The sequence below is a fragment of the Phyllostomus discolor genome, chromosome 13, assembly GCF_004126475.2.
Source record: "Phyllostomus discolor isolate MPI-MPIP mPhyDis1 chromosome 13, mPhyDis1.pri.v3, whole genome shotgun sequence".
NCBI classification, from domain to species: Eukaryota; Metazoa; Chordata; class Mammalia; order Chiroptera; family Phyllostomidae; genus Phyllostomus; species Phyllostomus discolor.
This window is the reverse complement of record NC_040915.2, coordinates 50,511,644-50,798,004: the sequence shown is the minus strand read 5'-3', so window position 1 is coordinate 50,798,004 and position 286,361 is coordinate 50,511,644. Positions and strand designations below refer to the sequence as shown.

The 286,361-nt window shown below is 53.1% G+C and overlaps 2 protein-coding genes across 2 annotated transcripts; both read right to left on the bottom strand.

Annotated features, from left to right (window-relative positions):
* Positions 1–21,719: 21,719 nt before the first annotated feature.
* On the bottom strand, positions 21,720–33,414 carry HSPB8 (heat shock protein family B (small) member 8). Its single transcript, XM_028527901.2, has 3 exons — positions 32,529–33,414; positions 26,593–26,656; positions 21,720–22,755 (listed from the first exon to the last, which is right to left on the bottom strand). Exons 1-3 carry the CDS (start codon positions 32,896–32,898, stop codon positions 22,596–22,598), a joined length of 594 nt encoding a protein of 197 aa, XP_028383702.1. The 5' UTR covers positions 32,899–33,414; the 3' UTR covers positions 21,720–22,595.
* Positions 33,415–45,415: 12,001 nt separating this feature from the next.
* On the bottom strand, positions 45,416–183,514 carry SRRM4 (serine/arginine repetitive matrix 4). The gene is given in 15 exon segments (XM_028527735.2): positions 45,416–51,720; positions 53,330–53,470; positions 54,077–54,187; positions 56,903–57,106; positions 60,528–60,832; positions 73,637–73,712; positions 73,714–73,791; positions 76,192–76,290; positions 79,034–79,055; positions 79,058–79,083; positions 80,819–80,845; positions 83,761–83,832; positions 85,530–85,632; positions 88,768–88,895; positions 182,895–183,514. Coding segments are annotated over 15 exon segments (1,803 nt in total). The 5' UTR covers positions 183,026–183,514; the 3' UTR covers positions 45,416–51,440.
* Between the last annotated feature and the right edge of the window lie 102,847 nt (positions 183,515–286,361).

Genomic DNA, 286,361 nt, shown 5'->3' with positions numbered 1-286,361 from the left:
TGTGAGCAGTGCATTTCTGTTGTTGGCACCTCCTTGTCTGTGATACTCCGGGCACCCCCCTGCCCCTCGTCCGCTCTGTGTGCCTCTCTCCGAGGACTGACCCCACCCGGCCCAAAGGCTGAGATCATCCTTCCCGAACCACCGCCTGAAGGAGACGTCTGGCCCCTCATCCCTGTGGAGTCCCCACCCTCACCTTGAGTCTTTGCTCGAGCCCGCCTCTTGGTGCCTGCCAGGTGTGTTCCGGGCAGCACACCAGACAGAGCATTCTCATGGCCTCACTTTACTAACGGGGGTCTCCCCACCTGCGGGCCATCCCCTTCCTGCCCCAAGCCCACCCTAGTCTGCCCTTCCTCTAGGGACCATCACTGCGGTCCCGTGTCTGTCACTCAGTGGACACTCGTGCCAGTCTATTCCCCACCGGGAACTGTGCCTCGTTGCTCGTGAGACCCCCAGCACCTACAGCTGCCTGGCGCACAGGAAGCACCCACTGAGTATCTACTGTGGAGTGAATGAATGAATGAATGAGTGACGGACAACATAATGGTTGCCTGGCCCTTAGCAACCCCAGGTTCTCTGGCCTTCTGAAAGAATCCAATCCAGCAGTTCCCAGACCTCTTGGTCTCTGGACCCCTTACGTGCTTAAAAATTACTGCAGACCTCAGAGAGTGTGTGGGTGTGCTTATATTTATTGTTGTTTACCGTGTTGGAAATTAAACCTGGTAAGTTTTAAAAATATGTATTTATAAATCCATTTAAAAACAGTAATAGGTCTGTGAAATGTTAACAAGACTAACGCATTTTTATGAAAAAATAACTGTATTATCCAAAAATAGCCCTGGCTGGTGTAGCTCGGTAGATTGGGTGAGGGCTACAAACCAAAGGGTCACCGGTTCGATTCCCATTCAGGGCACATGCCTGGGTTGCAGGCCAGACCCCTCCTCGGCCACATGAGAGGCAACCACACATTGATGTTTCTCTCTCCCTCTCTTTCTCCTTCCCTTGCCCTCTCTCTGAAAATAGATAAATAAAAATTAAAAAAAAAACACAAAAATGTAAGTGAGAAGAGGGGCATTGCTTTACATTTTCACAAAGCTCTTGAGTGTCTGGCAGCAGAACATGGCTAGATTCTCGTGGCTGCTTCCGAGTCTGTTGTAACGTCGTAGGTCACGTAGACTCCAGAACATTCCTCCTTATGCACATGAGAATGTTATTATAAAACATAGTTCTGGCTCTGGCCAGGGTGCTCAGTTACTCGGCACGGTGCCTCATATGCCAAAAGACTGCGTGTCCGATTCCCAGACAGGACACACACCTACACGTACCTAGGTTGCAAGTTTGATCCCCAGCTGGGGCACATATGGGAAGCAACCAATCAATGTCTCTCTCTCACACTGATGTTTCTCTCTCCCACTCTCTCTCTTCCTCCCCCTTCCTCTATCTCTAAAATCAATCGACATATCCTTGGGTGAGAACTTAAATTTTTTAAAAAATTGTTTTGATTTTGGTGGACCCTCAGAAAGGATTGGAGGAGGGGTCCCCTGACTTCCCTGGATTTTACTTGGAGAACCGCAGATCCAGCCTATGTCTACCATTTCCTATTTTATGGATGAGGGTACTAAGGCGAGAGGCATGAAGGGACTTGCCCAAAAGAAGCAAACTTTTCAGATAAACAATAATGATAAAAAAGCTATCTATCGTGTATGAAGTTCTTAATCTGTGCCAGGCGCTAATCTCATGGCGTCTTCCACCTGCCTCTCTAGAGTTGGACCTGTTTCGACCCTTGTTTGCAGAAGAGGAAACTAAAGATCAGAGAGGCCGTGTCAATTGTTCAAGGTCACACAGCCGGCCAGTGGCAGAACTGGGATTCAAACCTAGAGCCGTGTGTTTCAGTTCTGGCTCTTAGTCCATCATCCACATCCCAGAACCAAATGTTTGTGAGTTGGAAAGAATGAAGAAGACAGGCTCCTCTCAAAACGAGGGCTGACCTCAGAGCCCAGAGAGAGTGAGGGTGCTCCCAGAGGGTCCAGGGCAGAGCTGGGGGGCCAGGGCTCTGGCCAGAGAAGGAGGTGAGTCTCGGTGGACATTCCTCAGGAAGCACTCCATGCGTCTTCGCCAGCAGCCTTGGAGGGACTCGTCTCAATGCACCAAAAATCACACCCGTGACCCTTGGGTCCCCGAAAAATCAAATTGCAGATGACGTGTTGCTCCAATTAGTCAAATTTGCTAGCCTTCCAAACCTTAATAAGGAAAATTCTTATCAAATGCAGTTAATGAATATGAATACACTCCTCTCGAATATCGTCAATGACTACACTTTGACACATATGCTTTTAATTTGTGGGATGATCATATCCAGTGAATTTATACTTCTGGAATACTCTTACTCAAAAATGTATTCAAGATATTTTAATTATATTCAAGACTCAGTTTAAGATATTCAAGACTATATTCTTCATTAGGAGGTAGTCATAGGAAAACTAACCAGCTCCCATGATATTTCGCTTTAGACAAATTGAGCTGAAAATTGTGCCGAGAAAGATATTCACTGAATAAGTTATAGACCCATATATTAAAAAGAAGGCCATATTCATATCCATTGAAAATACTCCAGAAAGCTGGTCTTCAACACATCTTTGGCAAGCTGATGTGTTGGTGGTCAGGCTCCCAGCCAAGTATTGGTTCGAGGTCTCTTGGGCCAGTCTGGGGCCGTGCCTCTCTCTTCCGTGGCCAACGTGGGGGCAGCGGGGCCCACCGGGAGGCTCTGAGTTGCATCTGGACACTCAGAGATAATAAAACATTGCTGTGTCCTCAAGCACCACCTTGACCCCGTGGTCACCTCCAGGAGGGGATCAAAACAGAAGCGACAAGGGAGAGGTGGGCTCCTGTGGGCTGCAAAACTCTGCCAAGGACTTCATAAGCATCGTTTCACTCTAACCGACCCAAGGAATTGGCCGTGACCATGACCCCCTTTCACTGATGAGGACGCTAAGGCTCGGACAGGTAAAGCGCCTTGCCCAAGATCCTTTAGTCAGTCTACGGCACAGTAGGGATTCAAGTTCAGGCAGAGAGGGATTGGAACTTAAAGACAGAGGGGGGCTGGGACTGAGGCAGCTAGATTTCAGAGCCCACAGCCTTGGCCATTGAACTGCATGTTCTCCCACAAATACGGCTTTCTGTGAGCCACGTGGATTCGATGGACAAAGGAACGCAAGTCAAGGTGGGACCAACTAATGCGGACTGAGAGGGTGGGGCTTTGGAGCAGAGGAAGCTGGGAGCTCCCGGGGTGTTCGACGGCTCATCCGTGCGGATGGATATTAGAGGAACCAGCAAAGCAGGAGGAGGAAACTGTGAGTGACAGGCCGGGCCCCCTTTCCCTTCTTGGCGTCATGTAGTGCGATGCACGACGGAAATGATGTATCGCTCTGCACTGTCTGCACTCTAGCCGTCTGTTTGTTTGCCCTCTGGCCACGTGATTGCTCGGCGCTCAGATCCGGCTGGGACTGAGCCCAGGGAACCCTGGAGAACAATGCCAGCCATTGATGTAGCTGCTCGCGCTGCGCTGCTTCTCCGAAACTTTGTAGAAGTTTCCAGCTTACAGAAGTATTCGCTTCATTCGTCTGAGGGAAAAAACCCAACTTCTACACCACCGTCACATTGCTGATAAGTTAGAAAATGTCTAGACCTAAAATAATAAGGCAAAAATCACCAGTAAATCTTTCATCCCCTACTCCAAAAACATCGTTAGTACTAGTGGGTGGGTGTGTAGTTCTCCCCAGGGTTTTTGTTTCCATGCGATTTTAAAGTCGTGTTGCATCTGCTGTCTGGGGCCCTGAGTCCTTTAATTTGTTACAATCCTATCCATGAAGACAACTCCACATCATTTCTATTATGGCAGATATCTGAGGGTTCACGATTTATTCCCTGTCCCCAAAGAGCTGAGAGAGGGGAAGTGCTTTGGGGCTACCTGGGGTGCTGGCTGCAGGCTCGAGGGGCCTGGGACAGGACTTAGCAGGGCTGGGGGGCAGGTCTCGGAGAAGGGGTCCCCTTTGGTCTCCCCCCAGCCAGCCAGGGCTCAGGAGACTCCCGATGGTGGACATGCAGGGACACCTACGCAGTAACCCTCCACCAGTGGCAGCAGGCTGTGGGCCAGTGCTCTCACCTTCGTGGGCTCTCTGTCACGTGGGCTGTTGAGAATCGTGAGATAAGCCTCCTCTGCACCCACCCAGCGCCACCGCTGCGCCCTGTACTCTGTTTATTTAAGACTGGCGCCTCCCTGGGAGTGGGAGGGCTCTGTGTACCCCTCCCCAGGACGACGGATTGTAGTAGCTTTGTTCCCCTAAAACAGTAACATTTGCAAATACCACATGACCTCATTTACACGTGGAATCTGAGGAACAGTATAAAACGAACCAACAAAACAGAAACAGACTTGTAGGTAAAGATTGATCATGGCCAGAGGGAAGGGAGTTGGAGGACTGGATGAAAGATCCGTGGTTACACAACAGTCACAGGGATGTGAAGTCCAGCACAGGAAGTACAGTCGATGATATTGTAACAACACCGTACGGTGCCAGGTGGGTCCTGGGAATATCACGGGAGCCCTTTGTAAAGTACATGATTGTCTCACCACTATGCTGTGCACGTGAAACTAACACAAAATAATATTATACACCAACTCTAATCGAAAGAATTTTAAAAAGTAAAAAACAAAGTTCTGAACCACTTTTGAAACATGACTCCAATGTCCCCTGTTTTCCCGGCTTCATTCTTTTTTTTTAAATCAGATATTCTAGAAAACCTGAAACTGGACACATTCAATCATTTTACATATATATATTTTTAAAACGCAATAGTGCTTCGGCAGGACTTAGCAGGACAACGTGGCCAGGCCCTGCTGGACGGCAGGGACTCGGCCCCGGGGTCCCCGCGCGCTGGGCCCCAGCACCCTTCCCCTCCCCCAGGGCCGGCTTTCTGGCCACCTCTCTGCCTCCCGCTGAGTCCTCCTTCACTGCCCCCAGGTGCTCTCTCTCTCTCTCTCTCTCTCTCCCTCCTCCTCACCCCCCCCCCCCATACCACCGCAAAGAGCTGAGAGGCTCGGTGTGGCAGACATTAGTACCAGAGATGGTGAGAGATTGGTGAAGGCCTGGGGGGCAGGGGGGTGGCCTGGGCTGGTCGCCTTTTGTAAATGTTATTTCACGTTTGAGAATCATGCTGAAGAATAGACACCCTCCATGAGTCATATTCCCTCCTTGACACTGTGTTATTTATAGCCAGATAGTGAGATAACATATAGAAAAAACCCCTCCCCACAGTGCCTGGCACATAGGCAGCGCTCAACGTGTGCTGGCTGTTGCTTTGCTTTTGATTATTTAAAAAGGCATAGATAGCATTTGGGCCCCACGTCTGGGCAACTGTAGCAAGTGTGAGATGAACACCGTTCCCGCCATGAGACCCTCCCCCACCTCCCGCCACCCCCACCCACCCAGGAACCAGCCCCAGGCAGCGTGCATGCTGGGGACTCTTTTCCTGCCCCTCGCCGCCTGGAGACAGCCAGGGTGTCGCCGGGCAGATAAATGCATTCATCTTCTCCCGCTGAAATTGGCACGTCCGGCGCGGGACCTCGATGATTTATTCACCAGTGACAGTTCTGCTCTGGGGCGGAAGTGCCCTGGCTTGCTGTGTGGTTCCTTCATTCGTCTTTGCTGGCAACACAGGCCCGTGGGATCCCTGCCCCAGCGCCCACCAACGCCTCTTTCCTTCAGCATCCCGCTGCTCCTATCGAGGGGCTCGGCATGAGGGGTGGGGGGTGTGCTTGCCTTCCCACCTGCAGAAGCACCGTCTTGGGTCTCCTTCCACCTGGGAGGCACCTGGAGGTGATCATGGAGCTCCAGGTTGAGGGGGGAGGGGCACATATGTGGCATCAAAGAAACCACAGTTCCACGACCACGGGTCTTTCCCAGAAGCCGTGGGAGTCAGACTGCCCTGGGCTCAAAGGCTGCCCCTGGTGCCGGTCAGTGGTGTGGCCTCAAGCAAGTGGCCTGGCCTCTCCGGTCCTCGGATTCTGCGACGAGGGAATAGCAGCACCTACTTCCTGCCGCCGTGTGAGGATGGCATCTGCAAAGCGCCCAGCCCAGAGTGAAGGGGGCCTGACAGAGGCAGGAGGCTTTTAATAAAAGGCGGCGATTATTGATATTTTCGTTCTCATTATCATGTCCCAGGCTCCGCGCTGGACCCTGGAGAAAAGGGAGTCTTTTTCTTTTCCTTGGTTTTATGAAATGTGAGAGCTGAAAGCAACTTATAGAAAAAGTTTGACAGATCGACGCTCTGACTCCCCAGCATGCCCATACTGTGCGATCTTAAGGCGAGCTCCTTCCCTCCTCTGAGCCTCGGTTTCCTCATCTGTGCCACGAGGATGACGCTGAGAAATGTCTGGGAAGCATGTGGCCCCGAGAGCTCTCAGTGGGGATCGTTTTTCTCCTACCCCTTCTTATGATGCAGTGCCTTCTGATTCACAAAGGGGAGTGACCGCCGTCATCTGGTACAATTTCTGCCATATACCCGTCACCCCAGGGACGGATCATAATCCCTGATTCAGAGCAGGGGCTCGGAGGAGTGCAGGAACCTTCCCAGTGCAAGTCCATTCACGTAGCCAACACTCACTGAGTGCCCGTGACGCACCGATCACTGCTTTAGGGGCCTCGAATATATCGGTGAACAACACAGGCAACCCCCCCACCCTGTTACAGTCTACAGGCGGTTCCTCCCACCTATCTGGGTTCATTTTGCTTTCCCCCTGAAAAAAGATGTCTCTTAATACCAGAGATCAGTGAAAAGGAAAGGAATTTATTATTCATTTGAAATAACGCAAACTCAAGTTCCCCACAAATGCACACAGTCCTCCCAGCACCCTCCACGTGGCAAAAGGGAGCACCTCCAAAGCCTCGTGGTCCTGACTCTCCCCCAAGCCGCATGGTCCCAACCAAGACACCAAAGCCGCGTGGTCCTAAACAGACGCGTGGTCTCAAAAAGAGAGATGCCCAATGGCTGCTGTGCCTCCGATTAAATCCCAGCGCCAATCTTCCTCTGCAGCCCCATTTCCGGCTCCTCCCACAATTGGCCACAGCTGCCCGCATTCTGGGCAGGTGTGGAGCCAATTATCTCCAAGCTCTTCTGGACCCTGTTACACATCCCTATTTGGGGCTCCCCTCTTGGCTGCACCCTGTAACAACCTCACTACAAATCCCTGTGTTCACAGACCTTACGTCCTGGAGGTGGGGTGTGGATGATACGCAATGGAAACAGTAGACGGATGAGCTGTACAGTGTGTGAGAAAGTGACAGATGCTATGGAGACACTCACCCTGACAAGGGGGATCAGGAACGATGGGCAAAGGAGAGGCAGGTTGCAGTTTTTTTTTTTAATTATTTATTGATTTTAGAGAGAGAGAGAGGAAGGGAGAGACAATCATTGATTTACTGTTCCACTCATGGATGCATTCATTGGTTGCTTTTTGTCTGCACCCTGACCGGAATCGAACCTGCAACCTTGGTGTGTTGGGATGATGCTCCAACCAGCTGAGCCACCATTCCAGGGCAGGTTGCAGTTTCAAAGAGGGTCTTTGAGATGAGGAGATGCCAGCTGAGCAAACACTGCAGGGAGATGAGGGGTCTGCCGTGCACATATATGGGGGGAAGAGTGTTCCGGGCAGAAGGGAAGTGTGTGCAAAGGCCCTGGGCTGCTCACGGAACAGCGAGGAGGGATGCGGAGAGGCCAGGAAGGGATGAGGTCAGGGGGACACAGAGGGAACGGAGTGTGTGTGGAGAGACTATCCTTTGGGACTTTGAAGCCATAATAAAGACCGTGGCTTTCGCTCGGAATGAATCGGGGAGCCGTTGAATAAAGCTGTGCCATCGTGAGTAATATTTTCCCCAGAATGGCTCTGGCTGCTGCAGTCAAAGTGACTGGTAGGGTGTCCACCGGCAGATGAATGGACAGACAAAACGTGGTCTAGCCATGCAAACGGATATCATTCAGCCATAAAAAGGAATGAAATTCTGATATATACTACAACGTGGATGAACCCTGTAGACGGTATATCAAGTAAAAGAAGCCAAACACAAAAGGATTTTAATTACGTGAATCTCTGGATCAGGCAAATTCGCAGAGACAGGTAGCGGGACAGAGGTTACCCCGTGCTGGGGAGAGGGAGGGTTGGGGGTGGGGGTGGTAGCTGTTCCTCACCGCCCAGAATCTGTCTGGGGCCATGAACAAGTTTCGGAAATAGATGGCGGTGATGGCCGCACAACACGAAATGTAATTGGTGCCACCAACGCTGGTGCACCCGTAGAAGCAGTTACAGTGGCAACTCTTGTTGTTTATTTTATCACAGTTTTTTTATAAGCATTCACGCGGGTGGAAACAGCCTATGCTGGAACAGGCTCAGATCAAGGTGGAGGCAGAGGAGGCGGTGAGAGGTGCCCGGAGGGTGGTGCCCTTGGCAGTGGAGGGTTTCCTGCTGAGTCGGGGGCGTAGCTGGTAAGCCCCAGGGCCAGGCCTCAAACCCGAGTCCTCTGAACCGTCCCCAGGACCCCCGGGCCGCAGGACCACACAGTGAATGTCTGGGCTCCTGCAGGTCACCACCCGCCCAGCCTCCTGGTGTGTCCATCCCCTGGTGGCCCTGCCAGGACTGGGGGCTGGACTCCTCTGGCTCATTAAAGGCACATGGTGCCCCCTACCTAGAGGGGAGGTTCTGGGCGGGAGCCCCTGGACGTCAGCACTACCCTCACCCCACCCCACCTCCTCGGCGTGCACCGTGAATCCCGCCCAGGCAGCTCAGCTCCGGGTGGGCAGCTCCCCTCTGTTTGCCGCATCATTCTGGTTGTCCGGGAGACGAGTTCCCAGGTCGCGAGCCCGGATTAGGAACTGGGTGGAGCAGAGTGGAACGGATGAGCTCACGGACAACAAACACTGTTGCTGTTTGCATGGTGAAGCTTAGTAACCAGCCAGAGCAGGACTGACCCAAATCCTGATCCTCCTGAATTCAGGCACCTTGGACAGAGGGAGTCCTGGGGGATCTTGTCTAGACAAGGGGTTCAGATACATCAGGGTTCAAATCCCAGCTCTGCCTCCTATCTCCCGTGTGACCTTGGACGGTTGGCTCCCCTTCTCCGATTTCCCCACTTTTCCCCACTGGAGCGATACCACCCATCTTCCGGACGTGACAGGCTAAGTGACAAACAGATGAAGGGATGTCGTAGAGTTACAATGTCTGGACGAACGGACACATGACAGAGGGCATCAGAGAGCGCAGACAGTGCCTGGTGACAAGCTGATGAGGAGAGTCTGGGTCTCCGTGGGGGTGGGTGCGCGTCGCTGCTGATATAGCAGTGGGGGCCGAGGACTGTTTGCAGGGGGAGATCATGGGTTCCATTTTGCACGCGGGTACGTGAGAAGCCCTGGGGTGGATAATGTGTAGGAGGCATTTGGGGCCCGGAGCGCTGACCTGACCTGGAAAGAGACGCTGGCTGTGTTGGCTGGGAGGTGGCTGCTGGAGCCGTGGAGTGGGTGTGACGGTCCTGGGGGCTGTGGACAGGGCCCCAGGCACCACCGCGTCTATGGGGTGGGCCCAGGAGACAGAGGCACAGAGGGAGAGGTGGGGGGACTTGTCCAGGGTCGCAGGAGGAGTTCCTGGCAGAGCTGGATTGGAGCTCAGGCGTCATTGTAGAGGTGGCCTGGGAGACACCACGGAGCCCGCCATCCCTCTCGGTCTCCATCTCTGTCGCTGCTTCCCTCTCTCTGTTTGTGTTCTCCGTGAAAGGAGTGGAATCAGCCAAAGTCAAGGGGACAAGGAGGTGGGATCGCTCACATAGCTGAAAGGAAAGCTAAGCCCTGGGCCCCAGGAAGGACGGGAAGGGAGCTGCTCCGGGGGTCTGGGGGCGAGGAAAACGGACACCCCTTCAGGGCACAGTCACTGGGGCGAGTCAGCTCTGGCCACTTTCCAGCCTCGAGTCCGTCTGCAGAAGGTTCTCATCCCTACGTGAGGGGCCCCGACTGGCTTGGCGTGGGCCAGGTGGCAGCACTGGTGGGGGGAGGAGCAGGGCCCTTGCATGGACATTCCCAGTGAAACTGCACAAAAGGATGAGGATACCCCAAGAAGCTATTGAGGGGGGCTCTGACTGGAAGAAAGGGACACAGATGCCCCCAGGTAAAAGCCACAGGTGTGCACCCCCCTCCCCAGGCCTGCGCAGGGCTCTCTGGAGCTTCTGAAGCTGGTTGAAAGGTATTCCCTGGGGGAGGTAAGCCGTGAGCATGAACGAATGTGATTGGGCCACCTGATTAATTCATCGCTACTCACTCACACCTGGCAGGGTCCCAAAGCGATGCCCCAGAAGGTGGAGCAGGACGGGTGTGGGGGGAGGAAGAGCGAAACAGGACCTCACCTTTCAGACTGATGAGGGCCAAGGGCGGGGTGGAGGAAGGCAGGTCCACGCTGCCAAAGTGCTTTTTCTGTGCCAGGAATGGCTCTGCATCTTAGTTTGTTTGTTCCTGGCCGCAACCCTGCAAGACACTCCATCATCACCCCCGTGTTATTGCCAAGGAGGCTGAGGCCCTGCGAGGCTAGGGAATGAGCCCAGGGCCACCCAGCCAGTAAGTGATAGAGGAGGTTTCAAACCAGTGCAGTCCAGCTCCAGGGCCCGTGCCCGACCCTGACCCTACTACACAGCTCCACCAACGCCGTGTTTGGGAAGGGGACTGCAATCGAGTCAAGTCATGTATTACAGCGAGTGGCCCTTATGAGAATCTGATCTTGGATTTCACAACTAGGTTGACTTTTCTCGTCTTGAAGGCAAATACAGTCTCTATGCAGAATATTTGAAAAACCCCAAAACACCAATCCAAAAGAACCTATGCACCCCAATGTTCATAGCAGCACAATTTACAATAGCTAGGTGCTGGAAGCAACCTAGATGCCCATCAGTAAATGAATGGATCAAAAAACTATGGTACATTCACACAATGGAATTCTATGCAGCAGAAAGAAAGAAGGAGCTCCTACCCTTTGCAACAGCATGGATGGAGCTGGAAAACATTATGCTAAGTGAAATAAGCCAGGCAGTGAAAGACAAATACCACATGATCTCACCTTTACCAGGAACCTAAACAACAAAACAAAGAAACAAGCAAAATATAACCAAAGACACTGAAATAGAGGACAGGCTGTCAGTGACCACGGGGGAGAGAAGAGGGAATTTCAGGGGAGAATGGGAAGGGTTTATAGGAACAAATTTAAAGGACACATGGACAAAAACTAGGGGGAGGGTGGTAATGGGAGGGAAGTGGGGAGGGTTGGGTGGGTGGGCTGGATTGGGAGTAAAAGGGAGAAAACTGTACTTGAACAATGATTAAAATAAAACTTAAAAAATGCACAAAGGAAAAAAATAGAGGCACCTTAAAACAACTATCAATGCAAATTTGTATTTCTTTTAAATGGGTGGGGGGTCCTGAAGGTTAGTTTTGCAGGCCAGCTTCTCCCAGGTGACAGCCCATCACCTTCAGGTGCACCTTTTCCCACTGTGCGGTGCGGGGGGGGGGGGGGGGGGGGCATTGTTTGTCCAGACCGTCCCCTGTGGTTGCGTCGTTGTGTCATTTCCGGGGCCCGCGAGCACAGATCCAGAGACGCTGCCGGGGGTCCACTCAGATCCCTTCTCGCCGTCTCCGAGCCTGCCATCCTGGCTTCTGGGGGCTCTTGTCTCCGGGGCTTTGCGCCTGGGACTCTCAGTTGCTCTGAGGCTGCTGGAGCCACTTGACCCACAGGGTCGAAGAGCTTGGAGTTTCCATCCTCAGGGGGCAGTTTGTATCCCCCACTTCCCTCCCTAGGGCAGACCTGAGCCCACCAGTGTTGGCGTGGGTGTGCCCATGCCCAGCTCCCTTGCCTTGGAGTAAACTCGGGTCCACTCCAGCTTCCTTTCTGGCCACGATGCCCAGTAGTGGAAAGCAAAGGGTGTCGCGCCACTTTCAAGGACAGATCGCAGAAGACGCGCTGGGCCTCTGCCTCATGGTCTCTCTCCGATCCCTTGCTGGGCGGGTGGCGGGGCGGGGCGGGGAAGCCGGCTGCCCGGTCATGAGGACACCCAAGCAGCCCTTCGGGGAGGCCAGCGTGGGGAGGAGCTGACGCCTCCAGCCAACAGCCACAGAGTAAGGTTAGAAGGGGGCCCCCAGGCCCTGCAGTCACACCTTCAGCCGAGAGCAGCTCTGGCTGACCGCTTCTCTCGACTTAAAGAGACACGCAGCCGGAGCTGCCCAGCGAGGCCTCGGCGGAAGCCCCGGACCTTAGAAACCGTGCAGTCAGAGCTGCTCCTCAATGTATCAAGTGTATCCCTGTCGTTATCTCAGACATTGCCGTATTTATGGTCAGCCCCTCGATTTCAGGCTCATTCGTTATGCACCAAGCGCTGCCAGCCGTATCTTCCTCGCCAGACTCCTCGGCTTGTCTCCCCCAGCACCTCCCCCAAAATTACTCGGCGGCAGAAGCCAGCCCGCTCCCTTTCCTTCTGATGGAAGTCGCTCCGGGAGCCGCCGACCTAACGTGACAGCTCGGCCACACCCAGCGATTCTCAGTGTCTGTCACCGCCGCCGAGACCTTCTTTGTCCCCCGACAGCCGCGTCTGTGCGGGCTCAGATCTGAGGTGCGCGAGGGCGCGCGTGTGTGTCTGAGCCCGCGGCTCCGCGGCTGGCAGGCGGCCCGTCATCCTGTCTGCGGCGGGTTTTGTTCGCTGTCACTGTCAGAGCCTGGACGAGCCAGGCTGTCACGCAGCGCTGATGGAGCACAGGCAGGCGGAGGAGAAATGAAATCGTCCCATGGTGTCGGGTCACTAGGCAACACTTCCAAGACAGCTGGTCCTCACCTTTTCCCTCCGCCCTGGCGGCCGGGATGGTGATGGTAACTAAGCAATAGTCCCCTTTAGCTTACAGACCCCTGCGCTCATCTTCCCAGCCACCCAGTGGGGGCCTGTTCAAGGTGGCGGCGAATTGTTCCCATTTTACAGATGAAGAAATGGAGGCTCTGTGTGAGGATTAAGGGTTGGTTTGTTTGTTTAAGGCATGCATCTACTGAACCCGTGAGTTACTCTCTCTCTGCCAACAACTCTTGATCCTCCCTCCCATCGCTGCCCCCCGCCCCACCCCTGCTCTCTGGTTCGCCGACACAGTGGTCTGGAACCGGTCCGCTCGGGTCTGGAACCGGCTCAGCGACTCCCGGCTGTGGCGCCTTCCGCACGTTTCTGGATCACTGCGGGTTGGCTGCAAATTAAGTGGGAAAAGGGTTGTGAAGAGCGTAGACAGCGCTTTGAAGCTAATAAACATTTAATAATGTCATTATTATTAATACTCACCCTGCAGGTTTCAACGTCGACATCATTTCTTTCTGGAAGCCGACGGTAACGACTGCGGCTCCAGCCAGGCTGGGCCCCGGCCGCCTCTGGGCTCTTCCTGTGTAGCTCTCATCCCAGCGCCCCGTGGTTTCTCCCTCTGGCTGCAGATGAGAATCCCCTGGGAGCTTTAAGAGAAAAAAGCCATCATTGCCTTGGCCTGGTGGCTCGGTTGGTTGGAGCATCATCCCGTACCCAGAAGGTTGTGGGTTCAATCCCCGGTCAGGGTGCGCATGGGAAGCACATGTTTCTCGTGATGAATGTTTCTCTCTCTCTCCCCCCGTGCCCTGCTTTCTCGCCCCCTAGAAGCAATCAGCATATCCTCAGGTGAGGATTACATATACATACACTATTTGGAAGTATTTCTAGAGCCCCAGCTAGGCATTTCCTCACCCTTACCTTCCCCCTGAGCCAGTGAGGGTGTCGGGGGCTGGGTGTCTGGACCCCAGCTAGGAGGGCGCCTCACCACCTCCATTTGGGACCTGAGGGTGCAGGGCATTTGCAAGTCCCCCGGGGAGGCAATGCTGCAGCCTGCCCCCCCTCCCACCCTCTGGCCCTCTCCCTTCCACTGGGTTCTCTTTTCAAATGAACCCTCCCCGCGGTTTTGCAGGACCCGCGATGACAACGGGGATGGTGGTGGCCGACATCCCTAGTGTTCCAGGAACTGTGCAGACTGCGAAGGGGCTAAAGCCTTCTCCTCTCTCATAAAAAATGCATCATCCAGGTCCCAAAGTCGTCCTTCCAGGTGGCTCCAGATTTACAGGAGCAGCAGCATTTGCGGGCGGGGGTGGGGCTGGCCGTGAAGATTACAGAGATGCCGGTTCAGGGTTATCTCCAGACCTGTGGCCATGGAGACCAAAATTCCATCAGTGCCCTGAATTCCCATTCTTCTTCTCCTGCGCGGAGATGGTGAGGGTGGGAGGCAGGGGCTGGGAGAACGTCAGCTCCAGGCACAGACTCCAGGGGCCAGCGGCTCAGAGGAGGGCCCTGGGCTCTGCCTTTCAGGGGGGTTCAGGCTGAGGCCACCTGCTGCTCCCCACTACTGTGGACTCCACCTTCGGTGGCACCTGTGGGCTGAGCACTTTGCACGCCCGTGTTTAATCTCAGCCCTGCATCACCATCACCCACAGAACACGTGCTTACAGAGGTCAAGGTCACACGCAGCAGGGAGCAGCGGAGCTGGGGTCAGAACTCAGAGCCCTCATGGCTGCCCCTCTGCCCCCTGGTCTCACAGGCCTCCCTTGGTGCTGCCCTGACCTCTGTTGGTTTCTTTGCTCACTCGCTTATTGCCCAAGATGCCCATCACACACTCACGAGGGCAGAGACCCCCGTCTTTCTTGTTGCCCTGGGCCCAGCGCTGTACCTACTACATAGGAGGCCGGGAGAGGATAGGACCAGGCAAGGACCGTACAGAATGGCCACCGGTCCAAAGGTAGCTGCTGGTTCTCAGAGGGATCTGCGGCAGGGGCGATGGGGAGGGCTGACTCTATGCTTTAAAATGCGAGGCTCATTGTTTAATTTTCCAGTTGTGGCAAGGACAAAAGATCTGGAGGTGACTGCCATTGAAAAGATAGCTCATCCTGCTCACAGAGCTCGAGAGGCGGAGGCTGGCCTGGCCACGGGGGCCACCTGGGGAAGCAGTCGGGTTGGTCAGGAGGCACAGGGAATGATGGGAAATGTGAACAAGGGCCTGTAGGGTGGTCTCTGGGGGAAGGAGCAGGTGAGGCAGGGTCTGCAGGCATGGGAGGGGTCGGTTTGAACTACATCAGCGGGCTCTGGGGCCACAGGGGATGACTTGGGCGTGGAGACAGTGGCTTGAGGCACAAGGTTCTGCATGGGGCGTGCAACCCAGATCAGCTGCTTTTCATCTAAAAAGTGTGCTCACAGGGGAGTCCTTTACTTCCTCCAGGAATTAGCCGAGCTTGAGAAGGACAGTCCCTCCAGAGCCAGCAAGACCTAGACGTGAAGGTATCGGACTAGGAAGACAGGCTTAACACAGGCTGGGACACTGGGGGCACCTCAGAGGCTCAGGCAATGTGGTTTATCGAGGGGTCCTGAAGCATTTCAGTATTTGGACCCCTGGCACCATCGTCCCTGGACATACCATTGAATCGGTGCCCAGAGCGGGCGCTCAGTCGATATACATTGAATTGTGGGATTGGGGGCTGGCCGTGGAATCTCCTCCCTGAATCTCAGTTATCCTTGGAGCATGGCCATGGCAATGCTGTTCCACGTGGCTGCTCTTCCCTTCCCTGCCAGGTGGCTCCCGTCTGCTCACACCTAGAGGATTGGGAGCTGGGGTTCCGAGGGTTGGCCTCCCTGCACATGGACCGGCCAGCCCTCAACAAATCCAGCAGAGCCCACAGCAGCCCTCCAGCCTCCCCGCCCTCCATTTCCAACAACCCCCTGGCCCAGGATACTGGGGGGACCCCCCACCACCACCAGAGCCCCACACCCTGCCAGCTCCAGGTGTTGGCCTGACTTGTTTAAGAGACAGTATTGATTTTCACATTATAATGCACAGCTTGTGAGGCGCCGAGAGGAGGGGGTGGAGGAGAAGCCGGCCACTGATTCCCGGAATTTATTTCGAGACACATTAATTTGTTTCTTCCCTTCAAGGTCAAATCAAGCCATCTCCATACATCACCACTGGCAGCGGCTGGCTGGCAGGCAGTTGGGAGGAGGGGGAGGGGGGCTGCCAATCAGCTTTCCCTGCGCGCCGGTCAAGGGAGTGGGCGGGGAAGCAGGTTCTGCGTACCCCGCCTCAGCCTCACCATCGAGGCAAGGGTCCAGGGGCCGGGCCCCTCCATGCTTTCACTGGAGATCTCCTGGGAAGGGCCGAGCCATCGATTCTGATGACAAAGCTCGTGTCTTCGAGCTGGAAACTCTCCAGACTGCAATGAGCTGGGTTTCTGGGGTTTGAGATCGTCATGCCTTTGGCTTCATTTCCCAGGTGACTCATGCCCAGCGTTCCCTTCATTCATCCGTTCATTCTGTACGTTTTTATGATGTGGTGCCCTAAACGTCGCACTCAGCATGGAAGACATAGGGGTGGACAAGACAGAGAAAGAAAGCCCCTCCCCTTTGGAGCTCACATTCTAGGGCGTATCTACGGCCGCGACGTGTGTTGGGGGCAGCTGAGACCTTAATGCGCATGTGCGTGTTGCAGCCAAGCCAGCACAACCCCGAGAAGTGCTTCGGGGTCGTCACGGATGTGTGATGGGTTTCATAGTGATCAGATCCGGGGCGGTGGAGCTTGAGGGGAAACCCAAGGAAAGTGTGATCAGAAGGAGGTGGCCAGGCGGGGAGCTGGGGGGCAGAGCGTGGGTGACCAAAGGAAGGGACAGTGCAAAGGCCCTGGGGTGAGTGTTTGAGGGACAGAAAGGAGGCCCATGTGTAATGAACAAGAGCAGGAGGAGCCACGGGAGATGGGAGGTGACAGGGCCAGATCATGCGGGACTTGGAAGGGGGTGGAAAGGAGTTTGGGTTTAATTTGCTCAGTGTGTTCACCCGTGCATCTGGTAAATGCAGAAGGCCTTCTGTGTGCCAGGATATGTGTTAGGAGAGGGAGAGATGGTGGAGACCAACAAGACATGGTCTCAGCCTTTGAGAGATCTGTAGTTGACCAGGGAATGGTCCAGCTCTCTGATACAGCCTCGCTCTCTTGAGATATTTAAATAGAACTGTTGCATCCTCCCTCCCATGCCCTGGCCTTGAGATAGGTGATGTCTCAGGACATGCTTTCTCATGGTCCCTTCTCCCTTCAGATTCCTGCCCATGGAGAAGTCTCCTCCCCATTCTCATTGCTCTGGGTTGTCCCCCGACCACCCAGACAGAGCATCCACGGGTGCACAAGGCTTCCCTCAAGTTTGGGCTGGCTGATGAGTTGTATATCACAACGCAGAGTTGAAAGTTGACTATTGTGCAGCCTGTTTTAGGCTGTGGGTCCACCCACCACCTGGCACTCCTCCCCGGTCACCTTTCGGTACAGGGCAGCCCCCACTGCCCCCCCTCAGCCCTAGAGACCCTGCGGGGTCAAATCTGTGCGGCCCTCCATGCCCTTGGCCTTGGCACGGCTGATAGGCAGGCTCTCCCCATTCAGTGGCCCGAAACTGGTGACCTAACAGCTCTGTTTTCCTCCTCCCCTCTCCAGGCTCCCAGAGCCTAAAGAAACTGTGACCCAACACCCAGCACAGTGCCTCCTACGTGTGGTAGGTGCGAGGCAACTCTGTGTTGAACAAACACAAGGCAGTATTTGCCGGAAAGGGGACCCGGCCCGGGGTGGGCCAGTCTCGGGCCAGCCGGGCGGTGTGGAAACTGGAGGGTGACTGAGTCGGGGGCTCCTGCTGCCTGTCACTGCTCAGCCAAAAAGCACAGGCAGGGACTGGGTTATCCTTGTGTTTTTATTGGTATCAGATGCCGGTGACCTGAGGAGGTGGCAGGTAAAAACCCTAAGTCCACCTTCCCGTAAGCTTGTCAGGAGCAAGTTTCTCTAGGGGAAGGAGCGCAAGGGGCCTGGAGGGTGGTCTTGGGATTGAGTCCTTTTGGGGTTTGGGTCTTGTTGAACATCTTCATCATGTCTTCATCCTGGAACAGGATGGTCATTGTTCTGATAAGGATCTCAAAGCCCTCAAGTGGTGGTCTGGTTTGCGTCATCCCTGTGTTTCTGGGAGTTGCTGGAATGCAGTCCATCAGCCTCTGCATGCCTGGTGACCGGGTCTGGTGACCGGGTGTGTGGGTTCAGGGCTGGGTCAGAAGTCCCTTCATTCATTCCTGGTTAACTGCTAACTGCACCAAAGTCTCAGTTACACATACACATTTGGTCACTGGTTACACAGTCAGCCAGCCATCATCCCCGGCTGTAATGGAGAGAAAGCACAGCTGGCCCTGAAAAGGGTTTTAGCTCTATTCCCCTGATCAGTGTGTGGGCTCTTGACTTCGTGCAGGAAAGATTTCACAGCGCGGAGTCCAGGTGTCTGTGAGAGTAAGCTCATTAACGCTGGGGACAGGGAAGCAAGGAGGGCTGGAGAGAAGCAGCAGCAGGAGAGAGCCTGCCTGTGTGGGGCCGCTCACGGGACAGAAGGGAGCTAGGGCGGGGCTGCCGTCGGCTCCCTGCAGAGTCCGACAACACGGGGCCTTGGAGACGAGTCTGGGAGGGTAGGCCTGGGATGAGCTCCTGCTGCCCATTGCTCCGCTGGTTGCAAGTCTCATGGGGTCCCTTAGAGTTTAGGAGAGAGAAAAGTCACTCAAAGTGAGCGTGCCCCAGGAGGCCGTGTGCTGGGTCCTGGTCTGGCCGTGGGAGGGGTGTGTGTGTGCGTGTGTGTGTGTGTTATGTGCTTTCCAAAGGTGGGGATACCAGGGGAGGGCTCAGGGGAGATCTCAGTAGGCTGTTCATCAGCAGGGGGTCCTGCCTGGTTTTGCTGCTTTTCTGGGCCTGGAGCTGAAATACGTCTGAGGCCTGGATGTTATCGCCAGGGCAGGAAAGATCAGGGAAGGGTCCAACCGTGTGGCCAGCAAGGAAGAGAACAGTGTGTTCCAAGTTTCACAAGAGAGGGCTTGTCTGGTTGGAAGAACGGTGGGAGGTGAGGTGGGGCTGGACGCTGAGGGTGGGGGTGGGGGTGTAGGGCGGGGTGGAGCGGTAATTGAAGACAGGTCCATAATGCTTTGTAAGTCACGCATGGAAGCTCACACTCAATCCTTTCAATAATGGGGGAGCGTGAAAGGGTTTTAACAGGCACATACCTTTCCCCTGGGCTCATGTGTTTTCTTCTGCCTGGGAGGAGCCTCCCCACCCCATCCCTGTTTGCGCAAGTCCTTCAACCCCACAGGAGTAACCCTTCCTGGGCAAACCATCCCCGTCCCCGCCCCCACCCCCCGCAAATCCCCAGCTGGAAGTACCTCCTCTCTTCTCTTCCCCACAGGTTGGCTGGACTCGGGTAAGGCACACTCACACTGTGCTTTGTTGGGAGAGAGCAGACAGAGTGATTGATCAATGGTTAACAGTGGTGGTCCTGGGGACGGACCGGGCCTGTGGTTTGGGGCAGCACCCTCCGCCCTCCCTCGTCTGTTTCCTTATCCGTCAAACTGTAACTGGAAAAGACACTGGCGTTTGGGCTGCCTGGCACTACTAAATCCAATAAGCAATGACAGCAATTGAATCTTTTATAGGTGCTTTATTCAGATGGCCGGTGATCCGAGAAGATGGCGGGTTCATACCCTAACAAACCATCTTCCCCTTTCTTTCCTGGCCAGATCTTTTATAAGGGGATTGGGGGGGGGGTAAATAGGGGTCGGCCAAAGCCTAGAAATTCAACAGTTATCTCCAAGGGGGAGGGGTAGTCACCTGCTTCTTCCCAGTACGGGTGTCTCCAGGCGGTAATCTCTAGTCCGTGCCCCAGGAGGTCAGCTGCTTTTTCTCAGGCGCCAGGATGGGCCTTATCTGTAGTTTCTGAAACAAAAACTTAACATACACATTACTTGCTAGATTTACAGCTATTTACCTTAAGCTAAAATTTTCCAAGTCTTAAGCCCCTATCAAAACCGAGAGAAGCGTTGAGCCTACCGCATGGACTTGCAGGGTGACGGGGTCTATTATACACGCAAAGCCCTCAGGACTCTGTCCTGCACACAGGAAGGGTTTGGGGAGCATCCCAAGTTCTTTTATCTGCCTGCCTCTGGCCTGTGGGCAGGGAGTGTGGCCCATGGGCCACCAACTCCTTGGCTCCTAGCACAGGACCGAGCAGAGCAGGGGCTCGGGAAACAGTCACTGACTTCTGCTGCTTTGAGAGCACTGGAGATGCTCTGGACAAGCAGCCCAGCAGCTCCTCGCTGACTATTCCGAAAGCAAACCTCCGCGTTCTGCTGGCACCGTGTGACTTGCCCACCCCACCCCGCTTCTCTCCCGGCCTCAGTGTCTTCACTGTAAAATTAATATCTGCTTCCTAGGGTGTCGTGAGATTAAATACGATTGGCTCCAGGGATGGAGCATGTGACCCAAGCCCGACCAATCAAAGCATTGGTTTCATGGGCTGTGGCTCAAAAATGGCCACGTGACCCGAGCTGGTCCAGTAAGACTGACTCTAGGGAATGCGAACAAAGCTCTGGGAGAAGACCGGCCTGTTTTCCCCGTGGGGACTGAAATGTGGAGGGACGTGGGGCCGTAGCGACCGCAGTCCTCTTGTGTGAGCGCATGGGAGGACATGGCCGCATGGAGGGCCAGGAGCCGGGGAGGCAGGGGCCCGCAGGGAGGTAGGGAATGGAGCCAACACCGCGGGGCCCAGAGATGGAGAGAAACTGAGTTCTGCCGGCATCCTCAGACGCCAGGCACAGCCAGGCGCAAACGTAGGTCCTGGGCTTCACAGCCACGTGCGCCAGTCAATACCCGCTTTGCGTAAATCAGTGTGCGTTGGGTTTCCTGAGCCCTGAGCGAGGCCCGGTGCCCCGGACAGCCTCCGTCTGCGGCAGTTTCTGCGCCGGGGGCTCCCCGCTCTGGCGCTAAGCCCCTTCCCTCCATCCCGCCGGAGTCTCGTTTTGTTCAGGCGGCACTGTTTCGGGCCTCAGAGGGTAAATCAGTACCGACCTAAGCCCAGTACAGCTGGCCACCCCTTTGCCTTTTGCCAGGGATTGGCTTCAGGGTAGACGCATGACCCTGCTGTCTGTTTTTGATTTTTATTTATTTATTGTCTCAGGATAGATCTTTATCTCATCGTTTCTGCGGGTCATGTCTGGGCACCAACTAGCCAGGTCAGATGTTTCATCAGGTGGAAATCAAAATGTCAGCCGAGCTGCCAACACACCCCTTGGAGGCTCCCCTGCCCAGCTGCCCAGCTACTGGCAGGATCAGTACTCATATGACCCAGTTTTGGTCAATGGGGTCAAATCAGTCTGCTGAGAACTCCTGGGAGAGATCTCGAACTGATCAAAGAGAGTAATGTACGATGAGGAGACCCTCCTACCCCTGCCTTCTCTTCCTGTGCATTGCTGCACAAGGATGAGGTGCCCGGAGCGGCTGCAGCCACCTCGCCGACATGAGGAGAGGCTTTGCAGACTTGTCAGAGATGGCAGAGGAAAAAGGGGACTACTTTGGGATTTTGGTGGCATCACCACTGAAAAAGTAACTGCAAAATCACATATCTAGACTTCTTGTAAAGTCACACAATGCATGTTTCTGTCATTTAAGCCACTCTTTGTTGGGTGTTATTACTGGCCGCCACAAGCTTTCTCGATTGATATTGGAAAATCTAAGTGATGTAGCTAGCATTTAACTCCTCAATCGAAAGAAGCACACAAGGCTAAGAACATTAGCTCCTTTATTATTATTATTATTATTATCACTTACTATTATTTTTCCTAAAGAACTGCACAATCCAAATAACAATGACACACACGTCCCACCCACAGACACACAGTGCCACGATCCTGCCTGCCAGGCTGCCTGGCCTTTGCTTGGTTCCTGGTGGAGCTGTCCCGAGACAGCCCCCTCTGTAAGACCCCCGTGAGGGCATAAGGGACACAAGAAAGGGGGGACATCAGCCAAAGGGTAGACTGAGGGGCTTCCAGAGTCCTCAGGGATGGTCAGCTTGGGAACATGCTGGTGTCACTTGGGCACAGGGCAGAAGGCACTCTTTGTTTTCATGTGAATCTTGGACAAACCCCCTTGGGGCAGGTGAGACCTGTCTGTCACCCTTTGCAGGCCATGGCTGCAGAAACAGTGAGGTGAGCCCATGGGCACCGTGGACCCACCGGGGGGCAGGCACGAACATCGGGAGCCCAGAAGAGGAATCTGGGTGATGCGAGGTCCCCGGAGAAGAGCAACCCTTCCATCAGTTGCAAGATAAGATACAGCGTGAAATAGTATGTCCTCTTTTATAAGCTTTGCAACTATCGAGTGGACAACATTTTTTTACCAAGACAGAAAAGGTAGAGAAAGAAAAACTCCCAGCATAAAGGCCTAACGCAACCGAGCACTACTGGCCAATGGCACCCTCTGGTGTAAAGACCTACTACACTACCTAGGGACTGGCCGAGTTACCCTGACCCCCAACATTTTAGCCACACCACGTCTATGAGTTCAGCTAAAGCAATGCACAATGCACCCTGGAATCAGAGAAGCCCGGAGGGTTGTGGGGGTTAGGGGGGCAGGGACAAGGATGGGCCGAGACCGCGGTCTCAAGTACAGGTGACTTCCTGGCTGTCTTGGGGAAGCTCGTTGTTGAAGCTGCTTTCTCCAAATGGTGAGTAAGGGGGCACCTGGGGGGCTTCGATGATCAGCAGACCCTCTGGGGATAGCGAGGCAAATACTGTCGCAGGGTCCACCTCCGCAGGAAGCCTAGGAGAAGCACAAGATTTTATTCATTTATTTCCATACTGCTTGAACATTGTTTTATTTCTTTGAGAGAAAATATTTTGTATACATTTGGGTTTTTTTTTTTAAGATTTTATTTATTTTTCGCAAGTGGAAGGGAGCGAGAGAGGGAAATAAACATCAGTGTGTGGTAGCCTCTTATGCGCCCCCTCACTGGGGACCTGGCCCACAACCCAGGCATGTGCCCTGACTGGGAGTCGAACCAGTGACCCTTTGGTGTACAGTCTGGCGCTCAATCCACTGAGCCACACCAGCCAGGGCTGAACGAAAATATTTTTGATAAGAGCTTAGGCTTTGGGTGCATCCAGTACTGGGTGTGATCCTCGGAAGGTCTCTCAATGGCTCTGAGCTTGTTCCCTCTTCTGCAAAGTAGATATCATAATACTAAACTTGCACAGCATTTGATGCTTTAGGAATCCAAACACGCTCTGCAAACAGGCACGTGCCGCCCCAGCAGTAGCATACAGGGGGCGGTGGCCCGCGGGTCTGACCCCAGGTTGAGGTCCCCACTTAGCCCCCACGGCTGACCAGCTGCCGGCAGAAATGGCCACCACGGCCTCCCCATTATAGAGCCTAAGTAAGGCGTGACCCACAGCAGGGGACGCATTTTCACTGGCCGTGTGCATGGCTGGTGGAATTCACGCTGACACAGGCGAGTCGGCGGTTTAAGGGGGCCAGGCTGGCTGCATGGCTGGGCTTCAGATGCCAACACGTTCCCTGAGGCTTAGAACTAGCCACCATGTGGGGTGCATCTGAAGCATTTTGCACAGGTGACGATGTTCCCAGAGCACATTTGAGGGCATCGCTCGCCTTCTTCGAGCTTCGCCGCGGGCCAGGAGTGGTTCATAGGCAGGGACTGATATGCTGGTTGCGTAGGCCATTTAACAAAGACTTGGGGAAGACGGGGTCTCTGAACCCATCTCCGGCTCCAGTTCTGAGGCTGTTTTCATGATTTGGGGGCCGTTTGGGGTGAATGAAGCTACTTGGGACATCGTTTCTCCAACAAACTATCGGAATTGTGGGAACAGCTCCTTGGGATGCCATTATTAATAGAAATAACAACAAGGAGGACCTCTGAGCATTCTCTGTGTGCCAGGCGCGTCACCGGAATCAGCTCTGTTAGTTCTTAACAATAATCCCGCCAGGCGAGTCCTGTTTCTGTCCCCGATGTATGGACGGGGAGATTGGGGTCAGGGAGGGGACGCGCTTTGCCAAGGCCACCCAGCCGATCGGCAGCAGAGGGGAATGGCATCGGAATCCTGGTCTCTGAGCTCAGAGCAGCTGTGGTGCTCTGCTGCCTCTCTGACGTCAGACTTTTTTTTTATAAAAAGGACCATGGTCGGGGTAGGGGAAAGAGGGAGCTAGAAGGTTCAGTCACCATAGAGCTCCCTGGCCCAGGGGGCCCTGCCTGTCATGGCCCATAGCAAGGCTATGGGTCTGGGTGAGAGAACGGGGAGTGAGGGGAGTCCATCCGTGGTCATGGGCAGGGCAGGGCCCTTCCTGGAGGGGCAGGGGAGCGCTTTGCCGTGAACAGCAACCCGGAGCCCCCCACCCCCGAGCTGCCTCTGCCCCGGAGACGCCTGTGGAATCGGAGCCACGGACATTCACGAGGGGCCTGCTGGGAAGGAGGGAGGGGAAAGAGGGACCTTGGGCACCTGCCAAGTCCAAGTGGAGCTGCTGCTACAGCCCAGACAAGGCCAAGTGTTCGGCCTGCCCCCTGGCTGTTGGGGTGGGCCAACTCTTTAACCGTTTGCATGCCAGCCCAATGGACACCTGGTGCCGCGTGACTGGGTAGCCGTGGCCCAGCGTGCGGGCACCACAGGCAGGCAGCCCTGAGTGCAGATTCCAGCCCTTTCTGTTCGTGTGGCGGGGGAAGGGGTCGAAAAAGTATCTGCCTCTTAGGGACGGATATATCTGAGAATTACGTGCCTGCCGTACCGGAAGTGCTGGATGGTAACTGGCAGTGCCTGCTTGTCGTTGCAGCCGTGGGCCCTGCAGGTGCGCCGCTGGGCAGCTGTGAATATTTTAGCACGACCGGCGGTATCGTTGAACCAGAGAATGTCAGAGCCCGAGAGAAGCTTCTTGAATGTCCAGGACAACGCTGTCACTTCTCACATGGAGAGACTGAGGCCCAGAGGGGGGGGATAGACTTGGTCAAGGTCTTTGACCAGGTTGACCTGGGCTGGAGGTTTTGATGAGGTGGACTCCCACGGACCGAGCCCTGAGTCTGTACCTGGTGCTAAATGCTTCACACACACATCCTGTCGCCCCCCCCCCCCCCCCCCCGCAGCAGGCCTACCCACCAGGAAACGCAGGCGCAGTAGCTCCGTTCCCTGAGGCCAGGGCTCCCAGCACCCGGGTGAGATGAAAATATTAACAACAGGCAGCTGGACACTGACCCACCAGAACAAAGGGATTCATGCCACCGTGATGGAGGAGGGTCCTGGGGACCCTTCAGTTGCTGGGCTGTGGGGGGCTTTGGAGGGTCCGGGACCCGTCGGGCTGGCTGGCTAAGGAGATGAGGAGGGCGGGCCCTTGGGGCGCTCAGGGCAAAGGCTCGTCCAACATTGTAACAACCAGCCCGGCTCAGCCGCCGGGCCCCAGCAGAACAGCAGCTTCCCCTCACGCGCCTTTGCGCATTTCTATCTGGTCCAGTAGCTCCCAGCAAGCTGTTTTGCCGGAGGCCTCAGAGATGGCAACATCCACAAAAATGACCTTCTTTGCAAAATGATTAATCCGCCGACTTCTTTCCGGCTCAGGCCCTTTCGCGGCCCCGCCCTGCCTGTGACTCCATCAGGAGACCTTCGTTGGGCCCTTGAAAGAAACGTCAGCTCCCTCCCTCTCCTTTTGCTCTTTCATCCTCCCTAGCAACGTCTGATCTTGGGCACGGCAGGCAAGCCGGTGCAAAGAGAAACCGTTTAGCGCTTGCCTTATCGGGAAGCGTCCACAACTTCTAGGAACCCAGAGGCAGCAGCTGGGTGAGGCACGGACAGAATCCCGACGCCTGGAGAAGCCTCGGAATCCATCTGACGCAATCTCTCGGGACTCTGGACTCAGGCCGTCCTTGCCAGAGCCGGGGGTGGGGTTACGAGTCAATAACCGCGACAATAATAGTAATAACAAGCCCCCATTTGTGAGGTGCCGTTCTGGGCGGATCCTTGCGCCGCGATCTCATTTCCAATCGGCGCTGCCTCCACAGGGCTGGACCGACTGTCCATCCCTCTCACTGGCGAGGAAAGCGCATCCCTGGTCCAAGAATGGGCACTGAGCCCAGAGTTCAGGGGTCAGTTTGGGGCTCTTCTAAATTCTAACTTCAAGGGCCTTGGGGAAGTCCTTCCACCCGTGGGAGACTCAGTTTCCTCACAGTACAGGGAGGGTAATGTCTCTTCAAACCAAGGTTACATTTGGCCTCTGCAAACAAAAGCCAGGTGTAACCGTGACTGGACAAAGGGACAAAGGCTTTGGGGCCAGAAGCACAGGTGGCGGATGATGCTGAGTGGGGAACAGGTGGGCCCATGAAGCATCAGCCCCTCGCTGCCTCTCCCCCGCCCCATACAGGCATCGCCAGCGGGGCCTCCGTGGGGCCCGGCCTCTGCGCTCAGCCTGGGGGTCCGCTGCAGCTCACAGCATTCCTTTGCTGTGACGTCTTTTCCCTTTTCAGGGTGAGGGTTCAATTCCCTGGCCCGGAGTAGGGGGTGTCTCACAGGAGAGACACCCAAGAGAGGACAGACCCCAGATCTCAGGTCCCAGGCCCCTCCCTGCCCTGCACCCCCCAACCTGGAAATCCACGAAGTCACTTACTGGATTTTCTTTGTGAAGTTCTTGGACACGATGCCACCTTCTTGCTGCTTCTCTTCGTGTTTGCCTGGAGGACAGAGGAAGGCCATGTGTCAGGGCGTGGTCCCCGGCGGGACTCCCACTGCTGAGGACTCAGGCTGGCATCAAAAGTGGGCTGTGTCCCCGACCCGTTGAGAGGCTCGGGGCTTGGTCTAGAGACTCCAGCTGTCTGAGCCGCAGGGCCCTCCCCTGAGCCCACCTCCCAGGCTGTTGCGAAGCTCACATAACACCATGGACAGGGCAGGACAGGAGGCCCTGACTGCACCTGGTAGAGGCGTTGGTCTTAGGAAATCACAGAAACTGGACCACGTGTTTCATCGGTATCTTTTAAGTCTCCATGTGGTGCCACTCACCCCCCTAAGCAGCCCGCAGAACCCTGATTGGCTGGCACCCGATGGCCTCACCCCTCACTGTGCCCTTCCCCAGCTCCGGGGATGTGTCTCTCTCCCTCGGTGACCGGTGTGGAAACTGAGGCCCAGTGCTGGGTCCAAGGTCACCACCCGTCGGGGGTGTGGCAGCCCTGGGCTCTGAACCAGCTCTTTCTGCATCTGAGTTAAGTGCTGGGTCTGATGCCTCTCTGCCCGTCCCAGCTTCCAATGAGTTCTCTGAGTCGGAGTACCTGCACCAGGTACTGAGAGAATCTCCTGGAAACAACGCTTCCGTCTGCGGACAGACACGGCCCCGGCCTCTCCAGAGGGGCCTGCCCTTGAGAAAGGCACCTGCGTGTGAGGTTCCGCCTGCCCCGCCTCCCACAGGGTGCGGGGCGGGGAGTTTTTCTTTTCTTTTCTTTTCTTTTCTTTTCTTTTCTTTTCTTTTCTTTTCTTTTCTTTTCTATCCTTAGAAAGGAAAAGGATGAAGTTACAGGAGGCCTGGGCCGCAAATGGCTATCATGTTGCAATTTATATAAGAAATTCTGAGCCTCTCGGTCCTTCCTTATTCTTATTTTTTGAAATGGAGGGAGAGTCTCTAATTTCTCTCTGAGCAAAGGGTTAGTGCCCAGTGAAGCCATTCACCTCATCTGTGGGCCCACATGCCGGGGTCAGGGGCCCTCGTGTACACAGGGACCCCTTCTGAGGGGCTTAGGAATGGACTGTAAATGACCTCGAGGGACATAGTGTTTTGCCTTGGGGCAGATTCTGAACAACTGACAATGTAAAGGTGATTACATTATTAACTGCTTTTCATGATTTCTTCCTATCCCTTTCCTAATTTCTTTTTCCTGATTACAAGATAACGCATGTGTATACAGAAAATGTAGAAAATAAAGAAAAAAAAATCAGTTCAAACCACCCAGACTCCCACCGCCGTGAGGAAACCACTGACATTTTTTTGCATCTGTTCCAGACTTTTCTTTCTGTTACTTAGAAATGCATAAATGTTACATAGTGTAGATGAGTGTCGTATATTTTATCCAATGAGATCAGCGTATACAATGCACCTGTTTTTATGTCTTGCTAGCACATTAGTGTCATTGTTCTGTATCACGGCAAATGTCCCTCAACGTGATTTTTAAGGGTGGCATGGCGTCCCCCGCGGGGACACACAAGGTCACGACGTCACCAGTGCCCAGCTTTGGGCCGCTGAGACAGTTCCTGGCATCGGAAAGAATCTCACGGCACTGAACATTCTTGTAGCCAGATCTTCACCCCCCAGACCAGCGGCTTCTCCGGCATAAATTCCGAGTTCTAGAACTTCTAAGTTTGCATCTGCACCGCTGCGTCGCCTCCAGGAAAGGCTACCTCCCTCCCTGTCCCTGCCACCGGCTGGGCGGAAGGGGGCACGTTTACAGGAAGTCGTTCTGAAGCTGCAGGGTTGGGCTCGCCAGGACATGCTATTCTGCAAATGTGCTGATGGCCCGAGAGTTTATTCTGGCCTGCCAAGTCATGCCCACCAACTGCCCAGCGCCCGGGCAGGTGGCCAGAGGCACACAGTCTGTCCCCTGGTGCCGTCCCCAAGGCCTGGGCCTCGGGAGGCCTGCCTCCCCTGGGGACGGGCCAGTGCCTCTGACTCAGTCCTTTTGCACACTTGGTGTGTCCTGGGGGCAGCAAAGGAGGAGGGCGAGGAGGACAAGAATAATAATAATAATAGCAACCTCATAAGCACATTTTGGTGTCAGCTGCTATGCTAGGCAACTCATTTATATCACAATAATCTTAGGGAGCAAGCATGTTTATTGCTGCTAGTTTGTGCACAGGGAACAGAAGTTCAGAGAGGTTAAGTGACATGCCCAAGGTCACACAGCGTGGAAGAGCTGGAGCCAAAGTTCGAAGGCAGGTAGGTGGGCTTCAGAGCTGTGTCCCTGCTCTGACATCTGCTGACATATCGCTGCTTTCCTCCCAGCAGCCTCCCTTTATTGTTCTCTAAAGTGGGGGTGACAACAACACCCTAATTATTGGGTTGCCATGAGGAGCGAATGAGAGTGAGTCACAGAATTGCTTTGCAGGTTGCGTGAAGGTAAGCGCTTGTGGTCTGTTTTGATGTTTGGGGGCAGGACTGCCCCTCAGAAGATACCCCTCCCTGCCTGCGCTCTGAAAGTAAGGTATTGGGGTTCAAGGAGAGGCCCTCTGAGCAGGGCCAGCTCCTGGATTTCCATGGAGGGGGTGTGGGGAGGGGGTCACTCTGGCTGAAGGAAGGTGGTAGGAGTTGCATCTTGAAGCTTAATTTGCATGTCATTTGAATATCTATTAGGGGCCGTTGAAGGATGGTGAGTGATTTTTAATCTCGTATTTTGCTCTCCTGTTTATATTTTTCTATGTGGAAATATTTGATTTTTGTAAACAGAGAAAAGTAACTATTAGGATTAAAACTGGGGGGAGAGAGAGGGAGAGGGAGAGAGAGAGGGAAGTCATCTGAAGGCCAGGAAGCTGGGGGCCCTGGCAGCTGCCTGTCATCTCTGACCAAGCCTCGGAGGGCCGTGGGTGCCAGCGTTTCGGGGAAGTCACCGGCCCGGCGAAGGGAAGAAGGTGCTGTCACCAGGGCTGGCAGAGGCCCTGGGATTAATGTCAGAGCAGGGCCTGGGAGAAGGGGCCAGCCTAAGGTCTCGGGGCTTTCCAGCCCCTGCCTGGGCCAGGGCCCGGCCCAGTGGCCCAGAGAGGGGACATTTCTTGGCTGATGGCGGCAGGGAGGGGGTGGGAGCGTGTGAGGCATGATGGAAGTCTCCTGGTTCAGCATCCTCCAAACACTCCCCCGGCACTGGACACTTGTGTGCACTCAGATAAGCCCGGGCCGTGGCTCAGCGAGCCCGAGGCTCCATGAGCAAGCTCAGGCTCGGATGAGGAGACCCGGTTTCATTTGGTTTCACATGGCACCTTCTAGAGTGCTGGACCTCCTCCTCCACCCATGTCTCAGAGGCCTGTGACATCTTAAAGCTCACAGTTTGGCCAGTCCCGATCCAGTCCACCCGCTCCCAGGACCAGTGGTAGAGCCGAGGGCGGGAGGTGGGGTTTGCCGAGGGCCACGCAGTCCGAAGCAGGTCCAGCTGCCCTGACTGGGGCTGTCTCCATAGGCCTGGCTTTGAGTTTCAGACCTTGCTGTGGGGAAGCGGGTGATCTCAGGCGAGCTACGCTCCCTGGGCCTCAGTTTGCTCACCTGTAGAATGGGTGTAACCAATCTGCCCGCATTTCCTTAGAATTCCACGGGCGGAACCAGCGAGCCAACTGCGTAGGTACTGAGCACGGTGCCCGCACGGGTGCTTGGGGGAGACCAGGCCTGTCCTTGTGTGGGGCAGGGTCGGGGGCTGGCTCTGACCTCTGACTTCCCTCGGAAGTTGCTTTTCCATGGAGCCCCTGATGCCGATCAGATCTGTGAAACCTCTTTTATGAGAGTCTCTGCACGCACTCCCCGGGGACCTGGAGTCTATCAAGCCGAGGGTGCTAAGTGCACGCGTGTGAGAATTTTACAGCCCAAAAAGGCTCTGGCTCATTGTTTTGTCCCATTTATCTGTCTTCGTCTCATTTAGGTTCCTCAGGGATGCCCATTGTGCAGATGTGGAAGCTGAGGCTCCGTAACTCATTCAAAGCCCCTGAATTAGTAAGGCACTTAGCGGGGGTCTGAGCTTGGAGCTGCCAGCCCCACTTGTTAAGAAGCTCATAGAAAGGAGGATGGGAGGGAAAAAGGCCCCCAGGCTGGACAGAGGTCTCCTGGAAGGGCCTCGAGGTGTGGGGGCAGCCCCCAACCTGGAATGGAAAACTCTGGAACCGTAACTGACACAGAGGGAGCAGTTGTAACTGACACCCTGCTTGTGGACGGCCAGGCAGGCACCGTCCTCAGCTCCGCTTCACAGATACCCTGCATGCATTATGGACGGCCCTCGCACATTTAGTCTCTCCCCTGGCCTTACGGGAGAGGTGTCACTGTGGTCCCCCCTCTGCAGATGAGGAAACTGAGGCTCAGAGCAGTGGAAAGTCCCTCTTGTGTATATCCATCCAGAGAGTGAAGAGCGGTGCCAGGATTTGAACCCAGGTCTCCAAGACCATCTACCACTTATGATGTATCGGGGTCTTACTGTGCGGCCCGCATTTTAACCACAGCATCAGCTTCAGTAACAACACTGACCCGCTGTGCTTCAGGTACTACTTCAGGTACTATATACACACGGCGCACGCCTCTCCTCATTTAATACAATAATCCTTACGCCGTGCAGCCCTTTGGACCCCAATTTCCAGATTAGGCAACAAAGCAGAGAGAAGTTAAAACGTTTGCCCATCAGCAGGGGGGCCCCAGCCTGTCTCCTGGCCCACCACACCCACCAGAACCTCTGAGGCTTATAATGCCATTGTCTGGGCTTTGAAACTCCCCCGAACACCTCCCTGCCAGCACTTGTCCCTGCCCAGCCTGCGCCCACAACGGCTTTTATTGATTTTCTGGCTGGCAGAGCCTGCTGGGGAACAGCTCTTTGGAATGGCGCTTTAATTGGGAGGGAAGCGAAAGAAAGCTTCTCCTAACAGGGCCTGAGACTCCAGCCTCCTCTCCCCTGTCGCCCAGAGCACTCCCTCCCCGGCTGGGACTTGTGGTGACCAGGGCCTTGCGCCTGGAGCAGTGGGCAGGCCCAGACTCATCCTGCTGCTGACTCACAGCGTGACCTTGGGCGAATCCCGCCAGGGTCTGAGTCTCAGCTGCGAAATGGGACTAGACCCCTCTGCTTTTCAGGGTTACTGGGGAGAAGGAGCAGAAGCATGTAGGCCCAGCCCTTTGCACCTAGTAGGTGCTTCAGTGACCAATTCCCAGACAGCCTGGATCTGACTCTTTGGTGGCCTTGGGAGGGTTACCTTCATCTCCCTGTGCCTCAGTTTCCTCGACCAGCAGGACCCACATCCTCTGGTGGCACTCACCGAGATGCTACCGATAAGGCGCTTAGTGTGGCGTCAGCAGGCACTAGGCGCTCGGCCCAGGTTACCAATGGGCAACGTTAAAGTGACTAGGAAGCCTCGGTTTCTTATCTGGGACGAGGGGAGCGTCCCCCTCGAAACCTATGCTGGTTATTACCACTGCCAACACTCAGCGTTAAACACGCCCTTCCGGACTATGTTGTGAGGGTGGGGTGCAAGGAACCCCACTTCTTGTTTGTCTCTGTATCCCTTCCATATCTGTTTCACTTCTTCTGTGTATGAAGCCCTCTGTCGAAATACCCAATTTTGGTTTCCGTTTTCCTGCCTGTTCTCTGAGTGACACAGTGCCCCGAGGTCCCAGCCCCCGAGGCTGCGCCAGGTGGAGGGGTCTCCTGGGTGCCAGGAGGGGACAGTTCTTCCCTAAAGATGACCTCCGTGGGCTGCATTCCTGAGCCCTGAAGTCACCTGGGTCAGGCTGTCACAGCTTCCGCTCTAAGGAGAGTGCTCCTGGCTATTCCCAAGGCTGGGCCCCCCCCCCCACCCCCTTTTCTCTCCCTCTGGACCCCCACTCACCAGACACCTCCACGTATCTGTCCTTGGTCTTCACCATCAGCTCCTCCGGCTTGAAGCTGTGCACGTTGACGCACACTTTCCAGGGCTCCCCTGGGAAGGGTGGGGGGCTCCTGCTGTCAGCAGGTACCCCAAACCTGGACGTGGCGGTGGGCACCCGGGGCACTGTGCCCGGCCTCAGGGAGCCCGGCCAGGCGGAGGAGAGCCGGGGCAGGGCCCAGTCGGGCCAAGAGGCAGTCAAGTCGTCGGGGAAGGGGTCCATGCCGAAGCCGTCATCCAGCAGGCTGCGGGAGGAGAGGGGCGAGTCCCGGAAGGGGTCCCGGCGCAGGCGGCTGGGGTAGTGGCAGGAGAAGGGCAACTGGCCATCAGCCATGGCAGCCGGGGAGCCGGAGCGCGCACGGAGGCTCGGAGAGAAGGGGCCACCTGGCCGAGCTCACACAGCAAGGTGATGTGGGTGGGCTAGTCTTCCGAGCTTCCAAAATCGCCGAACCATTCACTGCCAAGGTTGGAGGTGCGCACCAGACCGGGATCCAGGCCCCCGAAGACGCTCCAGCCACCGCAGGCGACCCCTGGCCGGTCCTTCAGAACCCCAGAGCGCCCCTGTCCGCACTGCCTCCTCACCAGCGCTCCGCCAGCCACCGTCTTCCCAGGCTGTCCAGGCTCGCAGCCAGGGCCACCGAAGTCTCGAGTGGAGCCAGGAGCTTAATAACCCCCGGGGACGCGGGCCTAGAAACTTCTCCTGGCTTCTGGGCTGGGAGCCGTGTATATACTGCCGCTAGGGGCTGGGGGCGGGTTTTGCGAGCGCCTCCTGTCACAGGAGTATTCGGAGGTGATGAACCAGCCCCGGAGAATCTGTGTGGGGCCCGCGGGGCTCCCATGGGGCTGGGAGGGGCCTCGGCGTCCGGCTCCGCCAGGCTCCCGGACAGTCCCCGCCCCGCCCCGCCCTCCCTCTCTCCTTGCCCCAGGGCCCCGCCCTCCCGAGCGGGGCGGTTTAGACCCGGCTATTAATAACCCTCGGCCTGGCTGTAGGCTCAGGTCACCCTCTGCAAATACTTCCCCCAGAGTGGGCTGCATCCTGCCTCCCCCCTGGGGGCCTGCAGAGGGAAGGAGAGACCCGGGAGCCCGGTGGCTTTGAAGGCCCCGGGTGGCAGTCCCCTCTACAAGCCCGCAGTTTCCTTCGGTGTCTGCTGGGGGCGGTCACGTTAGTCCCACGCACAGTCCCTGAGCTGTCTGCCGGTTCTCCCCCCTGTAAAGTGGACCTCACAGCAGCCTGCTCGTGGAGGCGACACTCCCCCACGCACTTCGCCGACTGGCGCTCCCGCATCTTCCACGTTGCGTTCTCCATTGCCCAGCGCTCGCCGTGTGCCAGGGCCGTTCTAAGTGCTTCACAAATATGAATCCGCCCCACCGGCCCTCTTTCCAGACGAGGAAACTGCCGTGCCACGTGGTGACGAAGGGCAGCTTCTATCGTGATGATGCCTGTGAATCATGACACTGATGAGCAACAGGTGCTGCACCCGCACGGGGTGGCGGGGGTGGGGGGTGTTCCAGTATTGGATCCGTCCCCAACAGGTGGTGGGCCATCGGAGGCACGCCATTCTCCCTCCGTGGGCTCCTGGGTCTCGGCCCTGCCTTCCTAGTGGGGGTGGGGTGGGGGGGTGCTAAGGAATTCAGTGAGTCATCAGCTGAGAAATCATTTTGATGGTAGAGCAGTGCTTGCGTGAGGCAGTTTGCTAAAAATAATAACACGGGGAACAGCATCAGTCCCATCCTTTCCTGCCACCTCCCCGTGGGCCTGCCTGCCTGCCACTGTGGGGAGCAGCTGCAGACAGGAATCCCCTAGGCTCTCACCACAACTCCGGGGTGTTGCCCACCCCCCCGCCCCTGTTTTGCAGGCGAGGAAATGGAGGCACAGTTTGGCCCGTGCGTGCAGCTGTGGGGCGGCAGGCCTGGGAGGGGACGGGGGTTGTTCTGCATCCCTGACCCTTGCTCAGCTGAGCGACCCAGGCCCCCAGCTGCTTGGCTTTCCAGGTGAGAGAGGGAGATGGAGCCCCACCCCCTGGCCCCGCCACCCCGCCACCACCACAATAGCTCAGTGACTGGGTCCCCACTTGACTCAGGGTGAGATCACCAGGCTAGAAGCTCCAGGCTGACGTCACAGCTGGGCAGAGGAGCCTCAGCAGCTCTCTCTGTAATCAGCGTCCGGGAGAGGCTGGCTGAATGTGGAGACAGGAGGGGAGGGCGGCTGGGTGCGCCCCCATGGTGGGTTTGCCTGTGGATCTGAGGGAGTGGTGTTGTTTTTGCTGGGACTGTGTTTCTTTATGGGCGAGTCTTCGGGTGGGATTATTTGGGAAGACCCCCGCTTCCTCTCCAGGCCTCCCTTCCACAGCCCCACGGAGCCTGAGGAGGAAGGGGGGACACACCCTCTGTGGCCAGATCCTTCTCATTTCGAGGACACTTCAGCGCCCAGGCCCTGGGCAGGGGAGGCAGGGAGCATGCATCGTCAGCATTTGTCCGGCACTTTCCAGGTGCCAGGTTCTACTCTGAGCACTTTAAGTGTATGTGTGTTAACTCACCTCTCCCTCCCACGACCCTACAAGGAAGGGACTGTCATCACCCTCATTTTGCAGATGACAAGACCAAGGCACAGTGCGACAACGAGACTTGCCTGTGCATACACCGTGTTTTGCTGTGTATATTGCACACTTTTTGCCACATTTTTGAGTGAAAAACAAGGATGCACATTGTACGTGGTATTACTGCTTCCGTATTAATGTAAATGGTTCTATATGAAACGTGGGTGCACGTCATACATGGCGAAATATATCATCTCTCTGACGTGGCAGAGCTGGGATTTGAACCTGGGCCATTTGGCTCTTGACCCCTCAGTTGTGCCACTTCTTTGAGTCGTGGTCACACATTCCCTGAGCACGGACTGTGTGCCAGGTCCGGTGCTCAGCACGTTTGCTTATGACCCACTGAACTCTCGTGGTTCAGAGAGGTAACGCTACCTACCCAGAGCCACACAGCTGGCTGAGGATTGGCACCTGAGCCAGTGGGACTGGGCAGCCCATGGCAGCAACCAGAACGGGACTGTGTTGCCCAGGTCTTGCCCCGTGAGCCACCCCCGCACCTGCTGTCCCCTGCCCCACTGGACACTGGCTGCATTGCAGGGACAGGCCCAGCCACCCGCAGAGGAGCCAGCTGTCACAGGAGGAGACAGTCAATAACCCCCTGGGCCGTCACCAGGTGGGAGCACGGGGCCAGGACCGGGAAAGGCCGGAGAGGGCAGGCAGCCTCCCGCCCATTCTCCTAGGAAGGGAAAGACCCTGGGGAGGGTGTGGGGACACATTAGACCCCAGGCCCTGGGACGGGGGTTCTCTTGGCTGTCACCCTGTGGGGGCTTTCACACGAGAAGGACCACAGTCAATCCTCAGACAGGCCACCCTGGGCGAGGGTGATGTGACCTTGCATTCCAGAAACCGGGGCCTGGGGATGAGAGGCTGAAGGTCACACAGATAGTGCTGGGCAGGACAGAGACACAGGCTTGTGGACCGCCCAGTTCCGAGCCTTTGCTTCCCACCTCAGTTAGGAACCCCTGCTCCCTCCCTCCCGCCTCCCTCCCTTCCACCTGCGGTCCAGCCGGTGGAAGGTCTGAGCCTTGGGCTTCTGCGGCTCCCAGGGAGACACGGTTTTCTGCACGGCACTTTGGCGTCCTGTTTTATCTGCAACTGCAGGGGTTTGGAACTCTCTTCCTGGGCGCGGGGACAAATCCCGGTGGCCTCCCATTCACTCGGTCTCCAGGTTCACCGTCTAACCCAGAGCTGGCGGCACGCCCGCCAGCAAATGGGGGCGAGTGCGCTCACGCCTTTTTCCTTCCTTTTCTCAGACCCCCTACGACGACCCTCCTGGCACTGCCAGGGCACTTGACTCCCTGAGGCCAGTGTTCTCTGTGCCTTGTGCACCGCAGCAGCCGCCCCCCAAGCACGCCTACCAGGGTGCCGGGTGCACTGCGGGGGCCCAGCAGACCCGGGCAGAGAAGGTGTGTCGGCAGCCCTGCGTCTGAATGGTCTCACCGGCACGTGACAGACTCCCCGCACGGAAACAGCACTGGAACATGGACTGAAGTTCTGCCGTGCTTAGAAGGGGCCGACCACCACCAAGCCGGATGCTCCCCAAGCATGGTTTTATTCAGTCTTCACCACAGCGTCCCCCTCTCCCCCACAGAGGTCCCTATGGTCACCACCCCCTTTGACAGATGAGGAAACAGGCGCAGGGCACGGCACGACTTGTTCGAGGCCACCCGCGTGCGGGTTCTGAACCCAGGTGTGTTTGAACTCCAAGCCCAGTGCCCTGTGTCTGCCCACACGCCCACACGAAAACAAACGATTAACAAACACAGTAACATAAACCACCCACAGAGTTCCTCCCGAAACAGTCCACGCCCTCGCACTCCTGTGAGGGTGAAGCTTATTTATACAGCCCTGGTGTCCTCCTGGAATTGTCTCCAAATCTCTCTCCAGGGGATCACGTCCTCTGGCCACCTCTACGGATAATTATAATAATCACAATAACCACGAACATAGCAAAGATTGAATGTTTTGTGCCAGCTGTGTTTTGTAGATGCCCGCTTATTTAACCCTCACCCAAGCTGCTCCAAGAGAGGTTTCTCGTCTCCACTCGCAGATGATGGTCTGGAGGCACAGAGAGGCTAAATAACTGGGTCCAGGTCACGCAAAGCAGCTGTTCAAGTCCAGGCGGCCTGGATGATCCTAACCACCATCCGATCCTGGGAATAGCAACCGGAACAGCAAAGCCGTAACGGTCCCCGTCACCGAGCGAGACCCGCACTGTGCCAGGCGCGGCCCAGGGCTCCATAGGCCTCAGCTCCTGACCCTCCTGGCAGCCCTGAGAGCCAGCGGTGTGTCGTTAACCTGTTTTCTGCCAAAAAGCCTAAGCCTGTGCTCCTAGCTGCCCGGCCAGGATGTGCCTCGGCCCATTCACTCACTCACTCACTCACTCGTGCATCACAGATTTATGAATTCGAATATGCCAGGCGCCAGCGGAGGGGCCAGAGATGGAGCAGAGAGGGAATGCGACGGACGTCCTGGCTCTCTTGTCTGTCAGTAAACAAAGAACCAAATCATCAGTCACAGCAACTGCAGGCACTGGACGGCTTTGTGAAGAACGTGCAGGCTCCCAGCCACCTTTCTGACCCAGTTGTCTGCCACCGTCCACCCCCTGCTCACTGCGCTGAGACTCAGGGACCCCCGCTGTGTCCCTCAGACAGAAGAGCCACACGTATTCTTATCAGGGGACCCCCCCCTCTGCTATCACCACTCCGTGTGACCCTCCCCCCAGATCGCCACAGGGCGGGTCTCCCCCTCCCTTTGTGACTCTCCTTAAATTTCACCTACTCAGAGAAACCTCCTCCAGCCGCTTGATCTAAACCAGTTTCATTCTCCCCCATCAGCTGACTTCCTTTCCTCCGTGGCGTGGCGTTGGCCCCTGCCCGATCGGCACACGCTGCCCCTCTCCCATCTCGTGTTCTCTGCCTCCTCCGCTAGAACGTAAGGGCCGTGAGGGCTGAGGGCAGGCGCTTGCGTCTGAAAGTTCAGGCCGGAGTCGTTGACCCCGAGAACAGCGCCGGGCCCGGGAACTGGAACGCAGTCAAATGCTGGGCACGTGGTAGGTCGCCACGCGCTTCCTGACCCTATTATGGTTTTGAGGAGCCGGGTAACTAGCTGTGGCCAATGCGTGGAGAGGGGCAGTGCTGCGTGTGGCCGCTGGGCCAAAGCATTTAATGTAATAGCCCCTGGGAGACCCCGGGGGCAGGACCCTTGGGTGATTTCCCTTCCTGGGCACCCCGGTCCCCGACACCACCCACGGGGATGGCGTGCCCCTGCTTGCGCACCGTGCACACGGGTGGGAAATAAGCCTTTGCTCTTCTAAGGCTCTGAAGTTGCGGACTTATCTGGAACGACACCGTGACCTGAGCTACTCTGATGAAGGATGCATGGCCTTCCTCACTCTGTCCTTTGTGCTTGCTGGTGTCGCTTCCAAAGGACTTTCTCGGTGCTTCCATGGTTCTGAGAGGTGAATCCTCTCCTTCTCCTCCGCCAGGCGACCCGGCCGGGAAAGGGCTGCCGCCTCTTCCTCGCAGTCTGGGACCTGCACGTGCCACGATGAGACACTTAGGCAGAGGGTGGCCCTGCGACCCGGGCGGGGGAGAGCTGGCCTGTGTGAGGCTGGCGGTCCCTTTCTCAGATCATCTCTGAGGTCAGAGCAGAGCTGGTTTGACCACTTGGTGACCACGACACCCAGCAACTGCTTTGGCAACAGGTGGTTATTTTTTTTTAGGTCTGGGAATGACAGACAGCGCTTGGGCAGGTTCAGCTGGAGAAGATTCTCACGGTTTGTGCTGGGAGGAGGGGGAGGTCGGGGTTGCTGGGGAGGATGTACAGAGGTGGACAAAGAGATGTAAATGAACAAGAGATTCCTTCTGGAGGACCGTCTTAGTTCCCCCCTGAATGGGACACTCGGCGTTGGCTGTGAATAGCAGAGAGACAAAGTAACACCAGCTGAAACGAGAGAGGAGCCTCGTTCTCCCTCACGTTACAGTCCAGAGACACCGCCTGGTGCTGGCCTGGGCCTCCTGCTCCCCCAAGTCCGGAGACTGAGACCTTCTCGTCTCCTTGTTTGTCTCTACGGGTTCCACTCCCACAGCTACCTCATGGACCAGAGAGCCACTTGAGTTCCGGCCATCATGTCCACATTCCATCCAGCAAGAAGAAGGAAAAGGCACACACAAAAATCTATAGAAACATTTGCAAGCTACCATGCAAACATTTTTGCCTACGTCTCATTGGCCAATGTTAGTCACAAGGCCACACCTGGTTGCAAGGGAGGCTGGGAGATCCAGGCTTCACTCTGGGTGGTTATGGACTCAGTTAAAATCGAGGGTTTTCACTGCTATGCATGAGGGGGTGATGGGTTTTGGGAGGCAGCTAGAAACTGCCAGGTCCTGAAAGGGTCAAACAGATTTTGCTGACAATTCCAAGTTGTGTTCCTTTGGGAAACTGGTGGGAAATATGTACTTTTCGGCAACAAAATGCTGATATGTCTTTTTAAGGATTTTTAAAATTCATTTTGAGAGAGGGAGAAAGAGAGGGAGAGGAAGAGGAACATCAATATGCGGTTGCTTCTTGTGCACCCCCTCCTGGGGACCTGGCCCGCATCCCAGGCATGTGCCCTGAGTGGGAACTGAACCTTTGGTTCGCAGGCTGGCACTCAATCCACTGAGCCACACCAGCCAGGGCAAAATGCTGATATTTTTATACATAAAAACTTAGTGTAAGATTTCAAATAATTCTCAGACTCTGCGAAGCCCCAGCCTGGGACGTCATGGGTTCCCTTGGGGTAAGATTACTTCATCTGACACCAGGGCTGGAGGTGAGGGAGACAGAAGGGAAAAACACTGTGTGTGGGGGGGGGGGGGTGGGGGGTGGTGAGAAAACACGAGTCTATTTAATGTGGTGGGTGGTGTTTATTTTGGTTCTAGATTCGAGAGTAGATTGTCAAAGGGACCAGTGTTGCACGTGAGAATCCATGTGACAAATTCCATTGGCAATGGAAAAAAAAAGGCAGAAAGAAAAACTGCCCTGAGTCATTTGTCCACAGGTTGGCCATAGCTATAGAATGGGTTTAGAACCAGGTTCAAGGGTGTGGAAACACCCAAACAGTGCCCCCTGCCTTCCTACGAGTGAACTGATGTTGGAACCCCTCAGAGGAGCTATGGATTAAATGTCAGAGGGAATACACGTGGGGAGACAGCCCGATGCTTAGGAGACTCCCCATTTGCCTTAGTGGAGGAGATACTCAGGGAGGACGGCAGCTGGGAGGGACGCTCTTGAGAATCTGGGGTTGGAGGTGGTGAATGGCTGTTTAACCTTTTGCCCAGGTGACCTGGAATCCTCCCAAAAAGTTGTCATGAGTTTCCCTAAATATCAGAGACCCCCTCTAATTTTTTTTTCTTAGTAACGATGATAATAGCTCCATCAGGCACTGGACAAGAGCTTTACCTGCATCAGCCCTACTAATCTTCTTGGCATTCTTATGAGATTTGTGCTTTTCCCCACTGGACAGATGAGGAAGCTGAAGCTCAGAGAGGTTAAGCCACTTACGCATAGACACACAGCGAGGAAGTAGCAGAGCTGGGCTCAAACCCAGGTCTTTGTGACTCACCAGTTCTCACTCTCAGCCACTGATTTTAAAAAGCTGTATTATTCTCCATAGACAATGGAATACAACTTGGCCATAAGAAAGAGTGGAATCTTACCATTCGCAACAGCACGGATGGACCTAGAGGGTGTTAACGCCCAGGGAACTAAGTTAGAGAAAGGCAGGTACCATATGATCTCACTTACGCGTGGACTCTAAAGAACAAAATAAATGAACAAATGAAAGGGAAACAAACCCAGACACAGAGAACAGACTGATGGCTGCCAGAGGGGAGGGGGTGGGGGGGGCGGGGTAAAAAAGGTGAAGGGATTAAGAGGCACAGGTTGGGCCCGGGCCAGGGAGCTCAGCTGGCTAGAGCGTCGTCCTGGCTGCGGGTTCAGTCCCCAGTCAGGGCGCATACAGGGATCAGCCAGCGGCTCTGCCGGGGTGGCACAGCTGGTTGGAGTGTCTCCCCTACACTGAGAGGGTTGTGGGTTCAGCTCCCCAGTCAGGGCACACACCTAGGCTGCAGGTTCAGTCCCCGGTCGTGGTGCGTGTGGGAGGCAACCGGTCGAGGTTTCCCTCCCTTTGATGTTTCTCTCTCTTCCCTGTCCTCTCTCTTTACAATCAATAAACATCCGCAGGTGAGAATTTTTTTTTAAAACAGGAACCAACCAATGAATGCATAAATAAGTGAAACAACAGATCGGTGTTTCTCTTTCTCCTCTCCTCTCTCTCTAAAACCAATCAGTAAATTAAAAAAAAAGTTCTAAAGTGCAGGCTGGTAGTGACAAAGTAGTCTTGGGGCTGTAAAGTACAGCCCAGGGAATGTTGCCAATAATATTGTGGTAACCGTGTACGGTGCCTGGTAGGTCCTGAAGTTATCGGGGGAACCACTTTGTAAGCTGTATAAACGTCTATCCACTATGCCGTATGACCCGAAACCAATCTGGTGCCGAATGCCAACTAGAATTGAACACAAAGTTAATTGGAAAAATCCTGTATTGTGCGGCTTCAGGAAATCAGCCTCAGAGCTCCCCACGTACTGGACTAGCATCCGGGGCCCGTGTCCGCCTGCCTTCGCTGCCTCCTGTCACCCACAGGGAGGGCCCCCACCCCACGGGGGGAGCATGAGGGATCCTCGACTCCCCGTGTAGGACACGTCACAGCCCTTCAGAAGCCACAGCCCCCACACCCCACGTCCCACGTAAAGTGAAACCAGCACAAAAACACCTGGGACTTGGAAGGGAGCCCTGCTCTCTGAAGGCGGCTGGGCCTGGCCGGAAAGGCAGGGATGGGGAGCAACGGGCAGGCACGGCCCGTCCTCTCGGAGAGGCGTCAACAAGCGAACACGCTCCTTACAGACAGTAAGAAGCGCTGTGGAAGGGGCGCGTGGGTGGGTGGGTGGGGGGTGGAGAGCCGACCTGAGGCAGACGAAAGTCGGTCCTCGGCCGGTATACTGCCCGTTGTTGGGAATAAGGAAATTAAGAACTAAATTTCCTCTAATAGACAAGAACCACATTGTAGCTAAAAGGAAACGATAAAAGAGACAAAGTCCAGTTAAGCAAACATCCCGTGTCTAGCAGACGCTCTCCCCTGAGTAGGCTAGATAAGCAATGCTTTGTAGTTTTTAATGAGAAAATAAGAACCTAGCTAGCTAGAGCCAGGAGATGACTAGGTTAATGAACAAACAGCCTGCCTTCCCGCCTTATGCAAGAATGCTTGGTTTGAAATTCCCGCGTGCGGTCTCTGTAAGCGAATTGCTAACTGCCACGTCTGCCTCTGTATAACGCTTGCTTGCCCGCCCCTATATAAGAACGTAGTTGTATGCTCTCGGGGCGGCTGTCGTTTGCAGCTCCTTGTGGGCGCTGTGTCGCTGGACACTTTGAGAGTTCGCCCCTGCGCAGGTTAAACTTGGCCAATAAAATAACATCCCTGAACCCCTGAAAGTCTCCGATATTGGTTCTCGTGTGTGCTGGGTGCTACTCCCGTCACCCCTCCTGGGGGTCCCCCTGCTCCCTCCTCTCTCCTGAGCCCCCTTTCCCAGCCCAGGCAGCTCTCCTTGTTTCCCAAGCAGCAGCCTAGACACTGGTCTTTCTGCGGTGCTGTCCTCGAACCTCCCAGGCTGCCCCTTTGGACTCACCATCGTCCTTGCATCCAGCTGTGTTACCGGGGGCAACCTGCCTGAGCCTGGGTTTCTGCGTCTGTGACACCAGGGTGAGAACAGGACCTGCTTCAGGAGGATGTTGGGAGGATGAAATAGCGTAATTCACGTTACTGCAGGCGAGGGGCTCGGAACCGGCGTGGGCCGCAGCGGGCCCTGCGCTGTGTGGGAAGGTGCTGCTGTTGCTGCTGCTGGTGTCGCCACCCCGACGGCGGGTTGCGGCCCTTGGAGGACAGCAGGCCTGGACAGCAGGCGGCATTTTGGGTGCCGTGGAATTCGGTCGTTCTCAATCCTAGCTCCTTGTTAGTCGTCCTCAGGAGGCCTTTCACGGCACTGACCTCTGACACCTGCCCAGAGCAATTCTTTCTGTTGGGATGGGGTGGGGCCCAGGCGTGAGTGGCTTTGGAAGGTTCCCAGGTGGCTCCACGGTGCAGCCACGGTTGAAAGCCGCTGGCCTAAGCCAAGCTCCTGTACCGGGTGGCAGAACCGGGTCCCAGAGAAGGCTGGACTTGCTTAGGTCACGACGCAAGTGGGGGTGGGAGTCTTGGACCTTGTGTCTCTGGGAGTTTGATTCCCCACCCCCACCCCCTGCTTGTCTGTGAAGGGCTGCGTGTGCCCCCCAGGCTGCAGAAGGGGAGGGTGCCGGCTTCTGGCTGCCTCCGCTCCGTCCCTGGGCAGCTGCGCACGCACCTGGCTGAGAGAGAGACCTCTGCAGGAGCTGGTCTCATGCCCTGGCAGCCAGGGTCAAGGAGGCTGGGAGGGGGTGGGGCACCTGTTCAGAACAATCGTGGGAGGAACAAACGCACTGACTCCTGTCACTGGGGGCCAGGGCAGGAGACAGACGGGTGACGTCCTCCGCCGAGCCAGTGAGAGGTGGCTGGCGTCACAGGGAAACACTCCTGGCAGCCACGTTTCCTGGAAAAGGTTAGCAGGGGCCCTACGGAGGGTTAGCTCGGCGTGGACGGGGCTCACGTCCTCAGAGGCAGAGGGGCACAGCAGAAATGCCCTGGCGCCCACGGACCTAGGTTCAGACACCCACCAGCTGTGTGGGCTTCTCTGGGCCTCAACGTCCTGCTCTGTCAAATGGGGCTAAATCGGGTTGTTAGGAAAATGAAGTAAGTCCATGAATGAAAAGGGCTTGGCACGTGCTAGTTGATCCATCAAAGGGGTTGTTGTTATTATAATTGTGTTATTACTATTCTCTGATGAGGGGGCCTCAGAAGAGGAGATGGGGGTAGTAGCCCTGCCCCTGCTTGGGGAGAAAGAGATCAGTGTGAGGGTGTTGGGGTGTTAGTGGGGGACAGCTCTGGTTGACCCCAGGGAGGACATCCGGTCCCCATCATTCCCAGAGGGGATTTCCAGAGGGGCAGGAAGCTGGCCGGGGGGAGGGGGTGGGGTGAGCTGAGGGGCGGGGAGGTCAGGGCCCAGGTCATCCTCCTGCCTGGCCCCCAAGATGATACACTATATCTGTGTGTGTGTGTGTGTGTGTGTGTGTGTGACCCACATAAAAAATGAGTTACAACCATTTTAAAAGCCAGGAGATTGTTACCTAAACGTTCAGGTTTTCTTGAGAAAGTGGGGGGGATTTCTCCCTGACAGGGGAATGGGGCTCCGCAGCCCCCACAGTCCTGACCCTGTCCGCTTCCCTCCCCTGCCCCCCACCACCACGCCCCCACCCGAGGGGGTCTTCAAGGCCCGCTCTCCAGGGCAGCAGCTCCTACGCCAGGGTCACAGCCCCACCGTGCTCGGTGGTCCCGTCTTAGGTGGCAGCAGCCATGTTCACTGAGATTCACTGAGTGTGTTCTGTGCACCTGTTTTTTTACAGCCACCGTTCCAGGCAGGCCCCACAGGGGCTCGTGGGAGGGCAACTGTGGCCATCTGTCCCCACCCCTGCACCCCATGCTGAGCTGCTGTGGGTGGAGCCAGGCGCAGGCTGGGGACTGGAGCCCGTGGCCTGGGCTCAGTCATCGACTCCAGGCCTTGGGCAAGTGGCTTTGCTTTTCCGGGCCCCGGTTCCCTCCTCTGCAGGAAGGAGATCCTGTTGCCTGCTGCCTGCTGCCTAGGGTTGTGGCGGAGACGAAGGAAATGCACACAAAATGCTTGGGGAGGGGCTTCCTCCTCCATGGCCACTGTTACTATACAGGGTCCGGCAGAAGGAAGGCCTGCTCCGGAGTGTGGTTGGTAGGGTGACAATATGGGTGTAATGCTTTATAGTCTTCACTTGAACATTTCACCTACAATGTCATATGGTGTGCTTGGGTGAGATATTGTTATGTTACAGGATTACATGCTTATGATGTTGTAATAAAAGATTGTGTAATGAAACCCAGGGGCGTTATTTGTGCCGCACCCTGCATGGGAAACCAGAAGACCTACAGATTTGTTTGGGAGGTGCACGAACAAGCAAGGTGACAGCGTGTGGCCTGCGGTGGCAGCGCCGCCTCCCTGCCACCCCTTCCCCGCCCTCGGCCTCCCCCCGTTGCGGACAGAGGACGCTGGGCCGTTGTGAGAACACCATACCACGGGACCTTTAATTAGAACAGACGTGTTTCGTACAGGCTGAAGACCCGGGAACCCTGGGGAGTTTACGCTCAGCTGCAGACACCAGAAGTCACACAAGCCACGGCCGCTGCGCCACTCACTGGGTGGGAGACAGGGTCCCAGGGTGCTGCTGGGCACAGGAGCTCCCGCCCTTCTGTGTGGGTGGTCCGGGCGGGGGCCGGCTGCTCAGCCTGGGCTGCTGGTGGGTTCCCTGGTCTGGGGTTTTCCAGAGGGGGGGGTTCCAAGCCCCCAACGTGGAGAAATGGCCTTGGCTGATGTGGTAGAATCTTCGAGGTCCTTGGCCAAAAACTCTTTGAGGAAACAGCTGAGAATTGGGACAGAAGAGATACAGCCCGAACAGAAGTCCTCATAGCACAGGCCCGGCAAGAAGGAGCCCCGGAGAGGGTGGGGGGCACGGGGCCCGACAGACCAGAGCCCCAGGGAGCTTGCGCACGCCACTTCCCCCTTCCCGGGCCTCCGCGTTCCCATCTGAGAAATGGCCATACGACGCATACCGCTGGTTTGCACAACGGTACAGATAAACAGTGGCACGGCAAAGCCACTCTGATCTTTACTTTGATGACCCTGGAAGGCTGGGTTTGGGGAGAAGTTCAAGCTGAATATCGAGGGCTTTCAGCTGGACCACAAGGCGCTGTTAAAGTGGCAGCACCTGGACACCCTCCTCCCCACCATCTGACCGCAGGACTCAGCTACTGCGACCTCACCCTGCAAGTGAAGCCCAGGCCGTTTTTATTTCCAGCCCTGGGAGACACCCTTCACCCCACAGTCAGGAGAAGTCACAAGGGGTCCTGTGTCTGCCAGGGCATCAGAGTTAGGAGCCCCTCCCCCTCCCCCACTGGGAAACACTGAGGCCAAACCCCATTCTGCGGATGGTAAGACTGAGGCCCGAGAGCCACTCCGTCCGATACACACACACACACACACACACACACACAGAGGCAAGAGACCCACAAAGGAAGCTGGTGCCATTTGCTTTGGCTCCGCTTGTTAAAAGATGAGGCATAGCTGTTCTTGGCCAGAGAAGAGGGATTATCATCTTCTCTCTGTCTCACCACTTTTTTCTCTTCCCAAGGAGTTGGGACTTTTTAATAGAAGTTGGTTCGTGTGCAGGCATTTTATTCCTCAATTAATTTCCATCTAAATGAGGTTTTCCCGGAGTTAACCAGTGTTTTAGTTCCATTTGAGCTTAATTTGTATGACTGAAACCTCCGTTTCTGCCGATTCCAATTTGCTGGGTGATTCTAGCTCTCATTACCTGGGCCAGCACGCACCCTCTGCAGGCAGCCGCCCCGGAGCTGGGAGCTGGGAGCTGGGAGCTGGGAGCTGGGAGCTGGGCCGGTTTCCATCAGCAATTCAGGGGCAGGGGGAGTCCCCCTCCTCTCCCAGTACCACTCAATACATAGGAAATAAATTATTAAAGAAGCAATGTTCTGATGAGGGATCCCCATGATGGTATTTACAATGCCAAGCAACCACCACTGAAGAAAAACCCTCAAAAAGTAAAGACAAACAAACAAAAAACGGTCCCAGATGGAGGGGAGAGGACAACTCTCTGGGCCTCAGCGCAGGTTGGTGTGGGAGTGAGAAGGGAGGAAGAGGATGCAATGGAGCATTGCTTCCTAGCACCAGCGTCGGGCCTTGGCTGGGGCTGGCCGGGGCAGGAGGCGGCGAGTTTTTAAGGAACGCTAGAAGTCTTTAATTTTTTTTTATGACACAAAATTTTATATTCAGCTGGAGAGAAAAGCAAGCGATATGCACGTGAGAGTACTTTGGGTATTTGGGGAGGAGAATATGGCAAAAGAAAAGACAGAAGTAGGACTTGGAGAAAAAAAAAAGTGCTTCCGAACCTTTGGGAGCAGCCTGAATTTTGGCCTCGTTACGCAAAGCCTTCTGGGAAAGGTGGGTCTGAACAAGCCAGCCACGGGGCCTCTGAGACGGAGACCCTGTGTCCCTCGGACATCTGAATCCCGTTTTCCTTCTGAAAGACTGACTGTTCTTCAAAGAGAGGGAAGAAGTACAGGGATGGAGTCGCACCTGGATGGACTAGAAACGTCCCTGGGTGGGGGCTTGGAACCAGTTAGCTTTCTCTTCATTAACCAGAGGGAAGTCACATTCTGCTTCCCGCTTTTACTCTCGTGATGAAGACCCTCCTAAAAACGATCCGGGATGTTTTTCCCTCTTTCTCTACGTCTCCGTGAGCTCAGTCTGTCCTTGAAGAACGGCCCAGGGCTCGGGTGGTCACTTTGGGTCGTATCTCAGAAATTCCTCCGCGTTTCAAAGGGGGACACCGCAGCCCAGAGAAAAGGGGCGATTGGCCCGGGTTCAGTCGGTTGCTCCGTGAATGAATACTGGTAGCAGGAAGGCCAGGGGCTGCCTGTCCTTGACCTCAGGCCACATCTGCCTCCTGTTTCCCCGACTGGTCCTCGAACTCGGTCCTCCTCGGGGGCAGGTTTCGGCAGCCTGTCTCATTACTGGGGGCAGGAAGTGATGAGGGCAGGCCGAGACAGAGCCGTGCCAGGGGTCGGGAGTTCTGGTTAAAAGTAAGGTTGTCGGTGCCCCAGCACGAGTTTTTATGTTTGGAGGGGAAAACACAGAAAATGTAAAGGAAATGAGAGAAACACACCAAGTGAGCGGGAGGGACAAAGATCTCCCCTAGGGGGCGCTCAAGCAGCCTTCTGGCAAACATTCCCCCAGCCAGGGGGACTCCTTTGCTTAGGCGCTTGGGCTAAGGCAGGGCAGAGTCACATGACCAGAGGAACCACCAGGCTCACCAAACCCAAAGCTGGACCAGCCAAGCTGCCTGTTTCCAGGCAAGGAAGAGTGACTTTGGAAAGGGAGGGAGCCGTCTCCCGCCGCCAACCACTGCTGGTTGCTCAGAGAGGCAAACCAGCGACGACCTCTAGGTCCTGCTTCCCAGGATGCACCTGAGATGACCTTCTTGTGGGGGACCTGTCGCTGCTCCTTTTACCTTATTTTTTAACTTCAAAAATATCCTTGCTCTCTCCCTCAACAGAACAGCAAGAGACCACACGCAAAAAAGGGCTTTCCCTTTGGGCACCAGGAGACAGAAGCCCGAGGAACTGACAGGAAACCAACAAGGTAGGCTCAGAGAAGCCGGGGAGGGACCCTGCCCACTAATACCTGCCGGGGCATAAGGCCGAGACCAGGATAGGCATCTCCACTTCCCTTTGTCACGTCCCTTGCCTTGGTCTCCAGGTTTGAGCTTCTTGCCTAAGCCAAGTGCACGGGGTCCCAGTGTGGACCCCGCGCCACTCTCAGCCACCGTGGGCTCCAAATGCAGGCAGCGGCTTCGATAAGCACCCACAGAGGGAAGCCTCACCAGCCCCCCGAGAGGCGGCACCTCTGTCTCCCGTGGGCTGCCTGGAGCACTTTCACGGGCGATTTTGACTCTGGGTTTCGCTTTCCACACTAACTGTAGACGCCAGCCCCCACGTAAGCTGTGACTCCACGGTGCCAGCTCAGTGCCTTAGCTCATAAGCTTCTTGGCCATTTTCATTTTTTTTTTTTGGTACCTCAGTGAAGCAGCTGGAGGGCAGGGGCTGGGGTGCAGGCCTGAACCTCACCGATGGAGGGCCAAGCAAGGCACCTGGGGGCCTGAAGTGCTTCCGGGCCACCTCCAGGATGTGCTGGGGCCTAGGGCTCAGTGGGTCCCACCTACAGGGGAAAGGGCAATGTCCCCACCCACCCCCGGCTGTCAGATCCCACCTACAGAGACAGGAAGGGAAAGAGAGATGCCCAGAAATAATTTAGAAGACCCCCTGCTCCCCAAACACACACACACGTAACACACACACACACACACACACACCCTCTCCATGTAAATAAATAGTTGAATACTGCTAATGGGGACAGAGCGAGATCTCATCACATAAATAAATAAATAAACATAAATACATACAATAAATAAAAAGGTCTGCTAGCAGCCCCAGGCGAGACGGTCCCCTAGAGTTGCGTCAATGGAGGCAGTCTGAATGCGTGCGAGGCCCTGGGGCCCCTCACCTCGGTCCTGCCAAGGAGGCTGCGAGGCTCCGCTCCGGGGAGCCTCCGTCTCCGTGAGGGGAGACTGGAGTCCAGCAGGGAGCCTGGGCAAGGAAGAGGGTTATTTACACTTGCTGTACATGCCCTCCTGGGGCGCCTGCCATCGGCCTTCCGCGGCGACAGCATCAGCATCCGTAACCTTGGCGGCAGGGCCCAGGGCCGGGCCAGAGGGCATCATGGGAAGGCGGGCCCTCCTTGGCTGCCTGGACAACCGTGCTCCGCTCTCCGGGTGGAGGAAGGACGTTCGGGGTGGTTCAGGGCAGTTTCTGGCCCCACGGGCTGATGCGAAGGCAAAGACAGGGGAGGGGCGGGGCCCCGCTTCCAAACAAAAAGATTTTTTCCCGCCAAATGTCTTGCGTGCGGCGTGAGATGAAGAGTCCTTGATCCCTGCTTCCACAAAGCCCCAGAGCCAGAGCTGGGAGCTGCCTCCTCTCGCTCCCGCCACATCCTGCCCTGCTGCTGTTGCCGCCGCAAGCTCGAAATTCACCCTTGAGGCTCCGGAAAGCCGGTTAGCTGGTGGGGGGATGCCCCAGGTTATCTTAAGGATCCTTTCTCCCACACCCCTGTCCTCAGTTACTTCTGTGGATGGAGCAGCTGCTGGTATTTGTGTCAGAGATGGACTCGCCCTCAGGGCCCAGCCTCAGGCAAGGGAACGTGGGCCGGGGCCAGAAACACGGGTGGGACTTCCCCAAGCTGACAAGGAACTTCCGAAGCCAGGGGGAGCCCAAGACATGGAGCATCCAAGCCTCGCTGACCCTCTGAATGTGGGTGGGCCTTTCCCCTCAAACCTGAGCTGCTGCGCCCCAGCCTGGCAAAATTCCTGAGGCAAAGGGGGTGGCAAAGATGAGGGTGGGTGGGTGGGTGGGTGTTCGTTCAGCTGCATTGGGTAGGATCCAGGGTGTGGCACTCTGGGCGGTGTGGAGGGGCAGGCAGGCGCCAGCCAGAGGGTAAGGCCAGACGGGCTGGCGCTGCGGATGGCAGCTGGCCATGGCACTGGGGGACGTGCGGCAGATGGTCCTGTGGAATTCAGCTGGTGCCAGCTAGTGGGGCCGGGACACATTTGGGAAATGGGGGTGTTGACCATGCTGTCCCGACTGTCCGCTGTGTCCTTTCTCAGTGAGGTTGCAGGGTCCCTGTGAATAGTCAGGGGGCATCTCGTGTAAGCCATGTGGCGGCCTCTCCGTTGCTGGAACCTGCTGGGCTGCTTTTCCGACCAAGCTGGCACATGGGGAGCAGCAGCCTGAACTCTTCCTCTGCGTTTCCACACTCATTATCAGAGGCCCCTGCTGTCAGCTGGAATGTCCATGTCCCCTACTCATGTGCATCCCCTCTTCTAGGATTCGAGAGCCTTCTAGCCTTTGCTCTGGCCTGTTTGGGGAGGTGGCCGGCCTGACCTCATCTCCTGGAGTTGAATTGCTGTTGATCTCTTCTAATCTCCCTACCCACCCACCCCTGACATCCCCATGAGGGATGGGTCCACAGACATGCAGCCACAAGACTGAATGAGGGGAGAAGGAGGGCAGGTGGGACGAATGAGCCCCGCCCTTCCGTATGCAGCCGGGAGCAGTGTGTGAGCAGAACCGTCTACATCTTCCTGGCCAGGCCCAAGTGTTGGAGTCACGGACCCATTGCTTCTTATAAAACCTTGAGGGTTGTTTTTTTTGTGTGTGTGTGCCAACAGAGGGTGGGTGTTTCTCTTCATCTGAATTGAGCCCCAGGATGGTGCTGGTGGAGGCTCTTAGCAGCGGGTACCCTCTTTTCCTCCTCCCCAGGAGAACAGAAAGGACAGGGTCCAGGAGCCCTCAATGTCTGTCACCAAGGAGAAGGCAGGGTGGGCAGAGAGTGGGGGAGGCTGGCCCAAAGATAGGGCCCCGCCCCCGCGGGCAGCTGGCTCAGAGGAGGGCCCTTGCTTAGCGCCTGGTGCTGGAGTAGCTGCCTGCTGAGCTGTAGCTGCGGCTCCGACTCCGGCTCCGGGAGCCCAGACTGGGGCTGCGGGAGCTGGAGCTGCTGCTCGTGCGGGTCCTGCTCCGGCTCCGGGTGCGGCTGCGGCTGCGGGAGTAGCTGCGGCTGCGGGAGTAGCTGCGGCTGGCTGAGCGGCTGCTGCTGCTGCTGTACCAGGAGGAGGCGCTGCTGAGGCCGCTGGACGAAGAGGGGCTGGGCCGGTAGTAGGGGATGGGGCGTTTCCGGGCGCTGTGGAGACCAGAGGGGGCACGGGTGAGGGCCAGACTCCTCCCAGCCTTCCTGGAGCCTCAGCCTTGTCCCGAGGGAAGGCGACCAGCAGCTTTACACTCCCCCTAGGCGCTTAAGAAAAGATTCTCCCCTTGCAGTTCTGAGAACATCAAGCAAACAAGAACTAGCGCTGACAAGTCTTAAAAAGTGATAATTTCACTTTTTCACACAGAAGGCCTGGGGCGCTGAGCCTCCAGCTGGCCACGGAATTTGTTATTTTTACTTTCACTAGAACCTTCTATTTATGGAAGGGGAGGCTGATTTTCCATTCACTGTGGCCTATCAAGTTTCCTTTCGAAATAAATGTATGCACCTCTAAAAAAGGGCAAGTCTATTTAAAGAAAATTAAGTGACTGAAGCTGGGAAAACACTGAATGCGTTCATCAAGAAGCTGAGAGTCTTCTGGAAACGCCACTCCCTCCCTTCACCCCAGCCTTCCTGCAAGTGCACCCCAAGGCCACCCTCCCTCGGGGCAGTGGGTGCAGGAGTCCCTTTCTGCGCGCCAGGGAGCAGGCGATGCCATCACCCCCGTCTTCCTGTTTGGGACCCACGTTCCTTTCCCTCCCCCAGGCCACCCCCAGGGAGGAGGTACAGGCGGGTCAGAAGCTCCGCCCCTTCCCTAGGGCAGGGGGGAGGGTCTCTGGGCCACGTGGCTGACCCAGGAAGGGCCAGCAGGAAAAGCCCAGCGGGTCTGCAGACACCGATTTTAGGGCGGCGCTCTGCCATTCTCCCAGGCTCCCAGGCCTGGGACTTGGTGCCCCCTCGGACCCGCAGTCCCTCTTCTCCGACCTGACCTTTACAGAAAACCTGTCCGCCCGGTCTGACCCTTCAGTCCGCTAGGATGGCGCAGAACCCGCCCTAGTGCTCTCCACTTAGATTTAAAAGCACGTTCACGTGTCTGTGTCTCCTTGCACTTCAGCCCCATGACACTCCCGGGAGTGACTTCCTCCGGTCCTTCGTGGGCGAGAACCGAGGCTCTGGGAGGCGAGGACACGTTCCCAGAAGTCCCTGGAAAGCGGCCTGGCCAGGATTCCCCTCCGGACCCAGCTCTCCCCTCCTTACCCGCCTCCAAGTACCTTTGGAACTTAATCCAGGCTGCCTTCTGCACGCCTGGTTCGGGGTGTCATTACGGACGCATCCATCTGAGCCTAGATTCCTGCATGTAGGTCTGAGGGTGCTCTGTCTCCACTGCCCAACCCCATCCCCAGGCGCAAGCCCTGTCCCATCGAGGGGACCCCCATTCCCTGACCTGACCCTCTTCTTTTCCGCAGCCCCGCCTCCAGACCACAGCTCCGCGTCCAAACCCTGGCCCCACCCCTTTTCCAGCCCCCACTAGCTCCGCCCATCCCGGCCCAGGCCCCGCCCCCACTGCCCCAACCTTTGCAAGCCTGGCAGTCCGGGCCCAGGCGCTGACTTGGCCCAGAGGTTTTGAATGGAAACAACTTCAGTGGTTGGGAGTTTGAGGGGAAAGGGAGTCCCTGAGCTCCCACAATTCTGAAACCCAGCCCCAGGGAGGCAGGGCGTGGGAGTGAGGGTGAAGGTGGGCACCGCCAGGCCTCTGGCGCCTCACCTGGTTATCCTGCGCGCCTCCAGGTGGCTCGGGGAGTCTCTCCGGCGCTTCCGCATGGGCGAGTAGGACCTCCGCCTCTGACGCGCTCGCTCGCGCTCCCGCTGCTGCGAGTCCTTCTCACTGTACTTGGGGTCCCGTTCCCTGAGGGATGCGGAGGGATTACTGGGGAGCTGGCCCTGGCCTGGCCTGGCTTCCTGTGCCAGGGGGTGGCTCGCTTCCTGTCCCCAAGGCCCTCCACCCCCGTGGGGCCGGCGACAGGATCTGCACCGGGCAGGGGTGCGGCAGGAGGGCGGCTGACACGGCTGTGGGCAGTCTGCGTGGGTGGGTACTGTGGGGGTGGGCCGGCGTGTGCAGGTGTCAGCCTTTGAGGGCGGGCAGGACAGGGGTGCGGGGGCTGCCGGGACGGGGATTTGAAGTTACACAGGCCCTGGGGCGGAAGAATTGGGGGCTCAGGTGTGGGTGTGTGAAAGGTATGGGCGTGTTCTGGGGTGTGGCCGTAGGAACGTTTGGGGTGGGGGGGTACGTTAGGACACCAGGATATATATATATATATGGGGCCTAAGCTGCCGCTCCAGCTAAGATAAGGGGGAACTACAGGAGTATTTAGTCATCATTCTATTCCTACTCTGGCAGGGTTTGGCCTAAAGGGAATAGGGGCGGGGCTTGGGGGTCTCTCCGCGGAGATGCCTCTGGGAGGCGGGGCCTACTCCGAGGGGTGGGGCCAGCGCCTGGGGGCGGGGCCGGTACCTGCTGGGGCTGTAGCGGGAGTAGCTGGGGCTGCGGCGGGATCGCGAGCTTCTGCTGGGCGGGCTCCTCTTGCCAGACTTGGAGGAGTAGCTGGGTGAGCGCGAGTAGGACCTGGAGGAGAGTGGGTAGCCTCTGAGGAGCCTGCTGAGCTCCGCCAGGGTTGCCCAGGATGTCTGCCGGGCTCCAGTCTTTCCCCTTCTGGAGGCCAGGCAGAGGAAGCAGGCCCTTACTGGGGAGCGAAGTCCCCTCCCTTTCTGGTGGTTAATAATAATAATTCGGACAACTTCCTCTCATTGAGTTCGTAGTTACCTGGCCACTTATTTATTAGCTGAGTGACCTTGGGCAGGTGGCCTCTCTTCTCTGAGCCTCATCTGCAAAATGGGGGTAATAATAGCACTTACCCTGTAGAATTGTAGATTAGAGGAGTAAATTAGGGTAAATCACTTATCATATTGACACAGAGCCAGCACACAGGAAATATTAGCTATGCTGTATCTCTGTTATCATATCTTCCACTCGGTGCCGGACGTTGAACTAACGCGTTGGGTGTGTTATCTCATTTACTCCTCAGCACATCCTTGGGTTAGGTGCTACTGTCAACCCTGCTGTATGTTGTATGGGGAAACAGAGGCACAGAGAGGTGATATAATTTGCTCAAGGTCACTCACCTTGGAAGGGACTTGAACCCAGGCCTGTTTGGCCACCAAGTGCTCTTGACTCCTGTTAGGCTACATTGTTGCACATCCAAATGCTGTATTATTATGGTCCTTCAGTCCTCTTCCCACTCTGATAACGCCTCCTCCCCCTTTTAGAGTTCCTCTGCCACTTTCCCAGGAGCATCTGCCCTTCTTTCTCATCGCCCTAAAGTCAGGCTGTCAAATAACGTTCATCTTATGCGTGCTGGGAGCGGTCTCCGGCGGTGACCGTGAGCTGAGAGGGACTGCACGGCTGAGTGCGTTCAGGGGGAAGAGCACGGTGACACATCAGCGGTGTCTGCTATGGGCACGGGGAGGTAGGAAGACTCTCTCACGCTCTGCTTTTGTAGCTTTTCCTCAAGAAAAAGAAAAAGAAACTGTTTCCCCCCTCAATTCTTTTTGATGTGAAAAGGTTTGCTATGGCTTGCCTTCCCCTAGCTGTTTGTTAGGTGCTCCCTGCTATCTTTGGCATCCTGACCACCAGGCCCCTTAAACACAGCCCCTGGGCTCTAAGCCTCCACACAGGGTGATGTGAGGAGTGCGGGTGAGGATGAGCTTCTCCAGGCTCCGGGCCCCAGCACCGTGGCCCCTGGAGCATGTGCTCCTGACCACTAGCTCTTTGGCTGTTCGTTGAAAGATCCGTAAGAAAGACTCAAGGTGAAACACACTTCTGGACCCTTTCAAAGGACGCCGGGCATTTCTGTCCACCCCGCCGCACAGCGCCCTCTTTCTGTGGAGCTGTGGGAGCCAGTTTTCACGCACTGACACATCACAGGAACTGCTCTGCTCAGCAACTGGCGCAGTTACTGTCTTTTTTGTTACTGATGTCACAATTGGTGGAGTGATGCCCTTTTTTGCTTTTTCTGTCCGGGAGCTCAGGGTGGTAGCTGCAGCCCGCCCCCACGCAACTCTACAAAGTAGGAGTGCCTTTAGGACTTAACCTTTCTCGTGACTTCATCTTATTTCTCTCCTTAGTCCTCCTCTTAGTCTGATTTGTCCTATGTACGTCACTCGGTCATACTGAATATTTCTATCAGCTGCCTGGTCTCCTTGTTGTGAATGAACTGGTCTTGAAGTAACCAGCTAAGCAACTGTTTCATTTGTTTGTTTTGATTCTATGGTTGCAGAAAAGGGAGCGCAGGGCTGCTCCTGGGAATTCCTGTTTGCGGAGGAAAGCTGGACGCCCCGAAGCCACGGGTTGGTTAGACTGGGTGGAATCCTCCAGTTCCCGAGATCTCGTGTCTGCTGCCTTATTATCCGATACGAGAAAATCAGTCACAAACACCAACCGCTACTGTAACTGAGGGGCAGAATGCAAAAACAGGGACCAGTCTTCTTCCTCCTGTACCCACACCCCTTGAGCTGTGACTTTGCAGCCCCTCCCACTAAGAGGGGCACCCCTTGCATCCAGATTGGTCTCTGTGACTTGCTCTGGCTACAGAATGGCAGAAGGGGTGTCACACCCACTCCGAGCCTAGGCCTCAATGGCCCTGCCCAGTGCTGCCGTCTCCCTCCCTCTCTGTCCCTCCCTGCACAACCCCTCCCCACCCCAGAAGCTTGTCATCTCCATGTGAAGGAGCCAGGACAAGCCTGCTGGAGGGTGAGACACCGCAAGGGGCAAAGAGGCCCCCAGGCAGCCCGCCAGCGGATGGAAGACACCTGCATGAGCCCCAGAGAGACTGAAGAACCACTTAGCTGAGCCCAAGCCCGAATTGCTGACCCACAGCATCAGACATTAAATAAACACTTGTTTAAGGATGCTAAGTTTGGAGGTAATTTTTTTATGCAGCAGAACTAACTGACACACAGAGCCTGTGGAGCTCATGCCTATGCCAATAGCAACGATAGTAACTAATATTCATTATATTCCGAGTATTGCTCTCCACACCTTGTAGTTCTCAGAACAATCCTTCAGGGTGAGTATTGCTATTGTTTTCATTTTGCAGATGAGGAAACCGAGGCCCAGGGAGATGAATGGAGGCCCAAGGCCACCAGCTAGTACTGAGTAAAGGGGCATCCAAGCTCCAGTCTGTCTGACTACCCTCCCCCGTGGGTCCCAGGCCATCTCTGGTCACCTCGTCAGCTCCCCAAGGAGGAAATGCTGCAGAGCCAAGGTCCACACCGCACTCACCTTTTCCCAGAGGAGGTGGATCGGCTCCGTGTGTACCTGGGGGAGGCCCTGGGGTTGGGGGACCGAGAGGAGTGGCTGGAGGAGCGGGTGCTGGCATAGGAGGAGCTGCGGGAGCACCCTCTCATGGGGGAGCTCCGGGCTGGGGAGGGGACCCCACCGGACTTCTTCACCTCGGCGCAGCCCAGGCACGGCGACTGCGGTCCTCTGCGGAGGGAGAACGTTTGTTAGTGCCGGCCCGCCCCTGCTGCTCACCGCCCTACCTCTGCCCAGGCTGCGGGGCTCCCGGAGCCCTCTCCCCACCCTTTGCATCCTACCTCTGGAAGGGGCTCCTAGGCCTCCGGTGATGGAGACAGTCGGACACATCCCCTGGGTAGGGGGTATTTTGGGTCATGGGGCAGGGGCATGATGGGACAGACGATCAAATCGCGTGCTGGGAGATTTACCGCATTTTGCCGTATATAACGCGCACCCACATTTTCGTGGTGCCTGGAGCCATGCCCGGCCCCTGCTGTGTTCTCAGACAGGACGTGCTCATTTGCACTGGGCCAGGGGTCAAGTGCAAATCATGTTAGTATGGTTTCAGGGTTCATCGCGACCTGGCCTCTGTGCAACCGTCCAGGCTCAGCTCTCCGCACGCCCTGCTCTGGACTCTGGACCCAGTATCGGTCCCTCCTGGGGTGTGCTTGTCCCCTCCCTTGTGTGCAGGCCTCAGAACGTTCCCCCTGCCGGGAACCCTCTTCCCTCCCCTCGTGACCCGAAAACTCCTCGCTGCAGTTCAGGCGCTAGTTCGACCTCACCTTTCCAGGGGAGCCCCCCCTGACCCCCTGAGGTCTGGCTGGGGGGCCTCCAGTGTGCCGCCCCAGGCCCCGCCCGCAGGCCTCCCTCAGCCCAGGGACTGCCCTTGGTCTCATCATTGTTCCTTCCTCCCGCTGACACCGAGCTCCTTGGGCGCAGGACTCCCGTCCCTCTGGACCCTGTGTCCCACCCAGCGCCGAGGACAAAGCCTGACACATGTCACACGTGTCCTAGGTTGTCAGTGAACGGAGTAAACACTTTGTGACTCCGAGTGTCCTGGACGCTCGCATCATCTCCCTTCAGAGGCATCATCTCCCTGGCCCCCGCCGGCCTCAGGGGGCTGGCCCACCTACTCACCACCCCAGTGTGCACAGAGGGCTCAGGAGGGCAGGCCGTTCGCCCAAGGCTGCCCAGACGCCCAAGCCCAGATCTGTCCAGTGCCGGGGCCCATGGCCTTGGCGCCTCGCCAGCACGGCCCCCCACCCCCCCAACTCACTACGGTTCCCTGATTCCGGGCTGACACCTCTTCCACTCAGCCCTCGGCTCCCAGCTGACACGACAAAGGCGACGTGGACTTAAAGATCGGTTCTATTTCAGAGTGAGAGGCTGGGGCTCAGTCACTCAGTCCGGCTGTCCCCGGAGAGCGAGTGACACGGGTGACCTCGAGGGGCCCCTCGGGCTTGAGCTCCAGCTCTGGGGGCAGATCTGTGCTTGAAGCCGGGGGTTGGCCCTCGTGAACGGTTTCTCAACCACTCCAGGCCTCAGTTTCCCCGTCGGCTAAAATGGGGTTATGACAGCACCTGTCCCCTAAAGGTTTGGCGAGGAGATGAGGAAGACAGTTCAGGGAAAGCACCTGGCCTGTACCTAGCGTGGAGTCTCGGGCTCCGTAAACATTAGCTGCCGCTATTGCTGCTGCTGCGGCTAGCCTCAGTTTCTCTCGCACGACAGCAGTACACCAGCAGGCACGCGGCCCTGCTCTCCTGTCTGGGGACATCACTGCCCGTTCTCAGAGACAGTGACGTTCGCTCTGGCCCGGCCCCGGCCCCCGGCCAGGCTTGAGTGGGAGCCGAGGCCCGGGGTGTCCTGAGCAGGCGCACCCCAGGCCGGGTCTACGTGTGGGCGCCAAGCGGTTGGTCTGGGACTGAGGTGGCTCTGTGCCGGGGACAAAGGGCGCTCTGTCCTTGAAGACGGTGTCACCGCCGAGGCTGAGCACCAAGCCACTGAACGAATGGCGCAGAGCAAGTGCTCAGCCAAGTGCGGTAGCTGATATTGTGACAGCATCCTCGGCGATTAGCATTTTGTTGTGGTTTCTTGAGTGACAGAGTACGGAGGTGATGAAACAGCAGAATCACAACTGTCTCGTACGTGGCTGCGTGGAGGCATTTTCTGCGGGGAAACTGCGTCCAGCAAGTGTGTTCAACGGGCAAAAAGTTGAGACGTCTCCCTGTTCTGCGACAGCCTGATCTCCCTCGGCCTGACACCATCCCATGGGACGGACACCCACACCCACACCCACACCCACACCCACACACAACCTCCCACACGCGCGGCAGCCCCCCTCCCGACTCCCCCGCCGGAATGGCACACTTGTTACAACTAATGGACCCACGTGGACACGCCAGTGTCAGCCCAAGTCCGCAGTTTACATGCGGGCTCACTCTCGGTGGTGTCCGCCGAATGGGTTTTCACACGTGTGCATGCACACGTGCCCACCATCACGGTCTCACATAGGGCCATTTCGCTGCCCCAAACCCTCTGCTCCGCCCCCTCGCCCCTCCCTCCCGGCACAGCCCCCGCAAGCCCTGGTCCGTTCCTGCCTCCAAAACACCGCCTTTTCCAGAATGTCCTCGAGTTGGAACCACACGGTGGGTAGCCTTTCCAGACGGGCCCCTTTCATGTTGTAAAATGGTTTTAAGGCCCTCCATGTCTTTTCATGACTTAATAGCCCATCTCATTTGAGCTCTGAATAATATTTCATTGTCTGGATAGGCCACAGATTATTTACCCATTCACCTACTGAAGGGCATCTCGGTTGCTTCCAAGTTTTGGCAATTATGAATAAAGCCGCTACAAAAACATCCACTGCGGGTTTTTGAATGGACACAGATTTTCAATGCATTGGGATAAATACTGTGGTATGTGTTTCAATGGCAGTCACTTTAAATGAATTCAATGTTAGACCTTCCCCTGAGATTATTGGTGAAGATAACATCTGTTTGTTTGTGTTTTTTCTGGCCCAGCCTCCACCCCTCCTCCTGATATCCCTACCCTGGCTTTTCCTCCAGAGAACCAGCCCTCCCTCCATTTTAGTGGATGTGGGAAGACTCTACTCATTAGCCCTTATGGTGGCAGGGGGCAAATGCTAACCAAGAACACAGCATCCCCTGGGCCAAAGTGATTGGTCCAGGGTGGGCAAATGGCCCACGTAGGGCCAAGCTGAACCAATGAGCGCCTGCCCTCATAGTTGGCTGAAATTTGGGAGAACAAGGCGTTTTCCTTCCGTTGGCTGGCTGCACTAACAGAATGTTATCAGGGCAGCACGTTTGCCAATGCTTTGGGAGGGTCTGCGAAGAAAAAAGGAAGCAGAGCTGAGAGATGTAACAGGAAAGACAGATTCCCAAGGATATATTTTTTGATCCCCTGGATCCAGCTGTACCTGAAGCTGAATATCCTTGGGTTTTTCAAAAACATGCCAATTGGAGTTGAGTTTTCTCCCTCTTGCAAATAAAAGACTCCTGGGTCAGAGCCCGGTGGATGGTGCAAGGCAAGGGGAGAGACGGAGACAGTGGAGCTATGGTGGGACCCCCTCTTCCTGCCCCGGTGTACTGACCTTGGCTCTCTGCCCCTGCTGGTGGGGGAGAGACTCTCCAAAGTGGTCCCCTTGTTCTGGGGCGAGGAGGTGGTGAAGGAGTTCCCTGAATCAGAGGTGTTGCCGCTGTGGAGGTCCCGGCTCTTGCTGAGTTCCCCGCTGGGGCTCCCCTTCTCCTGACCCCGAGACCTGGTCGAGCTGATCTGCGTGGAGGGTGGCGAGGAGGTGTCGTTGCCTGAGTCGTACTCCTGGGAGCGTCCTCGGGAGGTGGCGAGCGGGCTGGCTGTTTTGGTAAAGAGGTCAGCAGCAGACCCCGACCCAGTGATCTGAAAGCAAAAACACCCGTTGGACGCTGCTGAGCGCCAGGCCTGTGGGCTGAGTCTAAATAACCTAGAAATGTTTACCATCATGATGCACTGTAACGAAAGGAAAGAGAGAGAGAGGAGAGGAGAGGAGAGACGCCAAAAAACAAAAGCACAAATTCCTGAGAGAGTACCACAGAAAGGAGATTTTTCTTTACCCCCTGCTAGGATAACGGGAAGATTTTAGGTATCATGCAGAGAAAAAGCATGCGATCCAGATTAAACAAAAGAAAAAGGAAATTATACAAAATTTAATTTCTAATGAATTAACTCAAACCAAAGAGGCAACTTAATAGAAGGGGGGAGGGGGTGTAAACACCCTTAACCTAAAACAATAATAAAAATAAAGGAAGGGGAAGGGGAAAAAGAAATGGAGCTATGGGCCTGAAAAAAATATATCTTGAAACTTAAAAAAAAAAGATATAAAGCCAAAATTTTAAACTTCAACCAAATTCTCAGTGAATTGGATTTTTTTTTTAAATAAGAAGTTGCCTGGATAGAACCCTACACAAATATCACATGGGGAAAAGAAATGAAATAAAGATGAGTTTTTTAAAAAATATATATATATATAATGTCAAGGCCACAAAATGACATTTTAGTAGCTGTCAATTAAAGGGGAAAAGAAATGGGGGCGGGGACAAAAAATGGCAGTCAAATAGTCTGGCTGAAAACAAAGAAACAAAAAGCTCACTACGGAGACGGAGTGTGTCCTCTCCCCCTGGAGAAGGCAGCTAAGGCTCTCGAGTGGCTTCTAATAAATTCTCTCATGTCTTTGCGGATTTCATCCACTTACCAAGCAAGAACTCCTCCTTTAGTAGGTAGGTAAGGTGTAAGAGAAAGGGAAGAGCGGGCAACGTGAGTCCATCATTAGAGTCGCAAATGACAAGAAAAAACACACACCTTTTCTGCACATCCTCACACGGGGCCCTGCACTGTGCGTTTGGGTCCTGCGGTGTCCTGGACAGGGGAGGCCTCGGTTCCGTTTGGTTTCCTCAGGGAGGGGACCTCCGGCCATCGACACTAACCTCGTGCCAGCCCCTCTGTGCCCAAGGTGGATCAAGAAACCCTCGCTGAAAGTGCAAGTGGGGGCTAGAGGTTGCATCTGTCTAGGTGTCAAGATCAAGGCGACCCGGGGAGGGTGTGCTTGCCACAGAAGGCTTTGGGAGGGACTTGGACAGTTGGCTTCGGGGTGACTGGGAGTGAGGAGGGGCTCCCAGAATCCTGCTTGGGGCTGACCTGGGACAGGTAAAGGAGCACGGGAGGTGATGGAGGGCCCGCCCTTGGGAGGACCATGGTGTGTGCAGAAGCACAGCACGTGGTTTTGTTTAAACATTCCAACGAGTCTCACGGCCGGGACACCACCGGGTGCGGTTTTCCACCCCCGGCCAACAGTGCCACGCGTACCTGGCTGTGGCAGGAGGGGCTCTGGCTCTGGGCCCCCTCCAACGACAGCCATCCCCATGGGGCAAGAAACCTGTGGGTCCGAGTGGGCACGACCCCAAGACCACCTCCCTGAGACTGCTCTCTGGTGCCTGAGATCCCAGGATGCTGTTTAAATGCCCCCTGAGCCCCACCAGGGTCTGCACAGGCTCATCCCTGGCCCTGCTCCCCCAGGAGTAGATCGTGCTTCTAGACGCACACTCCTGGATGCAACCTGGATGTTCAGGCCTAGGTGTCCCCCCCGCATGTTGGTGCTGGTTGGTGTGAAAGGTGGGGAGGAAGGGGAGGGGCCGAGTCCTGGGAGCTGCCACGCTGTGGCCTGGCTCTTGGAAGGGGCTGGGGCTTTCAGATAACTTGGAAGGGACGCTTGCCAAGACAGGAGAACAAGTTTCATTTCAGTTTGCTGGCTCGATGGACACTGCACATTCAGACACAGTGTGTGGGCTTCCTTCAGACGCTTGCCCGGGCCCCCCCAAAGGCTGGAGTAGGCCTCACCATAGAGAGCCTGCCTGCTCCCCACTTCATCTCACGCGCTGTGGGCCTGAAGGAGGGAGGGGTTGTGGCATTTCTGCCTTCTCAGCAGGTGGTCCTGAAGGCAAGAGACCTGGACATGGGAACTGGGAGGATAACAGCGAAAACCCGGGCAGCTCAGGATGTCACCTCCTGGACTGGGGAGGCAGGGCTCTCTTGTGGGTCCTCCCGGGAGGCTTTGCACACAGACAAGGGGACGGTCCCGCTCTGCCAAGTTCTACCCAGTGCAGCTGCTGCTTGCCCTGCTTGGGGTCCTGGCCAGCTTTACTTTGGGAGAAGGGACCACCTCTGTCAAGAGGAAGGGAGCCCCATGCCAGGCAGCTAGACGCTGGCACCCGAGCTCTCAGGCTGGGGCTCGGGCCAGGGATGGGCTCAGAGCATCTCCGCCTCAGAGATGGTGAGGGTTCGGTGGCCAGGACGTCACAAGTGAGTCAGGAGGCCGTCCACGGAGGGACCCCGGCTCAAGTGCAGGGACCCTGAGAACAATGGTTTCCCGTATCTCCCAGAAACGTGCTCCCTGGGGGCATCCAGGCTGGGCCTCTGTCTCCCCCTGCCCCTGTTCCCTGCCTCAACTACTAAGTTCAAATGACTGGCCCCGGTGCATCATGGGTCCCCATGCACAAAGACTTCACCGGTGGGAGGCCACTCAGGGCTGGTGGATGGAGAAGGGGACTTTCCCACCTTCTCAACCCACACCCTGAGCTCACGGGGCCATCTGTGTCCCTGCCGGACCACAACCGATATCCACACGTAACTCGTGTGTTCAGAACTGAGACTTCTGCGTGGCATCGCGCTCTCCCACCCTCGCCAGGAAAGGGAGGAGGCACAAGCACTCCTGGCGCGAGCGCACTGGGCGGCCCCGGCGCCTGAACACACCAGCCTCTCCTGCCTGTTTGAAAGGCCCGTTTCTTGGGATGAATCTGAATCCTTTGACCCGGATGACAATGTCCTTTACAGCCGCACCCTGTGTACTTCACACAGCCTCACCTGTTCCTCGCACCCCGCCCTGGCCCCCCACAACTTTAAGCTGACTGGTTAGAGAGGGTTTTCTCGGCTCTGCCACCGCATCTCACTTTTTCAACCACAGGCCATTGGCACGTGCCATTTCCTCTGCCTGGAAGAGTCCCCCCTTGTGTCTCACTTCACGTGACTAAATGCATTCATTCTCCTCTAGAACGTCTCCCTTGGTCCCCAGGCCAGAAGAGCACAAAACTCTCTATTTCTTTCATGCATTCATTCATTCATTCACTCATTCATTCATTCAACCTTTCCTTCATCCACTCATTCAAAAGAGAGCGGCATCTCTGTGCCATATGCTGTCCACCGCCTGGCTCTCCACCTGGGCGGGGGCGTGCTGAAGGCAGGGCCCAGACACGGCTGCTTCTGGGTTGCACCCCAGTACCCACTGTGCCTGGCACAGAGCAGGGGCTCAGTAAATCTTGCTAAGTGAGCACAGCTGCCCCACAGGCCCCGGGAAGCCTGAGCTTGGGTGGTTGGGCCCATCCTAACTCAATTTATTGGCTCGGTGATCGGGCCCTGGCGGGGTCCAAGTTGAGTGGGCGCCAGCTTTGGGAAGCCGATGGATGTATAAGGAGTGACTGGCTTCCATCACACTCAAAACAGCTCTAGGACACTGGGTGGACCCTTGCTTGACGGTTGGGGTTGAGTCCCAGGGAGGGCCAGGTATGTGAGCTCGGGACGGCCTCCAGGACCACGTCTCAGGCCCAGGCCTGTGGCAGGGAGAAGGAGTGCTCCCTGCTCTTGGTCCTGGCCACCCCAGACCCAGGAGGGCCTCGACCTCCAGATTCTCAGCAGCGAACGAACCGGCGCTGCAGTTAAGGGGAGACGCCCTCCAGGCGGGATGAGCTGTGCAGGTCTCCTTGCTTCCTTCTCCGCCCTCCGCTGTTCTGAAGGTCAGGGGCAGGGAGAGGGAAACAGGACCTGGTCTGGCGGTTGGCACACAGCAGGGCTGTGGGCCCCACACGGTGACTGGGTAGAAATTTTAGGAAGGCGCCCCTCTCTGGCTAGACACACTAGAAAAAAATATACCTTTCTCTGGGCTGAAGCATCCCCACGTAAGTATGCACAACTGGCCTGGTGAGTGGAGGATGGGGGGGCGGGGTTTAACTCCAAGGCACAGGGCACAGGGCACAGCAGCAGAATGTAACATCCCTAGCAGATACCGAACACACAGTTCTTCTCGCTCTATCTGCGGTGGGGGTGGGATGGGGTGGGGGAGAGGGAGGGAGGGGGAGGGAGGAGGTGGGGGAGGGGAGGGGGTGCCCTGCAGACATTCATCCCTGCTTCTTTCAGCTGACACCTATTTGGCTTTGTCTTTGCATGTCTTGATGGGCTCTGTCTCTATTTCCGGGGGACAGGAACATTTTAATAAACTCATTAGAGATGTCTGGATAGTTTAATGGCCTCTTAGCCCCAGACTGCACTTTCTCTGGAGCCTTCTATCCACCCCACACAGAGAGGAGGAAAGACACTGAAGGGAGCCAGAGACGGAACGTGTGTGTGTGTGTGTGTGTGTGTGTGTGTGTGCGCGTATTGGGGGCTGGGAGGGTGACAGCGTGATGACTCACAGGAGACCTTCAAGTCACGGACATCATGACAGGCAGACCACAGAGGCCTCTGTCTCTGTCCCCTGCCCTCCCACCTCGGGGCGACCCTAGCTACCCAGACGCCCACTCCGGCACGGAAGATGCCCACAGTGGCCCGCTCGACACTGACTCCACAGGACAGCACCCGCCTGCTCCCCCACGTCTCCTCGTTTAGATAACAGGCCTCTCAAAATCCACCTGGAAGAGCTCCTCCTCACCCCCTGGGAATTTCTCTCCTAGGCATGTAACTACTCTCTGCCCCTTCAGTCCCAGCGTGGCTGCAAAACGGTGCCCAGGACACCCGCTGGGAGTTACCTGGACCCACTGTGGCCCAGAAACAGTGCCCTCGTGGGACCCGGGGCCCCCACCGAAGACCGGGAAGCCTCCCACCACAGCTCTCTCCACCACGGCTCTCTCCTCCACCCCCACTCCGACCCTTCCTCCATCTCAGCCTTGACCTTCCGTTCATGTCTTCACAGAGGCCTGCCTTTGGGTCTTGGCATGAAAATTCAGCCCCTGTAAGATCTGCTCAATCACCCAGGGAAATAGCACTGGCCTTACTGTGGGTTCTTCCAGAAACTCAGACAGGGATTTCTCAATTTGAGAAATTTGAGTGCTAGCAGTTGATTCCAGAGGGCACACCTGTAGGGGAGTGGGGCAATGAGATGAGGGAGGGAAGGCCCAGTAGAGGGTGTGTTACCAAGCCAGCGCCACAGAGGGTGGCAGGGGACGCTGCCGCCAGCGCAGAACCAGCCCCAGAGTTTGTCTTGTCCTAGGAAGGCAAAGGGAGGGAGCCGGCAGAGTCAGCCTCAACCCGCCACATCGCCCTGGGCCATGCTTTGTTCCACCTATGCTTTCTTCAGCCCGCTAGGTGTGCTCGGCCATCGATCTGAATCAACTGCCAACACTGTAGCACGGGGTGGCTCCCCGTCACAACCCCGTTGGGGTTTGCGTCGAAAAAATAAGATCTTGCAACACGGGGTCGGTGTCCCTGCTTGGCAGTCAGCGGTCAGCTGGACAGTGATGCCAGCTGCCCCTCTGGACGGGGCCCGAGCTCCCCTGGCCCCGAGCCCCACGAGGGCCCTGCTGCTTGTCTCTTTTCGCTGTTTGGCCCCTGAGACGTCGAAGCCTGTGACCCTCTGTCCTGGGTGTTTGCTGTTACCTCAGTCGCGCCAAGAGTAACAGACACAGCGCACCTGTGCGATTCGCCTCCCCCTTCCGAACCGCAGAGGACCAACGGCTCCACCGTCCCCGTCTCAGCCCTTCCGATCCCTGTCGGCCTCTGCTGGTGAGAGGGACCAGGAGACCAGAGCCACTGAGCCACACCCAGGTCCCGGGGCTGTTACCGGCTCTCCCTACCAGCTCAGGATTGCCAACCTCACAGGGTGTTTTTAAGGGTAGACTGCATTTCAGAAACGCTTGGCCACTGGGGAAAAGCAAGCACGTATTTTCCCTTTATTCCTCTATCTCCCTCCCATTTTTTTCCCTTTTGCACTCATAAACTTGCCTCATCTCCTTGTTCCTTAATATACTCGGTGTTAACACTTGAGTTTTTCTAATAAGTAATTAAACCCCCCCCACCACGAACTCCGGCTCCTGGCGTTTCGCTGGGAGTCTCTCTCAGCCCTCCAGGGAAGCCAGCTCCGTTATTTATTGTTTTTGTCTCAAATCATTATTTAATCAAGAACGGGGGCCGGGGAGGGGGGAAGACAACCTCTCACTTACACTTTAAAATTTAATTTCAGCTGAATTCGGAGATCAAGAGGCAGCACGGCCTAATAGGTTACAAAAATACAATCAAGAAGAGAATTCCAATTAAACTGAACAAGTGCATTTACTGCGCTTCCGATGGCCCCATGGAGAGAGGCGGCTGTAACTTTTTTTTTCCCCTCCCTGCCAGATGGGGGACTGGAGATTCTCCTGTGAGCACGGAGCTGCGTGGCGGAGCGCTTAGCTAGAGGGCTCTGGTTATTTCCGTTAAAAAATCCTTGTGTGTCACAGAGACATTAAGTTTATTTCGCTTGCTGTTGTTCATCTTCCTTTGCAAACTAATTAGGAAGACGGCAGGAAAAGGGATTCATTGGCCTGTTGGAAGTGCACCTGAGGGGAGCCGGGGACGAGGAAAGACAGGGAGACTTGCAGGGGATTGTGGGAAGAGGACAAAGTCCTTCGGGGCCGGAGCCGCCCCAGGGGTCTGCACTTGACCTTGGGCCCAGGGAGCCGGCCTGGCCTCCTCCTGGGACCCTCCGTCCAGCACGAGGCTGATGGGGACTGGCGGCTTCAGCTTCTCCATCTCCCCAGAGCCCCCCACCCCTGCCGGCCCCTAGCCCACCGGTTCTTGAAAATCTCTGCACGGACACAGTTACACGGTGTCTCACCAGCCCGAATTGAAACGAAAGAAGTTCAAGTTCTGTGGGGGGGGGGGTGTCCAGCCTTTTGGCGTCTCTGGGTCACACTGGAAGAAGTAGAGTTGTCTTGGGCCACACGCTAAATACACTGTGACATGTAGCCACAATCTACAAAAATCTCATCATGTTTTAAGTAAATTTACGATTTTGTGTTGGGCCCCATTCACAGCCATCCTGGGCCGCGGGCTGGACGCCCCCGATGGGACTTTTCCCCGCTAAATGCATTCGATGTTGAGCTTCATCCTTTCTCCCGAGGCCACGCCAGTCCTACGTCTTCTGGTGGCAAGATGTCACTTTCATGATAGAAAATCATGGGGGATCTTTCCTGTCCTGACTTTGCAACAGTAGAAGTTGACAATGCCATGCTACTTTCCATTAAAAAACAAACGAACAAACGAACCAAAACCACCGGTCCCAGAAGCCCCCGCGTCTCACGCCGCCCTTCTTCCACGTTCTGGCTCCCGTGCTCCCTAAACTGCAAGGAACGGGTTCGTCTTCCCACCGAGGGGAGCTTGAAGGTGTCTGCAGGACTCACCAGAGGCTGGCCCAGGGGCCTGGAGGCCAGGGCCAACGCACACTGCCCCTCGGCCTCCACATCCCTGTTTATGAAACGGGGAGCAGAGCGCCACCCCGCCTTCCTCCTAGGGCCGTTCGGATGCTCGCCAGGAATGCTGGGTGGGACTGAACTGTTTGAAGGAGACCTGCTCCGAACACACCACGTCTGGGTTTATCTGGAGTCAGTTTAATAAAGCCACCATGACGACCACTCACCACCCCAGTGACCGTTGTTTTCGGGGCGTTAGGTCCCAAGCGCTGGGCTACTGTTCGCACGGAACTGAGGCTACGCGAGGGCAGGAACCTCGTCTGTCTAGTTCACTGCTGCTCACCCACTGCCTGGCGCACGGCAGGCGCTAGGCATGTATTTTAATGCATGCTCACCTCATCTCAGTCCGTCTCCACAGCCACCCGACGAGGTGGGTGTGATCATTGGCCCGAGGCACAGATGAGGAGTCCCTTGGGTCCCAGTGTGGGGAGATGACAGGGGGAGGCCATGCAATTGTACACCTGGTCCCCGGGTCAGGCTTTCTGGGTTTGGATCTTACTTTCTCCCCTCAATAGCTTCCTCTCACTTAACTCTTCTAGGCTGTAGTTTCCTCACTGCAAACAGGGGACACTAGTGGAAGCTCCTTTGAGGAACCATTTAGGAAATAAGTGAGATGACACAGGTATGGAATTCAGCCCAGCACCTGGCACATAGTAGGTCCTCAGCAAGCATTAGTTATTACTATTGCCCAGGGCCTCCCGGGGAGACAAGGTCAGACACAAGGTCGAGAACTCCAGAGTACTGAGATCCGCCTCCAGGTCTTCATCACTACCTTCCACTGCCTCGTCCTGCAGACAGATTTCACAAGACCCTCTTTTAAGGACCCCAAGTTCTGTTTTCCCCCCTTTTTGATTTTTGTTGTGGGGTGTGTGTGGTTTTTGTTGGCAGGGAGCTGTGGCCACCGCTGGCCCAGGCTGGAGGCAGAAAGGGCAGAAACGGGGCCTGTTCCTCTGCTTGGTCCAGCTTCCGGCTGGACCAGCCCCTCCCTCCGGGGCTCCCTCCCTCCGGGGCCCCCTCCCTTGGGGCCCCCTCCCTGACGACTGCACCAGGGAAAGGGCTTCGCCGGACCTTGGGTCGCCACCCCCTCGGTCAAGCAGCTGTCAGTCCTCTGGCTGTCAGACCAAGCTTCCGAGGCACAAGCCACGACTCACACCAGCTCCCCTTCCTCCCAACTGGGCTACTGCCCAAGTCACTTCACCTCTCTGACTCTCGGGTTTTCCATCTGAAAAATCGTGATAATACAGCATCTACCTCAATGAGGGGGGAGAACTGTGTGAAGTATGTGACAGTGCCGGGCACACAGCCGTATTTCCCCCTCCCTCTGTCACCATCCCTCTCAGCTGGGTGAACTCCTACCCATCCTTCAAAGCCCAGCTCAAATGTTCCTGTTTGTGAAGCCCTCTCAGACACCAAGACAACACCGTCTGGTCCTTCCTCTGTGGACCTACTACACATTGTATCTGCTTCCCACCACCATCAGGGGGATATTCAGACGACTCCACAACGGGTGAGTGTGGGCCCCTTCCACAGGTAGCCCCCTGGAGGGCTGCCAGGGGTCTCTCTCCAGGTGCCGGCTGTGAGAAGGCTCCAGAAGGTACCAGGGGAGAAAAGAGGTGGCTTTGTTGACTGGGGGCAGGGTGGGGACAGGCTCTGTTTGTCAACTGCTGTGCAAATATTTGAATATTCCGACAGCGGAGGAGGCGCTGGCACTCGCCGACTCAGGCTCAGCCCTGAGTACGACACTTATCTCACGGCAGTGCAGCCGGCTGCTGACTACCAGACTGTGAGCTCTGGAGCTCAGGAGGTGGGTCTTATGCGTCTCCCTGTCTCCCTGATGCCTGGAACAGAGACGGCTGAGTGGAGATGAGGAGCATGAGTGGGGCTGTGAAGGGTCCCTAAATTGCCTCCTTGGGACCCTCCATTTGGATCTGGGCTCAGGCCCAGCAAGAGGGCTTCAGGTTATCTTTAGCTCACCAAGTAGGATTTCAAGGAGACAAGACCCCAGATTTGCATATTCATACATGCAAATGTGCCCCTTGATGTGATACACCCTTCTTGATTTTTTTAAAGAGCCGTGCATAGGAATGCCTGCAGTGGGAGTGTGGCGGGAAGCATGGTGGCAGAGAAGGCCCTTCACGCTCAGGTTCCTGCCGAGGTTCCTGCTGTCCCCCGACACTCCCCTCTTGTCCTGGGCGTCCGTCTCCATCCCTCCTCCAGTCTCCATTTCCTGCCTCCTTCGGCCTCTCCACTAGCTGTTGCCTTCTCTGCCCGAAGCGAGCCCCAGTCCTAACGCCTGTTGCTGGGGCTTGCCTTCAACCCCATCGCGGCCCCTCTGCCCTCTCTGCATTCACAATGCCTACCGCCTGACCCAGTTTTCACCTGCCTGCCTCCCTCCTAAGGAGACACAGACTGCCCCTCATCTCAGGGTCCTGGGACCAGCCTCGGAGCTGGCCCTTTATGGCTGCCCAGCAGATAGCTGGTCGGTCGGAACAGATGACCGAACGGGCGATCGATGCCGGAGACTCTGCTGTTCTCTTCCACAGTGAGCTCGGGGACATTGCGGGGCCAGGACTCAGAGAAACCTGTGGTCCCACCCTCCACCTTCTTTCGTCTCTGCCTTTGCAGGAGAGCGGATGAGAAAGGCTCTGGTGTGGAGGGGACTCAGAGGGCCAGGACTGGGGGGGGGCACCTTACGTCCCCAGAAGTCAGGCAGCCACGAGTGGGGCGGGGCCAGCTCTGGGGGCTGCAGCCGCTTCTAGGATCTCGGGGGAAGCAGGGGCCGGGCTGAAGTCCCGACTCATCCGCTAGTCTGCGCCTAGAGCCGCACCAATGTTATGATCGCTACCATCGCCGCTGCTATTGTTGCCACGGTTATTTCTATTTCCACTGTGGCTGCTGTATCATCGCCATCACCCATAACAGCGTGGACCACCCGCCTGTCGCAGCCTAAACGGTTTCCCTGCGTTGAGTCCTACCCCTGGACAGGCCGGTCTCATCAGAGCCCACACTTTGCAGACCTGGGGGAAACCGAGGCACAGCACGTCTGTGTGACTTGCTCAGGCTCCTCGGTGGGTAAGGACGGAGGCAGAGTTGCGAGGATGCCATCAGGACACCGGCCGACGTTTGTCGAGCTCTGCCACTGTGCCAGCCGGGAGGGATCAGCGGTTTGCAACATTCCGTTGCTTCTGTCCTAAAACAGGGCTTCTGAAGAGAGACGATCTTAGCCTCACATCTCTTTCTAACGGAGGAAAACAACTGCGGCTCAGGAAGGCTTAAGCAGCTATCCCTCGCTCAGAGCCAGGACTCGAGCGCATGGCCAGAGAACCCCACGTTTTGTTTGTTTTTCCCAGTGACCGACCTGCCCACGGCCCACGGGAGTCATTGGTCTCCTGTGAGTCACTTTCTTTTCTTGGAGTCCGGGGCTTGAGTGAGACGGGCTCTCGCCCTCTCTGCCTTCTAAGTACGGATGAGCTTTCAGCTCTTCCAATGAGGGCTGGGCCCCTGGGGACAGACGGCTTTGAGAACCAACAGCCAATCCGGTACCTCGCTTAGCTGGTGTGGGAGGACACTTTCTCTCTCTTTTTTTTTTTGGCAACATCTTCAGAGCCCTGCCCTGTTGGGAAGCCACCCCGGGCAGGTGCAATGCACGAGCCAGTTGCTCCCAATGGCACTTTTTAATGAGGGTCGCTTGGGGCCACCAAATGGGCTGCCTCAAATACCTCGACCAGGGGGACTAGGTGGCTTCCGCCCCCTTAAACATCATTCTTCCACCTCTCACCTTGCCTTTTACATTCATTTCCGCCTTTGCAACAGTCCCTCTGGGAGACACGGGGGCCCGCGGGCCCGTTCTCCAGGTGGGAGAGCGGAGGCTGCCAGGGACAAGAGGAGTCGTGCCGCCAAGCCGAGACCCGAACCCCGTCTCCAAGTCTCTGCCACCCTGGGGAGACCCTTCACAGGACCCATGGGGCGGGGAGGCTGCGGGGGGGGGGGCATTTCCCACCGGCGAACACTCAGCACCGCAGGCATTTCTACAAGGGGGGGCCTGGGGAGAGCCGTGGGCTATTTCCAGCGAGGCCGGGACCTCGGCAAGGTTGGACTTGGCGACTCAGAATGCCGTGACGGGGCACCGTGAGTTTCAGGATGCGCGCCAGGCCCTAACTGCTGCGTCAACCTGTCAGCGCCGGCCCCTCCCTGACCTCCCGGCGAGCACCTCTGAGCTCTTCCTTTCTTCACTTTAAGGGAGAAGCGCTCCGAGACTTTCGGATTTGTTCGAAGCTGGAGGAGACAGGTCCCCTCCCAGCTGGCAGTCGCAACTGTAGGCCACATCGAGGTTCAATGTCCTCGTCTGTCTCTCGGTCCCTGTAGCGTCTACTAAAGGCCATGATACACTATACCTTATTTATTGTATTATCACCAGCAACCCTATGGGGAAGTGGTCCTGTTTCAACTTTACTGATGAGAAAACTGAGTTTCACGAGGCTAAGTGACTTCCCAAAGCCACACGGCTAGGACGTGGCAGCGCGGGGACCCGAGTTCCTACCCAGCTCCACGTCCTCGCCCGGAAACGCCGTGGCGTCCACTGGCTGAGGTCCCCGCTAGGAGCGTGCCAGGGGTCCGTCTGCTTTGGCTTTACCCTGCAGTCTTTACGCAGACCTTGGCCTTGGCTTTTCTGTCCCTGAGACCTTTGTGCGCCCGCGGGAGGACACAGGTCCTGTACATTTAAGGTCATATTGACACAGGTGACATCAGGCCCCGGCTGTCCCTCCACGCTGCCGGCTAGCTGGCATCCAACATGTGGACTTCGTGGAAAAGCTGGGGTTCCCTGGGACCTTGGAGACCCCCTCCTTTTCCTCCCCCACCAAGAAACCTCCTACAGTGCCTTGCACAGGCATTCCTGAAGACGTACTTTTGACACCCCCCCTGATAAAAAGCCTGGATGTTTCCACTCGTCCGCCCACCCACCCCCGCCCCCAATCCCCAAGCCGAGTGCCACCAAAGGCTGGCGAAGGACCATCTGGTTAATTAACAGTGAGGTCTGAAACCAGTGGGGTCCTTGCCCGAAACCAAATTAAAATGTGCTGTGCACTGCCCTGAACTGGTGCCTTCAGCCCCACCCCCCCCCCCCCACCAGGTGTCGGGGCCGAGACTGGCCCAGGGAGCCGTGCGGAGTACTTACTACACCGCTGGCCGACAGCAGGCTGAGCATCTGCAGGGGCTGGCTGGGCGGGTGGCCGGACCGGGCCTCGGGCTGGCCTTGCCAGGGTCTTGGAGCAGCGGCGGGAGTGCCTTTGGCGAGACTTCCGCCCTTCCTCGGGGGACCGGCCGCGGTGCCTGGGCCAGGGGAGAGACACCTGAGGGTCTGTCGAGGGAGGGGAGGGTGGCGGAGAGGTGGCGGAGGGACCCGTGGGATCTGAGGTCTGCAGAGTATCCATCTGTCCATCCACCCACCTGCCTGCCCATTCATTCATTCACTCCTTCACTTGTTCCCTCGCCGCCTCAGATGACACATGTCGATTCACGCCCCCGACACCGTTTCAGGGGCCGGGGGGGGCGGCCATGAAGGCAGAAGAGCTCCCAGCGGGGTCCAGTCCCCTGCACTGTGCACACCTGTGCGGTGTCCCCGCCTCTGCCGGTCTGCGGCTGTGTGTCTGGGCGTGGCCATCTGTGTGTCCCCGTGTTTGTCTATAAATGTACACGCAGATCCCGTGTGTCTTTGTGTATGGGACTTCGCCATCTGTGAAACAGGCATCGTATTGACTATGCCCAAAACTTTCGGGAAAAAAAATAGCTGACAAAGACGACAAAGACACCTCCTGAGAGCTGGTTAGACGTAGAGCCGGCCGCCCTGCCTGCCGTGGAAACCAGAGGGGTCTCCGACTCCTCTGAAGGGGACGTGAGGACTTGGAGGGGCCCCTTGGCTCTGAGCCGCAGCAGACGACCAGGAGCCCTTGCCGACTTGCCCGGCACTCGCACGCCCCCTAGAGTGCGTCCCAGGCAACCCTGCAGCCTGGAGACAGGGCAGGGCAGGGCGGGGGCAGGGCGGTGCTGCTTCCCATTTCACTGATGAGGAAGCTGAGGCTCTGGACCTGCAGGGACCTGCCTGAGGTCACATAGCTTGGAAGTGGCAGAACCAGGGTCAGGGCCGAGGCTGCCAGCCCTGTGGGGACCGAGGCCTCTGGTTCTTGCTCTGGCGGGGGGGTCGGTCCCTCTCTGCCTGGGGGTCTACAGATCATCTCGGCCGGGCGCGGGGCCCAGGGGCAGCACCCAGGTTGCTGCCATGAGTGTTGGAGCGCCCCTCAGCTCAACGGGCACTGGGGAGGCCCAGCAGAGGTGACAGCAAGGAGGGAGTTGGCAGGGTCTGCGATGGGAGCCCCTCCCTAAAGGGTCAGTGGGGAAGGTCCAGCCCGGTGCCCTGAGAGTCTGTGGCCAGGCGTGCTCGCCTGCTGGGAGCTGACCTGGCCGGGCTGCGAAGACCCAGGTCCCTGTGCCCGCTCGGCCAGTCCCTGTGACCCTGCTCGACCCCTTCGCCACCGACACGCAGACTTCTCACTGCGGCAAGTTGCTGACCAGTTGGTCAGTGCCCGCTGGGGGCACCCCTGTGGCCGCAAGCGTGGGCGTCGCTCCTCGCGGTGAGGGAGACTGCACGCCCCGGGGGAGCGGAGGGCGTCCCTGCGCGGGGTGCTGGAGAGCACCCACTGTGGGCGTGTGGTGGGGGACCCTGGGGCGCTGGGGCTCCGCTCTGGATCGGGTGCCATCGGAGAATGGAGGTCATTCGGACTGGGCAGCTTCACAGACCTTGTCCGGGGAAAGGGGTGAGGGGCCCGAGGCCCAGGCTGTCCTTGCTGAAGCGTCAGTGGTCACTCACATTAGTCCACGTCACTCAGTCCCTGACACTCACGGACGAATGCCAGGTCACCTGTGTGTTCTGGACAAAGTTCCTGTTTCGTTTGGGCTCAGCCTCGGGGCCGGGCCCAGCACAGGACCGAGACAGATATTTCTCCTCCTCGCTCTGGGCCTTCTGATCAAACTGGGGTGCAGTGGGACCAGGGCCGTGACTCGAACACAAAGCCACGTGGCAGAAGCATTTCAGAAAAGATGGAGCGGCCTCTGACACCCAGCGCCGGCCCGGCACTGGGACGTGGGCCGTGGTGTCCCCAAGGCCCACCAGCGATTTCAAACGTGAGCAGGAGCAGAGCCCCGCTCCTCCTCCTCTTCTTCCATCCACGAGAGAAGCCTGCTTCCCCTGCACGGCCGGGACGGCCCACGTGTCAGCACACACAGGGCCCAGCTCAGGAGAAACGGGCACTCTGTGCTGTGTGGCTTTTCGTGGGTTGCTTAGCGTCTCTGTGCTTCAAGCAACCCTTAGCGGGAGTGCAAAGTCCACTCCCTGGCTCGGTCCTGGCTCTGTCACTTGGTGAGGAGCGAGCTCCTGAACCGCTCCGTGCCTCAGTTTACAGTGGGAACAACCACAGTGCCCGTGTCCCAAGGCCACACAGGGAGAGTGTGGCGCCTCAGTGCGGTCTCCTGGGCACCCGTGTGAGCTGCAGTTGCTGTGGGTCCCCAAGCGGAGGCGGCGAGCCCCTTCTGTCTGGGAGGGACTTCCCTCTCTTCCCAGGGAAGTGCCAGCCCTGCAGGAGCGGGCCCCCAACAGCCACGAAGGCGGCGGGGTGCAGGGGGGCAGCACTGGTGACAGAGACGGGGCTCCGGGTGGCGGCTGGGGCGAGGGGTTACCTGTTCTCACAGCTCGAGGACCTCGACTCCGAGCTCTGGGATCGCGAGGGGCAGTGGTGGCGGCGGTGGCGGTGAGACTTTCGGGGCCTGCTTCGCGACCTTGGGGGAGGGGTGAGAAGGAGAGCGTCAGAGGAGACTGGTCGACGGATCCACGGACTTTGACCTTGTGACACACACTGCCCTCTGTCACTGTCCCTCCCAAGAGTAAGCGTCTCCCTCCACCTCAGCCCCACGTCACCCGAGCTCCCCACACGGGGACCTGGGGGCTCCGGCCAGCCGGCCCGAACACGAGTGAGCAGAAAGGGGGTCGTCTGGATGATGGCTCAACTGCCACCCCGCTGGCAGCAGACGGCTGCAGACCACACCCCGGACAGGAGCGTCACCTCTGCCTGCCACCTCTGCCTCCCCTAAGGCAGAGCCTCGATTTCAGACCGTGTCCTGCACCACGAGGTGCCCCAGTGGGTGGCTCCATCGGGCACTAAACAATACCAGCCCGAGGCCATGGGCACAGAGGGGGGGGCTCTGCCTCCAGAATGTGGGCGTGGGGCTGCGTCTTCTAGTTTTCCAAGTGGCCGTAGAAACACAGATATTTATGGGAAAGATTCCTATGTTCAACGGAAGCTCTTTTTTTTGTTTGTTTTTTTAAACGACACTGTTTGGGACGAACAAAACACATCTGCGGAGTAAATAGGCCCCTGAGCTGCCGATTTGTAACGTCGGACCCGAAAACCAAGTCTAGGTCCTTAGCATGGGGTCAAAGGCCCCATTTCAGAAGGAGCTACAAGCATCATCAACAACGGAAATTACAATAATCGTGACCACCGCCGCCACAAGTGGGATCTCCGCTGGCTCCCCACGTAAACGATAACGACGACTCGGCGGCAGCAGGGGCGGCGGGCACCACGGAGGCGCAGGGGCGTCCGTGGCGGGCCAGGCCGGGGAGACCCTGGGAGTTATGGACGGCTCGTCGGGAGGCAGCTGGCTGGCCCAGCAGAGGACTCAGGGATCTTCCAACGTGAGATACTCAGGGCCGGTGCCCTCGCGTCAAGTCCGGAGCCTGACCTCGAAGCCCCAGCCCCTTCGGGAGCCACGCCCGGTCTGGCTCTCCAGCCTCCCTGTGACAGCTGCTGGCCTGGCAGGCACGCGCGTCCCCAGGGGATGCTTTTATTCTGGCGCACGCGCTTCCCAGTCCAGGACGTCCTTGTGAAGGTGACAAGGGTGACAGGCCACCCGTCCCTGCCTAACACACACGGAGTGTCCAGCATTGTGTTCCAAGCGTTTTCCTCAGACGCCCCTGCCCCTCACAACCACCTGCGGAGCGGGTGCCCCGGGACTCCCGTCTCACGGTGCAGAAACCAAGGCACAGCCAGGCCACCGCCATGCCCGGCCTGCTGCCTGCAAGAGTCCCACCTCCATCCCAAACACCCCCTCCTGTGGAAAGCGTCCCCTCCCCTTCACGCCCTCTGCCCAGCACCAGGGCTCCGTCTGCACCTGGACTGCCTCTGCCACCGCCTCTGCCACCACGGCGCTGTGACGCATCCCACGTCTGGCCCCCGGGCCCCCTGCACTGTGAGCTCCTTGAGGCCACGACAGTGCCTGGCAAACCTCTGTCCTGGGCCCTGCCCACCGTGCAGCCCCCTGGACGAGTGACGCTGCAGACTTGGGGAACATGCCCTCTGTGTGTGCTTAGCATGACAGCACATGCAATCCTAGGACCGACGACTGCCTCTGGACTTGAACAGCCAGCTTGATAATCGGGAAGTTCTCCCCAGAGCTAACTCAAAGCTCTGCTGCTCCCTTCTGGAGCTTCCCGCAGGCACAGGCACCGGCACTGCGGCAGTGTCCAATGTGGCCTCCTGGGCACCGACCTTGGGTGAGGCGACCCCGTGGGGCCGCAAAGCGGGGCGCCCTCCCTCTGCGCCCCTGCCCCTACCTCCCTCTCCAGCAGCGGGCTGCCTTTCATCCCGTTGCCTTTGATCCTTACTTTAGAAGCTTCTTGGCAGGAGATAAATTATTAGTTGATTGGAAAACACTCGCACTAGCATTTGCAGGGTATGAAGTAGGTGGGTTGTAACCAAATTTACTTTTAATTTGGCTGGGAACTGCACTCCACAGGCAGCGCTGGCTGGTTGGAATTTCTACACCAGCTGTAAACTGGGAACGGGCTGGGGCCCCGGGACAGGACAGGCGCTCCGCTGAGCGCTCCGAGCCCCGAGCCCCAGCACAGGGCTGGGACTCGTGTGCACACTCACGCAGGTGCATGCACCTGGCCATTCCCCCTCAACCACTGGTGCACGCACAGCACAGGCGTGTGCACAGGTAAAAGCCACCCACACCCTCTGAATGCATAACGCACACAGACACACGAGCAGGGCACACTCACAGGGCATACAGTTCACTCACAGCGGCAGACAGCGCACACAAGCACGGCGTACGTGATGCATTCGTGTGAACACAAACACACACTGCACACACTAGGTGCCCGTGTTGCACACATTTGCACACACAGTTCACACAGATGTTTGCATGATGAAAACAGGTATAGATGGTTACCAACAATGTGCACACCACACACACTAAATACACAACACACACAGGAACACAGAATCCACACACAGAGGGTGTGCCAGGCACACAGGTGCACGCCCTTCACCTTCATGCACACTCACACATCACATACACAGCCTTGTGCACACACGCACACCCAGACCCTCAGAGCAGCCCGTCCACAGGCTGTTGCCTTTCCCTTCTCCCCTCCCTCCAACCCTCCCACTCTTGTTCACCAGGCAACTTCAGCACTGTCCCCGGACTGGGGAGAGCCTTCCCAGAGGTCCCTACTCACTGTTTTTTGTGCCTCTTCTCTTCCTTCTCTTGCTTTTTGGGCTGGAGGAGCTAAATGACAAATGAATGGCCAATTAGTGGAAAGTTGCAAAATTGCAGTGAAAGGTGAACATAAACAAGTAGTTAACATGCTTAACACCCAGCAGCCACTAGGTCCACCGTCCCCTGCAAGACCAGGGCAGTCCACGCCGACTCTCACCGGCGGGTCGGCTGGAGGCGCCGACCCAGGTGCCCAGCCTGAGAATGTGGGACTGAGGAGGCCAGGGTCAGCTTGGGCAGCGTACAAACAACAGTAGCAATGAAGGTGATACAATGCCTGCCATCCTGTGAGGCTTTGCTATAGGGCATTCTGCTGAACCCTTCTTATCTGTAATCTCACTGTATTCTCCCCACCGCCTACGGCAGGGGCACACCTTAACACGGCCCATTTCACAGGTGTGGAAACCGGCCCACACAGGCGAGTGGGGAGGTGGCCCCAGACCACGGTCCCCGGAGCCCATTCTCCTGACTGCTGCCCCATCATTTTCTAAGAGAAGAGAATGGAACTTGCAAGGGGAAACCCTGGAGACTTATGCAGCCGGGCAGACTCTGAAATGTTCTGCCCGTGAATATCCAAGTACCTGGGTCTTACTGCTTTGTGTGTTTTTGTTTTGTTTTGTTTTGTTTTGTTTTAGGTCAGAGCGCTTGGGATGTGGAGAGAACGGACAATGCCGGCCCGAGGCCCCAGCCCCGTCACATGGAGGCCCCAGAGGGGGAGCGCGATTTGACAGCTGAAGTCAGACTGGCTTCAAGAAATCGTCACACATGCACCCAGCGTGGGGCCCTGGTCCTGGGAACAGGAAACTGGTCTCATCCGCCCAAAACTGAGCCTTGACGGTGGCAGCGGGACCTGTTGCCACGCCTGAGACTCGCCCTGGGCCGTGGAAGGGCCCGGCGCCTTGCTGGGAGATCCCAGCTCACGCCCTGGCCCCAGCATGCAGCTGGCCCCCTGGGACATCGGGCAAGTCCACCCTCGTCAGAGACCCAGCCTCCCTGGCTGCGACACCGGGCCGCCGTTCGGCTGCTGGGCTGAGAGAGCGGGTGGCATCGGTAGTCGAGGCCTCCTTGGCACGGAAGGAACGGAAGAACTCCGAGCTCTGCCTACGGCTTTCACGCGGCTACTGAAGAAGCCACAGCGGCCCATCCCGGTTCTCTGTCTGAGATCTGGTTGTAAAGTCTGGCTCAGCCACCCTCGCACCGTGTGTCTGTGGGCACGCCTGTCCCGTCGCCTGTGCGAGTCTTAGTTCCTTCATCTGTACAATGGGGACGATGAAACACCCACCGCACAGAGTGAGGAGAATCACGGGGGTGAAACACGCACACGCGTGGAAAGCACTACGTGCCGGAGCCGGTCCATCTGTGCTGGCAACCCGGGGTTTCCGGTCCAGCAGGACCTGGCCCCTGTCGCCCGGCCAGGGTCTGGGAGGGCTGCGGTTCCTCCACAGGCCCCACCCCAGGGTTTCAATCAGCGCTAGACGGACAGACTCGGGCAAGGGTGGGGATTTTCCAAGGCCGGACGCTGGAGGGGCTGGTCCCGGGACAACCGTCTTGCCCGTGGAAGTGGAAAGCTGACTTGGAGCTTTCGGGGAAAACCAGGTCAAGGCTTCGTTTGGGAGGAAACAGACACGGGAAACAGACTGGGGGCGTGCCTGAGAACACGGGGGCGGGACTAGGATCCGAGCCTAGACGCCGCCCTTTGAGAAAGCAGGAATGCTGAAGCAAGTGGCTGGGGTGACAAGATTCTTACCTGTGCCTTCTCTTCTTGGAGAATGACCTGATTGGGGGTGGGGGAGGAGAGAGGATAGGAGGAGAAGAAAGGCAGCAGCCCCCATAAGGTTACAGGTGATCAAGGTTTCCTTCCCCGGGTGAATGTTTCCGTGCATCTGCGACCGTGTGACCTGGGGGTCGGACACCTAGCGAACCTCCTTTCAGACTGCAAAGAATATGAAGACCTTGGCCTGCCTTTGGAATCCCCAGGTCAAAACCCACCATGCTCAGGCCTCACCCCAAACTGTCAGGGACCCCCTGTGCTGGGGCTGGAGGCAGGTGAGGTAAGAGCGTCTTCTGCCTCCCTCCCTTCCCCCTCACTTTCCCCTGTCCCTCCCTGGCCGCAGACTCATGGTCATCATCACTTTCATCAGCACGGGACAGGACCAGCTCTCCTGTGCGGGACTCCTACTGGGAGCCAGGCTCCCTGCTGAGCGCCTCTCACACACGTCCCCTTCCATCTCCCCGCAGACTCTGGGAAGTACTGTTAACGCGCCCGTTTACAAAGACGCTGAAGTTCAGAGAAGTTCACTGAGATGCCCAAGGTCACACAGCTTTCACTAGTGTGACCCCTACTCACTCTTTGGAGCTCCTCTCAGAGATCACCTTCTCCTTGTAGCATTTTCTGATCCCTCCCCCCCCCACCCCAGGCTGCTCCGGTGCCTCCTCTCTGCTCCCACAAGCCCGGAGCTTAGCTGTACTCTGGTCAGCCCTCTGCCCATTTCCCCAACCGGAGTGTGAGCCACTGGAGGGCAGGGGCTGGGTTTTGGTCACTGTTCTGTTCTCAGGGGCCCAGAATCCTCATTCATGACACATAATAGTCATTCAACAAACAGATTTAAAAATGGAATTTTTTAAAACCCTGAAGTCTTTTTAATTGAGAGGAGAAAAAAAATCTCCAACCATCCTCTACCCCTGGCTCCCATACTCCCCAAAGTCAAACACCACTTGCCAGACCCTGTGAGATGCAGGGGCGGGGCCAGCGGGGGGCGGGGCCAGCGGGGGGCAGAGCTCATTGGGCGAGGGCTGGGGGGTCAGCATTGGCCTTTCCTAACCTCCCCGGTAGGGCCCTCCTCACTGCTCACCCTCCAGTGCCCCGGGCTGACCGCAGCCAGCAGCAAAAGCCCGTCCCTACCCTGGCCCATGTCTTTCTCCAAAGAAGAAACCCTGGAGCGAGAAGGCCCTTGGCTTCCCAGATCCAGACACGGAATTGTGCCCTGAGCTGGGACACATTACTCAGCACAGGCGACAAGACGGGTCCACAGTCTCGGCAGGCCGCCGTCGCTGCCAAAGCCTCCGTGCTGGCAGAGGCTTCTCACGCCAAAGCAGCAACACCTCACTGACTGGTGTGACTCCATCTTGTACAGCTGACCCCCCAAACCATGGATTTGAACTGCGCGGGCCCACTGATTTGTGGGGTTTTTTTCCCAGTAAATGCGTACAGCACTGTAAGTATATTTCTCTTTCTTATGATTTCCTTAGTAACATTTTCTTTTTTCTAGCTTCCTTTATTATAAAACGACAGTATATAATATATAACATACAAAGTGTGTGTTAATCCATAAGGCTTCTAGTCATGGTGGACGGCTAGTAGTGGTTAAGTTTTGGGGGGTCAGAGTTACACTGGGACTTTGAACTCTGTGGGGGGTCAGGGCCCATAACCCCCACGTTTCCAAGGGTCAGCCGCATCCAACACAATTCAGCCTCCGTCACAGTGCCTGGGAAGGGGGCGCCATCATCGGCACAGTCAGAGTCTGGCTGGTTCTGGCAACAGAGCCCAGACCTGACCACACCCCTCAACCGGGCAAAGCTGCTTTGGGGCTTGGAAGCACGGGTGCGATGCCGGGGAAAACCCCGGACGAGCTCTTTGCTTTTTCGTTCTGTTGTGACAAACTGCACAATCGACCCGCCATCGATGCGGGGGAAGCGGGGCATGCAGACAAGCACAAAGAAAACACAGACCGCTCTTCTCCCACCGTCCACAGTGGGCCGCAGCCAATCACCTGCACGGGGAGCTTTGGACCCCCTGCCCCCAGGGGGCCGGGCTCTGGGAGTGTGTGTGAGCATGGGCCGTGGCCAGCCCAGCTCGGAGGCCCGTGTACACTGCTGGCAGCAGCTCAGCTGCAGCTGACGGTCACCTGTGTGAAAACTGGCCCATGAGGACAGCGCTGCTGATTTGGCAGAGCAGCTAAAACCTGGTTTTTATATCGCGGAATCTCCTGATCATAAAAAGTTGGCTTGGCCTGTGAGCCACAGATCCGCGTGCTCTGGCATGTATCCACCCCGTCTTCCCCCCTTCCCACGATAATTCCACACGTGTGTGAGGGGGGTGTGTGTGCATGTGTGTATACTGGGCACCTTTTGGCACGTGCGACCAGTTCGGAGTGCCCCTTAACTGTCCCCAAGGGAGGACATCCCCAGAAGCCGGGTTTTGCATGATCCCATCCTCTGGGACCCACAGGGGCGGGGGGGGGGGGCGCTTTCCTTGGGTACTGGGAATAAGGGACAAGACAGAGAGACTCAGTGCCTTCTGGCCGGGCTCGCCACGTGGAGGGACGGAAACGGGGTGCAGCCACGTCTCCCACAGGGAATGGGGGACTGCGTGCCCTGCTTGGTGCTCTCAGCACTCCACTCCTCGGCCCTGGACCCGCATGGAGGCCCGGCCGGCCCCCGAGACACTACTGCCTCCTTAGCACCCACTGCCCCTCCGCCTGAGTGAGCTTCGGTGGGCCTCTGGTCGACTCCACCAGGGTCCCAAGTTACACAAGGCACAAAAAACGAAACGAAGGAGAGGCAACCCGTAGATGAATGCTTTACATAGATGAAATGCTTCTAAATGACCTTCTGGGGTCATCCACGCTCACCGCCACCGCCCCTCCCCCACCTGGGGCAGTCTTGTCTGCGGAGGGGGAGGGACAGTACCTGTGTCGCTTATGTTTCTTGGAACTTTTCTTCTTCTTTTTCTTGACAGGTGATGGGCTATACGACGGGGACCTGCAGGAGAGGGCGCCCTTCAGAGAGAGGTTCTTAAAGCCAGTGTTTGTTTCAGAAAGACACTCCTCCAGCCCCACGTGTCCTGGCGCTCGGTGGCACCCACAGGATAATGCGCAGGCTGACCCTAGCTTGCACGTGTCTGCAATGTTGGACCGAGGCTCCGGAGACCCAAGTTCCAGTCCTGGCTCTGCCACCAAGTCATGAAGCCTCCTTGGGTGGTCACCGCTCGCTCTCATTCCCCCACTGACAAAACACCCAGGTTGAGCAAGATTAGGTGCTTCAAACACAGTGCCAGCAGGGGGCTCTCAGACAGCATATGCGGATGCAGCAGCCCAGGCGAAAGGCAGCAGGGAGTGGGGACCTGGGTCCACCAGGGGCACCTGACTGAAGGGGTGCCTCTCAGATCAGCCAGGGGTCCCCCAGTTTCCAGAAAAACCTCCTTTTCAATAGAAGTCACCAGAGAAACATCTTTTTTTTTTTTTTTTTATATGGCATCTCCTGGCCTTGAAACATTGGCCAGGAGTTAAAGAGACAAAAAGAAAAATAAACACTTGGCACGTCCAACAAAACATGACTGCAGGGGGAAAGGCGGCGTTGAGAACGGCCTGACTCTTAGGGACTCACAGAGCCTGAACCCAAGCTCGTGCCCGGTGGACATGACTGAACGAATGAATGGCTTGGTGAAGCCTGATGCCTGTGGCTTCCATCTTTGACGTGTCCTCGTGCCCGCCCCTAAGACCAGGAGGCATAAGCCACTTGCGCCAATTCCAGCGTTCACTCTACAATGCCTGGGACTCAGGGTCTTCATCCACATTCCTGTTTGGGTCCTTTTAGAACTAGCCTACAGGGGTGTCCTGGAAACAAGGTCCAGGAAAACCTGGGGGTGGGACCTGTCCTTCAGACATTCCTCTCTGCTGCCCCCTACAGGCTTCTTCAAGTACTGCCTCCCCGGTTGGTTGTGTGTTTTTCAGCTGGCCCTTCTAAGGTCTCTGGCCACCACTCCGGGTCTGGAGCTCTGGCTATCCTTTTAGGCCAACGAGTGGCAGCTTAGAAGAAAATCTGGAAATCTTTTTAAATGCAAAAAAAATAAAATAAATTGTACATAGAAAAAAATCATAGGGTACGAAAGAGTCAGTAGCTAGCAAAGTATAAAATCCATTATCCTTGGCTTTAAACCCACGGGTGGATGTGCTGGAGCCAACCGGGGGGCCTGGAGCCATGTCCCTGTGGGTTCTGTCGCGCCCCACCCTGGTGCCTTCCTTTTCCCGCCTCTGAAATGGGGACAATAACGCTCGCCTGGCAGGCTGCGGGCAAGGGCAAGAGAGATCGTGGGGAACGCACAGCCCTCCACACGGACTCAGTCCTCAAACTAAAACAAACGAACCAATGTTCAGGGTCAGGGATGTGGCTCCGCCCAGTCTGTCACTTACCACTACGTGTCTGACACTGTGAGACAGCGCCTTCCACACCCGTTTTTTCACCAACCCCCCTCAAAAGCCCCGAGAGGAAGGTATCATCACCATTGTGTAGGACTGGAAACAGAGAGGTGAAGTGAGTTCCCTAAGGCCACACAGCTAGTGAAGGGGCAGAGAGGGGCACCGAACCCAAGGGGTCACTGTCCGACTCCAATGCCCATTTTACCCCCGTTCTGTCCCTTCCCCCACCTTCACGGTCTCACCAGTCCGTGGGGCCCTCACCTCCTTCTCTTCTTCCTGGTGGATTTCTTCTTTTTCTTCTTCCCCCTGGAGGAGGGCGGTGGCGTCAAATCCTTGTCACGGGAGGTGTGTGGGAGCACCAAGTCTGGCATTAGAGGGCTCAGGGTCCCCAGGCCCCGGTCAGGGCTGTCGCAGCCGGGGAAGGGGGACCCAGGGCCTTGGAGGATGAAGGACCCACAGCGGATTACCACCTCCTGGCCGGCTCGGTCACACTTCAGACAAAGTGTCTCAAATGAGGAGCTAATGCCGACCTAATGAGACAGACGCGGCATGTCACCCAAACACCAATTGATTATTTAAAACAGAATCACGGAGGTTAACCGCTCCTTAATAGATTTATTATTGAATTTGCAAATGGTTGACCTTGATAAATAAATCACTTTTTAAATAATGAATCGGCAGTTCAGCCCCTTCCCTCCCCAATACATCTTGTCTATAGTTCCTGCTGGAAATTTAATAGGAGGCAGATATGTGAAGGAGCAGCTGATTATTAAAAGTATATTTGCCAAGGCCTAATGTAATGAGATACATATCTTATATCGCTTCACAGAACCTCAGAAACCTCTGCTCTTCAGGAATAATATTTCCCATTCAATTAAATTCAAATGCTCAGGCTGCAGCTAAATGAAGTCAAGTTATCTCCTTTTATAATTGGGGCAGGCTCCGGGGATTTTTTTTTTAAACACTACCCCATGGCAAAAGGAGACGGTTTGGGATGAAAAACTGCTTGGAAATTGATACGTGTCGACTTAGTTGGACCACCGTGGGCAAATGGATGGAATTAATAAGAATATTATTGTCATTAGTAACAATAACGCAACTATCGTTTATTCACTTATTACGTGCCACGTGTTTTATATACTTGGACACTCAGGAAACACTTTGGGGGTGGGCTGGCTTTTATGCTTCATTTTACAGGTGAAGGAGATGAGGCTCCGGGTTTGCCCACGGAGGCACGGTGAGGGGACGCTGAGCATCCTGGGAGCAGAGTCCGGGCGGTGTGGCCCCTCCCCCAGAGCTCTCCCACCGGACCAGCCGCCTTCTCAACCCGTTTCTGCACCCGCGCTACTGGAAATGACCCAGAACTCTTACAGAACATCTCAAAACGCTGCCATATTTAACTCCATTCCAAGACCGGGAGCATTTGTTAGTAGAAAAAACAACAACACAGCGATCACAATACACGCTGAGGTCTCCGCGTTGCCACTATAAAAACCATACGGCTATGATTATCGAGAGCGTTTTTCAGGAGAGTCGCTTTGGCGGGCTGAACAGAAAACAGCAAAGGGAGGAGGCCCGCAGCGCCTTCCCTACGCTCCCTCCCGTGTTACGAAGCACAGGGGACCCCACACGTTTCCCGGAAGCGGACCGGCCGCCCGTGCGCACATGTGAGCGCCCACATCCAAGTTTTCCCCTTGCCGAGTGCCTGGCACAGAGCAGGAGCCCGACATGGGGACATTCGGCCAGCGACCGAATGAGGGGTGAATGGATGAAATAATTTAGCCACCAGTTAAATCATCTTGTTTCCTATAAACACCTCCCAGGGGAACAGCTGCCAGGAGTTTGAGAGGAAAGAAACCTGAATCGTTTCAAGTTAAGGGAGGGATACTAGGGGGAAAAAAAACTTTTTAAAAAGTGTGTCCTGTAAAACAGAGAAAGATCTCATTGTTTTAGTCAATTCCTCTGCCTCAGTAACCCAAAGCTCCAGGTTGAAGGAGGGAATTTGGACCAGATCAGAGGTCCTCAGGCTTAACTAGGCCCTGTTACCAACGGACCTCAGTTTTCCCATCTGTAAAATGGCTTCGACACCCTCTGACTGAACAGGAGGCCAAGGCTGTATCTGGGGAGAGCTGCTGACGAGGACACTAGGTTCTGTTTCCATCTGTCACTGCGGTGGAGGTGGGGGGTGGTCAGATTCATGCCCAGGGCAGCGAGGCAGTGCTGAGTTTGTGTGAGGAGAAAGAGTGACACCTTCAGCCGGCTGCCGACGCCAGGTTATACGACTCTGTGCTAACAGATTCACTGCTCCAGGGGCCAAAGATGGGCCAGACTTAATATGTGTACAGCATACCATTTTTTTTTTTAAAGATTTTATTTATTTATTTTTAGAGAGGGAAGGGAGGGAAGGAGGGAGGGAGAGGGAGAGAAAGAGAGAGAGAGAAACATCAATGTGCGGTTGCTGGGGGTTATGGCCTGCAACCCAGGCATGTACCCTGGCTGGGAATCGAACCTGGGACACTTTGGTTCCCAGCCCGCGCTCAATCCACTGAGCTACGCCAGCCAGGGCAGCATACCATTTTAAACAGGTGGCAGGGGATAGGTGGGCTTTTTCATTAACGTTGAAGTATGACGTGGTAGGTTTAAGTCTAGGATATAAGATCAGAGAGACCGAAGTTCAAACCTTCACTTCACTCTGTGTAAGTACAGCACAGGGAACATAGTCAATAGTGTTGTGATAACTATGTGTGGTCCCAGGTGGGGTGCTGCACATATTAGGGGGAGCCCTTCATAAAGTACTTGATTGTCCAACCACTATTGTACACCCAACACTAATGCAGAATAGCACAGAAAGAAAAAAAAACTATAACTAGTAAATGGTGCCTAAAGTAAAACAAACAAGCAAATAAACAACACACTTCGCCCTGCCACTGACCGGCTGCCAGACCTGGGAAGCCACCTTGCCTCTCTGAGCCTCAGGAAGATGCTGTGCTCTCACAGGGCAGCTGCACACGGCCTATCACATAGTAGGTGCTCACGAACTACGGCGTGAATGACTGAATTTAGGAATGCGTGCAAGATCTGGGACTCGGGACAGATCTGGGCTGAAGTCACGACTCTGGAGTCCATGGCTTGGAGTTCATTAGCATGGACGGAAACTACCTCCGGCTTTTAAGGTTCCTGGCCAAACTGGGCCCATCTCCTTGGTGTGCAAAGGAAGTGTGGCTGACACACAGCTACGCCCACTTGGTCGCATCTTGTCTGTGGCTGCTCTGTGCTACAGAGCAAGGCTGAGCAGGCGTGGCGGAGAGACTACACACCTAACTCATTTTCTATCTGATCATCCCTAGAAAGAAGTGTGCTGATCCCTGATTAAGGGCCTAAAAGAAGAGCTTGTAAAGAGACAGGAGCGGACTGGCCAGAGAGATGAACTTCATCTCCGCCTCCTTGACCTGAACTTTCCCGCTGCGGGCAGCGTCTCACCTGCGTGCTCTGGCGGGACTGAGCTCCCGGCAGGCCTTGTCTCTCTCCCAGCTGTTGGGGCCCAAGGCCTCAGTGGCCAGACGCTGGCTCAGCTTCTCCGAGGGTCCGTCCTGGACTGGAACCATGGGGCTGCTCTGGGCTTCGGTCCTACATGGGCAGAAATAAGGAAGCGAGTGTGTTAGGGTAGGACGGAGATGCCCAATGTTCATCAAACCCTCACAGACGTCCTGACATTTCCCAGCTCCCCTTGCGGCTGAGGTTGGGGCCACAAGATTATCTTTGGCCAACACGTCTCTGGCTGGGGTGACATTCCCAGTCTGACCCGGTAAGATCTGCGCTCCTTCTCTTGCTCCTCTGTCACGGGGACTGTGGAGGCTGCGTACTCTGAAAGGTGATGCTAAGATCCAGAAAGCAAAGACCTGTGGTGAGGCAGAGGTGCCTGAACCACATTGGCCTTTGCATGATAGAAACAAGCCTGGGTTAGGTTAAGCCACTGAGACTGAGTTTATTTGTTACTGCAGCCCAGCCTACCCTATCCTGACTAACTCACAGGGAGAGGCTGGAAACCGGCATCTCCTTACCCGCCTCGAGACATAACTAGAGGCCAAAGCATGATGGGATTAGTTCCAACTCCCCTTTGCCATTCTGATTCCATTTTTCTACCTTCTATGTGTATGGAACAGAGATACCTGATTCAAATACCACTTCACCCTTTAGTAGCTATGGGGTCTGGGGCCGCACATTCAACCTCTCTGAGTCACGGTTTTCCCAATTATTAAACAGGAGATAATATGAGACCTTATACTGTGGGTTTGTTGTAAGATAAAACAAGCAAACAGAAGACCTAAAAGTGTAGTTCCCTTTCTTTCCCTTCACTCCCTGTGAACCAAGCCTCTTGTTTGGCGTCCGCAGCAGGTGTGAGGCCACCTGCTTGAGACACACGCAGTTCCCAACGAAGGCCCAGTTCCCTCTTCCGCCGCTAAGATGAGCTCCGACCACACAGGGAAATTGCCTGAGTGCCCCCAACCCCACCCCTGCCCTTCTTTGAGTCCCAAAGAGGGAAAGGAAGTTGCCTAGTGACTCTGTCTTTGAAGACAAGAGTCCGCTGGCTCCCAGCTGGGAGGCACCAGGGCTCTGAAAGGCACAGGTGGATCTGGCCCCAACCAGCGAGCGCCCCTCCTGCTCACCTGTCTGCAGACCCTGGTCCAGCATCGATTAGAAACGTCAGCATTTCTCAGGCACCGGGCTCCTGCAGCCAGTGCATCAAGATTGGTGTTACGAGTCAGGACGCACGCATCTGATAAGCCCCCACTTCTCCGGGCGGCCAGGAGAGCAGGCCACGCCCAGTCAGTATCGGAGGAAAGACAGCGCAACACATCCGTCTCCGTCAGCTGCTAACGGTGCCCCCTTAGGAGCAGAGCTAGGAGACACCGCAAGCCCAGGAGCAACAAACATTCCCGTCAGGGCTTCCAGCCCTCCTCACTGCCAGCTCCATGCTTCCAGAACTCTCCTCCATCCAGTTCAGCCTCGGCTTTCCCACACCTCCCTGGCCTCTCCCACTACAAGGGCCCCACTCCTGGCCTCGGCCCAGGCCCATCTCTCTGTGTGGATGCCGTCCTGGCTCCTCTCAGACAACTCAGGGCCTGCAGCTGCCGCCCAGCCCCCGGCGAGGCTGCCCTCCCATGCTCCCATGCTCGTCTCGGCCTCAGCTAGCCTGCGCTCAGGAACGCACTCCGATGCCCGAGGGGCTGCAGCGTGCCCAGGCCAGCTCTAGGTGTGGGGTGCCATGAGCAAGACGGGGATAGCCCTGTGACTACAGAGCTCACGTTCCAGAATGGGGAGCTGGTAATAAGACACAAGGAAGTCATGATAGGGCTTATTGGGTGGCGATAAATGATGCAGAGACTAAATCAGGGCAATGGGACTAGGAAAGGGGCCCGTGACTGTGTAGCAGCGATCAGGGGATGCCTGTCTGAGGAAGTAATGGGGCAGCGGAGACCTGAAGGATGAGGGACTAACCCTGGAGTTCGTGCTGGTTTTAGAACGTGGTCACGGATTCTCTAACACTCCTGCCGTCAAAGGATGGCGTCCAGTTGCCTCCCCCGAGTGTCGGACGGGCTCAGTGACTCACTTTTGATGAATACAGTCATTATGGAGGATAGAGTAAATTCGGAGACGTGATAGTGTGGGACTTCCAAGAGCAGGCCACAAAGGCAGCTTCTGCCCACGCTGTTGAATGGACCACCCCAAGGGAAGAGGGGCCGTGTGGAGAGGCCCAGCGTGAAGCCGAGCCCAGGCCCCCGGCCGACAGCCAGCGCCAGCCGCCGTGCGAGTGGGCCGCCTTGGAAGCGGGCCAGCCCCATCGAGACTTTCGGGTGAGACTGCAGCCCTGGCTGGCAATCCGGCTGCATCACAGGAGACGGGTGAGCCAGTCACCGCGCCCAGTTCCTGAACCACAGAAACAGAGACGCAATTACTTCTTATTGTTGTTTTAAGCCACACAGATCAGGGTACCTTGTGGCATTTCTCAGGCACCAGGCTCCTGCAGCCAGTGCATCAGACGGCTTTAATGGCTCAGGATGAACGCATCCGATAAGCCCCGTGCTCCTGGGGGCTGCCAGGACAGCAGGCCATGCCCACTCAGTATTGAAGGGAGGACAGCAGAACACATTCACCTAATCCCAGCGGAAGGAACAGCCAGGTCAAAGACCATCAGCACATACGAGGAACAGGAGTCAAGGGTGAGCGTGGTAAGAGGGGAGATCAGAGCCCAGGTCTTTGTGGGTCAGGGAAGAGCTCTGGGTCCTCGCGACTGGGAGGGGAAGCCTCCAGAGCAGAAGAGTGGTTGGTCCGGCTCGCATTTCGGGAGGGTCGCCCCACCAGCTGAAGGCTCGAGACAATAGGGAGGGAAGGACAGAGGGGCAGACGGTGCAGTGGGCGGTGATGGAGGCGGTAGGCCGGGCGCTGATAACTTTGAAGGTAGAACCTGCGTCCTTTGCGCTACTCGTTCAACATGGGATGCAAGAGACTAAGGGGGAGGGATGGGTCACCGCGGACTCTGAGGCGTTGGGTCTGAGCAACGGGCCAGGTGGGGTCATGGCAGAGAGGGTGACGCAGGGAGCGGACTCCTGGGGAGGTCGAACCGCGTCCCTGGGACATGAGGGTCTGTTTGCCACGCTCACCGCGGCTCCGACTCACATGCGTTGTCACCGTTTCACTGCCTTCTCTCACACGCAACGGCGAGGCTCCCTGCGCCTGCTGCTGAGGAAACACTCAGCAGCATTTGCTGGATGAGTAACTGAGAGCGCGCACGCGTTGGCTTGAGAGGCTTTGCGCTGATCCCTGCATGTTGCAGTTGGCAGAGGTAAAGCAGCCGAGGCCTCACCACTCACACGGCTCCGTTGATGCCCCTTCGAGTCCACCCACCGTTTCTTAGAAAAGCGACCGGCGGGCATCGATCCGTGTGTGTGTGTGTGTGTGACCCGGCAGAGCGCTGGGCCACTCACACAGGAGACTGGCATCTCCGACTCTCAGAGTCACTCCAGGGAGCCAGAGGCGACCCTGCGACAGGCACACACTGAGAGCTGATGTGAGGAACGTGGCAGTGGATAGAGACCAGGGGAGTAGTCCTGGCCTTGGGCGGGAGGGCTTAGTGGTGACACGTGCTCACAGAGGGAGGAGGGACAGGGGCTGCCCGCAGGTCGGAGGTGGCGGATGCTACTGCCAGGCGCTGGCCACAGGGCTGGGCTGAAGACGATGGCTCACCCACCATGGCCTTCAGCAGGGCGCGGCGCCAGGGCTGGAGAGGCGCGGCAATGCTTTGATGAGGGCGGGTATCATGGAGTCTCATGCCAACTTATAACATGACCCCCGCTCTGAGGTGGACACTGTCCTTTTTGCCAGTAGCGCTGGCTTCACCTTCTGAGATTACAAAACAAACAGGAACATAATTCATTCGCCCAGGCAGGGAGTGGTGGGGGGTGGAAGGAAGGGCTCCTCCATAACCTAACATTTATAGCCTTTCAGGATGTTGCAACACTTCGCTTCTCAGCTTTCTCAAAACTGAAAGAAACCCAGGGAGTGTGTGTAGTCTGGGGTTTCCCAAACCTGGCCTCCAAGGGGCCTTGAAAAATACAGATTCCTAGTTCCCACCTTCTCTGCAATAAATCAGAGTGCCAAAGGGGTGAAACACGGAGTTTGCATCTTAAAGAAACACCCCAGTAATTCTGCCTCCTGTTGGATCCTGAATGAAATCCAAATTGATTACCAGGACTAGGAGGCTCTGCTACCGACCCCATGTCCTAGCCCTCTCCCCTACTCTGCTCTAGCCCTTGCTGCTCCTCGAATGCAACCGGGTCTTTACTCAGGGCCATTGCTCCTTCTGTTCCCTCCACCTGGCATGCTGTTCCTCCAGTGCTTCACATGGCCGGCTCTTTCCTTTCATTCCAATGCCCCCTTCTCAGAGACGCCCTCCTCGACCCCCTTATGAAATCAATCTTCTTTTTACCGGCGCCCTCACAACAGCTCGCTGTGGCTTCCTTCAGAGCACTTGTTCCCGTTTGAAATGACTATCTTATATGTTTGCTTTTTGAGTGCTGATCTTCTGGACTAGCAGGCAAGCTTCAGAAGAGCAGGATCCAGTTTCTTTGTTCACCGCTGAATCCCCAGAGATACGGTGCCTGACAGAGTGTGCCTCTTGGCTCAATAACCATTTGGGGAATGAATGAATGCATGAATGAATGAATGAATTCTGATGGCCGACCTCACGTGAAAACCCTGGGTCAGATTCAACCTCTCCTTACATGTAAGGAAGCAGAGTTCCAGGGAGAAGGACCAATGGGAGGCTAACCCCCTTGGCAGCCCCACCCACCTCCCTTCCCCGCCTCCAGCTCGGCACCACCTGTGCAGTCTTTGAAGGAAAACTCCATGTTCCACCTTTGCTGAGCGGGACGGGCAGCTGCCCGCTTTTCCACCACACACACAGCCCTTCAAAGTTCCATTAAAAAATATACTTAAAAGAAGGCAAGATCTTCAGGGGACGGCTGAAACAGTGAAATCAAGGGCCCGCATGCACCACTTCACAGAGGGAGGGAGGGAGCCGCGAGCGCTGAATTCCACAAGGCCTCCCCGCTCAGCTCCTGCTAATCAGCGACCTGGAGCTTAGTTGCTGCTCTCCGTCGTCATGGCAACCGGCAGATTTATAGCCTCTGATAAGAACCAGAGCTGAACTTTCTGCAAAACTCTCTGAGATGCCTGACTCCCCAGCCGCTTCCCCTGCTTCTCTCTAGCAACAAAGTGCTTATTCAGCCGGCGGCTGGGTGCAGGTCCTGGTGCCCCCTGCACTGAACTGTTTAACGACTTGGGAGATCAGAATGGAACAATGTAGCAGGAGAGCAGGGGGCAGGGAGGGCCCCCAGCCCGGGCCCACCTCTGACAGTGCGGGGGTAATGGAGGCCCCGCTGCCCAGAGGTAAGGGGACTTGCCCAAGGCCACCCGAGAGGTGACTCATGTTACAACTGCAGCTGGAATGGTGGCCTTTTGACCCCCAGTCAAGTGCTCCTCCCCCGTCACTTGATCATAGCAGCAGCTGGCATGTACCAAGCACCTGCTCCGTGCAATGAACATGGGAGGCAAAAAAAACAAACAAAAAACCCCAAATACAGACTAGGAAGGGAGACAGGGGCTGGGCCCTTCGCAGCCCTGTGGACAGGTGCTTTCCCCGCCTCACTGTGCGCGTCTCACCCGGGGACCTTGTTCGGATGCAGGTGCTGACGGAGCAGGTCTGGGGTAGGGCCTGAGCCGCTGCATTTCTAAGCAATTCTCAGATGCTGTTGCTGGTTCCTGGACCACACTCTGAGCAGCCAGACTGCAGAGTTTACAAAGGATTTGCACTTGACCCTGAGGGCTGGCCCAGCCGGACGGGCACAGCCCTGCAGCGTGCTGTCTCTACAGGCAATCGATACAAATGGCTGAGGTCAGTTCTCAAGGCTGGGTGTGTGTGAGTGTGTGAACAGGTGTGTGCGCGCGCGTGGCAGATACTCTTGGATGGCAAAAACTGCCCTGTTCCCAAGTTCAGGTCAAAGGACAAAAGAACCATATGGAGAAAAATAAACTCAGCTTTTCTTACCCAGCTCGGCCAAGCAGGTCGGGCCCCCCAACCGGCCTGGCTTTGAACTCTCGTCACAGAACACGTCCACCCGTTGCCCTCCCGTCGACCCCACACCCACGCCGCCATCTCTCCGTCCACAGGCTGGCCCGCGGATTGCCTGTTTGCCGAGCGAGGGACCAAAGTGCCGAGAGGCAGACGGCTTTGGGTTCTTGGGGACTGCCTGACATGCGGCTGCCCCACCTCGGGAGATGGCTGGAGTCCAAAATGCTTCGGTTTTCCACTTGGGTTGGTTGCAAACAAGGACGCTGAGCATGTGCCCAGGTCCCAGAGTGTCAGTGACCTGAGTTCCAGCCCCGATCCTGCCACGCTGTGTCACCACGGGCAGGAACAGCCTCTCTCGCTCCAGCCCGGGACCTCTGAGTCCGTTGGAACTGGGAGGGCTCATTGCTGACTGTGTTTCCTCGGCGTGGGGAAAGGCTGTGCTGCGTGAGTCCCTTTGGGGCGTCATCATAGCCATTGCCGGGGGAGGAGCCAAGCTAACCGGGTCTGCTGGGGTGGGGGGGGGGGGCAGGACCTTCAGCCCGGGGTAGGAGGAGCCTTGGTTCAAGAGCTCAGAAAGTAAAAGCTGGTCCCCAAAAGTGCTGCCAGGGACCATTCTCCATTCAGGCATGGATTCAACGAACATGAATGGAATGCCTACTGCATGTGGGCACTGTTCTGGGCACTGGCGACACATCAGGAAATAAAGTGGGAGGAAATCCCTGCCCGGGGAGCTTGCAGTCTGGGATGGGGCTGAGGCAAGAGGTGTGCAGAAAGTCCGCAGAAGTAAGTGGTAGACATGGACGCCATCGGAAGGCGACGGGTGCTACAAGGAGAGAAAGGAAGCGGGATAAGCGGGGAGGGAGCTGCAACTTTAAATGGGGTGGGACAGAGACGGCCTCAGTGGGAAGGTCACATTGGAGCAAGATGTGAAGGCGAGAGGACGTGAGCCTCGTGCGTGCCTGGGAGACCAGCTGATGTGCAAAGGCCCTGGGACAGGAACATGCTAGGTGCACTGGGGCCAGAACTGAGGGAGCGAGGGGCAGAAGAGCAGGGGTGGTGCCAGAGAGGGGAGGAGGGACCAGAGAGCACGGCCCGTCTGCCAGGCGAGGGCAGGAACTGGGCTTTTTCTCCAAATGAGATGACAGGCCATGGCAGGGTTCTGAGCTGGGAAGAGATATAATCTGACTTAGGTCTCAAGGGTGTTCCTGGCAGCTTGCTGAGTGTAGACAGCAAGGGAGTCTGCACTCCCTTTGGATTCAGCGCAGGAAGACCAGACCGGAGGTGACCGTGACAACTCCCCGATGGGGCTGGGATCAGTGTTCAGGCTGCCGCGGCGGGAGAGGGGTCAGGCTCTGGACACGAACGGAGGCTGGAATCAGCAGCGTTTGCTCCTGACTCAGATGTGGGGTATGAAAGAGAGGGGTCAAGGGTGCCGCCCAGGATTTTAGTCTGAGCAGCCGGGAGGATGAAGCTGCCAATTAGCGAGCCTGGGTCGGCGGCCGGGGGAAAATGGTGTGTCGGAAAGGTTCCCTGGGGCCCAGTTTTGGACAGGCTGGTTTCAGATGCCAATTAGACGCCCGTGTGGAGTCCGCAGGTGGGCAGTTGGGTACGTGAGACAGGAAATCAGAGAAGACACCGGCACTGGGGAATGCACCTGAGAGGTAGATGTTAGTACTCAGACCGTATTTAAACCCAGGAGAGTGGCCCATCTGGGCAGCAGGATGGAGTGCCTGGCTAGAGTGAGGCAAGAACCCGAGAGGCAGGTAAATCCTGATGGCATTGTACCAGTGGGCTCTGGGGTAACAGGACCACTCAATGGAAGTGTCCCGGCCACGTGGGCTGGCTCTTAAAATACACCCACCAAGTGTCTGACGCCTCCCATTTATTCATTTAGATGCAACGATGCACTAATTGTTTATGCATTCGCTTATCCATACATTCGTCAGCTATTCGATCGCCTACTCATCTGCCGAGTGACCTTGGGCAAGTCTCTCCCCCGCTCTGGTGGAATCGCCAGCCGCACACACCGCATGGGGCTGTTGGAGGATGGATCGACGTGGTGCGTGTCTGGCACCTAGACAGCTGCTGGCACACGGCAGCACTTGAAGCATCCACGCTTTCCAGGAACGGGCCACACTGTTCTCCAGCCTCACTTGCAAAGCTTGCCTCTGGGGACTCACATACTGCTGATTCCGACCCCCTTTGCACAAACAGCCAAGGCAAGGGGTGCTGGGAAGGGGAAGGGCGGGGAGACTGAAGTGCCCTTGAGTGTCCGGGGGCTCTGGGGCCTTGGCTGCCCACCGCCACGCTGAGTGGCTACTTCGGAACCTAGCAATGGTCCATTCCCATCCCATGCTGTGTCCCTGCTTCCTTCTCTCCCCCAGTAGTCCAGGGGTGACCTGTGTCCCATTGTCCTGCCAGAATGACCCACTGGACCCTGTGGTCAGCTAGGGAGCAGGGCTTCTGAGAATATGGCACAGTTGGGATTTCAGGCTCCTACATGTGCGCGCACACACACACACACACACACACACATGCCTCCTTCTCTAGGCAGAGGTCTGGAAGACAATTCCTAACAAGCAGAGAGCAAGCTGCCACTCAAACCTACAGAGAGGACAGAACAGACGAGCCACAAATCTCGATGGCAGGCAGGGAGCTCCTGAGGTCTGGGCTCGTTAGTTTTAAAATAACACAGCAGGGAAATGAGATAAAGGGCTTCCGCCGGGGAAGCAGCCAGACATCCCGCCTCACACTTGCTGGAACCACCTGAGGGGGCCTGTCTCTCCTCCCGGGGGTTACAGAGACAGAGCCTGCCCGCCGGGGCAGCGGCTGCGTTACCAGATCTCAGAGTCAGAGCGCATCAGAGCTGGGCCAGCCCTCAGGGCACATCGAACCCACGCCCGGAGAAGCCGACGCCCAGAGCGGTCGGGTGCTACACTCAAGGCCACTCGGCGAGCTGGGGGCTGAGCAGGGGCCACCGCTCAGTTCTCCTGCAGCCATGGTGGCTGCTGTGCGTCAGGTCCCAGGTAGGTGTGAGTGTTGGCTGCACATGCCTCCCAGGTACCCGCTTCCAGAAGGTTCTGTCCACTTCTGGGTCGGGGAGAGGAAGAGCAGCCCGCGGTCAATGAGCACGTGACAGAGGCTCACAAAAGACCGCCCCCTTCCCTCAAGGTAGGACTAGTTCCAAGGTGCAGGTCACATTCCAGTGCTCCCCGTGCTCAGCCCCCTTCTCCTGAAAACAGTAAGGCCTTACTTGTCCTGTGGGATGTTAGCACAGATGTTGAGACCACCTGCCCCGTGAGGTAACTGTAAAATCCTCACCTGGCACATTTCCCGGTCACACAGTAAGTGCTCAATATATGTTAGATGGTGATGATGATGATGATGGTGATGATGGCAGCAGAACGCATGGAGAGTTTGTTCCACTGCAACTCCACCAATCAGCAGAAAACTCTCAGAGGACTCCGCCCCTGCAGCCCCAGCACCAATCACCAGCGAGTTCTCCCATCACACCCTTCCCATCCGCCCTCCCTGAGGCTCGTCCCAGAGGCCCCATCTCTTGCCATTATCACCATTCTCTGACTGAGGCTTCCCTGGGGGAGGGAGGGGTCTCTGGAGAGGGCGGACCTGGCCGTCTGGCTTGACGCGGGATTGGCCAGTTCTCAGCTCCGGCCCCGGCATCCAGCTGTGCCGTCCCACCCGTAGGAAACGGCTCCTCCACCGTAATTCTGTTTGAGGAGTGGGTGGGAAAGCTCTGTCCCTCCGCCGGGATTTTTATCTGCCTTAGAACAGCCAAGCCCGTCACCGCAGGCCTGGGGATTCCCCGAGGGCTTTACCGCTATCAGGCATTCAGCTCCACGGTTATCTCCCCCAACTCTGATGGGCTCCCCTGGGCGCCGGGGAGGATTTGGGGGGGTGGCTGTGGCAGGAACAGACTGGGGGGTCTCAGGACAGCCCCTTCCCACCACACGGGCTGAGGTCTCTCTAAAGCCTGTGGTTTTCCGAGTTGACAACGGCAGCCACGGAACAGCCAGGAGCCACCGGGAGCTTTGGGACCGGGCGGACCTGAGTTCAAACGCTGGTTCTGCCATTTTCAAGCTGTGATCTTGGACAAGTCACTGCATCTCTCTTCCGCCAAACGGGGTTAATGACGGTGTCCGGCGCGGAGAGATGATGCCCGTAAAGCACTTTCGCGCCGTTCCTGGTGCCCAGCAAGCGCTTAATCCATGTTAGCTGCCATCGTAACTGCAATTACTCATTGTAAAACGGGCTTTAGGACAGACGCTCCCTGCTCTGCTCTCTGCTCGGGCTGGCCCCTCTGCTCTGGGGGCCCTCCCTTCCCTTCTCTGCCAGGAGAGGTTTCCCTGGTTCTCCAAGGCTCAGCGCAACTACCCTGCCCGCCTTTTCTGACCCCCGCCACCCCGTTCTCTGTGGGACTACATTCTTTACTCCATCATGTTCCCACAGCCCTCTGTAAGTCCCTCCAGCACACTGCAGCATGACCTTGAGCGAGGCCCCTCATCTATGTGAGCCTGCCTCAGTTTTCTCACCTTTAAAATGGGTATAATACCTTATGCATTGAGGTGGCTGTGGGAAGTATATACCTGTTAAGCTAAGCACAATGCCCATTATTGTCATTGTAACTGCAATGACTATTGAAAGGGGCTTGGTGGCTCCTGTGTGACAAAGAATTTCTGGTTGGTGAGTGGCCTAACGGATTATCCTGTCCCAGTCATCTTCAAGGAGATGCACAGCTCCCAACCTGCCTGGGGTACCTGGGACCCCAACGATAAGGGGATTGGCCCCAACGACCTCTGAAGAGCCTGTCCAGTTCCAAGATTTTTGTGGGTCAGAATCTTCTCTGGGTCTAAGTCATCCCCATCTTTTTCCTTCTTTCTGAACATATCAGGGGTGGCGCAGCAGGGCCCACAACCTAACACAGGGCTCATCAGCCCCCAGTTGAAGGATGAGAGCTATCACCTCCAAACGCAGCTTCTGAGCTCCTAGGCTGATGCCTGGGCACATGGCCTCCCCCAACTTGAGTAGAGGGACCTCACGTTCACCGAGCACCGACAATGTGCCCAAAACCTCCTAAGACACTTAAAACCCATTATGTCGTTCAGGTCCCCTAAGAAGCCCTTGGAGGAGATATGGCAAGGGTTGCTGCTAGGGGAGAACAGAAGAGGCTCTGAGAGGTGAGGTGACTTGCTTAGAGACACACAGTGAGCCAGTGAGGGAGCCCGGGGCTCTCAGGGAAGGGTGGCTGGGTGCCCCTGGTCCCCGGACCGAGTGCGGCCACGCAGCCCAGACTGCGTCCACCCAGCTTGTGGGGTGACGATGCCGCTCTCTGCGGCTGGCCTCACCTCCGCCACCTCCACGCTGCCTGGCGCTCCGTCGTCTCCCTGCCCCCCTGCCTGGGCCCGGCTCCCTGGCTGCCGGCTGCACAGTCTACCGACAATCCATCAGCCGGCTTGCTCCGACAGCTAAAAAACACCCCGTCGACCAATTTTCCCTCCAGCGCCTTTCCGCAGACCGTGAAACCTCACTAATTTGGAATTTGCAATGATTTCTGACACGGAACCTGCATTTCTCATTCCCGCGGAAGGAAAGTCTGAATGGAATGTTACCGTGCGGACCCCTGGGGGCTTCTGAGCGAGGTCCTGGCGGCTGCAGCGCCCTCTTTCTACTCCTTTCCCCCTTGTTCCTTACCCTGGTGCCTCCCACCTGCATCCTTGTTTATGCCGCCTGCTAACTGACAGCACCATTAAAGATGCTAATGCCGCTGCTAATAATAACGGCGCTATTCTCGGAGCGCCGGCTCTGTGCTGAGCGCTGTCCTGAGTGTTCTGCACTTGTCTGTGCTCCACCACCATGATCCGAACCCGGTGCCGTTCTCCACCCACCCACTTCACCCATGGAGAAACTGAGGCAAGCAGGGGGTCCCGCTCACAGGTGGTGGGCATGGAATTTGAACCCACCGAGTTTGCCTCCAGAGTCCATGCCCTGCACCCCAGCGCCTCTTGGCCTGGGCACCACTTGTGGGTCCTCTGAACCCCAACAGTGCCTCCTACTTTGGGGCTCTGAGAGCACCAGGCCGTGGGACGGGAATCCATCGTGACCTTCCACAGCTGCATAACTGCTGTGGAGACCCAGGAGTTGGAAGCCGTGGAAGGGCTGCCCGGTGAAGTCTGTCCCCGGGATCACGGCTGAGTGGGAGGCACAGAACCGTCCCAAGAAACGGGTGGCAAGGGATTTGAGAAGGTGCCTTTCTAGGCTCCAAATCCTGTGCGAGAGGGTTGGTTGCCCTTAGGGACTGACCGTCTAACCCGAGCTCTGGCTTCTTCCTACAGACTTTCTGCTGTACGCCGGTGGCAGGGAGGGGAAACACACGACTGGAAAGCGAGGTGCCGTCCCGCTCACCCCTTTCCTGCGCAGAGGCCCCGTGCATCCCTTTGCATAAGCCCAGCATGCACTTGCCTTTGTGGATTTGCATCAGAGCGCCACTCTGTACCTGGAGGGGGGTGTTGGCCACTTGGGTGACTTTGGAATACAACTTGAGGGGAAAATAAAACCCATAGCATTAAGAAAAAAAAATTCATCAGCATGGCTTGATTCTACCGCTTACCTATTTACCTATTTTGCTGGTATGATATAGGCACAGCCTTCGTTGCCTTTATCAGTCTCCCTGGCGGTGGGACCCCAGGCCTAGCCGAGCATGGGGTGGGGTGGGGGGCGCCGGCAGGATTGGTGCAAAGGTCTTTAGACTGGTCCAGCCCTCTGACCACAAGGAAACTGCCTCCCTAGGGACAAATATTGTGGTCACACCTTTGCTCGTGTTCACCTAAGACCGTCCACATGAATGGATAGTGTTTACCCAGATGTGTATGTGCAAGATGGGGTAGAACCTGGACCCGAATGTTCTCAACGTCAAGAGGCGTCACGCGGCAGGGCCACTTAGGTCTGGGGTGATCCCATTATTCAGTGTTCCCACCGGGACACCTGGGGGACCGAAAGGGCACTGAGAGTAAGCCCCCAGGGCGTGTGGTCAGCCTGGCTGTCTCTCACTTCTGACCTCGAGACTCCGGTGCCCGACTGCCTCCCCTGGCTCCTCTCGCGGGAATAGCACGGGCAGCTGAAACTCCTCACCCTATTCAAAGCTCAGCATGTCACTGCCCCCACCGCCCGCCTGTCCTCCAGCTCCACTGGCTCCCTCCTCACCCAAGTGGCCACTGGCCCTCGCCCTGGACCCTCTCTTTCTCTGACTCTCACATGGCCAGCGCACCCGCAAATCTCGGCCATTCTCACGTCAGGCACCTCAGCATCATTTCCATCTCTCCATCTCCACTGTCCCCTCTCCAGTCCAAGCCACCATCCTCTCTCACCGACACAAACGCCTCCTGTTGGCCCCGCCCAGCCCACTCTGCAAGCAGCAGGCAGCATTATTTTCCAAAATGCAAAGTTGATCACGTCACGCCCTTCTGCAGAGTTTCAAGAAGCAAGTCCAGCCTTTTCCGCTGGCTCTCACGACCCTCTGGGTCCATGGCATCTGCTGACACATCCAGCTGTGTTATTCTCTTGGACATCAAACCACCTGACGTTCTTGCAGGGCCCTAAACAACCCTGAACCTGACAGATGCAGCCCAGTGGGAACTCAAGGGCACGGGCTGGACTGGACTTCCGGGCTCAAACCCTGGTCCTGCCACTCTGACCGTGGGCCATCGCCTTCACCTCCCTGGGCCCCAGACCTGCGCCTGTAAGACGTGGAAAACCACAGTGCCTGCCCCACAGAGTCGCTGCAGGGGTGAATAGTGAACATACCGTGTGCAAAACTCTTGGAACAGGGCCTGGCACATAGAAGAGAGTGCTCTGTTTACTAATTAAGAAATGACGTCTCTCCCCTCACTTCCTACTTTCCTTCTCTCCCTCCCCAGGTATTTTTTGAGCTTCTTATCTGCTACATATTCTTAGAGCATGAAGACGGGGCAGCCCAGTTCCCCCAGTCGTGCCCTTCCCCCGAGCAAGCACCCAGAGGAGAGCTGACCCGCTCCAGGTCATGGTGCCAGTGAGTGGCAGAGTGGTAAGCAGAACCTGGGACCCCGACATCCTGTGCTTCGGGCTGCTCTGACGAGGGCTCTCCCTGGAAACCGGCCCCCGCCCCTGCAGCCAGAGGCCCAGTGTGCGGCTGGCACCAGGCCCGGCTCAGGCTGGGCTGCTGTGTTCAGAGTTGGCAGCCGGGGAAGTCTCTGTCCCTCCACGGCCCTGGGCGGGGTCGCCAGGCCAGGTCGGCTTGGCTCAGCGTGTCCAGTGCATCCGTAGGCACTGGAACAGTCTCGGGGAGAAGAGAGGGTTTGCTTTCTGTTGAAGGTTTAAGAGAAAGGGGGGGAGTCACAAACACACTCTCCCTCTCGCCAGAGCAGCCCACTGGAGATCAATCAAGTATTTTCAGCCAAAGCCCGTTCGGGTCCACATTTTCCCAAACTGTCTCAGCTGAAAGGAAGATGGGGGAGACGGAGAAAGGGGTGACAAAGCTGGGGAGGGGTGGAATTATCCACAGTGGGTGCAGGGCGGGGCCCTGCTGTCTGTCCTCACGCCCGGCAAAGAGAGGAGTGGGGACAGAGACTGGCTGGGGGGGGGGGCTTCTCCTCCTGGTGAAGGGTCTTGGCTCGTGTTCCGAGGGGCTGCAGAGCTCTCAGAGACCCCCCCCCGGGAGTACAGTCCACCCTCAGTAAGTCCTGTGGACTCACGAGGCTGATCCTGAGACCAGCAAGCCACGACCAGCTCGCCCGGCGGAATGACGCGGCGGTTGCCGGCCACCGCGTGACTGGCGGGTCTGTGGTGATCCATGGTGAGCTCTGCCATGGACTTGTTACTAATGATTATTAAAGACGAACGTTGGGGAGCAGTTTCCAATTAAAATAAACGTATGAATGCATGGATCTTTGTCATCTCGGCGAAGGGCTGTTCCAAGTGGTAACCATGGCATTGTCCTTGACTTGGCTCTCTCACACTTCCGGTCTGACCTATTGGCAAATCCAGGTGCCCCCTTCGAAACGCATCTAGAATCCAATCACCTCCCTCCTCCCCGGCGGCTAGCAGCCTGGCTCAGGGCGCCATCCTCTCTCACCTGCGTTACTGCGCGAGCGCTTGACAGGTCTTGCTGCTCCCACCCAGCCCTCCTGCGGTCTGTCCCCCGGAGGGCAGCAGGAGGGGCCCTGGTGAAACTCAAGCCAAGTCATGGCGCTCCGCCCTTCAAAGCCTTCCAGTGGCTTCCCTGATGCCGAAGCAATGCCCAGGCCCACCCGACCTGGCCCCTGTGCCCACTCTCCTCCCTCGCTCTCCGCTCCTGCCCCACAGGCCTTGCTGCTGTTTCTCTGACCCACCCGCAGAATCCAACCTCAGGACCTTTGCACATGCAGTTTCCACCGCCTGAAACAGTCTCCCTCCCAACAGACAGCCGCAGGACACCCTCCCTCATTTGCTTCAAGTTTCTGCTGAGGTGTCACATGCTCAGTGAGGGTTCTTCCCTGATGACCCTGCGTAAACCCTATGTGAAGCCAGGACCCCTTCCTGTTGTATGTTATCTCCTCCTGCTTTATTTCTCTCGATAGTATGTATTGCCTTGTAATACAGTAGAACTATGGCCTATATATATATATTGTTTATTGTGTGAGTCCCCACCCCCCACTGGAATCTAAGTTCCGTGAGGTCAGGAATTTTCTGTGTGTGTCCCTTTTGTTCACAGCGGTTTCCCAAGACCCTTGAACAGGGTCTCGTACACAGTAAGACCCAATTAACGTTTGTAAAATAAATAAGAGAACGGATCCCAGACTCTTCCTGCTACAGAGCCCTTTAACCCAAGCTGTGTTCTGTTGAGCTTCCCTGAGCACGCACGAAAGGTGTGGCGTGAGGCTGCGTGCGGAGAACGTTAATATCACGTGACCGTGGGTCCGTGGGGGGGGGGGGCAGGAGGGTGCACGTTCACACGTCTGATACGCGTCCGGACTGTTGGGGGAGGAGAAGGTGGAGGACAGCAGGACTGATGTGCAGACTTCGGGGACTGCATGACTGTTCATTGCTGTGTGGCTTTGGGGATGCTGCCTGCCCTCTCTGAGAGGCAGCGCAGCAGCAACGGGTCAGCCCTGCGCCGAGAGCACCGGGGCTCGGGCCTCAGTCCTGCCACCGCTGGCTGAGTGACCTCGGGGAGAGAAGTTCATGCCAAAGCTCCTGTCACCCCACGTCCTGCACCGTGGGAAGACGCCACTGGGTGGGGGGGACAGAGCACGTGACTGTGAGCCTTGGAACCGAGGTGGGGACTTGAGTCTTGGCTCAGCCACTCGCTAGCCATGAACTTCCAGTTCTTTACCTTCAACAGGGGGAGCCTGACCCCCCCAGAAATGGTGTGAGGGTCAAGCGATTTACCAGGTAGACAATGACATGGTCAACATGATATGGTGTCAGATTTTAGTGCTTACACCCCAGTCCCCGTTCCAAGTTTTGATATATTTTATCCATACAACTCATCCGATCATCATCAGGATGCTATCAAGACAACACTCTGATTTCTCCTGTTCTAAAGATGGGAAACTGAGGCATGGTGGGGGGGGGCAAATAATTCACTCAAGGTCACAGAGCAGAGCCAGGTGTCAAAGGCCTAAAACCAGTCCCTCCTCCCTCTCCTCTCTCTAGCCCCAAATAGCACCACCTGCTTCCTTAACATCCTAACCCTCTCGCACCAGCTAACAGAGGCTGGGGCTTAGGACCAACCCACAGACACCCCACGTCTTGAAGCACCAGAGTTCTCCTGAGCATCTGAGTGGAGAGAGGCGCTAGGTAGCTGAATTTGGGTTGATTGAATCAAGGAGAAAAATCAATTAAATTTAAATAAAGAAAAAAGATTGGAAATCAGGCACAATGCCTTCTTAATTATAGCAACTAATCACTGGCTGGGAAAAAAAATAACTCCAGCGCATTTCATTTCATACACAGGCTTGTGTATCTGCAGTGAGAGGCTCTAATGAAATGTCCATTACCCCACTTGACGAGTAATTGACTAGGCGATCCTGACAGTATCATGGGTGGAAATGATCAGGCATAATAGCCGGAGCTTTTTAAGGATGTGACAACACAGGACGCGTTGAGGGCTTATCAGGGGGTAGCTGACTCCAGAGCCCCCTTTCCTTGCAGTACCAGTCACAATGCTGCTGACAAAGAGTGTGGCCACCGGGCAGGGCGAGTGTGCAATGCAGCAGGCGGACGTGATTAAATGGCTTTTCCCTGCACAGTTCGGAGCTGCTGCAGACACACGGGGCTGGGGAAGAGCGCCGGCTATCAGCAGCGAATGCCTGGAAGAGATTACTCTGACGAGTGTCCCTGCCACTCAGACCCTGGAGTGCCTGCCTTCAAACTGGTCTCCCTGTCTCACATCTCTCCCCTTCCCATCTTTCTCCTCCATTACAGCCAGGGACGTCTTTATAAAGCACGCCCCACGGAGTCACTTCCTTGATGAAATCCCTTCACTGGATTCTCATGGAGATGAGAGCGGTCTGGGCTGCTGACCACGGCTCAGGAGGCTGCCACACATGATCTGGTCCCGGTCTGCCATTTCTCCACTCCCGGCACATCCTCAGTCCCAAGCATACCAGCCCAATGGAGTTCCCCCAAACCTTTCAGGTACTCTTGATTTCATGCCTTCGCATATGCAGTTCCCTCTGCCTAGAACACCCTTCCCTCCCTTTCCCTCCTGACATCCCATCTTCCTGGGCCCCTCCTTCCCCTGGCTGGGTCTGAAGCCACTCTTCCATGCCTCTCCTGTCCTGGCAAGCATTCCCTGAAATAAAGGTGGTCTGTGAGCTCACCGGGGACAGGGTGTTAGTTCTGCTGACTTGTTTTCTCCCTAAAACCTAGCCCAGGGTCCTGCCCTGCGTAAAGGCTCCGTTGAACGAGTGAAGGCATCGAAAACGCCACCTCTCAGCTGGGATGCTTCTGTGACTATGAGTGAGTGCGACAGGCCCAGCGTTCGCTTGTTCTTCTGGCCCTTTAGGGCGTGGGCAGCGGTGAGTGACCAGAGCTCTCGGGGACACCACTGACTGGGTTATTCCATCACTCAGCCAGCTAGCCCCCATTCGTTGCACACCCGTCCTTGCTCAGCACTGAGCTGGGCCCCTGGGTTTCGGAGAGCTGACGAGGGCGAGACCTCTCCCCACAGCATCTCACAGCTCAGTGCACAACAGGTGTGCAAGCGGATGGATGCTTACAGTACCAGGACTGAGGGAGTGGGCACAGCTCCTCAAAGGCTCCTGCTGAGGAGGAGACTGAGGCCCAGAGAAGCGCTGTGGCTTTCTAAAGTCGCAAATGTGATACCTGGCCAGCGTATGAACAGCATACGTCCTACCTGCTTCCCGTCAAGATCCCCACGTCACGTCTAGGTGGGGGAGAGTCTCGGAGCCACCCAATGAGCCAGATCTAGGAGCTGTTCTTCAGACAGATGAGCCAGAGTGAGCCTGGGGACAGGTGAGGTTTCCAGTAGCATTAGGGTTAGAGTCAGCGAGAGGCCAGTGGCTCCGAGAAGTGAGGGTCTAGACACCAAGCACGCAAACGTCGTCAGTGTCTGCTACAGGCCCACCACATGCATGGTGCTGGAGAGCGAAGTTCTTTTTAAGTCACTTGACTGTAATTGGTGGAAGGCAAGAGCTGACTTCATTCATTCATCCATCTACTCATTCATTCACTCACTTGTTCATCCATCTACTCGTTCGTTCACTGAAGAAATAATCATGGGATACCTACTATGTGCCAGGCAGCGCACTAAGAACGTTGCAGGCATTTTCTCATTCCAGATACAGAATTAAATCTGATTTTAAGGTACTATTATGATTATTCCCATTTTGCCAATGGGGGACCTGGAGTCAGGGGTAGAAGTTTCCCAGATAGTGATAATGAACAATAACAACAATAATGGACGTTTGTGGATCATTCGTGACATTCCTGGCCTTGTGCTAAGCTAGTATGTTGAGTTTAATCCTAACAACAAAAATTCAGGGTAGATGTCATTAATATCCCATTTTACAGGAGGAGATTGATATTTTTTTTAAATTTTAAAGATTTTATTTATTTACTTATTTATTTTAGAGAGGGAAGGGAGGGAGAGAGAGAGAGAGAGGGAGAGAAACATCAATGTGTGATTGCTGGGGGCTGTGGCCTGCAACCCATGAATGTGCCCTGACTGGGAATCGAACCTGCAACACTTTGGTTCACAGCCCGTGCTCAATCCACTGAGCTACGCCAGCCAGGGCAGATTGATATTTTTTTAAAAAGGTGAAGTAACCCGCCCAGAGCCCATGATGGAACCAGAATCTTATCCTAGGTCTGTTTGGTTCCCAAGTCCAGTATTTCTCAGCGTGGTCCATGGGTCACCCATACCAGCATCACCAGGGACATTTGTGTAAAATGCAGGATCCCGGGCCCTCACAGACCTCCAAAATCTGAGGACAAGGCCCAGGAATTGGCATTTTATAGGAAAGAATCCTATGTGGTTCTTATACTCGCTGAAGTCTGAGAATTTTGTTGTCACTCTTTAGGCAGGGACCCAGCCGCTTTCAATGGCAAAGAAAACATTCCATTTGACTTTCTCACTCATTTGATTTGGAGAACCATAATGAAAGGAGGGAAATCAGTGAATTTCTCCCTGGGTCCCAGGAGGGCTGCCCGAGATGTAAAATGAAGACGGCAGAGGCAGCCGGATGCCAGCGCTCTGGCAGATGTGTTTATGTCGGTTTGATTACAGGTGCTAAAAATACCCACTTTAAATCGAGGGGCCCAGAATATTTCCTAGTGCTTTACCGAAAAACGGTTTTTCAGAAAACTTGAATTCATTCCTGACCCCCACCTCCTTCAATCAGTTATTAGTATTGATGCCGGAGTCCCAGAGTTTGTTACCGAGAATTATAATAGCAAATCACGGAGACATTTTCTCTGATTACACAGATTCTCAGTGCGTTTGGTTCCCGTCTCCCTGCCAGCCGTTGCTCTGAATCAGCAAAGTGCCAGCTGCACCCTTCTCCGCTTCCTTGGGGTGGCTGGATTCCAGACCTCGACGGCTTCCCAAAATAAACCTTCCACCGGCAGGACCTGCCCCCACTTCCTTCCTCCCAACCTGTCTCATCTTTCCGTACTTTACGTCTTTGGATCGAACCACGTTAAGACCTGAGCGTTCACGGAGGAGGACACCGGGACACAGGCACAGGACAACAGGAGTATCGCTGGCCAGAGGGGACCGAGCACGTGAGTCACGGCGCTGGGCCAGAGCCCAGGCATGTGCTCGAGCGTCCGGGGGTCTTCAGCGACCCCGGGCTGCTGCTCCCCCCGGGGTACTGATCTCCACCACGTGCTGGCCCAGGACCCGACGACACCTCGCTGAGCCCCGGTTTTCTCATTCGTAAAACAGGGATAATAATATTCACCTTGAAGAGCTGTCGTGAGCATTAAACGGTCCATGCAAAACACTCAGCACCATGGCTGGTGCCGAGTAAACCCCCACAAAAGGGCAGCTTGTCATCATTGTTATTGACACGACATGTCAATCAACGAGCAGTTTTTAACATCAGAAAACTGCAGCCCTGGCTGGTGTAGCTCAGTGGATTGAGTGTGGGCTTGTGAACCAAAGTGTCGCAAGTTCGATTCCCAGTCAGGGTACATACCTGGGTTGCAGGCCATGACCCCCAGCAACCACACATTGATGTTTCTCTCTCTCTCTCTATCTCCCTCCCTTCCCTCTCTAAAAAAAATTAATTAATTAAAAAAAGACACTTAAAAAAAAGAAAAGAAAACTGTGATCATCTGTTTAGCCCCGCTCCCTTTCTGTTTGTCAAGAAGACACAATGCCTGGCCGGAACCACAAATATCTGTGGGATATTTTATGAATGAATAAGAAACACCCAAAATGACTCACCGCATTCGAGGTTTGGATCGACCTCCTGTTCGCTTCAACTGGAGACGAGGGGTGAGGACCGCTGGGTGACTGTTCCCACGACCCGTCACCCCCTAGAGAACGGGCTCCCGTCTCTAGAGAAGGGACCCGGACACCCTCCCTGCCCCTCCTTTAGGACGCACCCAAGTGCCCCCTCCACCGGGGTCTTCCTCGAGCCCGCCTTCTCTGAGGGGCTCCCCCACGGCTTGGCCTTGAGGAGACGTTCTCTTCCGTGCCCCACGGGAGACCGCTGTCCTCACTCAAGGCCCGCCCGTCTCCCCTTAGTCGGCACGTCCCAGGTGAGCGGGGGAACTCGTTGGCTTGTTTGTAGGATTAGCACTATTAAACAACCTGCTGGGTCTGGAGACCAGTGGCTTCAGATGAAAAAGCCATTCTCCAAGACCACCTCAGACCAATTAGGTGGAATCTCCAGGGCAGGGGCTTGGGTGTTGGTATTTTTTAAATTTTGTGAATTTTTTAAAAAATCCTCACCCGAGGACATATTTACTGATTCTAGAGGGAGAGAGAGGGAGAGCGGGGAGAGGGGGAGAGGGAAAGGGAGGGAAGGAGGAAGGGAGGAAGAGAGGGAGGGAGGGGGAGGAGGAGAGAGAGGGAGAAACACTGATGTGAGAGGGAAACATCAATCAATCGATCGATCGTTGCCTCCCGTGTGTGCCCTGATGGGGGACTGGCACCTGCGGTCTTTCGGGGTGCGGGCCGACACTCCATCCTATCCAGCTATACCTGGCCAGGGTGGCGCTGATATTTTTTAAGAGCCCCTCCCTCCTCCCAGAGCCTGCTTCAAACCATTTCAATAATGTATGTGTTTGATTTTCTAGCCTCCCTGACGGGGAGCCCACTGACGCAGGTCTCCCTCATCTCCGCATCCACAGCTTCCACACGGGGATTAATAGACACTTGCTAAACAGTTACTGAATTGAGTGGCAACGATCTTTTGTACTCAACACTGTGACCTTTGCCGGCACATGAGGACGGTGCTTCCAAGTTGTTTAACCTCCGAGTCCCAGTTTCTCCATCTCTCTACACTGAGGGTGAGAACAACGTACATGTCTGATTTCTATTTATGGCGAGCATGGAATGAGATAAAGTGGGACAGGGGGCCAACTCGGAGCCAGGAATATCAGAAATGCCCACGAAGTGTGATCTTTTTTTTTTTCCTTTTCCCTTTACCAAGTCCCACGGCAAGCAGCGAGAGGAAAGGAAGGCAAGAAGCATGCTCGACCTCAGCAGGGAACGTCCTTAACACCTGACACAGCCAGCAGCAGCAGCAGCAGCAGGAGTGGCAGCCAGCCCCGACTCTGTGCAGCCTCCTGTTAAAAGCACTTTACATTGCCCTGGCTGGCGTGGTTCGGTGGATTGAGCGCGGGCTGCAAACCAGAGCGTTGCGGGTTCGATTCCCAGCCAGGCCACATGCCTGGGTTGCGGGCCGCAGCCCCCAGCAACCGCACATTGATGTTTCTCTCTCTCTCTCTTTCTCCCTCCCTTCCCTCTCTGAAGATAAATAAATAAAATCTTAGACAAAAAAAAAGCACTTTACATTATTTCCAATAAGCTGAGGACAGCCCTACAAGGTAGGTATTATGGTGCCAGTTTTCAGATGACAAAGTAGAGGCCCCAGAAGGTGACTTATCTTCTTCAAGTCACGCAGCAATGAAGTAGCAGCAGCGCCAGGGTCAAACCTAGAGCTCGTTGTTTTTTTTTAGACGTGTAACTGGCATGAAATTGTACTAGTTTCAGGCATAGAACGTAATGCTTTGATATTTGTCTGTATTGCAACATGACGCTGCAGTGGAGGCCAGTTCCAACCCCGTGCGTTTCTCCATGGCCCTCACATTCATCCCTGCACTTGCCTGTTTTTCAGGGACAGGCGGCTCCTTTTGCAAACCAGCTCCTGGACTCACGGCTCTCCTTGGGGAGCCACATTCTTTCAGCTGAGATGACGCAGTGCCTCCTGTCCCCCCCCCCCCCCCCCCCCCCCCCCCCCGTTCACTCAGATCACCAGACAGCAGACTGGCTGGCTGTCAGCTGCCGGGACCTTCTCACTTCTTTCTTCTCTGTCGGAGGCAACCACAACTGTGGGACCCGCTTTTGCATGCACCTGAGCTGGATTCAAACCCGAACCCGGACGCGCTCTGGGACTCGTGGGCAGATAGATGTCTTACAGCGGCGGAGTCTCGGGTATTCCTGTGCAATGGGGCCCCTCCCAGGGCGAAGGGGAGGGTCAGATGAGCTAACGCAGGCAGTGCGCCTTGAACCTAAGGGGGACCCAAAGCAAGCTCAGCTCGTAAGTGGTAGTAACGGTAGGTGTCCCTCTTCGGAGAAGACGACCCAGCTGCCCGGAGGCCAGCCACCTGTCTGTAACCAGGGCAGAGTGGTTGGCTGGCTGGGAGGGACCCCGCGATGTCCAACGTCTCCATTCAATTACCTCCATCTGTGGGCGAAACAGCCCCTGCGTAATGGACTGATTAATCTCCTTATCGCGCGGAGCACACAGTGTAATTACATCAGAGAATTCAGATCCCCAAGCGCAACATCAATCAACTCGGAGAGAACAGCTTCGCCCTCCCTTCCCTAACAGCCTGGGGAAAAAAAAATATGTCTCCCCACTCTGCCTCCCTGGCTTATCTTTCCCTTAAACGTGAGATGGGGACTGAGACAGTCGGGGCGAAAGGCTGCCTGGGGAGCGGGTGGGGGAGGAAGACAAGGGGAGGGGGCCTGTTTTTAGGTCAGGAGCCTCTCAGGTTCTATGACAGCTGCCACGCCTCACCTACCTTGTAAGTCCCACTGTCACTTGAGTTTGCGTGTAAACACGTTAGGGGGCGGGAGGAAGCCCACTTTTTTAAAGGGTGCCCGGACAGAACAGCACTAAGAACTCACAGCTGTACTTTATTGAGTGCTTACTCTGGTGCCTCCCAGGGTGCCCTCTTCTTTTGTCGTACAGCGCCCCGATGAAGAAGGCGCTGCTGTCAGGACCCATTAGGCAGATGAAGAAACTGAGGTTCGGGGAGGTTGAAGACCTCCCATCTGGCACAGGGCTCAGAGGCTGCCTCTGAAAGCCGAGCTCTCTGTCCTCTGCTCCTCCCCAACCAGATTGCCGGATCTGCATGGCTCCTCCCACCCACAGCGAACCTCCGCGGCCCTCGCCCCTCGTTTCTTCCCTGTCACTTGGCCATCCGCTCATCAAGTAATTTCTGAGCATCTCATATGTGCCAGATGGTGGCTAGGAGCCAGGGAGGCAGAGGTCTACGCCCTTGGAGCCCACCCTCGAGGAGGGCTAAGTCTGACGGGAGGACACACGGCCAGCCCTTCACCGAATAGTGATCGCAGCGGAAGAGCGCGGATGAATCTCACGGTCACCTCGCTGCGCAACTGAGGCCAGGCAGGAAAGACGGAGATGGCATGGAGACGCACTCTGTTTCATGCAGTCCCACAGCAGGCAAAGCTAACGGGTCACACAGGTCATCAGGACGGACACTGCCCCTGGGAGGTGGGGACTGACTCAGGAGAGACTCGAGGGGACTTTCCTGGTGGGGCGTAGATTTCGGGGGGGGATGTGCGCTCGTGAAAACTCACTGAATCGCATGCCCTATTTGTGCATTTCATTGTGTGTAATGAATTCTCCCTAAGTATACTGCCAACAAATACTACAAAATAAACAAAAATAGCTCTGGTGGCAGCGTAGTCTATTGTTAGCCAGTCATGCTTAGTACATGCTGAGTCTTGACAAGCATTCATAGATTTAATTCTAGTAACAGTATTATCGAGGCTCAGAGAGGGCAAGCGACTTGCCCAAGATCACACAGTCACGTAAGTGCCAGAGCCAGGGTCCAACCTGGATCTGTTTCTGACACGAAAACCCGTGCTCCCAGCCATGGATGAGTCCATCCTGCCTCCCCTTCGCCGCAGTTCTCACGCCAAGATTCATATTCATTTACTTATGTATTCACTCACTCAATCAATACATTTGTTTTGATCCCCACCCGAGGACATTTTTTCACTGCGTTTCTAAAAGGACAAAGGGGGAGGCAGAAACATCGATGCAAGAGAGAAGCATCGATCAGCTGCCTCCTGTACGTGCCTGGACTGGGATCCTATCCCACAGCCAGGCACGGGACCTGGCCAGGAATCAAACCCACAACCTTTTGGTTCCTGGACGACGCTCCGACCAACGTAGCCACAACTGCCAGGGCTCCAGCAATCGGATTTTGAGGTGCCACGCACCAGGGCTGGGTTCAGAACCTTGTGATCACAACACACCCCAGGCCTTGAGCCGATGAAGCTACCAGCCCCGTCCTGAGTCCTGAGGAGGAGGACCCACCCGAGCCCCCCGTGAGAGGCAATATCCAAGCATCCTGCTTCGTCAGTTTGCAGCCTGTCCTAGCAGCTGCCCCTCCGTTTCATCTCTGGGCTCTGAGAGGCAGAGGGAGTGGGGGGAGGGGTGGGCCTGATGTCTCCGAAATCAGGTTAGGGAAGACGAGTCCCCAGAACCCCCCACTGTCTCCTGCCATCTGGTTTTCGTTCCAGGTGTGGGTGAGCCACTGCAGAGTCAGACCCCGGGGGTGGGGGGGGCCGGGGGGGGATTATCCAAGGGTGGGTTTGGGCCAGAAAAAGGGATGGTCCCAGTAGGAATTAAAGCAACAGCCTCTGAGTCCATTCTGGCTCTTACGAAACCAGGGAATGAGGCTTTTCTTGCTGGTCTGGGACTAACTGCTTGTGTGTGATCTAAGACACATCACATCATCGTCTTGGTGTACGGAGCAAGAGCGGAGTGGACATTTGGACACTTTGACAAACCAGTATGGTGTCACTGTCAGCCATGGCAGTCAGGTCAAGTGCTAGGTCCTGACTGAGGTAATGGGGTGTAATGGGAACACCCCCAAACCACAAGTCTGGACACTCGGATAAGGACTCCATCTGGACACTGACATGAGTGGGGCTGCCCCGCTGGCGGAGCCATGAGAACTCAGGGCTCCAACCACTCAGTGCTTGAACTTGGCGGTACCCTGGGTCACACTTGGAGCCCTGCTGAACTCCACTCCACCGGACACATTCCGCCACTGCAGCCACCTGGCTTTAGACCGATGCCCACTGCTCCACCTACAGAGGGCGCCGGTGACCAGAACTGTACACCGGGTGTTCGCTCTGCTCACTTCCGTCCCGTAAGCCCCCCCTCCCCCCACCGTGTGTGACCTGCATGTGACTCTACTGGCTTACTGGGGAGTCTCCCCTCGAACACCTGGCATCGTGCAGACACGGTGTGTGTGACTGGCCCCTTTCAGGGATGCTCCCTTGCTCACGGCACTTGGTCCCTAGTTTTCCCACCTGTAGACTTGGTGGCCGCCTAAAATTGCCCCACGAGAAGCAGATACACACACAGCTCCTCTCCTTGGAGCAGGGTTAGTGACTGGACACCCAGCCACTCGGCCCCCCCCCCCCCCACTCGGCAAGACAAGCCCGGGGAGAGGGTTGCAGCACGCAGTGCGGAAACCACACCTATAAGTGAGCTCTCAGGCATCCCAGCTCCGAACTGTGAGGAGTCCATGCCTCGGAGAGCAGTGCTCTCTCTTGCTCACCGCTGAACCCTCCGCACCTAGAACAGCTCCCGGCCCCATCAGTGGCTGTCGAGTGGACGGGTGATTCCGAAGCCCGTTCATTTAATGGACAGGCAGAAAATGGATGGATTTTTTTTTCCCTCTTGTGCAAAGAAGCTCCTTGAGGAAGGAGCCTGCGGACATGCTTGGCTCGGTGCTTGCATGTTACTTCTCAAGTGCTCAAACTCATTGTGGACATTTCAAAGCCAGGCATTGCGTGCACACGTTTTAGTTTTACGAAAGATCAGATTGGAGACAAGAGACCTGCTTTGCCCTCCCAAGGTGGCCCTCAGCGGGATCTAGGTTGCAGTGGTCCCTACCTCATCCAAGTCCCCACCTGGCTCACTTCACCCATTTATGGTGGTCCCTATGGCCGTGGTGGGTATCTAACTATGTGAGTCCCTGGCTGAGAGACTAGTTTCTTCTGTTCTCCTCAAAAGTGGGGGGAAGCATGGAGCTAGCCACACCTGGGCCAGCCCTGCCAGGCCGCCGTCACCTAGGTGATGGTTGGCAGCCCGGCGGTGGCTTTGTGAATCCAGACACCTAAGAAATGAACCGACCTCTATAAGCCTGCACCGGAAGACGGAGGTCTGTCCTTTTCTCTCCCAGCCAGGGAGCAGGAGGGTAGATTTACATCTCATTGGCTAGCGGTGCTCCAGGAACTGTCTGCATGGGCCAGCACCCAGGATCTCATTTGCCTCATACGTGAGATGCAACCAGCCACCCACTTTCTCCTTTCTCACACAGGACTCTGCCCCCAGGCTCCAACGTGCGGGCCCCGCCCCGGTCAGGTCTGGGGAGTGCCGTGACGCCGAGGCTGTGGGCTCTGGCAGCTGCGATTACATTGCAGCATCGACATCCACGACTCCCAGATGTGTGTCCCCACAGCCGGTGCTGATCGGGCCACTGCAGAATCGCAGAAGGCACTTTCTGTCCATACAGATTCCTGGGCCAGCCCTTGGGGATTCCGATCCAATAGGTCCTGGTGGGGGAGGGGTGGGCTCCACTCTCTGTGTTGACAGGAGGCTCTCCAGGAGGGTGCTGGAGGGCAGTTCTCAGGCCAGCCGGCAGTGGGAAGCGCAGGTAGCAGGCTAAACCGCTCACCTTGTTGCACCTGCTCTGCCTTCATTTCTTTAAACGTTGGCTTCCCTGTTTGGGGCGCTCCTCTTCCTATTTTTGCCCCACCTTGAACTTCCCCCAGAGATATCTTCCTGAGCCTGATGGCTTTCGCTCATTTTCTCCCTCAGCCAATTGAATTACGTCTTTGGGCTCGGCTCAGACCCCCCAGTGCCCAGTGCCGCAGTGATACACAGGTCAGGAGGAAAGACACCCCGCAACAGTGTCTTCGGGGAGAGGCGTGGTCCTCCCCTCCAGGCTCCAGACCTTGTTCCCTCCCCGTGGCGTGGCAGGTACTCGGAAGGAGCCGGTCCTGAGCCACAGTGATAGGTGCCGCGGGGCAGGCCAAGTGCGGACTGCCGCACCCAGGGGTCCCCGCGCCGATGGGAGATAACTGTCTACAACTCTCAGAGCCATGGAAACAGCGGCTCTTCAAGGTGATTGTGCACACACACAAAAGGGAAAGACAGTGGAGTTCGGATGAGGCACCCCCCACCCTGCCGCCCCCACTGCGGCTACCCAGGCTTTCTCTGTGTTTGTCCACGGGCGGGTTTAGGGAGGGTAGAACGGAGACAGCGGTGGAAGAGAGGACTGGGCTGCGGGGTAAGCAGTCTGCACGAAGCCTGCTTTTTCTGCCCTCTGGTCGCCCCGCAATCAGGCCGGGTCACAATAGCGATGAGGGTGGTCACGATGGTGATGACAGCTCATAGGTATTCAGGGCTTGCCATGAGCTGGCTCAATCTGGGCACGGCGCTACACACTCTGATTGCATTCGGTCACTGCCACGGCTGCAACGTAGGTGCTGTGTGACCGATGTGGGATTACAGGTGAGAAAACCGAGGCCCTGGGAAGTTCGGAAACTCGCCCGAGCTCATGCAGCCGGGAGGAGGAGGAGGAGCCAGGCACCTTGTAGTCCGAATCTGTTATCTGCCACTTAATGTCTTCGGCTCTGTCCCCCCTGGGCCATCCCCAGTGGACCCGTAGCTTGTGAACATCTGTGAGACAGGTGTGTGCCACCAGCCATTTGAAGACTTTGCAATAAGTACACCTGGGGAGGTTGGATTTAATAAAAACAGATCCCTAGCTCTAAAATGCCAGGCACTGGGCTGAGAGCTTTCCGTGTACTATGTCATTTAATGGCCCCAACTACTCTGTTACCCCCACAGGTAAGGAACCTGAGGTTCAGGGAGACTGTCACATGCCCCACGCCATACGGAGTGTGGGTGGAGGCCTGTTGGCTTCTAGAACCCTAAGGTCTGACCCAATAGATACACAAAAAGGTAATGAACCTTATCAGGGCAGTCACAATAAGGCGTATCATGATAGAAAGCACAGGGTGCCCAGGTCTTAGTTGTACAAATGTTTATTGAGCATCTACTATGTGCCAGGCATAGTACTAGGCACTGGGGATAGGATGGTGAGAAAAACGGATTCAGTTTCTACCCTCATGGAGATCACAGCTCAGTGGAAGAGGCAAAAGGTATGCCATCAGACAGACCTTGGAGAAAAGTGAAGGGCGTTAGGTGGGCACCCAGTGGGGAGTGGCTGGTCACAGGTGACATCACGTGAAGGGGTGTGGGTGATGTCGCACACGTGCATCCCTGACATCTAGGCAAGCAACATGATCAACCAGAGCTGTGGTTCCCAGGCTGGACTCTGCATCAGAAACACCTGGCAGGGGGCTGTCACCGCACAGCTTGCTGGGCCCCCCCTCCTGGGGCGCCTGGTCTGGTAAGTCTGGGCTGGGGCCCAAGAATGTGCATGTCTAAAAAGCTCCCAGGGGATGCTGCTCCTGCTGAGGTGGGGGCCAGCTTTAGGAACCAGGGGCGCAGCATACAAGCCGCCCAATGTGCAGCTGCATCCTTGAGAGGCACATCCAAGAGAGGCCTCTGCCCCTACTTAACCCGGGTGGAGCCGGACGACCTCTCCGACACTCATTTTCGTTCGTCTGTGAAATGAGGCCAGTGATATCAACAGGGTGAGTTAGCGGTGTGTTTGTAGTAAATCAGATAAAAGGCTTATTGTAGTACTTGGCACATGAGAGGCTCAATAAATAATAGTCACTGTTATTGTTATTACCCAGAGAAGGAGCTTAAACCAGCACTTAGTCAATAACACATTAGGACTCAGGCTAAAAAATGGTATCTTCAATGAGCACCCAGAGCCTAGGGCCTCTCCAGGGACGAGCAGCGAATACTGGTGAATAACGACAAAAATTTGGTGATGCATTGAGGGGTTACTCTTTGTCAAGTGAGACTTCAAAGGTGGCCAGGAATCGGAGGCCGTGTCTTCACAGCTGCAAAATCGGATTGTCTATTTATTCACCCATGAGGTGATAAATTAATTTATTCATCCATTTTCCATTTTTCCATCCATCCATCCATCCATCCACCCATCCATCCACCCATCCATCCATCCATCCATCCATCCACCCATCCATCCACCCATCCATCCATCCATCCATCCATCCATCCATCCATCCATCTATCCCCCACCGATGTGACCACCGATCCATAGTTTTCTAAACCCCTGTCCTAGGTAGACCAGTTAACTGGATGTAGCATTTGCGCCCTTCTGGAAATCTGGCTCATATTCCCACGTTTCAGCTGGCAGATCTGACTCACCCAGGGCAGTCTACACCCCGGTGGAGGAACAGCGTGTCCTCCACCAACAAGACACCCAGGGGAGCGAGGCGGTGCCGAACTGAGGCTCTGTAGAGCGACAGAGCTAAAGCAGCCTCCCGATAGCTGGCCCAAGCATTTTGACATGAGTGGTCTTAGAGGCGTAACCTGCTTTGTGAGCTCCAATTTTCTTCTCCGGAAAAATGACAGTGTTAAGAGTGCCCATGTCATGGGGGATGGTTGGCAGATAATGTGTAATATATATAAAGAGGATGACATGATTCCTGGTATATATTAATTAAATGCTAAACAAATCTTTAACTATCATTGTTAGCAATGGAGCAGGGCTCATGAGGGTGGATGGGGCAATTTGCTCAGATCAATGTCTTCATTATCAGCTGCAGCCAAATTTGAGCATTTTCCCTGAGCATATAAACCCCTCCAAATGAGAAAAAGTCTAAAAAATTTTCTCCATTTTCTACAGACCTCTGCCAGATAAGCCAGTATCTGGCTTGAGAAGTAAAGCAAAGAAGCAGTTATCAATGTAATTCTGATATTTATAGAGTACTCTGTGCATTTCCAAAGCCTGTTTGTATCTTTCCTGTCATTTCATCCTGATAAGGCCCCAGGCATTCAAGAAGCAAGGTTTTCCTAGTCTCGTTTCCCAGAACAGGAAACGGGCCCAGAGAGGTTAGGTGGCTTGCCTGAGGTCACACAGCAAGTCACTTGCAGGGTGTGGCTGGTTGTCTTCAGTGTTCTTTTCACGATAGGTCATAACAACCTAAGTTCAATTTCTTGGTTTCCCCCCTTTTAATAAATAGGAAACCAGAGAACTTTGGCTGACTCCTCTGGTATTTTACACTCCAGAGCCATCACAGAAAAAAAAATGTATATGCCTGCATTTTTGGCTAGTGTGAATTATTAATGACAATCTCTTTAGTGTGTCAATTCTACTCCTTTGTTCAAGCCATTCTGTTTGGCACTGGCAACAGCACTGAAATAAATAGTTTATTTGCCAATAACGTAGCTTGTTAATTTTTAATCAAATAGAGTATTGTGAGCACACAGCTATTTGGGTATACCCCTTGGGAGCGAGAGAGATCACTTTGGAAATGAATTAATAACGGAACCTTTGGAAGCCAAAGTGAAATGGCCAATGGAGCCTTGATGTGGATTATCCCGATTTGAGCTATAAATCAATAGGGTTGGTCTCTCGCTGCTCCCATTAAAATTTCCTTGCTAATTATGTTCAGAAGATAATAAGAACAACAAGATGTAGGGGCATTGTTTTACTGCTTGTTTTCTTTCAGAAAGCATGAGCTCTTTTGATGATGCTTTAAGCCCAGCATCATCACATGTTACACCCTGGAGGTCTGACGCTGATGAACAGAAATTCTTCCAGGCACATAGTGGGATGGCACTTCCCCACACCCTTGAACTTGGCTATGACATCATGACTTGCCTTGACCACCGGAGTGTGAAAAAAATTGATGCGTGTCACTTCTGGGTAAAAACCGTTAAAGGCAAGTGTGCAGCTCAGCATCTTCCCTTTCTCCCCACCTTGGTAACTACAGACATGCCCCACAGTGGAGGTTCGTTCGGTCTGGGCCCCTGCGAGAGGACAGCATGGAGCAGAGATTCCCATCAACCCACGATGAGCCAGTGGCGTGAGCGTGGACAGAAGCCTTTGTTCTTCCCAGCCCCTGACATTTGGGGGCTGGTTGCTACTGTGGCACTTAGTTGCCACTGAGCCTATCCTTACCAACAGATAGAGCTGAAGTATCGCATGTACATGACCGTGGGAGTCACATGTGTGTTTATGACCTTGATGTCAGACCCAGGACTCCTGGTTCTTTGGGGAAAGAGACTAATGGCCTCTTCATCTTTAAACAGCCATTGCCTAGCAGAGTATCAACTGCTAAGTGGGTTTCAGTAGTGTTTTCTGAGTGAACAATTTAGAAATATGCCAGTATAATTTCTGGAGTTAAATGGCCGAGATGAGGATGATGATGGTAATGATGATGGCAACTACCTCGCTGATGATGCTAGCATCTTTCGAAGGGTTATCATGGGCTTAGCACTATGCTAGATAAGTTGACAGGGAATACTTTATTCAGTCCTTACCTAAACCCCGTAAGGTAAATGGTAAAGCTGTTTTCATTTTGCGTATGAGAAAGCTTAACCATAAAGCAAGTCAGTCAATTGACCAGAACCATTAACAGTGGTAGAACCAGAATTCAAATTTCAGATACATCTAGTTCATAGATTTCCAATGCAGGTGGGAGATTTTGCCCTGGAGTGGAATTTGACAATGTCCAGATTGTCATGACTGCAGAATACAATAGTGGGTAGAGGCCAGAGATGCTGCAAACATCACACAAGGCACAGGGCGGTTTCTCAGATGAAGAGCCATCCAGCCCCAGAGGCCTCCAACGCCAAGGGCCCTTGACCTAGTCCCATGATGCTCTTAGCCAATAAGCTACGCCGTCTCTGTACACATCGACTTTTCAGAAATCAGGGAGACCAAAGCATCGAGACTTCCACCCCATCCTCCCGAAAGATTTACTGGGGGAAAAAATGTGTTTCTGAATTGACCACATTATAAAATATAGGCTTACACACAACTTATCAGGAACATACATGTCCCATAAAGCCAGGGACACCGGGGAGGGGATGTAACTAGCAGGTTCTGTAGGTAGAGGTGGCTGGCGCTGCAGCCGGGGAGTGGTGAGTGGGGCAAGGTCGGACTCACCACAGCCTTGCTGTGGAACCAGCGGCCGCTGTCCTTGGTGCTGAGCCACTGGCGGCCTCCGGGGACCTGAATCAGCAGAGCCCCGGGGTTTGAGCGGAAGTTCTGCCCACACGCCCAAGTGCACACGCAGGCTACACCTTTTTTCTCATCTCGCCTCCACGTCTCAAGGACACTCTGACCCCACCTTTGGAACACGTTAATTAATATGTGGGAAACATTGCTATTTTGGAGTCCGACTAGAGGAATTTTCATTCTAGGGCTTGACAAGGTGGCCATTTTCTTCCTTTCCGTTATTCATTCCTTCAACCTTCAAGGACTTTTCCTCCACTGAGTACATGGCCCTGCCACACATGCTGATGCAAATACACACGCTTGCACACACACTCCCCACGAAGAGGTGCAGGGGTGGGACAGGCGTGCTCAGACGGGACCAGGAAGCAGGGTGTCCTGAGGGGGAGGTGGGGGGGTGCACGGATGGAATGAATGCACAGCTCCATTCTCAGAGAAACTTAGCCGGGGGCCAGGACTTGGTTGACAAGTGAGAATTACGTTCTCTCCTCCCATCCCTTCCTCTACCTTTCTCAGCTCCTTCCCCTTCAACTCCTGACCCCTACCCCACACTCCAGCCGGGCTGGCGCTCCCCTAGGCAGGCTGGACCCGTTCTTGCCTTCGCATATACACCGGGGATGCCTTACATGAATCTCCTCTTTTCTGGTCAACTCCTGCCTATCCCTCAAGTTTTGTCCTAATCATTACTTCCTCTGGAAGCTTTTCTGGGCTCTGCAAGTCCTTGATAAGCATCTCTCTTCTATTGCCCCCTCACTCAGGGAAAGAGAAACAGGTTAAGTTCTTACCTGGTATCTTTACCTGGTTGTCCCAGCGCTGTAGCCCCAGAGTCTAGCTCAGTGCATGTTATAATGAATGAGTGAATGAATGAGTGAGTGAATGAGTGAGTCAGTGAATGAATGAATGAACATCACTCTGCGTCTCTTCAACAGACTCGGCAAGGGACTGCACGTGATGGAGCAGCCCTGGGGAGTGGGCAGGTAAGGGGACACTAAGTCGGTATGATCAATGCTTCTTAAGTCAGGAGCCAAACGGAAGTGATTTCAGGGCTGAGGGATGCCCCAGAGGCTCCCAAATGCTGCCCTGGTGTCCCCAGGCCTTGTACTCGCCAGGCAAGGAGGGCTGGGCGGCGGTGTCTCCAGATAAATCCCTGCAGTCCAGGGAGTGGCAGTGGCAGGGTTTGAAGGCGCCTTTCCAGTGTCTGGCTCTGCTCTGGGGAAAGGGGGGTCACAGACCTCTCGTCTGGGGAGCCCGCGGAGTATCAGAGACACTGCAGGTGGGGCGGATGGTGCTGAGTCTGGCTGCCCTGGGCAGGAACAATCTTAGAAGTGAAGGGTGTGATGGGGACAAAGTCTCTGGAAGAAAGAAAAGGCAGGAGGGGGAAGGGAGAGGCAGAAGAACGGGCTGGAGGGTGTGCTCCGAGGGGAGAGGGACTTGCTGGCTGTGTCCAACTCCAGGGAGCGTGAGGAGAGCAGGGGAGGGTTCCTGACAGGAGCTCACACTTCTGAGGAATGCGCATGTGTCACTTCTGTAAACCTTCTGTATGATGGTGGGCCCTCTTATGTAGAACAGCTACGGGAGGGGCGAGGTGACCTGTGGATTGCAGACTTGGGCTTTGGACTCAAGCTGCCTAGATTCCAATTCCAGCTTTGCCACCTATGGGCTGAGTAACATGAGAAAGTTGTTTAACCATGTTAAGCCCCCACCTATCCCTCTGTAAAATGGGAGAACTCCTGTCCCAGTCTCAGGGTGTATCTGTCTCATGGGTATGAGGGTCAAAAAGGAGAGAGTCCACATCAGACGCTCAATTCAGCATCCTATTGGACAAGATATGGGCTCAGTAACGATTTACTAGTATTATTACCACTTTGTGTTCCTTTTTACACATATATTTCTAGTGCCACCACCCCTAAAATGTCTGACGCATGGCGGATCTCAAGTAAATATAGCAGAAACAAATGAATAGGTGAATGCATACATTAAGGCAACATTTGTTACCTGCTCAGCGCTTCGTGGGAGAGAGTCACACGCCTGTGTGTCTGCTGTCCCCTCTGCCCGGGACACCCTTCCCCATGTTCTCACCCGGTGACTGCCCGTCCGTAAGTCAAGACTCAGCTCGGAGGGTCTACTTCCCCGAAGGAGTGCTTCCTGGCATCCCCCGAGGGAAAATTGTGGTCATTTCTCTGTTCTGTGAACATCTGTGAGAGGTGGAAAGAATCCTGGACAGAGAGTCTGGGGTCTAGGGCTTTTAGTTAGGTTCTGTTCCTAACCTTGACAATGACCTTGGAGAAGCCCTCGACACCTTGCATCTCTATGTGTCATCCAGTGGACAGGGGTGATGATGCTTATCATGTAACATCGCTGTCAGCATGTCCGTCCTTCAACAATCTCTCCTGAACTCTCCTGAAGGATCAGGCAATTCCCCTGGGCCCTGGATAAACCTCTGGCGAATGAGATAGGCAAAGTTGCTACTATAATGGACCTCAAAATTTACTACAGGAGGCAGATATTAAAGAAATGTCTTCTGAAAAATACAGGTAATTATAACTTACAATATATGCAAAAAAGGAAAGGAAGTGCGGGAGAAAATTCGGAGTGGCTTGCTTGAAATCTGAACGGCAAGGAGGAAATAATTATTCAAAAGAAGCTGGGTAAAGAGCATCCCAGGAAGCCCAAATAGCATGTGCCAAGGTCCTGAGGCAGCAGACAGAACGCTGAGCGGGTTTTAAGAACTGAAGAGAGGTGAGAGAGACATGCACACAATGGGAAAGGGGAGGCCAGGAGTACGATAAGGCCAGACAGGCGAGCAGAAACCAGGACTGGCAGACCTCTGCAGGCCACGGCAAGGAGATTATCAGTGAGAGTAGAAATGTCAGTTCTCCTAATACAAAGTGAAACTGCGTGGAAATGTCACATAAGGTCACAGGCCATAGCCTTTTGTCACCAGCTGTCAAAAAACAACGCTGCCACCAACCTTTTGGTTTCTCCATTGGCAAGGTGAGATAACATTACCTCTCCTGCCACGCCCACCCAGGGATAAAGACGAGTGTGCCGTCTCCTTGCAAGTGAAATCAAGCGAAATCAAGCGACATCTCTCCAGGACAGCACCATGCACTGAAGCCGCGCAGAGACTGCACCAGGCCCGGTGGCCCCGGTTATGCCAGCACTAAGACAAGGCTGAGCTATTATCAAAGGGGAGGAAGCATCCTGCAGCCTGTTTGGGAGCGTGATGCATGTGGCTATTCTGGGCCTGGTGGGAGGGAGGCGGGAGGGGGGCTGGCCGGAAAAGCAGAGTTATTTCAGGACATTGCAGCAGACAGTGTGTAGCCTGAGCACACAGAGCAGCTCTGGGTAGACCACAGGGGCCGGGGACCTGCACTGCCGGAAGCCAAAGGGCATCCCTAGATGGCCCGAGAAGAGATGCACTCTGTCGTAAGGCAGTGTGGACGGCATGGGTCCTGGAGGCAGATGGGCCAGATTGACGCCCGCTGTGTGACCTTGGGGAGGGGCCCACTGGGTGCTAGGCACATTGCCAAGTACCCTTTATGCATCTGCTCGTGTGTCCTCCCCACAGCCTTAGGACAGAGCCTCTGTGTCGCCATGTTTTGGATGAGGAGACGGAAGCTCGGAGGTTAAGTGACTTGCCGTGGTCCTGCTGTGAGAGGCAGAGTCAGTGTTTGCAAATCTCAGCTCCCCAAATCTCAGAGTGTCTGACCCGCGTTCTTCTCCCAGCCTCTGATCCCCGACAACAAAACGGTTGTCAGGACAACTGAGGGAGATGGCGGGTGCAAAATAGGCAGCACAGTCCCGGCCGGGTGGGTCGGCAGTTGGAGCATCGCCCTATACACCAAAAGACTGTGGGTTCCATTCTCAGTCAGGGCGCTTACCTAGGTTGTGGGTTTGATCCCTAGTCGGTGCATGCACCAAAGGCAAACAATTGATGTTTCTCTCTCTCTCTCAAATCAGTAAACATATCCTCGAATGAGGATTTATGTGTGTGTGTGTATGTATGTGTATGTATACACACACACACATATATAAATAGCACAGCTTTGTCATGTCGTATCTTGGCCTGCAGACGGCTCAGTAAGGTATCGCTCGAGGTCACGAGTGCTCTCTGAAACTGCTTACCTGGAAGTAGGCAGTTGGTCGTGTGTGCCACTTCATTCTTGTGGGGAGGTCAGGCAGGTCTTAAAACCTCAGCAGGGGCTGATTCAACGGGGACTTGGAGAGGGGTATTAGCCATTGTTGGGGGGGGGGGACTTGGGACTAAAGTGTGTTTTTGACAGAAACCAAGGAGAATAAAAGGCTGCAACGTTCATTACGTTTATAAATAACGCTATTGCATGTGCTCTTTAAAATAGTCTTGCAAAGTGTGGTGGCAAGAAGCTACTGTCCTGGGCAACAAGTGAAGACATTGATACACACTGGGATTTATGGGGTTACCCAAGGTCACGGAGTAGATCAGGGGACAGAAGCGACGCAAGCGCCGTCTGCTCCCTCTGGGTGCAGGCCCCTCGCCCGTGAATCTTCTCCACGGAGACAGAGAGTAAATTTCACGGGGCATAATTCTCCCTGCCGAGCGTCTGTTCTCTGCTGTTATGAGATGAGTAACAAATTCTTCTCTGAGGGGTCCATTCCCTTCTCCGCTCTCTGCCCATCTGTTTCTGGCAATGGTGCCTTCACCCCCGCTCCAGAGATGAGCACATGATCCGTCCCGGCCAATGAAAGCATCACATGCCCCTGGCCCCAGGGATTGGCTCCTAAATAGGCACTGACCAAACCAGACCAGCCGAGCCGATGAAACTCATTTCTGGGACTGCTCTGAAACTATTTGGAAGGGACCTCCTTTGCTAGAGGTTGCTCAAAAGGGTAAGACGAGAGCTTGGAGCTCCTGGCAAACTTGTTGTCACCCTACAGGGAGAGGTTTACCTAAGAAACGAACAGGGGGCCATCACTCTTTTAGTTCCTGGATCCAGCTAGACCTGAAGCTATTCAACTTTTCAGTTATGAGAACCAATACATTCTCTTTATTACTGGAGCTACCTTGGCGTGGTTTCTGTTCCTGGTAACCAAAGGACTACCCACTCATCAGCCTCATTATCAACAAGAACAAAGAACTTGACTGTCGTTCTATAAGATGCAGGCGCTTTGGGTGCCAATAAGAGTCGTTAAGAGCCTGCACGCGAGCTGCCGGGGTGTGGGGACTGCCTCTGCTGCACTCCAGCTGTGTGACTTCTGTAAGGTAGGTTGCCTCCCTGTGCCTCAGCTGCAAAGCAGGGTACTGTCCCCTTCCTTGCTGAGTGACTCAGAAGGAGAAATAATATATGGCTAAAGCTCGAACAGCACCCGGCACAGGGTGAGCACAGCTGACCCTTGAACAACGTAGGCATTTGGGCCACGGACCGCCCGCACGGTTGAAAATCCATACATAACTACATTCCGTCCTCTGCACACGTGACTTCCCAATCGCCTGCTGACCCTTGAACAATGCGGAGCAATTGAAAAAAAAATCTGGGTGTATGTGGACCCACACAGTTGAGCCTCATGCTGCTCAAGTGAACTCAGTAAATGTTGATGAGAAAGAAACTGTTTGACCCCAGACCTGGGACCCTTGGAGGCACCAGGTATAAAAACTGGTGTTACCCACAGAACAAGCACAGTGTGTTTCCAGTCTCTGAGCCCCTGCTATCCGCCTTACGTAAGTTCCCGTGAACCACACGAGACAGGGAATTTGCTCTCCCCACTTCCTTGACAGCAAAACTGAGACTCGGAGAGTCGAAAAGCCCCACTCAACCCAGCACAGCCGGGGCATGGTGGCACGGGCACAGACGCAGGCTGGCTTCCTCCAACGCCGCCCTCAAAGCCTGCTTCCTGCACTCGGCTGCTCACCTGCGACCAGCTGTGACTTCTGTCCAAGCACACTTGTGTTCCCTGTGAGAGCATTTGCTTAATACTATTCGTGCAGCTGACTTGCTTTTTGACTTCACATATTTAGTTAAAAACAGAAACCTCACCTCACGACTGTCAACAGAAAAGAAGTGTCCTGTTCGGAAAGAGAAGACAGCCCTAAAAATAGAGCTGATGAGAACACAGGAACACGATGAAATTCCCACCATGCTCTGCTACCTGCCCCGGGCCCTGGGCCTGCCGACGGCTCCCTCTCTTGTTAAGAAAGGAAGATCAGCACGTGTCGAGAGGTGTTAAAAACACAGCGGTCCCAGAGTGAGACAGCCCTGACAACCAGTGGGATAGAAAGCAAACGAAAAGGGCAATTGCTTTCTCCCCGCGTTAGTTCACGCCGCGTCTACGAGCCCCCGGAACATACCCAAGTAGTAACGTGCACCCGGCACTCGGGGAAACACGGTGCCCTGCTCGCCAACCTATCTGCTCTCCAAAGACCCTTCTTTCTGGTCTCTGCTGTGTCCTCTGTCTCTGTCTCTCCACGGTCTGGATGATCCCTCTGTTAGTATTTGGCTGGAATCTAGCTAAGCTGAAGAAAAGGAAAAGTCTTCAGTTCATAAGGTTCTTTCCCCACGCGAGTCTCGGAAACACCGTGCTGCACGCTGGCATCAACGTCTACTCAGCTGCTGCCTGACAGGCATGCGCGGTCCTCGCCAGCCGAAACTCACCGCCCAGCGCGCCCCCCCATCCCCCCCCCCCCCCCCCCCCCGCACATTCTGGAGGAGCCAGCACCCTCCCACTGCCCCACGGGAGCCGCCCAGGTCTGCACCACAAGAGCAGCCACGGTTGCCACGGTGACATGTTCTAAAGAAGGCAGGTGATGTCATTCTCCTTAGGAATGTGGTATCAAACAGGTGATGGGGGGGGAGGGGCACAGGGCGTCTGAGTCAGGCTCCTGGGGAGAAAGACCTCACAATGACTCAAGGACTCTCTAGAGTTATTAACAGGAAGAGGGTGAATAAGTGAGCGGAACACCTGCCGGGCCCTGAAACGGGCTCTCCGGCTGAGTGGCCTTGGGTGAGTCACGCAGCCCAGACTCAGAACCACCGAATGACTCTCCCCAGACAGCAGGACTCGCCTATGGTCGCACAGATATTAAGTACCAACAGATCCAAGGGACAGAGGGATTACCGTATTTTTCAGACTATAAGACACACTTTCCCCCAAACTGGGGAGGAAAGGGGGGTGCGTTTTATAGTCCGAATGTAGCTTACCTGGCTTGCTGGGGGGGGCGGTGGTGGAACAGGGTCACGGGTTATTAAATATTTTACCACATTTTTTTTGCTTCAAAAATTTTTTTTCTTATTTTCCTCCTCTAAAACCTAGGTGCGTCTTATGGTCCGGTGCATCTTATAGTCCTGAAAATACGGTATTTGCTATTTCATTCCTTGTCCGACTATGCTGGGAAGCGATGTTTAACCAAAATGGGTTCCATCGCACACTGGTTGCGCCACACATTCGGAGTTGCTCGCTCCGCGCTCACGGCTCGGGCATGGAGAACCGTGCACTCAGCGGGGACTGAGAGGCACTGGGGTAAACAAAGAGGACCCGGTGTTGCCGCTGCAGGACTTGTCAGAGCCTGTGCCGTGTTCAGTGCGGCAGGAAGGCCCAGGAAGGAATGCCTTAGGCAGGCTTTCTCAAGAAACTGGGGGCCACAGAGCCTTGGTCGTGGCCCAGTGGGCTGACGCTCCGTGGGGTGGCCTCAGTCAGAGTACCTCCGACAAGGAGAAACACTCCTTCCACTTTCAGAAGACTGATGGCGGGCGACAGCTTTCTTAACCAAGGAACAGCCTCTCTATAACTCGCACCCTCGAGCTCCATTTCTGCTCCCTCCTGAGACGCCGAGTACTTCTGAGACTTGCTTCCCCTCCCACAGAGTGGCGGTGATGCTGGCCCTCACTGCCTCCCAGAACAGGGGGGCGGGGGGAATTAGCAGCACACGGGATGACTCAACTTTGCACACTGCCGAGTGTTGCAGACTCGCATGCTCTCATCCAGGGAGGAGCAGCACGATCTCGCGTACGTACGGACAAACTGCTTCAGGCAGTAATAACCCTCGGGAGCGGCCTTCCTGGAGACAGATGATTCAGAACAGCGCTTCTCCACCTCAGTACTGTTGTCTGGGGGTTGTTCTGTGCACTGTAGGATGCTGGGCCTCATCCAGGGCCTCCAGCCACTACATCCCAGTAGCAGCCCCCGAGTGGGACAACAAGACCACTTCGTAACACCCCCACATGTGTCCTGGGGGACAACGCTGCTCCTGGTTGAGAAGCACTGTCGCCGATCAGCGAGCTTCTGTGAGGACGGAGACATTCAGGGTCTTGCCTCCGTGCTTCCCAACAGGGCGGCACGGACACACGTGGGCATCGGACACTGGAAATGCAGCTAGCCTGAGCGAGGACATGGACTTTTCATTTTGATAATAAGTGACTAATGCATGTAATCATACAATGTAATTTCTCTGAGTGATTCATTTAAATATATATAGCCAGAGGTGGTGAGTGGCTGCTACATTGACAGTGCAGCTTGAGGTCATCTACGTAGTCCACAGATATTTGCTGAGCACCTACTATGTGCCTGCCACGATACCACATACTGGATATACGGGGAGCACGTGACTCCTGCTCTCACCAGACCAGCAGACACCAGCGAGTCAGCTGGTACACCGGACAACAGGTGTTTCGGCTCACGTGCCGAAAGAGAACCCCCTACAGCTTTGTTACTCAGCCTAAAATCCTGCCGCTGCACTCCCCTGAATCACAAGGTTTCCAAAAGACACATGTTATCTCAAGAGGAAAATTTATTAACACCCACCGATGTGCCGGAACGGGTTTGTTTATGTGATTACTTGCACTGAGCATCCCCCGCCCCGTGAGCTCCTTGATGGCAGCGCCCTGCCTTGCCATCGTTACTGTCACCAAAGCCTGGCACAGGGCCTGGCATGTGTGGGTGATCAGCAAACGCTTCTGGAAAGGAGAGCCGGGACAGACTGAGAGCAGACCGTCGAAGAAGGAGACGGGTCTGCATGCCCTGTCATGTCAAGGTCAACTGCGCCCTGACTGGACTCGCTCAGCACGGTCTCCCAGACCCTGGCACAGAGCATGTGCAGGATAACTGCCCGTTGACTAGCAATGGGGGGGAGGGGAAGGGGGAGCGGAGAAGCCTGTATCAGTCCCTGGGGGTGCTGCTCACATATGAAGAGCATGTGACTGGACTAGGTAAGAGAGATTCTAAAGGGGCCATAAGGATAATAATAATTGGTTATTACTTTTACTGTTACTATTTATTGTGGGCTGAATTGTTTCTTCCCCAAATTCACATACTGAAGTGCTAGTCCCCAGGGCCTCGGAATGATTCTGGAGCCTTTACAGATATAATCGAGGTAAAATGAGGTCACATGGGCGAGCCCTAATCCAACACGACTCCACTGCGGAAGTTTGTGAGAATAACCCCCATAGCTCATGCTCGTTCTTGCTGCCCTTTCCGGTTCCCTCGCCCCCACCACACGGGCTGGCTGGCTGGACACGTCTTGTTGTGGTTTCAGGAAGAAAAAGAAGAAAGGTGAAAAACACTGGGATCTATCCTCTTCCTGTCGGTCACGGACCCAGCTCTGACCTGGGGCCGGGTAGGGGGGCCCCGATTCTGGCCCCACTTTGCCACACTCTCCAGGTGTGAGGTCTGGGAACAAGCTTCATTCATCACCACTCCGATCTCCAGTTTCCCCAGCTATAAAATGGGGCTCCCAATTCTTGCTTCACAGCCTTGTGCCAAGGGCAACATACAAGAATGCCTGAGAAAGGGAAACTCTGAAAACTGTCAAGGGCTATGCCCGCACTGGGCTGTGTTAGTTCTCAAGCTATTGAGTTCGACCATTTGTCTCTTACAAACAACTGTTAGCACTCATTTCCGTGTATCGTGGCAGATTGTACTATTGTTCTCTGTCCCTACTTCCCTGTGTCCACACCCATTGTCATGTGACTTCTTGGTTCCTCCCACTCGGGGAGGATTTCTCCACCCCATTGGTGTTGGGGTTGGCCATACAACTCACTCCGGCCAATGGAATGCAGGTGGAAGTGAGAGCGAGCCAGTTGCAAGCCTAGGGCTTAAGAGGCATTAAATATTTCTGCTTATCTCTCCTGCACTTCCACCGTCCCATGAGGGCTTGTCCTGAGCACTCACCTGATCCAAAGAAATGAATGCTGTGAAGCAGGTCAGAACCCAAGCCCAGCTAAACTCAGCCTGAACGAGCTGGCTCCCAGTCAACCTGTAGACGCGTGAGCGAGAATAAGTGATGAGTGTCTTAAGACATTGAGTTCTGGGGTGATTTGTTACACAGCACTAGTCTGTCAACAGCTGACTGATATACATATTTGCTAAATGTCACTTTATGGACATTATCTCATGAACTATATGATAGATTCCATTATTGTCTCCACTTTAAAGATAAGGAAGCAGAGAACAGACAGCTTCAGAAGTTTGCCTAAGGTCCTGCGGCAAGGAAATGGCACAGCCAAACCTTAACATCAAACTTTGCATGTACAGCATCCCCACATTTTAAACTATGCTGCTTCCTTACATCTATGAAACAGAGACCAAATTATAGCCAGACAACTCAGGGTAAAGAGATGCCATAACCAGTGTTCTGGATATTTCAAGAGGGGTTAGATGATAAAGACTTTAAGCACCATGTTGAAATTTAACACAAACACAAACAGCAATGGCAGACCCCCAAAAGACCTGGGTTCTGACTCCAGCTTGGCCACAAACTGACTGTGTGTCCTCGGTCAAGTTCTCTCCCTTCTCTGGGCCCTAACTGCACAATGATGAGGCTGAACTGTGAGTCACATATGACCACCACTTATGAGATGTTCGTTAAGTTCTAGAGTGTTTTCAAGCTTCTCACTTCATCCATACCGTGATCCTTCCCGGCCCCACCTATAAGCTGAGACTCAGAGAAGTTAACCCTAAAGACCTCACAGCGGAAATCCAAGCCGGCACCTCCAGACTTATCCCAGGGTCCCTTCCGGCTCTGAGTTTCCCCGAGTGAGCTTCAGCATGGACAGAAGCCGAGAAGTTTCCCTTTGCTGGCTAAGGGGTCACTCACGCCTGCGCTTCCTCCCTCCTGCCCCCACCCCAGGGGCCGTGGCACAGGCGGTTTGGTGACTAGGGTCTCCACTCCCCTTTCACTCCGTCCAGGGGGGAGGAGCTGAGTGGGTCCTGGAAACCAGGCCTGGGATGATGAACGGTGCCCAAAGCAGGCCTCTTCCCCCATCAGCAGGTCGCCGGGATTGTTCATTCTTTTCTTTGTAAAACTAATCAGTCCCAATCAAGACAGGTGCTGCCCAGAATTACAGCTCATTAGCTGTAGGCGCATTTTTCAGTTCCATAAAAAGTCAGGTGGCTCTGGTGAAAATTACGGGTCCCTGGAACCAGCACCAGAGAGAAATCCAGCCTGTGTCCCTGCCGCTGACCGTCGGCCACGTTGACTTAGCTTCTGTAATTGCAAATGGGGGTGTCTGTGTGTGTGCCAGGAGTGTAAAACTACAGGTAGGTGGGGTGGGAGGCAATGACAAAGGCCCCGGGGTTCCAAAGTCAGGGTCACAATACTACACTGTCCTCCCTCCCTCTCAACGGGAGGCATTTGCATCAAAGACATGGGCAAAGGTCAGGTCACTGGGACCACCTTGAGCTGCATTTTTGCAGAAAGCAGGGCTCATGGAGGCGAGAGGGCTCGGCCAAGGCTGCACAGATGAGACAGCTTGGGGCCGGGGCCCGAGCTCACAGCCGGGGCCCTCCAACAGCCTGCTGTGCGGCTCCATTGTGATCTTTTAGGAAGATATTCATTCATCCATTCATTCACTCATTCATAGAGAGAGGGGAGCAAGGGAGAGACAGACATCGATCGGTTGCCTCTCCCACACCCCACCTTGTACGAGCCCTGTCTGGGACCGGACCTCGTCATGTGCCCTGACCAGGAAATGAATCTTTAACCTTTCTGTTTACAGGACAACGTTCCAACCCACTGAGCCACACTGGCCAGGGCCCCAACCTCGATGTTTGAAGCAGGATGAGCAGCTTTGGAAGCTTTGCCTCGGATTCTCTTCTCTTCCCTGGGCCCCTGTCTCCCGACCAGCGAAACACTCTGGGTCGCTCTAGCTCTGAGGTGCTACCTGTATGTGCTTCCCCATCCCCGCTCCCCTGGTCACCCAAGGTTCCGCCCTCAAGAAGCTCCTCATCTACGCACTGATCCCTGTCATGCAGATGGGGACAGTGGCAACGACATACAAGGGCTTCCTTTTCAGGGGACTGGACGTAGCCTGGAGGGGTAGTAAGTCCCCGATGCCATCCCAGTGTCAGGAGTCTGGAGAATGTCCAGCCAGTGGGGCCTCCAGGGCCCTGGGAGGTGCCCACAACACAGCTGTGTGTGCAGTGGGAGTGACTCACTGTTACTTTTTCCTTCCCTCCCCATGGGCTGGGCCCTCGTCTGCCCTTCTGTGTGTTTGCCTCTCCACCCTCTGAGCATGTGCACTCCGGGCCTCCCAACATCCGTGGTTTCCTGACCTCCCCTCCACCGTATCTGCGTTTCTCCTCCTCTCTCTCTCTCCTCCATCTGCCCCTCCCGCTGCCCTCTCACCCGCTCTGCCACACCTCTCCCCCTCCGGCCTTGCTCCTTGTTCTTCCTGTCTTTTCCCTCCCTCTCTTCTCTTTCCTTGGCTTTCATCTCTCTCTCTCTCTCTCCTCGCCCTCCTTTCTGCCCTCCCTCTCCCCTCCCTCCCCTCCCCTCCGATGCTCTCTCCCTCTCCTCCTCCGTTTCCCACCAGCACGTCCTCCTCTCATGCAGGCCTGTGTCGCCGTGCGGGAAGGCGGCCCGTGTCCTTGGTGGGCGCTGGACCACACACATCGGAGGTCTGGATCACATCAGACTGCAACCGAATCGCACGAACAGACCGACTGAATGGCATCGGAAGAGCCACGGCCACAGCACCCCTCACACCGACTGCGGCCTTGTCTCTCCATCTCGCTGCCTCCCCCGGCCCCACCTGCATGAATATTCGTTCCTCTCACTCACTCTTCTCTCTCTCTCTCTCCTCCCCCCTGCCCCCCCCCCCGGCCCCTGGCCCCCCACACAGGCATCCCACAGAAGCCAGAGGACACGGAGAGTGGGGTCTGGGACCGACCTCACCCGAGCACCGTGCCCGTCTGGCGGCCCAACAGAAATGCCCACGGGCTCCATGCCGCCGCCGTCTTTCGGACGTCTGTGCTTTGCTCTTTTATTCCTAAACGGAAGCGTCGCTGATACTAGAGATGCAACATAAAAATGTACACGAGTAAGGTCACTGAAGTACATTCAGGTCTGCCCGTTTGCTGGGTCTCCATATGCCTCTGTAAGGGTAAGTCAGGGGGCATCATCCTCGCCTGAAGGCTGGGGAAACTGAGGCAGAGAGGCCCGTTCAGGGGCCTAACCAAAGTCCAAAGTCATGAAGGTTTAGATTTGGGACTACAGCCCATGTCGACTAATCAGACCCAGACAGGACTGGAGTTCAACCCCAGCTCGCACTTGCTGGCGGAGTGTCTTAGGCAAGTGGCTGCACCTGTCCATGCCTCCTCAGTCTCCGCACTGCAGCAGTCGAGATGATATGAATACCTCTCACGGCGCGAGGATCATTAGGAAGATCCCAAAAGCCGACACAGGTCAGAAGCGTACTGTGATGCCGGCATCCCAATGCGCGATCAGAGGAAGGGCGGCGCCGTTACCACTGGTGTTCTTGCTGCCGTGGGTGTGGGGACAGGTGCCTCTTCCCGCCTCTCCTCACACTGATGCCGCGCCCCTGCGGGGAGCTGACCTCCACCCCCTCTCTCATTTCTGGTTTCTTCACGCCCCTGTGCACCCCTCTGCACCTGAAGGTTGTCAGTCTAACCGGCCAGAGTATGGCTACCACTGGGCCACGTTTGCTGGTGTGCCTGTGGGGGGTGGTGTGGTGTGGGGGTCACTGTGCTCAAAGGGAACGAACACGCTCCCCTCGCTGTCAAACGCCCCATGTCTCAGTGGGTGAGGGACGCTCTCTGGCTCTCCAGCCACATCTGCACTCGTGGGTGCCAAGTCCCAGCACTGAGTTCAGGCATCCAAGGCCAATGTCCTCATTCAGCCGCAGACTCAGGTCTCGTTCTCCACTGCCGCTTCCCCAAGTTCACGTCAGCGCTCCGTTTCTCATGTGGTTGCTCATCTGCCACGCTGCTTCTGCATCCCATTGGCAGGCTGCCCGAGCGTCTCGGTTTGTCCGGGACTCGGGGTGGTTCCTGACATGTGGGCCTTTCCATATAAAACTGGGTGAGAGTTCTGAGCCAGCCGGGACCAGCTGGTCATCCTGCAATTTGCAGTGATGACTGCGTGATAAGATGAACTCCTTAAACAAGTAATGATAATACCAGTCATCCTAATGGTAAAACGTGATATTATGGGACATTTGAAACATGCAAAAAAAAAAAAAGAAAAACAGAAGAGAACTGAGGTCACCCATAATTCTATCACTTAAGGACTTCCTGCTGCTAGGAAAGGCAGCGATGATGCCCATGTTGACCACACCCATCCGAGTGCACAGCCCGTAGTAGTTCCACAATAAATGTCTGCAGAATGACTAAGTAGATGCATAGCATTATTCACTCCTGCCCGTGTTAGTCACTCCTACAGTACGTCAGCCATGATGGTGCCTCGCTGACCTGCTGTCAGCACCAGCAGGGAATAGGACCACCTCATTCCACAGTGGAGGAAACCGAGGTTCAGCCGGCGGTGTCATTACCCCATGACATTTATGGACATTTATCCCATGACATTTATGGACCGGCCCTTGGTGGATGGAGATGGAATGCGAGCCCAGGTGCCTCGATGCCAGCCCCAGCCTCACGCCCTGCGTGCCCAGAAGCAGCACAGATGTACTGCCGTGCCTTCCTTCTCCTCCTGTTAAGTGATGTGTCACAGGGGTTTCGCCATGTGCCCAAGCCACACGAACGCGACAAGCCAGCTGTCCCCGTGGCGATCGCAGCCCGGGAGGCCTAACAGACACCCGCAGGGAACACACATACATAAATCAGCCATGGTGACCCATACAGAAATTCCATGTGATAACGTGGCCCTTGGCAACGAAATCTTGGTTCACGCCGGCCTGTGTTCCTTGGTGGGCCTGGGGTAATTTTTCACCCAGACTGTAATGTGGTGGGAAAGGCACACAGACATCTGTAAAGAATTCAACAGAGATCCAGTCCTTATTCTGAAGGGCCGCTGGTGCCCTGTCTCCTCCTTGTCCCCCAGCCTCCCCTCCAGCCCCACCCACAAGGCCCCACTGTCTGTTCTGCATTCCGACAGGAAAATCTATTTTCTGGTAATGGTCCTTAACTCCTAGAGTGTTTTTTCTCCTCACACGGGATGGCGATTTTTCGTCTGGGTGATGTTCATTCTGTGCTCTCTCTCCATCCCTCTGCCTCTCGCTGTCTCTCCCTCCTGCACATTTCCCTTCTGCCACTTTTCTCCCAAACCTGTTTGTGCAAGAGCAGCCAAACCAAAGACCTACGGGAGAACTGGGGGAAGCAAGAGGGGAAGTTGCTGCTTCTTTTCACCAGCAGGGGGCGTGGGTATCGGCCTTGCTTTTGCTAACCCCTATTGCTCCCATCACTACCTGTTTCTAAGACCTTTTAGGAATGAGACCAAAAAAGAAATCCTTTGGGTGCCTGACTATCCTGGCAGAGTGGGTGGCAGAAGTGAGGGGGACTAGCAGGGAGCTCACCCAGAACAGCACCCTCAGCATCAATCATGACCCTCAGATGTTAAAACCACCGGAGCACTTGGGACCACCCCAGGGACGCTGCGCACCATCGGCTGCACCCTGGGGGGCATCGTAAGGCCCGAGTGGGCACGCTGACCATCTGTGGGCTCCTTCTCCTTCCTGTTCTGTGTTTTCTTTCTTTCCCTCTCTTTCCTTGCCTTTCCACCTTTAACTGCACCTTCCCCCTTTCCTTCACCCTTAAACCTTGAACAATTATTCCCTCGGGCACTACTCAGAATCAAGCTGGCAATCAGAGGTGTTACCCACCTCCCTCCTAGCTTGTGGCCCCCAGACTGTCACTGAGGTGATCAAAAGACTATGAGCAGACAGCTGTGCTGTTCCTTCATCCAACCACAGGACGCTCTGTGTGCCCTGGAAGCCAAGGACAGGCCCCTCTCAGAAGCCAGAGGAGCGCTGAAGACTATCAGCCAGGCACAGGGTTGACAGCCTGCGTGGGAGAAAGCCCACGCTCAGCAGCAAGCCGCTGCGAGTCGCAACGCTGGGCCTGGAAGCAATGGAAGAGGCCCCGGCTGGCACTCACAAACACCTGCCTTTGAAAGCCAGGGAGGGCCGTGAAGTCCTCAAGGGACAACTCTGGAAGCCCACAGCAGGTCTGGAAATGGAAGGGGAGCCAGCGGCCAGAAGGAGCGGAACCAACCCGCCCGCCGTGGCGCTGAGTCACGCTCGGAAAAAGCCGGGGCACTCCTGGGACCTGGCTGACCCAAGGCCGCCCGCGGCCACTTCTGGCTCGCCCGCAGACCAGGGGGGAAACCGTTCCCACAGGCATGTCTCCTTGCCAAAGATATCTTTGGCTCCGGCTACCTTCTCTTATCTCTTCGAGCAGCTGAATCTATGAAAGGGAAAATTACAATAAACTTACTGTTTCCCTCTTCCCTTCATCTGGCCTGAAATATCCAATCAAAGATCTATTCCGTCCCTCTTAGAACCCACACCGGCTTCCAATTTGTAATATTCACGGCCTCACTGTGAGCACGAGCCAGCAGGGAACAAAGTTGGGCCATAGGAAAAAAAAAAAACCGCCTCGAAGTTGAGACGAGAGGGATACAGAAGTCTCAGCGCTAGTGCAGAGTTGCCATGGAGAGAAGTTCAGAAATTGTCTTGATACCGGCGTTGCATCCACGTACTTAGGAGAGATCCCTGGAGAGATCACATGAAAATGAAAGATACCCTGGAAGTTAAAAAAGTTGGCTGGGTTGAAAATCAAATTGCAACAGGAGCGTTAAACCGTCCGTTGCAAACTATAGAGGATCAAACAAAAAATAATGTAAAGATCGGCTCGAGAAAATTGCCTCTAGTTCAGAAACCGGCTAACGAAGAAGGAAAAATAAAAAGCATGGAGAACAGACCCACAACAGCCAATACTGCAGAATGAGAAGAGGCAAGAGCACCAGGAAACAATACATAAAACATCACTGGGCTGAATCATTACCTCGCGCTGCCAATCCAACAAACTTAGCAAGCTCCAGGGTGGGGAAACGAGGAGAGACAGGCGCCTAGGTATCTAGTGCCATTTTTTTCAGTTTCAATAAAGAAGCGATTGTACAAGCAAAGCAGGAAGAAAGGTTAACACTTCAAACACAGAAAAACCAGGCAGCCTCAGGCTTCTCTATAACACAAAATACAATAAACAGTGAAGGTTTGAGGGAAAAAAAAAACGTGATCCAAGAATTGTGAGCTAGGGTTCCACCTGAAGAGAAAAAAAGTCCATTATTTAACATTGCAAGGGTTAAATTTTATAATTTATATGATCTGAAAAGAATATTCAAAAATATATCACAGCCAAGGAAGGAATTAATCAAAATAATTACTTGTGTGGTTCACATAGTAAGAGAGAGAAAATGAAGTGACTATTAAGATGACATAGAACAAGATGTTCTACTAGTTATGACTATAATTATCAAGGAGTTAAATCCCACTATTAAAACACCAATGTTCTCCATAGTGGGTCAACAATTAAAATCCACATTTGCCAAGTGCTTTTTACAAGGGACAGCCCTTGAAAATGACAAGGTAACTGAAAACGAAGGGATGGCCAAAGAGATGTGAGACAAAGCCAAGGAAACCGGGGGTGAAAACAGCAATAAACATGGGATTCAAGGCAAATCGAAAAGCAAACAGGACTGAAAGAGGGAGTTTTGCACGGGCAGGGGGGCAGCCGTCACTAAGACACAGGAGCGTGGGTACCTATGCATTGAATGGCTCAGTTCCAAAGGTGTAAAGCAAAGCTGAAAAAAAGGAAGCAAAAAATACAAGAAGAAATGGCCAAATCGTAATTTTATAAGAACACTGAAACACTCCTCAAGAAACCAAATACTCGGTAAAATTTAGTAAGTTTGAGTAATACAGATGTATGAGATGTTTAGCCTTCTGAAGAATAAATATGATTCTCGAACATAGGTGGAACATTTACAAAAAATACGTCTCCAAACTTAGAAATTCTCAACTGTGGTCCTGGCTGGGTAGCCAAGTGGGTTAGAGCATTGTCCCAGTACACCAAGGTTGAGGGTTCGATCCCCGGTCAGGGAACATACAAGGAGCAACAAATCTATGTTTCTGTCTCTCCTTTCCTTGCTCTCTCTGAAATTAATAAATTAAAAAGAAGAAGAAGAAAAAGAAATTCTGAAATCAGTACATTTTAAAGAAAAGAAAATGTCTTTTATTTTTCCCTTTTTCATTTGCCTGTTTCTGAATTAGAGATTTTCTCAAGCTTATCTTTACATTTTTTTGTTTTGACCCTCTATAACCTTTCTTCCTGCTTTGCGTGTGGTGGGGGCTGGGATGCCCTGCCCAGATTCACCTTCAAGATTGGAGAGAGGGTTCTCCCAGCCCTGGGGGGTCAGGCTGGCAAACAGTCAGCCCAGCAAACAGTCAGCCCACCGGGGCCAGGGCTGCCTGCCCTGCAGGGTGGGAACTGAATGCCAGTCCTCAAGCCCCCAACTGAACCCAGCTCCTCCCGGATTCGGAGCTCTCCGTGTGGTCAGCTGAGGTCTCCACAGAGACTCTGCAGACTAACTGTTCCTTCTGTCCGACCCTACTTCCTTCCCGTCCCTTCCGCAAATGTCACTTGACCCCAAGGTCACTTGCTCACAAACCCCCTGCATGCCAGTCTCCGTCTCAGATCTTGCTTCCCAGGGAACCCACCTGCAAACAGACCATCCTGTTACAAAACTAGCATTGCTTCTTAAACATGTAAACAAGAAAGTCAGAAGGTCATATAGGAGCATATGGATTTATTCTATATAGCTTGTTAGACAAAAAGTAAAATCTTTAACTGTAGCTAACTTTTAAAATATTGGTATTGAGAATATTACATCCTAAGTTTAGTAATAGGTGCTGCTAATTCTGTACTCAGAAGCAAATTCATAGTCTTAAATGCTTTTCTTATTACACAAGGAAGAATGAAAAATCAATAAGCTAAGAAAAATCAATCTAATGAAATGGAAAAAGAACCATGAAATACATGTAAGCAGGTAAGAAAAAATATTTCTTAGAGATGCCTTCTGAAGTGTTGGGAGAAAATGACATGATTTCTAGGGTTTTCTTTAAAATAACTCAACAAATAAAGAAAAAAGGAAAGATAAAGCAAATGTGGCAAAATAGTGGTAATTACTGTATATAGGTGATGAGTATATAAGGATACTTATACTGTTCTTAATTTTGAGTGCATTTGAGCACTTTCATTAAAAAATCAAAACAGAAAAGAGGAGAAAGAAGTATTAAAATGAAAGAAACCATTAAAGAATTAGAAAAAAATTAAACACCAAAATAATTGACATGCAAGTACACAAATTCATTCTTGGAGAAATCAACAATGAAATAGATGATCTGTGATTTCTAATCAAGGATAAAAGAGAAAATAAATGAATACATGTAACTAGAAATATAATTATAGATCAAAAGTTAGATTTAGGTATTTTTGATCTATTATTACAGTTTTTACCTAGGTTTTAAACTCACAGTGAAATGGTCCTTTTGTACACGGTAAATAAGTTACCATATTAGCACAAGTGGCGGAAAAATTGACTAGACCATTGACGACAGGGAATCTGAACAATTGCTGTACAGTTTGTTAAGAGCCTTTGACCCAAGCAACTCCACAGAAAGATCTTTCAAGCTTCCAAAAACCAGCAGTGTCGTGTCTTATAAATGATACCAAAACATGGAAAAAGAAAAAAGTTTCCCCATGTATTGAATCAGATTAGCATAACTCTACTATCAAACTGATAATAGTAACACTATAATAAACAATCCCTTTAAATAACTTTAAATATGAATGTCAAAATTCTAAGTTAAGTACTAATGATGGAAACCAAAAGCTTACTAAGAGATAAATGTGCTGCAACCAACGAGACTTATGCCAATAATATATTGGGGTTGTGTAAGTTCATGACCCCTGCTCGGGGGCCAACAGCCGGTACAGATGTACTTGAGATGTTCCTGAGCTAGGAATTCATTTGATCAAGAATCTCTATTTCCAACCAATGAAAGCACATCAGGCTTCGTGGTGAATACAACACATTATTGACAAAGACACCCCCCCCACACACACAGACACTAACTCTTATTTTACAATTTCCCTTGTAAATTCTAATCAATGAAAGAAAACAGGACACTGGAACAAGTGGGTCGGAATTTCCACCCCCATCCTTCCATCCGTACTGAGGGTAGAGCTACTGACACCCCTTGTCAGGAGCACCCCTTGCTCCCAGTCTGGAATCCGCTGGTGAGGTGCTCTCTCACCGTCACCCAGGTGAGGGGAAGATGAGCCACTGAATTACAGAGTTAAAGATAAATAATAAAGCCATGACATAACTATATATAAAAAATATCCATGAGATGATGATCTCTCTGATTTGGGGGCAAGAGGAATTTTAGGAACAAGGGCAAAGGAAGAAATCACAAGGCAAGTTATTGTTGGCATTGACCATGTAAAATATTAAGTATTTTTGCAAACTGCGTGCACAAGATTTTAAAACAAATGACAAAATCTGAAAAACAGTATCTAAAGCGTTCAAGAGAAATGGTTAATAAAACCCTTATTATATTAAAATAGTGAGCAGCCTTTTATTTAAAAAGTGGGCAAAAGTATGTATTGGCAACTTACGAAAGAAGAAATACAATAACTTGTTAAAAAATGGAAAACATTCGTTCTTGAAAAAATACAAATGAAGATGGAATGCCATCTTTTCCCTATCAACTTCCCTATCAAAATGAACAGATTTCTTGAAACAATGACAACAGGCAGCATTGGTGAGACTGAAGACAGCCAGTGGGAAGACAAGCGCACACAACCATTTCAGGGGCGATTCATCAGTAAATCTCGAAACTCCAAAAATAATTCGTATCTTTTACCTAGCAATTCCCCCTCTAGAATGTGACGGGCAGACTCTAGGATGACACTTAGGGACCCCACCTCCTGAGGCTCACACCCTTGTATAATCCCCTCCTTCTGAGGGTGGGAGGGACTTGTGACGTGATTCTGACCAACAGAATATGGCAAAACTGATGGGCTGTCAAGTCTGTGATGAAGTCCCATACATAACTGAACTGTAACTTCCACCTTGCTAACAGGCTCTGCCCCTTGCTGGCTTTGATGAACATGGCTGCCGTGCTGTGGGCCATTCTACAGTGAAACCCACCTGACAAGGAACTGAAGGTACTAGTTTAAAGGTCAGCTAAGAAGAACGGAATCCTGCCCACAAGCACCTAAGCGAACTTGAAAGCAGATCTTGCCCCCAGCTGACCCTTCAGGTGAAACCTCAGCTCTGGGCTCCATCTAGATCGCAGCCTGGCGAGTGACTGTGGAGCGGAGTCCTGGCTAAACCGGACCCATGGAAACTGTGGGCTCCACACGGGTGCCGTTTAAGTGGCCGGGTCTGTGTCGTGTTACTTGGTTACACAGTGGTATGTGACTCGTGCGTCAGGATTCACCAAAAGGAAATAACCGAGGATGTGCGCCAAGATCTGAAAACCAAGTTCACTGCAGAATTTTCATAATTGAGAACATTTGGGAACAGTCTAAATGTCAGTGAATATCAGGCTAGAGAAATAAATTATAATGCAGGTGAACCATGTGAAATTGTCACTTCTGTCGGTTAAAAAAGGTTGAACATCACTAATTTTATAGGTTTCAACCTGACGTATTCATATGAGAGAGCCACTGAAGTGGAATTCGTGGGAAATGGTTGGCAATATGGAGGAACACCTCATAAAAATTACATGATATATGGTTAAGTGAGAAAAAACAATTTCTAAAATAATGAGAGTTCGATTTTCCTTTTGCAAGAGAAAAGATGCGCACGCATATGCATAGAGAAAAGACTGCAGGTATAACGATAAAAATTTAATAGCGCTTATCCTTAAATTATGGGATTTGGGGTGGTTTTGCTTTTCTTCGTCCCTACTTTCTACAATGGATAGACTCGTATTTTACTTTTTATAGCCAGAAAGCAAGGCTAATTAATACAAGCCAACACCGGAAGAAACTCCTAAGCCAGAACTAAACTTTCTGCTTAGAACACGGTCCCTCGTTTCTTACAAATCATGCCTCCTGATTTCCCGGGCTTATGGAATTACTGGAGGTGCGTTTGTACGTGCCCTGTGATAGCATTAACAGCTCGGCTGGATTAGCCTGCCGTCTTCTGGAAATCTGTCATCCCTCCCTGGTGGGCAGGTTCGTTCCCACCCTATGGCACGCCGCAGGTTCTTTGAATTGCTCGTTACAAATCCTCTGGTTTCTGACATTTCATGACGCTGGGCAGTAGAGGGGATGGTGAGGGAAACACGTGTTCTGAAAGAACCTGGAAACTCACTGTGTGTTTTTCTCTCGTGTTGCAGTTACCTCTGCCTTCTGCCACTGCTCAGTTTCATGTGTTACCCAGTTGATGACCCCATTAGAGACCGGAAACGCTCCCCAGCTTAGTCGTGAGTGGCTGACGGATTTTCTCTCCCAGGCTCTAGGAAGGCCTTGGGACAGCTGTGTGGGTCCCTGGGGGGAGGACCGTTAGCTGGGAGGTGGTCCTCACCAAAAAGCAACCCCCCATCAGACCGTGCTCCTACCAGGTTCACCTGGTGCAGCCTGCTTCCTGCACCCCTGACCTTGCGGTGTCTGCATTTAATTCAGGGCTCTCTCTCCCTGGAGGAGAAAAAGCTTGGAGTGAAGTGATTTTGGCCTATTTGGCAAGTTTCATTACAATCAAAGCCTGTGCTATCAGTGCGGGAAGAAATAGAGGGATAGAAGTGTCGGTTGGTGACTAGCCACATTTTCTGTCACCGACAAAGGACTTAAAATTCTCCACCTTCAAAACGACGACTAAATTGTAGCAAGGTGGATTTTGGCCAGCCATGAAGACAAGAAGCATGTCTGATTTACCCAGGACTGCCCGGGCACATGGTGGACGCCTCATGGATGGCTGTCAGATGACCCAGGGACTGGGTTAGTGGATGGCATCAAGAATTTCTAGCACGTTCTTTCTCAGTTTGGGATTCCCACCTATTGGTCCAACGTGCAATCCCGGCCACCACGCAGAACAAGCCTGTTCTCTGTTGCACGCAGTTTTTGAAATGCTCGCTTATAATACGTGAGCCTTTCTTTGTGTCTTCACTGACTGTTTGCTTGAGGCTTCATTTCAGTGCCTTCAATCACAGAACATCATTCTTCCCTCAGTGACAAAGGAGAAATCACTCTCCTTGTCTTTTGCTTTGATTAAGGAAATTAGAATGGGAATAAGGAAGCAGGTTCTGGTGAGCGTATATTCAAACCATGCCCTTCATTCTGCCACGAGGGAATGAATGGGGCTGGTCCGTCATGGGGCCCCACACGATGTCTAGCATGCAAAGGACACTTCGTAGATGTTCCCTTATCCTGTCTCTTCTTCTTTGAGTCCCTTCTCTCACTTCCTACATACAAGCACCCAGTGCTACACGTTCTGTTTCTTTATATAATTTCAGTTTGTCTGTTTCTCCATGGATCCCATCACCTCTAGGTCCGGGTCAACATCATCGCTTTCCTGAACCTCTGCAGCAGCTCCCCCCACAATAAAAAAAAAAAAAAACAGTATTACCAATCTCTTCCTACCCATCTTCTCCACAACCATGAAAGTAGCTTTTTTTTTAAATAACAAAAATTGCTTAAAACCTTCTGTGGCTTCCCATTCTCCCTGGAATAAAATTAAGCCCAGATGTGGCGGTCATGAGAATGGATCTCCCAGGTCTTCAACCACAGGCAGCGTCACTGACCCAAGACCTCCAAGGCCAACCTCTGACCTTTCTGGAAGGTCATACTTGCCACGGGCTACTCCCAGTCAATGGCTGGGTGACCAGAATCCTAAGGCAGGGACACCCTCCTCTGACAACTGAATTTGGCTTGAGGGCTCCCCAAGAACTTTACCAAAACTTCCCCGGACTGCATGGCAGGCTAGGATGCTTCTACTCCACCTTTCTTCCTTCTCTGTCCCCTCTGTTCCAGGTCTGATGCTCTTCCCGCCGTCCCTGTTCACTCCCCACGCCCACCGCCATTGATCTCTCAGGCCGTTGCCCTGGTAAAATCCTTCTGTACATAGTCCTGCCTTGGCACCTGCTTCTAGGAGGACCTGCACCCTCGGAGTTAACACCTCTGTGATCTAGACTCTGCCCACCTGTCCAGCCTCCCCTCTCACTACTCAGCCCTCCCACGAGACACTCCACCCGCCCTGGACTATGAAGAGCGCCATCGTACTCCCTGGCCTTTGCTCACGCTGCTCCTCTGCCCCGCCCCCACCCCACATGCGTGGTTTGGCTCAAGTCTCAGTGCAAGTGTTGCTTCTTCTGGTCATCTTTGTCCTCTGTTCCCCTGCGGGTGCGCGCGCACACACACACACACATACGTGTCACATGCCTTTGCTCTGCATGCCCAGAATACTCTTCCCAGGCCCCCATCAAAGCGCTCCTCAGTTTACGCTGCAATTCTGGACTCGGGGGCCTCCCCATATAGAGTGTGAGCTCTGTGAGGGGCATGAGAGGTTCTCTCACTTTTCCTGTTTGCCCAGCCCCCAAAACAGGACCTGACTCACAGTAAGTGCTTATTGACAAAGGGTCCCCTTCTCACCCTGCGGCTGCGATACCTTGCTGGGAGACACAGAGAGTCCCTGAGGGAGCCCTGAAAGATGTGCGTGGTATGAGCCCCCCCGCCAACATTGGTACGGTTTGGGTTTAGAGGGATCAGAAAACATCCCAAGGCCCCAACATCCACCTCAGAGACCTGGCCGGCCCGCCTGTCCCTGCAGCCCCAGGGAGGCCCAGTTTAAATGCACGTCAGTCATGCTCTGGCCAATCCTGGATTAAAAGATCAAAGCTGACAGGCTGCCTGGTGGAGAGGGGGCCAAGCCAGGACACACAAGGAACTGCGTGGTGGAGAATACACACAAAGCAGGGGCTTGGGAAGAGCGGGCTTCCATGTGTGTGCGGGGGATGAACTGCGCAGGGGCACGCAGCCTCGGGGGTTGTAGGGGCTGAAACCCAACCCAACCCACAATCCCTCCACCAGCCCGTGTGCCTGGCCGGCAGGCTGCACCAGCCCGAATTCAACCACCCAGAGAGGGCACCTTCGGGAGCTGCACACGGACGCACCACAAGCCTGCAGCAACTCTGAGCGAGGAGGGGCCAGGGCCAGGAAAGAACCGGAGGCTAGAAGCCAGCAGAGACGGGCTCTGGCCCTCCTCGGCCCCCACCGTGCTGGATGACCACAGGCCGATCACCTACTCGGGGCTTCGGGTGCTATGTCTGAGCCCCTGGCAGACCAGGCGCTGGACATAGCGCCAAGGAAAGACAGAAAGACAAACAGTCCTCTTGAAATGCACAAACAGGCAAAGAGAAACAGGCATTGAGGAACTAATCACATAAATACATCAAAACAACCATGATAAACAGCAGCGGAGAAGTCTCAAGGCCTATGAAAGAGAATTACAGGGAGGGCTTTATTGGCGAGAAGAGAAGAAATTGTTAAAGAAGAAGCATAAATAGGAATTAACTAGAATGCGGCGGGGGGTGGGTGAGATTTGTGGCTGGGGAACAGCATTTATTCATGCAACAAATATTCATCAAGCACCCGTTCTGGGCTGGGGCTGGAGCCATGCAGAAAGGCAAAGAAGTCCAGGGAGGGGGCGGGGCGGCAAAGAGAGGAGAGGGAAAATGGAACGAGTTGATGTGGACGGTGGAGGTGGAGGCCAGATCATGTAGGACCTTGGGCAGCGAAGCAAGGATTCTGGGAACAGAGTCTTAAGCAGCTGTGCAACACGACCAGGTCCGCATGTTGAGATCACACTGGCTACTTTCAGGGACCAGGGCCTGGCGTGCCCGTGGGTTCAGTGCCTGTGGGCTATTCTGGGGATGATACTAAGAGCTCCTCTACCTCTGCTCCCCTAAGACACAAGCGTCTCTTGGCCATGTGACCCGAGACCTGTGACCTCTTCCTTGATCATTCAGCTTTCACTGGGGACCCTTGCAAAGGCATCTGGTCACTCTCCATCTTGTGATCCAAGGATGCATCCTTGTTAGCCAGGGTCCTGATTCTGCTCAGACATTTGGGTTGGGGAAAAAGAGGGAGCCTTGCTAGAGGAGGCTGGGCCCTCCTGCAGCACCACAGGAAGAGTCTCGATTGGCCAACCCAGTCATGGGAAGTCCGCTCTCCTCACATGTGACTGGCCTGGGAATAAGCATGGGATGCAGTTCTGGGAGGCTAAAGAGAAGGCTTTCTTTGCTCCTACAATAGGGCACGAGAAGGGCTGCTGTGCCCCACTGTGCCCACATGCGATGGCTGGAGAGGCTGCAGGCCTCTGGCAGGGGTGTGGGGACACATCTTCAACACCATGAGAACGGCCGAGTCGGGCCTGAGGTCTGGGGGAGCTGCCGAATTAACCGACCTTCCCCCAGGACTTCCGTTAAGTGGCAGAATACATTTCCATTATTATTTATGCCATTTTCTATCGTGTGTCCTGGAACCTGCAGATGAAAGCACCTTAACTGATGCAGGTTCTCTGGGCCTCAGTTTGATTCATATATATATATATGAATAATGTTTTACAAGCTTCACAATCCCTGTGCCGACGTTAGGTAGGCTAGGGCTAGCAACTCAGACCCAGACCCGTGGTTTCTGCAATCTACGTCTAGTAAAGCCTCCCTCCTTCACGCCAAGCAGACATGCAGCTAACATTGCAGTCAGGAAGTTCTGCCTGGCCTCTGGCTTCAATTTCTGCTGCTGCTTCAGCCACTCTCTCTCCCTGTGAAGGAAACCCTGTGGGGAGCCCCTCTTTGCCCTAAACAACCGCCGGGAGTCTTGGCCCCTGGAGGTGAGAACCTTGGTTGTATGGATCTCCAGCATCTACACCAGCCCCCAGCACAGAGTGGGTCTTGAAAGTTCCTTCTCTTCCTTCCTTCCTTCCTTCCTTCCTTCCTTCCTTCCTCTTTCTTTTCTTTCTTTCTTTCTTTCTTTCTTTCTTTCTCTCTCTCTCTCTCTCTCTCTCTCTCTCTCTTTCTTTCTTTCTTTCTTTCTTTCTCTCCCTCTCTCTCCCTCCCTCCCTCCCTTCCTTCCTTTCTTTCTTCCTATTTTTTTTTAATGAGCAAATAAATAAGAAGTTTTCATCAGGGGGTCAAGTGAAGGATCGTTTATAAGAGAAAGAAAACAAGCATTCTTCTCTTCTGATTGTGTCACAAACACATCCCCTTCCAATAACTTGGTTCAGGCATGGGGTCCCTGGAAGGGTAAGGGCAGCAGGAATTCTCAAGCCTATTATGAAAGGGATTCTGACACCACTGGCCACTGGGGGGCAGTGGTGCGTACCCACCTCACAGGTGTCAGGTCCTTGGGAAGTTCTAACCTTCATGGGGGACAGTGGACCCAAGGCATCCCAGGAGTCCATACCCTCTGAGCCCACACGCTGATGAACGCACACCCCTCCCCTAGCCACTAACCAGCTGGTCTCTCCTGATTGCCATGCTGCCTCTCTTCCCTAATTCCTCCTGACCACTGGTTCCATCTTCTCAAAGAAGCTAAGAGCAGAGCATCAACTCTTTCTCTTTTCTTAAATGTAGATGTTTAAGTAAAATTTAACATCCTTACAGAAGAGTCCACAAATCATCAAGGTAACGCTCAATGAGTTTCTACCAAATTAAGAAACACAATATTCCAAAAGCGTGCTCCCCCATCCCCAACCCCACGCTCACTGCGGCCACCCCCTCGCTCTGTTTCCTGACGTTCTGACTCCCAGGGGAGTTTTGCCTGCTTTCATGCTGAATGCACAAGGAATGTGCACAGTAGGTGCCCTTTTGTCCCTGGTTGTTTTGGTTCAGCACTAAATTCATACGGTCCATCACTGTTGGTGCCGATGGGAGTGGTTCGCTCATCCCCGTTGTGCAGATCAGAAAACCAAGGCGGGCAAAGAGGAGTCACAAGCAAGGTCACCCGACAACCAGGGGACCCATGGCTCCTCCCCACTGTCTCTGTCAATCCCTCTCCTGTTGCCAGAACAGCGCCCCCCTGTGGTAGGACCCGCGGCTCCTTTTCCTGCCACAGGACAGGATCACTTTCTCTGGAAAAGACCACCTTTGCATCACAGCCCCCCTTTAAAAAAAAAAAAAAAGGAAGAAAGGAAAAGAAAAAGCCCTTTCTCATTCGTGGCTTCAAAATAAAATCCTCTTTCCTTCCCTAGCTCTTTTCCTTCCTGTGCTCTCCATATAAAACCTTTCACCAACGCCGCTTGCCATTTATCACCAAGAGGAATCTCATCTGTTTTGGGTGACTCCTTTGCCCTTTCACACGGGGCCTGTCTGTGACACACCTGAACAGTCCTCTTCAGGACAGCCGCCCCCCTGAGCTGCACCTTTTCAATGCCACCAGCCGGCCGCGACTCACACTGCTCCACGGGACTCTCTTCCCTTTCAGGATTTCATTCCTTGCACCGCTGGAAACGGATCATTCAACCAGGACTGTGCTGATAAAGAGCAATAGCTCTTCCCTGCCTGGGGCCACTGGGTTTACCAACACTCCACGTAAGTAAGCACCTTCTACAAGGATTTAATTTAGATATTTAGACAGCAGATTTTTATCTGCCGCACCGGCCGCTCTGCCTCTGAGGCGAACCGAAGGGCTGTTTAATCAGGAGACAGGTGAGAGGGCCTGTGTGTGGGAGGGGGGGAACAGGGGGCAAAAAACGAAAGACAGAGTCAAGACCCTCATCCCAGGTAACAGGCTCACTGGGTGACCTTGAGAGTGTCACTTCGCCACTGCACCCCCAAAATGAAGGGGTGAGCTACTACAGGGCCCGTGCTGGGTGCCATCACCCTCAACTGTGCACGCTGTCACGGGAGGTCCAGGGCTCCCTTCCCTAAGTCAAGGTGTGTCGAGGTTAAGCGGCAACCCGGGTGCTGTTCTATGTGCATGATTTTTCTGAAAAATAGTGCCCGTGGCTTTTCAGCTTCTCAGAGTGTCCCAGTCCCCGGGAAGGACGCAAAGCCATTAGTTGAGCGGGGTTGCTCCAGCCCCTGGCTTCCCTGCAGGCTGCGAGCTTGTTGGTATTTCCTCTCCTTCCAGTGCCTCCCTTCTGGTGCTGAAGTGATCGATAACCACGCAGCCCTGCTCCTCAGGTGGAACAGCGGGAGAGGGGGCGTCTGCTGGGGCAACGGTGGCATTTCCGGTGAAGCAGTTTGACCCCCGGGGGCGGAGGCAGAATGTTCAAGGGCAGAGGAAGGAGCAGAAGTGACAGTGGGGTAAAAAAAAAATGAATCACATGTTACTCGGGGAGGTAACAGGGTGAAAGCCAGCTGCTTCCAGAAAAGACGAAAAAGCTGCTGTTGCTTGGGGTCTCGGGCTGACAATAACAACAAAGCGCCCAGAGCAGCTGAGGTTGAGGTGGGTGGCTGGTAGGAAGATGCTTGGGGGAATTCGAATCCCAGGAAACTTATGGGTTTCCTAGAGCCCCGCCCCCCTTCCCCCTGCCCCAGCTGATTGGAGGAAAGGAGACAGTAGGCTGGGCTCTGCAGGCACAGGCGGAACACCCTTGATTTCTACTCAGGGCGGGGTCAACGCATCTACCATAAGGCCCTGATTCACATTCACGTTGCAGAAAGGATGTGCTCAACCTTTTTTAAAAAAAACCTCCTCCATTAAATATGTAAGAAGCTGGTTTCTAAAAGCATTTAAATTAGGGTTTGATTTATGTCAAATTAATTTACACGTCACCTTTGCCAATCAGGTCTTCTCTGCAAGGGGTGTAAAACTTGGGGCAGGAGGCTCAGTTCCTCGGTTCTGGGGAGCAGACCTGGAAGGTGAGGTAGAGTTGGGGGCTAAACCTGGCAAGCTGACGTGGTCGGGGTCTGGGAGACTTCCCTGTGATAAACCCTTTCTCCGTGAGCTTCACCGAGTCAGCTCTGGGTTCCTGCAGCCTGGTCATCCTGAAGGAGACACGCGGACGTCAGCCAGCACTGGGGTGCGTGAGAGCAGGACAGACACCGGATCATCTTCAGTGGGGTCCTCGTGACTCCTAGGAGGGCTTGGGAGGAGGTATGCCCCGATTCAAATAAGTCCAGGACATGAAAATTCCAATCTATAGTCAAGAAAATTAGAGTAATTCTTCCTGCTACTCTGGAGGATTGGCCACAAGTTGCTTTTGCCACACTGGTGGCCTCCCAGTATTTTCAATTAAACCCAATGATCCCAGAGACTTGCGGTCAAGACAGAGGCATAGGCAGACACGCTTCGCCTCCTTGCACACCCATAGAAAGAATTACAACCAGATCTCAAAACTAATAACACCCAGAACCAGCAGAAAACGGAGCTGTATAGAAGTCCGACAACCAGGGATTTAAAGAAGACACATTCACCAGATGGGCAGGAGGGGCGGGTTTGCGGAGACGGGAAGAAAGGTGGTGTGGCGTGGAGAGGCAGCAGTGCTGGTGGTGGCAAGTGGAGGGTCCCACGTTCACATATGGTGGGTGAACACTGGGAGGGATACCTTGGCAGCCAGTGATCCAAGGCCCAGGCCAGACTGCACAGCCTAGGGTTCCAGCACCAAGAAGATAGATCCCCAGTACCTCTGACTGGAAAAACCAGTGGGGGTTGGGACAGTGGGAGAAACTGCTGGATTTTGCTGATTAAAGGGCCTCTGTAGTCTTAGAAGGTACGCAAACCCACCCATTCCAGGATTCACCACTGGGGGAGCAGCTGGAAGGGCACCAGTTCCACATGGGAAGGGGGTGAAATGACTGGAAATGGGGCAAACATTGGGTGAACCTCCAGAAGCCAGGTAGTGGCAATGTCCCCTCTCTGAGCTCCGCCCCACCCCCAGCCACAAAGTGGTAAATTGGGTTTCCCCACCCTAACAATTATCTAAGGCTCCGCCCCACACAATTTATAAGTGCCCTTTCTACCCAGGCCACGCCACTAACACAGGGAGTAAAAACAGCTCTACTTAGTACATAGAAACAAACACAGGGAGGCTGCTAAATTGAGGAGACAAAGAAACGTGGCCCAAATGAAAGGACAGAACAAAACCCTAAAAAGAACTAAGCAAAACAGAGATAGCCAACCTGTCAGATGCAGAGTTCAAAACACGGTGATCAGGAGGCTCAGAGAACTGCTTGAGTATGGCAACATAAAGGAAGAAATGAAGGTAGAAACCAGACATACAAAACGGAATAAAATAGCCCCAAGGAGCTGGTAGTCTGGGATATAGATGGTACGGCCCCCATCTCAAGGATTTTTTAAAATTTCATGAGAATGTTAACACTGGCTATTTCTTTAACAAGCACAATAGCACTCACCCTGTTCCGGATCCCACGGTACTTACACATATTATCTCATTTAATCCTCACCATGGCCCTGCGAGGTAAAGACTATATCATTTTCACTGTGCAGCTGAGAAAGTGGAGCTACAGGACGTGAGTAACTTGACCAAGGCCGCACGGCCAGGGAGCGGCAGAGCTGAGACTCAGACGTGGGCTGCCCAGCACAGCTCTGACGCTTCGCCATTCTTCCGCAGCACAGCATTGTAAAAGGAAAAAATGACCAAGGGGCTCCTCAAAACACAGCAAAATAGGTACAAAAATACGGATAAAAGACTGCAGAGCCAGAATTAAGAACAATAAATGACATTCGGTAGTCAAGGCCAGGGAGGGGAAACAGAACAGGAGTTGGTAAGTATATCCTTTTTCAGGGTTGCCAGTGTTGAACCCCAAATTTGGGTCTCAGACTCCTGGGAGACAAAGAAAAATAAAAAGTCTGAGTTCTATGATTTCATCATTTCTGATCTAAAACCTTAGTTTCTTCTGGGGAAGTGTCACAATCTGCTTTTTTTTTTTTTCTTAATCCCCCCATCCCCCACAGAGTACCAAACCCTGAACTCTTGTGGGCAAACGCCACATCCTGCTCATCACTAGGAAGGGTCTCCTGAAAGACATCAATGTGAAGGTGTTACTGTGTGAGGGGAGGCCGGGGGAGGGGGTGCTAGTTTCCCGGGACTGCCATAACAACGCACCCAAACGGAGCAGCTTAAAACAACAGACATTTATGCTGTGACAGTTCTGGGGGCACAAAGTTCAAACTCAGGTGGTTTCTATGACCAGGCTCCCTTCCAAGTCTCCAGGGGGGGATGCTTCTTTGCCTCCTCCAGCTTCTGGAGACCAGCATCCTTGGGCTTGTGGCTGCATCCCTCCAGTGTCTACCTCCATCTTCATTGGCCACCTTCCCTCCGTGCCTGTGTCTCTCTCCTCTCCTTGTAATTCTTATAAGGACAGCAGTCATATTGGATTACTTCAGGCTGACCTCGTCTTACCTTAAATTACATCTTCAGTGACCCTGCTACAAATCACGTGACACCCAGAGGTTCCAGTGGACAAGAACTGGGGAGGGGCCGCTATTCAGCCCATTCCAGGTGGAGGTGGTCAGAGAGGGCCTCCCTGAGGAAGGGTCGTTTTTGCTGAGACCTGGGGAACTCGGAGGGGCTGGCTCTGCACACATCTGGGGGAGGAACAGTCCAGGGGGACGTGCGATGGCTCTGAATGTGGCACGAGCACAGTGTGCAGGAGGACCAGCAAAGAGACCTCTGTGGCTGGAGCAGCAGGGGGTGGGGGGGAGGGGCAGTGAGGGGAGAGGAGGGAGGAGAACGAGGCTGGGCTGTAGTCAGGCGCTGGCGCTCGGGATTTTATTCATCGTGCAGCAGTGCAGGTTTTGAGCAGAGCAGTGACACGAGCCGGCTTGATGTCCAGTGATCTCCCTGGCGACCTCATGCAGCACAGCTCGGTGAGCAGCGTCAACAGCAGCGGGAAATCTGGGCGACTGTCCTGTGAGTCCAGGGCAGAGAGGACAGCAGCTCTGCCTGGCTCGGGAGCCGTGGGGATGCACCAGAGGGGACTCAGGCCGTATTTACAACTGAGTGGTTTGCGGATGGATCGATTATGTGTTGAGGAAGCAAAGAACGATCCTGCAGTCCTAAGGATTATTCCGCACATGGCCCCACCTGCAGCGGGCATTTTTCACTCCACCAACTCCCTGGCCCTCTCTCCGTGCCCGAACTTGGACTTCAGCCTCATGGCTTTTCATTGCTTCATTGCATTCTGTATTTTGGATGGCTCACAATTTGTTACTACAATATTTATAAATTCCCCCCTTGTCGGACACTTGGGTTTCTAATTTCTCACAGTTAGGTCAATGCTGCAATAAACATTAACCCAATTACATCTGTCTCCAAGAAATGTTTTTTATTTGTTTTTTTAAAGATTTTATTTATTTATTTTTAGAGAGGGAAGGGAGGGAGAAAGAGAGCGAGAGAGAGAAACATCAATGTGCGGTTGCTGGGGGCCATGGCCTGCAACCCAGGCATGTGCCCTGACTGGGAATTGAACCTGCGACACTTTGGTTCGCAGCCCACACTCAATCCACTGAGCTACGCCAGCCAAGGTTAAGAAATGGTTTGAGCAGAACCCGGACACTCGTCTGAGGGCTTCTCCAGGCTAGAAAGGGGGTAGTGGGGTGGTTGGTACTCTCGCTCGAATGGGATTGTAGGTTTTTGCCAAAATGTGTTCCCACGGGTCCAGTGGCCATAGACATGCTGGTCCCTTGATGAGCAGAGAAACCCCTTCCCTTCCACGTCTTCTGAGATCGAACAGTCCCTGGGGGGGGGCGGGGCCACCTCCTCACTTCCTGTGCCTTCCTAAATTTAAAAATTGCAGGGCTCCTGGCGGCCATACGCCACCTTGTGTCTGGTCTTCAACCACACGGAGTGGCATTTGGGCAAAGGGGACCAGGCTGCCAACTGCAGCTTGGATCTGGGAGGCGGCGGGATGATGCTCTTTGCAGACGGGCTTTCTTTCCTCTAAGGGCACGCCCTCGTTTGAACCCAAGTCCAGCAGGGGAGATGAGAGCCCCGTACCTGTTCTGACTCACAGCCTCCATCTGTTACAGAGAGCCATCCTTGGGAGAGAGGGGAACTGGGAAGGGAGACAGAATTCAGCTTCACCTTCTGGTCCTTTTCCAATGGCTCCCTACCAGGTTTTGTCGTCTGCTCTGAAACTCTATCCTTGTCAGGAACGAACATCAACAAAAAAGTTTAAGAAGCAACACACCTGACAGAAGAATGATGTCCTTAATCTGCAAACAGCTCCTACAGACAAATGACCCAATGCCACTAGATGGACGAAGGACACGAAGAGGGAAAGCAACCCAAACGGCCCGCCAGCATGCAAAGAGCTGGGCCCTCGCGCATCACTACAGAAAGGGACAGTCGGCAGAGTGCATTGCTTTCCAACTCTCGGGATGACACCGAGGGAAGAGCTGGGTCAGAGGTCAGGGAAAAGATGCTCAGACCCTAGGGAGGGGAGGGGCAAACTTTGGGCCACTGGGCAGTCTCTTCCAGGGATTTCTAACACTTCCATTCCTAGGAACCTCGTATACACACTCAGGGTGGGGCCAAAGTAGGTTTCCAGTTGTGAGTATGTGAAACAGAGTCTATTCTTGTATTATTGTTATTTATTAGTTATTGTATTATTTTCCAGAGGAACAACCGTACGAGTGTGTGTATATTTGTGTGGGGGGGTATATGTATGCACACACACACACACACACACTCACGCATCTCCCCAAGGTGGGCAAAGATGTACGAAAGTGCCGACTGTAGTCTTGTTATAGCAAAAGTCCTGAAGACCACCTGATTGTGAACCCCTGGAACACCGGTTAAATAAACGGTGATCCGGCTGCACAACAGAATCCAGGGCAGCGGTTAAAAAGGGACCAGGGCGGCTCTAAGTGCAGTGAGAGATGTGAAAACCCAAGGCACAGAGTCGAGAAGAAAAGGCCAGTTTCCCAGCGTCATGTACTGTGTTTGCATACGACACGCTTCCGGGAGAATGTATTAGGAAGCACAATACCGTCTCTCCTGTCAGACAGGAGTGGAGAATGAACACAAAGGGACCTTCACTTCTGTATTCTCCTGCAGGGCCTTTGATAGACTATTACCATACGTTGCTTTTACGATTAAAACTTGTTTAAAGACTATTTAGTGGGCGCTGGCTGGCGTAGCTCAGTGGATTGAGCGCGGGCTGCGAACCAAAGTGTCGCAGGTTCGATTCCCAGCCAGGGCACATGCCTGGGTTGCAGGCCATGACCCCCAGCAACCGCACATTAATGTTTCTCTCTCTCTCTATCTCCCTCCCTTCCCTCTCTAAAAATAAATAAATAAATAAAAGACTATTTAGTGGAAAACAAATGATTTGGTACTGGACCTAAAATCTGGAAATCGGAATAGTAGATTCCTAACCCCAGTCTGTGTTCTCTTTGTGGCTGTGTTACCTTGGGTTAGTTCCTCAACCTCTCTGGGCCTGATTTTCTCATCACTGAGCTGGAGATGCTACAGGTTTGTGGGCAGTGTTGTCATGGTCGATGTTCTTTACGCTGCCGGCAGGGCAAACTGGTACAGAAATGTAAGCAGCTCGGCTGCTTGGCTCCAGAATGTGTTTTGTTTGTAAGTCATGCGTAAGCATCGATCTGATCGTCTTCGAGACCATGTCACTTACTTAGTCACAGAAATAATAATGTGGCTTCCCCGCCAGGAAGGCGTACCTGGAGACGTTGGAGGGCAATCCAATTTTCACCTAGCCTTCTGTTAATTCCACCTGTAGCCCACCGCATGCTGACTGTAAAGAGCCTTACCTCCCGAGTAGAGGTAAAAATCCCTATGTCCCCTCCTGCCTTCCCTAAAGGTGAGAAGGTAATTGGGTCCGTCTCCGTCTTGAGCGGGAGGGAATGCAGACACGGTAAATGCCAACAGAGGAAATCACTGGCGAGGGAGGTATGATCAGGAGCCACACGAGAGCTAGAAATGCCTAAGCTCCTAAGTGAGAGGCAACTGCCCGGAACAATAAAGGAACTTTGCAGGGTCTTTGCAGAGAAGCAACAAAGAACCCGCCTTCCATAGCAGCGGCGGCGGGGAGGCCGCCGTGGCCGAAGGAAGGAGCTGGCGGAGGAAGCGGGACTGCCGTTGACAAAGAACAGACGGCCGCAGTGGCAGACAGAGGTCACCCGGCGGAGTCTGCTGGTTGATAAAAAATAAAACAGTGGCGGTGAGGGGAGGGGGGGAGCGGTGGCAGACAAGCTGAAAAACAGTGAGAATGAGAGAAAACTGCGGCCTTAAGATCCTCGCCGACTTGCCCTTCATTTCCAAGGTGGAACAGGCTGATGGCAGCAGGAAAAAATGAGTCGTGGAGAGTGGAGGGCGGAGAGCTTCGTCTCTGAGGAATGTCGCTAAGGCAGGGATGGCCCCCTGGGAATTATGTCATGGGAACCCTGATCAGAAGACACCCGGCGAGTCCCCAGCTCGGATGCCAGGGGACGGTGGGGAACTGGAGCTCCTGTGGGCGGACTCTGTGGTGGATGCGTCTCCGTCCAAAGGAAGGCCCCCCCCCCCCGCCCCCGTGAGCACGTGGGAGGGGCCTGCTGCACAAGGGAGTGGAGCCCACTCGCTGCAGGACGGGCAGCTGGCCTTCCAGGGAAGTGAAAAGGGAAACATCCGACCCTCTTCCTCGTGTAAGGACTGTCGGCTCAGAGCAGCACACTGGCCCGGGCACAACTCACAAACGCCGCCACCGAGGGCACCCTGGCTACCGTCCGCTGAGCCCGTAACCCCACCGGGACACGGTGAAGTGCTCTGTTGTGTACATGACCCTCACCTCTGACCTAGGAGGGGTTATCACCAGCATCACCTTTTCACAGGTGAGGAAGGAGTTTAGGAAGGTGAAGCAGCCGGCCCAAGAATGCCCGGGGGGGGGGGGGGGGGGGGGTGGGATTTGAAACCAGATCTGTCCATCTCGCCATTTGCACCAAGGTGCCCAAGACTGACAACGGCCCGCCTGGAGGAGGCGCTAGTCTCCCTATTTCATTAGACCAGGAGACTGAGACTGAATCCCCGGCTCCTCCCACTGCAACTGCCCCTGGCTCCTCCCACTGCAACTGCCCCTCCCTAATCCCATCGGAAGGCAGGAGTTGCTACATTGGAGTCCTCCCCGCCAATCTTTTTTTAAATTAATGTTTATATACATAACACATACGGGGGAAACTCTTGTAATTTATGAAAAGTCTCACTAAATACGCAAGCCACAGGGATAAAACGAAGCGCCCACCAACCCCCTGCTCCCGTGCCTGAGCAATGACGCTGTCATCCGTTTGCGTGCGTCCTGCAAGCCCATGAGGCAGTCTCACAACAGCGGACTCATGATTCTTTTTAACGTGGATGAGCCCCTCTCTGGCCTCCCGTGGAAAGGCCGGTACTTGCCAGCCCCAACTGCATAGTACACACACGAGGTGTCTGAGTGCCTCATCTCGACAAGCATTCCCTGAGCGCTGACTATGTGCCAGGTGCTGAGCTTGAAGCTGTGCAAACACAGAGGAAATAGCCTCCCTCGGGCAAACGGGCACCAAGCCCAAGAGCACACAGTCAGGCTGGGGTGCACACCGGCTCAGGAACCGAGAGAGAAAGGGCGAACATTGTTCTGACGGACGTGAGCAGAAGGGGAAGCATCTGGAAAAGTTGCTCGAAGCAGTCAGTATTTGGATCCTAGTCGCAGTGATTTTTATTAGTTGGTTTTCTTGTTTATTGTCTGTACACCCTCTCCCTCTCCCTCCTCCTCCCCAAGCTGTCACAGTGCCTGGTATACAGCAAGCACTCAATACACGCTTTGCATGAGTGATCGTATCCGATTCAACCCCGTGAGGGGGTGGTACCACTCTGCTCCACACAGAGAGCCTGGAGGCGCAGACAGGTGGAGTCGTGGGCTGGAGGTCACACGGCCGGCAAGGAGCAGAGGAGAAATAGACTCCAGTGGTCCAGAGCCCAAAGTCCTGCTCTTGACCCCGGGCTCTAGAAGGCAGCCCTGATGGCTGGGTGAGAGGAAGTCAAGCAGAGCAGATGGACTCGGGATGGGAAAAGAAAACTGTAACTTTCCCAAACGGCTTCTTCAGCCCCTGAGTCTGGGGTCTGCCTCTTCGAGGCTGGAAGCGGTGCTACTCTCCTGTCATTCCTCCCCACCACTGCGTCCCATCCCTTTCTTGCCCGATTCCCCTATTTAATTGTCCTTCTCTCCACCCCCTCCCCACCTCGCCCAGCCCCCTGGGGCTGCCAGAGATGCCATTCAGTTGGATAATTAAAGTTCCCCTCCTGTTAGCATCTCGCTGCTGAGCCCTCCCAGCAGCTGTTCAGCAGGAGCGGGCCTGGAAGGGCTGGCCCCACAAAAGCTTCGCAAATAATTGTGTCTGCAACGTGTGTGTGTGTGTGTGTGTGTGTGTACACGGCCAGCCTGCGCCTGGTCTCACTCCCACCCCCCTGGGTGGGGTTGGGGGGGGGGGTGAGGCACGGATTCATTACAGATTTCTCTTGGTGCTGCCGAGAGGAGGGAGGGGAAGGAGACCAGATGGCAGACAGGCGGGTGGCGGTAGGCCCTGCCTCCTCCTCCTCTCACGGAGCAGATGCCCCAGGAACAAGGGCCCCGGAGGCAGAGGCAGGATTAGAGGGGGAAACTCCGTATCAATTAGTGTCAAAGGCCCGGAGAGCTGGTGGGGGAGGGGCAGCCAGTTGGCTCTGGCTGGTGGGGGGAGGGGAGAGCACGGATGGAGGAGGGGCCAGGGCTGGCTCACAGCCCACAAGGGGTTAACGTACATCCTCCCAGGGAGCTGGGTGAGAGGAGAAAACTCACCCTCAGAAATCATCAAGGGCAGCACCCTGCTTTCACACGGGGAAACTGAGGCGGGGGGGGGGGGTAGATTTGCTGGAAGTCTTATGGCCCCTATAAGACTGGAGCTAATACTACTATTAGAGTTCTAATATTATCGGATAACATTAGACATTAGATATTAAACACTGTTAATAGGTGTTAGATAATATTAATTATATTAGTATTCTTAGAAGTAACAATACGAAAAACTTCAACAGGGATGGATTAGTATTAGTCACATTGCTGAGCACCTACTATGTGCCACACATTAGGCAGTCAATTTCTTACCTAATTTAATTGAGCCTCGGTTTTATGAATGAAGAACCTAAGGTCCCAGAAGGCAGGGAGCCCACCCACAGTCACGCAGCCAGTAAAGACAGGGCTGAGGGTCCGCCCCAGAACTGAGCCAACCTCACAATCCATAGCAGGGCTGGTCCGGACCCCGCCTTGGTCTGAGGGTGGGTCTCCACTGGTTCAGAGCAATGGCACTCCTAGTCTCTCTCTCTTCTTTTACCCTAAAAAAAGGGACCTGAGTTTCAAGCCCCAAGGTCAACATTCAAGTTCGAGTGCTTAGGTACAAGCTGTGTGACCTTGGGCATGTCACTGAACCTCTCTGAATTTGTTTACTCCTCTATCCTCTGATGCCACCTGACAATGGAGGATGAGGAAGTTTCTTCTGATAAAGGCCTGTAGTGAGATCCCATGTAGACATTAAAAATGATGAGGTAGACAGACAGTTGCGAACATGGGAAGATACTCAGACTGCATTTCTAAATGCGGGGGGCGGAGTTTGAAATTTAGGAAAAAATGCCCCAAATATTTGCGGTGGTTGTTATCCGGCGCAATGACCAGTCTCGCCCAGCCTTGAGTGTTGTGAGGACCCGGAGTCTGGCTGCAAACACCCCACACATGCAAGGGCCGCTGTCCCTTGGGGTGGCGAAGGGGTCTAGTCAACAGCTCAGTTAGAGACCCAGCCTTTCTGGGGTCCAGTTAAAGTCATGAGGAACCAGCGTCTGAGGTCTGCTGGGGAGGGAAGGGTTAATGTGCAAATCCATAAAGCTGACCCTGGGGTGGCCCACTTAGGAGGCCATCTGCCAGCAGGCTGGCAGCTGCCAATCCCAGGCAGGCCCTGCCCCCTCCCAGGCTCCTCCCAGGCCGCACTGCTCTGGGAGCCTCTGCCTGGCCTCAGGCTCTGGCCCTGGCCAGAGGATCTGGCCAGCAGCAGCAGCAGCATCACATCACCCTCCCCGTGCTCGGCAGCAGCACTGAGGCGGCAGGGGTTGCAAACTTGCTCACTTACAGTCTCGTTGGGCCAGTAGATGAGGTGGTGTCTTTCCCACTGGGAAGCACGGGAAGTGAAGTCTCAGAGGGGCCAGATGACTTGGGAAGGGCACAAATTCTCCCTGGGAAACAGCCCAGGCTCCCGGGGGCAGCAGCAGCGACCCCACAGGCCCTGACACTGTCCCACAGGCACTAACTCCCCCGAGAGAAGGTGAGGGCCACAGGAGGCTCTTATCCCAGAACCCGTGACCTAGAGCCCAGGGCAGTGGGGTGGGGGTGGAGGCGGGGCCGGAGAGCACTCAGTGGGGGTCCAGGGAGCTGCCACCGGCCTAGAAGATCTCAGGGACCTCCCAGCTCCCCCACTGCAGGAAATCTCTGGTTATTCCCAACCCCAGAGAGAGAAGAAGGGGAGCATCTCTTCTCATACCCCCACCCCCACACTCTCTGGAGCCTGATGTTGGTTCTGGGCGACCCAAGATGGGAGAGAAAAGAGTTAAACGGAGGGGCAGATGGAGGAGGGGCAGGATCCTTCCTGGAACCGGTTCAAATGTTAGACCCAGCGGCTCAGCACTGCCAGCCAAAGGCCGCGGAGAGAGACCCAGAAGCTCCCGGAACAGATGGGCCAGCCAGGGCACGAGGGGGTTGAGGCGGCCGTCATAATCGTAACATCGCAAATTCCTCCAGTGCCACCTCCGTTTCTGCAGCTCCTTCAAACCCACGGTCTCACTGGACTGTCACGACACCTCCAGACAGGAGACGGCCAGCGGCTGTGGCACCCATCTGGCAAGAGGAGGCCACTGCACTCAGAGAGGTTAAGAGGGTCGCCCAAGGTCACACAGCTCATCTGCTGTCGGAACAGCCAAAAAGAGAATCAGTTCTCCTGAATACGAATTCATCGGTTGGTGGACTTGTGATTTCTCAGCCCGGGATGGGTGGGGGGCTTGGGAAGAAGGTACACATTACTAATAAAATAGCAACACCAACAACGAAACCAGCATGTATTGGTCACTTACAACACGACAGGCACTGCTGTAAGCACTTAATGTATATTATCTCATTTAATTCCAACTCTGACCCTACTACGTGAGGTGCACATTACTATTGGTTTAACAGACCAATAGTAAGAGACGGGCTCACGGGAATGAGATTGCTTGCTCAAGCGCACAGTTACGAGACGGTGGAGCTAAGATGCAAACCTTGGTCTCCCTGTTTCTCAGCCACCCATGCAAGTGGGTCCCAGCCATCATGGCACGCCACAATCACCCAAGGAACGTTTCACAAATCACAAGGCCCGGAGACCGCCTTTGATCAATTAAACCAGAATGATGTCTGACGGTGGAAGGAGGGGGGGAGGGTTGGGCAGGCATCAATATTTTGTAAGGATCCCCAGGGGATTCCACGATGCAGCCCATGTGGGGAGCACCCCCCCTTGCAATACTGTCCCCAGGGACTAACCACTCATCATCTCAGAAGAGCTCAATGGCGGCCGAGTTCCTCTTGGCTTCCCCATCTGCCACACTCAGCCCCTTCAGCTTTCCCGGACTCGGGTCCATCCTCTCCAGGCTCGGGACGGGAAAGGGTTAACACCCCAGCGCGTGCAGCGGAGAATTCCAGAAGGCAGCCCCATCCCCTCTCCCCAGAGCCAACTAGAGTTTCAGGAGCCTACACCGGGAGAGGCTGTTGTAAAACTTTTATGATGTTTGTTTCCAATTAGGCTTCCGTGCAACTGCAAACACCAGCAGCCGCAGCCACAGGGACCGCGCTTGCGCTACGGCAACCGGTGTGTTCGTCTTCTCTGGGGAAACCAGTTGGACGCCCCCCACTCCCGCCCCGAAATACAGTGAAATCATAACGCAGGGGAGCCGGGGTGCTGCCAAGGAAACTAGGAAAATAGGTCCTGAAAGAACGAAACCGGGGCTGGAACTGTTTGTATTTTTCAGACCCTGGAAATCGTCTCCTCTCCGGCCTTTGAAATCATCCCCCACTTTCCCCGCAGCAGGAAGCGAGGTGCCTTCCCTGGGGGGCGGCGCCCGGCCCAGCGCGGAGGGAGGCGGTCTGTTCGCTGGGCGGAGCCCTGCTGTGGGCTCGGACCCGGGGCTGCCACGCTCCGGCCCACTTCCTCGCCTGTCAGTGAGGAGGTCGGAGCCCCTGCTGACGCTGACCTACCTAGTCCTCTCATCAGGTCTGGTAGCTGCAGGAAGGGAGGGAAACATGGAGAGGCCCAAAGGCACGGGGAAGCCCCGAAAAGCCACCTGTTCGAGGAGCTGCTGGCTCCGGCCCCTCCCCCTCGGGAACAGGGTCCAGCAGCGCCCGCAGCAACTAACGGCAAGGCTGTGCTGGGCCTCTGGGAATTCGCACGGCTGGTCTACCAATGTCTGGGGCACGGAGAGGGGGCGTCTAGGATTGTGAAGCCTGGGAATCAAGTGTCCTAAAGGACAATGTCTCAAGGAATGTGAGAGGAACCCTGAAGAGCTCAGCAGAAGGCAACACTTGGCTGCTTGGACCACGAAAGCCACCGCATCCCATGATTCCAGTCAGAGTCTTAGAACCAGGGAAATAACCACGTGGGGGCCTGAAGCTTGCTCTGTTGGGGGAGGGGCCCTTTAAGAAAAAAAATATAAAATTTCAAAAATGAAACTGGATGCCAGAGTGAATACAGAATGGGGCAAAAGTAGGTTTGCAGTTGTTACTGTAAAAATAATACAATAATTAATAAGTAATAATACTGAATATAAGAATCAACTGTGTTTTGCATACTCACAACTGTAAACCTCCTTTTGCCCCACCCTGCGTTTATGTAGAACGAGCAGATAAGCAACCTGGGACAAAGTTTCAAAAGCTGAGAAAACCCACAAACATCCCCAAATCCAGAATCTAACATACACATGCTTTTTAAAAATGAACAGCCTGCAACACTACTCTCGTACTTTATATTCCCTAGATTTTTTTTTCTTGGCTGCACGTCCTGATGGCCTCCTCATAGGACAGTTTCGCCATACCCTCATCTACAGAAAGAACAGAGAGACAGTTCAGTACTTCCCCTGCGAGGGTTTGCTCAGGACTTTGGGGCCACAGGGCTGAAGGGTTCAAAGGTCCCCCTGAGCTGGGGACCAGGAGGGCATCCGTGAAAGTGACTGAATTCAGGCCATTACGGTGAGCCCGCAGGGGACAGGGTAGGACAGGGGCATGCCAGTGTCCCTGTGATCTTTCCCCCGCCCATGAGGAGGGCCTCCTTCCGGGGCTCCGCGGGGTGCGCTGTCGTCACCACACCTATGTACCCACGCAGGGAAGACATCTCATTTCTGGTCGGTGAGCTCCCCTCATAACCTCGATTAGCTTGCCTACTTACCAATGCCAAACCCTTCAGGGAAAGTGAGCACGGGAAGTGGGAACTGAAAATACATATAAAATTGCCCTCGTTTTTGATAGTCAGCGATTTGTGCAATTGCTGACTCCCATCTTTTCAGCGTGTCCCCGGGAGCATCCAGAAGCAAGGAGGCCAGAGCATCCTGGGGGCTGGGGCTCAGGGCAGGCTGGAGGCGACGCGGGGGCGGAGCCACTCAGGTTGCGGCCTTGACCAGGCAGCACTGCGGCAGCTGCGGGGTGAGAAGAGACGCGAGGGCAGCCCAAGTGGTTGGGTGGGTTCAATCCGCTCACCCTGGTCCCTGACCACAGGCCGCAGCGCAGGCCCAACAAAGCTCTCCCACATTCCCTTCCTCCCTGGGGCCCAAATGGGGTTACACAGACGGGCTGGGGAGCAGTGGGGGGTAGCGGTGAGGGGCCTGGGATTCAAATCCCGCTTCGTAGTTCCCCAGCCACGTGACCTTGAATGAGAGCGGTCACTTCTCTGAGCTCCAGGTCTCCCCACTGCAAACGCACCCACCGTTTTTTGGCTGGAGGAAGTGAAACGCAGCGTGGTGCAGGAGTCACTGCGCCGTACTGGTCAGAGTGTCCAGTGTCGTACAGACTGTGCAAAGCACCGCACAGAACACAGCCAAAGGACCTTCCCAACCCCGGCACCACACTTTACGCGTCAGCGTGTGTGAAAAGGAAAACGAACACTTGTTCCCCCTACTGAACAGTATTATGGCACAGCTCAAAGGCACAAATGTACATAAAGCATTTGGAAAATGAAAAAACACCATACAGATGCAAATTATTACTCAATAAATCAATTAGTAGATTGACGAGGAGGTGGAATAGCGTGGAGCTCCAGTGCATAGGCTCTGGAATCAGAAAGGACTGGATGTGATGAACTTTTGACCTCTCTGAACCCCAGTTTCCCCACCTGCAAAACAGAGAGAAGTATATGCCCCGTCTCACAGGGTGCTGTGACACTTTCATGAATATGTACGGGATGCTTGGTGTAACATCCAACGTACACTGTTGTTGCTATAGTTGGTATTGTTACCGCTGCTGTCACTGTTATTAAAAGTAACTCCATTCGTCTTAGTTTTCTCATCGGTGAAATAGAAAAACAAAAGCCCGTGCAGCTCCCAGTGATTTCATAATTTGAGATTCTTTAAAAATACAACGTGCCAACTCTACTCTGCAGATACGATGAATCACCCGCAAACGTCACAGAGGCCACACACAGCTGGGGAAGGATGTGGTGAGGGCAGACGGGGCTCCCTGAGGCCACCCGTCCCTACCGCCTCCCTGCTCCAGGGTGGCGCTCAGGTACTCGGGGGCAGGAGGAAGCTGGCGTGGCCCAGACTCTGGGTCCCAGAGTCCCTGCAGCCAATCTGCTCTGCAGCCTCCGGACACCCTGCTGGCCAGACACACCACCAGGACACGCGCTTCGCCCCCTCCCCCCTGCTTCAGCTGCTGGCTTGCCTGAGGAGATCATCTAATGTGTCCTCTTAAGCTGGGCATCTGTGACTCGGCCGTGGGCCGGCTGGTCCTTGAGCCCTGCCTTTACCAAGATGGTCTCTGTCTGGTCTTCCGAATCCCACCCGGTAGCCAAGTCCTCTAGCACTGATTGATGCAACAAATACTGATCATGTACCTAGTTTGTGCCATGCACAGAATTGGACCGCTTTCCGATTATGTATGCATAGCCACATCTCTTTCCTCGCTAAACCACTCCTCCTGGGGAGCTAGCAGAGCCCAGCCACAGTTCTAAGTGAGTAAGTCTCGGGCATCGGTTGTGTCCTGGGTGCTGTGCTGGTCAGTGGCTGCAGGGAGATAAACTAGACGAAGCCCTCCAGAGAAATATATGTGTTCACGTGCTAATTAAAAGGTTCCGGGATCACTCTGCTATTGACATTTCTATCCGTCCACCTAACGGTTTATGTATTTAACAGTAGTTATCAGAGCTGATTAGCCACTAACTAGCTTCCTTCACCTTGGGCAAATCACGTGGCCTTTCTGAGATTCTGGGTTTTGTTTTGTTTTTTCACCTGTAAAATGAGGGGGCGCCCTGTGATGAATGTGAGTGGAAACAATGTATGTCAAGGGCGTGGTCCCAACATCATAGCAAGTGTTCAATAGTTGGGACTTGATCTGATCCTTCCAAAAGCTGGGGCGCTCCCTTCCCAGGGAAGAGAAATGTATTGCCCCCATACGGCCACCTCCCTTTCCTACCCCAAGGACAGATGCCACTAACTGATCAATGTACTCTTTGCTGCTGACCCCAGAGAGAGCCGGAGAACCCATCCCAGCTCAGTGCCTCGGGCAACCACCGCTAACTGCCCCAGTTTGTACCAACCCATTGAAGCTGCTGACACTCTCTATGGAACTTTTTTTTTTTTTGCCTCCTGCCCTTATCCACTCAGTTGCATACATTAGGTTGACACTCCAAGGAATACTTCTTTCCTCTCTGAGCTTTATTCCCAGGTGCTGAGTGTAACATCCTTCGAGACGGAACTACATGGGCGCAGGCCCAGTTGCGTGCACGTGGTGTCCATTAATGTGGGTCCGGACTGAAGTGCCCCTGATCGGCCGCCCCGGCTCCCCTTCTGCTGAACTGCTGACCGACCTTGGCTGAGCCACTCGCCCTCTCGGGACCATTCTGATTTCCCTCCCCTTACATGTGTTTGTAAGACAGGGTGGTCGAAATCTTAACTGCTGGAGCCCTGCAAGCTTTGGGTTGAATCCTGCATCCACTTCCTGGCTGTGTCAGCTTGGAGAAGTCACATAACCTTTCTGAACTTCAGCTTCTTGGTCTGTGAACTGGAGAGAGTAATAGTATCCATCTCAAAAGCTTAAGGGGCTTAAAGGAGATCATGCGTGTGCAATGGGATCACTACCGACATCTCATCTCTTTATCTTGAAGGGTTATTCCTCTTCGCAGGTGGCTCGATAATCTTCTTGCTGGGAAGAGCACTTGTGGCACTAAAGGCATTCCTGCTGGCTGATTCTTCCTCTGAGTGGTTGCCCAGCCGCAGAGAAAGCCATCAGTACCCTGGGCAAGCCCTCGTCCAGCCCTCCAGGTCAGCCTCACCGCCAGACAGACCCTCCCCCTGCTACTCGAGCCCAGCCCTGGGGAAAGCTTCCTTGATCATCTAAAGACTTGAAGGCAGAACAGTTAGGCCCCGCCTGGGACACCTCATGCTCCACATCTTGCCTCTGGGGCAGAAAGTGTTGGACAAAAGAGAAGGCTGTGGCAGCAAGCACATCCGGGCTACAGTGCTAACTCTGACCCTCATGAGATGATAACCTTGGCCAAGTTGCTTGAACTCCCTAGACCCCACTTCCACCATCTCCACCATGGGGACAACCCTACCACCAAGGGTTGGGGTGAAGATACAATGGAATAATATCTCCAAGCTGCCATAGAGCTTAATTTACGAGTAGGGGGTATCTAAAGTTGCACGGTAGTGCAACCGAAGTCTGAACAGGTATAGTGCCCAAGGCTGTGTGCCCAAGCTTGAGTGACCTTGGGCACTGTACCCGCTCAGACTTTAGCTCTCTTTTTGACAACATTAGCTCCTGCCCTGCCTGCTAGTGGCCTGTTATCTGCAGACATGTCTGCAGACACGGCTCCCCTCCTGGAATGCAAGCAACCTGAGGGCAGAGGAAATGTTCTTCACCATCACGCTTTGTACACAGTAGAAGCTCAGGGCTGGAGAAATGAATGAGCAGTCGGAAGAGAGATGTAATCCTTCCACACAAGTTAGAAAAGAAAGGACCCTGGCCATTGGGATTCTTTGTTTCTGATAGGAACAAGTATGTGGAATCATTTAAGTGTCCACAGCAAAAGGGCTCAGCGCAGAAAAGCAAGCCCACGGTGCCTACATTCTCCGGGACCACCGTGTTCTCGGTGCCTTGGAAAGAACTGAGATTGGGAGGCCGAATTCAATCGAGTGTAATGCCTGTAAGGTCTTGCAAAAGAAATGATCTGAGCTGCTATTTCGTATCGTCTATTAAATGAACTGAATAAGCCTTACGTTACCATAAATATAGGGAGACGGTGAAGGCGCAAAGTAGATGCTCGATAAATGTCAGTTGGTTGGTTGGGGGCGGGATGGATGGATTAATGGCAGAAGAAAACAGTTGGAGAAGGGGTGAATAAACAAAAGTCTGGAGAACATATGAGTGGATGGTTGGAATAGTGAATGAATGAATGAATGAATGAAGAATGAATGCAAGGTTCCTTGATCAACGGGTGGACATAGGGTGGGTGGGTGGGTGGATGAATGATTAGGTAGTAGATGGACGAATACATGGGTAAGGGAGTGGCTGATGGGTGAATGTGTGAGTGGATGGGGGAAGGGATGTGTGAATCAAGTTGCTGGGCAGCAGGCCAGGTCTGTGCTTGTGAAGAATGAACTTGATCACCTCATGGGTGCACCTACATTGGTCAGCCTGGGGGAGGTATTGCGATCAGAAGCCCAAATTTCTCACCCAAGAAGGGCTTAGTCTCCTTGTTTCTCTCTCTTCCCAGGGAACCTGGCTTCCGGGAAGGCTGCTACATTCATGTGGCATCAAACTGCCTTGAGGCTGCTCGCCCTAAAATAAATCAGCTGGGCGGCACCAATGGGCCGAGGTCCTGAGCCCTGCTCTCTCGCCTGTAGCACGGTGGCGCTGGAATGGTGCAGGAGGGAGCCACCTACTGAGAAATACAACCAGCTTGTCAAGAACTTCCTTATCTCTATATGGTGCACCTCATTTTTCTCATCTTCCCTTCCCATGCCTGGGGACTGGCAGAGCAGGTATTCCTAACCAGCACGGGATTCAAATCCTCTACCTCTGACATCACCTCGCTGTGCAAGTTTAGGCAAGTTACTTCCCTCTCTGATCCATAATTTTCTCGTCTACAAAATGGAAATCGCCCTAGTGTCTCACCACCTCACAGGATGGTTGAGTGGATTGAGTGATACATTGCAGATACAGCCTTCTGCTCTGTGATGGGCGTGCAGTCAGTACTCAGAAACTATTGTTAGTAGCTGTTACTAAAATGCTGACAGATGAAGTTGAAAAATCGACATCCATGAGGCCACAAAAGCAGAGAAGTGAACCCTGAGAGTCAGGAGACCTGGGTTCTGATGTCCTGTGTGACTGTGGGCAAGTGCCTTTCCCTCTCTGAGCCTTAAATGCCCCACCTGTAGAACGGGGAATGGAACCCACGAGCTCTGAGATGCAGGGTTCTTGGTCAGGGAAGTGATCCCAGTGCCTCTTCGCCCTCTCCCCACACCAAACTGATTCTTGTTTGAACATGAGCCTGACTGTCTGAGGGCAACCATGCCAAACAGCCACACCAGGAATCAGCAATCACTCATGTTAGAGAATGTTGTCCCATGTTACACATGTGGACACTGAGGCTCAGGGTAGGGAAAGCACTTCCCCAAGGTCATGTAGCTAATAGGCGGTGGGACAGAATTCAAACCCAAGTTCATTAACCACAGAGCCGGAACCCATCCAACTAGGTAACACCCCTGCCTTGGCATGTGTCCTAGTAACGTCCGCCTGGTGAATGGGGGTTGATGCTTTCCTTAGGACTGGCGGGGCGGGGTGCAGAGCAGCCACTAAGAGGAGGGTTCTGATGGTATCTTGCCCGAGCCACCTGTGTAAGTCCCTGTGTTTTTGATGAGAAACAGCAAAGGTGTCCAGGAACACTTACACCAGTTGCCAGCTCCTGCTTTCAAGCCACCGCCAGGAACAGTTTGACAGCCGATTCGCTAGAGGGACACCAACGCAGTAGATCCAAGTGGAACAGCCAGCGCCCTGGGGTGTGCATGGGGGCGGCCAGTAGACGGCAATCCTATTAGCTCGTTTTCCCTTTTCTAGAACCCTCTGTCAGTGGCTTTCATAGACAGTGAGGTCTCAGACAAGGTACTTAACTATGCTGAGCTCCTGGCTTCTCTCCGCAAAATGAAGAGTTAGGGAAGGTAGGGCAAGGAGATTCTTAAGGCCAACCCTGACTCTTTTAGCTGCCAAGATGTCCTCTCTGTGGGGGCATACAGAACCCTCCGCACAATCTGGGAGGTTCCCAGCCTCGTGCCCTTCCAGACTCATGCTGCTCAGGGCCCGTTTTCCCACAGTCCGGCCTCTGCAGGGATGGGTTCCAATGATGTTTCTTCCTAAGGCTCCTGAGCTCGGGGTCCCCCTTTCAGTTTTTGGGCCCCGCACCAACCTACCCACCCTCTGCTCATCACCACTGAAGAGATGTTTCTCTAAGAGATTCTCCACTTAGGGAACAGGCACAGCACCCACTGGGGCAGACGAAAGGAGCACGAGGCTGGTACCCGCCATGATAAGGCATCAGGAGCGGAGGGGTTTAGTGGGGGTATAGGTCGGTCCATGACCAGAGGTGGCCACGCCATTCCTGCCCCTGCCTGGTGGGTCCGTGCTCAGTGCACGAGCTCTTGGGGTCAGAGATTTTGTCCCCTGGTGGGATGGGGACACTGAACTTGGAGTCGGTGAAGAGCACTGAGGTTTATTTGGGGTCTTTATAAGATCCTGAGCCTCAGTTTCTTCATCTACAAAGTGGACATAAAACTGGCCCTTACTGTTGTGAGGAGCAAATGAGATCAGCAGTAACTGTTTAACTAGGACAGCAGCAATAGTGACAATGCATCATTATTTCACGATGAGACTTTATTCCCCATAGTTGGGCCTCACCAGTCCTGTCTGTAAAATGGGAACGCATCGATGTTTCTGCCTTCTTCCCCCAGGAACTCTGAGCAGTACAGTGTCTTAGCACGGGGTGCCAGTGGGTCCGTATCTCAGCCACTGCCCTGATGTTAATCTTCTGACGCACCACAGAATGCCCTGTGCTCCATCTGTGCCTCAGTCTCCCCATCCACGGAATGAAGAAGCTGGGCTCAGACTCCTCAAAGCTCCCTTCCGGCTGAATGCCACGGCAAGGTAGGTGATGCCGGTGTATAAGAAGCTCAGCATCGGAAGGTGCTGTTGTGAGAATGGTTTCCTGATGGAAACCAGCGAGCGGCCCAGGGTCAGTCGTGGTTCTGAGCCGGCCCCGCACCACTGCCCCAACACCTACTCCCTGTTCCACGGGCCTGGGCCCGGAGTCACCTGCCACCAGGTGTGGAAGGGTGGCTGGCCAAACAAAAGCCTCCTTATCAGCTGCAAGCTCTGAAATATGATCCCAGAAACAGCCAGAGCCGCTCACCTGCTCTGCGAGGCACAGGCCAGGCACAGATGGGCATCTCATCAGGATCTCCAGACCAGGCTTCGGGCAGCATATGCCACAGGAGGGTTTCACGGGGCGGGGCACCACATCTCTCGGGGGGCGGGGGCAAGAGAGGGCGGCATCTGGTCACCTGGCCACAGCAGGGAAGTTCAAACAAGATGTTGGGCAAACACCACCCAGCTGACCACAGAGCTCATGCACCCAGGCCGACTCAGGCTAAACCCCGGGCAAACCCCCTGCCCTCCATGGGTCTCAGCGTCCACATCCACAAAATGAGGAGACGAATCAGATCAGGGACCCTAAAGACCTTCTGACCTTGTACTCAGGCGGAGATTTTAAGGATGAAACCCCCCATACATGTGTCTTTACTTACAAATTACATATACACACTGTTGTTCCAAAACATCACGCATATTATAAAACATAACCTCCACGTGTGAAGTGAGGAGGCTGGAGGGTCTCTGAGCCCTTCGGCTCTACCGTTCTGACACTGCGCCTCTGTACATGTCTGAGGTTCCTCGTCCGTACCACGGGCTTGGACACCTGCACGCTGCCATCAATCATTCACTCGACACCCATTTAAAGACCTCGACCACAGGCCTCTGCCCGAGGAGCTGAGCCACAGCAAGAAACGGGACAAACGTGGTGCCTGCCTCTGCCCTCGGCCGTCCAAACAGTTCTCAAAGGAAGTGACATCGCTGTGTCTGGATACTGGCCATTCCATACGGTTCACACTACCAGGCGCGGAAGGGATTTGACGAGGGGAAGTGTTAAAATTCATGCATCTGACAACATTTGCTTGGTCTCCTGCCGGGTATCGGGTGAGCGAGGAGCACCATCGAGCACACGGATGGTCCCTGCCCTCGTGAAGCTCACAGTCTGTTTGGAGCGGGGCGCTTTCGAGGGCAACCCCACAGCCAACATAAGATTACGAACGTGCCGAGGGCCGAGCGGGCTACGACAGACACACTGTGCCGTGGGGTGTGACCCGGTCTCAGCACGACGGAAGGACTCCCTGAGGAAACAGCCTTTGAGCTGGGATCTGACGGTGCAGCAGATGTGCGTTAGGTGCTGGGGCGAGGGGAGCTCTCCTGGCAGCATGTGCAAAGGCCCTGCGCAGGAAGGTCGTGGAAAGCTTGAGTCCCTGAAAGGTGTGGGGTGCAGCCGGAGGAGAGGGAGTGAGCGGCAGGATTTCAGAAATGACCTTGGGGAGCAGGTAAGAGCTGGACCGTGAAGGAACTTGGCAGGGAGCTGGCTCTGAATCCTATAAACAAGGGACAATGAGGGAGGGCTGTGGGTGGGTGCAGGGCGTGTATCTGACTGGCTTTTAAAAGGGGTTCCTCCGGCTCAGTGGGGCGCATGGGCAAGGAGACAGCGCTGGGAGATGGGACAGGAACAACGGTGACTGCCCAGATTAGGGACATAAACCAAGATGAGCAAAATAAAACGAAAACACCCACAACCTTAAAAGCCAAACCACAGCGACAGAAAGGGAAAGACGTGGTTAGCTGTGGCCGAGCAGACCTGAGTTCAGATCCCACCTACATCGCTTCCAAACTGAGTGACCTTGGACAAGCCGCACCCCCCTCCCTGGCCTCAGTTTTCCCTTCTCTGCAAAGTGGACCAAACCACAGAGATGTCAGCTGCGAGATCTGGGCCCCTGTCTCAGTTCTGACCCGTCCCAGCCGCGTGCCCGCGAGCAGGTCACTCCCACTCCCTGCGCCTCCGTTTCTCCATCTGCAAGATGGGGTCTTAAAAACACCTGTCTCCGAGAGTGGCTGTGAGGACAGGATCCGATGACAGACGGAACCTGCCCAGCACAGGGCTGGGCACGTGAGGCACTCAGTACACACGTTCCTACATGAGTGAGCACACACACACACACACCACGAGTGCACGCACTTCAGGCCCAGTGGCACCTCTCCTCCCACAGGAGCGGTGACGGTCTTGTAACATTCCAGCCACCTTGCGTAAGCCCAACTTTTAATGAAGCCAGGGAGCAGGGATCTGGCGTTTTGCTCAGTGAAGCTGTCAGCAGGATGGAAGCCCTGGGAATCCGGCAACTGGGGGATTCTCCTGAGGAGACACATTTGTGTCCAGAGGATCTTAATATTTGTTTTGAACAGGCACGTGTAGACGCGAATTACTTAATGACTGTTTTAGGGTTCGGCATTGTTCCTGTATTTGCTTTGGCTTTGTCTCTGTGACATCTTAATTCTGTGTTTTATTTCATGGAGTTCCGCGCACAGGCTGTGGCATATGGGAGCTCTCTCAGCAAAATCTCAGATGGAGAGGGGGGGCGGCGGGGGTGGGGGAGAGAGGGACACGGAGCGGACTGCGGCCTCCGGGGTGTGGCGGTTGTGCAGCGAGGGGGACTGCTGGGCCAGGGGCACAGTCTGGCTTCGTGCACACGGATATGAGTGACGCGCCCGACTCTCACCGTCACGGGAACAAGATTTGCCACTGCTATTTGGAAGTCTAAACAGTGTCTTTTTCAATTTCCTAATCTGATTGATCGCAATCAGAGAGATTGTAAATTTCATGCTTGTCTAGAACACACGGAGGGCCCAGCTGAACTTCCGACACCGCCGTTCAAAGTCATCCTTGGCTGCACTGGAATCGGGACACGGGAGCCAGGAGAAGCAGATCAGACCCAGGACTCGGACTGAGGGGGCAGGGGCCCCCTGGGCCCCCCTCTGTTCCCAGTCTAGGGGCTGCGCACCCGAGGAGGCCTTCGCTGGCTTACAAGGCAATGCTTCATCGGTTTCCTGCCTACAGCTACGGATGTCTTCCCTTCCCTCACTCCACTCCAGCCGCGTTAACTTCCTTGCTGTTCCTCAAACACACCCAGCATGCCTCTGCCCCCGGGCCTTTGCACACGCTGCTGCCTCTGTGCAGCAGACACAGTCTCAGACACTCTGACGGCTCTGAGTGTCTCAGACGGCTCTGTCTCAGACACTCTCCCCCAGGTAACCTCCCGGCTTGCTCCCTCTCCCCATCTAGGCCCCTGACCAGTCCGTCTGACACAGCAGCCCCTCCCCCTCCCTCCTCCACTTTCCCGTCTGATTCTAAAGCCCTTATCGCCACCCAATCTTATTTGTTTGTTTCTTCTCCTTGCACAAGAACAGGAGGTCATGTTGTTCACTGCTACATCCGGTAGGAGCTCAATGACATCGTCAAATAAATGCAGGTACGAGTTCATTTTTTAGCCACCTGCAGCTTCTTCCACATTATGCATTCACTCCCCCGTGGTCTGTCTTCGACACGCGTGTGCTCACTCTGATCTCCGGCCGCCGGCGGCTGCTCAAGGAATGCAGCCTGGATTTCCTTTTAGCCAGAGCCGGACCGTGAAGGACAAGAAACCCAGTGGCCCACACTAGTTCTGCGTGCTTTTTTTTTTCTTTTTCTTTTTTAAGAGAGAGAGGGAGAGAAACAGGGATGTGAGAGAGAAACATCGGTCGGGGGCCGCCTCTCGCATGCCCCCCAACTGGGGACCTGGCCCCCAACCCGGCCACGTGCCCTGACCGGAAGTCCAGCTGGCGACCTATCAGCCTACAGCACGACATCCCACCCACCGAGCCGCAACGGTCGGGGCTGCGTCCCTGAGCCAGCCACCGGGAAGTTGGGAATTTTATATCACACGAGCAGTTCCCCTCCACAGCCCCCCTTCCTTAGCACTGCGGCCCCCCACTAGATAAGGTCCCCCCAGAGGGTTTGACCTGCTCTTCTCCTAGGAAATGCAAAGATCTATCTGTCTTGAGACTCTACTGGCGATAAAGGCCTTATTTGTAACCCTGGCTGGCGTAGCTCAGTGGATTGAACGCGGGCTGGGAACCAAAGTGTCCCAGGTTCGATTCCCAGTCAGGGCACATGCCTGGGTTGCAGGCCATGACCCCCAGCAACTGCACATTGATGTTTCTCTCTCTCTCTATCTCTCTCCCTTCCCTCTCTAGAAATAAGTAAATAAAATCTTTAAAAAAAAAAGGCCTTATTCGTGCCGATCACCCCTTGTATTTTGTAGGTAAAGCTGAAGAAACCGACACATCACTGCCATCGTACGGATGGATGACGAAGGATAACTGTGTGACTATAAGCAAGGGACTCTGTGCCCCATAGAGGGCGTCCCCCTCCGCTGGATGTCCACACTCCCCCCCGCATCTCTGTTCCCACCTGCCTGAGACAGTGCTGCGGACTGTCTACTCCAAGCCATGTCCCCGTGCTTGGGAAGACGCTTCCGAGGCCCTCAAGGGGAGCCACTGAGTGCCATTCATTTTTTTTTTTTGCCCCGATGAGCCTGACATGTAGTACTAATAAAAACTATCATTTATTATTCATAAAACAGCTAACGCTGATGGAGTCCTTAGTGTGTGCCAAACGGCACTTCCCAGTGGTGGTTCCTTCCACCCTCACAGCAGCTCTTGGCGGTGGCTACTATTCTTAGCCCCATTTCGTGGATGAGGAAAGCAAGGTTGAGAAGGTCAAGCTGCTGGCCCAGAGTCACGGAGCCAGGAAGCATTTGCGAAGAGGGAAAGGAAACATTACTTTTTTATTAGTTTGCCATTGGGGCCCGCTGGATTTTTTTTTTTTTTCTCAAAGGCTCTACACGTCTCTAGTGGCTCTTTGGGGAAAGCCAAAAGCATATTCCCAAATGAATCCAGAGCTGTGGGGTGGGCCAGCGGCAAAGGCATAGGAACCCTGCGGCCCAGGCGGTGGGGGGCATGGCATGCCCTCTGACCCTGTCTGGGCGGGCAGCTCAGGGCGCAGCGAGGAGGCTGGGGCTCCCGGGAATGGAGAGCTCGGTCTGTGCCGGGGACTGGGCCGTGTTCTCTGTATGAATTACCTCACTCGGGCCTCACTACAACCCTGCCTGCTGCGCCTGTCGCAGATGGGGAAACTGAGGCATGCACAAAGTGACTAGTGGATTCCTACACCAGGAAAGAGCGAAGCGGAATTTCAGCCTGGGTGGTTCCGACTCCAGAGCTCAAGCCTTTTACCGCTCTGCTTTCTCTCCCTCAGAAACACTCCTGACCCTTCAGAGAAAGCCTGGGTAGGAAGCAATTACAGACCTCGGGCTTTTTCAAGCCTCTGCGAATTCTTGCACCTCACAGGAAGGTAAATCCGGAAGAAAGAATATTCTTAAAACTGCCTGTGCCCCTGCAGCACGCCGCGGGGCTCATGGAGCAGAAGGCATGCGACCCAGGCTTCTATCCGCCTTAAGGGAATGAAAGCTCTTAAGGAGGTTTCTCCCCTTCGGTGGCTTGGAGCAGGGGGGTGGCATTCGTGGAGACCCTCGGAGTCACAGAGGCCTAGAAAGCACTTCCAGGGGGCATCTGGTCCAACCGCCTGCCCCCACTCCAGCTGACGTGTCTGCTCTCCCAGCCAGCCAGACGTCTGGGTCTGGGGAGCTTCATTCTGACACTAGTGCGAGTCAAATCCACGTACAACGCGTATGTCCCTGGATGGCGCTGCTCCGAGTCCCCGGCGCGTCGGCACCGGGAGTGGCGCTGGGAGAGAGCTCGTCTGTTGCTGGGTCTGGACCACGTCTACTCACTCGGTTAATGCATCCGACCGCCACTGAACAGTCCGCCCACCGCAGCCCGGGTCTCTGAAACAGCACGCTGCCAAATGGACACAGCGGCGGCGGACACGATCTCCTACCCACCCATCTAGGCCACTCAACAAATTGCACCTTTCAGAAGGAGAGGCTGGACGGAAGCAGCAGCACACCCTCCCGAGGAAAAGCCTGCGCTCCTCCGCGAGGCGAGCAGGTCCGTGAGCCCGGGTGTGCTGGCTCCTCACGCAGGCTGTCGGGAAGTCACGTCCCCGCAGCCCCCCCACGCCGCTCCTGGGGACAGAGTCAGCACAAACGCGCCAACCGATCTCTTGGCACGGAGGCGAGTCTCGCGTTAAATGGTTCAAAAGCATTTTTCCTGACTTACAATGTGGCCCTCTTTCCCCTTCATGCAGTAAAATCTCCGATAGTTTGGAGTTTATGACCCTTGGGGCAGGGACTGGGCTGAAGCCTGCTTCTGGGCTATTCTGAACAGAAAAGCTTTTCGAAGGAAATTAATAGCTTGCCAAGAGAACTGGGAAGGAAACGCTCACTCCATGTTAAGGGGGCGCCCTCTCTAGCCCTTTACCAGCACACGTGAATCCACACACAACTGATATGCTCATTACAGATGACTTTTACAGGTTCATTACGTCCTCAACTACTATTGGTCTTCACGATTACCATAGTGTGAGCTGGCCCCAAACACTGGGGTTTTCTCTTTGAGCCTAAATTTCTTGGGCACAAACTTTTCCGGACTAAGCAATTAACAGGTAATTAACTAACACCAAGGACAATGACTAGATTTCTTTGGTGGGGACAAGAGAGGGGGGGTCTCTCACACTTCGAGCACCTGGCTGATCTGTGCAGCTCTCATGGGACCACGGTGACCCTACATCCTGGTTTGGCCTGGGACGGTCGGTCCCTGGTAGGTCTCCCGTCCCGGAAGAGCTACTCACAGCAACCCCTTCTCACTCTCGATAGGAGCCACAGATTATAGAGTCACTCTGGATTTGACGGAGATTACAGATTAAAACTGTGAGTTGTAGGGAGTTTGAGCCTTCCCTAGACTAGCAGCACCTGGTTATCTCTCTATAAACCGAAGGAATACTCCCTATAGATGTTGCACCAGTCTCCGCTGAATCCAGATTGGCCGCCAGCAGCCCCCACCCCCTGGCTGAGTCAGATCAGAATGCCGCTCACCTTCCCTTGGGGCGGGGAATTATGGGAACACTCCCCCTTGGTGTGTGTGAATTGCACCTCAATGTAACTGCCTGTCAGGAGCCGCAATCCCACCGCTTTCATGGCGACAGTGGTGTAGGGGAGAAATGGGTGGGCACGGAGAGCCCAGTACTGGGAGGGACCACTGATGTCCTGTGGCTGCCACCGCCGCGCTGAGCTGTCTGTGTTAGAGGTGTGCCTGCACTCCGTGGGAAGTGCTGTCCTGGGCTCACGCTTCCTCACTCGCTGCCTCAGACGGCTACTGTTACCATTTCTATTTTCGAACTTGACAAAACCGGCTCTGGCTCTGCGAGGGAAAGCAGCTTGTCGAGGACCCTCAGCTTGAACGGTAGAACTAGAACAGGAACCCAGGTGGGTCTGAAGCTCCAGTCTGAACTCGTAACCACTGGGATGCACTGCCTCCCACTCCACTCCACTGTTCTGACATTTGAGTCAGACAGCTGCTTGCAATTTGATACATTGTGAAGCTACTGCCTCATCAAGTATGCCTCACAGGGGGGGAGCGGAGGAGGGAGAGGGGAGAGGGGATGCTTCGCTCTGAGCACCCATGTGATCTGTGCCTATTGCTACAAGATCAACGAATTGAATGTGCGCAGTCTATCCTGGCACTAAATTATCTTCACGGATAGACTTAAAATATCCTGGGGAAGTTCATTCAGGGGTAGCCCTCATCCATAAACAAATAGTAAGTGTGTAACCAACAGGACTGGCTGGCGCTGGTCTGCCTCCTCCCCCATCTCCCTGCAGAGAGCTCCAGGGGCAGGTCTGCCCACCGTGACCTGGGCTGGACTCGTGGAACTAAATGACAGTTCTGACGAGGTCAAGTCCCCTGGTTGCCTCTAGAGGAAGCTGCTGGGACCCAGCTGATGCCACACCGGGGTCTTGGTTGCTTTCCTTCCTAGGAACTCTGCTTGGAAACATGGCACTTGCACCCTTCAGGAAGCACAGAACGTTCCAAAGGAGGTGGGAACTGACCACCATCGGATGTGGCTGGCTGGGGTGAGCACGGGGATGATCCCAGTTTCATGGACAGTCTGTTAAGAGACAACTCGGACCAGCCTTTCCTGAAGACTTGAATGCAAATGCTCCCTGCTCACACCCAACCCCGGACCTGGAGTAACAGCTACAAAACAGAGTCTGCGCTACAGGGAGGCCACACCTGTTGGAGACCTGCTGAGGGGTCCTGCCAGCATGGCAGACAGACAGACAGACAGACATCAGGGGCTTCTGGCTCAGACCCTGACCTCAGGGGCGGAGACCCGGCGCACTCAAAGACACCAGAGGTGAAATAATAGCTGTGTGGGGAGGGTCGGCTGCTGTGAGGTTCTCGGATGCAGGAACTGGGATATGTACAAAGACACAGAAGCGTGAGAGTCGGAAGACCCTGTGGGGTATTTCTGTGACTGAGAACAGGATGAGGACCAGGGAACAGGGCATGCCAGTGCCAGCCCAGCAGGAAAGGGCGAGGGTACTGAGCCGACCGGATGTCAGGTGCGCTTCTCAGAATTCGAACACCCCCCTCCTCTCCCTGTACCCCAGCCTATATGGGCGACTCCAGACCAAAGACCGCACTTCTGGTTTCCAGTGAAATCCCCCCTAGTGCTGTCTACAAGGACACATCTTTTGCCCAGCGCAGCACCTGATCCGCCAACAGTAGGTGCTCTCCAAAGGTGGAACGGGTGGCAGAAACCCAAGAAGATAAAACCGCTGACGTCAAAACTCTCTGCAAAGAGCCTCCATCCAAGCAGGAAACAGCAGCTTCTGACGGCATTGACGGTGTGGTTCCCCTCCTCCAGCCCGTGCCAGGGGGTCCCCGGCCTCCCGGCCACAGACACTGCTGCTGCTGCTGCTCGCAGCCCACGACGTCCCGCTGGCCCGTCACCCCGTTCACCCACTCCCAACATGGGACACCCGCTTTTCTACAGACCTGGATGAGCCAGACCCCCCCCCACCAGACCTCCAAAAGTTCTCCAGTCTGGGTGTGATTTTAGATATGATTCTGGGCAGTCCTCCTCCCCACAGCCGCTGCAAAGTTCAGATTCCGTTGCGCCAGAACAGACATTCTGTCTGAAGCACTTTCCCAGACGGGTTTTCAATCCACCCCCTTAATGTAGCCTGCCAGGATTAATAAATCCTCCCAGTGGTCGCCCCTGGTCCACTTCCTTCTTTATCTCCCACCAAACCACTCAGCCAACACCAGCGCATTATGAGTTTTCATACTGCCTTGATTTTCCCTGGCAGAGGGCACAGCCTTTTCCCTTCCATTCTCAAACTCCTCGAAATGGAACGATTCCGAGAGAAGAACTGGGTTTTCTCTACCTTGGAATGCTTCTGTTTTGCTGAGCCTCCTCTCCTTTCACCCCCCAGCCTCTCCTCCCTCTTTCTGCATCCTTCTCATTGCTTCCCTTACCTTCCGCCCGTCGCACTATGCCCACCACCATCTAAGAATCTCTTCTCATGCCTGAGTTCAAAGCAATCAGAGCCTTTTGGAAAAAACAGCGAAAACTCTTCCCAGACCACCTCCGTGATCTTGGAAGGCTCCTCCCTGAGTCTGGAGCTCAGAGTCTGGGTTTTGGATGCTGGAGAGGAGAGGGTTCAGCAGCAGCTACAGCAGCAGCGGCCAGAAAGGCATAGAGGAGGGTGCTGTTTGGGGTGTATTTGGGGGAACAGCATATGGGCTTTTGTCAAAACCTTCAGAGCTCGCTAGTTTCTGAGCTGAGAATAGAAATGTGCTACTGTCTCTGAACACTGCTCGAACTGGATGAACCCTCATCTTCTCATTTCGTACCCAGCCAGCCACCTCAACCCCCCATTCCTCCCCCACCCCTTGCTCTGAGCTCTGTGGCACCGAGAAAAGTTTCTCAGTCAAGTCGTATCCCACCTACACTGCCCACCCCAAGCGAGCAAAACCTCTCGAGGAGCAGAAGCAGCTGCCAGGTCGGCAGACAGTCGTGTTGCTCCTTGCTAAGGACTCCCTGTCCCTTCCCACCAGCTTCCACCTCGTACAAGCAATTAGTTCCCATGTTCCAGCGGGAGGGAGCGAGCAGTGACGGAAAAAACAGGCACTCCGGCCCAGCTGTCTGCATCCACCCCTCAGGGTTCTGGGGCACAGGCCAGAAAGGGGGAGCAGCAGGGTCTCCCCTCGTAAGGAGGAGGTCCTTACCTGGGCAGCGGCTTGCGGGCTGTAATGCTGGCGACAATGATACTCTCAGGACGTGGGGTGGCCACGGCTTTAAAGGTTCCTCGCCAGAACTTCTCGAAAAGCTGCTTCTCGCCTTGCTGAACGCTCGCCATAGCCAACGCAAAGGGGGCCGGACGCCCGGGCGCTGTCCGAAGTGCTGAAACGTTGATTCCAAACCGGGGCGCACCGGGCTCTGGGCTCTGTCCGCCCGGAACCCAGAGGGGTGGGGTGGGAAAGATCGGGGTTCAGGGCGGGGGATGGGGCGCCTCAGCCCGGCAGGCAGTGGGGAAAAAGGCTTGTCCTCTGGCTTTCTTCCGCTTCTGGGTTGGCTCTGGGCTGCGCTCTGAGCTTGCCGAGCTTCCGCGCCCCCGTTAGGGAAGGGAAGGCTGGCTTTCTCGGCGGCGCCGGGAGAGAGAGGCGGCGGGGTCGTCTGTGTGCGTGCGTGCGCGTGTGAGCTCAGGCGCGCCCGGGTTTTGTCTCTCGCACAATGTGACGTTGGAAGAGGAGGCTGGTCGCGAGAGCTGCACTTTCCTCACCCCCACCCCCCTCCGTCTCTCCGCCTCCCACCAACTCCCGCCTCCCCGGCTCAGCCTCCTGCCGTCATCTGCATAACAAAAGCCCGCAGATCCAGGGAGGAGAAAGGGCGGGGCTTGCGCTTGTCACTAGGGCCCCGCGGCTACGGAGTTGCAGCTCTAGCCCCTTGGGGAAGCCACCCCGCACCTGAAGCTGAAGCACGTAGTAGACCCTGCTCACCAGCCCTCTCTCCCCCCGCCACCATTGCGGGCCTTCCCCTGTCCTTCTTGGGTGTGATCTGGGCCCGGCCACCTCCCTTCCCAGCCCCTTTGCAAGTCCTGTGGCGGACCTCCTATTGGAGCGGGCATAAAAACTTAACCTCTCAGCACAAGCCAACCTGGGCCCCCCCCTCCCCAATTCTGGTAGGGACTGCCTAGGCCGGAAAGGGGGGTTCCCTACGTTCCTCTTTACGACTGACTGCCTCGAGATCCCCACCACCCAGAAAGCGCGTTTGATAGACAATCCGTCACCAATTCGGCTTCTCGCCATCTGCCGAGCCGGGACCCCCGCCCGCAGAGGGGCGCAGCGTTGCATCTGTGCACGCGGCGCTTTTGTGCCTCGCAGCCAGCCAATCCGATGTCCCCGCTGCCAAACCCGTCGGCAGGAAAGAGCACCCCCGACCCCACACCACACCATCCCATCCACTCTGGGGGAATTCGGCTGTAGTCACTTTTCTTAACACAGCTTTTCTCGGGAAAAAAATCTAGTTTGGGAAAGAAAGCGTTGGGGGGGGCGGATTTAGGGGGGCAAATCTGAGAATTACAGAAGGATAGTTACTTATTGGGGTCTCTCTCCATGTTCTGCTCCTTCCCAGTGCAACTCCAACCCCAGAAAGTGGAAGCTTAGAACCTCAAATAAACCCTAGAGGCAGAGGGCCTTGGCGGAGTCATTTCTTTCACCCCCAGGGTTTTCATTAAGAAAAAGGAAGCTGTAGGACCCCGTAGCTCCTCTCGTCCTCGGAGCCCTTTAATCTCAGCAGAGTTGCTATTCCCACTCCCCAGGCCTCCCCAGACGCCTGTAAGGAAAACTCGCCAGGTTTCAAAGGCCTCCCAGCGCCTGGCACCGGGTCCCCGCCACAGCGGAGGAAACCCATGCTCTTGCTGACGCTGACAGCGACTGGGACCTCAGCAGCATTGTGAACTTCAGGAATTCTTTGGAAGGGAACAGGAGGGGAATGGGGCAGGAAGGGGAAAAGGAATGCAGAGAAAATAAGGTGGGCGATGGGGGAGAAGGGAAAAGAAACCTGGGATGACCGGGTATTGGTCCAGAAGCGCATAAAGGTCGGATGTGTACGTGCATTTGGATTTTTGCGTGCTTGCTCCTGTGAGTGCCTGGGAGCGCTGCTCGCTCTGCAGCGACCTCTTCTGGTCGACGACTAGAGGTGCATTTGCTGGCTGCTTAAAGCGGATTGCCGCTGCCTGAAGGTGGGGTTCGGGCTGGGGAGCTTGGAGGTAAAGGCAAGTAGAAGCTGAACTCCACCTGTCCCCTCCCCTCCTGTCTCTCAAAACTCCCCTGCTCCGCACCCTTTGCTCTCAGGCCCTATTTCCCACCCTGACACTGCCATTTTAAATGCCTTTGAAAGCTGGCTCCTTAAGTAGCCTGAGACACTTAAAATTGTATTTAGTTGGGACACTTGGGTGTGGTGGGAGCTGCTCGGATGAGGTAGCTGGGACCCTAACCCCACAAGATCAATGAACATTTCCCAGCTGGGTCCTGTTCTTCTAAGTTCCTGAAACATTGATAAAGTTTCCAGTTGCAGACCATGGCTTCATTTGAAACGGAAAGGGTAGCACAAGGCAGGTGAGGAGGTGAAACAGTTGAGGTGTAGGGTGGTCCAGTGACTTGTCCACGGTGAGGCAATGCTGTCAGGACCAAAGGCGATCAGTGAAACGCAGTTTGGCGTTTTGCTCGGGGGTGTTGGGGGGCTGGGGGTCCTCAGGACGGCAGGCATTTGGGTGAGGGACTGTACAAAAACTGTCAGATACCCGTGAGCACACGGTGAGGAGACTTCTCAGTTGGGAGTCTTGAGTGATAAGTGCAGGGCCTCAAAGCCAAACTTCCTGGGTTCAAATCCCAGCTCTGCCATTTCTTAACCGTGACCTTGGAGGAGTGATGGCACTTGTCCGGGTCTCTGTTTCTTCATCAGTGACATAAAGACTCCATAAAAATTCAATACCTGCCCTGGCTGGCGTAGCTCAGTGGATTGAGCTCGGGCTGCGAACCAAAGTGTCGCAGGTTCGATTCCCAGTCAGGGCACATGCCTGGGTTGCAGGCCATGGCCCCCAGCAACCGCACATTGATGTTTCTCTCTCTCATTCTCCCTCCTTTCCCTCTCTAAAAATAAAATAAAATAAAATCTTTAAAAAAAATTCAATACCTTGCGTGTAGGCGGACTTGGACTAGCTGTAAGGACGGAAGGAATTACTGTGTGCACAGGTCATATTTGGAATGTAGCTTACTAAATATAACGGTTATCATTGTGGGGTCAACCAGGACAGGAGCATAACACCCAGCTCTTCCCCTTTTAGCTGCATGACCTTGAGCTAGTTGCTAACCTCTGCTTCAGTTTCCCCACCTGCAAATTGGAGATAATAGTCCATATTTCACATGGTTGTTGTAAAGATAAAGTGGAATGAATGTTGTCTTCAAAGATCAGCACAGTGTCTGGTTCACAGCAGATGCCCATTCAATGCCGGTTGTTATTATAGACGCCACTCGAGTCACTGCCTGTTAGAATGGTGAGTCAGGCCACACTTGGTTCAGTAATCATTTGTAGATGCCCAAGCTTGGTCAGGCACAGTCCTGGGCATGGAGAGTCTGATGATAAACAAGACACGATCCCTTTCCTGAAGGAGTTCACAGCCTGATTCACCTTCCAGCTCTCCACTGCCTTTTCCACCCTATCGAATCGGGAATGCCAAATCACGTCAACTAGTAGTGGCTATCCAAAGAAGCTGTTGAGAAGGATTTGGAGGCCCTGTCCCAGAAAGAGTGCTGCGGACCCTTGGACTAGTGATGTCTGCCACGGGCACAGCACGTGGAAAGGCAGCAATTGTGCCACATGTGACTTACAGTTGAGGTCCGGCTCCTCCAGTATGACTCGAACTTCAGTTTCTCCATCGGTTTATCAAAATATGACCACCTTGCCCTGGCTGGTGTGGCTCAGTGGATTGAGCACTGGCCTGCAAACCAAAGGGTCTCTGGTTTGATTCCCAGTCAGAGCACATGCCTGGGTTGAAGGCCAGGTCCCCAGTAGGGGGCATGCAAGAGGCAACCACACATTGATATTTCTCTCCCTCTCTTTCTCCCTCCCTTCCCCTCTCTAAAAACAAACAACAAACAAATCATTTTAAAAATGACCATCTTGTTCTCGTTCCTTCAGGGCACTGCTTCCTGTTTTCCCTGATGCAGGCAGCCCGCCCCATGGACGGAGACTGCTGTCAGCATGCTGGTTAGTGAGCACAGACTCAGGGTACAATCGCTGCCTGTCCTCCAGTTCAGAGAAGCAGCTGCCCCTCCTCCTGGGGCAGGTCAAATCCCACCTCACAGGCGCTATGGCGTTGCCTTGGGTGAACCCCATATCTCCCTGTGCCCAGGGCTTCTCTGAGAACAGTGTGGCTAATCGTTAGCCATCAGCATTAAGGGACATCAGAACAGTTGACAGTCTAGACCCATTTCCTTAAGTCCAGTGAACAACAAATGATTCAAATAATTACTAGGCTTATAGGAAATATGCTGATGAGACCAATTCATCTCTCCTTGTGCTTTTAAACAAGATCATACTAAAATATTCAAATTACAGGATCCTGTATTTCTTCATGTAGAGAGTTGGGCAGAAAAAAAATGATTGCATTACTCAAGGTTTACCAATCCTCATTTCTTGAAAGTTCTACCTTGTATCTAATCTGAATCCTACTTCTGCTCCTTATTATCTGTTCTTCTCCTAGAATAAATGTCCCTGGATTCACACCAGTAAACCAGGAACCCTCCTTTCCCGGTTGCCTAGTTCCCAAGATTCTGCAAGACACACACATTCCTTGCTATCTCAGGTAATAACACTCGATCCACCGATCCAATGGGTGTTATTATGTGCTGCGCTCCAGTCACCACTTGTGCTAACCCCTGGATACATGTGACCTCGTTTAACCCTTGCAACAACTCTGTGAGAAAGGAACCATCGTTTTCCAAATTTCACAGATTTGGAAACTGAGTCTCAAAGTGGTAGAAGGTTCAGTCTGTGCACAGGCCACACACTGGAAAGGAGGAGGTGTGCCTATTCGAGAAAGAAGCTGAAGCCCAGAGGACACGGTTGGTAATGGAAAAATGTACTCCATGCAATGAAATGAGAGAACTGCCATTATTCCATCCAGTTTAAAAAGCCAATGATATTATATCTTTATTTCTCAAAGTGGGGTTCCTTGGAACCCTAGTGATAGCTCTCCAAAGTGTTGGGTGGTACCCAGCCCAGCAGAGCATTAAATAACGCTCAGCACACGGTCATACACAATGACAAAGTATTCCTTTTATCAATTGTCTTCCTGGCCATTAGGTGCCTTCCAGAAGTAAATCTCCATTCCATCTCCTTGAAATGTCTTTTCAGCAATGAGAAAGCGACTTCAGATTCTGAGGCAGCGGACTACTAGAATTTAATAACATTGCTTTGCTGTCATTGAATTTATTTTCTAGTTCCCTTGAATTACTGACATGTGATACTCAATTTCCATTTTGAAAAATGTCCTCTTTGAAGACATTTGCAAACACCTCCAATTAGGACTTAATATCCAAAACATAGAAAGAACTCATACTACTCAACGACAACAAGAATACCCACTGGTAAAATAAGCAGAGGGCCTGAGCACACACTTCTCCCAAGAAGACATAGAAACGGCGAACAGATATGTGAAAAATGCTCAACTTCACTAGTCATCAGGGAAATGCAAATCCAAACGGCAACGAGATGCCACCTCCCACCTGTTTGTTACAGAGAGTTTTGAACACACACAGCACAAAAGTACAGAGACCAGCGTAATGAGCCCGAGTGCTGACTTCCAATGTCAACAACTGGCAATACGCAGTTCATTTTTTCCTTACTCTGCCCCTTCCTACCCCCCTAAACCATTTTGAAGCAAACCCAAACACTGCATCAGTCCAGTTGTAAATACTGCTGGGTGCATCTCCCAAAGATTAAAAACTGCTGTTATTCATTGTGATTTCCATGTGACTATCACACTAGACAAAATTAATACTAATTCCCTAATATCATCAAATACCCAATGTTTGCTATTTCAAGTGTTTTTTTTTTTAAATTTTGGGGGAGCGTCCGTTTGTTTGTTTGAATTGGGATTCAAATAAAATTCATTCATTGTGGTTCGTTGGCAGGCTGCCATAAGTGCCCTTTAACCTCTAAGTTTCCACACACATGTACGCACAGTCTACCTCTCCTTCTGCTTTATTTTTTTTATTAGAAATGTGGTTTGCCCAGTAGAGTTTCCAATCACCTGTATTTTTCTAACTGTATACCTGTGGCATTAACAACATGTTTCTCTGTGCCCTCAATTTCCTGGGAAGTAATGGTAAGATCCAGAAGTTTAATGAGATTTAAGTTCAAGAGAAATTCTATCAGGAGGTTAATACTGTGTGACTTTTCCTTTTTCTCGTGGTGCTAGCCGACACTGAAGATCTTTGCCTAATGTATTAATTTATGGAGGTCGCGAAACGGTGCTATTCTAATCTACCATTTATTTTTCATGTATTAGTCGAAATACCTCTATAGAGAAGTGTCCCCTCATCAACTGTTTGGGCAACTCAGGGCCTGATCAGGATAGAGAAAGCAGGATAAAAACTTGATCCTCTGTCTTTATTTACTAGTTTAAAGAATATCAAGATGGTATTCAGTGCTTCTTTTTTATCCTTCTGACAAATGCAAATGTAAATAGATCTGATGTGCTTAGTTAATTGCTGTTAATATTCTGATTAATGCTAAAACTGCCCCACGCTAAGCCAGGACAGTCTGTTCAGGGGCTTCCCGAGGCCTTGGACACAGCCACAGGAGGCTTTGACGGCTTCCCTAGGTCCCGACAGGTCAAGAGATTCCAAGCCCAACCTTCGCATGTCCTGCCCAGACCCGGAATCAGCCGTTTCCCCAAACAGCACTGGCTCCCTTGAGGGGGTGCCAGGATCGTTCATCTCTGCTGGGTCAGTTATGGTTTCTAGGACTTTTGGAGTAGAGACCTAGGGGTTTTGTTTTTTTTAAGATTTTATTTATTTATTTTTAGAGAGGGAAAGGAGGGAGAGAGAGAGAGAGAAACATCAATGTGCAGTTGCTGGGGGCCATGGCCTGCAACCCAGGCATGTGCCCTGACTGGGAATCGAACCTGCAACACTTTGGTTCGCAGCCTGCGCTCAATCCACTGAGCTATGCCAGCCAGGGTGGTTTTTTTTATTTAAAGACAAAATATATATATCATGAATTTCTACTGATATTCCTAACTCTGATAAGGGTCGTTGGTTTTCCCTGTGAATCACAAACCTCACATTTGTACATTTTTGTGACACAACAAAAATCCACGTTGGGTGACGCCAGCCTGACTGCTCATTTCCTCCATCCCGTCACACACACACGCCCCTTTCAGAACAGCCACACTTACCCTGTCGCCTCTAAAGGGAATGCCGAGCCCAGGTTAAGATCGTTGTAACCACTCCCTTGGGGACGTGTCCCAGTTGCCATGTTTTACTGTCAGTTGGAACAGAATCACACTGAGGTGTACTCACTTTGACTTTTGATTTTTAGGGATTGCTTTTTAACATAACGTTGTTTTTTAATTATGTAAAAACACTGACATGGTTCTGAAGTCCAAGCTTCCAAAAAAGTGTGTTCAGACAAATCTAGGCACCCTGTCCTTCCAACCCTTTTCACTCTATATATCATTTTAAAATTTCTTATGGTTTATCCTTCCATTTAAAAACGTATTTCTCTTTCAAAATTATTTTATTTTTTAAAAAAGGAATAGCACAGGTGAGACAAAGATACTACAGAAATTCTAAAGTAGTGAACCAGTGCCCTGGCGGGGTGGCTCAGTTGGTTGGCGTGTCATCCCACGCACCAGAAAGTTGTGGGTTCGATTCCTGGTCAGAGCACAAACCTAGGTTGTGGGTTCAATCCCCAGTGGGGGTGCATATGAGAAGCAACCGATCGGTATCTCTCTCTCACATTGATCTTTCTCTCTTCTTTCTCTCTCTCTCTCTTCCTCTCTCCCTCCCTCCCTTCCACTCTCTCTAAAATCAATAAACATATCCTTGGGTGAGGATTCCAAAAAAATTAAAATAGTAAACCACGCATGTGCAGGGCACAGTGTATTATCGACCTGTGCGAACAGCCGGACGCTGGCTGTTCCGGGACCGGAAAGGGGCCGTGCGGGCACCGGAGCCGCCAGCCTTTGACGCAGAGGTGGGCGGGACCGCTCCTTCCCTCGCTGGCGGCACGCGTCGGGCGTGCACTCACAGTGAGCCTCTCATCAGCTGCACTAAACTCGTACAGCATTTCAATGTGTGTACGCCATCCGTGTTATAAAGAGGAGGGGGGGAAGGGAACTTGCCTAAGAGAATCCAGTTCTGCATCCAAAACCATCCCTCCTCCATCTGTCACGCCTCACCTTATGTAGTGTGTGTGTGTGTGTGTGTGTGTGTCACATGTACATATGGCCCCGGTGCCTTCTGCTTGCAAAGATAGGCTGCAACTTCTGAATGCGGCTACTTCGTCTTGTCTGTGACTTCTTTTCTGCTGAAAGGAAGACACCATTCTCTCCTGGAATGCTTTGAAGCAGAAGACAGAGGCAACTGACCTTTGGTTTGCGGGGAAAAAAAGAGAAAAGCAGGGCTGTTCACACGTCTGTAGATGCCACAGATCTGGCGGCAGAACGGAGGCCGGGGGGCCCTCCGCAGCCGGGGGCTCTGCGGACCGCTCTCCGTAGCAGTACCCTCCCTTACTCCTCGCTCCCAGGCTGGGTGTTGCCGACACAATTACGGAACGAATCGATAGTCAGCGCTGTGATGGGACGGCGACTGGTAACGCATTATTTTCCTCCTGGAAACTGGGTCTGCACCACAGGCCCGCCGGGTGCTACCCAGGCTCCCGACACGCCCGGAGCGCAGGGCACCTCACGGTTTCCCAGCAACTTCTCGCGGCAGCGCTTTGCAGCAGGCTCCTTGGGCAGGGAAGAGGCGTGCCTGAGATGATGCAGCCCGGACGTCCAGGGTGCATTTCCCCACTACTTTTCTCCGGGATTAAAATAAATGTGCCATAGAATGTCATCTTTAGAAAAGCAAGAAATGATATATTTTTAAATCTCTTTCAACTAGACTTTATGGAGGGCTCCTGGGGGCTAGTACTCAGCCACACGCTTACGGCTCCCAGCCCCACCTCCGTCAAGGGTCATGGGATGCGCGTGGGCAATGCCCAGAGGGCGTGAAGGGCCAGCGTGCCTGTCCCCACTGAACCTGGGCGACTCACCGCTGACTCTGGCCTCGGTCTCCCCATCTGTGAAATGAAGGGATGGGGCTGGCAGAGGCCTCAAAACAGCCGCCCGCAGGATGAATCTGGCCTACAGACGTGTTCTGTTTGATGCCCACAAAGTCTCCAAAAGGGAGAAGTCGGATGACGGCAGGCCAAAGGCCAGTGCTCCCCTTTCTGCCACACACCCCTCCCAACTGCATCCCACCCAGCCTTCCCCGGGCACACGCTCGCCTTCCCCTCACCTCTCTGTCAGTTCCTGGGACTGCGCATCCCTAGGGGCCCTCCCAGGGGCGGCACTCTGCAGTTTCTCGATGTTTTCCTTTGCTTCCGGTATTTATAACAGTAACGTTGACACTAGGAGACACTAGCATTTGTGGAGCTCCTGCTACCTGCCTTGCACGGGATTCAGCGCGTCACACATGTTGGGTTCCCTCCTCAGAGTAACCCAGGGAGGAGGCTATTATTATGACCCCCCCACCCCCGTCCTTTGCAGAAGAGAAAACTGAGGCTCAAACGGGAGAGAAAGAACATGGCCCAAGGTCACACAGGTGGTAGTAAATGGGAGAGCTGGGATGTAGCTCTAGGCCATTCTGAGCCCAGGAGTGACATTCAAAATACACAACCACGAGCAGGGTGTGGAGCTCACTCATCAGATGGGCACTGGACACAGAGCCGCCTGGGCTCCGGGCAGAAGGACGTAGTGGCCAGGACAGTGCAGACAACAGGACCCACGGGGGTCGGAGCGGCGGCGCTCGGCCCACGTGAGTGGAAATACTTCACTATGAAACGTCCAGCGTGCCGCCGCTGTGCTTGCTGGCGTCAGCGGCCTTGCAGCTCTTCATCACTCCGCACGCTCCGTGTCCTGCTGAGTCAGAGGCACCTGCAGTGTCTGTAGAGCCTTGTGTTAGAGGAGCACACAGAACAGGGTGCTGACCCGCAGGCAGCGTCGCCGGGCGATTCTGGAGGTGGGTGAGGTCTCCTGAGAGATGCGGGGGGGGGCAGGGAACTCAGCAGCAACAGCCAGACCGCTGCTTTCAGAAACTTAGAAATAAGGAAGGAAGGTGGGACTGACCTGGGAAACCAGTTCTGTGGGTTTCTACGTGATCTGAAGGAAGCGGGGGCGGGATATTAAATGGATCACATAATACTGCTCTGGCCCCAAACCTACGGAGAGTGTGCTGAGTCTCGGAAAAGTGCTTCCGGTCACGTGCCCTTTCTGACTATTACAACCATTTACAAAATGCACTGGGCGCAGGCTTCTGTGCAAGGAGTTGTACAAAGGGCTGAGGTTTCAACAAGAGGACGGCATCTCTACCTTTGATAGGCTCACAATCCAGGGGTTGGTGGGTTGGGTGGGGCGGGGGGAGAGACAAGTAGACAGGCAATGACTCTGTGCTGTGACCTGTGGCATTATGGGCTAAACTCAGAGGACAGGAGGAGCACTCCTCTCTGTTGGGGGAATCAGGGAAAAACGAGACCCCAAGTATGAGTTACCCAGGCCCGGGAGGCAGGGTGAGGGAGAGAGCCCTCCCGTACAGAGACCCAGAAGTAAGACAGAGCTCAGGCTACCGCGCTGGCTACCACGCTGGTTCTCACAGTGGATTCCAGCCCACCAGCAGCTGCATCTCCTGGGAAATGGACAGAAATGCACATCCCCAGGCCCCAAACTCTAGGAGGTGGGGCCCAGCAATCTGTTGTTTGATTCTGACACAGCCCTCCAGGTGACTCAGATTCACGTTCGAGTTGGAGGAACACTGAGAACAGGGTTTTGCGGTTGAGTGGCCAGAAGTGTGGGTGGAGAGGAGGGGGCGGGGCGGGTCAGGAGAAGCCTTACGTGATCGAGGTTTTATCTTTAGGGCTTTGGGGAGCTTTGGGAGGGGCTTTAAAAGGAGCAGTGACATGCCTCTTGCTTTTACCTTCGCACACATCCCTCCAAACTGCTGAGCTGACTCCTGTTTCCAAGCCTCTGTGTTTGCTGTTCCACTTACCTGGAACAGGCCACCCCCAGATTTACAAACTGCTAACTCCTCATTATTCAGACCTCAGTTCAAACACCACTTCCTCTGATGACCCCACAGTAGTAAACAGTCCTTCTGGCCGCCCCTCCCCCACCAGCTTGTTTCATTGTCTTATAGTCAGTGTCTCCACCTGCAGTCACCTTGTTACGTTGTGTCTCCCTCTACTAAAACGTGGCTCCCATGCCTGCCCCCAGCCCCCAGCACACTACCCAGCACACACTGGTGCGTGTGCAATACCTGAACTTGGCAAACGAAAGAAGCATGACGCCCACGGCAGCTCCCGCTACGGCCATCAAACTACACAGACACCGAGGGAGCTCAGGGCAGAGGGCCTCCTGACCAGGTGGGTTGCCTCGGATGGTTTCCAGAAAGAGGCAGGTTTTGAGTGTTCTTCAGGACAGTGAGGGAGGTAAAGAGGAGAAAGAAGGAAGACATTCAGAAAAAGGAAAAAAAGAAGAAAAACAAAACAGCATGAGCTTGGGAGCCAAAACAAGCCTGTTACAGACCAGGAGCCTAAGTGGTAAGAGAAGGGAGGTAAGGAGGAAGGTGGGTGGGAAGAAGGAGGCAGGAGCGACGAGAGGGGGAGGGATCCGTAGGAACCTATGACCTTGGAGACCACAGAGGAGTGTCCTTAGCCATTGTCTCAGTTCTCATTGAGCTGTGTCTATGCCTGTCCCTCTGTCCACCCCTCCTCTGGGATGTTTGATCCCTTCTGAGCCAGAAATAAACATTCCTACACACTGGGTTTCCACCAACAAGAATAACTTTTTAAATATAAATAAATGAAATAAATAGAGGTTGTGAGATTTTTTTGGTCAAGTGTAGACAGTTTTTTAAAGAATCAATTGCCATAAATTATCATGATCATTTTAAAAAAGAAAGTACATTTTATGCCCAAAATGTAGGAAAAGAAAAACGTGATCTCAGAATAAAGAATTTACTCCTAAATTGACTAAATTTCACAACATTGTCCACGGTGTTTTCTTCTCCTCATTTTGCTGCAGGATGGCAGAAAGGACCCTGCCCGTCAGACCAGCAGGAGGCGCTCTGGAGCACTGCCCTGGACAGAACACAGGCAGCCCCAAAGGGAGCAGGCTAGGTATTAAATGCAGGCATTTAAAATAAGGAGCAAAGCCTGTAGCTTCTTACCCAGGCTGGTAAATCAAAGTCAAGTTCACAGAAATACTAACCTCACAGATCCACGTGTCCAATTCCTCCGTTTTTTTTTTCCTTTTGCGTTTTTTATTATGGTAAAACATCCACAACCCAAAATTCACCATTTTGACCATTTAAAGCACACAACTCAGCGACATTAAGTACATTCTCAATGTTACGTAGCCGTCACCATCACCCATTTCCAGAACCTTTCCGTCATCCCAGACAGAAACTCCGCCCCCATTAGATGACAGCTCCTCTCCCCCATTTGCTGTCCCTGGTGACCTGTGTTCTACGCTCTGTCATCTAGACTCGCCTGCTCTAGACATCTCACACGAGTGGAATCGCACAGACTTTTCCTCGTGTGCCTGGCTTCTTTCACTTAGCACATCTTTTAAACATTCATCCACATTACGGCACGTATCAGAGCTTCATTTCCTTTTAAGACTGAATAATATTCCATTTTCTGAAGGTACCATCTTTTGTCTGCCCGCCCACCCATCAGTGGCCACTTGGCTGCAGTGACTAAGGTTACTGTGAACACTGGTGCACTCGTATCCGCTTGAATCTGTACTTCAAGGTATCATGGGTATGGGCCTGGGAATGGAACTGCTGAATCCAATGGCAACTCCGATTTTTTTTTTGTTTTTTTAGAAACCTACTCCTCATTTTATGTCAAGGAACGGAAGGCTGGAACAGATTAGGGATCTGCCCAAGGTCGCACAGCCCTGAGGAGGTGACAGAGTTGTAGCTAGACTCCCTCGGGGAGTCTCTGCCCATCCCGGCCAAGGGGCAATGACAAAGGGAAGGGAGAAACCCCAGGGCCACGCGCAAGGAGAGCGACAGGTTTCGGACGCCTGCCTCCGTGGTTTACTAGAGATGTGTCTAGTCACTCAGCGAGCAGATGCAGCCTGGGGCGGAGAATTCGGGGACCCTTCCCAAGCGGTCAGCGTGCCCCATCCCTGACCAGCACCAGCACGTCACGCACACCCGGAGTCTGACAACCCTGGCGTGTGTTTGCTGGTGAGCAAGTTGCCTCATTAGGCTTACTCCCCCGGAGCTGCCAGGAAGGTGGGAAGACTCAGTTGCCCTCTGGGATCCGCTGTGAAGAGAAGAAGACGCCCGCACCACCGCAGCAGCATCGCAGCTTCGGGTTCCATGTCATCAGAGTGCGGGTGAGTCATTCTGAAGGCGGGGGAGTGTAGCCCAGGTGAGCCAACAAAGTCTCTGGGGCTGTCAGATCCGCAGCGTCAGCCTCCCTCTTGTGACTCCCACCCAAAGGCTGCGACTCCCCGGGGTGCCCGTCTCGCTTCACCTGGCCTGGACCTCCGTGGGCCTCGGCTTCCTTACCTGTATAGTGGGGAAGGCAGTGTTCGCCCGACAGGACCAGTAGGGGCGTTGTGTAGGATAATGTGCGCAAAGTGTCCGCCTCTGTATTTCTTCCTCCCCACACACTGGCCCATGCTTCCAAGCAACCTTAAGGTGAACACAACTACCGGACCCCAAATGCTAAGCAGCTCCAACAACGCAAAGGGCAACACGTGAACCTATGATACAAAGGGCAGAAACGTGAACCTCTGGATCAGAGGGTTTGCAGAAAAATGAGAGAACAAAAAAAAAGAAGAAGGAAACTACGTAGGACAACATTAGGATCATTCGCCCCGAGTGTTGGGTGATGCATCTTTAGCCAACAGGGAATTTTCTGTCTTTTCCACGCTGCAAGCGATTTCCTTTCAGGCTGTCATTTTTTTTTTAAAGCTGATGGAACAGGAAGAAAAAGGAAAAGAAGCCACTCTTTTTCATTTCTTCAAAGGCAACCCAAATTTCACCCCTTTAGCAAATGGCTCTAGATAAAAACCCCACTTCAGCCTGCTTTCTGTGATTAAACAGCCCTCTTGTTTGTCAAATAGCAGGGAGAAGAAAAGAAAGGGACGCTGCAGCCGCTGTTAAGTGCTCTGAAAGTGGGCTCGCTCCCGGTCCCCCCTGGTGGGGGCACCAACCCCAACAAAGGCATTCTCGGAACGGGAGGCGAAGCGGAGGGTTAGCTGCCTGGAATAGGAGAGAAAAGGTGGTAGGGTAGGAGGAGGCGCCCTATAAAAGCCTTCATAGGATTGTGAAACCCTCAAGCTACTAAGCAGGTCTGAGACTCTTTCTTGTGCCCGGCCCCCTGCCTTTTTAGGGGTGACGGCCCCAAGTGACTGCCACACGTGGACCCTGTCTATTCTACCCGTTCTCCGCGTAAGAAACCATATCCTCGGGTGAAGCGAATAGACTGCGTCCTCTTTTCGGGACGGGATGCTGCAGAGGGCTAACCTCAGTCCATCCTGCTTCACTGAGGACCCAAGTTCAGCCCGACTACAGGAGAACTTGAGTTTTCATGGGAAGCAAGAACTTTTTACGGAAATCCCCCCTGCGTCCCGAAGGTTCCGCTTGGGATGCACATGTGTTGGTCTGCTGACATCCTGTACTTCACTGGGCAACTTCACCTCCTGACGACCTAACCTCCGCCTGCGTCTCGGTCTCATTTGCTGACCAACAGTCCCAGGAGTGTGGACAGGAGCGGAGGGCCACTGGAGGCTTCCTGAGCAGGTCGGTGGGGTGGTGTGACCCACAGGTTTTGATGTCAGACAGGGTCAGATTCCAACGGCATGCCTGCCTCCACTCGGTGATCTCCGGCAGGCGGCTTTCCCCACTGAGCCTCCTTTCTCCTCAGTAAACATGAGAATAATCGACCGCTTTTAGAGCTGTCACCGGGATGACAGCAGGTGCTGTGAAAGCACCCGGCACACTGTAGATCCCAGATAAATGGCCAGTCTTACTCTCACGCCTCCCTGCCTTTCCACACGCAGCTCCTTCTGCCTGGAATGCCCTTCCACCACGTCCTGCTCACCTGTGAAGCTCTCTTCTCCTTTCTCCTCAGCCCACCCGGAGCATGCTGCCTCAACGGCTAGAAATGCCCGTGTCATTCTGGGGTATTTCACTGCAACCAGCATCGGGGTTCACAAATGTGTTCCCATCAACACTGCACATGCTGGCAATAGATACCAAGCTTCCTTCATCTCTGCAGGTCCAGCATTTAGCACAGGGGTTTGCATATAGGAGGAACTTGGTGTTTCCTAGATGAAACCATTCACACTTTAGCATGAATTACCTATGACTGCAGTTTCCAAACAGTGGTCTAGGCACAAAGGCATTAAGTCAGTGCAGGGGAGTATCTCAATAAGCTAAACTTACTCCACTAAAGGGCTTGCCTTTTCTCTGAGACTATCCTTTCTTCCCTTCTATCCTATCCTTTCTTATCCTTTTTTAGAGTAAAAAAAACTCGTCATTTATGGAATAATTTGTAAAAGGTATTTATATTTGATAAAACAGCTTTTGCAACCTCTGTGTTGAGATATATCTACATCTCTGTATCTAGCTGTATTTCAACAAGGAAGTTTCGAGTGCATTCCTTGAAAATGTACTAGCACTTGAAATTCAGAGTTTCAAAAGTATGAGAACCGCCACTTTATGAGATAATGGAGTAAAAAGCAGAGTTGGAGGGGATATAACCCACGACTGCTAAGTCTGGATGAGAGGAAGTCGGGAGGAAGAACCTAGTGCGTGAGATATGGCCAGGGATGCACATTTGATCTGACTAAAAATGCTTAAGGTGTCTGCGTGAGCAAAATGATTGATGAAAAAAGCAAGCAAATTTCCCCTACTTTCTAAGGATATAACTCCACCATCCCAGAGTTCCGTGTCTTAATTTACTCGGGTCTAAGGCCCTCCCAATTGTCCCGCCCCCAGCTGCTCAGATCAAGAACGTCCTTCAAAAACTAACAATACGGTACAAGGAAGGGCGCCCATCGCATTGACCTCCACGGCCCCTCCGGCCTCTTGAGTCCCGTTCAGGCTCCGCCCCCTGAATGGGAGCTGCTGTCCCGGCGCTCCGAGCAGATTCTGGGAACTTGCCCTCGCCTTGGCCTCGGAGTCACACTTCTGTAAAGAAAGCTCCATTGACCGCGATTCCAGGCATTGTCAGGCATTCCTCAGTCCTGTCTCCCTCTGTCCCGTCCCTTTTTGTCCTCTCCTGCATGGACACATCTGTCACTTTAAAGTCCCCATTGCTCATCTGTCATGGTCCACAGCCAGGAAGAGACGAGGGAAAAGGCCAGATGAATGTTTTGCCACTAAAAGGAAGACTTCGGCGTTTTTAAAATTCTTCATGTCTCCGGGTACCGTGTCCCCCCGCCCCTACTCAAAATTAGCAATAGCAGCGGTGGTGATAATAATAACAAGAACAGCAGCAACTGTGCCATACAGCAGCATAATGACGCACGGAAGGCTTTATCCTCAGCCCTTCACGGCCTCATTTCACCTCCAAGATGTTATCATGTTGCAGGTGAAGAAACCGAGGCTCAGGGAGAGTACATCACTTGCCCAAGGAGCTTCTCGCGGCTGGTGGAGTCAAGGAATAGAAAGCCAGTGTTTCTGACGCCAAACTTCTGCGCTTAACCTCGCTCCATACGGCCTCCGCTCATGCACCGCCAAAGGCCCTGACGCAGCCCACCAAACGGGACTCAGGTTTCTGCTGTGGGCGCTCAAGGCCCTTTGAGGCCTGGTCTCCATCAGCTTGTACAATCTTGTTCCCCACTCATGGCCTTCTGGAGTCCTCCGTGGGGGGTACTGAGAATCCCTTCTGCTGAAGAGGTCTCTCACGCCTGGGTTTTCCCCGGACCATTCCTCACTCCTTGGCATGCCATGGCCCTATCCCGAGTCTACCCACGTTGCGAGCCCCAGCTCAGATCCCACGCTTCTCAGCCCACCAGAGCCAGTGGCTTCTCCTTCCTCTCAGCCCCCTAACACGTGGGGTGTGATGAACCGTGGAGCCCATCGCATGGAGCTCCGTGAGTTACTCTGCAGTCATTCTCCTGCGGGCGTTTCATCTCCCCACCCTGACAGACACCCACGGGGGGCAGTGGGGGGCAGCGGGGCTGTGTCACAGTGTGCGTCTCTCGTGTTACCTCACTGAGAACACAACAGCTGTGTAACCAGTGTTTGGTGACTGACCCCCTTCCGTCCTCTTCCTCTCCCTTCTTTCTTTGCCCCGCCTCACCCCCTCCTCATCCTCCCCCTTTGGCATTTCCTTCTTTTCTTTTCTCTCCCTTCTGTTTTCTTCTGCACTATTAAGTGTATTAGGCAACGGCTGGCGTGTTCCCCCACAGTCTTTGCCTCCTGATATTCGTGGCTTTGCGTAACCTCCTCTCCTTAGCATGGGCTGTGTCTACAGACTTGCTTCTCATGACCGGAATATATGGCAAAGGTATGTCACTTCCATTGTCACACTGCAAAAAACTGTGACTGTCCCTTGTTAGCACTCTTGCTGGCACTGGCACTCTGTCTTGTCCACTCTCTTGCTCACTCTGATGGAGGCAGTTCCACGTTGTGAAAGGCTCTATGGAGAGACCCATATGGCAAAGAATCAAAGGAGGCTGCTGGCCAACAGCTCATGACGACGTGAGTTCTCAGGCCAACAACCCGCAAGGAACTGAATCCAGCCCAAAACTACGTGAGCAAACTTGGAAGTGGACTCTTCCCAGTGGAGCCCAGGGGGGGGGGGGGGGGTGCTGCCCTGGGCCGAGCCTGGACTGCAGCCTTGTGGGAGAGCCGGGACCAGAAGCCCCAGCTGCACCACGCCCAGACTCCTGACCCTGCGCCACTGTGAGATAATCAAGATGTTGTTTGGAGAGAGTGAATTGATAAGTAGGAATAGATTTACTCAGCAGTATTCACTTACTCAAGCAGCTGGTGAATGTTTAGCGCGGTGTCCTTGTTGAAAGAGGGAACATTTTGATGACTCAGCGTGGCTCTTTAGTTTTGAAAAGCTTCAGCCTCCTTGGGAGTTGGGAAGAGAGTCAAGTTCTCAGATCACTGTAATTCTGTGTCACTTAAGAGTTCTAACAGAGAATGGAAGAGGAACTTGATAGAGAAGTGTAGAGGCGGCAGCTCATTCTGCTTGGGAGAATCTGAGAAGGCTCCCCAAAAGTCAGTGTGGAGCTACGACGCCTTGGAGTGCAAGTGATGGGTCATCCACTTGCGGGAGGGGGACAGAGGGGATGGAGGAGCATTTCAGGCCAAGGAACACCGTGCACAAAGACACAGCAGCGTGAAAAGGCTCATCATAATTGGGTAAAACATGGAAGTCTGGCATTCACTATTCTGAATCCTCTATTAGAACAAGAACAACATGCATTTATCAAGTGTTCATTCTGCTACATTTTAACACTCAGTATCTCGTTGAATTTGCGAGACATTCCCACAGAATGAACAATCTCTATTTACAGGTGAGGCTCAGGAAGTAAAAGTGGCTTGTTCAAGGTCACCGAGCAAGTCACTGGCTAAGCTGGGATTTGAATATTGATCTGACTCTCCCACACCTTTCTCAACCATCCACCGCCTCTGTCGTATCTGTGATAGGCAACAAAAGGGAGAGGATTCCAGCTTCTGCCGGAAAGGACACCTCGTCTTTAGCTGCCTGGGGACCCACGCACTCCTCTCACAGCCTGGTATGAAAACCAAGAAAAGAGGCCGGGTCAGTTGGGTCCTCTGTCCATCCTGGGGCAGTGGGTAAGGTCATAGGCCTAGGTTCAAATCCTGGCTCCTCCAGCTACTAGCTGTGTGACCTTGGGCAAGGTACTTACCATCTCTGAGCTTCTGTCTTCGCATTAGTCAGAGACATGATGACAGCACCTAACTTGCAGAGTCCGTGTGATTCCCACAGAAAGCAGAAGCAGGGAAGTAAAGGTATACCATGAGGTTGGAGGGCCTCAGTAAGTCCGTCCAGCAGTGAAAATCTAGTAGTGAGGAACCAAAGAGAGAGAGAGCAGGTGGCCTCACGCACCCTCCTCAGAGTCTGATGACTTTGTAATTCTGATTCTCTCACATCTTTAGAACCAATATTGCATTCTTCAGACAACCTGATATTGTTGCGGGGAGAAGAGAGTGTGGGAGGAGGAACATTTATTCCCTACTCCTCATGTTTCCCTGCAGAGGGACCTCCAGTAGAGTAGCACCTGTGGCTCTTGCCCCACCTTACTGGTGCACCTGGAAGAAGGAACTGAACGTGTTCAGCTCAGTATTCTCTCTTTGGAGGGTTGCTTGTGTGAAGGGAAGGTTCATTCTGGGTTTCCCGGGGCAGGCTTTGTCCCATCCATTTGCTTGAGGTAGAGGTTGAAGCTAAGTTCAATTTGGAAGACTATTAGCAGCTATGTCCTCCAAAAGAAGTTTTCAAGTTTTTTTTTAATCAGCAATAAAACTGGTCCTTTGAGCTCCTTCTGACTGACTTTCGTGTCTCCTGCAATGAGTTTCGTGCCACCTTGAAAAGGTTCACTCCTCCCTTTTTATGATGCTCATTCCAAACCGCCATTAAGTCTTCTTGTCACGATTCCAGGTGGCTCTCCTAAGCAAACTTTCTGCAAAGATGGCTCTTCCTTTGGCTTCCTGCTCCCCTGACATCCTGGCTCCCCACCCACCCGGGCCCTGAATCATGGAGCCATTTGGCAGATCCGCTTTGTACCCATGCCTCACCCTCTGCCAGCCCTGCAGACGCCTCAACTCATCCAAGTCTTACCTCATTACTTCCTGGCTGATAACTATTCTAGCAACTTCTTTATGTCCGGTGTCTGTTCCAACTTCTCCACTTTGTCTTCCTCATTGAATCCTTAAAATAAAAAGCTCGGTATCTGGCATTTTTGAGTCATTAATTTCAAGTGTGTACTTCTTTTATTAGCTCTTCTCCATGCCCCACTGAGAACTCCCTTTTCTCCTTGCTGCATTTGAGAAACTGCATTTCATTTTCTTCTCGTGACCGAGCTGGGACTCACTCGGACTACCTCACGCCAATGACGCTTTTGCAGAAGCATCAGAAGACACAGCCTCCATGTGCAGATTCCCAGGTGCATCCGTGTAGGGATTCCCAGGTGTCGATTGCTGGCATGTGAGCCCTCAAAATACCTCTTCCAAGGGCTTGCTGCTCCTCTGTCTGTTCTGAAGTACTTTCCAAGAATTACTTTTTCTGAACTAATCAGAGGTAGGCAAGAGTCACCAGAAGGGCACTGATGATGGACAGATTTATTGAGAGAGGAAGGTGGGCTCATCAAGAAAGCTTCTACAATGGACACATATGTGAGGGTTTTCTTTTCTCCCTGCAGATAAGCTCTCTTATCACCAGCAGAGATTTCCCTACAGGACCTACTGGGGGAATGAAAGGTGGGGGAGGGGGACAGGTCCAGTTCTCCACAGTCCTGTGCAATAGAATGTTCTATGATGATGGAAATGTTCTATCTGCTGCACCATTGATAGAGTAGCTATAAACTATGTGAATGGTGCCTAGTGTGACTAAGAAACTAAATTTTTAAATTTTAAATTTTCATTTTAATTAATGGCAATATAACTAGCCACATGGAATTAGGAGCTACTACATTCAACAGTGCGTTCTACCTGATGATCTTTTGGGGTTCCTGAGACTTTCATCTTTTACGGTAATCACAGGTTTGGGGGAGTCCAGGGGAACGTACAAGAAGACGCAGGTCCACCTGCCTTGCAGAAGCTGGGTCACGGACGGAAGCCGCGATGCTTCCTGCCTAGAGGAACCGCGTTCTAGTGGCTGCTTCGAGAAGAGGTCACACACTGCTGGTCTGCAGCCTAAGCTCAACACGTAGGCATGATCGACTCACTCGATTTTAAAAATTGAATTAGTTGCTGACATTGAAAAATCAAGAGAGTACACATAAAGTATTGGGTTTCCAGCTTCTCTTGCAAAATTCAGAAGACCCCACCTGGGAACATTCAAAGGGAGGCGAGTAGCAGCAGCCTCCTCTACCTAGGATGAGAGTTCTTCCGCCGGCGACAGTGCCCACACTCCCGGGGCTCTGAACGCCCCATGCAGGCATCTGGGTTTGTGTGTCTTCCTGTCACAGGTCTACGCAGAGGCTTTGGTATCAGACCACCTAAGTTCCCATCCCATTTCTGCCTTGGGACAGGCTGTGTGACCTTGGGCAAGTGACTTGACTTCTCAAAGCCACAGTCTCCTCATCAGGAAAGCAGGGAAGGTGATAAAAATAGAATAGGCCTGGAGCTTTGTTGTCAGGGTTCGGTGGAACAATACTTGAGTGCTCAGTAAATATATGGTAGCTGTGAGACGGGGAAAGGGAGGAGGAAGAGATGGAGGAAGAGGAGACAGAGGAAGAGGAGAAGGAGGGGAAGGAAAGGAGTAGAGGGAAAATAAGAGCTGCTAGTCAGTGTCCAAACACATCTAAGGCCAACAGGAGAGAAAGGGAGAGACAGAAAGGAAGGGAGGGAGGGGGAGAGAGAGAGAGAAAGAGAGAAAGAGAAAAAGAGAGAGAGAGAACTTTCCCCAGTGAAAGATTTCCTAACCCCCATCACTTTAGTTCTGTTCCAACATTATACCACAACCACCCACATAGTTAGCCCCAGGACACGGGGCGGGAGTTGAGGGGTGAATGAGTGGATTTACTGAGGGGTGAGAGGGATGTGTGAACAAAAGCAAGGAAACAAATCAGTTGGCCCCTGGGACCTTTGCTCTTGGGTCTGCAACCTTTGCCCTGAGAGCCCGTTTCCCAGTCCACTTCTCGGGAGCATTTGGGACCTTGTGACAGAAATGTGCAAAGGGTCTGGGCTTCATGAAATCCACTGGGGCTGAAGTCCCTCCCCCATGTGAGCATCTGTCATCAGAAAGGGTCTCGTGTGGCTTAGTTTGTGCATATCTAGCAGAGGAAGAGGCACGCCTTTCTAAGACAAATGGAGGGAAGGTTACCAGTAGCCGTTTGCCAAGACACACGGGAGGCATGACCGTTACGACCTCAGGTTCTCAATGTTGAGCTCTGCACAGTTTCTCAAGGTCAATTCAAGGGCCATGTAATTCAGACCATGCTGACAGAGGGGCACTGAGATACCAATTCAGGGCCCTGCACCCAGACACTAGGATTCTCAGTCCATTTGGGGGTGGGGCTAGGGAACCCACTTTTGTAGATATACAAGCTGTCTTACTTACACGGCTCATCTAATCAAGTCCTATTGGTGCTGGGGAGCACAGTTAGCAGCTGGTGAGCATTGCCTGGCACGTCCCACCTCTGGGGAAGCATGAAGATCACTGTAAATTTGGGCGGTCAGGGAAGGCTTCTCGGAGGAAGAGGGCCAGCCTTCTGCTGGGTTTGACATATTTAGATGGGGGCCACAGGAGGAGATTAATTCACTCATTTATTCATATGCCAGATATTTACTGAACACCTACCATGTGCTAGCTTTGTTCTGAGTAGCAAGAAGAGAACAGTACACAAACTAAATACTCGCAGATTTAGTTAGGGAAGGCAGGCAATCAACAAAATACATCAGCAAAATACTTGGCTCTACGATGGTGATAAGCGCTGAAGAGAAAAAACAAAGCAGAGACCTAGTCCAGTACAACTGGTGTCCTTGTAAGAGGAAGTCAGGTCATAGGTTGGGAGAGGCAGCAGCCACAGGCGTGCCAGAGACTTGGCCAGGGGAACGCCCAGTGAGAAGGCAGCCCTCCGCCAGCCAAGGAAAGCGGTCTCCAAAGAAACCAAACCTGCTGCCCTTGATCTTGGACTTCTAGCCCCCAGAACGGGGAGAACATCAATTTCTGTTGCTTAAGCCTCTCGGTCTGTGGCCTTTTGTCGGGGCAGCCCTAGCAAACAAACATAGACACTGTCAAAGAACCAAGTGCTCACAGATCAGAGAGGACAATTAAACAGGCAGTTGTAACCGGAACAGATCTCCACCAACAGAGAAACGCCCACCTGAATGAATCACTGCTCTCTCGTGAAACCACCAAATATTTGCTGAGTGCCTACTATACATTTCCAGGCTGCGCTAGACACCGGGGATAGCATGGTAAATAAAGCAGATACATTCATTGCCTTTAGAAGTTCACCAGGTCCTCTGCCCCTCCCTACACACTTAACACTGTGCTCCGCCCAGACTCAAATAAGGGGGCTGCAGCGTCGTGAGGCAGATGGGATCAGGACACCTGGGTTTCGGTCCGTGATCTCCCACCGATGTGCTGCGTGGCCTGGGGTAAGCTACTTACCCGCTGTGGCCTCAGTTTCTCTCTAACAGGCAGCAACGACACCCAGGTACGATTGCGGCAAGAATTAAATAAGATCACGGCCATAAATCAGAGTAAGTGCCTCACAGATGTTTGCCATGGCTATCACCGCAGACTCTGAAGCAGAACCAATCAGGGGATAATAAATATCATCACGAATGCAGAGTGCTTTCTCGACACCACGGCGCTCTGAGTGATCTGCATATATGATTGTATCTGTGAAGCCTCCTCCCTGCAAGCCAGCCTTTCCCACTCTGATTTTCTGGTTTCTCCTGTCTGCTTTGTGTTTATCACTCCCATGAAAGCACTTCAGAGTGGAGACGGTCTCCGGGAGAGGCGAGAGCCCGGCGGGGGGCGGGGGGGAGAACAGCCTGTGCCACTATCCACCGTGCCCTGCCTCTCCCGTCTGCACGCGGGCCCAGGCAAGCTGGGAGAGGTGTCTGCAGGGAGTGGTGCCCTGGGGCTCCCTGGCCTAGCAGAGCCACTGACAGCACATGTGACTGCGGGTCCCCATCGGGGTGGCACAGTTGTCCGTCTCTGTGTGTCATTCCTGGCGGGGGTTTTGTAGTTAAATCTCCTCCAGCGCCACTGGGAGACGGGAGACAGCGAGGAGTTGTGATCATGGAAACCACGTCTCCCCTGGGCCCCAAGGGGCACTTCTGGAAATGGTTTGGAATTTGATCACAGTCTTCGAGCGTAAGAACCATGGTTAAAAGCTGTTATTTCCTCGCGTCTGATAAACGGTTGTCGAGAAGCCGCCAGTTCTGGTTTTGCTGGGGGAGATTGGATCGGGGAAGGGCGTGGGTCAGGGGAACGGGGAGAGAGATGACGGGTTAGGCTCCCGAGCCTCAGCCCTGCAGAGCGAACTGAGCTGAGAGGATTTGGAGATGGTCCTGCCTGACTGTGTCAACAGTGAGACCGTCAAAAGCTCAGCTTTCATTAGGGAACTGACACCTCTGGATACATGGTCGGCCCTGAGGGTCTTTGAAAGAATTCTAGGTGCAGGAGTTGCTTTAAGTGAAGCTGAAATGAGCTCGGTGAGGCTTTGGGGGGACTCAGAGGGGCACACGCCACGTCTAAAGGAGGTGGCAGCCCCCAGCCCCAACTACTTGCTATCCGGTGGGCCTGTGGCTGCAGCGCAGGCCAGTGACCCACTTTCCCAGAAAAAGCCCCGAATCTGGAGCTTTAGGTAAACTCTCCTGACATTTCAATGTAAGCCATGGGGTCTCACATTTTAAAATCACACTGCAGGCTGTTCATTTCAGCTTGCAAATCGAGCTGGGAGGGTTAAAAAAAACAAAAAGCTCAAAATTCCAGAGGCAGAAGGGGATTTTAATATATTATCAATTACCACAATGCAAACAGCACTAAAAAGAATAGTTATGATTTATTCGGTAATTACTGTGTGCTTAGCAATTTGTTTATATTACTCCAGCGAGTCCTCACCACCACCGTGGGGCTGTAGGCACTTGTAGCCCCGCTCAGGAGAGCACTGGGGCCCGCAGAGCTAGAGCGGCTCGTCCAAGGTCACACTCCGGTACCCAGGAGCCTCTGCGGGGAGAGCAGTCGTTTCCTGCGTGCCTCCCGCGGCACGGAACACAACACCCCAGACGCACGCCTCCGGCGGCGTTCTCCTCCGCCACAGTTTTGCCTTGCTGTGTGTGTTCGGCCTGTTCTAACGCAGCGGTTTTTAACCAGGGGGCAATTTTCTTGCCTCCCAGGGTACGTTTAACAACGTCTCTAGACATTTTCAGTTGCCACAACTGGCGGGGGAAGGGTAGGGTTTCGCTACTGGTGTCTAGTGGGCAGGGACCGGGGATGCTACTGAGCACCTGGCAGGGCACAGGACACCGCCCCCCCCCCCCCCCCCCGCCCGGCGCCCCCTGGGGACAGAGAATGAGCTGGGTACTACGGCGACAGTGCGGAGGGTGAGGAAGCCTTACCTGGAAGGATTAGGGCGGGGAGAGAGGAGGCCGGGGTGATTGAGGAGAGGAAAGGGAGAACACCGCAGGTGAGGCCCACAAAAGCAGCTCTTCGTTAAAGAGTGTACGACGCACCAAGTGTTGTCAACCTCACTGTCCCTGAGAACTCCGGGATGACCCAGCAGCACCCCTTCCTGGTGCCATTTTAAAGATGAGGAAACTGAGGCCCAGAGAAAGAGAGAGGTTGTCCTTCGGGCACTAACCCTTCCCAACGCCTAATGAAACGGGCACTCCGTGTGCCTCTGTATACGGGCGGGAAACTGAGACTCAGAGACGTGAGCTCCCTTGGCCAAAGTCACCGGAATTTGAAACCCGGCACCCAGGGCTTTGAACCCTGGGCTCTGAACCATCCCACTGGCCTGCATCCCATGGTGCTTACCCAGTGAGTTCCTCGTTTCCAGGGAATTGGGGGATGCTCAAGAGCGATCCCAGAATGCACCCTGGCTTCAAGGAGCTTACACGCCAATGGACAGACCAGGCACAGGCAGCAGCAGCTGCATGTGACACAAGATGGACAGGGACCAGGCCGCGAAGAAGGAGAAGCGTGGCAGGATGGGACCCAGCAAACGTGGCCTGGGGCCGGGGCCGGGTCCAGCCTGCTGCCCGTTTCTGTGAAGTTCCCCTGGCACCCGGCCCTCTTGTCCACGTAGTACTTAGGGCTGCTTTGGAGATGAATGGTTGCTCCAGGCACCACTGGCCTCTAAAGCCAATGATTCTTTACTGAATCTTTGGTTCTTTACTGAAAATGTTTACTGACCCTTGCTGTCGGAGGAGAGAGATGACCAGTAATGAAAATGACCCAACTTCCCTGCTTCTCTCCAGATGCATCAGTGATCAATCATTCCTCACAAACACTGGGGTGATACTCCCCCACCCCCCTGGAGAGGACAGCAGTAGCAATGACATTAACAAACTCCAGGTGCTGGGTACTGGCTGTGTACTGAGCAAGACGCCGAGTCTCCTGGCCGCCTGCGCGTGAAAACCCTCAGCACGAGCCCTGGCTTGGACGAGTCAGGGAACTTGAGTAACTGTTCCATCCATATACTTTTCTTCTTTTCTTCCTCAACCGGGTTCCCACCCCAGCAAACCCAATGATACCATGATGCATAATAAGAAATACAGGTGTTGTCTCTGTCCCCTTTCCTGCCACAGAGCTCCAAACCCTTGGGATTTTCTAAGTGACGAGAGGACGAAGGTGTGTGTTTACATCAATGAGACGACTTTGGGAAAGCCCCTTGGTCACCTAACGGTGGGCGGGGGCTTACTGCCAGGGGAATTTACTGCATGACGGGAGGGTTGGAACTTTCAGTCCCACTCACCCATCCCCCAACCGCCAGGAGCAGGGGAGGGGCTGGAGATCAGGTTCAACCACCAGTGGCCAGTGTTTTCATCAACTGAGCCTATGTCGTGAAGCCTCCACAAAAACCCAGAAGGATGGATTCAGAGACCTTCTGGCTAGTGACCACGTGGAGGGCTGGGCAAGCGGTGCGCCTGGAGTGGGCGTGGGAGCTTGGCACCCCGTCCCCACACCTTGCCCTCTGCATCTCTCCCATCGGGCTGTTCCCGAGTTACACCCTGTTACAACAAACCAGTAAGTAACATGTAAGTAGCCAGTAAGTAAGCCAGTAAGTAAGTAAACCTAGTAACATGTCTGAGCTCTGTGAGCTGCTCTAGCCAATTAAGTGAACCCAAAGTGAAGGTCATTGAAACCCCCGGTCTATGGCCAGTCATTCAGAACCACAGGTGACAACGTGGACTTGCAGTTGGCATCTGAAATGGAGACAGTCTTGTGAGCCTGAACCCGAACCCATGGGATCCGCTCTAGACGGCGTCAGCATTGAGCTGCCCTGCGGCACACCCTGCTGGTGTCGGAGAACCGCGTGGCGGCGTGGGGTGGGGAAGCCCACCCGTTGGAATCGGAACCAGAACTGCACCCAGTGAGAAGCTCCTGCAGGGCCCAGAAGGGCCTGGGGGCTCTTTTTGGAACCCGGGTGCCCGTCTCGCACGGCACCCAGCAAGCCCCACATGTGGGCGGGCTGCGAAGCAGCGAACCCAGTCTGCGGCTTCCAGACGGACTGCAAGGCCTGCACCCCCAGCGGCCCCGCAGCTGACATTTACCCAGCACTTTACAGTCTCCCTTGGTTAATCCAGCATGTTCCCTGGTCACTTCTCATTAAGCCAAGCGTAGCCTCCTTTTCACTTGTTCTGAATTAAAGTGTCACTTTTCCCAGCGAGGGGCTGCAGGTGGAAAGTACAAGCACAAAGCTTGGAAGGCAGGGAGGGAAAAGGGGACAGCCCCTCGTCACCTCCCACCCCCCTTCCTGGAACCACAAGGACACCGCCACTCGGCGCCCTCTCCCCCCTGCAGGTTAAACAAAAGTCCCAGCACATCAGGGGTTTTTCATAGCTGAGGGTATCTGGCTCAGCTGGTGCAGGAAAATATTCGACAACAGCAGCTGGACCTGTAAATGTCTTTCTCGGTGTTCCCAGGCAAGCCGATTGCCCTCGCTGGGCGGCCACGGCCCACCGGGATGTTTTCAAGAGTGCTGCTCTGAGGTCCCCCATCCCCCATCAGAGGTCCTGCACACAGCCCCAGCTCGTCCTGCTCCCAGGCTTGATCTCAGGTCCTAAGAGCCAACTGCCCTCCCCGAGGCATTCAGCCCCTGAGAAGTTGCTGCCCCAGCAATGGTGGGATGGTCACCAGGCCTCGCTTTGGCTACAAATCCAGGAGCAAGAGAAGAGAGGCCGCGTATTTTAGTGGGAAGGGTTCAGGTTGAGGTCCCCCAGCTCTGTCTCTTCCCAGCGGTGGCTCCGGTTTCTCCACATGCTCCCCAACACTTGTTATTTTGGTGCCACCGTCCTTGGAGTGAGGTGGTCTCTCACTGTGGTTTGTCCTACATTTCCCTAATGATGAGTGATATCTCTGCACACCTCTTCCTGTGCTTGTTAGCCACGCACAACACGTTTTTCGTTAGAGCCCGGGACACGCTGGGAGCGAAGGCCTGACGCCGGTGATGACAGATTCTGTGAGATGCGACTCAGCAGAATCCTCCTTGTGGGCCTGGACGGCCCCGGGGCCCAGCCATGCCGAGGGAGGAGGCGGTGCCTTCTCCAGCCTGTTCTTTCGGACCGTGGGAAGTCCCTTCATTCCTCTGGGACTCATCAAAATGCTCGGGAGGCATATAAAATAAATTCAGAGCAACCTCAGAGACGGTGAAAGACCACTGCAGGAGGGGTTGGTTATACAGACCCGGGGGTGTGTCCTGCTGGGCCACATATTAGCTCTGCGATATTGGTTGTAGCATAGATAAAGCGTTCCACGGAAATCTGTGAAGTAGGTCAGTGAATGAATGAGTGAGTGAGTGAGTATATGAGTAGATGATCTCTTTCTCATCAACCAAATTATACCTATTCCGGGAGTATTCTACACACTTTGCAGAGTACTGTGCAGTTTTGAAAAGCGCTTGGCATGCAGAATGGCTGAGGGGTTCAGAGTGTGTATTTGCATAGTTACAAACGCACAAACCTCACGTTGAATCCCAGTTCTGCCGAGGCTATCCAGGTGACATTAGACAAGTTGTGCAACCCTTCCAAGCGCCGGCTGCTCTGTTGGGAGTTTGGGGATGACAGGGATTCCCACCGTGCTAGCCAGACTCCCACAGCATTCCCAACGGTCCTAGCCCCTGGCGTGCAAGCTCTTGCACAGCCCCCACTGAAGATGAGGAAGACTGCTCACACGACCGATAGGACATTGCTGAAACGATGAAGTGTGGCTTCCGAGCCTGCTGTAAAGGACATTTCGGCGTTGGCCTCGGTGTTGGGGAAGCCGGACACCATGCCACAAGGACACCCAAGCGGTCCGGGGGAGAGAGGTGTGCGTGGCAAGGGACGGAGGCTCCCTGCCCGCAGCCAGGACCAGCCTGCTGGCCATGTGAGTGAAGCATCTTGGGAGAGGGGCCCCCGGCCCCTGTCACACCTTCCGATGAGACTGCGACCTGATGAGACACCCCGAACCAGAACCATTTGGCTAAACTGTGCCCAAATTCCTGACCATGGAAACAGTGTGTGAGGCGGTAAATGTTTACTGCCGCTGTGAGATCCTCAGTTCCAGGGTGATTTGTTGCAATGGACGCTCAGTACGCTCGCCCCACAGGGCCACTGTGAACTTTAAATGCATGTGAAAGATTTGCCTTGCTCCGTGCCTGGCCCATAACAACGGCTCGGGAAATATCACCCGTTGTTATTTTTGGCCATGAAAAGAAATGATGTGCTCTTTGCTCTGATTCAAGGACCCCAAGGAATGTGTCTGTAAAACTATGCCCTGGAAGACACATCGATGAATTACTTAAAGCACAGATGCTACAGGGCCAAGAGCATAACCTTTCTGTTATCCAAGCTAAACAGAGGGCAGATGAAGCAAATAAAAGTCTAAAAGGCGGAAGGTTCTTTCCAACACTGCAGAGATTTAAGTAAGCCAGTGGCCAGGGCTGTGAGGCCTAAATTAAATGCAAGCTATGAAGACTAGAACATTCGGAGCACTTTATAAACAGACATGTTATTATGGTTCCCTGCATTTTATAAAGTCTATAAAGCACTTATGGAATTATCTCCTTGAATCCTCACAATAAGCCCTGTAGGATGGCTACTCTTGGGTCCATTTTACAGATGGGCCAACTGAGGCTCAGAGGGCTGAGGCAACTGCCGCAGGAATACGGAGTCATCAGATGCTAGGGATGGGTGTCCGACCTAGGCCTCCAGTCTGCTTGACCTGGACTGAGCCCGGAGACCATTCCATGACACTGGGGGGTCAGTCTCTTCCTCTCTCTGGGCCTCCATTTCATTAAATGTAGAGTTTGGAAGAAACCAGGAAATCACATATTCAGAAGCTTAATGCACAAGACAGTTTAAGGGGGAAAAGCAGGTCAACAGAAAGTGATTTTTCTACTCTAAGGAAATCGAAAGTCATGTGCAACAACACATAGCAAACAGTATTGTGTACCAGAGTGTGGGAGGCAACAGAGACTGGTGAGGACTGTGGCAAATGGAAGAGCATACACCCTTTCATGAGAGAATCTTCTCCTTAGCACTAGCCAGGTGTGGCCAGGCATGCATATAAGCCCAGGGTTGTGAGATTCCCTAGTACAACAGAAGCCCAAATCTGTATTTTATATGATTTCTCCCAATTTTAAAAGTTGGCTCAGAGAAAATCAAAATAAAACACTAGGTGAGTCAAACGCACACATCTACAAGCGAATGCAGCTCATTCAGTGACCCCTGCCCTAGATCATTTGCAAGGTCCCTTCCTGCTCAAAGACAGGCTGTCTTGATCAGTCCTCAGCATGCACTGTTCATTTGCACGGGATCCTGGGCAGCCTCATGAATATTCAGAGTGGGTTTTCCTGTGCGGATGTGAGCTGTGTCCTCAAATAAATTCCGGACTGTCTGAGGGCAGGGACCAGGTCTCTGGCTTCCCGTGGGTCCCTGTTTCTGACTCTCTCGGTATGCGGTGCATCCCCTCGAGGTGAGCACTCGTTCACAGCTAGGGTGGAGGGTCGGGCTGAGTGATTGTCCCCACACAGTGGCCCAAAGAGCTGAGAATCTCACATCATTTGGGGACCTGAGCTCTGGATCTTGGGAGGGCAGCCTCCATCACTCGCTGTATTCCAAGGAAGCAAGGCGAGGGAATCGAGGTTAATGACTTCCACTTACATCCTGTCTGCCAGATTTACAAACTACGCCTTTATTTCCTTCGAGAACCCTGCCTGCTTCTGGGCAGATGCGGCTGCTTTTGCAGAAGGAGGTAACTGCCTCCGCATCATCCCATAGCAACAGGCAGGTTCCTCTGGGTGTTCTCTCCGTGGAGTTCCCAGTCCACCCCGTGTGTGGCTTGGGATGACACAGTGGCCAACAGCACGGATTCTGGAGCCACCCTTCCCGGGACAAATCCCAGCCCCTCCATTTACAAGTTAACAAAACTGGAAGTGCTTCTTGATCATTGCTGTGCCTACAACAGTGACGAGTCTGCCTCTGGAAATGTAACTTCCATCCTCTCCCTCCTGGGAGCTTAATCGAGGAGACAGAACAAAAAAAAAAGTTACAAAGGTTTAATATCGAAACGAGAAATGATGGGCCATGGTGGTAAATGATCATTAGCGCACGAGCTGTGTGAAAAGAACCGCAAGAGCACGAGGGGGAGGGAAAGAGCACAATGAGATTCACGCGGGAGGCTGAGGCTTCAAACATTGTCGGAGCTGGTAGCGGAGCAGCCGTTTTCTGCAGGGAGCAGGGGGGCACTGATGAAAAATGCTGTTTGCCCCCCGTTGGCGAAGACAAGATTGAACAGTGATTCAAAGCACAGGCTTCGGAGACAGACCTGGGTGTGAACCATGAATTTAACACAGTCGTAAGTGACAGAGACCCAGCTTTAGCTGGCTCGAGCAGAAAGGGGTTTTTACTGGTTCACAGAAGAGGGGGTTGTTCACACAACGGATGGCAATAATTAGGGCAGCTCTCGGGTCCTGAGAAACTGAGGGCCACTGAAATGATCTGATGCTGTCTGTGCCATTGTAGCCTTTTCCTGCCCAGCATCATGTTTTCCTGCAGCAGACAGGCCTTCCCCATATGGAAGAGCATATGGCACCTGGAAACTCTGGGTAAAGCCCTTTGAGCCCCATGACCTTAGCGAATAGGCTAATTCTCCTCCAGCTCCAAGCAACACGTCCCAGGGAAGAGCTGTGATTGGCTTGGCTTGGTCACATGACTTTCACAGGCCCCTCTCAGGGACCAGAGGAGCGTGCTCCCATGATTGAATAGGCTTGCGTCTCGGATCAAGTCTTGTGATGGACAGCTCCACCAAAACCACAGTAGTGGGGAGGGTGTGGAGAAAGACTTCCATGACCCCAAGAAGGACAGGATATTTATAGTGCTGCGTTTTGGGAAAAGATCTTACAAATAATCTAGGCTGGTGTTTCCCATGACTGGATGAGCTTATTAAAATTCAGATTCCTGCCCTGGCTGGCATAGCTAAGTGGATTGAGCGCGGGCTGGGAACCAAAGTGTCCCAGGTTCGATTCCCAGCCAGGGCACATTCCTGGGTTGCAGGCCAGAATCCCCAGCAACCACACATTGATGTTTCTCTCTCTCTCTCTATCTCCCTCCATTCCCTCTCTAAAAATAAATAAATAAAAATCTTTAAAAAAAATTCAGATTCCCAGGCATCGCCCAAGGTTCTAAACCTACTCTCAAGGACTGAAGCCTAAAAAAACAAACTGTTTTTAAGCAGCTTTCCATGTGACTGCAACAATCTACATCCACTATTAAAATGTGAACATAGAAAAGTAAATGGAAAAAGGCAAAAGCCACCTAAAATTGCTAGTATTTTGAAAGCATCCTCTTGCAGATTTTCTATGCATGTACATATATATGTGTATTTTATGTAAATGGTCACATAATACATGCAGTTTTTATTGTTGACGTTCAAAACCATGCTTTTTTAAAAAAAAAAATTTAACATCTCTCCATTCGTCCCTGACCTTCCCCAAATAACCAATATCAATAATCTTGCCACCTTATAGGTCACCTTGTAGGCAACATTTATGGGCACGTAAGAGTTTAAAAAGTGCTTCCACATAAAACTTTTATACCCTCACAGCAAGCACCTTGTCAGATGGCAAATGCCAGATCTGTCCCACCATTTCCAGAGGAGACTGAAGCCGAGGGAGAGTAGCTGATCACCCAGGGAAGTTACTCCACTCGTAGATGACAGGGTTCAAAGTCCTCGACTTCTCATCCAGCGCCCTTCCCTGTAAATGCCTTGTCCCTAATACCCACTGGGAAGGTCTCCCTTCTGCTTGACTAAATAGATGTCCCTGACTCTGCTCTGTGACTGGTAACATATCAGGTAGTGACCTCCCCATCCCAGGAAGTAATCAAGCTAATCTCTGATGGCCACTCACCAGAGTCAGGGCTGAGGGGACTTTTATGCAACGCCATGAAAAGTAGTGCGGCGTTGTTACTGGATGAGCATTGGCCAACAGACAGACACTGGCTCTGTCAGCCCAGTCAGTCTCACTCTCCGAAGACCTGTGCTCAGACAGTAGCTGGATTTGTTTTCTTTTTTTTTCCCTTCAAAATGTCTACGTTGCGCTGCACTTCTATGGAACCGGAAACACTGAGCCCACTAAATGAGCACTGAGACAAATGACAGAATAACGGTAATGGCCTACACTGATAATCCACAGGGGCTGTTCTGGCAAGGCTGTAGTGGGAAATGTGCTCATTAAAAACGTTAGGAGGTGCTTTCACTGGGTTCCTTGGTGGAAATGTAGAGGTGCCAATTAAGCAGGAGTTACCAGAGATACCCAATGCACCTAGTCGGATGACTTACTTCCAAGCTTTTGAAGGTGAATATTTAATAGCAAAGGGCATGGGTCTCAACGTCAACCAGACGTGGGTTCAAATACTGGGCCCTCCAAATCCTGGGCTTGACCTTGGGCAAGTCATTCCACTTCTCTGAGCTTCTGCACCGTGTCTGGCACAGAGTAAGTGCTTGAGGGTATTAGTTGCTTTAATTACTAAAATTATAAACTCAAGTGCTGCAAAGGCTCCTAGGGGATTTTGGAGAATTGCCCTAACGCAGGGTATTAGCTGTCTCCCTATTAGGCTGCCCAGAATCATAAATCCAGTCTCTGTGCCCATCACTGAACTTCATTTTGCATCACTAAATGGATGCTCTCTTAGCCTAATTAACAAATGTTTCAGTCCCATGTTTCACAAAGTATGGAAGTAGTATCTACAGATATTAATACTTGTTACTGGCAAATAGCAATTAGTGAGCAAGTGAGTTTTGGAGACATTGGTGAAACAAAGTGAAACACTTTCCTGCAGGACTAGTCAGAGCCTTTTACATTCCACTAGAATAGGCAACTGGGCATTTCTAAAGGCAGATGTAATGTTGTATCCATTTAGGTATTTTCAGCTGTGAATGGCCGAACCCCAGCTGAATTTAGCTTAAGCAAAAAGGTAACCTACTGGTTCACGTAACTCTAAATCCTAGTATTGTATGACTTTAGGCTAAGTGGATCCAGGGGTTCAAACTATGCCCTCTGATTAATATCTACCCTCCCTCTCTCCCCGTTCCCGCCCTCCATCAGTCCCCCCCACCTCCTTCAGCCCCTCTCTCCTCTCCTTTCCTCCTTATTCTCTCCCCACCTGTTTGAACACCTCTTCCCCGTGTGGCTTCATCATGAGGCGTCTGCATTTGACAGCAGTGTGGCTCCAGAGAAGTCTCCAGCTTACAGTCACGGACACAGAAAAAATATTTCCCCCGATTTACTGATCTTGGGCCATGAGCCCATGACCCATGAGGCAACCTCTGTGGCAAGGGGTGTGAAGCAGTCCGAGTGTACAGGTAAAAATAAACTAAGTGTGGGAGAGGAGGACGAAAGGTGTTTCCCAAAAGGAGAATTCTGATGGTGACGAAAAAATGTACCCACTCTGAATATTTAGCACTTCATCACTGGGCTAATGTTCTTTAAGAAATGCTGATTGTGTACAAACTCAGTCTCAACAGAGGAAAGGGAAATCATCATTTTGAGCTAGTGTTTTCAAGTATCTATTATGTGCCTGTTACTACGCATGGGACTTGGATACGAAAGTGAATGCGGTGCAGTCATCGTTTTGCAGAAATTCGCAATCTGGGAAGTGAAGATCCGAGACACACAGCAACCAGCGAAGGACCAGACACAGGCTAGGTATCACGGCAGAGGCACGGATGAACTGCCACAGGGATGCCAGGGAGAAGGCGGAGCCATCTGCCTGGGTGATGACAGAAACATTTCCTAGGTGGGGGAAGCACTTGTGTTGAGTTTGGGAAGAGGCCAAGTTTGAAAAGGGCAGGTCATCCTGGCATAGAGAACTATCCAGGAAAGCGTCTGCATTTAGTCTAGAAGTAAAGGATAGCTGCAGGAGGCTAGCGTAGCCGCTATGGTAAGCAAGAGATGGAGCTGAAGAACACTGGAGCCAGATCGGACTCCCGACTGGCAAGTCTTCTCTCTCTCCAGCGTCCTTCCTGAGAGCTTCCTTCAGGAAAAGAGAGAACTATGGACTCTGTTGACTGGTTTCTACCTAGCGAGCGTCCTCTAAACCACAGGTGACAAACACAAGGCCCGCGGTCCGAACCCGGCTCTCCACCTGGTTTTATCCGGCCTGGCACCTTGTTCCTACCTGGAGGCAGCTCCGAGCTCCTTGCCCCTAGGTAAGGAGTGGTTACACTTGTACAGTCCTAAAGTTACATTCGGCCCTTTGAAGGCAACCACGAGGCTGATGTGGCCCCCGGTGAAAATGAGTTTGACACTCAGCCCTAAACCCTTTCTCCAGGTCCGCAATGCTTATTACATGACCCACACTGAGCCAATCCTATCCGTAGTTTCCTAATCACTATGAGTGGCCTAGGTGCTCCTGTGAGCCCTACACAGCCAATCAATGTCTTAGCTTGCCTTTTTTTCTACCCTGGGCAAGCAGCTGAAGACACGAATCTGGGACTGCCCAGTGTCCTTCCACGCTACATGCGTTTGCAGTTTAAACTGGCCCTTGTCCTCCAAAACAGTCGCTTTCCTCCAACCGTTCACCTGAATGCTGCAAAACCTGCACATTCTAAACCAGGGGAGGAAGCTTATATTATACGGGAGGAAGCGGGGCAGCCTATAAGCACAGCCCTGGATCACCGCTTCACGGGTCTGTCCTGCTCCTTCTCAGCGCCGTGACCCCTCTGCGGATCGAATGTTCAGGTCTGCGAACCCAATGCTGTTTGCTTGAGTCCGGCCAGATCCCCTCTCCTTCTAAGACCCACCTAACCCGCACACCTGCCTCCGTTTTTGCCCCTACCCTCAACCCACTCTTCACACTGCATGGAGGATGCTTTGGGAGCCCCAAGCATCTGACCGTGTCGCTTGTTGTTGAAAGCAAAGCGTATCACCTGAAAAAAGGGGGGGTCCTCCATCCTCAAATTAATCTACAGTAAGACTCTCCAATGTGGGCGGATGCCCATATCCCAGCCTCATCCCCCACCCCTCCTCACGATTTGACCTCTGCCAACACTGGGTGGCTTCCACTTCCCTGCAAACAATATTTTTAGAGCCTCTTTTTATCTTGGGAGAATTACGCTCATCTATTAATTTTACTTTTTTTTATTTTAGAGAGAAGGGAAGGGAGGGAGGAGGGAGAGAAACATCAATGTGGGAGAGAAATATCAATGTGAGGGAGAAACATCAATTTGTTGCCTTCCCTAAGCACCTGACTGGGGACTGAACCTGCAACCCAGGCAAGTGCCCTGACTGGGAATCCAACTGGTAACCTTACAGTTTGTGGCCCCGATGCCCAACCAACTGAGCCACACTGGCCAGGGCATCCACTCATCCTTTAAAACTCAGCTAAGGTATCTTCATTACTTCCGCACTAGGTACTCCCACCACCACATTTCATTCTGCTTTATAATTGTATGCTTGGGTGTCTATTTCTGTATGAGAGCAAGGGCCCAATCTTTTTTTTTTTTCACACCTCACATCCAATTCCTGTGCAAACTGTGTCAGCTCTACCTTCAAAATGTATTAATGTCTTCCAAATCCAGTCACCAATTATCGCCACCACATACCACCTCAGTCAGAGTTACTTACCACCATGTCTCACTGCACTGTCGCATTAGCCTTCCACGGGGTCCCCCGTGGTTCTGTGCTGGCCACCTTTCAGTCCCTCGTCAAGACAGCAGCCAGATTGAGCCTTAAAAAACCAGTTCACTTCTTGTTGGTCCTCTGCTCAGAATCTTACACTGGGTTTCTCATTTGCTTAGAAAAAAACTGAAGTCCCTGCAATGGCCTGCAAGGCTCTGCACGATTTGGTCCCTGTTCCTGCCTGACATCATCTTCTACTGTTCTTCTCCCGCTCACATCCCCCAGGTACTCCTCCTGCCGTCCCTCAGCACGCCAGGCGTGCTCCCGCCTCCCAGAGCACACCCGATGACTCCCACCCTGTGGGCTGTTCTGTAAGGCTCCTTCCCTCCCCTCCTTCAGGTCTTCTCTCAGGGGTCACCCGCCCAGCGGGACCTTGCCAGGTGCTCTGTTTCAGGTGACAGCCCCTTCTTCAACACCCTCTACTGTCCTTTCTCGTGGTCTCGTAGCAGGACACCGTGTATTTCCCTAGCTTACTTATTTCATTGATTGTGTGTCTCCTGAGTGGTCCTCCATCCCCACAGGACAAGCCCCATAACAAAAAGGGGTTTGAGTGTGCCACTCACTAATGTACTTGCAGTGCCTAAAACGGTGTGTGGTGCACAGTGAAAGGCCAATGAATGTTTGCCAAGTAAGTGAATAAACAAACGAATGAGTAGATTATCCCAACACCAACTGCTAACATACTGGAGACACTCAGTATAATTTATTGAGTAAATTACATAACGAACTAAAGCTAAATGGGTTTTTCCCCGGCATTTTCTTGTTTCTCACTCCCCTTCTCCAGCTTCCAAATCAATTGTTAATGGAGTTTCTTTCCCCCCAGTCCTGATGTGGTCCTGTACATGTCTTCAGTAGCAAGGAGAGTCAATCAATGAGTAGCTGACAATAAGGAGTCCCATCCTGACTGACAAAGCACAGCTCCATTCCAAAGAGTCTGTCATTCTTAGTGACAAAAAGCCAGACAATGACACAATTATTTACCATGAGTTTCCAAAATATTGTTCTGCACATTCATCCGCATGCAAAACTAACTAAACCCTCCGGATCCTAGGGTTTTATAAAGAGGAGTAGAGGGGAGTGAAATTGATACTGAAATCATCATGATAGTCCTCAAGGCACATGGGAAATATATTCAAAGGCAAAGAAATTTCCATCCAAATTGAAAAATGCACAAAATATGTCTCCGTTCAACCTCTGTGAGACCCACAAAGAACTTGGCATTAAAGGGTAATAATTAGCATGAACACAGAACTGAGTGGTTTTCTAACAAACTTTCGTGTGTACAGTTTCATCTGGGTTTCATAACCACCCTGCAAAGAAGGAAGGGGTCGTTATTGCCTCCTTGTGGTGGGCCACAGCAATGGCTCCCAACTATCCTCCGCCCTGCCTGCAGGAGGGGTGCAGCGATGGCCCTGCTGACCGCCATGGGTCGGGCACTGCCTGGCTGCGGGAGAAGGGTGGCGCCCCGGCCCCCACGGCAAGAGGAATGTGGGCACAAGGGGCCATTAGGGTACCTCTGGGCGAAAGCATCAGGGACGTTGCATGATACCATCATTCCTCATCCCTTCGGCACAAAACCAAGAGAGGAAGTGGGTGCTTCTTCGTCTTGGATCTCAGAATGGGCAGGGAGCAGAGCCGCAGAGCCATAGCTGACCACAGCAAAACTACAATGCGTGGTAACTAAACCTCTACTGCTGTAAGCCACCAAGATTTGGGGGCAGGGGAGAGATGTGTGTTACCACAGCAACTAACTGAAGCTGACTGGCACGCCCATTTTACAGATGAAGAGTCTGCGGCTTACGGAAATCAGTGACTGCCCCCAAGCCCCTCACCTGATGAGCGGCAGAGCCAGGGCTGCACCCCAGGATGGCCACCACCCCCACAGAACTGTGGTCATTACAGCAGATCATTCTAATGCACGACAGCGTGCCCTGCTGCACGGCTCCTGGAGTGATCCGGGGAGCTGAGCAGTATGAGGCTCCAAGCTGCTGTGCCCTCCCCCGCACGAGGGCCTCTTCCTGCCGGAGCCCCTGCCAAGTCAGAAAAGGGCGCTGACTCTCCCAGTTGCGGAGGGAAACAGAGCTGGCTCTCCACGGAGCTGTTTTCATAAGCCGGGCTCTGGAAACCAGCCCAGCCCAGGGTAAAATATGAAGTTTAATCACAGCGGGAGTTCAGCCAGCAGTACCAAGCCCCACTGACTGTCCCTCTTATTTCCTTTCTGGACTGAATGGGTTTTCAGAAGCCCTTGGATGGGCCTGAAAGTGTTCTGCGGGGACAGGACCAGAATGTTAGCGCCGTTAGGTCCTTTCATTCTTCTGGATCTCCCCTGATGTTCTTCTTCTTAAGAAAAAAGAGGGACATCTGGGGATCCAGGCTGGCCTGCCCCCAAGCCAACATCCCTGAACTTGTACACTCTACACATATGCACAGTGGGGTGGAAGCAGGTTTACAGTTGTTCATCTGGAAAATAATGCAATAATTGATCATTATTAATGATACAAGAATAAGCTGTGTTCCGCATACGCACAACTGCAAACCTACTTTTGCCCCACCGCATACAACCTGTTCTTTGGGGCGGGGCACAGCTCGGAGCAGACACATCTCACTCCCAGGAGCCGACATCTGGATCGTATAAGGAAACGGTCCATGTCACCCAGGCAACCACACAGCTCTACAACATCTCCAAGAATTGTGTAAAACAAGCGTGTTTGGGAGCTCCTGGTAGAGAGAGGGGCTGGCGGTACCTGGAACCTGCTCACCAGGAGCGGAAAAGAAAGGCTGGCGTTAGCTCAGGCGTCCCATCGTGTGGGAAAACACGGGAGAAAGATCGGCTCAGTCTGGGCGTGGTCGTCAGTTCAGGAGACACGCAGACACTTTTCTAACCACTCGGATGTACTGACGGATGTAACGCTGGCAACGGAGACAGGGACTCTCATCCCTGTTTCACGGTGCAGACGCCGAGGCACGGAGAGGTCGGCGCTGAACACAGGAGGCTTTTCCCTGTGTCGTGTCCCCGGGAAACTTGCAGACGGTGAGCCCCCAGTGTGCAGACAGAGAGGCGCTGCCCGCACCACTGTCTCTATAGCACCTAACGCAGCGCCTGAATCAAAACAGGCCTGGTAAGTATTTGTCAGGGGGGAGGAGGGAAGGAAGGGGGGGAAGGAGAGAGTGCAGGGGGGCGGGGGGCGGGGAGGGATGGGGGAGCGAGAAGGGAGGAAGCGAGGAGCTCCGTACTTCCTGGTCACCTGTCATCTAATCCCCAGTCAGGGACCTGTTTATGAGACGAGAGTTTGAAGCGAAGGATGTTTAAAGGTCTCTCAAAAGAAATTGCTTCAAAAACGACTGTCGCTTTTTTTTTCACCTCTGGCTCTTTCTTCTGCAATATTTTCCCCTTGGTTTCCCACAGCCTTTAGTTATTGCTGAAAAACCTCAACACACACACACAAGCACACGGATGTGCATTATCACACTCGTGTGCACCGTCATACACACATACTCCTCCAGAACACGGTTGCCCAACTGGCCAAGCCACTGGGCCCCATGTTCTGCGTTTGCTGTCGCTGTCCTACAAAGGCCCAGAGAGAAGACCCAGCAACGGGAATCACTGCAGCCTCGCTCTGTCTTTGTCGGCAGGACAGCCTGCAGCCGCCCCCTCTTCTCTGGCCAGGGGGGGCCTCATCAGCTACCAGGACCAGTTTGCGGCAGATAAAATGCCACAGAATCTGAGAGCGCGACAGCCCACGGGGACCTGACAGATCACCTTGTCTAGGAATTCTTACTCTTAATTTGGGGGGAGTCCATCTGTGTCCCCCCAAAGCCTGATGCCTCTCATCACACTACACTGTCTCCCCACCCTCGGGTCACCCCCAGAGCACCATCTTCACACAGGGCAGTGGAGTACTTTAGTTCCGAGTGCTCGAGTTACAGCTAGAGAAGCCCCGGTTCAGTTCCCGGCTCAGCCAGTTACAAGACTCGCACCTTCAACGCACATCCTCCCCTCTCTGAGCTTCCTGTTCTCCCACAAATAAAATACTGGTAACAACAGATACATCATAACATTTATGTAAGGGCTTGATGAGATGATGCATCTAAAGCCCTCAGCATGGAGTCTAGCACATAGTGATAACCCAATAAAGACTTACAATTACCCAAATGCTTCGAGTTTAGAGATACTCCCAAAAGAAATCATTTCGGAAACCGCTGTGGCTTTCGTCCCCCGTAAGCCGACATTTCGCTCCGGCTCCCGCCAGCAGCAAAACCATGCTGTGAGTTCCCTCGTTTCCAGAGTCAGGAATAGCCCTCTCTTGTTAACTTTCATTTGGAAAGCAATTTAACTCCCTGACATTAAAAAGTGAAATAATAAACAGCCCGGTGCCTGATTTAATGGACAATTAAAATTTAAATTAACAGCTAGTAAGTGATGAGCTAATTTTGTTATTGTAACCATATTAACTTCGTACTTGGAGGAATATAAAAAAGGAGAAAATAAAGCTCTTAAAATGAAAAAAAACAGGCAAGAAAAGATTTAAACTCACATATCATGGCCTTGACAGATTCACTCTTTGCAGCCACGTGCTCCAAAACTCGGTGGTCTGACACTCATGCAAAATCATTTAGATGCCGAAGTAATAAGAATTGATGATCTGGTAGGAAGAAAAAGAACAGTAGTGTAACATTTCGTTGCACGATGTAGAGCCAACAGCTGGGGAAGGCGGCCCGGGTCACCTCAGGCCGCACTGGTTGGAGGCCTCTGGAACAACCAAGGGTTTTCTTCCTCATCTGGGAATGCACGGATCTGCCACGGCGCTAACTGCAGGGCTCAGGGCCAACCCCAGTGTTGGGATCCTGACTCTGGGCTCCCGTAGAAGGGGAAAGCGAGCAAGCAAAAGCCACGGGAGGTGTTTCAGGACCCTGGAGAGCGCTCAGCAGCCTTGGGCGGGGGAGACTCCCCTTTCCTTCCCCCACCCACTTTGTCCTGTGCCTCCGGCCCAGCTTCCCCCAGGGGCCCATTGCTCTCAAAGCCCTTGTCCCTTTGTCATCATTGCATTTTAAAGCATCTGTCCTTCCTGCTGGTACGTGAGGCCCATGAATTAAGCAACTGCTACTCTCCTGTGCAGCGTTAATGGGACAGCAAACAGCACAGTGTCCGGCAAACACTAGGTGCTCAGCGTGTGTTCTCTCGAATTGATCTAATGTAAATGAACGAACAACCTGTTGAATCTCAGGCGTTCAGGACGCCAGATGCTGCCCTTTCAGAAGCATTTGCCATTTGAGCGCGGGGTGGGGGGCGGACTGGAGACAGCAACAGTCGTACACAGCTTCACGAAGGGGGTAGTTTCGAGAAATGCAGCGCCGGGTGATTTTGTCACCGTGCAAACATCATAGAGTGCGCTTACACAAGCCTGGACGGTCGGGCCTGCTGCACGTCGAGGCTGCAGGGGAGGGAGAGCCTCCTGGCCCCAGGCTGCAAGTCTGCACAGCATGTCCCTGTGCTGAATACTGTGGGCAACCGCAGCGCACTGGTGTCTGACATAGCTGAGTACAGAAAGGCACAGTAACAGCCACAGACAGGGGTAAAAACGGTGCTGTGGCACGCGGCACTCATGAACGGAGCTTGTGGGCCGGGAGCTGCCCTGGGTGAGTCCTCGAGGGGCGGTGAGGGAGGGAGAAGGCCCCAGGCGCTGCCGTCCACTGCTGTAGCCTATAATCACCATACACTCAGGCTGCACCGACTTCCTCAAACATTCTTTTTTCAATAATACATTAACTGTTGTTCACTGTAACTTTTTCACTTTGCAAACTTTTAATTTTTTAAAACTTCTTTTTGCCTCTTGAGTAATAATACTTAGCTTAAAACACAAACACATTGTACGGCTGTACATACATATTTTCTTTCTTTATATTCATATTCTATATGCATTTTTCTATCTTTAAACTTTTTATTTTTCTCTTTACTGTTTAAACTTTTTTTTCTGTTAAAAAACTAAGACACGAACCCACACACTAGCCTAGGCCTGCACAGGGTCAGGGCCATCGACACCCCTGTCTCCCACCTCCACATTATGTCCCCCTCGAAGGTCTTCAGGGGCAAAAGCAAGCCTGGGGCTGTCACCTTGAGACAGGCCAGTGAGCCAGGACAAGTGGAATAGGAAAACGGAGACAGGCAGCTGAACAAACTGGCGGAGCAATTCACAGCCGGATTGGTCTAAGGAAGGTCACCTCCCTAGACATAACATCCAGGCCTCCATTGCATTTCAGCTCCAGGCCCAGAAGAGCAGCAAGCCAGGTGGGTGACACCAGAACCAGCTACAAATGACCCCCTGACCCGCACTGGCAAATCAGTGAAGACCAGGACCTTTAAATAGCACACCTGGAAAACTGATGAATATTCTGATGGAACCCTGGAGACCGCCCCTAAAAGTCCAGCCTGCAAGAGAGAGAGATAAAAGCCTCAAGACAAAAGACCCAGCTGCAGCTCTCCATCTGGGAAGCAGCCGGCCATTCCCTTCCCCTTCCTCCCCCCTCTCTTTCCCCCTACAGGCACACATCTCCTAAACTCTAAGGGTCCCCAACCAGGGAACAATGAGCAGTGGCAGCTCGTCCCAGGCTAATCCCCTGAACCTGCCCAGTGAGCTAGGGCAAGCCCAGCCTGGGCCTCCCTGCTGCTGCTTCTACACGGCGCCTCTCCTTGCCTCACTGCCCCCTCTTTAATACACACACCCTCACACTCCCCTGGACTCGTGTTGTGCAATCGTTCCTACATGAAGTCAAGAACCCACACGCTCCCAGCTGGCCCTAAGGCAGACCCAGTTGGGGCCAGGTCCCCCGCCCGGCAACATTTACTTACACCAGCATCACCGCAAACACGTGCGTAATGTGTCACACTGCGACACTACAACAGCTATAACGTCGCCAGGTGGCAGAGATTTTTCAACGCCATTATAATCTCCAATGCAACGGGACCACCATCATATACATACGTGGTCTATCATTGACCAAAACGCTTTCCAGCGCATGACCGCACTGAGTCCGGAGAGATGGCTACTGCGCAGTGTGACTCCAGGCACCAAGAAGTGGCCAGAGGCTAGAAAGACAGGTCGGGAGGGGCGGCTTCCATGAACTCATCACATTGCAGCCTGTAGGTGCCTAGCTGCTTGATTGCATGCTGGTCTGGCTTCAGCGAACAGAAACTGTCTCAGGAGCAAGGAACGCCACTCGATTCTCACAGCGTGCGACGCGCCTGACAAAATCCAATCTGATTCTCATAAGATGTGATCTGAGTGGGGGGCAGCCTTCTGCTCGTAGGGTCCTCCTCCCTTCTCTGTGTATTTTTCTTTTCTTTTCTGTTTTTCTGCAAACCCAACTTCCATAGTCCCTGCTTGGGATAAAGGACACGTGTTGCCTCTTGGCAGCTCAGGATCCGCTCCTGTAGCTTCAGCAATAGCTCCTTCATTTCCTTTGGGAGAATTTCCTCTCGCTCAATGCGTGTAGTTTTAACGACACCCAGAGTCGAAGCACACCCACCCTCGGGTGTATGACTCCGGCGTGCCAGATTGGCCCCTTCCTGCTGTGACTCTGAGTCTTGAGTGGAGTGTCACAAACAGAAAAAAAGGAGTTGACAAAACTTCTTCCAGAGTGACACCTTTTGCAGAATGCCATCCACTTCACCCACAAGCCCACACCAAAGCATCCCTTTCCTCTTCTGAGCCGGGTGCTCCAGCCTTCTCACTGGTTCTGTCCTGCTAATAAATTCACTTTCTGCTTAAATTGGCCTGAGTCTGTTTTAACATCTTATAATCCACGATCTCTAACTTGTCCTTTGGGTCGGAGAGCAAGAGGTAAGGCATTGTCTGAGCTTCCAAACTCTCCTCCAATAGCACAGATAATGTATCACATTTGTTAGTTAGCATCCTTCCAAGGAAAGTAAAGAATCTGATAGCTAGCAAGAGTAAAAGGAGGGGAGAAAATTGAGGGTAGAATCACAAGGATAAGTCTTAATGGTGGTAAGAGGCGGACAGGAGAGGCTGACCAATGGAAAACAATTTTTTTGCCTACTTTGTTTGGCTTACCTTCAAGGAAAGGAAAAGACCCAAATTCACTTCACCGAGGACAGGGTCGCGGGGATTCTGCAGGAGCAGCAGGACTCCAAGACCCTCCGGACAGAAGTCTTCCTTGAACCCAGTGTCTTTGTCTCTCTTCCCAGAGGGTCCAGAGGCCCAGCCGTGGCATCCCCACCCCCATCACCCCTACAGAACGGTCCAGCCCCACAGGCTGCACAGAGGGGAAACTTCAAGGACATCGTGGGGACACCACATCTGAAATACCACAGCTTTCCGACGGTCCGTGTGTCAAGAAACAAATCGGAGGCTCGTGAAACTGGCCTTCCACCGTTCACTGCCACCAGTCACATGCCACACAGGTAATATCGACTTCCTCCACTGACTCTGACGTTCTGCGGAGACTGCGGGAGGAAAGAGGAGCGCAGAGAGAGCCCCGCTGGAGACGCCGGCACTGGCCCCTATGCGCCCTTCTCAGGAAAGCCGTCTGCCCCATACCCCCCACTGCTTCAACAAGCGCCTCCCACTAATGTGGGGGCCATGGGACCTGAGAACGATGCACCCAAAAGAAGCCTGGTGACCAAGGATGAAATGCTGTATCTGGCCGAGCAGCTGGCGCTGAGGCATTCAGAATTATAAAGCTGGGAGCCTGAGGTGGCACAGGGGCAGAGGGCAAAGAAATGCCTGGAGTTTGGAGCAGCCCAAGGGCCCCCCAGTAAGTGGATGAGTGAATAGAAACTCTGTGGCACATATACACAATGGAACACTACTCGGCCATAAAAGAGAAGGAAACCTCACCTTTTGCAACAGCAAGGGTGGCCCTAGAGGGAATTATGCTAAGTGAAATAAGCCAGCCAGAGAAAGACAGATGCCATAGGATTTCACTGATATGTGAAATCTAATGAACAAAATAAAACAAACAAACTATAGAAACAGACTCGTAGATACAGAGAACAGACTGACAGCCGTCAGAGGGAAGGGGGTGGGAGGGCTGGGTGGAAAAGGTGAAGGGACTGAGCAGTACAGATCGGTAGCTGCAGCACAGCCACAGAGATGCGGACTGCAGCGTGGAGAGTATAGTCGATGACGTCAAGGGAGTGGGGGGTGGGGCCAGTGGGTGCCCGCGGCAGCGGGCGGGGTGAGGGCACTTGCTAGAGGGCATGGTTTTCTGGCCACTTTGCTGTGCGTCTGACACTGGTGTGGAATGACATTGAACATAAACTGTGGTTGCAAAATAAAAATATCTTAAATAAGGAAAAAAGGGAAAAAACACCTTGAGACACGGGAGACAAACCGTGAATAAACCGAACGTCTCCTTGAGCAGGAACGATGAAGAGCGTGAGGAAACTCGCCAACAGAGAGAAAGAACAAATAATTAGAGGGAACCAGAGACAGGACGAGGAGAGAAAAGAAGAGACTAGCTCCTGAAGCAGCCGCGGGTCCTGACAGCCTCCGAGTTCTAATTACAAGGCACGGCTGTCCCGATAATAACACACCTCCGGCTCTGACGTAACTTGGAGGAGTCTGTTTCTTGCAGCCGAAAGAACCAAATGGAAACAAAGGGAATTGATTTCACAGAGACCAAGGTGAAGAACACGTGAACCAATTTTAATCTTCTCTGGCCCCAGCTTTCAAGCCAGAAGTGGGTCGGTCTCAAACAGCGTCTCATGCCTGAAGTCTGCTGGAGTTCTCACAGTGTGCTCACCATTACCCGTCTGCGCCGTGTGGCTATGTGCACTCCCTGAGATAATGATGTTGGGCATACATTCACTCAACAAACACTTGCTCGGCTCCTGCTACACGTGTCACCAGCCCCTCCTGGGAGTGCCTGGAGGAAGACAGAGAGGCTGAAGAATCCTGGCCCCTGCCCTGCTGGTGGCCAGAGGTATCTGCATTTGTACAAATGGGGAGATAGACCAAGATGGGGCATAGGTGTAGTTCAAGTTCACCTGGCTAGTTAGTCAAGGAGATGAGATACTAGCCTAGGCCTCCGGAACTCCTCATCTCCCTAGACTTCTACTGCAACCAGTTTCTGCTTCAGCCATGACCCTGCCAGGGATTGGCAACATTTCACTTAAAGAACCAGAGAGCCTAAATATTCCTTATTTCACTGAGTAAGCCTAAATATTTTAGGCTTCGAGGGCCACTTTTGTTCTCTGTCCTGGCTCCTCAGCTCTGCTGTTGGAACACAAAAGCCATCAGAGACAACCTGTAAACAGATAAGCGTGGCTGTGTGCCAATAAAACTTTATTTACAAAGCAGTGCCTGGGTATGGCCTGTTGGGCCACAGTTTTCCATCCCCTACTAGGTCCTCTGTGCTGGAAGGACCCTCTCCTTCCCACAGCTACGACCCACTCAGAGTCCTGAGAGCTTTAAAGACGACAAAGCTGTGTTGAGTCAAGAAAAATTAGATATTTTGTTAATCTTGCAATGCTTGACTGAGTGGACCATAGGAGGAGGCTACTCACCATCCCACCCTAACTTAGAAATGTATCACTTCACATAGATAATGTACTCGCTCCGAAAGCCTCTCAATATCCCAGCTGTCTGTCCATCACCGTAACAACCTACACTCCATAATGAAAAAGTTGAAGCAATGACAAAAACAAATTCAGGCATTGACTGCTTTGGATATAAATTTTCACATTTCAAGATATGCTACTAACAGACCAGCCGGTGGTATCATCAAACATTCGGAATTTCTTGGATCCTCATACAGCTGTAAACATGCGTATTTGTATTTTCCTAAAGGCCAGCAGTCATACATCGAGAATCTTAAATTACTCAGAGTATATACATACACACCAGGAGGCAAACTCAGTCCCTCCCTATCAGGAGAGGTAAAACTGTAGAATGAGAGATGACAGATACACCAAAAAATTAACTGGGAAAAGCTAATAAAGACCATTGTGTAAATACAGACAAATCAGCTCGATGCGAACTCCCGGTGATGCGGATACAGAGGGAGCCAGACTAGACTGCACGTCTTTCCCCCCGCGGGAAGGACACACTCCCACCTGTCGGACTGCGAGCCCTTCCTGTAAACGACACGCTGACTTCCCCACCCTCAGAGTCCGCCGTGGTCACAGGGATGAAAGACAGAGCTCGGGGGAGTCGGGCGCACGGCCCACTTCCCCCGGGCCCCTCCCCGGGTGAGAGAAAGAGGAAATATAGGAAATATATACCGCCATCTGCCCCCAGGTCCCGGAATGGGGCTCCTGAAACCCCTGCAATTTCCTGGGTGACAGGAGTGCTTTTTGTTCCCATGAGGTGACTCTGGCAGGGCTCATGGGCAGTGTGGGTCACCTGAAAGACCATGATTAGAAGCCTGGAATTTTCAGCCCCACCCCCATCCTCCTGAGAAAGGAGAAAGGGCTGAAAAATGGAGTCGGTGATCCATCATGTGTATGTGATGAAGCCTCCATAAAAAAACCAAAATTCCAGAGTGCAGCCTTCAGGTGGCAAACGCACCCACGTACTGGGAGGGTGACGCACCCTCCCTCCGCAGGGACAGACGCTCTTACATGTGGGACCCTCCCCGACCTTGCCCTGTGGATCCCCTCATCCGGATGTTCATCTGTAGCCTTTAGCATGCCCTGTAACACAGCGGTCCTCAACCTTTTTGGCACCGGAAACCAGTTTTTTGGAAGGCGACTTTTCCACGGACTAGGGGTGAGGTGGGGGAGACAGGAGGCAGAGCTCAGGCTGGGGCAGGGGCAGGGGAGGAAGCTTGAGGACCCCGGGTTTAACGTATTATAAATATAAGCATTTGCATGAGTTCTGTGAGCCCCTCTAGCAAATTACTGAACCCGAGGAGGTGGTCATGGGGACCTTTAATTTGTAGCCAAACTGGACAGAAGGTGTGGGCAATGTTGGGACCCTCTACTTTCACATGGCATCTGAAGTGGGGGGCCAACTTGTGGGATGAGCCCTCCCCTGTGGGCTCAGACACCACCTCCAGGCAGATGGTGTCAGAATTGAGTTACATTGCAGGACACTCCATCTGTGCCGTGGAGAGCTGCATGGTGTGGGGAAAACTTCCACACCTTCCGGGTCCACAAGTGTCAGAAGTGAAGTGTTCTGCACGAGGAGTGAAGGAGACACACAGGCAGGAGCGACAGAGCTTTTCCAACACAGTCCCCAGGGCGTGGACACGTCCTCGTCTCCCATGGAAGCCCATGCAGCTCCCCAGCCCTGCACCCTGGGAAGGGCTGAAGGGCACCAACTGATGTGGCTGTTGGCGAAGGGTGCAGGCTGCAGCCTGCCCTGGGGCTGCCAGAAAAAAAAAATGGGCAGGAAAGCAGCCCGAGAAGCCCAGACCAGTTCCGCTCACAATGCCCTGACTCTCCGGGAAAAGAACTTCCTGGGAGTGTTGGCAATTCTCAGAGATCTTCCTATCCAACTTTAACGTCTGCCTACTTTCAGACGATTCCTTCCCTCTTGGTCCCTGGGGGCTTCCTTGCAGACACTGTAATGTGGGCTTGGGGGGCTGGAAAAGCACATCTGCCTGCAGGTGTGGGTCACCTGGGGGCTTCCCCTTCAGGCTCCAGCAGTCCATGCATGTTTTACTCAGTACCCACCTCGGATGGTGCTTCCTGAGGGCAAAGAGCCTCTCCCTTTAAGGCTGCTACTCTGAGCATCTTTTCAGTGTTTGTGGGGACTGAACCTTTTCTCTGCTCATGCCTTAGAGGTGCCACATGACAATAAAGACAATAATAATTGTGGCTGACATTTATTAAGTCCTTATTATGTGCCATGTGCTCAGCTACGCATTTTATATTCATGGCCATCTTTTAATGTTTAGAAAAACTTTCAAAGTAGGTACAAGAAGTGTCCTTATTACAGTAAGGCAGTAGAGTATGGTGCCTTAAGAGCATAAACTCCAGAGGAGCCTGAGTTCAGATCCAAGTCTCCTACTTACTAGCTGTGTACACTTGGCCAAGTGGCTGAAGCTTTCTGGCTGTATGAGTCATCTGCTGCTGCATAACAAATAGCCCCGCCACCTAGTGGCTGAATGAAGCAATGCACATCTGTGACCTCACAGTTTGGGTAATGGCCTAGCTGGGTCCTCTTATCCAGGGTCTCTTGCAAGGCTGTAACCAAGGTGTCAGCCAGGGCTTGAGTCATCTCAATGCCTGAGCTGGGGAATATTGCTTCCAAGCTCAGTTAGGCCTGGCAGGATTCAATTCCTAGGGTGTTGTGGGACTGTTGGCTTCAGTTCCTCTGAGGCGGTTTGCTTCACCAAAGCCTGCAAGCTGAGCAGGCAACTGGAACAGTCTGCTAGAGAAGCAGGAGCGACCGTGTCCTGTAACCTAACTGGGAAGTGACATCACATCATCTTTTCCATGCCCTGCTGTGCTTCGGAAGCAAGCCACTCATCTAGTCCATTCTTCTCGAGAAGAGAATGTAACGCCCAGGCATGGAGTCTAGGAGGTGGGGATCACGGGAGGGAGTCTCACAAGGCTGCCTGCTGCCCTGGGTCTCAGTATTCGCACCTGTGAAATGGAGACACTGGTGCCCACTCAGGAGGCTGCTCTGCTTATTAGATGAGTTATTACACGCAAAAGCACGCAGATGGGGGACTGCACTTTTGATAATAGGGACGCCCACATTTTTAGCAACAGGTGTTATTACGGTAACACTAAATACATTTGTAAAGATTGCTCTCAGTCTCACGTAAGGTAAACACCAAGCGTCATCCCTTTCAGCACTGTCTGCCACCCCGGGGCGTCAGGAGCCGCAACACACTCGGGAGTCATCATCGTCCTCAGGAGGACCTTCTGCTATCATATCTGCTTTCGACAGCGTGGTTGCATAGCATTTTCCTTTGCTTATAAAAACGCCTGCCAGTGGCATGTGCCAAGCAGATAACTGGAGGCGGAAGCCCTCCTCTCCGCTTTGGAGCCCCCTCCCATCACACAGCAGCCTGCCCCGATGACGAGCCCCACACTCACCAAACTGCTCCTAACCCTTCTCATCTCCCACAGTGGATTACGCCCTCCGCTACATTGCCGTGTTTATTTAATTTATGCCCCAGCTGCCCCACTCGAGGCCGGAGAAGAGAGCTCCCCTCAGATCGCTCCCATCAACAGCGTAAGTGGAAGGTAATAAACACCCATACGTGGCTCAGACTTTTCAGCTTCAATTGGAAATGGAAACTGTGCGATATGATTAAAGTTTAATTTGCATCATCAATAAACATGTGTGTTCAAGCAGCGAGGGCTGCTTCACCTCCCGGTCGCCGGCAAGGGTTTGATGAGAGCGCGCCCGCGGCCTCTCGCCTGAATCAAGTGCTCACTGAGGTGGGGGGTGTGCACGCCGGCACCACGTGAGCAGGGAGTTGATATATTTGTACAAAGGAGAAAAACTACCACGTTTGGCAGGAAGAGGTTGCATGTGCTCAGATGAAACCGGACTGGATCGATGGCTCTGCAAAGACGCACTAGGGCTTTTCAAGTATCCATTCATTCATTCATAAAGTGTTTATTGAGTGCCACTTGAGTGTCAGACCCTGTGCTGGGTCCTGGGGCCATAACGGTGAAGGGAAAAAACAGGCACCATTTCTGCTCTCCTGGAGCTGATAGCGATGCTTGAAGGGGATGTCAGCCAAATAACCAGGCAATTAAATGTAAAACTGCTCCCAAATAAAGTGCCCGCAATGGAGAGGTTTATAATGCTTGGGGAGCTGTGAAGAGGGAGGTGTGACTAATTCTGTGAGGTCAGGGAGAGCTTCCTGGAGGCGGTGATAATTGGGCTAAAGTCTAAGGAGTCAGGCATGTGGGTCTAACTCGGGTGGGAGTAGGGGCAGGCTTTGGGAGATGGTGCAGACCCAGGCACAGGAGGCATCTGTGCGGAGGCCGGGGAGCAAGAGGAAGCAGGGCGGATCTGAGGATGGGCTGAAAGGAGGCCGCGGGGCTGGAGCAGAGAGAGGAGGCGGTTCAGTGTGAGCTTGGGAAGCTGAGCAGAGAACTCCCACAGAACTTCGTAGGATGTGGCAAAGGGTTGAGCTTTTTTTTCCTTCTAAGTGCAACGGGAAGCGATCAGAGGGTTTTAAGCAGGGCGGTTGTGTAATCTATTTAAAATGCTGATGCGCAGAAAAGGAAATAGGTGAAGCAAGAATGGAGGGGCAGAGACCGATGAGGAGGCTATTTCCGTGGTCCAGAGGAAATGTGAGGAGAACTCGGCCTCGCCAATGACAGTGGAGGTGAAAAGTAGACACGCTTTCAACAGGACGGAGGTCAGTACGTGCCCTTCAAACACACGATGCATCGGCTCATCTCGTTTCCCTTTGCCCAACCTTCCTCAGTACGCTTCTGTCACCTCCGAGAAAACGCACCATTCAGCACGCACCCTGACATCTCGGGCTTGTGTTTCCGAGCTAACCTGTGTCTTCACCCACCCCTACCTGCGTCTGTTCCCACCGAGGGGAAAGGCAGACCGTGTCGGCCTTGGCTGCCGGAGCTGCACACACACTGATCCCTCTGCCAAGAGCACCCTTTCCTCATCCCCCTCCCCCAGCCACTTTGTATTTAGCTCTCAAGTCTCAGCTTAGAGTTCTTCTTTCAGGAATTCTTCTCCAAACCTCTCTATATGACTGCTTTGGAGACCATGCATCGCAGCCCCCATAACTGCTTGCTTAGTTGACTCCTAGCAGCCAGTGCTGTGAAAACCCCGAAGAGCAAGCCAGGCTTGGTGTCCGTTCTGTCCTCAGGACCCTGGACAGAGCCAGGGGCACGGAAGAGCTCCGCCTTCTTTCTTATGCCAACTCCTCCCCTCATTCTGTTGGTTCCAACTCTTCCTGTTTCAGCAAGGCCTCAGTCCATCAGTCGTCCCTTCTCTCTCACATATTCGAGCTCACCCTCTTAAACAGAACCCCTCACAGCAAGAAATGCACGCTTCCCCATCGTAAGAGCACTCTCCTTCAATCCTGGCTTCCCCCAGCACGAGGAGCAACCCCCAAGCTTCTACTGTTTATCGAACTTCTAGAAGGTATAGTCTATACACTATTTCTACTCCCTCGCTGCTGGCTTTCATTCTCCAGTTCTACTGAAATAGCCTGAATAGCCCTGGAGACCCCCCAATGCCAAGTTCAATGGCCACTTGTCAGCCTTCATCCCACTTGACCCCTCAGTGATATTTGACACTGCCGACTCACGTGCCTTCTGCTTGAGACTGTCCCACCCCTTGACGCTCACGGCAACATTTCCCGGCCCTTCACCTACCTCACCTTTGCAAGTTCCACTTACTGCCCTTCACAGACTTTCTGGGGTTTTCACGCCATTTAACAGAATAAACTAAGGTGACAACAAGCTATATGACTGTACGTTTCTTTTTCTCTTCAAAAGTCTTCGTCTGTTGGAGAGGGTCACTAAAGTACTTCTGAGTAAAATGATATCATTTCTTGGAATTGCTTTAAAATACCCCAGATGTAGTCAAGTATTGTTTGTGTAATTGAACAGGTAAGTATAATTGAAAAATAAAAAGTCATAGTATTCGCCACCCTGATTCCATCTTAGAATACCAAGGGTCTCCTTGTGGATCTGAAAACCTAGGGTCTTTTTACCACAAAGACCCACATGCTTCTGGCGACCAGGAGAGGCCTTAGCCAGAGCCAGGGCTCACGGTGTCATGGATGGGGGTGGGGGTGAGGGATGGGTGTGTGCGTCATGACACAGGAATCCTGGACTCGTGGCCAGGCTTGGCTCTGCCAGGATCCCCACCTGGGACCTGGGACGGCGTGTTTACCCACACTGAAGTGAGTCTCTCCGCCTCCATGAGCACACTTCAGAAAAACAGTCTTCCGTAAGTGAAATGAATGCTGTCTCTCTCAAATCTTGGAAGTCGTCACGATGGAAAAATCTGAAACATTCTGTGATTTGTGAAGGGGGCAGCAGCACGGCGCGGTGGTGAAGAACCCGGGCTCTTGGGGGAGGCACACATGGATGTGAGCCCCTGCCCCCTGGCTTCCGAGAGCGAGGTGACCTGTGGCAGGCCCCTGGGGACTGCGGTGGCAGTTCCCACCCGTCCACAGGGGAAGAGCAACTCCTCACCCCACGGGGCTATGAAGGGGGTTAACATGGAGAAACGCCCACACTGTAGTCGATGCCTCCCAATGCTCAGCAGAGGGCGGGGGCCGACTGGGAGGCAGGGAGCCCCACGCCCGCCCTCCAGGAGAACGTCGGATTGGTCCCCCTTCCCCTTTCCCACGCCTCCGGCTCAGGATGATTTGCATTTGGAGACAGATCCAGCCCTAGGACAAGAGGTCTGAGGCGGGCAACAAAACCGTCAGCCAAGATCTGCTACATCTTTTTTTTTCCCCATCCCCCTAGTGTCCCATTAAAAATGATTTATTGTTAGGACGAAACATGGGAAAACAAACGTGATTAAAATGTTCCTGGATGAAGGACCTGTGTGGCGATGGCAGGCCGGGCTGAGTTCTTGAAAAGGCTCCGATTCCTCCATCCGGAGGGGGGTGAGCGGCTGGCAGAACCGGGAAGCAGAGGAAGAGCCTGGGTTCGTTCCTCCGCTGCTTCCTACATGTCCGGGCATCTGCCTTCCCTCTGGCTGACCTGATCCCATGGACCCCGTCCACAGGCCCCTGGGCCAGAGGGTGGGCATCCTCACAGCGAAGGGAAGGCAAGAGAGGGTGGGGAGGCAGAATACGCTCTACCTTCTTCCTACTCTGCCTTCCCGGAGGTCAAAAAAATCTCTCGTAAATTACAGAAACGTGGTAGATCTGTCAAAGGTCCATGAGGTCAGTTACACGGGGTGTGAAACACGCGGCCCGGCTCTGACGTCTCCCAGGAACCTTTTGCCTCCTGGGAGGTCTGTGGTTGATCAATTGCAAAAACGCCCACATTTCTTCACCCCCCGTCACCACGCCCCTTGCCCTGTGACTGCAGCCCCTCCCATCGAGAGATGGGGACTCTTCCCGGTCTGGACACGGGCTTGTCTCGTGACTCGGTCTGGCTCACTGAATGCCGCAGAAGTTAGTGTGTGGCAGTCAGTTCCAAGGCTAAAGCTCAAGCAGGTAACGAGCACAGGTTACTACTCCACTGGGCGATGAAAGACACGCAGTCTGTCGCCACCCATCAGGCACCGCGCCCCACAACCAGGTGACTTCGATACGCGTGAGGGAAGCCACTGATGACTAAAAGCCTCTGCTGGCCACACCCTGCCCACAGTTCACGAGCAAACCCCGCTGAGACCAGCCCATCTTGCCCTCGGCCAGTAGAACCGCCCGCAGACTAGTGAGCAACATTAAATGTTTACTGTTTGAAGTCAGTGGTCTTGGAGGAGGCTGCTTGTGCCGTGAAACTAACTGATACGAAGTCCGTGTGTGGTGAGACTGACCATCCTCACACCTTCCTTGCATGCACCTCCTGCCACCTGCCTCCCCAGAAATAGCGTTACCCAATTATTCCCGCAAATCGGAAGGGGTGCTGTTGGTTTCCTTCAGCTCTCCAGAATCTGGTAAAACCCCTGGTCAATGTGAAAAACCATCCCCAGGGAGTCTGATGACAACAACTTCCTCTGGACGAGGCCAGAGTGTTCGGACACTCAGAGCCCGAAGGGGAGACGAGCCCTTGTTCCACTCGGGCCTCCCGAGTGTGGCGCACGGGGCTCCCCCGGGCCCAGCCCAGACCGGGTCCACTGCACGGTCCCCCTCCCTAGGGGCACTGTGGTACACCTGGCTGGTAAGAAACTGGGGATAATGGGAAAAAGAGCTGGAAGTAGAAGTGCATGTGTTTAGTCACACTCGGCGAGCTTCGCCTTCCTGTACTTGATCACCCAAGACGGGGAGGGTTTGACCTGGACTGTCCAGGCCAAACTTGTGTGCTCTGTCTCTCTCTCTCTCCTTCTCCCCTCCCCCCGTTTTGTGAGATCGCAGAAAAATGGTGCTTCCTGCTTCTTAAGGAGAGGCACTGCTCTCGCCCCCTTGGAATCCACGGGACAGCCGCAGTGAGGCCGGGGGAAGGCCCTCTCGGCCGGGCCGGGCTGGTGAGGGAAGCTGCCTGCACGGGCCCAGCACCTGAGAGCACATGCGGGGGTTTGGGAGCAGGAGTCCCATGTTCTCTTAACGGCATGCATGCTCTTAAAGGTGCCCCCTGCACACCCACTCTGACCAAAGACCCTTCTGAAGTCTCTCCCAGAGGAAAACCTGCCTCGGGCTCTGTGGACGAAAGAAGGAGGGCGAGCGTCGATCACTCTGGGAGCAAAAGGAAACACAAGTGGACGGGGTCGCTTTAACTGCTGATGCTGACAAGAGGGAAACGGGCACAGCACCAGCTGGTAGAGGACGTGGAGCTGCAGCTGAAGCCACACCTGTGGGTTTCCCTGTGGGAGTATTGGGAGGGGACTGAAGTAAGTGTCCGGGATCGGACTCTCTGTGACACGGGGGTATCAACCTCTGACCGGGCACTAAGTGGGAATTCGAACACACAGCAAGGAATGCTGGAAATGTTTCTCTAAACAGAAATCAGTCCCTAAAGCCGAGATCTTTCCTCCACAAACCTACCGCCATTCTCGAACTTGTGACATCATGGGGATTGTTACCGCAGGGCCGTCCCTTCCCCTCCAGCTCCCGCTCGCCCTCACCAGCCCCAAATCCTTACGCTTGCCGTCCAGAACTTCACCTTCTGACCACTGCTACACCGCGGGGCACCCCGGGTGAGCTCCTCCCACTAAGTTTCTGCAGAGACATCTGGGACATTTGTGTCCCTTCTCTCTTCTAGCTAACTCCTGCTGTCCCTCCAGGTCTCATCTCGGCTGCCCTCCCTCCTAGAATCTGTCAGAGGGCCCTTGGACAGTGCTGTCTCAGCAGGTGGAACACCCCTGGGCATTTTCTATGAGTCACTGTTTTCTTCCCTTGAAGATACAGAGTTGGATAAATTGTCACTTAGGGATCATAACACCAGAAGGTTTGGGCCATCATTGCATGTCCATGGGATAATTTCTGTGAGTTACAACATGGGAAGAAACCAAATAATGAGCTTTTAAATCCATTTTGCTTTAGGTCATAAAAAATGTCTCATGCTTGCTAATTGTTTCTGTCACAGGATACAGGAGACTGGTCCCTCCTTGCCCGCATATAAATTGAACATTGTCGTTGGATGTCATCACTGTCAATCATCCTGGGTGCAGGGTAGAGGGCAGGTCACCCCTCCTAGGGGAGGAGCATGAAGTAGCGCCGGGTTGTGGTCAAGGAGTTTGACTTGGATGTATCTTGTTCTGACCCAGTTCCCTAACCCCAAGGCAGAAGAGGGGAGATGGAGGGGGTTTCATCTCTGCCAGACCCTCAAAGCCATTTAAGAAGAGAGCCTCATGAGCGGAGATTTGGGAACCCGTGGAGCAATAGCTGATGCCTTCTTAATGATACTCTGAGTAGAAAATAAAGGGACTTGTGGAGGGAGAAGAAAAGCTGTATCGACTGACTTCTGTTCCTTGGGGTTCTGAACCTTCCACTGGCTGCTTTATAAGAAGCAGCAATTAATGAATGCATGACTGGTAAGAAGACAGGTGTCTGGCCCGTTCTTTGATTACTCCTAAAATAGAACTTTTGCTAATCCTACCAAGAATAGGTGTGGGGCCCCTCCTCTAGCCCCCACAGGCCCTGTGGAGGCGGCGGGCAGACTGCCCCTCCCAGAGTCTGTTTCCGCCCCCGCCCCCACCCCTGACAGTGACGAGCTTCCTGAGGACATGAACACATCTTGCTCACGTCAGTGCTAGCCAGCTCCCAGAATGCATGGGCATGCTAACCTGTGGGTCACACTCACGGCTCAGTTCAGGTTCAGCCGCCACCAAGCTGAGCATCCACAGAGGATCTGACCACCAGGTGGTTCGGACCAAGACCTGCGGATCAACCAGTTACCAGTTCTGGTCTCACCAACTCAGCAGACTGAAGCAACTAGCCCTCGATTCTAACAGCTTGTGACTCCCTGGGCAGCAAACGATCCAACTGGCCGTTCACCCACCTTAGGCCCCCAAGGACAGAGGTGGGCTCAAAGCCCGATCCTGCCACTTACTTGGGAAAGCTGGTCGCCCTCCCTGTGTCTCAGTTTCTTCATTCACACTCACTCACTCTCTCTCTCTCTCTCTCTCTCTCTCACACAACACACACACACACAGGGCCTTTGGGGTCCTTGGCCGGGGAACATGCCAAACAGGATGAAGAACGGATACGGGCCCTGTATCTGCCTGGCACCCGAAACAGGCGTAAGCGTCATTAGGACACTTTGGGCAGGTGGACAGGACGTCTCTGCATCCTTGTCCATGTCCCTTTTCCCTTGTCTTCTAGCGTGTGGATCAGCTGCTGCACGGCGATGCACCAACGCTTCCCGCTGACGGGAACGCCAGAGACAGCGCAATCTCACAGCTCAGATATTGGTCTAGCTGCTCCTAGTGCTGCCGGCGTGACGGATGGGAGCTCTGTTGCAAATGTGAAAACCTGCTGTCCTTCCTCCCGTGCTGGCACATCGGTATGTTGGTCTCGCACACTCGTCCTGGCGCACAGAGGACAGTGGGGCTCTAGCGGGTTGGGGGCTCTGCATCCAAGCCGGCCAGCACGCTTTCACCGTCAGCTTGGATGACAGAAGGGACCAGACTAGCGACACTCACGCTCCCATCACTTAGAGGACACAGAGGGAACCCCCAGAGCCAGAGGCAGCGGGTGTCCATCAGTGGAGCACCAGCTCCGCCAGCACTTGTTGAGCGCCTGTGGGGACGGGGCCTGGGCCAGTCCAGCGCCCTTCGTGCATGGGGAGGCGTGAGATAAATCCTTCTTAATGGGGTGAAGGGATGAATAGAAGCCTGCATATTGTGAAACCGCTGAGGACTCCATAATGCTTCCTCTTTTGGAACCTGAATTTTCGAAAAGCAATCCAATCTGAAAAAAAAAATTTGGCTCGAAGAGACGAATGTATCTTTTTGGGCAAAACCCCAAAGACATTAACTGCTGCAAATGTGACGAATGCCTACACCCAGGGGAGGGGATAATGGCTTGGCTGCTCAAGGGTGAACATCCACAAAGAGACTTAGCTCAATTTCAAGGAGAGTGTGTGACCACTGGCCATAGGTGCCAGCTGGATCACACAGGTGTGTTGGAAGTGGCCTTTGTGTTAGCCTGCTCCCCAAACCTTAGCATCGTTCTGTTCAGTGGGGACTGCATTAATGCGGGAGCTGGGAGCTGGGGGTCTTTTAGTTGAGGGAAAGAGAGACAAAGAGGTTCTGGGCTGTGTGCCTAGAGGTGCTACCGTCTCCTCACCGCTGCACCTCCCCCTCCCCCAGTAGCTCGCACAGTGCCTGGTACATAGTAGACGCTCGAAACACAGTGGGCTAGGTAAGCGAGGACATCTGACAGGTATACAACCTAGCTCTGCTATGTTACAATGTTACCTGCATCACCGCAAAGGTAATGCATGTGTGTGTGTAATGTACAATTTGTATCTAGTGTTTCTACATTATTTTCATGGTTCTAGAAGGCAACATTTAGTCTATACTATTTAGTTTACAATGTATAACAGAAAGTACCATAACGCAGGAGAGACTGAACCGTGGGGGCGCGCAGAAGAAAAGAGAAAAGGCCTTCAGACCTGGGGACGCTGGGAGACGTCCTGGAAGGGGAGACATCTACTGTGGGTTTTAAAGCAAAGGCAGAATCCAGGGTGTCCAGACACCGCACAATCCAGGCTGAGAGTACGGTAGGAGACACACTTCCGCAAAACACAAATAGCAGGACAGTGTTTAACCAAGGACGTCCTAAGGAGCATTTTCACAAAACCACCTGAGGAGGACCATCCCCAGCCTGCTGGGTCCAAGTCTCTGCTGATAAGTGAGGCTCATGAACCTGAACTCCAACAGACTCTCTCACGAGCTACATTTCGGGAGCTGTTTTCAAAGAGCACAGGCTCAGCATTTCATTTGATCCTCTCAGTTCGCTGGAGAGTCAGGCGCGCTTATCTTCAGTCTGGGGCTAGGGATGCTGAGGCGCGGGAAGGTGGAGTGACTTGCCCAGGACCACCCGGCCTGCAGGTAAAAGAGTTGTGACTCCAACAGAGAACGTCGGGCATCACACCTCCAGTCTTCCCCACTCCCTGTCACCGTGTCCCTGAATGCAAGGCTCCAGGACCGGGGGTGCCTTCAACAGTATCGTGGAGATAGATAAAGACAGTGATACTGTTTTACACCTTTTAAAAGAAGGAAAGCAGACACCAGCACTCTGGGGGCTGCGGGCTTTATCAGGAGGCTCTGATTAATGAGCAAAGCCCTGGACGCCGTTTCCTAAACAGAAGCCTGCTGTGACTCCAGGAGATTTCCATCTCGGCAATGCGCGGCTATGCTGGGCTCTGGCGGAAGTGTTGGTCCTCTCCTGCACTTGATTGGGCTCGTCTCTGTTTTTAAATGAAAAGGTCAATAAATACATGCATCCGGTAGAGTGACCAGTGATCAGGAGATGGAGTTCAAAGCTGCCGTTACATAGCCATTGGGGTTCTCACTGGATGGACACTTCATCTGTGGTCAGTTGGACATGGGTGGTTAAAACATCCAAGGTCCTCAGCGGATTGAGCGTGGGCTGCAAACCAAAGTGTTGCAGGTTCGATTCCCAGTCAAGGCACATGCCTGGGTTGCAGGCCATGACTCCCAGCAACCGCACATTAATGTTTCGCTCTCTCCTCCCCTTCCCTCTCTAAAAATAAATAAATAAAATCTTTTAAAAAAAATCTAAGGTCAAAAATCCAAAAAAGTTAAACTTTATTATTGCAAGGCCTCCCTTGTTTCCCAGCCCTCCCTGGCTGCCCACTAAGTCCAAGGAGAAGGCCACGTGACTCAAAAGAGCTGGCTTGCCCCCTCCCTTCCTCCCACTCTCTGCTCAAAGGTCAGCTTCTGAAGACCCTCCCTGACCCCCTGCTGGGAACAGCCTGGCCTCACCCCATCTCCCAGCCTTCTCCACCACCTTACTTGGCTTTTCTCCTTGCCTCTTAGTGACACACAGCATTATATTAATCTGCTTATTTGTTTTCTTGTAAATTACCTTTCTCTTTCCACTAGGCAGGTGAACTCCATAAGGTTAGAGACCCTTGTTTTCCCCACCCCCATTTCCAAGTCCAGGGCTGAGCCTGTTACATTGTGGACACTGCCTAAACATTTGCTGAATGAAAGAACACGTTGTCACAAAAGCACCCCTGCTTGGAGAAGTAACTTCATTCCCACTTCTAACTGCCTTCGCTTGGTGATGTTATTTAAAAACAACACATTTTTTTCCTAGTAAAATCTTGCAACAGCTTTCTTCTCATCATCCCTAGGATAACGCAAACTTTGTGGTGCGGTTTCCTGGTCCCTCTGCTTCTGGCTGAGGGTTCTCCGCAGCCCATGCCACGCCCCTTTCTGATCTGTGGCTGCATGTCCTACATTCTTGCAACTGCTTTTGCCCTTTTTTAGTTCTTTCTACAGGCACCTTCTCACCCTAAAACTCTTCCTTCTTCCTCTCTCCGGACCTGGTTAATTCCTAGGCACCCTCCCACTCAGCTTCAGCACCACTTCGCCGGGCTGCCTCTCCTGAATTTTCAGGCTCAGCTAACTCTCCTGTGACATGTCTGCACGGCTTCCTTCATTTTCACCCTCTGTCACACCTAAACATTGGAACACTTGTTCAGTGTTTGTCTTTGCCATATACCCCACTTCCTGGCTCCCCCAAGGCGGGGATGGGTTTTCCTCCTGACTGCTGAGTTCCCGAATTGCATTTCACACAGTGCTGGCGAGACGCAGTGCTCACTAAGCACTGCCTTCATGAATGAATGCATGCATGCATGCATGCCTCGCAGAGCCCAGGAGTCACCACCCACTGAAATGACCTCCAAACACGGGACAAACGTCTCCATCCCCTGAGATGGTATTTGAGGTTGCATGGGTGACATCGGGTCTCAGCGTTAGCAGCAGAGTCTCCGGCACCCCCATTAACGCCCAGGTCCAGCCCCTCGCCCAGCAAATCCAGTGCTCTTCTCATCACCAAAGACAACACCCCACCCTCCGCCAACCCCCACCCCTGCCATCGCCCCGGGATCTGAGGCCATTACCAAATCCACACCCTAAATGGCAAAAACCTTAGAGATGGGGATACTTCACAAATGTATTATGGAAGCCTCTAGCTAAGAAACAACACTTCTGTGTTTTTCGAGGTGAAAAATTTGCAACTAGCTCAGCATCGAGAACGCGAGCAATTGGAGCAATCTGGAGAATTGTGCTGAAATTGCAGAGCCAGGAGGCCAAGGGGAAGAGGCCACGCAAGCTTCACATTCACAGAGAACCCCGGCGCTCGTCTGGAGACCACAGGAGAGGCAAAGAGCGGGGCCGAGGAGGGGAGAGAAACACGGAGAGACCTTTCAGTGCTTTTGTTTAAGTCTAATTACAAAAATCATAAACACACAAACATCCCCCATAATTAACTACCTGGAGACAGCGACTTCTAATATTTAGCTGCGTGCCCTTTCTGGAGGGAAGGAGGTGGGCTGGAGGCTGCACTTATTACTGAACAGCCAGCCCTCCTCACCCGGCAATGCGGCACAACCACGCTCCAACGGGAGGCAGAGGGAGTCCATAAAAAACGAAGCCTTTGCAATCAGGTAGACCTGCACTTCACTCTTGCTCAACCAGATGCTATTTAATTCTCTTGGCGAGAGGAGAATTAAGCCTTAATTTCCTCATCTATAAACTGGGGACGAAAGTGGAATCGATCTCTCTGTGTCGAGAAGATTAAACGAAGTAAAATATGTATGTTATTAACGCTGAGTTTGTTGCATAATAGATGTTCCAGGAGCTGTCCTTAATATTGGAGTCACATTAGCATTTGCTCTTCCCCAGCGTAACTTTTGGTGGACCACAGTGTTGCAGTAAGTGGATTCGCTTAGCCGATCCCCTATTGTTGAATAGATGCATTGTTATTTTCCTTTTCTGTTGGGTGGGGCTTTGGGATAAGGAGCCACGCCAAGGGTCCCCAGGAGAAGAGGGAGCACAAGAAGAACAGATGGCTTCCAGCAAATGTCCCGGGGCCAACAGGGGTGGTGCCAATGACGAAGGGGTTCCCAAGGAGGAAGGAAGAGGGGAGGAGGGGATGATGGCTGAAATCATTCAACGGAGGATAGACAGCTGGTTCTTGTTCTGGTACTAGCTGGACTGGAGAGCAGAGCGATAGAACAGCCCACAGTAGCCAGAGTGATATTTTAAAACATAAGTCAGACATTGCTTTCTCCTATAAAGCCAACCCATTCTCTCTATCCTAGTCTACAAAATCCAGCATAAAGACCTAGCATCTGTCTCTCTCTCTGACTCTATCACTGGCCCCCTTTCCTCACAACGATCTGACCATGCCGGCCTCCTCGCTAGTCTTCAAACTCGCAATGCTCACTCCTGCCTCAGGACCTTTGCACCTGCTGTTCCTTTCGCCTGGAACACCGTCCCCCAGTTCTTTGCACAATGCGCAATATTCGTGACACAAGTCTTTGAACCTCCTCTGAAAGGTCTTCCCTGACCACCCTGCCTACAATAGCTCCCTTCTGTATAGCACCACCCCGTCACTCTATCACCCCTTACCTGGTTTGCTTCTCTTCATAACATTTGCTTCTGTATGAACGTATACAGGCATTTGTTGGTTGTCAGTCTCCCCTACAGAAGCACGAGCTACCTGTGTTGGAACAGCGGCTGCTTGTTTGTTAATGTGTCCCTGCGCCTAAAAGAGGGCCTGCAACACAGCAGATGGCCGCTACGTATCTTTAGAATGAGTAAGTAAGCCTCCAAAGTGGCTTGAGGTGCTGGGCCAGCCGCTGTCTGTAGAGTAAAGGAAGTCCACACATTCCAGGTTCATGGTGTGTATTGTAGTGGATAAAAGCAGAGACTAATGCACTCACAGGGATGCTGGATACGTCACTTCTGGGCTGTGTGATCTTGAGCGTATTATCTGACATCTGTATACCTTGATTTCTCACATGTAAAATGGGGATGACAACGGTGCCTCTTTAAAAGGGCTGTGATAAGAATTAAGGGAGGATTAAATGCATATAAGTTGCTCAGCAGAGTGGTGCTGGGGAAGCCATCAAGAAAAGTCGTTTCTTATTATTCATCACCTATAATTCATTAAACCATTGCCCCGTTAGTTGTTTCTGGCATTTTTTCACTCTAATACTCATCCGCAGAGCCAACGTTGTTAAAATGTCCACACGACCCAAAGCCATCGTCCACAGGGTCAATGCAACTCCTGTCAAAATTCCAACGGTATTTTCCACAAAAATAGGAAAAGCAATCCTAGAATTCATATGGAACCTTTTAAAAGACCCCACAGAGCCAGAGCAATCTTGAGAAAAAACAAAGCTTCGCGTTTCCTGATTTCACACTATAATTACGAAGCTACAGTCCTCTCTAAGCAGCATGGTGCTGGCACAAAAACAACACGCAGGCCACTGAGAAAGAGAAGAGCTTAAACACGAACCCACGCAAGGAGAGTCGACTGATGCCTGACTAGAAGCCAAGAATTCCCAGTGGGAAAGAGCAGTCTCTCCAACCAGTGGTGCTGGGGCAACTGGGTACTCACATGCACAAGAATGAGACTGGACCCCTATCTTACACCACTCACAAAAATTAGCTCTGAGTGGATGGAGCACTTAGAGTAAAGGACTTGGAATCATAAAGCTCCCGGGAGAACATGCAGGGAAAACAAACCACAGGGGCTGGCGAGGGTGTGGAGGAAGGAGAACACTTTTGCACTGTTGGTGGGAATGCAGACTGGCGCAGCCACTGTGGGAAGCGGTATGGAGATGCCCTAAGACATTAAAAATGGATCTACCTTTCGACCCAGTGATCCCACTTCTGGGAATATATCCAAAGGAACCCCAGACACTAATTTGAAACAACATAATCACCCCTGTGTTCACTGCAGCATTATTTACAATCGCCAAGATATGGAAGCAGCCCAAGTGTCCGTCAGCAGATGACTGGATGAAACAACTATAGGTCATTTATACAATGGAATACTAAGCAGCAGTAAAAAAGGAGAAAATTCTGCCCTTGTGGCAGTATGGATGGACCTGGAGCACATTGTGCTGAGTGAAATAAGCCAGCCAGAGAAAGGCAAACAGCATGTGATTCCACTCACATGTGGAATCTAAGGAACAAACTGAACTGACAAGGAAGATGGGGACGGACTCACAGACGGAGAACAGATGACAGCTGGTGGGGGGTGGGGAGCTGAGGGAGCGGAGGGATTGAGCAAAAAGGAAAAAGGACTCATGGGCATGGACAGCGGTGTGGTGACTGCTGCAGGGAGATGGGTACAAGGGGGCTACATGGTAATGGGAAAAAATACAATGAAGATTAAGCCAAAAAAAAGAAAGAAGGGGGGGAGGAAGGAAGAAAGGAAAGAGGGAGGGAGAGACACAGGGAAAGAGCCCTCTGGCCTTGGTATTGGTGAGGATTTTTTTAATATGATACCAAAAGCAGAGCAACAAAAGCAAAAATCAGTAAGTGGGACTACATCAAGCTTCTACACACATGCTATTGAATATAAACAGTAATTGAAAAATAAAATTTAAAAAACTTAAAAAATAAAAAGCTTCTCTTGCAGCAAAAGCAACAATCAACAAAATGAAAAGGCACCCCCCCAAAATGGGAGAAAACCCCTGCAAACTACATATCTGATGAGGAGCTAATATTCAAAATTTTTAAGGAACTCATGCAACTCAAGAGCAACACAACGAATAATCTGATTAAACATGGGCAAGAGATCCGAATAGACATTTTCCCAAAGATGTGCAAGTGGCCAACGAGTCCATGAGAAGATGCTCAGCATCACTAATCACCAGGAACACGCGAATCCAAACCACAGCGAGGTGTCACCTCACACCTGTCCGAGTGGCTTCCATCAGAAAGACGAGAGATGATGAGAGCGGGCCAGCACCCAGAGAAAAGGGCCTTTCTTTGTGCGCTGTGAGCGGGAGTGCAAGCTGGTGCGGCCGCTGCTGAAGGCAGTGCGGAGGCTCCTCAGAAGGTTAAACACAGAACTGCCACACAACCCGGCCATCCCACTTTGGGGTGTATAAGTCCAAAGTAAATGAAATCACTATCTTGATGAGCTGTCTCCCCCCACGTCTGCTGCAGCATGATTTACGACAGTTAAATACACGGGAAGAACATAAGTGTCTGTCAGTGGATGAGTGGATGAAGATGTCACACACACACACACACACACACACACACACAATGGAATACTGTTCAGCCACAAAAAGAAGGCAAACCCGCCATCTGTAACAACAGGGATAAGCCTGGAGGGCATTACGCCAAATGACATAAGTCGGGGAAATACTGCATGGCCTCGCTTAGATCTGAAATCTAAACAAGCCCAACTCTTGAAGCAGGGAGTATGCAGACTGGTGGTTGCCAGAAGCTGCAGGTGGGGTGGGGAAAATGGGGAGATGTTGGTCCAGGGTCCAGCCTTCAGTTACAGCCCTGGCTGGTGTGGCTCAGTGGGTTGAATGCTGGCCTGTGAGCCAAAGGGTCGCCAGTTCGACTCCCAGTCAGGACACATGCCTGAGTTGCAGGCCAGGTCCCCACTGCGGGGCACACGAAAGGCAACCACACACTGATGTTTCTCTTCCTCTCTTTCTCCCTCCCTTCTCCTCTCTAAAAGTAAATGAATAAAATCTTTAAAAATATATTTTACAAAAACCTTCTAGTTATAGACAGTATTTCCGTGGAGTGGAATATTATTCAGCCATGAAAAAGAATGAAGTACCAATACCTGCTACAACATGGTTTAACCTCAAAAACACTATGCTCAATGAAAGGAGCCAGTCGCAGACTGTGTCCAGTTCCATTCACGTGAGATGTACAGAACCAGCAAGTCCATGCAGACAGAAAGTAGATCAGTGGTCGCCAGAGGTCGGGGAGAGGGAGAATGGCGAGTGACTGCTTCATGGTGTAGAGTTTCCTTTTGGGGTAAGGAGAATGTTCTGGAATTGGATGGTGGTGATGGCGGCACAACATGGTGAATGTACAAAAAAAACAGTGAATTGTACACTTTAAAATGGCTAAAAAGATGGATTTTTTTTTTTTTTGCTATATGGATTTTATCTCAATTAAAAAGGGGTGGGGAGAAGAGGTACAAGACGTGATAAGGACAATCCAATAGGAGGGTCTTGCCTGGTCCGGGGCAGTCACGCAGGCCGGAGGAAGGCCGGTCTGCTCATTCTTCTCGAAGTCCCCTAGGCTGACTTGCAGGTGGTGTTTCACCCTGACCTTTGACGATCCAGGTGTCCAGGGGCGGATGACCTAGGTGCGAACTTCCCACAAGGCTGTTTTATCTCCCCCAACTGACCGCGGGGCCAGGACGGAGAAAGCGGGAAGGGAAGAGAGCAAACAACACACAGGCATCGTCCAGAAGGAGACAAGAGGCATGGGGGAGGGTGCTGGGGGGAGGGTAACACCAGAAAACATTCTTTTCTTCCTTTTGTCTCCAAAGCCAGGTGACAGAGAATAGAAAAGGAGGAAATGTAGATCAAAAAGTAATTTTCGCTTACAAGCTGCGGTGAGGCCAGGGGCTGGGGAGGCAGCCGGCCCTGGGGAGCAGCGCGGGCGGCGGCAGCTCGTCGCCAGCTCTGCACAAAAGCCGCGCTTATTAAAGGTCAAGCGGAGCGGGCTGGGGAAGAGTTGACGGAAGCAATAAAGGGGCACATGGGGGAGGAGGCCATCGGGGCAGCTGGTTCTGATTAAGAAGTTGTCCCAAGCAGGGCACAGGCCAGTCATTCAAGCCAGCGGGTGATGCCCCCGACACCCGCCCGGGACCCCTTGGGCTGGAAAATGCTGCCTTTGTCTCCATGGGCCGACAATGTCCCCGGCCCCCTGCAAAGATCAATGGTGAATCAATAAAACACTGGCTTGTATAAGAAACAATTACCAGCAAGCCAGCAAAACAGCACGGGGAGACCTCTGCTCCTGCCTGTCTGCCCGTGGACGGGAAGGTCGCCAGACTCTCAGAGGTCAGGGAGCTGGAGAGCGACCTAAGGTCCCAGGTGCCCAGGTCAGGCTAATTCATCATCCTCATCGTCATCACCATCATCGTCATCAGTTCCTTCTGGTACCTGTCAACCATTCCACACTGCTCGAGATCTTATTAAATCCCCTCAGCAGCCCGCACACAAGTGCTGCTGTGATTCCCACTTGGCTGTGATTCCCACCGAGGCTCAGACAGGCTAAGTCTCGCCTGCCCGACAGCACTTCCGGGTTGTAACCCCAACCTGTCTAACCCCAAAGCCCGTGCTCTTGACCATGGCTCTTAACCAGTACAACCAAATGATTGCTGAGGGCCTACTATGTGCCAGGCCACGAATGCTTTGCGGGACTTGGGGGACTCATTTCTTCTCTTGGGGCTCCAGCGAGCTCATCCTCCGCTGATGTTCTCGTCGAGGAGGGCGGTTCTGGGATATCCGAGCAAAATGGAGAGAAACTCCGCGTGTCTAAGAAGCTGTCCCTCTCCCTGCCCTTCCCCCTGGGAATGCGGTCCTGCCTGGCATGCAGCATGGCCCGGACCCAATCAGAGTCCCCAACTGAAATGAGAACAGAAGACTTGATCCGTCACCAAGCCCGGAGTGGAAAACAAAGCGTGCGGGCCCCAGGGTGGGAAGGCGGGGAGGAGGAATTACAGGTGACCCAGTGATAACCGAGTCCGGGCATTGAGTGACAGACGTGGCCCAAACCGTCAGGCCTCTGACCCGTGCCTGTAAACTGATAATCAATAACCTTTTCCAGTCGCAGTCTGGCCCCCAAGATGCCAAGCTACCTTGTTTTCACATGCGTACACCAGTTTTGTTTTTTTTTTAACTTGCAGGGTTATTTTCATTTCAAAAGAACCACGAATGGGCTCTTTTACAGCCCTCACTAGGGCTGCTAGTAAGGCTGCCTGGAAAGGTGGAGAAGCATCCGGCTCAGCAGAGCACAGGGCTGCAGGAAAAAAAAAATCCCGAATGATGGGAGAAAGTGCTTGAGGAGGTAAAGAGCTGGTAGAGTGAGAGCTGGGAAAACTGTGTGTGTGTTCCTAACAGACCTTTAAACTTAGAAAGCTCTGGAACTTTTATTTATTTTGGCTTTTAAATGTACCTTTAATGCCACTTTAATAATTTCTTCCTGACCCAGTGAACATCTACGAGACTTGATCTTGCAGACAGCGGCTTTGCCAGGGAGGACAGATGCTTCTGGTGCCCAAGCCGCAGCCCTTCGGCTCCCCCGGGGCTGTGGCCTCGGCAGCCTGGCCACACGGACACCATGCAACCCCCAGCACCTGCCCAGGACCCAGACCCAGTCTCTGCTTCGCTGCCTTGGTGCTTTTTCTAAAGCTCAAAAACCTGCTCGGCCTCAGGCAGACACCTCCCGACAGGGAAGGGCAGCCAACACCCTCAGATCCACCCTCAAGGGGCCGTGGAGCCAGTGGACCAATGCTTCAGCTTCCCTGCTTCAGCTTCAAGCGGAGGCTTTGGGGAGGCAGCCTGCACACAACTCCGGGGCCCCAGCAGACCAGAGCCCTGCTGCCTATAGCAACAGCCTGTACACAAGGGGATCTTCATCGACTTCTCACTGTGTCCTGGTTTCAGTCTCCCTGCTCCTTCACCTCGGCCTCCTGGAACCTCTCCTAGATGAACGATTTGCCCCCAAGTACACACACACATGTCAGGGTTCGGCTTCAGAGAAATCCAAAATAACACCCCCAGGTATGTATCTGTTTCGGAATATCACTTGCATGGTAGGAAAATCCTCAGGGTTCGAGCAAAGAAGCAGGCCGCCTGGGAGGTGTATGTGTATGATAAAGAGTTTGTTCCGGGTGTATGGCCTTGCTCAACTGAGATGGATTCGACGGTCTCTGTAGGTCTGTTGCCGTCTCTGCGTCTGATGCTCGAGTTTGGAAGCTGCAGGGCAGGCAGTCCCGAAGGACGGGGAGGTGTGGAGTGGGCAGGGCAAGGGCCAGCTGGAATCCGTCAGCACAAACTAGGGCCCAGGAGGACACAGCTTCGAGCCCCTGTTGGCCTGCTCACCGCCTCTGACCTTGTGAGGTGGGCACCCTTCCCCAGCTGCATGCCTGGCTGGGAAGCCAGAGAACCTGAGGGGGATCCCTGGGAAGCTACCCCTCACCGGTGAGGTGAACCCGAGATGACACGTGTGAGCTACAGGAGTGCCTTACCTTGACCTACAGAACAATGAACAAACAAACAAACAAAAAAATGGCTGCAGCTTCACTTCCACCTTTCAAGTCTTCCCCAGAAATCTTGCTTATTGCTCTAGAAACAGACCAGGGAGGGAGGGGATTCTGGGAAATGTAGTTCAGCCTAACTGAGTTGGCACTTTACAAAGCCACCACAGTAGGTGAAGGATTCCTGCCTTGTAAAACGGTCAGAACTGGGCCAGACTTGACCTCATGGCTAATTGTACTCGGAAATGTCTCTCAACGACTTGCAAACACTGTAAGCAGCAGCTTCCCCCTCCCAGCTGCTGAGGGCACACGCTCCATTCCCATTGGACCCTGGTGTGGGCGGGGCTCCCTCCAGCTGGGCCCTCCGTGGAAAGCAACCACACCCACCCACAAGACCATCAGCTGGTGACAGGGGGGAAGCACATCCTAGAACAAGACTCCCAGCCCGTGTGAAGCGCCCATGTTGATTTGGGGGTGGGTACAGCCCTGTCTTGGCCAACAGTTAGAGTATCATTACGAATGAGACTGAGCTAACCGGAGAGGCGGAGCCGGGACTCAGAGGGGATCGTCAGGCTACCCGGGAGTAACAGCAGTACAAGCAGGCAGAAGAAGCCCAAAGAGGCTGCCTAAGACAGGAGGGAGAAGAAGTCGCTGCCTCTGACACCAGGGAGGAAGCAGAGCCCAGAGGAGCAGGGAGGTGGTTGGGTGCTCCCTGAGGGGGAGCTCCAGTCTGTCCCTGCACTTGTTGTCTGGCCTCCATAGCGCCACCTGGCCCTGGGTTTACTTACGTCACCGTTAACCAAAGAGGACCTCGGTGGGGACATTTTTAAGGGTTCTGGGAGTCCTGGGGTCAGGGAAGGTAGCGCCAGATTTGTAACTGGAGCCCTCCTGTGGTTTGCCCTTGCCCCGCATCCATCCTCTCTGGTTCTAACGGCACAGCAACTCCCTTTGTGAGAGACCTCTCCTCCTGGCTCAGTCAGCAGGTGGCCCGACTCCGGATAAGGAAACTGAGGCTGTCACACAGGTGAGGCACCTGGCCCAGAGTCACACCGGGTGGAGTAAAACACACGATCCTCTGCAAGCCCGCCACCAAGCACCTGTGAGCGGACTCGAGGCTGCAGGGCAGGCTGCACGTCAAACAGACACCGAGATTCGTGTTCTCACCTTTGTCCTCCCTCTCTGTCCACAGAGTGAGAGCACTTGCACAGCACAAGCAGGGAGAGACCTTCAGCTCCCTCGGTCACTAGCTCTCGCCCTCCTGGGCCGTCCTCCTCAGTGTAGCCCGAAGTCGGCAAACCCGTTATCTGCTTAATCCGATTTCACACCGCGCCACAATTTATTTTTGAAAATTTTCCCCTTGTCAGATAATGGCTACTCTGAAAAAGCTCTATTGATTTCTTGATGGCAGGTTTATTGGGGCTGAGTCAGCCCAGCCCTCTGCCAACTGGAGTCTCCATTCAGATCTTTATCTCCTCTGTTCCTAGCTTGAAAGACTATGCTTAGTTAAGGCTGCAGGTATGGGTCCTAAGGGTTGCATTCATACGTGTAATGAAGCAAAATTAGGAACTGCTTTAGGTTTTAACAGCCACTGCATTCACTGGGCTGAATTATACACATCGGAGACCGTCCGAGGATGGAGGCGATGTTGGTACCTCACGTATGCCTAGAGTCTAACTGCGGCCATATGACATGAAGGGCAGAAAGCAGAGAGAAAACCAAAACTCTGACCTGGCGCCGACCTTGGGCACCTATACTGAAGTGCTCAGCATCCCCAAATGGGGGAAATATCCTCTGCTTTCTTTAGGACATCAGACTCATCCATAAAATTGATAGTTCTCGCCCTGGCTGGTGTAGCTCAGTGGATTGAGCGCGGGCTGGGAACCAAAGTGTCCCAGGTTCGATTCCCAGTCAGGGTACATGCCTGGGTTGCAGGCCATAACCCCCAACAACCACACATTGATGTTTCTTTCCCTCTCTCTCTCTCTCTCTCTCATCTCCCTCCCTTCCCTCTCTAAAAATAAATAAATAAAATCTTTAAAAAAATGATAGTTCTCAGCAGAAACATACCTGCCTCCAGACCCAGCTTTTAGACACGGAAGGGAGCCTTCAAGTCTTGCTTCCTCCAAGAAACTTTCCATCGTTTTTCATTGCCTTTTCCATTCAGAAAACATTCATTGAGTAAATACTAGAGACACGAATTAATTCCACCCACACTTATGCTGTATTCTTAGGCAACCTGCTCCCACCTCCCGTGCGAGGCAATCTGTTTGCTCCCTCTGATATCCTCACAGTCTACCTCCTTTTTTTTTTCTCCAGTGCATCCCCTGCTCACAGGTATGCACCTTGTTTTAGCTGCACCATGTATCTCTCGCTTTCTGTGCTAGGGTTTGATCTACAAGGCACTCTGGTGCGTGTGCGAGACTGAAAGTGAGATGGCGGTAACACCCGCTGGACAATCCTTCGATTCGTGAAGAACAGGAGCTGACAGGTAAATTCTTCCCTCTCCCAATCTAAGGAAGGCGTTGCTGCTGAGTAGCAGCCTCAGTTGCCCACCTCCAGTTAATAACGCACCTTTGGACTGGCTTTCCCTCCTTTTCTATTTCAGTCTTCCTAGTGCCCCCTCTCCTGCGCCCTGGCATCTCTTCCCCACCAAACTACCTGCATGCAGGCCATTCTCTCAAGCTCCACTTTCAGGAGAGAATCTGATCGAAGACCTCCACACCGCAAAGAGACACTCCCAATCTCTAGAGCAGGGGACCACAGGATCCTATTCCCCTGCCCCTGGCTCCAGCTGATTGGCCCAGGGATGAATGCCGGAGGGGAGTTAAAGCCAATCAAATCTTGTCTTCCCTGGGCATTCAGAATCAAGAGGCTATTCAATCCCTGCCTGACGTTTGAAGTGGAAAGCATTGTGAAGCCTGAGCTGGGTTCATCCACGTGCCCACGGAGCCGAGAAAGCTGGTTTGCACAGAGGAAAGAGACATCACGCAGTCTTGGAAAGATGGAGAGGAAAACTGCGGGGTTCCTGGGCACTTTCTATTTTTTGGTTTGAGTTCTTTGCTAGCCTGACTCCCCTTCGAATCCTTGAGTTCTCTGAGACCTTTTGTCCTTCCAGTCAATTCACTTTTCTGCTTAGACTAGTTTGAGTAGGACCCTGTCATGTGCAACCAAACAGCCTCTACATGAGAACACCTTAACACAGCCATGCGCTGTTCGGCTCCGGATGCGCAGTGATGAACAAGACACGACCCCCACCCTCAGGGAGCTTAGTATCTTCCTGATTAATAAAAAATGAGGTAGTATCACACAACATCTCCTATCTTCCAGAATGCTAATCTCTTTCATCTTAGGCCTTGTTTATTACCCCAAATAATTAATGAATCCATTCATAGTAACTGCAAGTAGATGTGTAAAAAAAAAGCGGTGGGGGAAGAGCATTCCAGGCAAAGGGAAAGGGACTTGCAAAGGCCCTGAGGCAGGAAAGAATGAAGGAGTAAACGAATGACTGGACTCCAACTCTCCCTGCCCCCGAACCACACCTGTCGTTCTCAGGTCTCCAGCTGCACGGTGAGATTGTCCAAAGTACCCACGTGTAGGCTATGCCTGCAGAGATTCAGATTTAATCACTTTGGTGGTAGGGGTAGGGCACCCAATAACCTTTGTTTCAGGCCCCGCCCCCAGCAATTCTGACACCCAGGGGAGGTGGAAAACGACCAGGCTGGATGGACACTGGTGCAGGAGAACTCACATAAAAAGGAAGCAAGTGTGATAGAGAAAGGTGAGGCTGGGTGTCTCCCAAACCTGGAGCCAATGCCCTAGTTCCTTTGGCCACAGTCCGTCTCCAGGAAACAGTCTCCCAAATGCAGGTTTCTGGAGCCTGGGTGAAAGGGTGTGGGTACCTCCCAACCGGGAAGTGCTTCACTACAGGAGACTTTGCCAGGGTCGCCAGACCTTGGCTGTGCGGGCTCCGCACAGAGAGACACCCTCTCTGCTCCTCAGCAGCCATGCTTACCCCCATTAAGCACTTATCACATGGTGTGATGTATACCTATATATTTGCTCACACAACAGAATTCCCTGAAGGCGGGAATGATGTCTTCTTCTCCATGGCATCCTATGCATTTTTCAGGTCTTAGTTTAGATGCCTCTTCTTCCAGGAAGTTATCTTTGACTTCACCTCAAGACGGTTTAGGTAGCTCCATAAGCATCCTTTCATCATAGACTGTATTACCCTATATTTTATACAAGGGGAGACCCTCAAAATGGACTTTATTTATAGAATATTGTGTATTTATTCGTACACGTTTAAACTTCAGTCACCTTCAACTTTCTCACTATTTGGTACAATGCAGTACACCTATCCAGATTTTTTTTCCACACTCAAAATCATCAACTTTGATGCCTATTGCTGCTTCTGCTATCTTTTGTTTCACCTCTTACACATTAGCAAAACGTTTCCCTTTGAGGACTTTTTTCCTTGGAGGAAACAAACAAACAAAAACACCCACTTGGGGTGAGACGGGTGAACAAGAAGGGCAGGCCATGGGGATGGGTCATGCCATTTTTGGTCAGACACCGCTGAACACTCAGCACAGTGTGGACAGGGGCACTCGTAATCACCCACCATGAAATTGGCAAATGCGTTGAAAGAGTCTTCAAAAAAGACTCACTAAAGCCAAACGCAGCCTCTCACAACAACACCAGCTGGTGCACTGATACAGATGGGTTCCTAGAACACTCACCTAGTGGGAGAAACCTATGCTATTGGAGCCTGCCCTCCAGAAGACAATTCCAGGTTTTTGGATCTCCCCTCACATGTATGTATGTATGTATGCATGCATGCATGTATGGTATATATGTGTGTATATCTCCTGCAGTCGTCTGGGGACACCTCAAGTCTGTGTCATATTCATTGTCTCACTCAACAAACATCAACCGATCCATGTGACCCACACTGTCTTGGACACTGGGGACACAGCAGAGAAAAAATGAACCTGCTGTCAGGGAGCTTGTGTCCTCACGGTGGGAGAGGAGGCAATAAATTCCTGGAGTACACAGCATGTGAGACCAAGTGGTAACAGCTCTTGGTGTGATGGGCAGACACGGGAAGCCACTGTGTGGTTTTAAACAGAGGGATGGAATGACCTCACTTTCCTTTTAAACAGCATCACTCCAGACCCTGTGTTAAGAAGAGAGTGTGAAGAAGCAAGGGCAGGTCCCAGAGGGCCTGTCACGGGACCATTCCAATTAACCAGGTGAGAGAGGAAGGTGGTTCAGATGAAGTGGGAGCGACAGAGACAGTGAGAAGAGGCTCAGTTTTAGATATGTTGTTTCATGGCTTCATTAAGGTAGAACTGGCATCTGATGAACTTGCAGATGAACCTGACAATACACCTTTATAAGCTTTGATACATGCACACACCTGTGAAACCATCACCACAACCGAGGCAGTGAACACACTTGCCCCTCCAGAAGTCTCCTTGTGCCCCTTGGGAATCCCTCCTGCCCGTCCCATCCCAGGCAACCGCTGATGTGCTTTCCGCCACCATATAAATTTTCTGAAATTTTACACAAATGGCATCTAAGAGTATTCTCTTATGTCCTGCTTCTTTTACTCAGCATAATCACTTGAAGACTCATTTGCATTGCTGTGCATTCCAGTCGTGCTTTCTGTTTGTGAATAGTGTTCCATTGCGTGGTGGATCCAGTGTGTTACTGGAATGTCTGGGTCATGTTCCCAATTCTGGATACGTGTTAAAGGTAGACCTGAAAGAATCTGTGGGTGGATGGGCCGCAACATGTTACAGAAAGAGCAGAGAGTCACAGGCCATTCCCGGCCTCTTCCCTTGCACTGGGAAGATGCCATTGCCAGGTGCTGAGCCAGGAAACCCTGTAGGGTTAGGGCGGTGGGAGATTTTTAACACCCAGTACACTGCCCAGCATGCAGAAGGAGCTCAGCAAATATGTGTTGAAGAAAGGATGAGGACAGGGAGGATGGAAGGAAGAAGTATAAATTCAGATTGGGAGGCTGGTCACTCAAACCCTACACGTCAAGCCCCACGGGGAACGGGGCTTTCTCCTTTGCCCCATTCACCACTTCACTCGCCCCCGAAGCCCAGGCTGTCCTGATCGTAAAGAGAGTCCTCGGGTGCCATGCAAGTGGCAGGCAGATTCAATTAGAGCAGGATCGCTAGTTCTCAAATGGCTTTGGGCCCAGGAAGCATTGTTTTCTCCCCAGCATGGGGCTGAATGCACAACTGTCCTCTGGTGTCTGAACAATAAGCTTCCAAATGACTCTCCGCCAGGCAGATCCACTTGAGATACAGAGCCCCGCAGAAGTCCCCTCCCTCTCTCTCATTTGCCCCACACTTCCCAAATGCTCCAACGTGAAATGTGTCTCACTGGCACTTGACCAGGGCTGATCCCTGGTGTGAACTGTTACTCAAATACACAATTTTTAGCGGCCAGAGGATATAAAAAAAGCAATCTGTAAAAGAATAAATACACATAGCCAATTAACATGAAGGAGAGAGGGGGCCCAGCCTCACTATACTCCAAGAAGAGGAAATTCCTACAATCCTGAGAGAACATCTTTTGCCTATCAAATTGGCTTGATTAAAACAAATGCAAATGAGCTAGCATTGGCAAGAGTGTGAGAACACAGGCAGGAATGTTCTTTGCTGGTGGAAGCACAAGCGGGCACAACCATTCTGGGGGAAGCTTAAAAAGGGGTCATAGTCTTTGATCCGAAAGTTCTATATCTAGGAATTTGTCCTGGGCAAAGTGTTATGGATGTCTGCAAAGATATCTATCACACTGTTGTCCATAATAGAAACAGCACCAACAACCTTCACACGTAAAGAAATCATGACACTGCTCCTACCAGAAGAACAGATAAATGCACTGTGCATATTCATGCAATTATGCAGCAATAGAAATAAGCAGACTAGTAGCACATGAAACAATATGAATGAATCATTCAAATATAACATTCAATGAAAGAAGGAAAAGAAAGGAGTACACAGTGTATGATTCCATTACATAAATTTAAAAACCCGACAAACTTAAGCTGTGTTGTTAGGGATGCAAACATAAATAGTAAAACTCTAAGAAAAAAAAATAATAGAGTGGTTTCAATACAAAGGCAATATAGTAAGGACTTAACTCCGGGGAGGAGGGAGGAGCTACATGCAGGGAGCTCCCTGGAGCGTGGCTATGTTTTACTTCTTGCCCTGAGTGGTCATTACGTGGGTGTTCAGACTGATTTCATTCTTTAGCTATAGTTGCCCAACCTTGGTCATTTTACCCCCTAGCAAGGTCAGCAAATGAAATGCTTTCCTTCAAAATTTATGATGGAAACACACAGCAGTTTGACCATTTGTATCTAAAGACTCAAACAAGACTAGCACGAATAATTTGTAGTTAGGATTTCTTCCCTTAGACCATTAAAATAGCTAAATGCTAAATGGGCCCGGCTTTGACAGGACTGGCCTGGAAGACAACAAGGCCACCTCATCTCTAAATGTTCTGAAATTCAGCATCAGAGAGAGAGAGAGAGAGAGAGGTTGGTGGTTGGACAGAGGGAGAGAGAGGGAGTGGGGAGAGAGGGAGAGGGAGAGAGAGAGAATACCTAATATAGCTTGGTAAAGTTCTGCTCTTTAAGCTAATTAGTTAAATAAATAGTGTGGCTGAGTTTGGGGCAGAAGCAGAGGAGAGAAAGCAAATGCCAGATAAGCAGAGGGTCACAGATTCACCCATGATACATGGGGCTCTTTAAGTGCTAGGCACTGCCCTTGACCTTGAGGTAGAATAAGAAGTCATGCCATCTGGCATTAAGAAACTCACAGGACTAGGGAAGGTGTCAGGACAGCAAGAAAATCAGTCCATTTTGTGGGGAAGGGTGGTGATAAGGGAAAAGTTTGAGGCCATAGAGGAAAGACAAAATATGGGTATGTTTTTTCTCTGAGCATTATTTCCATTCTAGCCCAATTCAGCAGGAGTTAGAAAGCCCCTGGTACCCAGAATGAAAGAACAGCTTCCTTCTTCCTAGTAGGCTGAAGTTCAAGCACATGTCAATGCATCTGGAGCCTTCTGCTAGGAGGCTATACCACTGCCAGTCCAGAGGGACAATCAGGCTCTCTCTTGTCAAGAGGATGGGATGTCTTAAGCACCCTTCACGTTAGAGATATTCCACACCTATTTCAGAAGCCAGCGTGCTCACTTGTGATTAGCATTCATTAAAACAAGAGCAGCAGCAACAATGGGGATGATCATTATGAAATTCATCGAGGACTTAAGTGTCAGATGCTTAACTTGCATTATTTCATTTTCTCACATAACAAAACAGGTAGTATTTTAAGGTATTATTAATATTCCCATTCTACTAATGAAGAGATGGAGGAAGGGAGAAGGAAAGGTACTAACCAGAGGTCATGCTGCTGGTTGGTGGCAACATTTGTGTTAGAACCAGGACTAAGTGACAAGCACCAAGCTAAGGGGCACCGAATGAATGCCACCATGGTGCAGGTCCACCCTCCACGGGGAAGCCTTAACCATTCTGCCCTGCCCTGCTCACTCCAGAAGCACAGGTGTTTCTGCGTGAGTGCTACTCCACACCAAGGGGGTGGTTTAGTAGGACATGACTGGAGTGATGCTAAATTACTTTGGTGACCTCTTTTATGACAATGATTGTGGGGCAAAGGGGTTGGCTAAGCATCTCAAGGTTCTTGAGACAGAAAACTGACTGCATTCTTTGTACAACTGTGATTCATACAGCAGTCTCCACCCCCTCCTTCCTGTTGGCCAGGGTCTTATGCATGGGGATTGCTGGGGGTAGCAGGGGTGGGAGGGAAGGTCTTGGGCTCCATTGAGTCACTGGAGAACCAATTAGATTAGGTGTAGCAATTATGGTCTTTGAATAATCCCCAATAGCATCAGGAGGAATCAGGGAGATGGCAGACTCCACACCACTGGACATGGCCGTCACTCCTTGTGTCAAAATCATGGGACTTCTGCCACCTTTTATCAGCTCACCTTCTCAGCATGCTTTGGGGTCAGTCTACGGAAATGCAAACTCATGGCTCAACCCAGGGCAATTAGGCCGACAACGAACTTCATAGATCACATATAAAAATTTTTAAATTAAATAGACAAAGGGAGAAAGGAGAGAACAGGAAGAAGAGAAATCATCAGAGTGTGTTGTAGGTCATGAAATAGGAAGTAAATATCAAAGAAACATAAACATCACCAGGTTGCAGTGCAAAATGCATTTCTTTTTTAAAATTAAATATTTTGTTGTTATATTATTATAGTTGTCCCAGTTTTTCCCCCTTTACACTCCCCTGCCCGGCCCCCCCACTCCCACAGTCAGTCGCCACCCTGTTGTCCATGTCCGTGGGTCATTCACACATGTTCCTTGCCTAGCCCCTTCCCCTTCCCACCTTTACCCCCACTTGCCTCTACTCTGGTCACTGTCGGTTTGTTCTTTGTTTCCATGTTATTTTGCTCGTTAGTTTATTTTGTTCATTAGGTTCCTCTTATAGGTGAGATTGTAAGGCATTTGTCTTTCACTAACTGGCTTATTTCACTTAGCACAACATTCTCCAGTCACACTGGTCAGAATGGCCATCATTAATAAGTCAATGACCAACAAGAGCTGGCAAGGTTGTGGATAAAAGGGACCCCTAGTGCACTGTTGGTGGGAATGCAGACTGGTGTAGCCACTGTGGAAAACAGTATGGAATTTCCCTAAAAAACTAAACATGGAATTACCTTTTAACCCAGTGACTCCACTGCTGGGAATATACCCTAAGAATCCTGAAACACCAATTCAGAAGAACCTACGCACCCCAGTGTTCATAGCAGCACTGTTTATAATAGCCAACTGCTGGGAGCAACCTAAGAGCCCTCAGTAAATGAGCAGATCAAAAACACTGTGGCACATTCGTACAGTGAAATACAGTGCAGTGAAATGCATTTCTTACTGTTGACTGTGCTCAAAACTGCTTCAAGGTCCTTAGCGCGTCATTCTTTCAACAAAAACGGAGTTCTAAATATGCATGGTGCCGTCCACGGTGCTGAACACAACTATCAACACAGGACCCCGGCCCCGAAGAACCTTAGTCCATGAGGGAAGCAGACTCAAGACAGTGCTATTGCAAAGGATTATGGGTGGAGGAAGCCCAGGAGGCTGAGGGAAAAGCACGAGGAGGACAAGTCGCAGGGAAAGCTTTGCAAAGGAGGGCCCCCAAGAGCCGAATCCCAAAGCTGCCAAATTACATAGGGAATTAGGGTCCTGGGAGAGAAAATCGTTTATCACTCATATGAAAAAGAGGAATGTTGGGAAGGACTGGGAGTCCATCCTCATGCTTATTCACGTTGATGGTGATGAATATTTATTGAGCACTTACTATGGGCCAACATACTTGACCCCACTTTAGGATCCCAGCAAACATATAAGGCAGGTCCAAGATGATCACCTGCAATTAACAGGTGAAGAAACCGGACCTCGAGAGTGATTTGCTCCAGGTAGCGGAGCAGAAAAAGGCAAAGCCAGCATGAATACTGAAGCAGGTAACTTCAGGGTGTATGCTCTTATTACTACATTCTCCTCTTCACACCAGATCATTGAAGAACTTGGAAAGAAGGCAAAGAAGCAAGAGAAAGGAATGAGGCACAGGTCAGGTGATCCTGAGGTCATCACTCTATATACACCATCTCGACAAGCCTGTGAGGCAGGGACAGTGATTTCTGCATTGTGCAGAGAAGGGCACTGATGCTCAGCGTGGGGAGGTGATGTCCTTCTCCACGGCCACATCCATGTAAGCTCCGGTTCTGAGTCCCCACCACCCAGGCCCCCGACTCCCTGCTCCAGAAGCTGGAAAGCCCTTTCCCCCCAGGCCTTTGTGGGGAAGCCTTTGCTGCTGGCCTCGTTGATGAGGCATCTCGTCTCTGCCTGGGGAGATGTGGCAGCCATGCCCCAGCAGCCCTGAGCCCCAGAGGAGGCGAGGCTGCTAATTATAGGAGTCTGTTCTGGTGTCTGCCCAGACGCCAGCAGACAGATGGGCACGAGGCGGGAATCCCAAATCACTCTGTTCTGGGGCCTCTGAGCATGGTACCCAAAAGTTGACATTTCTAAAAAGTGGTGATGTGCCTGGCTTTGGGAAGAGAGAACAGGAGAGGACCGCAGGAGGGAAGGAGAGCTGACCCTCTTCTCCCTCAAGGCGGAAACAGAGATGAGCATTCACTGGCCTGGTTTTATATCTGAGGAAGAGTTGGCATAAAGAGTCAGCTTTGTGGAGTGGGAAGGGCCCAGAGTTTAGGCAGAGAACACAGGCTGTGAAGTCTTAGCTCCCCTTCCTCCTAGTAAAGTGCCAGGTCTTGTTCTATCGTGCCTTTTCATAATTAACTGGTTTAATCCTCAAAACAGTCCCATGAGATACATGTCTCCATCATCCCCATTTTACTGGGCCTCAGTGGCAACTCGGGTTATAGGTGCAAGACATAGGGCTTGAACCCCAGTGTATGCCCTTGGCTACGATCTCACGCTGCCACGGAGAACAATAGATCATTGCAGCTGCTGCTGCTTACTGAGCACAGACGCACATGTGCTCTCACTGAACCCTGCTGGCACTGGTCTCATCAGCCCCCTTTTCCAGAAGGGGCAACCCCGGGGATCTTCAGTGATGTGCACGTAGTCCCACAGCACCTGGGATTCTGTCCCAGGTCAGGCTGACTTTCGAGCCCACGTTCACAGCCACCACACTTGTGGTCCTCCGTCTGGGTCACCATAAGGCGCCCTGGGAGAGCACGGCACATTCGGACTCCCCGCTTCCCTTCTTAGAGCCGGTGTGCAGTGGGTCCCGGGAAGGTGTGTGCAGCAAGTACAGCCAAGGGGAGTCAAATGATCAGTCACTTGCCAAAAGTGACATGTTAGAAGTGTATGAAATAACAACAGAATGTGCTAATAAACTCTGAAGTGCTAGAAAACCTCTATAAAGTATGATTATAAGTGTAACAGACTTCATTATTATTATTCATGACAAACCACTGTAGATGTTTGTCAAAGCCTCCGTGAGTGTGTGCCAAGTTCTGATGAACATAACAGATGAGAAACAGGAGGCACAGTGACTGACCTCAAAACGCTGAAGTCCAATAACTGAGGTAAAGGGTAGGTGGGGTTTTTTTTTCCCCAGAAGTGTGTTGCTAGGCGAACGTGTCGAGAAAGAACAAGAGAATTCACGCTACCGTCAGCATGTAAAGGCAGTGGGCTTTCAGTCACCCGTGTGTGAATTCTGAATCCACGCCATCAGAGAGTGAGAAAGGGGCTGAGAATATTAACCAGCAGGGAGGAGCGGCTATATCAGACTATGAGCTTAGCATCCAGGCATGGAGGCGGGGGATTCTGTCTGAAATAGGATAGAACTGATAAAAGCACATTAGTGGATTCAGCAGCTTCCGACAGTGTATGGGAATCACTCGATTGTCATCAAGACAGAAAAGAAAAACACTACAAGCAGTTTAGTTGGAACTCAAATGGAACTGTATACAAAGTAATGAGGTTCTCACATACTAGTATTAGGGTTGGGGTTAGGGTTAGGGTTTGGGTTGTGCTTGACTGGCGTTCTAACAGGAGAATTCGGATTTAGTAGTCCCACGACTGGGAAAAGAAACAAGAGGATATAGCATGATGCAATTGCAGCAGGCACTTGAGTTAAGCTCCTGGAAAGACTTTTTCAACTAGCAGATTCTATTTAAAGACAATACTACTCCTACCAATCGCATTTCTGTGATCCTCCTTTTAGCTGGATTAGAAAGCTTTCTCAATTCAGCTGTCTGTTCCAGATCCCCACTAATAGGTGAAAAAAAAGGAAAGACAGAACGAGGGAGGGAGAACAAGAAGAGAAGAAAGAGAGAGGGAGGGAGGGAGAGAGGGGGAGAAGGGAAGAGGGGAGGGGGAGGCAGAGAAAGAGAGAAAGGGAGGGAGGGAGGGAGGGAGGCAGAGAGAGAGAAAGGGAGGGAGGGAGGGAAGGTTGGCACACTCCAGATGCACACAGAAGGCCCACATGGAAACACCCGGTGCCGAGTGTTCTCTCCAGTGTGGTCCCATCTCATTCCTAACAATCCTGTAAAGTGGGCTCATCTTCCACGTGAGGCAACCGCGGTTCACAGCCCCCACTCAGAACTCTGCCAGCTGAATTCCCAAATCTGGCTGTGCCTCAGAATCACGTGGGGACCTTTGCAAAAAATCCACCCTGGAAAGCTGGGATTCCGTGACGGGTTCGGGGATATGTATTTTTAATAGGTCCTCAGGCCATTACAATGCAACGAGCCTGCGATCTGACTTGCTTTGGAATAACAGATTAAGATGTCGCTGTCTGTCTAGAGCAGATCAGAGCAATTCTTGTGCTTCCCACTTCCTTTAAAGAGTAACAGCTTCTTATTTTCTTTTTGTCCTTGACACCTATCCCAATACCTGTCAAAAAAGCAAGGGCTTAATAGGAATTATTGACTCACTAAACGAATTGAGAAATGGATGGTGGATGGATAGATGCATGCATGTGGGGAGGGAGGGAGGAAGGGAGGGAGGGAGGAGGTAGGAGTGGAAGGGAGGGAAATATCATACTGGGGGTTTCCAGAGCTTGGCATTTCCCCACAAACTTGCACCAAGTCCTCAGAAGCATTTTTCAATGTTGCAGATATAGACTAAGGGGTACTATCTTAGCCAGGAAGCAATCCAAGCTGGGGTATCTATATTTATAGGATGCACTGGAGCTCTTACCAACCAATGAACGACGTAGGCAGGGACTGCGGAAGGGGGAGGGGAGTCCGATTCTGCCCGAAGACGTGGAAACACATGTTGGCGCCCGTGCCACCTGTGTGACTGGCTCCCCAGGTCTGAGGCATTAACCCGCAGCCGTGGCCTATTTGCAGCGAACAGGCCCCTCTGGGCTCGTTTTACCCAGCTGAACATAATTGCCCTATTTCTCATCTTCTCTCCCTCTCCTTTCCAGCCTGGCCTGCTGTTTATCTCAATTCCCTGCCTTCTTTTCTGTCTTGTTCCACGGAGTTGTAGAACCTTCTTTTGAAGGCTCCATACCCCCCACCTCCCCCTTTCTCCAGAGGTAAAGTTGGGAACACTTTCTCATGCAGACCTGTCCTGCAGCCATTAAGAGTACAGATCCAAGCCCTGGCTGGCGTAGCTCAGTGGATTGAGCGCGGGCTGCGAACCAGTGTTGCAGGTTCGATTCCCAGCCAGGGTACATGCCTGGGTTGCAGGCCATAACCTCCAGCAACCGCACATTGATGTTTCTCTATCTCTATCTCTATCTCCCTCCCTTCCCTCTCTAAAAATAAAGAAAGAAAGAAAAAAAACCTAAAAAAAAAAAAAGAGTACAGATCCAGCCTCCATCACAACCGTGAATTAAATCATCTTCATGTTACCACATCCTCCAGCTCCACTGGAACGCAAGCTGCCCTTCCCCCCGCCCCTCACTGGACAGTCATCTCCCTCCAAGGCTTTCAACAGCATCTCTCTGCACTGAGGATTCTGAAATTTACACCTGTCTCAGCTCAACCCCAGACCTCCAGGCTTGTACATCCTATCACATGGTTAGAGGATCTCCACTTGGGACCCCAACAGGGATCTTGAACTTAGATCTGAAACCAAACCTCTAACTCTTATCCACTCTCCTCCCATGGTCCTCCCCCCACGTTGGTCGTGGCCCTGCCAGCGGCTCAGTCATCCTTGACCTCTTTCACCTCTCTCCTTGCCAGAGATAATCCTCAGCCAGTGCTGAGAGCTCAACCTCCAACAGATATCCAATCTGACTCCTTCTTACAGCCCCTCTGCTATCCCTGTGGTCCAACACGCCCTCGCCTCCCTCCTGGATAATCGTAACACCCTCCCTACTGGTCTCTGGCTTTTCTTCTCGGCCCCCACCCACAGGCAGTCTCCACGCAGGGCCCAAAGTGAGCCGTGGGACATATACACTCACTCTCAGCTGCTGAAGACCCTCCCAAAGCTTGTCATCCACCACCCAGAGTGGCTTTCAAGGGTCCACACAGTCTGGCCCCAGCTACCTCTTCAACCACATTTCCCAACACCCGCCCTGCTCACAATGCTCTTGAGCGCTTCTGTCCTCAACACCAAGCTCCTTCCCACCTCCCTGCCTCGAACTTGCTGCTGGTCCACCCTTCGCTCAGATGTTCACCTGGCTTACTCCCTACAGGTGACAGGGCTTTGCTCCGATGTCACCTCCTCAGAGGGTATTTAAAATAGTGGCTCACCACTGCTCCTCTCTCTGCTGATCTTGCCTTGTTGTCCTTCGTATAACCTCTACCATCTCGTACTTACAGACACACACACACACACACACACACATCAACTCACATGTGTGTTTATCGGTGTCCACCAACAATGTATGAGCTTCATGAGACCCTTTCTATACTGACCTCAGCTCCGTCCCTCAGGGCGCGGTCAGTGTCTGGAACACAGTAGCTATTCAGTCTAGCTGCTGAACAAACGGGTGACTTGTCTACCCTTATCTTGCTTAGCAGTCTGCTAATCTGGATTATAAGAACCATTCTTTATCAGTGATCATACAGCTCATCATCCTGGCATCGTGCTTTTCAACAGACAAGCTCACTCAATAAATGCTTGCCACCATAGGGCTTGTTAAATAAATAATGATACATTCACATCACAGAATTCTACATATTCTTATTCTGTTTTTGTTAAAAAGCCATAATGCTTGTGGAAAAGAAGGTAAGATGTGCATTTTCAGGCGTTACCACTGGTGAATCACTTTTAGGGCTTTGGTGAGTATTACGGAGCATCCTGTCTTCTAAGCAAAGACACCGGCATTTCACTTCACTTAATACCCTCTAGACCCATTCATGTTGTTGCAGATAGCAAGATTTCATTCTTTTTTCTTGCTCCATAATATTCCATTATATATTTACTTATACACACCATCTCTTCCTTATCTGTTCATGTGTCATGGTTTCACTTACATGTGGAATCTAAAAATAAAACAACAGAAACTAACAACAACAGACTCATAGAAACAGAGACCAAAGGGATGGTCACCGGAAGGAAGGGGGTGAGGAGATGGGTGAAGAGGGGAAGGAGAATGTGGTCAATAATATTTTGATAAGCTTGCATCGTGAAAGAGGACTACCAGAATTAGTAGGGTGGCCACACTGTAAAGTATAAAAGTGTGGGATCATTTATGCTGCACACCTAAAACTAATAAAATCAATATAAGACTGTATACAAACTATACTTAAATTAAAAAAGACAGCTGCATACCCATGCTACATCCCGGAGGGGTGGAAATGGCGGGCTCTGTAGGGAGAAAAATGGAGACACCAGTTCCTCATCAGGCAGCCCTTCGGCTCCCCGAGATTACCATTACCTAAGTGATCACCCACGGTTTGCATGTGAGACCCAACTTTCAGGCGTTCTCCCGAAATGACCCCTCCAGGGAGGAGAGAGGGCACAGCTGTTGAAAGCAAGGGATGTGACCAAGGGAAATCCCTATTCATTTCCTTTCCCCTCAAGGCAGATTCAGACTCCCAACTATACCCCATCACCTGCACGAACACCCCAACATACACATGGATGTGACCAAAGAGCCTTCGCTTACGTGGTGATAACGTTCCTTTTAAAAATACAAGTGCGTCTGAGAGTCTGTGATGTTTTTCCCAAACCGAGCTGGTGCTGCAGAGCAAGGATGGCGGCAGACAGGAGGCACTGGCTCATTACTCCTGCCTAATGTCTCCTACCACAGTCTTAGAGAGCAAGGCTCATTGGGCAGCCACCGAAGGAGACCTCCATTAGGTTCCTTCTCCCTGCAGGGGCCTCAGTTTCCCGGTCTGTAAAATTAGGAGGCTAGACTAGCGCAGGGAAGTAGGTATTTATCCCACACACATCAATGTACACTGTCCTATTTTTTGAAATTCAAAAGAAATCAGCCCGGACTCATATCCCCCTACGCACTAACAGGCCCAGTTTCCTTCCCCATCGGTCCAGGGATGTGTGAGGCTGGGGTGGATGGAGCCTGTATTTCTCCATCTCTGGGTTCTCTATTTTGCTGAGTCTGTTCAGTTCATGGATCGTCAGTTCAGCATCCCACATGGTCTCTCCCGCCACCCCCGATATTGTTTCATCTTACACTGGACACCGATCCTATTCCTCCACTCTCCCAACTGCTGCCAACACAAGTCTCAGTGTGCAAAGCTGACTTTTATTGGCAGTTTAGGCCAACAAACTACATACTGCATTGAGGCAAACTTGGAAATGAGGTCTCCTGACTTGAGGTCTTAGGCTCCTCTGCCAACAAGAAGTTCCCATGCTGTCTTCTTCTTTTTTTTTTGAAAGATTGTATTTATTTATTTTTAGAGAGGAAAGGGAGGGAGAAAGAGAGAGAGAGAGAAACATCTATGTGCAGTTGCCGGGGACCATGGCCTGCAACCCAGGCATGTGCCCTGACTGGGAATTGAAACTGCGATGCTTTGGTTCGCAGCCCGCGCTCAATCCACTGAACTACGCCAGCCAGGGCCCCATGTTGTCTTCTCTTCTAAGTTCAGCTGCCCATCGTGAGGCTCCCCTCCCTGCTCCCGCTTCATCCGTAACCTTGAACTCCTATAAATTATGCAGAACAATGTAGTTCTCTCTGCATTGCTGTTTTCTTACACCTTACGTTCTTTGGGCCCATCGTCAACGCCTGAGACAGCCTATGAAACACACTCAAAGCAAAGACAGCTTTCTCTCTAAGACGAGTTCTGGTGCCAACCGTGTAGAGCCTTTTTCCACCCCTATTCAAATACCTGCCATCAATCCCCAATTCCATGCCTGAAACAGACATCATTAATCAATCTCACCACTATGGGCCACTAACAGGGTCTCTTCCCAACAGAGGACTAACTGTAAGCAAACACTACCAGTCAATACCACCCGCCACCCTGTGTGAGATCTATTTGTAATCTCTGAGCCTCAGTGACCTCAAAGGTCCCTTCCAGCGTGGACCTTCCAGGGTCTGGAGAGAGCACAACACATTGAATAGTATCAACTGAGGATATCATCAGTCGTTTGCATGGAAATATTCCAGGCAATCTGGCTAGGACATACCCCTGCCTCAAACTGTTCCCCACCCTCGGCTCCAACAGATCTGACCACAGCTCACGTCTGATCACTCCCTCGGGTTAAAGTATGAAAGAGTCTGGTTGAATAAGAACAACATGATGTGATTCCATACCCATAATGTCCTCCCACCATCCTTTTCCTTGCCGTCCTCCTCGCCAACCTTCTGGGCTTAGCTCAAAGGTCACTTTCTCCAACAGGGCATCTCTAAAACCCCCTTCTCCAAAAATAGGTCAGGTCCTCCTCCCCTCATTGTGTGTCCTCACAGCACCATGCACTTTCTTCCGAAACTCCTGTCATCCTTGAGTTGCAGAATTATTGCTTGTTGTCTGTCTTCCCGACTAGACTCCAGGCCTAGCACCAAGACATGCCTGCACGTAGCAGATGCTCAGTAAATATTTGCTAAATGGTGGATGGATTATTGATTAATTAAAGCCTACTTGCTGGGATGGTTTTGAGACTTAGAGATGCATATGTAAATAATAAACATGTGTAGCTTATGCCTACTGGGTGTTCCATAAAAAATAAGAACATGACTGATATAGGGCTCTGTGACCTTCTTCTCCCTTCCCTTGCCTTCCCCTCACCCCCCTCCTCATGGCGCTGTAATTATCCCCAGTTGACAGATGAAGAAATTAAAGTTCAGAGAAGTGAAATCACTTGCCCTGTGCTGCAAAGTGGCACCGTGGGCCTGGGCAACTAGGCAGCGTAGCCTCAGAGCCTCTGCCTGTGGCTGTCCGAGAGGGGTCAGGGGAGGGGTGTCAGAACACGGACTAGAAGGTGAGTGGGGTTTCCCACCGACAGGAAAGGGCAAGTGGGGTGGGACAGCTAAGGCCTGAGCCTGAGAGTCAGAACAGCCTAAGCTCCATCCCTCCCCAGCCACTTCCTCGCTGGGTGGCATGGACTGTGACGAAACCTCTCTGAACCTCGGTGTTCCCCTCTATAAAATAACAATACCTCTGCCTGGAAGTGTATTGTGATGATGGAACAAGATGCTGTAAGCGAAGCGCTTGGTACAATGCCCGATACATTATGCAGTGCTCACAAAAATAGAGGCCAAAATTAATCTTTCCTCCTGGTTCTCTCCCTTTCCTTTCCTTCCCTTCCTTTCCCTTCCCTTCGTCTCCACCCCCCTGTCTCTCTCTCACACACACATTTCTATATACACATAGAGCCCTTCAATTCTTAGAGCACCATTTTTACGTGGGTTAAGAGGCTGAGTAGAGGCTTCTTCTCCTGCTACTCAGTGGTATGTGTTTTGGGGACAACTGGGGTTTCCCCCCACACGCCTGAAAACAAGGAGAGATTATTGGGTACAATTAATTGTTCAAACTGCCAGAGAGTTGAAAGTAGAGGGAGTAAACAGATGCTGCTCTGAGCTCTGTGCTCATTAACTCAGAAAAGGGATTCATTTCCTATGCATGATTAACTCCCCATCGTCGGTGATTTACACAGCAGATGATCAAACAAGAATTCATTATTCCACAGACAGAGTCTGGGTTCTAGGCATTCAGCCTCCTTGGGATGGCTCTCTCCCCCCCAGTTCTTGGGGTGTCTGCAGTTATCCCCTTGACCCAGGAAGATGCTGTTTGACTTTGGCCCAGTTCTCCCAAGAGCTCTGAAAAGAGCCGTAATCAAGAGCAGCACAGAGTGAGCGGCAAAGCCTCCCTCTGTTCTGTGACTGGGACGAACAAGAGTCCCACTGCCTTTGGCCTCCATTATGTCTTGCCATTGCTTCAGGGGACACCTGTACTTTGGAATGTGCAGCCGAGCATGGCAAGGCTCACGTTCAACAGATAAAGCTCTTAGGACTGAATAAAGAGTCAACCTTGTAGAGTTCAAGATCAACATTGTGGAGTTCAGTATTTATTGAGCACCTACTATGACACTGCAAATGGAGAATACTGTAGCCTCTACTCCCTATGTTGGATGGACAGTGTCTTCCTATAAAGCTAAATGAGCACCTTTAGCTGAGCCGGTGGGCAAAAATGCAAGGGGCTTTATGTTGCCCTTGCCTTTCAGAAAAGGTAACTTCTACTGCAATAGCTTCCTTTAACCATCAGTGGTACACCGACCAAAGGATCAGGAGCCAAAACTATTCCAGAGAAAGGGAAGGGTCTACACCCTTCATGATGTTCAATAAAATAGCCAAAGATCAGTCACCATAAGCCAGGCTTTGTCGGGAAGCTGGTGCTGAATCAGACACCATTGAAATTGATGTAATTAAATGATGATAACATTTCCTTATTTTGAAGTAGTGCTCTTCCTCCCCTTTTTGTCTTTTTGTGTTTAAATGAATGTCTTTTATGCAATGGTGGTGTTGATGAAACTTGTTTGTTTCAAGGTCTTTTTGGCAAAGTCAAAAGTTGCCAAATCTATGTCAGAACACCACCCTCCTCATTTTTAAATGTTACTGGCTCATAAAATCTCTAAATCTGGCACCCATGGCTATAAATAAGGGCAGTGCGGCTAAAGCTCCATGGGGGCTCATCAAGGAGGGCGAGATGTCTTCCCACGTGGGTGAAATCAAGAAAGGTTTCAAAGAGTTGACATTTGGGCTGAGCCTTCAAAGATGGATGGGCTTTGTATACCTAGAGTTCTGAGGAAGATTCAAAAGGGCATTCCAAGAGGACACAGCCAGAACAAAGACATACAGGTGAAAACAGAATCCCAGAATGTCACACTCCAGAAATAGCAAAAGACCTAGTTTAACCTGAGTAGTGGATTCCACCCATGAACCACCGCCTCCTAGAGGACTACAGAGGTATTGCAAGGTATCTGTCACTTCCCATACCCATTTGCCAATGTCTCATCCCTGATACAACTACTTTTCACATGTCCAAATATCTATTTTATTAAAAAGCACTGCTGAGTTCATAGATAAACTTTTCAACAAATGGTTTCTCAAGCAAAGTACACTAAAATATAGACCGTTACTTTGAAAACCTACGAATATTTTTTAATGTCATAAAGGAAGCCTCATCCCATTCATTCAACAAGTATTTCTTGAGAGGCCATCGTGTGCCAGACTCAATGTGCTGTGGCCAGCAAGATTCCAAGCAGCGAGACCAGGGAGGAAAGTGCTGTAACCTGAGCGAGGCATGAGGAGCAGACTTGGACCCGGACGATAGCAAAGCAAAGGGTAGAAAACGGCCAGATTGGGGCATATTTGGGGAGTCAAATAAACCAGACCTGCTGGTGAATTTGATGATAAGGGGTAAGGTAAAGAGAAGAATAAAAAATTACTCCAGAATTTCAGCCTGCACAACTGGGTGCATGATGTATCCACCCACCGTATGAGAAAATGAGAAGAGGCTGGAGACCACTGGACAACAGGCGGGTGGGAGGGTCACGGGAAATGACCCTGGAGGCGGGGTCGAGAGGGTGGGGAGGCCTCAAACGCCACAGCAAGAAGTCTAGACATTCATAACTGAAGGCACTGTCTTTAACTGCTGCAAAAAGTCAGCAGCTTGGGACCCCTGGGAATACTTGGGGGAGCTGCTCTTCAATCAACTACACTTTCTGAGCACCGACTGTATGCAGTGTGCTACACTTGGCACCATGGGGGTACAAAGAAAGATAAGATATCATTTCAGCCCTGAGGACATCATCATTTCATCCACTGAATCTCAGGACTCACAGGTGAGAAGAACAAGAAGCCTGTCTTTGAACAACAGTGTAAGACAGGCTCTGGTGGGAAGCTGAAGTGTTGGATTTTGTCAAGATCCCTGGGAGGAACTAGTCGGAAATACCCTGGGTTTTCCTTGCATCTTTGTGTCAAAAAGTTCATCTGTATGCTACATAAAGACACACCTGACACTCCCACCTTGTTCCGTTTCCACTCCACACCCTTCACCCTGACAGGTGAAACAGACCACCCTGGGCTGCTCAGCCCCGGTGCCCTTTACTGGCCCAATGCACCCACCCCCCTGGCGCTGTGAGTCCTGGCTGCAAGGCTCACACCTGCCCTAGGGGAGAACTGCTCTCAGATAAAAGTCCTGCCACCCAGAAAGCCCACTTTGGGCACACCCCTTCCCCCCCAAAGCATCCTGTATGCAGTAGGAACTGACCTAGAGTTTGAAAAGGCTCATCCCCACACCTCAACAGGGCATCAATTCTGCAGCACAGCACACACTCCAGAGCTTCCCGTGGGATCAGACTGCAGCTGGTCTCCCACTGAGACCGCACCCTTGCTGAGCTCCTTCTCCAGCCCTTGCCTGCCTCCTTGCCCCTGAGAGCCCAGTACGTCACATGCCCGAGAGCCACGGTCTCACATTCTGTTTCTGGGGAATGCAGCCTCAGATACCAGCTTTGTGCTTCACTGTCCAACACAATGCTATTGTTAATAACTAACATTTTGGAGCTCCTACCATGTACCAGACAACAGGGGAAGTGCTTGAAGTACTCCGTTATGTATGAGCTCAAAGGTTTAGTGTCATTACTCCATTGAACAGAAGAGAAAACTGAGGCTCTGAGAAGTCATTTATCATGTGTGCCACCCCCGACGTTTCCTCTCAGAAGGAGCCCAGATCTTCTAGGGGTCTATACACCTCATTCTGCAAAATGATCTTTTCCTCCACTTTTTAATTTTTTAATAAACATGTGATATGTGAAACAAGACGGCACTCTTGATTTTAGAATGAATATATTGGAACTGCATTATTATTTCATAAATTCTTCTTTTACTTAACATGCTGACATGTCCAGCTATCCCCAGGTGTATGTGGGTGTGTATGGGGGGGGCTGATTTTCGGTGTCTAAGTTTAAGGAAGAAAAATAATGGTTCTTTTGTTAAGCATGTATGTTTTCTACCTCAATTAACTAGATCTTTAAAAATGAAAATGAAAACCTTCTCCGACAGCAGTATTTGTCTCATCGAAGGATAAACAATTCTTCAGTGAAGTGTTGCTAGTCTATTAGTAAAACATCCTCATGCGTGGCTCCTGCCGCCCACCCACGGCCACGTTCGGCCACGTCTTCCTTGCTACAAGGCCCTGCTGTGAGCGCGAGGACCTCGGTGGTGACAGCGGTTCAAACCCCCAGAGGAGTGGCCTTCTGCCCAGTCCACTTCCCCAGTGACGCGTCAGGGGTCAGGCAGAACCACAGTACCCGCCACGACTCTAAAAAAACCAAATCGTCTTCACTGTACGTCCCGGGTACTAGCACAGTCTGGGCCACTTTAGATGTACCTCTGGGTTCCTCTTCCTCCCTCTTGCTACGCTCTCACCCTCACCCCCACCCCCCTCTGGAGACCACTGGTCAATTACGTGGGTTTCACTGCTGGAGATCTCCTAGGGCAGCAAACTCAATTTGTTTCCATCTGTTTTCGTTTTCTCTGGGAATGCCTTTTTTAAATTGGCAAGAAGCACTTCGGTCCTCCCTAGGATTGTTCACTCAACGTGTTCCTCGCATGTTTAATAGCTATGTGCGTTGCGGGGAGACAGGGCGGCCCACCACCTTGGCTTCTGAGTGCTCAAACTAATTAACGAGATCCAGGTCTGAGGGAGGCTTGCAGGGGCTTCTCCATCCCAAAGAACCAAGCCCCAGGGCCAGCAGAGTGAAAGGGTGAATATCTTGCAACGCCAAACCCTTCCCCAAAGGAAGGAGGACAAGAGGGTGAGGATGACGCAGACAGACCATCTACAAGAAAGGGGGGTGGGGGAGGTGGCATGGGCATAGCGAGAGGCAGAGGGAAATAAGTAAGAACAAACCGACAAGCTTTGCACAGGCTGTTTCTTCTGCCTGGAATGTCTTCTCTCTTTCTCCTGAACTCTTCTTCAGGCTTCGAAGCCCAGTTTAAATGTCATCAACCCTTAAGATGTACATGAGATTCCCCAGGCTCCCTACACAGTCGAGGCCTTCTGTGCAAGTACACAGTACCGTCCGCTCTCAGAATAGAAGACAGCAGGTCTTCAGAGCTAATCCCTTTCTGACATAACCCAGGATACACTCTCACTCCATCGCTCACTGGCTACACGACCTCGAGCAAGTCATTCAACTTCTCTGAGCCTCAGCTGCCGCATCTGTAAAACGCTAACACACACAGACACTTAGCGCTCTGCCTGGGCCACAGTAAGTGCTCAATAAAATGCTGGCAAATTTCCTCATAACTCTCACCATCATTACCCCCTCCCCTGAATCCCCATAAGCACCATCTTCCCGTTGTCCGTTCCATTGATTTGCTATTTACCCTAGACGGCCTCATTTTGTTAATTAACATTGCGTGTACGCGTATCTCCTTTCCTTAACGATGCTGCAAGGTCCCCGGGGGAATGAAATGAATCTCATACTTTTGTACCCTGCGCAGCTATGAGAACAGTGACAAACACGAGATACATGCTCAAATATTTGCCGAATAAATTCTTAAAGCTTTGGCTACAAGCATAGGTGTTTATTTTTGCTTGGCAACAGAACAAATGGCGTTTTGTATTTACATTCTTGTTTCCAGGGCTAATTGATGTGGGTCCTATAATCATGAAAGCCCCTCTAAACTATCCCCTAATAATGGCAGAAGCCATCAATTAAACAAACCATTAGATGTATCAACAGTCTATTAATGTGTTCTTCATGGAAGGACATTGGTTGATTTCCAGCTGTCTGGCTGCACAGTGGAATCAGATTTAACGGAAACATTAAGTTGGGTTTCTAGCTCTCCATCAGCCCTGCTTCCTCTGTAAAATGAGGACTGGATGCTAATGGAGCTCATATGAATATGGAGATGGAGAAAGATATGCAGATGGCTTCTAACCCAGCTTCCAGAATAATGTAAACCTTTAATGCCCATGGCCCTGAAAACCCGGAAGGAGGGGAAGTTGGTGAGTGAAAGGAGATCCATGGTGCCCAGCTCTGCCGTTTCAGTCCTTTGATCTCTAGTTTTCCCATAAGCAAATGTGTGTGTGTGGGGGGGGAATCTTCCTTGCAGGGTTATTATGAGCATTAAATGAGATTACATATATAATTGTGCTGGGTACTGGGACAGATGATACAATCGAGAAAACGGGACAGAGCGCCTGTCCTCGTGAAGTTAGGTCTCGGGAAAGACGCAGACAAATAATCAGCCGGTACAGAGGGTAGTAAGCGCTGTGACAGAAGGCAGTACAGGGGGCCGAGGGGACACAGAGGCCCAGGCAGGCCTGTGCAGCGGGGTCCCTGACGCCTTCCCCTGAAGAAGTGGGAGCTGGCCAGTCTGCTCTCATGCCAGCCTCACACCCACCCTCCCACCCGCTGTGTGGGGACACCAGGCTGCGACCATGCCTGCTGTGCCCACGCCTGCTGTGCCAGACACATGCCTGTAGGTTCCCTAGACAGGCGGTGCCGGAGGAGACTTCAAGGCACGAGGCGGCTGAGCTCATTTGCAAGCACTGCGCCAATAAAGCACCACACTGGGGGGCTTAAAGCACGTGAAGTTACTCTCTCACATCCAAGATCAAGGTGTCCGCAGCGTTGGTTTCTCCCAAGGCTACATCAGAGAATCCGCTCCAGGTCCCCCCTCCCAGCTTCAGTTGGTTTGCTGGCCCTGTTAGGTGTTCCTTGGCTTGCAGAAGCGTTACTCTGACCTCTGCCTTCATGTTTTCATGGACCATGTGTCTGCGTCCAAATGTCCCTTTTTGTATAACAGCACTGGCCATTGGACTAGGGGCTCACTCTGCTCCAGCGTGACTTCACCTTAACTAGTTGCATCTGCAATGACCCATTTTCCAAATAAGGTCACACGGTGAGGTACTGGCAGCTAGGGCTTCACCGCTGGAGGGAGCTCGGAAGCAGATCCTTCCGTAGCCGAGCCTTCAGATAAGACCCCAGCCTCAGCTGCCACCCTGATTGTTGACTTACAAGACAGGCTGAGGCAGAAGATCCAGCTGAGCCAGGCCCAGGTCCCTGACCCACACAGACAACATGAGGTCATGAACAGTTGTTTTAAGCTACAAAGTGGTGGGGTAGTTTGTTACGCAGCGAAGACTGACCAACCCACTGCAGTTACTACCTGTCTGACCTCAGAGTTCCCTCTCTAACTTTTCCATCTCCCAGTAAAGGCTTAACCAGCTCCCTGTTAAATTCTCTTGGTTAATTCAATTGATATGATTTCCACCTTCCTGATTCGACACTGACTGACACAAGATGACATCTAAGCTGCGGCTTTAAGCACAAGTGGGAGGTAACTACACAAAGGGGAGAGGGAAAGTGTCTCAGGAAAAGGAGACAACACATGCAAAGGCCCAGGCACCATTCATTCACTCTTTACGAAGCACCAACCACGTGCCAGGCCTGGTGCTGTGAAAGAAATGAGGCGTGAGAGAGGGAGGTCCTGTCCTCGCAGAGACTGTCCTGGCATGTTCGGAATGAGGCGGAAACTAGACAGGAGCCAAGGCCTCCAGGACAGCCCGCACCCGTGGCTTCCTCCCGACGAGCACTTGCAGCCTGCTCAGGCAGGAGCACCTGCTCTGGCATTCTTCCTCCCGGCCACCTCCCAGCAGTGTCAGCATCTCGTCTGTAAAGCCAGGATGATGGGCCTCCCCTCCCAGGGACTGCAGCACCAGTCACACGAGGTCTGGAGGCTCAGGGCAGCTTTGCAGAGGAGACAGAGCTCTCCGAGTGCTGAAACACGGAGGTCCTCCTCGAACAACTGAAACTCTCAACTCAGAACCATGCCAGGCCTTCATCCGCCTTGTGGCCTGCAGCCCTCTGCTGGCCTGGATGTGGCTGCAGCCAAGGCCCGGGTGCACAGGATTAAACACAGAGCCTGTTGCCTCGGGCCCCGGGCAGCGGGTGGCTGGTCATTGATAAAAACAAGCTGTAATACAGAGAGCAACCTCCCCGCGGCCACCAGCCCCATAAATCATCAGCTACCGAGGGCTATTGAATTACCTTTAGAAGATGGATGACACTGAGCTGGAAGGCTGCCTGATAAGGTTTCCCTGTGAATAATTCCGTGTGGAGAGCTGGGTTTGAGAAATGGGGTCTTCCCACCAGCTCAGCCCTTCCCATGCCGTCTCTGCCGGGTGCTTCCCAGATAAACACGTTTCCTTTACGGGCTGCCACGGTGTCTGTGATGAAGAAAGGAAACTTACTGCCAGGCGCCAGGGAAGCATCTACTTCTGTCCAAGGCACAAAAGAGGGTTTGGTTCTGTTATTGTTAGCCATTGTTTAGAGTACGAGCTTATTAATAATAGCTATCGTGTATTGGGCATATTCTATGTGCCAGGACCTATTACTCTCTCCGTTTGGTTGATGAGAAAATTAAAGCTCCCAGATATGACTTTCTGAAGGTCACACAGCTATCAAGTGTTGGCGCTGGGACTCAAATTCATGCTTTCAACAGGAGTCAGCAAACTTTTTCTGGAAAGGGCCAGTGGGGAAATATTTCAGGCTTCGTGGGCCATACTTTCTCTGTGCCAACACTCACCTCTGTCCTTGTGCAAAAGCAGCCATAGACAACATGTACCAAATGGATGTGGCAGTGTTCGAATAAAACTTTATTTACACAAATGAACAGAGGGCCAGATTTGGCCAATGAACTAAACTATGACTATCTCTATTCTTAACACTTCCGTGGCACTGATTCCACATTTGGACTTCATGGTTTCTTCCACTTATGTTTCCACACAGAAAGTGGGCTGGCTCCTCATGGAGTGAGTTTATTCCATTCATTTATAATTCCCTTTTTGCCTACTTGAAGGTTCTAGTTCTAAGGAAGATACAGGGATCCTGCCAGTTAAAGAAGCGAGGTGTGTAATACATGTTGATCATTCATTGTATCAGTGAGGAAAGAACCTATGACGCTGCAGTAACAACAAATCCCAAGATCTCAGCAACTTAGAAAAAGGCTTCTCAACCTCGGCCCTGTTGACATTTTAGACTGGGTCATTCTTCGTTGCCAGGCTTTCCTGTGCGTGACAGGATCTTTAGCAGTACCCCCGGCCTCTACACACACCGGATGCCAGCAGCAGCTCCCGAAGACATGCCAGCAAAGACACATTGCCAAATGTACCCAGGGGGACAGAATCACTCCCAGCTGAGAGCCAGGGGCTAAGGACAGCAAAGTTTATTTCTCACATAGAGAATCTGAACCCTGGCCATGAGCTCTCCTTGTCAATTCCCTGTAACCGTGCAGCAGGGATCCAGGATGCACCTACAGCTCTGCCAGCTCCTTGCCTCCTACCCTGCACCCTGCGTGTGGGAAAGAGATTGAGTCAAGAGCCCACCCCCATTCTTAACTTTCTCAGCCCAGAAGTGACACGGGTTGCTTCTGCTCACAGGCCACTGGCCACAGCTTAACTGCAAGGGAGGAAGACGGGGAAACGGAGGGTAGCATGCGGCATGTTTGGTGATCCCTACTGGCCATGTGCTCCCTCGACGAACATTTAAGGAGTGCTGCTCCAGTCAACAGGATACTGACACTGGGCACAGCTCAGTACATATCCCAGAATGGATTTTGTTCCTGCCTACGCAGTGCTTCCATCAGATGGAGGCATTTTTGGCCGTCACAGAAGGGGAGATGCTACTGGTATCTTGTAGGTAGGTACCAAAAAATGCTGCCAAGTATCCAAAGGTATGCAGGAAAGTTCCCTGTAACAAAGAATTATCCAGCCCCAAATCTCAGTAGTGCTGAGACTGAGAAACCCTAATCTACCACAAGAGGCAACTGGACTCCCTACTCACTCATTCATTCACTCATTCATTCATCATCCATCAAAAATTCATTTAATATCTGTTGAGTTCCAGGCACTGTGTTAGGCCCTGAGAAAAAAACAGAAGTAAATATAAACATCATCCTTTTCCAAATGGAGTTTATAATCTACTTGGAAGGACAGACATTCATCAAAAAATCACACTAATGAGTGCTTCATTACATATGAAGATAAATGAAGAGAAATGAAAGAATGGCACAGATTCATTGAGAGTGGAGAGAGGTTAGGGGAGTCTTCCCCATGGAAGTGACTAGAACCCTAAAGGGTGTGTAGGAGCTAACTACATAAAAAAGGTGGAAGGAGAGAGTTACAGGCAAAGAAGTGGGAAGGTGCATGTTGACTTGGAGGAGCTCAAAGCTCAGATGGATGAACACAAGGAAAGTAAGGGGTGAGTAATAAGTATACAATACATGAGGACAACAGGAACCAGATCATCCAGGGCTTTGTATTCCCATTTAAGAGAGTTTGGTTTTTCTCTCGTGAGCAATGAAAAGCCACCAACAGGTTTTAATCAGGGAGTGAGTAATCTACTTGGTATTTCGAATAGATCATTCAAGCTGCAAAGTGGAGAACGGTGTAGAACGGGGTACAGTTGATGCAGGGAGACTCGTCAGCACACCATCAGTCTCCCCAGTAAGGAGAGGCGGTGGGAGTCAGCCAGGGTGGCAGTGGGGAAGACAGAGAGAAGTGGATATATTTAAGAACTAATGGGGATGTGGGCCACGAAGAAGGGAGTGGTATTTAGACTGTCTCCCAAACTTCTAGCCTATATAACTGGGTGGATGGTTGTGGGGTTCAGGAAGAAACGAAACTCTGGAGAAGTACCCGGTTTGGGAGCAGTGTAGTAGATTCAGTCTATCAGAGAAGGTGAGCTTTGTAAGTCCTTGAAGCAGTCAGGCAAGCATGTGCAGAAAGAAGCTGGACAGATGTGTCTACGACTCAGAGCAGAGATGAGGCTGAAGTCATTAACATAAGAATACAGATGTTCAACCCTCACATGGCAGCCTTCGGCTTGGACCCCAGTTCCTGGCCTCATCACTTGCTGGTTATCCTTCTCTACACAGCGGTAACCATAACAACTCTGCAAAGACAGAGCTACTTGTCTGCCTCCCTCAGAATTCACCCATTCATCCAATTAACGGTTGCAGATCTCATCATTTGTGACAGGTTATCCTCGATTCAAAGGCAGTAGCCATAACAACTCCACAAAGATAGAACCACTTATCTGCTTCCCTCAGAATTCATTCATTCAACAGTCTTGGACGTTATTCTGCACCAATAACATCCTTCGGGGCTGGGGGTATAGGAGTCTCTGAGAACAAACAGGGCTGTGGTCCTTACAGGCATTTAATATTTTATGGCTCCTTCCTTCATGCGAACTGCTCCAAACAACTGACCTTCACCCTTCCGTGCCTGGCCTGGAGCAAATCACCCCGCCCTGAAGGAAATGCTCGCCAATCACATGACCTCAAAATTTTAATAGGATAATAGAATTATAGCAACTCGGCCTTATATCGGTAGGATCCATTTAGTTCAGCGATGTCACATAGATTTCTTCTCACGTGTCAAACGAAATTGATTGGTGGTGGCGTCCTGGAGAGCTAAGCTGAGAATGATTCAGCTGGGAAAGTCAGGGCGATCAATTGCTGTCGGTCAGCGTTTGACATGGGAGAGCGGAAGGCCATGTGCCCGTGTTCTACTCTCAACTGCTCCTTTGTATGCGCTGCTGAATTCTATTTGGTAATATTTTCTAAGGACTTTTGTGTCTATGTTAATGAAAGAGAGTGGTCTGCTATTTTCTTTGTAATGTCCTCATCAGATTTTCTTATCTAAGTTACAAGGGCCTAATGATACAAGTTGGAAACAATTCTCTCCTTCATGTTCTGGGAGGGTTTCTGTACTCTTGGCATTATTTTATTTTTAAGTATTTGATAAAACGTGCCTGTAGTTGTTGCAGAAGGAAAGCAAGGACAGGTTTTAAATTGTGAATTCATCTGGCTGGTGTAGCTCAGCGGATTCAGCATGGGCCTGCAAACCAAAGGGCTATCGGTTCGATTCCCACTCAGGGCACATGCCTGGGCTGTGGGCCAGGTCCTCAGTAGGGGGTACTTGAGAGGCAACCATACATTGGTGTTTCTCTCCCTCTCTTTCTCCTTCCCCTCTCTCTAAAAATAACATTTTTTTAAATTTATTCACTTTTAGAGAGGGAAGGGAGCGGGGGAGGGAGGGAGGGAGGGAGAGACAGAGAGAGAGACAGAGAGAAACATCAATGTGCGGTTGCTGGGGGTTATGGCCTGCAACCCAAGCATGTACCCTGGCTGGGAATCGAACCTGCAACACTTTGGTTTGCAGCCCGAGCTCAATCCACTGAGCTATGCCAGCCAGGGCTTTAAAAATAACATCTTTAAAAAATAAAAATAAAAAATTTTAAAATCGTGAATTCAATTTCTTAAATAGGCACAAGACTTTTTTGATTTTCTATTTCTTCTTCTGATTTTTGGCATGTTATTTTCTTCAAGGGAGTGTTACATGTCATCTAAGTCATCAGATTTAACCAGTTAACCTCATGGTAAAGAAACAGAAGCTTAGATATGACCACCGACACGCCCAGGGCACCTCGTAAATGGCAGACGACAGGTAAGAACTCCGGTCTTCCCCGGTTTAGCCGATTGCTCTCCGTCTGCCACATTTAGACTCGCCCCACTTCCAAAAGCCCAAGGAAATCATCTAAGGATCTTTCAAAAAAAAATGACATACGCAAGCCTTTTAAACGCCCACATGCCACGGTATTTCGAAAGACCTGGTGATGTAGAAAGAGCTGTCCAGGGCAAAAAAAAAATCACCTTCATCAGCACCCGTCGGGAGCCTCAGATTTCAGCTCGTACCTGCTTAAGTCTGGAGCCTGAGGCCGTTTGGGAAAACTGATGGGTGGCAAGAAAAGAGAAACCTCCTCTGCTCAGGCTGCCCTGGGAAGCACCCCGGGCTCCCTTTCTCCTTGGCGCACCCAGCGTGAGCAAGAAGGCAGGCTGTCCTTGCAGGCCATCCCCCCTGACTCTGAGCCTGGCCATTAGAAGATAAAGTCCCTGGGAGACCTCTCTGCCTGGCCTGACCTACTTAGATGTGACAAGCCGGGCGAGAGGTGGAGTGGCGTTAATGGGGATGGACAAGAAGGCAGGCTCAGGATGGCCCGAGGGAGGGGAACTCACAGTGCGAGACTCAGAATGCTCCTGAGGGGAGGTCTCTCTGGAGGAGAAGCGCCTGTTACCTCTGACCGACCACATCAGCACGCTGCTCGGAAGTGGTCAGCCATGCCCTGTGCATGCACAATATAGTCCGGACCCGCGGCACCGCTCCAGCGCTGCGCATGCTTCTTCCTCTACGCCCCGCCCACCGCCGCCTCGAGAATGATCTGGTTTTAGTTCCAAAAGGGCGACAAGCTCTCCCTTCCCGCAGGGCCTTTGCACAGGCTGTTCCCTTTGCCCAAAATATTTTCTCCCCCTATTTTCACTTGGTTCATCGCGCTTCCTCCTCAGCCCACAGCCTGCAGGTCACTCACTCGGCCAGCATTTCGCCGCACCGCCGTCGGGGCCCCTCCTGTGTGCTTCCGCAGCCCACTGCACTCACTTGGCGCCTCACTGGCGCGCGGCTTTGGAACAATTTGCCATCTGTTTACCAGCATCCCCGGCTGGTCTGTGAGCTATGTGGCCTCTTCCCTGAGCGCCGCGGTCCTATGATCAGTTCCCTACTCGCCCTCTCCATTCGGAGGCCTGCACGAAGGTCAGACTTAACACGCTGACCTGCCCATCTCTCCCATCTCAGCAAATGGGGACTCCATCCGCGCAACTGCTCAGGCGAAACCCCTCCGCGTCATGGCGCCTCTCTTTTCATCACGTCCCACATTTTCTCCATCAGCAATGTACCTTTCAAAATATTTCTGGAGCCACCATCAGCCTCACCCAGGCTGTTGCAGGGAGCTCCCCGCAGCTGCCTCCCTGGCTTCCCTCAGTTCTGTTTCTAACACGGCAGCCAGAGGACTCCCTGTAGGCAGGAGGTGGGTCCCGTCCCTTCGGTGCCCCCAGCCCCCCCCCCGGCCCCCGCCCACCAGCCAGCACACTCCTAATGTAAACCAGAGCCCATGCCATGGCCTACCCCTCCCGACAGGGTCTGACCCCAGCTACCTGTGTCCTCTCCTCCCCGCTCCACCTCCTTACTCCACCCCGCCTCTCTGCTGACCCTGCACAGTGCACCA

Bases quoted from the DNA above. Each gene is read 5' to 3' on its own strand.
- HSPB8 (XM_028527901.2), bottom strand. From the start codon at position 32,898: ATGGCTGATGGCCAGTTGCCCTTCTCCTGCCACTACCCCAGCCGCCTG. The intron at 26,657-32,528 runs GTGAGTGGGGGT...TCTGTCCTCCAG, and splicing joins CAGATACGTGGAGGTGTCTG to GCAAACACGAAGAGAAGCAG. The intron at 22,756-26,592 runs GTAAGTGACTTC...TGCTTCTCCTAG, and splicing joins AACTTCACAAAGAAAATCCA to GCTTCCTGCGGAGGTGGACC.